Raw genomic sequence first — 288,358 nt, 5'->3', positions numbered from 1 at the left:
AATACTTAAGATAAAAGAATAAAGATCCTCCAGGGTCATTAGTCGCGCATAAGACATCAAATGGATGTTTCAGTTGCAGCATATCAAGACTGCCTTAAAAAAAAAACCGGTCTTGTTGTGAATCGTTGCATGCAAAAGATAGATTACATCATAGTCTTTGCTTTAGCATAGAATTTATGAAGAGTGATGCCACTAACAATGATCAAATTAAAGGTCATAGAGACTTGGTGAAAGGTTTATTTGATATAAAATTAAAAGCTTTAGTACCCTTTATAAAGGGCCAAGAAGATCAAAGGGCAGCCAACAATCCCGTCAACGGCAAATCTGCTCCCTAGACGCCCTATGACTCAAATAGCACTGAATCAAAAATTTCAAGATAGCCATTTTGGTCAAAAAGGTCGAAAGGTTCAAACAATTTACCTCTAAGGACCACATGATATGTCCAGCAACAGGGGCAAGGGCTCCAAATTTTTGTAATTAGCGCCACATGACATGTTCATCACCACCAGTAAGGGTCCCAAACTTTCCAATTAGAGCATACAAAACATAGGCTTTATAAATGCATTTTAATAGGAAGAGGTTGAACATGCTACACCTCAGGACGTCCCGAGGGGATGGCACCCCTTCCAACATTTTTGGCAGTCGGTGAAATTTTCACCGAAGGCAAAAATTTCGGCATAAATTTTGCAAAATTGGGCGAAATTTAGCAAAATTCTTGATTTCTGCAGAAAATTAGGTATAAATCAGGTCGCAATTAAGTAAAATTTACGAAGATCGCCCCCCCCCCCCAATGAAATAAGCCTCGGGATGCTCCTGCTTCAGCTTACTAGAATCAAAATCATACAAAAGTTTGAATCTGTGTGATTAAAGAGTCCAACATCGGACCATTGAGCTGGTAAACTTCTTTCGACCACTCATCCCGCCCCTCCCAACTTCACACACATAGACTTATTGTACTACTTTTGATTCATGGTCAAATTGGATTTTTTTAGGGAGTTATCCCAAATAATCATATATTAGTCATTAAAATAGCAGTAGGAATATCTTAAACCAATACACACTAAGTAGGCCGATAGATTTTACAATGACATTGGATTTATACCATATTTGGTATTTAAGGACCTCTGAGATTGCAAGCCTGAGAGTTGGCTGACCGTCACAAAGACAAAGGGCCAATTAGCAAATTATCCCAAGAGACTAGCCATCATCGATAGCTGTCGAGAATTTGTGATTTTACTAGTGAAATTTTACATCCTTTTTGTCGACGAGCTTGCCGATCAAAGCGAGTGGCACCACAGGGAACTTCGAAAGTGACCAAATTGCTCAAATAACAATTTCTTTCAGCTGATTTTTAGCATTTTCCTATCAGAAATGCTAGAAAATTTTCAGGGGGAGCCCTTTCCCGAACTTTAAAAAGGGAATTCTGCTCCATTTAGTCAAAACACACAGTTCATACTTTCCAGTAACGTAAGTTTCATTAAAACTGAATATTTCAGACTTAAGCAAAAAGACGAGAAATTAAATGGTTTTTTCCAAGATTTCCAGGATATAAGGTGTCGGCTTTTAGTTTCCTGGTATGTATTCGTATCTCTTTTCCAAGCTGTACAGGTTATGGCAAGACCGCCCAATCAATTCTAAATAATTTGGCCACACGAACTAAAAACGCTTATAATGGACGAGATAGCGTGATGCCCTTTAGTAAATATTTCACAAACACGTTTGATCTACACCTAACGCGGTTTGTTTTTTAGGAATCACTCTGACAGGGCCATATCCAGTAATTTTTTTTTTTTTGGGGGGGGGGGGAAGGGGGTATTTTTTCGGAGGGAAGGGGGGATATTTTTTCGGAGGGAAGGGGGGGAGGTATTTTTAAAACATAAAAATAATTGTACATGCATTTTTGTTGCGTTTTTACGGGTCGGACAAACATTTTGAGGGGCGGACAAACTTCTTAACCGCCTCTGGATACGACCTAAAATTCTAGTGTAACTTATTCAAGTTCTCATATTGCGTATTTCATTCCTTAGCCTTTATGATATCTGCGCAAATTTTTGGTACATTATTTACCTGAGCCTTGTTTTCAGGCCACCCACATCCAACACGGAGTTCTACACGAGTTGTGGAGATTATCGTTTTGAGTACCGTGTTCAACACTAGCGAATGTCTTTTCAGAACCCGTGTTCAACCAACCTATTTTGGCGAGCTACAATTTTGAGGAACTCAATATCCAACACGCTTGGAACCCATGAGATGAAAACGCCTTAAAGTTTTATTGGGTTGAACACGGAGAACCTGGAAACAATTTTTGCCGAACCCGCTGAAAACACGCTCCAACCCCGGTGCCTGAAAACAATTTTCCAGTACTACAATTTTAATGTAGGACTTCTGTTTCATTACAGTTTCAATGTAGGACTTCTGTTGCAATGAAGGAATTCTGTTAAATGCTTCAACGCTAGGCGGCAATTCTGTTGTCACTTGATAGCTAAGATTCAATTTTTCCACGACATTGGATTTTAAAATTTGTTTTCCATTGTTTGTAGATTTAGATTGAAAATACGTGAAAAAACTAAAATTTTCTATTATTTAAGCAAGTTTAGATAGTTATCTAGTAAAAGTTCTGGCTTGTTGAATGGAAAGACAGAAAACTAGTAAATCCAATAGTACCAGTATCTTGTCCTTAGGCGGAAGTTATTCTTGTATGCTTGTCGCGAAATACGTGTTTCACAGGGAGCATAAACTCAATAGAAAAATAGTTAATCACAAATGATGAGAAATGAACTGAAATGATGGTTTCTTAGCAAACTTGTTGATGGTCACTTAATATTGCAATATAAAAATACAAAATCAATACACTGTAAAAGAGTCAAAACACACATCTTCCATCTTCCACGTGGACATTTGTGATCATTTGAGAACAAGGATCCATGTCAATAATCACAGTCATGCAGAGTCTCACTTTGTAAGCTTGAGGACGGCAAGCATTCCATGCCCCCTTCAGCAACGATTTTTTTCGGGGAGGGGGGGTCTAATACCCTAAAAGGTGAATATTTAAGAAGCAACTTCTAATTTTTTCTACTAGAGTTACTGTTCTGCTATGTACAGTTATATTTATTACTAATATAGGCTAACTACAACTAAACCTGAATGTTAGATTTAATAAATGTGCTTATATGATTTTTAGTTGCAGAGACTCAGCTTTCAAATAAAAAAATAAAAATAATTCAATTTTAGAACCTGTTTCTAGCCTATTTCAAAATTCCCAGCCACACCCGCGAATACTTAAACAATAACAGTTACATATTTATGGCAAAAAACTACAAACATTTAAAAACATGTTTTATACTAATATGCAAATAATGCACTAGTTCAGGCACTTGTAAAGTAAAGGTAAAGAATATGGCACTGGACTTCACAATCCCCACCGGTGGTGCTGATCTCCAGTTCATAGCCCTTCAGCTAGGAAGAGCATTGGGGGTAAAATTGGGGGTAAAAATTGCAGGCTATCCATCCTGTGCTTTCACAAACGCTTCCTACTTACCTTCCCCAGATTTTTCCAGGTGCCCATTTACAGGTGGGTCGACTCTGGCTGAGCTTACAGATTCACGCCACTGACTCTTGTTCCAAATCAAATAACCAGCAACATCAGGACTCGAACCCCTGTCCTCATTCCCAAAAGATTTTAAGTCTAGCATGCAACCACTCAGGCACTTATATAGAGGGTATTTGAAAATACCGTAGCTGCTTTAATTAAAAGATTAAATAATAACAGCTACATTTGTAAAGCAAAAAATATCCCCATTTAAAAACACAGGTTTTTACCATTACATCCAATAATACAAAAACTAAGCAGCTTATCCAATCTAATTAATAAATGCAAGCAAAGGCAACTTTTTCTGATGGATCGAGTTTATCTCCCTAACCTATCTTTACTTACACCAATGGATTTGGGACCTTGCACTTTAAAAATATGAAAATGATAAAAAAAAAAAAAAACAATAGGCTGCATTAAATAAAAGTATATTGGACCTAATTCAGAGATTATTGGATACATATCTGCAGCTTTTTTTAACTATTGAATTACTCTTCAGAAAATAGGAGAGGAGGCGTCCCCTACAAAAAAAGGGAATACAAGTCGGAATAACTACAAACAAATGACTAAAAATGTTGCATAAATAGATTCATAACTGGTTTAAACATTAAATTATATTATTTTAAAACAATTTGAGGATATTAAGATGGTAGGTCATGGCAAGATCATAGAGGTGAAACATGGCTGCTAGCCACTTTTACCAAAAAAGTTGTCATTGTAAAGTAGTCTTACACAATTCTACTGGCTCTTACAAAATTGTAAGTATTGGATTCAAAGTTATTTTTAAGTGTTAAATAGTCAAATGATAATGAAGCAAAAAGGGGACTGAAGCAGACCCCAGAAGCTGTCTTATCAAAGGTGTACATATGAGTTTAAATCCTATAGGGTGTATAAGACAGTGTTTATAAGTTGGTGAGGAAAATTGTACTTCCAAAATATTTCAACTCCTAGGAGTATAACAGTAATTTTCCTGGGTGGAGGAGGGGATGAAAGCACAAAAGTGTTTTTTTTTCCAGTTTTTCAGAGGATGACTGTCAGGGGAGGGGATTAGGTAATGACAGGACAAGTAATTCCCTGTGGAAGGGTATGCTGGTATCCTTCCTGTAGAGCAAGGAATAAATAAAAATACCTTTCTGTTCCTTTATATAAATGTTTTCCAATTTTATATGCCTGAATAAGAGATGTCAAGCCAAGGAAAAGGCTAATGACTATGGCAAAATTGCAATAAAAACGTGAAGCCCACTGGACAACAAATTGTCCATCACTTTCTCTCCAAACTCCACTTGAAAAAAGAAGACAATGACCCCTGAAAAATTAAAATTGCAAGTTAACACAGAGTATAGCCAGTGGCGTCAACTGAGGGGAGGGGGCACTAGGCCCCTTGATTTTGGGAAATAGCTTTATTGCATTCTCATTGAAAAATTCTCTTTTCTAGGTATTTACATTGAAGAAAATCTTTAAGAAAAAAATTCACTCCCCTCTAGATTTAGAAAAAATACACACACCCTCTCCCCCTAATTTTTCCGAATCGACACCACTTATAATTGTATAATAGCAAGAGATTTATCATGGGGAGACAGGAAAAAACAGCACTGCTATGTCAGGCAACTAAATTAAAAGAAATAGAAAATTTCAAAGAGAATTTGATAACTGAGATTATTAATCACTATTTTGCACGGTTAAAGTTGAAATTTCTCAATAAGCAATAGTTAATTTTTTTTTTCATGAATTACTGAACTCAAAATCCAGTTTGCAAAAAGTAGGCATACCTAAGCTTGGGAGAGTCTTGTCAAGTTAAGTACATTACCTGACTTTAAGCTGGTATTGGTTACAGAATCTGATATTCTTTACCCTCCCCTACATTTTAAAATGCCTACAAGTGTGCATCATTTTAAGCCAATTACAGTATTCAAAAGACCTGAGTCATTTCAGAGTAAAATCACCAATTAGAGATTTCATTGTCTTCGCAAGCAGTTGAGTTAGAAAATGAAACTTTCAGGAATGGATCTAAAGCCAAAATTATACCAAAGGAAGGTATTTTCAAGCTAAGAAATGTTGCAATTCTCACAAAAAAGAAATGTTGCAAAGCCCCAGATACCAGATGAAAGTTGTGATTTCATATTTGGGCACTAGCACCAGCTTTCACTCTTATCGATTTTTTTCTAATTCCTTATTACAGAACTAGGGGACTTAATCCAAATCCACAAAAAAATTACTTAACCAGAGCAAACCTTTATTGAATACAGCTTCCCAATCAAAATTATGAAATTCTGGTTAAGCCTCGATCTTAGCTTTGAACAATCATAAGGTTTTTTAATTAAATTTTTAAAAAACAACAATTCTTTGGTGAAGAAGAACTAATTATTTGGTGTTTCTTGCCAAAACCATGTTATGTTGCCAAAATTTGGTCTCCTCTTTTCATAGGATGTAGAACAGAAACTCCTCTTTTCGAAACTGGTCTTAAACCTTTTAAACTGACCACCCTTTCCATTCCTCCAATATTGTCTAATTTATACAATAGCCCAAATTTAGTGTAAATTTCCTTATGAGCTTATGTAACCTTATGTTTCCTTATGTAACCCTATTTTGATTGCCTAACTTCTCAAAAAAATTTAAACATTCAATGTTTCAAATTGGGGTCGATACAATATTTCAAAAAGCAGAACAAAAAAAATACATACTGTAACTCATCAAGTTGATACAATATATGTTTCTTGCTTCATATCAACAAAGACCAGTATTTCAGCTTAAACAGTATATTGCCACATCTATGTGATACCAAGACAAATAACCAAAAAGGGTAATTCAATTAGAGTATCTACACTTTCTGGGTAAAAATGTTGACCCTGAATCAATTGGTGAGATCCATCTAATTATGTACCGTCAATTAAATAAGTTAAAAGGGAATAAAATCAGTACTTCTTATCCATTTCTCAGCATTTAATATATATTTTATATGTTTTTTCATCTTGTTTGATCTTGAGAATTAAATGTATTACGTTTCTAGATCTTAATATGAGTTTCAATATGACTTTGGGAAAACAAATCTTAAAAGAATTTTTTTTTGTTCACTTGCAAAATCGGATTGGCCTCTGGTCCCTCCAAATCCTCTACCTCCACCACCGATTTTTTAGCAAAAGGTAGGGATATTGCACTTCGTTTAAAATGGAATCATGGAAGAATTCTTCATTTTCAGTGCAAAAATGGAAGTCCACACTGGAAAGTTATTAGTGCCAAAATGAGCTAAGCCCTGACTTGGTGTAAAAAGCAAACTTGGTCCTGACTCAATTTGAACACAAGCCAAGTTCAAACTGGAGTATATAACTCAGGGCGAAATTGAACTAAATCCTGACTTGATGCAAAAACTAGCTAAGTCTTGGTTTGGTACAAAAGTCAGCAAAGACCTGACCCTATGCAAATGACACAGTAGCCTTTAGTGGTTTTGAGGGGGCAATAGTCCCACTCTAATTTGTAGTAATTCCTTTTGGTTTCATGTTTGGCATGTTGTTCATTATAAGTCAGGTTTGTCATTTGTTTCATTAATTTATTCAAGTAAGTTTTTTTTATGTTTCACTTATTATATGACTTTATTTCAGCTATTTTAGGTTTCAAGTATTACTGTTTACTTTTCTTAGAAAATCTTCCTTTGGGAAAACATTTTTAAATTGTTATTGAGTAAGATCAAGTTTTATAAATTTTTGAGCAGTTGGCTTGGAAAAATTACTAGGTCAACTACTATTGATCTTTAGTGAAGGCAACTTTTTATAATTGTGACTTTTATCAACTAGTCCCAAAGTAGAAGGAAATGAAAACATGACAATTTTTGCTTCATTTTAATTTCATATATATACAATCTTTAAACAGTACAGTAAATTAAATGCTTTCCACTTCGGAGGGAGAGGGGGCTGAACAGGAGTCAATTTGGTGAAAGTAAAAATTTTTGTCCCCCTTGCCAAAAAAAGGGGCTCATAATACCCCTGAAAACAAAAGTAATGTAAAGAAAGTGGAGAAAACATTAGAATATGAGCCAAAGAGGTGTAAAGTAGAGGCCATGGATCAAAGTATTAAAGACATAAAAAATGCAGCCATGTGGAATTTCAGGAAAAAGTTACACGTGAATGCCAGCTAATTGAGAGGCAATACCCCGAGCGAGACTGTCACACCTGAAACAGGAACTGGGCCACAATTAGCGAGAACGAAAGAGCTAATGAAAGATGGGCGGAACATTTTGATAGTGTGCTAAACCGAGATAGAGTTGCAGGAAAAGATATAGAGGAAAATGAAAAAGTTTGTGATACCTTGGATGTGAAGGAAGATTTGTTTTGCGAGGAAGAATTAACGACAGTACTAAAAGGATTAAAAAATAATAAAGTTCCAGGTGCTGATAGGGTAGTAAATGAGTTTTTTAAATATGGTGGCTCTGAGGTTAGAAACAAATAACTGAAGATTATGAATATGATTTTCGAAAAAGAGGAAGTATCAAATGATTTTAGAAAAACCTTAATTAAGCCACTTTATAAGAAAGGTATAAGTGAGTGTGGTAATTTTCGAGGCATTAGTCTGGTCTCTGTAGGTAGCAAATTACTTAGTAGTATGATACTTTTTAAACTGAGCGATGCTATAAACAAAGTTTTAAGAGAAGAACAGTGCTGTTTTAGACAGGTAGAGGATGCGTCGACCAAATTTTCACTCTTAGGTTAATAATTTAGAAGTGCTTGAGTTGTCAAACACCTTTGGTCCTTAGTTTTATAGATTATGAGCAAGCGTTCAATTCTGTTGATAGAAGAGCTATAGCAAAGGTTTTATCCTTGTATGGTGTACCAGACAAATACATTAAAGTGATCAGTGCTACGTACGAGAATAACACGGCTGCGGCTAAGGTAGGAAATGAGGTTAGCAATTGGTTTTGTAATGAATCAGGTGTTAAACAGGTCTGTGTTCTATCTCCATTTATGTGGATTATATTGATAGATTTTATATTAAGGAGCACAGGAATGGCAGTGGGAGACCATGGACTCAAATGGGGAGGAAACAGTCTCCTGGACTTCGATTATGCTGAGGATTTAAGCGTCCTAGAGGAAAGAGTGAGCAAAATGAATGAATGAAATGAAAAATGAAATGAATATTTAGAAGTTTTGAAAGTTCAGGATGCTAGAATAGGTTTGAAAATTAATGTTAAGAAGACAAAGTCACTAAGGCTAGGAATAAGCAAAGATGAAAAGGTGACGTTGGCTGATGAAAAGATTGATCAAGTGGGCAGCTTCACTTACCTTGGTAGTATTATTATTAAAGATGTGGGAACAGTGAAGATGTTGAAAGTAGAATAGCCAAGGCTCAGGGTGTTTTTTCACAATTAAAAAGAGTTTGGAAGAATAGGAAGATAAGCCTACAAACCAAAGATTAGAACATTAGAAGCTACAGTGATGACAGTAGTCAAACATGGCTCTGAAGCATGGGCGCTTCGAAAGGCGGATGAAGATTTGCTAGATGTATTCCAGAGAAATTGCTTAAGGATTGTTCTAGGTACCCAGATGACTGGCCGTATTTCAAAAAATAGGCTGTACAAAAAATGTGGTTCAATACCACTCTCTATAATGAAGGCTATAATGAAGGAAAGGTTGAGATGGCTAGGGCATGTTGTGTGGATGAAGGATGACAGATTTCCGAAGATTGTTCTTCTTGACCAACCATCTAGGGCTAAACGGAAAGCAGGTTGTCCTCGTCTGGGGTGGGAGGACGTCATAAAGAAAGATTTAAAGGAAATGGGAACTTTGTAGGAGGGTGTAAAAGGGGAGGCTATGAATAGATTGGGATGGAGGAGGATCGTGCGTAGCTGTGTTGGTCTCAGGCAGCTTGGTGCTGTGGTGAGTTGTTAGTAGTAGTAGTAGTAATACCCCTGAATGCTGCTACTCCTCTTTTGACTCATAATGATTCTGATAACAGTCCCAAACAATTAAATTTCAATCATTACCTTTACCTTAAATGACCTTAAATCGCACTAGCCAGCAATAAGGACAAATCCTGTAGACGCCGGTCAATGATGATGGTGGCTCAGCTCATTGGGCGCATCCCAAACTGTGTGCCATGGCTTGCTGCACCAATCTCTGTCAACAGCTGACTTGAAGGCTTCAGTATTAGGGGACATGACTGCATTCTGGCTAAGGGAATTCCATAAGCCAACCACATGGTTGGAGAAAAATTTGTTTTGCAGCCTGGTATTAGCGCGTTTCCGGTAGAGCTTTAGGGGGTGCCCTCTTGTTCTTGACAAACTATGTAACTGGAATAAGTCAGGGATGATATCGTGGTTGCAGATCAATTTGAATGTCATCAATACATCTCCTCGCTTACGTTGGAATGTGAGAGATGGTATTTTGAGCCTCTGGAGTCTGGTAGAATATGGCAAATTTTGAAAACCCCTTATGCATTTCGTTGCTCTCCGCTGCACCAATTCCAGAATCGATTGGTCAAGCTTGTTAACTGGCGTGGCAATGGACATCCCAAATTCTAATTTTGGTCGGATCAGGCTCTTTAGGAGCTTAGTAATCACTGCTGGAGATCTACTGCAGAACATTCTCTTTATTATACCAAAAGTTTGGTTGGCTTTGGCTACTGCAGACTGCATGTGTAAGTTGAATTTGAGCTTGTCATCAACCAAGACTCCCAGATCTTTTTCGCAGTGACTGGTTGTAAGTGGCTGTTTAGAACCACAATTGGATTCCATAAAATACTGGCTGAGAGGGTTGTTTGCTCCAAAGTGTATGACCTTGCATTTCTGGATATTAAATTCTAGTTGCCAGGTTTTTGCCCATGTTGAGAGTGCGTCAAGATCTGCTTGGATGTCTTTGGTACTTTGGGGGTCATAAATTGGACCGATTATTTTGGAATCATCAGCATATAAGCATATCTTATTCTTTATGATTGAAGATGCATCATTAATATAGATGTTGAATAGAGTTGGGCCCAAAACTGTGCCTTGGGGTACTCCGCTTTCTACATCTGCTGATTCTGAGAAGAAAATTGATCCACCATCCCCAAATACTCTTACCACCTGCTTCCTGTTGGTAAGAAATTGCATCGTCCAATTTATGACTTCATTGTGGAGGCCTATTGCGTGGAGTTTAGAATTTAGCTTCCTGTGACATACTTTATCAAACGCTTTCGTGAATGATTTAAAAATTAAATCATTAGAATTAATTTTTATAAATTAACTAAAAAAAAGGGTAAAGAATATGACATTGGACTTTACGGTCCCTACTGGCAGTGCTGATTTCTGTTTCTTGGCCCTTCAGCCAGGAAGTACAATAGGGGGTTGGGGGCCAACCATCCTGTGCTTTTGCACACCCTTCCTGTTTACCTTCTGCAGATTTCTCCAGGTACCCATGTCAAATGATAAACTTCTCCGAATTAGCCATGTCAAATGACTAATTTGGCAGTAACTGATCTTACCTGTTTATTAAAGATGTTTTTAAAGTCGTTTTTAATCATTTAAAATTAACTGCATAGTACATTAGTTAAAATCCAAAAATTGAGAAAACTTACTTTCATAGAAGGCATCAAGCCCTAATGCTACTGCTCTACTTTTCACAATAATGCTGCAACCACTACAAATTTTATCACAGTACAACCACCCTGACTACTTCTCCAACAAAACTACTCCCTCCATGGCTATTTCTACCATAATTAATCAATGCACAACTACCCCCATGAAGTAGTTAAGCTAGGTAATGAAACTTTCAGAAATGGGTCCAAACCTTAAGCTATGTGTTGACAAGATCTTTTGTAATATTTAAAGTGTCTGCCTCCACAGTCTCCCCTCCAAAGAGCATTGACCTTTGATGAACCTGCATAAGCTTCATCTTTTGCTCTTTAGTGCTATAAGCATACTCCAAAGAATATTAGAGTTAATCTTGAAAAATTAGAACTACAGCACACATGAGGCTCAAAGAAAGTGTTTAAAAGTAAAAATTAAAGAACTTACTCTAACCTGATTTATAAAGATTTGTTTAGATGTGTCTTTGATTTGAGAAATAAAAATACTGATCATGGGAACTGAGTTATCCAAACCTAGAGACAAAAGAAAATAGAATTAGACCAGGTTAAAAAAAAAAAATATCTTAAGTACAGGTATATGTTTTTACCTTAAATTGCACTTGCTAGTGATAAGGAAAAAACCAGTGTACATCAGTCAGTGATGATAGGGCCATAGGACATCTGCTGCATCTCACTGTTTGATGTACTTGATGACCAGGCAGTCCCAAACATGTCTCTGTCATCAGACTAGAGCAGCTTGTAGGTCATTATTGTGTCACTCTTTGTTGAAGGTATGTTAGAGTTGGTAGCTTAAGGCTCTCCAATCAGCATGCACACTCTTTATCCTTAAGGCCCTTCACGCATTTTGTCACATGTCTTTGGACAGATTTGAGAGCCATCTGGTCTGTTTTATTAATTGGCATGGTGATACATATTCCAAACTCCAATCTTGGTCTCACCAAGCTCTTGTAGAGTTTATTAACTATTGCTGGGGATCTACTGATAAAGGTGCACTTGATGATACCAAGAGTTTGGTTTGCCTCTGCTACTGAAGCTCAGTTGTGGCATTTGAATTTAAGATCTTCATCTAAAATGACCCCCAAATCTCTTCCTGGGGTAATCCTGGAAATTGGTTGTCTCATACCAGCATTTGATGACATTTAGTATTGCCATTGCAGGTTATTTCTTCCAAAGTGGAGTACCTTGCACTTTTCAAAATCAAACTTGAGCCTCTATATGTTGGCCCCCCTGCAAAAGCTGTCTAAATCTGACTGTATTGAGGCCACACCCTGCTGTGGGTTGATAGGACCAATAAGTTTGAAGTTATTGGCATACAGGCTAAGTTTATTTGTAACATTTCTAGGAGCATTGTTAATGTAGACATTGAAGAATGTAGGCCCCAAAGCCATTCCTTGAGGCACCCCACTTAAGACCTCTGCTATTTAAGAGTAGCAAGTTGTACTACCTTCACCAAAGACTCTGACCTGCTGCTTTCTTCCCTTCAAGAAAGACATTATCCAGTCCACCACACCCTCTTCAACTCCAATTAGCTTCAGTTTCAACAGGAGCCATTGATGACAGACTCTAGCATTGACAGAAAATCTAGCAGGAGCATATCCATTGAGAGACCTTGGTCATGGAGCTCAGTTTTGTAATTATATGAGTCAATCAGATTTGTTTCAACTGATCTACCTTGTTGGAATCCATGTTGCTGTTTTGATAGAAGGTTATTTGTGACCAAATGTTTGAGAACGGAAGCAATTACAATGCCTTCTAGGATTGTCCCAACAGCAGAGGTAATACTGATTGGTCAATAATTGGGAGCTCTGGTCCTGTCTTCTCCTTTGTGTATTGGCAAGATATGAGCAACTTTCTAGTCTAATGGTGTGACTTTGACATCAATAGACTTTAAGAAGAGCCTTGAAAGTGGCAGCACTAATTGGGTGTGAGCTTCCTTTAAGAGTGTTTGGATGAATGTCATCTGGCCCAACAGACTTATTTGAATTGAGCTTTTTAAGCCAAGATTCAAGCTAAACCTTATCCACTATTATTGAAGACACTTGAGCATTAATTATGTAGTGTGGTGGGGTTGGAAGGGGGCAGTGTCTGGTGGTGTGAATACTGACAAAAACTGGTGGTTCAAGGAATCAGCTATTTTTGCAGGTCATTTGACTAGATTCTAATACAAACCAGGTCTGTAACCATCTGTCTACCAGGCTTCTGTTCAGAAGCCAAAATATTTAATAGTAATACTAATCAGTAGTGATGAGGTAGCTGCAACCTAGTAAAGGACAAAACACAGCCAATAGCAACCAAATAAAGCCCAAATTTCCCTAAAAATGGTTTTGGATTGAAACAAAAAATGCTCTATTAGAATAGCACTGGCCAAATACCCTATACAGTAAATTCACAGTCCCTTGGCTTGAAGAACAAGGAAAATCACTTTTTTGCAAGGGAAGCATCTTCTTTTCTGTTTTTTCCCTTTCTCACCTCTGGAACATCAGAGAGAGCTTTTGAGAGCTTGTTTTAAAGGAAATTACTATATCTACATGCTTTTGTAATTAAAAAAAAATTATAAAAAGTTATCTATCTTCTATGCAATTTCTTAAGCCTGGTAAATAGAAAAAGGATACAGTAAGATTCTAGTATAGCAACTTTTTGCTATCTTGGAAAGGGATTAGGTTAGAAAAATGAAACTTTCAGGGATGGGTCTACAAACCAAAGTACAGGTAAAGTTCTACCAAATCATATTATTGAGTTAGGAATAAAGTGAATACACCATTCGATGCCTTTTTTTATTCTGATTACAAATATAATAATAATTTCTATTGGAAATGAATTTCAGCCCCCCCCCCCCTATATATACCTAACCTAACCCAACCCAACCTAACCCTGAATTGGCATATACAGGAGGGGGGGGGCTGAGATTCATTTCTGATAGAAACGATTATTATATTTGTAATCAGCATAAAAAAAGGCATCAAATGGTGTATTCACTTTTGTCCTAACTCAATAATATGATTTGGTAGAACTTTACCAAAGTATGTCCTGGAAAGATATTTTAAAGCACCTACCTCTACTCCTTCTCTTTCTAGAGGGCAGTGGGTAAATATTTACCAAATCATATTATTGAGTTACAAGTAAAGTGAATATACCACTCAATGCCTTTTTTATGCTTTTTACAAATATAATAATCATTTTTGTCAGAAATGAATTTTATCTCAACCCCTATTTATACAATTCAGGGTATATATTTGCACATTAGGGGGTGGGGGTAAATTTTATTTCTGATGTAAATGAGAGGTAAGTTTAAACTTTCCCCCTACCCCCCCCCCTAATGTGCAAATATATATCCTGAATTGGTATATATAAGGGTGGGGGCTAAAATTCATTTCTGACAAAAATGATTGTTATATTTGTAAAGAGCATAAAAAAAGGCATCAAGTGGTAGGCTATATTCACTTTACTTGTAGCTCAATAATATGGTTTAGTAAATATTTACCAGGCAGTGACCTTTGATGACATTTAAAAATCTTTGTGTTATGAAGGATGAATCTTGCAAAACAGATCTTCTGCTTAATTGAAATACAACAAATTTTTTTCAGCTTCATAACTTTGCTCAATCCCAATTTATAAGGTTTCAATGATCTGCAGATAAATTTTCTAAATTTAGAAAAAAACCACTTTATTTCTTTATTCCACTTTATTTATTTTTTTAGAAAATTTAACTCAAATAGCAAAATTGTAGCCTATTTTCAGAACTAAAACAAGAGGAAAGAAAAATGGTAACTTAAAATTAAGGTAAAATGTTTCATCAAAATTTCAATAGGTAATAGACCTGTCAAGTAGGCAAATTTCCAATACTTAGAAATGAGAATAGGGTTAACTTTGAAGCTTGGCTATACCTCCCCAACATATATTTTTGGCTCTAAATTCATTGCTGAAAGTTTAATTTTCCTCACCTAACCCCTTTCCAAGATAGAAAAAAGTAGCTAAATTAGAGTTTTACCAAGGGATACATCTAAAAAAAAAAGGCATAACAGTAAGGTAGGCTTAACCTGACTGATTTAGGCTTAAGCAGCATACAAAGCAACCATCACATTCAAAGCTAAAAACTTACGTAAAATCTTCTTTGTGTAAAGAAATAGGAACTATAATACAAAAGCAGAGAACAAAGGCAATTATGGACCCAACTAATTGACTGACAAGGATTCCATTCGATTTCATGTTTTCAAAATTCGTATTCCATTGCCAGATTTACGTTTGCCAAAATTTGAAATGTAGAAAGTAGACTCCAAAATGCTCTCTGTCACCGAAAAGAAATAGCTAGACTATACCCTCAGAGAAAAGTATATAATACCTGACATGATATGCAATATATGATATGAATATAATTCCTTGCATGACTTAAAAATCGTTGCCCCCACACTGTGTGTGTTTTGTAAGCCCCAGATGCATAGTTACTTGATGTTCGGTATATTTTGAATAAACTGGCTTTCTCAAAATTTTTATTGGATACACTTGGGTAAATGAGGGTGTTTGAAGGGTGGGACTAGTTGACCTCCCATCGCTTTTGAATCACTTTTGTAGTTTATAAGATGAATCTTCTGATATAAAGTGCCTCTGGGCACGAGTGTCCCGATCCTCTTTTCATTGGGGTGGGGGGGTGGGGGCAAACTTCGCAAATTTTAACGAATTGCTACCTGATTTTTGCAAAATTTTCTGCAGAAATCAGGAATTTTGCAAAATTTCTGCCGATTTTGCAAAATTTATGCCGAAATTTTCGCCTTCAGTGAAAATTTTACCGAATACCAAAAAAGTTGAGGATGGGGGGGGGGGGGCTGTACACTTTTCAACGTCCTTCTCAACATGCCGGAAAGTTTCTAGTTAAAAACCCTCAGCCATTCTTAAAATACTGCAGATCCCCCTCTTTGATAAGCTGGATGCATATAGTGCCTTTTGATTTAGTACAAAATACCCCTGAACATTCTTTAAAGTTTCATCTTATTACCTGTAGTCTTTTTGGATTCACCCAGGCAAAAACGTACCCAGAACTTTTTTTGCAGGGGGTTTTAATAAAAAAAAATTGGGGGAGGGGGGGGGGGTTTACATAAAGAGAACTTCAAGAAACGCATACAAAATTTGTTTATATCCATTTTTGTTACGTTTTTACGAGTCAGACAAACATTTCGGGGACGGTTCAACCCCCCCCTCTGGGTACGGCCTTGCACCCAGGATCAAATATTTTCCCTTTTGTTAATGATTCATCTTGCATGTAAACAATGGGTAAATTGCATAATTTACAATCCTTACCGCGGGGCTGTAGGGTGTATGGCATCCCTGAAAGTATTGCTATTAAATATTTGGACTGATTTGAACAAAATAACGATTACAAAATTTTGATCAGCTGAGCAGAAGGGGCACCTAAATAAGACAAGGAGGGGTGTAGGCTGGCTGCTCTCCAATATCTCCTCAACATACCTTGAAAAATTGAACTTAATACCCTCAGTAATTCTTTGGATATTACAGATATTCCCTTTTTCACAACCAGCAAGCACATAGTGTTTTGATTGTTTTCGGTGTCCCTCTCAATATTTCCTTAAAGTTTCACTTCAATACCCTAAACCTCTTTGGAGACCCAAGATCAAACATGCCCTCTTTTCAATAAAAATCCTTACATGTTAGCAATGGGCAACTTGACAACTTATAAACCTTGCCCATGAGGCTGGGGGGGGGTCGACCCTGGAGGCACAGTTATTTGACCTTTGAACTGTTTTGAACAAAATGGCTATTTCAAAATTTTTATATAATTTATTAGGGGGAAAAGGGCGTGGGGGGGGGGGGGCTGGTTGCCGTCTGATCGTTTTTGACTCTTAAAAAGGACATTAAAGCTTTCAACCGAATGAGTCTCCTACAAAGTTTATATGACCACCCCTTTTGTTAAAACCTTATATATTAACTATAAACAACTTGCATAGCTTACAGCCCTTTCTTTACAGGTTTGGGGGGGGGGGGATTTCGTCAAACTCGGGAGCAATCACTTTTGATTCTTAAAAAAAGGAACTAGAACTTCCTATTAGCAATCGCATGAGCTTCCTCCAAAATTTATACAACAACTCCTTCCATAAAAACCGTATATTTAAACAATGATCATCTTGCATAACTTGCAGCTTTTGCACTGCGGGTTTCGGGGGGGATGTCAAACTCGGAAGCATAGTTATTTGTCCTTTTGGACTATTTTGAACAAAATGGCTATCTCAAAATTTTGATCGGATGCATTTGGGGAAAAGAGGTTAGGGGGGGGGGCTATTTGCCCTACGGTCACTTTTGAGTTTTAAAAAGGGCGCTAGAATTTTCAACTTCCCATCGAATGAGCACCCTCCAAGAATCATACAACCATTCCTTTCATTTGAAATACCTCTGTAAAAAAATAATAATAATAAAATATTTAAGTCTTATGGGTCTTCACTATAAAAAGCCAAAGTGGTCGGCAACGGCAGAAGATCCTTCTTGTTTGTCAAGTGAGATGTCTTCGAATTTTTGGAAATTTTTGAAAAAGAGAAAGTAACAAATAAACTATCTACAGAAAAATAAACTGCCAAGCTTTAACATTTTTAGTAACCCCTCTCAAAATTGTAAATTTTCATCATTCTATATAATTTAAGGTTCATTTGGGATGTAAATACAAAGCAACGGGACTTACTGTCATCTTCATTTATTTTAAAACTGTTTTATTAACGCAAGAAAAAGAAAAAAATTAAATACATAAGACGCAAGATTTTCTTAACTATAGAAAATGTTTTTGTGTTGCTAATAATGACTAACGGTTGAAAAATTTGTTTCTCTTTTTTTTTCATTGAAAGCAAAAAAACAGCATTTTCCAATGAAATAAAAAAAAAGCCTTTTTAGAAACCTGGGGGCGGGGGGCAAAAAATCCAGGGGCTGGAAAATACCCCTCTCCCAAATTGGCGCCAAATTTTCTAGCTATAACAAAGCTACAATGAGTTCACATTCATAATCAAAATAACGCAAAAAATAAAATCATTCAAACTAATGAGCAAGGGTATTTTTGAAAGAAGGAAATATCACAGAAGCAATGGATACAAAGATCGGGAAAGGGGAGAAGGCAAAGAGAGGAGTCGGAAAAAACCTACTCATTTCACAACAAAAGGAATAAAGCTTCTCTACTAATAATAACGAACTAACAAAAACTAGAACACAAACATAATTTAGTAGACCAGCGGAAAGGTTTTATCTGCCCTTACTTACCAACCGTCGCCGTGCATTCTAGTACAATGAAAAGGGGATTACAGTCTAAAACACAAAGTGCTGTTTCAAGGTCAGCAGAATAAGATAAAAGAAAACACCAAGCAAAAAAAAATCGATAGTTTAAATGGCAATAAAAGAAAGCAATTAGGATAGCTTGTTTTGCCGAGTCGAAATTCTCTTGAATTCAAAGTCTACTGGCATTCTTTCTAGTTAGTGTAGTATGATATTTAGTCTATAAGCTGTCTTGGTAGGGAGAAAGAATGTGAGGGTGGAAATCGGGCTGCAACTTTGGATTATAGAATAGTCAAGAGTAGGTACAGGCTTTGCACATCTTTGGCAACAGAGGCTATTTTACCATCACCTTAATGTAATGTAACAGTATACAGTAAGACGTAATTAAGAACAATAGAAATATAATATTACAATTTAGGATTACAATCATAATAGTTAGGATTTAACAATTTAATTGACTACATGATTTTGTAAGTTTACATTCGACGTCGTTAGTTTGTTTTTCTTTGAACGAATTGAGCTTCATTTCTTTTATGTTTTTATACTATAAGCTACACATTACACAATTCACTTGCATTTATCAAACTTTGTCTAAAAGAAACAGATGTGGCTTTCACTAAATTTCTGCGCACTTTTGGCAACAGTGGCTATTTTACCATCGCCTTAATGTAATGTAACAGCACAAAATAAGCCTTAGTTAAGAAAATTAAATAAAAAAAAACAAGTTTTTTAAACTGATAGTAAGGAGCGACATTAAAACTTAAAACGAACAGAAATTATTCCGTATATGAAAGGGGCTGTCCCCTCCTCAACGCCTCGCTCTTTACGCTAAAGTTTTTTATTGGTTTAAAAAACAAAGTTGGGAGACAGAGTAAAACTTTAGCGTAAAGAGCGAGGCATTGAGGGAGGGGACAACCCCTTTCATATACGGAATAATTTCTATTCGTTTTAAGTTTTAATGTCGCTCCTTACTTTCAGTTTAAAAAACTTGTTTTTTTTTATTTAATTTCTTATAGTTTTTTAGTTAATTCATCTTTTATTTTAATAAAAATTTTAATTTTCTTTTTCTAAATTTATTTCTTTAAAAATTAAATTAAGTAACTAACTTCTATATTCGTATATTTTTCTTCTGGCAAAAAATACAAAGTTGCAGATTTTTGCAGATATGAGCTTGAAACCTATGTAATAGGGTTTTCTGATACGCTGAATCTGACGGTGTGATTTTCATTAAAATTCTTTCACTTGTAGGGGATGTTTCCCCCTCTTTAAAAAATCGAGTAAATTTTCTCAGGCTCGTAGCCTTTGATGAGTAATACTAAACTTAATAAAATTTATATATTTAGGATCAGCATTATAAATACATTCTTTTGATACATTTATTGACATCGAAATTCCGTTTTTAAAAGTTTCGATTACTATTGAGCCGTATCGCTTGTTTTTTTATTGTTTTTTTTATTACGTATATGTTATTACTTATATGAAGGGGTTCTCCCCGTAGTCAATACCACGCTCTTTACGTTAAAATTTAAAAAGAAATTTGATTCATAAACCCTGGAATCAAAAAGGCTGTTTAATTATAATATATAGATCTTTTTAAAGAACATAAAAAAAAAACTGTCGCTTAAAAAGCGATTTACTGACTTGGGGGAGAACCCCCTCACATACGTTATAATTTCTGTTCGTTTTAAGTTCTAATATTCCTTCTTACATTTCAGCTGAAAAAACTTGTTTTTTTTATTTAATTTCTGATCGTTTCTTAAATAATGCTTGGAAATCCGGCGCCCCCTTCATAGAAATGTCCCTTACCCCAAAGAAACATCCTCCACAGAAATATTCTCCAGAGTAACCCCCTCCTCTAGCCCCCCCCCCTCCAGAAAAAATCCTTCCTGAAAATGATTGTATACTTCCCAATAAACAATAAATAATGCTGGCAAGTCCGGCGCCCCCTTCATGGAAATTTCCCTACCCCCATGAAAACTTCCTTCATGAACGGATCCTCCAACATAATCAGCAACCCACCCTTCCCTCCCACTACCAAAAAAAAACCTCCTGAAAACATCTGTAAACTTCCCAATAACCAATACTATATGTTAAAATTGGGTAAAGTTCATAACTTTTAGCCCTCCCTCTGGGAACTTAGGGGGATTAAGTCACCCTTAAATGCATATTTATCATATTTTCGACCATGCTGAACAAAATGGCTATCTCAAAATTTTGATCGGGTGACTTTGGGAAAAAAATAAGCGTGGGAGGGGGCCTAGTCGCCCTCCATTTTTTTTGGTAACTTAAAAAGGGAAATATAACTTTTAATTTCCATTCCAATGAGCCCTCCAACTATTTTTTTGGACCAGTGGTTCGATACTAGCACCCCTGGGAAAAAAAAAAACAAAAAAAAAAACAAACAAAAAACAAAATAAACACGCACCCGTGACCTTTATTCTGGCAAAAAATGCAAAATTCCACATTTTTGTAGATAGGAGCTTGAAACCTCTACAGTAGGGCTCTCTTATACGCTGAATATGATGGTGTGATTTTCATTAAGGTTCTATATTTTTTAGGGGGTCTTTCCCCCTTTTTTTGAAAATCAGCCAAATTTTCTCAGACGCGTAACTTTTGATGGGTAGCACTAAACTTGATGAAAGTTATATATTTGAAATCAGCATTGAAATCTGATTCTTTTGATATATCTATTGGTATCAATAACCCGTTTTCTAGAGTTTCGGTTACCATTGAGCCGTGTCGCTCCTTACTTACAGTTCGTTACCACGAACTGTTTGATTACAATATAATATTTAGTTAGGATTTCACAATTTAGTTGACTACATGATTTTTCAAGGTTAGATGTCGTTAGTTTGATTTTCACTGGAACGAACTGAGGTTCCTTTCTACTTAGTTTTTATACTATAAGCTGCACATTACGTATTTCACTTGCATTTATGAAACTTTTCCTAAAAGAAACAGACATGGCTTTCATTGAATTTCTCTACTTTAATTCAGGATATTCAGTTAATTTATCTTAATTTTCAAAGGAAGACTATATGTACCAAAATGGCACGTTTTTCCCATTCGAAAATCTTGCCAGTTTTCCTGCTACTATGTATCTCTGTTGACTTTAGGGAAAACTTAGCACAGTTAAACTTTTTTCTGAGGATCATAAAGGCCCTTTATCAAAGCTAGGTGGGATATTTTATTACCTTTATGAACAGATTAATTGGTTTATTGACGCCCAGTGAACGAGCTAAAAAGTTCATAGCAGATGAACTTGCCGTAAAATTTTATCTTATGAATTAGTCAAAGCATCACCGTAACAATTACTGCCTTTGCAATATTTTCCGATACAAAAGAAAAATTTGATAAAAATAAAATGATAATTTATTTAATTTCAAAATATCAATATAATAACCGCAAATTTCTAATTATCACAAAAATGACACAACAAAACTATTTGTTACAGCCTCCTGATGAGTCAACAAGCATATTCTTCTTTAATTCAAGGCTATAAGAGTTACTTTCAAGTGTAATAGAATGTTGCTTGATGTGTTATTTCCCTGGCGTCTGTCATAAACCAAAATTTTAACGGCTACAAAGCTTACAACCAATAAAACTGACACAAAAAATCAGCCCATAAACTATTTAAATCACCATCAAAACACTTAATTACTTTTCCAGTATTTTTCTTATACAAAAACCATATTTGATGAAATTGGAGCGAAAATTTATTTAAAACCCAAATATAAAGATAAAATGACAAATTTTTAATTATTATAAAAATGACGCAACGAAACTGTGTGTTAGAGCCTCCTTATCAATCAACAGACATATTATTTTTAATTTTAGGTTACCAGCACGGCCGTATCCACGGGGAGGGGAGTTACTGGGTTTGATCCCCCCTGAAATTTTTGTCCGACTCATAAAAACGTAACAGAAATGCAAATAAAAACTCTTATGCGTTTTAAAAGTTTTTTGGTATAAGCCCCCTTCCCCCCGCTCCCTCGAACAAGGATCCTGGATACACCCTCGATTACCACAATCACTTTCTAATAATAGTTTTGGTTAATGTTTTAATGTTAATAATTTTGGTTAATCTTTTGTTTCCTTGGCGTCGGCCATAAATCACCGTGTTAACGGCTACAAAGCTCACGACCAGTGAAATTGACATCAAATTTAAGTCAATACCACAACAGTTAATTACCTTTTCAACATGCAAAAATAAGATCTGATGAAAATTAATCATAATTCATTTAATTTCAGAATTTGAATATAAAAAGCACAAAATTTTCAGTTATTATAAAACTGACGCAACAAAAAGATTTGGTTACGACTTTATAAGGAATCAGCCAAATGAATTTTTCTTAGTCCCAGGTCATCACAGTTACTTCAAAGAAAACTAGGTTTTACCTTGATGTTTCGTCTTCTTGGGGTCTACTTTCTTGAGGAGTTCTGTAATAGCAGCGACTAGATCCTCCTTACTTTTCCCTTGAGTCTTCCTTCGAAATACTGAAAGCAAGTCTACTGCGGTCATCGGCTTTCGAGAAAGGTACCTTCTTAAAGTCTCTTCATTCAAACCTTCAGTACTAGAAAAAGTGAAAAACTTGAGCAACATAATTTCAGCACTAAATTAAAAAAACATCATTTAAATACTATATCCTGGACTTTATTTGTGACTCAAGTCAAAGAGTATGAGTAATTCGAGGGTAAAAACTGGCGCTAGTGTCGGGGAAAAACATCGACGACATCTAGCGTTGGGCAACACTTGGCATATTTTCAAGCTTTGTAACCGTTTTTCTGTCAGGAACTGAGATCAGCTTCTTGTTACTACACTAAATTTACCAACTACACAATTTACATGAATTATTCTTACTATTACACGGAAAAATAATGCAAAGTGTCACCAAACACTAGATAGCGATGAGGTTTTTAGGGGGGAGGGCTTCAGGGCGATGACTCCATGTCCAAATTCAGCCATGAGACCCAACCACCCCTGATTAAGTCTCGGATGAAGGAATTGAACCAATCGAGAGAGATACCTTGATAAAATCTTGATAAATCCTAATACCGTAATAAATAAACAAGACAGCACAAGTATAGAAAAACTAAGAGTTTATTAGCAAAGAAGAGAATTTTATTTAATTAATATTATGTATTTTATTATAATTAAAAATTCAATATTTGTTATTCACAACTTCAGAAATGTTGATCAAATCTTGTTCTTGTAATGGCTATAAGTGAAATTTCATTATTATTAAAAAAAAGCAAGCGTCCAAACTAATATGGTAAGGCTAACATGCTCCTGCTTGAAATAATTTAATAATGTCATTAAAGAATTGGGGTATACACCCTTTTACTATGATTTAACATAATACAAGTAAAAGTTAGCAAGGATACATTCTATAAGCGTGCAACAAGCTTCAGCAAAGCTATCACCCCAACTGACTTCCATTATCATTGCATCTCTCTATTTAAATCATGTCTCCCTCCTTATTTGTCAAATAAACCAAAGTTAAAATTCAATATTTCTAAGAAACGGTATATGTATGTTTCAAACAGTTCGTGGTAACGAACTGTAAGTAAGGAGCAACCCGGCTCAATAGTAACCAAATCTCAAAACTCAGAATTCTGATAACCAGCAGATACATCAGTAGAATCAAATTTTTATGCTGATTTCAAATATATATAAATTTTATTTATTTTAGTGTTACCTTTGAAAAGTTACGCGCCTGATAAAATTTGCCTTATTTTCGGAAAAAATGGGAAACATCCCCTAAGAATCATTAAATTTTAATGAAAATGACACCATCAGATTCAGCGTATCAGAGAATCCTACAGTAGAGTTTTCAAGTTTCTATCTACAAAAATGTAGAATTTTGTATTTTTTACCAGAAGAAAGATCACGGATGCGTGTTTATTTTATTTATTTATTTTTTTTTTTTTTTTTTATTTTCCCAGGGATGATCGTATCGATCCAGTAGTTCTAGAATATCGTGAGAGGGCTCATTCAAATGGAAATTAAAAGTTCTAGTGCTCTTTTTAAGTGACCAAAAAATTGGAGGGCAACTTGGCCCCCTCCCACGCTCATTTTTTTCTCGAAGTCACCCAATCAAAATTTCAAGATAGCCATTTTGTTCAGCATAGTCGAAAATCTAATTAATATGTCTTTGAGGATGACTTAACCCCCCACTGTCCCTGCGGGGAGGGCTGCAAGTTATAAACTTTGCCCACTGTTTACATATAGTATTGGTTATTGGGAAGTATACAGGCGGTGCGAGGTGGAATTTTTTCTAGTGGGGGGTCAGGGTCAAAGTAGAGGCTCCAGGGGAGGATCGCTTTGTGAAGGGTATTTCCTTGGGGGAAGGGATCTTTTTATGAAGGGGACACCAGATTTCCCAGCATTATTTAAAAACGATCAGAAATTAAATAAAAAAACAGCTGTGTTTCACTGAAAGTAAGGAGCGACACTAAAACTTAAAACGAACAGAAATTATTACGTATATGAGGGGATTCGCCCCCTCGTCAATACTTCGCTCTTTACGCTAAAGTTTTTTGTAGTACTTTGAATAGAGCTATCTATTCTAATTAACCGGCCTTTGTGAATCAGGGGTTTGTGATTCGAACAAAATTCTCCCCACCGAAATGTTTGTCCGACCTGTAAAAACGTAACAAAATTGAATATAAACTTTTGATGCGTTTTTTGTACCCCCCCCCTCCCCGACAATGTCCTTTTGTAACCCCCCCCCCCACAAAAAAAAATCCTATATACTACCCTGGTAAAATCTCAGTGCGAATGGGCCTTTATACAATCGAGTTAAATATCTGACCAGATCACTGATTTCGGGGAGTCAGTTGGAAAAATGACACAAAGTGGACCTTAGTGGATAAAAAGTGGACATTACAAATGACCAACATACTTTTTTGGAAGCCGCAGATCTAATACCCAGTATACTTTCTAACCTCCGTAATGATAGTAGCCCTAGCATGTTTGAGCAAGGATTGATCGGGAAAATCCTAATTTAGACACTGGAGCTGGGTCAGCCAATTCTGAGACAGCCAATGGCTTCAGAAGTATTAAAAAACTATATACTGAGATTCCCAGTTGTACAGGAAATAATGCTGCTATAACAACTAATTAACTATTTAATTAACTATTTTGTTTTCAATTAACCGAAACAAAAATTAAAATTCAAAGACAAATTTGACAATCAAAAAATTAACTAATTGACAGTTAATTAGTTTCGGTTACCACTGGGCCGAGTGGCTCATTGCTTACCGTTACAATTGCTCCTTACCATGAACGGTTTGAAAACTCTTGGAATGAGGGAGATTATTCTACCGAGTTAACTTTATCCACCTCTCCGATTTTTAGGAGACTCACACCCATGAACAACTTTTTTAGATGGGATTTCTTTTGGCCCAAGAACTTACGGCTGTAAATCACGGGACAACAAGCTTTTCGACCTTTTTCCGGACCCCCTAACACCTTTACCCCTCCCATCAAAATGTGAGTTCCTCTTGTCACAACGAAACATCTCCGAAATGTTTCGAGCCAATCGGACACCCAAAATAAAACATGACTTAGTTCTACTGTAAATCCATCTTTAAATAATTGGTAGTATGTAAAATCCACAGCCCTTGCCCTAGGAGCAGTGGAGCCATATCATCCCCGGAGGTATTTAAATTAAATCTTTCGACAATTTTGTACAGAATTTCGATCGGATGTTTTGGGGGTTACGAGGGTCTGGGTAGCAAAAAAGAACAATTGAGGGGACCTGGTTGCTCTCCACTCACTTTCAGCCCTTGAAAAGAGCAATAAAACCTTCAATTTCTGACAGAAGGAGACCCTTTGAAGTTTCTATGACTACTCTTTTTCATACAAGGGTCGAAAAAAAAATACTACAAGACCCTTTAATAAGGCAACGCTGCAGAGTTGTCTCTGACTGAGTTTTATATGAAACTTCATTAGACTTAATCAGTGCAATTGATAGGTGAAGCATACCCGGAATTTGATTCCGATGATAAGATTATGCTAAGGCGTTCCACAACAATCCAAAGAAGAAGAAAAAGGTGCAGCTTTGATTTTCGTATCTTCGACCTTTACAAACAAAAATTAGAGTGTATCAGTTTTTTTTCCAATGATGTCAATCCAATTCTTTTTGTTTTTTACTCTCAAATAAATTGGCATATATGATAGGTTCAATTGTTATCACAAGCCCCGAAGGGCCAAATTCAAATGGAATATAGTAAAGTTTTAGTTACTATCAGGATGATATGCCCTATTTGACAATAGGGCATATTTTTTGACAATAGGGCATTTATTTGACAATAGAAAAAAAATAAATTGTGATATAGTGAAGGATATGCTAACCAAACAGGACATCAAACAGGATATGCTAACTAAACAGGATACTAGCCTAACAGGATCACGCTAACCAAAACAGAACATGATAACAAAGAGGATATGCTAGCCAAACAGAATCACGACTGCAGTAAGCCAGTCAATAGACATAAATCTTACAACTTGATTTAAAGCAATTCTTATGAGTTGAACTCATAAAAAAGGGGTTCCACCAGTTCTCTTTCTTTCTTTTTATACACTTACCTATTCTATTTTTAAAGATACGAAACCGACAATTATTAAATTCCCTTTATAGGCGCTTTCTGGCAACGCTACTGACCAACGTTGTTGACTAACAGTCTGTTCTGGGGCGACATTGTTGATCAACAATCATAATTTAATGATGGAAAAAGATTTTGTTGATCCGAATTGTGAATGAAAACGACCCATAATTGAAATCGTTCTTTGTCAAACTTGTAGGTCAAAAGAAGCTGGGAAATTCAAGCGTAGAACAATCTGGGGAAAAATTTATTTAATTCTTAAAATTATAGAAGAGAAACGAAAAATTACTTTGCAATGAAGGTTGTTGTATTTATTATTAGATAGATATTTTACCGAAATTAGGGAACGGGAGGGTAATGTCTTTTGAATTGTCTACCCATTTTCCCTCCGAAGGGCATTGACGATTAATGAACTTTGAGAAATTTTGTTGTATAAAACTTCAATTTGAGAATTTGATCTATCAGTGAAAAGCTGTACAAACAACTGAAAATAACCAGAGTAAACATGAGTCTAATAGGAAATGCTATGATAATATTCAATTGAGTTTGAAAGTATTGCTGTTCATTTCTATTTAAATTACAAGAGTAAATTACCAGAGTAAACTAATAATAAACACTAAGACAGTGTAATTTACAACAACGTAATTAACAGAGTAAATTAAATTACCAGAGTAACTAATAGAAAATTAAGTTTAAAGGTATTGCTATTCATTTTTATATATATTACCAGAGCAAATTACCAGAGTAAGCTAATAATAATTACTGCTTATCAATCAATCAATAAGTGAATATGAAATCTCCTATGCAGATTTGTAGGAGGCGAAGGTTACGTCTATTTTATGCGTGCCAACCCATCACCACGTTACCATCTATGAATGAACGCCACCATTTTTTCGGGTCTTGTGTTTACAACATTACAAGTTCTCTATGGCAGAAGTTTAGCTCTGAGAGCGGCATTTTAAAGTTATTTAACCACACTCATGGATTTTTTTGGTCCGTCAAATGCAATCATCTTTTTATCTTTTACTTTTATATTTTTACTTTTTATCATCCTCAATTTAATATAAAGAGCAAAGTTCTGAAATTGAAGCTTCTATATTCTAAAAGGGTCTATCACCCTATATCACTTATTTGAAGCTGTCAACCTTATCCAACTTAAATTTCTTTTAGTGAAATTGTTCGTCAATGACTTTATTTTTCATTTATTTATTAGTTGATTTTTTTCATAATTCATCTTTTAATAAATTATACTTAGTTGAATAAATTAACAGTTTATTTTTACCGCGAGGTTGTAAAGAGGTAAGCTTGGATAGATTGGGATAGGGAAAGAGCGTTCACAGCAGTGTTGGCCTCAGGCGGCTTGGTGCTGCAGTAAGTTGTTAGTAGTAGTAGTATTTCTTAATGATTTAATTTATATTCTTTAAATTATTTCTTACAACTTTTCAGAAAAACTTTCAAACTTTCTTGAAAAAAAGAAGAAAATCATCTGAGTTTACAAGAGAAAATAAAAGAAAAAAAATAACTTACAACTGCCCACTAGATGACGGGGCTGGTGTGCCAGCTTCAGTCTTAACATGTTTTGACGGTGGCTGATAGCCTTCATGTGGTCTTTTTCTTGATTCTGGTTTAGCCATCTCCGAAGGTTGCGTTTCTGACCTAAAATTTAAGAGAAACTACAGCATTCACAAGAATAACAAAAGAGGGCTGGGCAAAGATACACTAGCCTATATTCTGCATAGTAACCTAGCTCTGAAAACTTAATAATTAAATTCCAAGAAAAACATTCCTATATTCAAAAATCAAAGCCTAAATAAGGTATTCAGTGGTTTTTTCTTTCTTTTCCTTGACTGGTTTGGTCACATATGAAAGTCAAGTTTTTGGCCTAAAATTTAACAAAATCTCTTAAAAGGTTACTATCTCTAGCTTTATATAATCATAGATAAATAGAATCACGAAGTGGGCAGGGCAAAGAGGGAGTTCAGACCAATTTTTGCAAAGTAATGACGCCAACGCTCTTTTAATTTTCTTTTTAGTTTAAATAGCATTTTTATTAAGAGTTCTTTTTATTGGTCAGTATATTTTTTTCTACTACGCTGAGAACGTCTATAGGTTACGTTTTTAAATTTTCGATTACTATGGGCTAGGGTTCGTTCCTTACTAGTTATTAACCCAATACATTCGTTTACTTGTCAGAGATGTGCAAAAGTTTGCATTGATTGCAACTGTTTTGGTTTTGCGCAGTGGAAAAATACCATGGTCTTTTCAATTATGGATAGAACTCTTTTCAGTGGGCAGGTACATCCGTGTTTGCCATAGATACAAACTCCAACCAATTCTCAGTTTAAAAAAAGTTCAATGATGTCCGTGCATAGATGCGGCGAGAAGTTGATTGAATACATTTTCGTGGTAAATAAGAAAAAATACGTTATTTTTTGTTATATATATAACAAATTATATATAACGAATGTTATATATATATATATATATATGACAAGAGTCTGGTGTTGTCTGGTGTTATTTCATTGGGTGATTTTACTCGAGTGATTTTAAAGACAAAGTGATTTTCAACATTCCATCCAGGTTGATAATAGGCCAAAAAGGACCAAAAAAGTTTTGGTTCCAGATCAGTTTGAAACCCATAGTCGTAAATACTTGAGTCAAGAGAAACATAATGCACAAACAAATTTCTCCAAGGCGTGCACCGCCCCCCCCCCCCAAGAAAAAGGGCCCAAAAAGAGTCAAATAAATATACTCCCAATCAGCCACATTATACTGTATCAATTATACTAACTGGCTAGCACGCTAGACCGGAAATACTTTGTACATGCTTTATTACATGCTTTATATATATATATATATATATATATAATATATATATATACATATATATATATATATATATATATATATATATATATATATATATATATATATATATATATATATATATATATATATATATATATATATATGACAAGAGTCTGGTGTTGCTGGTTATTTGGTTTGGAACGAAGGTCAGTGGTGCGACTCTGTAAGCTCAGGCAGAATCGACCCAGCTTTTAATTGGTACCTGGAAAAATATGGGGAAGGTAAACTGGAAGGATGTGCAAAAGCACAGGATGGCTGGCCCCAACCCCCCATTGCACTTCCTGCTTGAAGGGACATGAAGTGGGAATCAGCACCGCCAGGCAGGGACTGTAAAGTACAGTCGCGTATTATTTACCAATTAACTTTATACCGTACTGAATATGCACTATTTTCTATAACGTGACCGATGTCATCTATGAACTAGGGTAGCTAGGAAAATTATACTCATTGTACGTGCTCTTCCCAAGTATTCAACAAAGCACGTAGAGATAAATATTCTATCAGATTAAGGAACTAAAGGTTATTGTTCCGAGAAACAGTACATTAACGATTTACCAATGAGCAAGAAAACAAACAAAAAAGAAAGACAAAAGAATACTGACTCTGCCTTTATTTCTTCTTTCACTTTCAGCGCTGCATCAGCTTTGGCTGCTTTCTTCTCTGCTTTTCTTTTTTGCTGCTCTTCATCTTCACTATCAGTTGTTGACGAATCCGTGGCTTCTAGAAAATAATTTAAGGGAAATTCTAAATAAATAATAAGGGAAATAATATAACAAAATAAGGGAAATACAAGTCAAAACAAATAAGAGAGTTTATTATGCAATATAATAAAGGAAATTCAGGAAAGGAAATCTATCCTGAAAACTAGCCATAGGTAGGGCTCCAATAAACAATTTATTGATAATGTATTTTTGAATGTTCCCCATGATTCGTCGAGTGTTGTGTTAAATGATGTTTCGGATCACTTTGGTTTGGCTATATTAGTTCCGGGTATATTTAAGAATATTAATATTAATTGTGATGCTCGCCCTAAGCCTAAGAAATTAATAGTTGATTCAAATACTATTTCAAGATTTAAGCTTAGGATAGAACAGTTAGACTTTAAATTTTTACAAGAAGAATTAGAGTAAATTTGAAGTTTGAGCTTTGTTATGGTAAGATTAAGGATACGTTTTTGGAATGTTGTGAAGTGTCAGGAATACAGAAGAGAAGGTTGTCTTCGAATAAACCTTGGATTACAAAGAGTTTGTTGCAGTCAATTAATAGAAGACGTTTTTTATATAAGTTGTCAACAAAGAACAATGATCATCATGATAAAGTAATATATAGAGTTTATAATAGTAGGTTAAATGCTGTACTCCGACTGGCTAAGGTAGAATATTATAAGGTTAAATTTAAAAAAGTTGAGGGTAACCCGAGTAAGACTTGGAAATTGATTAAGTCGGTGACTTGCCCTGGTAGCTTCTTGATCCGTCCAGATAATATGGGAATGAATAATAATGTTGCAGATGAGATGTGTAATCACTTCGCTACTATTGGACAGCGTGTGTCATCATCGGTGCCAGTATTTGATCAAGATGGAGATTTTCGTCAGTTCCTACCTGAATATTGTGATGTGTCTGCGTACCTTAAATCTGTAACTATTGATGAATTATTTGATGTTATAAATAATATGAAAAATGGTGCATCAGGAGGCGATTTTATTTCGTTGAAGGCTTTGAAGTCGATATTACCTGTTATATCTAGTCATTTTTTAGGACTGATAAATAATTGTTTAAAAGCTGGAATATTTCCTGATTGTCTAAAGTGCGCGAATGTTATCCCGATATTTAAAGGAGGGGATAAGAATTGTTTTAGTGATTATAGACCGATTTCTTTACTGCCATTTATTTCTAGAGTGTTTGAAAAGTTGATTCATAGTAGGATGGTAAGTTTTTTAGAAAAAAGACAATTTTTTAGTTCTAGTCAGTTTGGGTTTAGTAGTCATCATTCTACAGAGCATGCAGTTTTGTTTTTAGCAACTTTTATTAATGATGCTTTAGACAAGGGTCTGAAGATAGCTTCGATATTTTTGGATATTACTAAAGCATTTGACTCTGTTAATCATGATATACTAGTTCAAAAGCTATATAGTTGTGGTATATGTGGGGATTTTTTAAATGTGATATTTAGTTTTCTTAGTGGAAGGACTCAGTGTGTCGTGATGGATGGAGTTATATCTAAAATTGAATATATTTCGAATGGAGTACCCCAGGGTTCCGTTTTGGGCCCTTTGTTGTTTTTGGTTTATATTAATGACCTTTGTAGAGCTTCAAGTAATGTGTCTTGTTCTTTAGACCTTTATACTTACGGTACTAAAGGAATTCTACCATGTTTTGCTGATGATGCCCATTTCACCGTAGCTGCTAGAACTGAAAATGAGTTGATGACTATATTGAAACAAGGTATTTCTTCGATTGAAAAGTGGATGCGAGTAAATAAATTGAAACTGAATCACAATAAGTCGAATTTTTTTATTTATGGTAGAATTACTGGACATTATCCATGGATTAATAATATAGAAGTAGGTCACCATACTATTGTAAGATCTACTAGTACTAGATACCTTGGTGTTATAATTGATGAAAGCCTTAGTTTTAAAGACCATATTGCATCTGTTAACAGCAAATTGTCTCGTAATATTGGTATTATGCGTAAACTTAGGTATCTTTTTCCGTGTGAAATTCTGAGAATGTTGTATTTTTCTATGGTTCACCCATATCTCATTTACTGTTGTATGGTTTGGTCGAAAACATTCGTAACTCACCTCCATCCGCTCTGCGTAACACAGAATATGGCAATAAGAGTTCTTTATGGTAATCAAATTGACCTATCTGTATCGGTGAGGCATCTTTACCGCGAGTATAAAATTCTACCGTTGGCAGGAATATGTGTATTCTATAATGCTCTGTTTATGTTTAAATATTTAGCTTCGGAGTTACCATTATGTTTTTCAGGAATGTTTAGTCTTGCGTCTACTACTCACGATCATTTGACACGATCTTCTCAGTTGGTGCGAAGACCAGCTATGGTCACGTCTAGGTCTAGGTTTTCAATTCGCCATGTTGTTCCGTTAGTTTGGGAGAGTTTGCCAGAGGAGTTGAGGAATGATGGGGGTTTGCAGGATTTTCGTAAGTCGCTAAAGAACCATTGTTTTGATGTGTATATTTTGAATGGATTATTCCACGCCACTTAAGTTTTGTTTTTGAGGAGGGTTTAGTTGCAGCTGAATATGATTATAATTATTATAATTTTGTTGGGTGTTGTTTGGAGGTTCGTTGGTTTTCGGGTCCGGTAAGTTGAGCTCTAATTATGTTTTTTTTTTTTTTTCTATTTCTTTTTTTTTTCTTTTCTTTTTTGGTTTATTGGTTTTTTGATTTATTAGGTGGGTTTTCTCCCGCACAAGCATTGCTTCAGGGAATCGATAATGTATATATTTTTTTTTTTTTTAAATAAACCCATTGTTACTTAATCAAAACACTATCCCAGTGTCGAAGAGTAATCAGGAAGGTGATGAGAGGAAACAAGTTCATTTCGAGGAAAATTAACTAATGCCACCTAACGCTCATTAACTAATCCCATCTAGCAGCATCAGTTATCATTAAGGAATTGTTGAGAGGAAACAAGTTTATCTTTAAACAAAATAACTAATGCCATCTAGCTCTATAATGTAAGATTAGTAATACTACTAATAATAGTAATTAATTTAAACCTCTATACATACAACATTCAAAAAGAAGAGTATGGAGGTAAAAAATAAAACCTAAAAAAAGAAAAATGAAAAGAAATGTCTAGTCTGAGAATGTCCCCGCGGTTCAACAAAGAAAAGAAACCCATTGCGGATTTTCCGATTCAGGACATTCCGGACATTCCGATTCAGGAAATCTTGCACCAATGAAAGAAAATTCAAGGGAAATCTACTAAAGAAATGAATCGAACTCAAAATCTAGTTACTAAGGTCTTTTGCCACAAATTTGATAAACCCTATAACTTCTAGATAAGTATGTATTTCAGGTCCATATTGGAACACGGAGAAGATTTTTACGAAATCTAAAAAAACAGCAAACGAATTTGTTTCCGTTCAGAAATGGTAAGAAACTTTCAAATAGGAACCAGAAAGATAAAATCAGGTGCAAAAACGCGCCATAAAGCCATCCAAGCGTTTTCTTATCCAACTGACCCTTCACTCTTGAGAAAAGTCCATATAGCTTTCTCAGTTTTTCCTTTAACGCATTGATAGTGAGTATTATAACACTAATAACAATAATAAAAACGAAGATGTTAGCTGCATTTTTTCCGCTTTTTTTGTTGCTTTACACTTAAAGATCAAGGGAAAACGCCTCTTCTAGGGTATAATAATTTTATTTGTAACGAGAAAACCCCACTACTTTTCCATTGTGCAAGAAGTAGATATGCAGACAAGACAAGATCTTATGGAAGAGGCTCCACTGTGCCAGGTTTCTTCTGATGAGTCCTAATGGAAGGTACTACTTGGAAATATTTCGCTAGATTTAAGGTGCTTTTGCTTATAAATTTACAACGACTTACATTTATTGATGACGACTTTGCATGGATTTGGACATTTCTATTTGGTTGATGGTTCGGTTATGCCGTTTGGTCCTAGGTAGTTGGATAGATGAGTAAGGTCAAAACCTCGTTCAAGTTCACATTTGTCTCAATTGCTGGATTAGGATGACAGTCTTTTTTTTTTTTTTTTTCTTGCCAAGTAATTACCTCTAAAACATTATAATAACTCGGCCAGAATCTGCCCAACTCTAATTGGGTACCTGGAGAAATCTGGGAGAAAAACACGAGAAGCGTCGGATGATTTGCCTCCAACCAAACATTGCACTCCCGGTCGAAGTCATCGAATCAGGAGATCGGTACCTGCGCAATGCAGACCATAGGTCAGCATGCGAAAAAGATTTTTTATATATCTAGATCCAAGATCTACACCTTAGATACTACAGGAAAGATTATCAAGGAATTTCTTTTTTTCTTCAAAGAATGTCAATTGGCATTTGCCCAGAGTCAATTGACCCTAACCTGAATAGAGAATTGATTTACACACCCTAGGTCCACCAATATTCAGTAATAAGGTGTGGCGATGTTCCAAAAACTATTAACTTCAAGAGTTAGCCTCTCGAAGCCAATTGGATGAACTCCTTGCTTTTGGTTACAGTTTACTAAGACACGTAAACATTAAAAAGGTCAACTTACAATGAGAAGTATGATAGCTTTTTGTTAAAGGCTGGGACCAATACACACAGACAGGCTCAAGAGAATGTTCATTGTAGTAATGAAAGTATGTTCAGATATATTCTCAACCAGTACGAAAATTTGAACTCAGCCCTTGCACATACTGACAGATAGTTTCAGTTAAACTGGTACAGAAGAATTTTGAGAACCTAAGAAAAACGGAACTGATCCTCAATAATACTGACATCAGAATTATCCCAGAACAATCTGAGTCGACGGAGGTGTTTCATGCGTATATAAACGAAGTTGGTGAGGTTCTGAAGGGGGAACGGAGTCCCGGGTTCAATTGTCAGATCTCCTTTCAAAGTATATGACTTTGGTTTTCAAAAAGATGTAACATTTCCATCACTTGTGAAGTACATACTCAATTTCCTTTGGATTTTGTGTTTTACACTGCAATATTAGCCCTAGATATGCCTTCAGCTTCAACTTTAAGGCGCAAATGCCTTCAAGTTCTCAGCTCAGAAGCCCTTGATCATTATTAATTTTCATTTAGGACCATTCCCTAAATAATCCCTGATTAAATCAATCAAAAGTGTTAGAACACACTGCATATGCAAAGTTGGTGAGGGGGCGGGGACGGTAGACACAGGATTAACAGGAAACAGTATTAAAAATACTGTAACAGCACAGTGCAGATTATACAATACCTTCCTTAAGTTTCTTCCTCTTTTCCTTTTTCTTTTTGACTTTTTCTTTGGAATCTTCTTCCTCTTCTTCACTTTCATCTTTATTACTTTTCTTTTCTTCGTCAGACTCCTCTTCAGAGGTCAGCATCCCCTTTAAGCCAGTTTCATCGCCAACTCCTTTGAGCTCCAACTCTTCTTTCTCTGGCTCACTAAAAACAAAAACAAAAATAACAAGAAATTTTCTATACAATAATTATAAATCTAAGAAACAATTATAGTTGTACTAATTTAGTTATGCACGCTTTTACAAAGCAACAAACAAAGGGGTGTTATATGTATATAAAAAAAATAAAAATAAAAAATAAAAAACAAAACCCGTCTACTAGAAGAAACGAAAAGGAGAAAGATCCTCTAGAGCCATTGCTGGCACATAGGGAACCCAACCTATCCACAGCAAGGATCAATCCCTGGGCCCCCTTATTGCCACGCAGAACATTGATCTACTCTGCTACTTGCTATCACTTAATAAGAACACTAGAAATTTTAATTTCCGTTCAAATGCACCTTCTTCCAATCTTCTAGGACCACTATTTCTATACGATCACCCCTGGGAAAAAAACAAAAGCAGAAAAGAAATGCACATCCGTGATCACTCTTCTGGCAAAAAATGCAAAATTCCACCTTTTTGAGTATAGGAGCTTAAAACTTCTACAGTAGAATTTTCTGATACGCTGAATCTGACGGTGTGATTTTCACTAAGATTTCTTGGCTTTTGGGGGGTATTCCCACTTGTTCAGAAATCAGGCCAATTTTCTCAAGCTCTTAACTTTTGATGGGTAACACTAAACTTCATGAATTTTATATATTTGGACACAGAAACTTCTAACAACACAGAAACTTCATCATTAAAGCACGTGCAGCAGGTGCAGAAACAAAAAATTCGTGTGGGATGCCACTGCCTTTTCTGAGTACTTATTTTGCAAGATGGCACGACATCAACTGAATCATGCATGATCAAACACTGTAGGATGTGAGTTACGTTCTCATAGGGGCATCAGAGGAAGAAAAGGTAAAAAAAACATAAAGAATACAGCATTGGAATTTACAGTGCCTACTCCATTTCATGGCCCTTCGGCCAGGAAGTGCTATTGGGGGTTGGAGACCAGCCATCCTGTACTTTCGTACGCTCTTCCTGTATGCCTTCCCCAGATTTCTCAAGATACAAATTTAGATCTGGGCCGACACAGTATTTACGCACAGTATTGATTATGACTGTCTTTGAAACTATAAAACTCTACCCGATGTTCAGCAAAGCCTCTATCTTATATGCTTATATGGTAATATAAAGGATTACTCAATCCGTTTAATAACGTGGAAAGTATTCTACAAGGCATTGTACAACTGCAAAGTATTTATCCATCGAACAACCAAGATGCATTCAAATCAGGGGATACACGATTGTAAGGCACACCCAATACCCGGACAAAAACCCAGCCAATTGCGAGCCAGAACAACTAATGGATCAAGACCAGCCAATGTTTTCCACTGAATAGCCAATGGCAAACCAAGTAATGATTAATAATACAGCTACTAACAATTCACTGCAACACCATACCGCCTGAGGCCAACAGAACTACACATGCTCCTCCTCCATCCCAATCTACTTAAAGAATCCCTACTTACACCCTCCCAGGAAGTACCCATTTCCCTTAAATCTTTCCTTACGACGTTCTCTCACCCCATTCGGTGACGACCTGCTTTTAGTTTGGTCCTAGATGGTCGGCCAACAAGGACAATCTTTGGCAATCTGCCATCCTTCATCCACAGAACGCGTTCTAGTCATTTCAACCTTTCTCGCATTATAGCCCTAGAAAGCATGATTGAACCATATTTATCGTACAGTTTACTGTTTAACATACAGTCAGTCAGTCGGGTATCCAAAACAATCAGTAGGCAATTTCTCTTTTTTAGTTTGACAAATTTCAAATAAAAAAATATTATTATTATATTATTTATCTATACACATTATTAGAAATAAAAATACATAATAATATAAAAAATTAAAATTTTTAATCAATTAGAAAGAAGAGCCCTAATTAGTGTTTAAAGAGTAATCAGTATTTTGTGGCAAATTTAAAACATAATTTAAATACACTTCTAGAATACAGAATTTATGCCCAGCAAAAATTAAGAAAAATTATCCAGTTATTATAAAATTAATTAAAAAAAAATTTCCCAAAAATAAGTTTTCAAAGAAAAGTAAAGGCCATTTTAAACTTAAGCTCAGCAAATACAAATACCTGTTAAAATTCAAACTCAAAACGACCAGAAATTACTATTAAAGAATAAATGAAACCCAAAACGAACAGAAATTAAATAAACAGTCATAGCAAAAAACATACAACAAGTAATAATATAAATGAATAAATAGATCTTAAAGAGAGTAAGCTTAGATTGAATATGAAAATCAAGCTTAAAACAAAAAAATATATTTTATTATTGAAGTATAAATAAAACTTAAAACGAACAGAAATTAAATAAACAATCAATGCAAAGAAACATACAATAGATGTTTGTAAATGAATAAATAAATCTTAAACGAGTAAAACTTAAATTGAATATGCAAATCAAGGTTGAAACGAAACAAAATCACTATAACAAGAGTTTGGGTATCTTCTCCTTCTCTCACTGTAAAAGTCTAAGACCTACTGCGCCATTGGCGCTTTACTGAAAACCAATTTTATTGCAAATATTTTCTTTTGTACTTAATATTGGAAATAAACATTAAAAGTATAGTAAAATTTTAAACTGATGAGCTTTCAGCGATTAATATCATTATACATCATATATTCACTTTAATTTATTAGTTCTTCCTAAACTTGTTCAAGACGAATATAGTTTCAATACAAACAAGAGTTGGGATACTGCCCCCTTCCTTAACGTTCAATAAAAACCAAAAGCCTACTGTTGGGGTTCCACCCCTGTTTCTTTTCCTTTCAGATAAATGACCTGTTTTCGTTTTCTTAATTACATTTGCTTATAGTATAATTTCAAAAGGCTGGTTAAATTCTCGTTGTTAAGTTAGAGGTGTTGCAATAAGTAAGCTTTGAACTAAGTTTTTTTTTTGTACTTCCTGGTTTGGGAGTCATTGAAAGATAAATCTAAGAGGTAGAATTGGGTTTGAATGGGGATGTAGCTGATTGGCTGGGCCAAGCGGAGGTCCACCCCTATGAATAGTTGTGTGAAAAATATTATTATTTTTTAGTGTGCGTTTAGACCCGGTTCGGGGATATATATTTTTGCGGGATTATTGTGATCTTTTTGGAAGAATACAAGTAAGGTATTTTCTACAAACTGTGTACTATTTTCCGTAACCCAGGCAGGGTAGGAATAGAGCTACAAGGTACCGTCATTATTATATTGACAGGGAGGTTTGTTACCTCCAAGGAGAGAGTTAAGAGATTTTCTAGCCGTAACCCAAGGCGGGTACATTTGGCTTTAAAAAGTGGCCATTTGACCACTCGACCGCGTTACCGTACCCGGGGACAGGGTATACTGTAAATCGGGTAGTAACAAACCCGATATTTGCAGAACTGGTATGGTAGACACGGGCATAGAATTATATTTTGGGGTCAGAGCTTTCCCCTCCAATAAGTCGTGACACCCGTATATTACTACGCCTGTGGTGTTGTGGCCTACCGGTATAACACTGGTGACTAAATACCACGAACACCTACTGCGTCATTGGCGCTACACTGAAAACGAATTATATTACAAATACTTTCTTTTCCAGTTCTTACAGCATTGAAAATAAAAATAAATTACAGTGAAATAAATTCTTGAACTGATGGATCTTCCAACAATTAAATAAAAAAAACAAGTTTTTTTTAACTGAAAGTAAGGAGCGAAATTAAAACTTAAAACGAACAAAAATTATTCCGTATATGAAAGGGGATGTCCTTTCCTCAATACCTCGCTCTTTACGCTAAAGTTTTTTATTGTTTTAAAAAATAAAGTTGTGTGATAGATTCAAACTTTAGCATAAAGAGCGAGGTATTGAGCCGTTTCATATACGGAATAATTTCTCTTCATTTTAAGTTTTGATGTCGCTCCTTACTTTCAGTTAAAAAAACTTGTTTTTTTTATTTAATTTCTGAACTTTTTTGAATTAATGCAGCTTTGATTTTGGCTCACCGCACATGAATAATTAAGACGAAATTTGCATATTAATTTTACTTTTTTGGCTATATGGCTTTCTCGAAATTTTTTCTGACGTAATTTACGAATTAACTTACGTAACGAACTTCTATATTCGTATGGTTTATTACGTATATTAGGGAGTTTGCCCCCTAGTCGATACCTTGCTCTTTACGCTATAAGTTCGAACTTTGTTCGAATCACAAAGGCCGGTTAATTAGAATAGATAGCTCTTTTGAAACTACTAAAAAAAACTTTAGCGAAAAGGGCGAGGCATTGACTAGGAGGCGAACTCCCTCATATACGTAATAATTTATGTTTGTTTTAAGTTTTATTGTTACTCCTCACTTTCAGTTGAAAAAACTATTTTTCTTTATATTTAATTTCTGATCGTTTTTTAAATAATACTGGGAAATCTGGCGCCCCCTTCATAGAAATGCCTCTTCCCCCAAGGAAACATCCTCCATGGAAGGATCCTCCCCCGACACCCCCCCCCCATCAGAAAAAAATCCCTCCTGAAACGTCTTTATACTTACCAATAACTAAAGCTTTCTGTAAACATCGCACCAAATTATTGATTTGCAGCCCTTCCCCCGAAGACTGTGGGGGACTGAGGCTTCCTTAACGACAGAGTTATTAAATTCTCGGCTATGTTAAACATAATGGCTATCTAAGAACTAGAGTCGGGTTGCTGCGGGAAAAAATTAGCATTGGAGGGAGCCTAGCTATTTTCCATTTTATTTGGTCGCTTAGAAGTAACACTTGAACTTTTTATTTACTCGCAGAATAGCCCTCTTACGATATTATAGGACTACTGGATCGATACGATCACCCCTGGAAAAATAAAAATAACAAAAAACAAATAAACACGCATCTGTGATCTTTCTTCGGACAAAAAATACAAAATTCCACAGTTTTGCAGATAGGAGTTTGAAACTTTCGCAGTAGGGTTTTCTTATACGCTGAATCCAACGGTGCGATTTTCATTAAAGTTCTACGACTTTTTGGGGTTGTTTCCCCCTTTTTTCGAAAATAAGGCAAATTTTCTCAGACACGTAACTTTTGATTGGTAAAACTAAACTTAATGAAACTTATATATTTGAAATCAGCATAAGAATCTGATTCTATTTATGTATCTATGGGTATCAAAATTTCGGTTTTTAGAGTTTCGTTTACTATTGAGTCGCTCCTTACTTACAGTTCTTTACCACGAACTGTTTGATTAATATCATTATATATCAAATGTTCAATTTGACGTTGTTTATACTTTCCAAGACTGTTCAAGACGCATTTTTTAATATTAAGCTGGGTGTAAAACAAGGCAGCACTCTTTCTCCTAAATTGTTTAACATTTTTATAAATGATGTTGTTGATTATCTAGAGAATAGATGGGCTCCGAATGTTAGTCTAGGGACCCATAAACTATCACTACTATTATTTGCAGATGATATTGCCTTGGTGGCTAGCACACCGCAAGATCTGCAGACGCTTTTGAGTCTTATAGAAGATTATTTGCAGATGAAAAAACTAAGGCTGAATGTTGAAAAGAGTGAAGTTGTTATTTTTAAAAAAAGGAAAACATGTGGCGAAGATAATTATAAATTTAAATTTAATAATAAGGAACTTAAAGTAAGTAAAAGAATAAAATATTTAGGATTTGTTTTATCGGAAAATGGAAGTTTAAAGAGTCATGTTGATGAATTAATTAATAGAGGTAAAGTGGCCATGTCTGCAATTTTTAGAAATCCGACGATAATAAGAATTAAAAACTTAAAAATGCATAAAAGAATATTTAATACAAAAATTTTACCAGTATTAGAATATGGAGCGGAGATTTGGGGCGGAGAAGCGGCACAGAAGTTGGAGTCCCTCCAGCTCCAGTATTATAAAAGACTATTTGGATTACATCAGACAACTCATTCACAGTTTCTGAAAGGTGATATGGGCCTGTTTTCGTTAAAACTACGTAGGTCTATTTTGATGCTTAGATTTTGGTTGAAGATCATTAGGTGTAATGAAGACTGACTAGTAAGTGCTGCTTATTATCAGATGTTGAGCTATGATTCGAAAAGGTCGTGGCCATCCCAAATTAGGTCATTACTAGAAAGTGTGGGAATGGCTTACTTATGGAATGACGGTCTTGGCTCCCGTGATCTACCAACAAATTTAGTAAGCCAGGTCCGATATATCTTAGAGGGTCAAGAAATTCAGTATTGGCAAGGGCTGATTTTAAATTCTGCTACATTGAATCATTATAATCAGGTTAAACCTAGTTTTGGAGAGGAAATTTATTTTAAATTCAATTTACCGGCTATGATTTGATGTCTATGGATTCAGCTTAGGGCGAATTTCCTTCCAATCCAGAGCAGACAAATGGTGTTCGACAAGGGGATAGTACATCCTGATGGTCAGTATGTGTGTCCTCTTTGTAGGGATGAGGACGAAGATTTGGACCATTTTCTCCGAAAGTGCCCGGTGCTCTCTGACTTAAGGGAAAATTACTTACATGGGATTGTTTTGCTGCTTCCAAATATCTCACAAAGTAGTAATCCAACCACAATATTTCGTTTTGGTGCGTACATAGAGAAGGGATTAAAAAGAAGGAAATGTTTTTACAATTAATTATTATTAATTATATGGAATTAAAGTTATTTTTTTTTTTGGTATTTTACCAGAAGGGGTTTTTTGGTATGTATTCATGTTAATGTGTGTTTGTAATTTGCTCTGTTGTAATTTTTCTATTTTCATATTTTTTGTGTGTATATGGCTCTTGGGCTTTTTGAAATACACGATCTATCTATCTATCTATAGTTTTCAGTAAAGTGCCAATGACGCAGTAGGTTTTAGACTATTACAGTGACAAAAGGAGGCGATACCCAAACTCTTGTTTGTAGTGATTTTTGTGCGTTTCAAGCTTGATTTGCATATTCAATTTAAGTTTCACTCGTTTTAAGATTTATATATTCATTTACATTATTATCTATTGTATGTTTATTTGCATTGATCGTTTATTTAATTTCTGTTTAATTTAATGTCTGGCCCTGGCCCTGGGGAGTTGTGTCGACACAGGAGTTTTTCTTATCTAACCTTTAACTATTTTTAAAGAAATAGCCATACGTAAAGGAGTTTGTTATATGATCTTTGAACTATTTTTAACAAAATGGCTACCTCAAATTTTTTATCAGATGTATTTGGGGGAAAAGGGCTTGGGGGGAGCTAGTTGAACTCCGATCCCTTTTGACTCTTAAAAAGTGAATTACAACTTTCAATTTCCAATCAAATGAGCCCGCTGTGAAGTTTGTATGAGCATACCTTCCATAACAACCATATTTACCGTCAGGGCATAACTTACAACGCCTACTCCCAGGTCCTGGGGCCCGGGGGTCGATACAGAAGTTTTTGTTGTCTGAACATTGACCTATTTTTAACAAACTGTCTATCTTAAAATTTTTATCTGATGCATTTAGGGCGTGGAGGGGGGGGCTAGTTGCCCTCCGATCTCTTTTGACTCTTAAAAAGATAAGAAGAAATTTCAATTTCCAATCAAATGAGCCCTCTCCGAAGTTTATACGAGCAGAGCATTATATACCCCAAAAGCGATACCTGCAACGCCTGCCTTTGGGCCCCGGGGGGTTGTGTTGACACATGAGTTTTTTTTATCCGACCTTTAAACAATTTCTGATCAAATGGCTATTTAAAAATTTTATCGGATGGGCTTGGACAAAAAGGGTGTGTGTGGGGGGGGGGGCTAGTTGCCTTCGGATATCTTTTGACTCTTAAAAAGTGAACTAGAACTTTTAATTTCCAATCAACTGAGCACTCTCTGAAGTTTATACGATCATTCCTCTCATTAGAACCATAAACACACCCAGGACAACACTTAAAACGGCTACCCTCCGGGCCCTGGGGGGTTGTGTTGACACTGGAATTTTTGTTAACTAATTTTTGAATATTTTTTTAAAAACTGGCTATCTCAAAATTTTAGCAGATCTATTTTGGGAAAAAGGGCGTGGGGGGGGGCTAGTTGCAATTAAATCTCTTGACTCTTAAAATTACACTAGAACTTACAATTTCCAATCAAATGAGCCCTTAATGAAGTTTATACGAGCATGTCTTTCATAAGAACCATACATGCCTTTAGGGCATAACTTGGAACACCTTCTCCCGGGCCCTGGGGGGTTGTATTGACACCGGAGTTTTTCTTATCCGACCTTTGAACTATCGTAGGCAGCGCAATCGCGGTGCCTAAGTACAGAAAGATGTTGGAACAATGTATTATTTTTTTTCCATACCAGGGCACTTCGTATCGAAGGAGTTGTCGTAGAAACTTCGAAAAGGGCTCATTCGATTGGAAATTGGAGTGGCTTGTGCCCTTTTTAATAGTCGGAAGTAATTGGAAGGCAACTAACACTCCTTCCACGCCCACCATTTCCCAAAACACATCCAATCAAAATTTTGAGATAGCCATTTTGTTCAGCGTAGTTGATTTCCAGATAAAAAACATGTTTTTGAGGAGGAAACTCCCCCATAACCCTCAGGGCAAGGGTTGTAAGCTCTTCCCTGGGGGCATATAATGTTTTTATAGAAGGCGTTTTCAAAGAAACTTCAAAAAAGGCTCATTCGATTGGAAATTCAAAGGGCTGGTGCCCTTTTTAATAGTCAAAAGTGATTTGAGGGCAACTAACGCCCTCTCACGCCCAGTTTTTCCCCAAACACATCCAATCAAAATTTATAGATAGCTATTTTATTCAACATAGTTGAAAGTTTTGGAAATTAGGTCTTTAAGGATGGCAGCCCCGCCCCCCTCCCCACAGCCCTCAGGGCAAGGGTTGTAAGTTATGCCCTGGGGGCATATAAGGTTTTTTATAGAAAGCGATGTTGTAGAAACTTCAAAAAGGGCTCATTCAAATGGAAATTGAAAGGCTAGTGCCCTTTTTAATAGTCGAAAGTGATTGAAGGGCAACTAATCCCCCTCTCATGCCCACCATTTGCCCAAACACCCAAACAGAATTTTGAGATAGCCATTTTGTTCGACGTAGTTGAAAGTTCTGGAAATTAGGTCTTTTAGGATGATAACACCCTCAGAGCCCTCAGTGCAATGGTTGTAAGTGATGTGCTGGGGCCATATAAGGTTTATATAGAAAGTTTTTGTAGAAATTTCAAAAAGGGCTCATTTGATTGGAAATTGAAATTGCCCTTTTAAATAGTCGAAAGTGAGTGAAGAGTACTTAACCCCCTCTCTAGCCCACCATTAACCCCCCCCCATCAGAAAAAAATCCCTCCTGAAACGTCTTTATACTTCCCATTAACCAATGCTATATGTAAACAATGGGTAAAGCTCATAACTTCCAGCCCTTCCCCCTGAACTCTGGGGGATTAAGTCATCCTCAAAGACATATTTATTAGATTTTCGACTATGCTGAACAAAATGGCTATCTCAAAATTTGGATTTAGTGATTTGGGAAAAAAATGGGCATGGGAGGGGGCCAAGTTACCCTACAATTTTTTTGATCACTTAAAAAGAGCACTAGAACTTTTAATTTCAGTTCAAATGAGCCCTCTTACGATATTCTAGGACTACTTGATCGATACGATCACCCCTGGGAAAATAAAAAAAAACAAAAACAAACAAATAAACACGCATCCGTGATCTTTCTTCTGACAAAAAATAAAAAATTCCACAGTTTTGCAGATAGGAGCTTGAAACTTCCTCAGCAGGGTTTTATGATAGGCTGAATCCGATGGTGTGATTTTCATTAAAGTTCTATGACTTTTTGGTGGTGTTTCCCCCTTTTTTCGAAAATAAGGCAAATTTTCTCAGGCGCGTAACTTTTGATGGGTAAATATCATTATATATTTTGATGGGTAAATATCATTATATATCAAATATTCAATTTGACGTTTTTTATACTTTCCAAGACTGTTCAAGACGCATAGACTGTTCAGTTTTCAGTAAAGCGCCAATGACGCAGTAGGCTTTAGACTATTACAGTGACAAAAGGAGGCGATACCCAAACTCTTGTTTGTAGTGATTTTTGTCCGTTTCAAGCTTGATTGGCATATTCAATTTAAGTTTCACTCGTTTTAAGATTTGATTATTCATTTACATTGATATCTATTGTATGTTTATTTGCATTGATTGTTTATTTAATATCTGTTTAATTTAATGTCTGCCCCTGGCCCTGGGGAGTTGCGTCGACCCAGGAGTTTTTCTTATCTAACCTTTAACTATTTTTAACGAAATAGCCATACGTAAAGGAGTTTTGTTATATGATCTTTGAACTATTTTTAACAAAATGGCTACCTCAAATTTTTTTATCAGATGTATTTGGGGGAAAAGGGCTTGGGGAGGAGCTAGTTGAACTCCGATCCCTTTTGACTCTTAAAAAGTGAATTACAACTTTCAATTTCCAATCAAATGAGCCCTCTATGAAGTTTGTACGAGCATACCTTCAATAACACCCATATATGCCCCCAGGGCATAACTTAAAACGCCTACCCCCGGGCCCTGGGGGGCTGTGCCGACACCGGAGTTTTGTTATCTGAAATATTTTTAACAAACTGTTTATCTCAATACGAGCATCCCTTCCATAAGAACTATATATGCCCCCAGAGCATTACTTACAACGCCTTCCTCAGGGCCCTGGGGAGTTGCGTCGACACAGGAGTTTTTTTTTTATCTGACCTTTGAACTATTTTTAATGAAATACCTATTTTAAAATTTTATTGGATGGGCTTGGGGAAAAAAGGGGGTGTTGGGGGAGGGGGTTGTAGTTGCCCTCGGTTATCTTTTGACTATTAAAAAGTGAACTAAAACTTTCAACTTCCAATCAACTGAGCCCCCTCTGAAGTTTATACGAGCATTCCTCTCATTAGAACAATAAACACCACCAGGACAACACTTAAAACGACTACCCTCCGGGCCCTGGGGGGTTGTGTTGACACCGGAAAGTTTTTGTGGAAATTTAAAAAAGGGCTCATTTGATTGGAAATTGAAATTGCCCTTTTTAATAGTCGAAAGTGAGTGGAGAGTACTTAACCCCCCTTCTCACGCCCACCACTTCCCCAAAAACATTCAAAGTTTAGAGATAGCCATTTTGTTCAACGTAGTTGAAAGTTCTGGAAATTATGTATTTAAGGATGACAACCCCCCCCCCCCCGAGCCCCAGGGCATAACTTACAACCTTTGCCTTTGCCATATAAGGGTTTTATAGATAGAATTGTCGTAAAAACTTCAAAAGGGACTCATACAATTGGAAATTGAGAGGACTAGTGCCCTTTTTACGAGTCGAAAGTGATTGGAGGGTAACTACCCCCCCCCCCCTCTCTCTCAAGCCCACCATTCCCCCAAACACATCCAATCAAAATTTTCAGATAGCCATTTTGTTCAACGTAGTAGAAATGTCATGAAACTAGGTCTTTGAGGATGACAACCCCCCCAGCCCTCAGGGCAAGGGTTGTAAGTTATGCCCTGGGGGCAAACCAGGTTTTTATTGAAAGCGTTGTCGTGAAAACTTCGAAAGCGCTCATCCGATTAGAAATTGAAAGGGCTAGTGCCTTTTTTAATAGCAGAAAGTGATTGGAGAGCAACTAACATCCCTTCTACGCCCACCATTTTCCCAAACACATCCAATCAACACTTTGAGATAGCCATTTTGTTCAGCGTAGTTGAATTCTGCTCTTAAAATTTAACCAAATCAAACTAGCGTAAGTGTATCCAAGCTATCAAAGAGAGTAAACAGATTTTTTGCGAATGGTATCAAGTTTTCTATTTCAGGTCAACTAGAGGAGGTATGAAACTAAATTAAACACTACTATTTGTGTCCAGATTTTTAAAAGGGTGTATGTTGTTAAAAATTGCTAAAAAAATTTCTCCGGCATACAAACAGCAGGCCCAACTATAAAAAAAACGAAGATTTAAACTATTATTTTCTCTTTCCCTGAAAAGACTAAGTCAATATAAGACGAACAGAAATTAATTAAAAAAAATTTTTCCACAAAATAAGTTTTTCAAAGAAAAGTAAAAACTCCATTAAACCAAAATGAGCAAAAATAAAATCAAATAATCTACCACAGGTGATACTACCACAAATCAGCATCTATAAATAAATGAAACCCAAAACAAACAGAAATTACAATAAATAACCGAGTTAAACTCAAAACGAGCAGAAATTAACACGAGTAGGACTCAAAACCCCTATGCCTTCCCAAGGCCAGAACATAATGCACTTTACTAAAAAAATACAAATGAAAGTGCATTGTCAGTTTAATATACATAATACTGATACTTATTAATCAAAATCTTAATATTATTTGATTTATTAAAGTTATAAAAGTAGAAAAATTCATATTAATAATTTTAAATATAAAATTATTATTTTATATAAATAAAAAATTATAATATAATTATTCAACAGTTTATTCTTACCTTTCTTCGCCTGAAGACGACATATAATCTACTTCTTCTCCCTCATTATCGCCGTCTCCCTTGTCCTCCTCTCCTTCGCTTTCTGAATCTTTCCTCTCTAAAAGGAAAAACAAATGCGTTAAAATACAATCTATTCAGCATTAATAAAAATTTGAAAATCCTATAATTAGAAAACGAAAACAGATAAAGAACTAATTGCCATCTGGTGTAGCCTCTGAGCCCTCCCCTTCAATCCCAGGATAATCAGAAGTTATAAACAATACAAAAAAATAATAATACAAACTATAAAAGGAAAAAGTACATTTCCAGTACATTCCAGTAGCTTTGTGGCCTCACTGCTTTCTGAAATTAATTTTTCAAGGACTTTTACCCTGTGCAGAAAATGCAGCGTTAAAGATGGGTTTTGATCTCAAAAAATAAAATTCAGCGGCGTAATTACCAAATTCAGACAAAAACTACACAAAAGAGGTCTCCCCCTCCGATTTCACTCCACCTTGGAGACTTTCATTCTTTGAAATCGATTGGGTTTCAAGTAGAAACAAGTAAGTAAATAGAGAGGAATATACAGAATCCTTACCACCTGGATTGAGTTTTTTTCTTTCAACTCCGCAAAAAAATCAGTTTAATTTTCAAAAAAATTAAGAAGTTGGTGGTTTCACACACATATTTAGTCACAAAATACTGTTTCAGTCATTTGAGAAACATTTCGAGTTCCTTTTTTGGCTTCCAAAAATCAAATTACATTATTACAATGAGTGATATATAAGTTCTTTTGTAGAATCTAGGACACTAATTGTCACATGAGAATACTGTAGAGGGGGAGGAGAGGGTAGGTTTAACACCTCTATGCTCTCTTGAATACCTAAAGGATACTTTTCTTAAATTTACCACTTCATTGCTCTAAGCAACATTTTCTCAAACTGCCTTTCCACCAATCACTAATAAAAATAAATCAGTAGAAAATAAATCTTAATATGTCTACAACCAAATTAGTATGTATTTCTTTTTTATTTTAATAGAGATGATGTCAAAATGAAAAATTATTGCTAAAAACCGCAGTTTCTCAATGTTGCCACTCCCCTTTTAGATGAACTATCTCATCCCCACCCATTACCTACAGGACAAAAAGTATGTGATTAGCTCTAGGGGGGGGGGCATAATAATTGCTATTCTAAATTTTTAGCATTACAGTTACACTTTTATTTGTCATTATCAGAAATTGTCAACCTCAAAAGAAATGTTTTTCTACGTTTCTGCATTATCATCATAAGGACTGATCCATTTTTTGAAGACTTTCCTACTACTCTTTAAAGAAACTGCTTCAAAGTCCCTGCTGCTTTGTTGGCATTTACGGTTCCTTTAGCAGTCTCGCCCAAAAAGGTGTTTCTAAGCGCAACAGAGTAACATCGGAAGGGGAATATTACTCGACAAAGTGAACAGCAGCCTGTTTCTCATTTCGGTTCGTCTGCTGGTTCAGAATACTAGACTCTTTGTGCTGGTTTCAAACGAGTTCTCAGAAATTACTCAATTCTATTTCTAAGAAGATGTTCCTTAGAGCAGTAAACTACCTTCAAAAAGGGACTAATACTCGAGGAGTCAAAAATAGCCTGAGTCTCTTTGCAGTTCCTCTGCTGCTTTTAAAATAACACTCTTTACAGTGGTTACTGGTGGTTGAACGAAATTTCATTGAAGTGAATCAATTCCATTGGATAGCCAAGAAAAGCTTCTAAGAGCAGCTGACTACCCTCGAAAGCGGATTATTTACTCAGCACAGTCAACAGTAACCTATTTCTCCTTGCAGTTTTAAGCAAGTAAGCGTTCAAATGGGGATAAATCCATTTATTTAGACAGTGAAAATGAGTAAAAAAAGTCTATATATTTTGTTTTGTACAAATAAGTTAGTTTCAATTTTAATACTTAGTATTTTAATGATGACGATTGCCGTATATGTGATCGAAATATTTAGACTTTTGTACCTGTTTTTTCACTGTCTAAAGAAATGGATTTATCCCCATTTGAACATTTATTTGTTCGTCATAGAATGGCAGCGTGGTCTGAGAAAAGGACACCTAATTTAAGGTGTTACGTCGAAAATATGCAGTTTTGAAATACCCGACCCTTTGTGCTGGTTACTCGTGTTATACGAATTTTTTTTTAAGTGGCTCAATTCTATTGGATGGTTTCTAAGAAAGGCTTCTAAGAGCAGCAGATGTCCCTTGAATAAGACCATCTCTAAAAAAAGTCAATACTAACTTGTGTCTCTTTGTAGTTTCTCTGCTGTTTTGAAATGCCCAAACCGGTGTGTTGGTTATATATTCTAAACGATTTTTTTTCCTTTTTGTTTAGTGGCTCAATTGTATTGTATGGTTTCTAAGAAAGGCTTCTAAGAGCAGCAGATGTCCCTTGAATAAGACCATCTCTAAAAAAAAGTCAATACTAACTTGTGTCTCTTTGTAGTTTCTCTGCTGTTTTTAAATGCCCAAACCGGTGTGTCGGTTATTTATTCTAAACGATTTTTTTTCCTTTTTTATAGTGGCTCAATTGTATTGTATGGTTTCTAAGAAAGGCTTCTAAAAACAGCAGATTTCCCTTGAAATAAGACCATCTCTAAAAAAAAGTCAACACTAACTTGTGTCTCTTTGTAGTTTCTCTGCTGTTTTCAAATGCCCAAACCGGTGTGTTGGTTATTTATTCTAAACGATTTTTTTTCCTTTTTTTTAGTGGCTCAATTGTATTGTATGGTTTCTAAGAAAGGCTTCTAAGAACAGCAGATTTCCCTTGAAATAAGACCATCTCTAAAAAAAGTCAACACTAACTTGTGTCTCTATGTAGTTTCTCTGCTGTTTTGAAATGCCCAAACCGGTGTGTTGGTTATTTATTCTAAACGATTTTTTTTCCTTTTTTTTTTATTTTCTAAATTGTATTGTATGTTTTATAATAAAGTATTCTAAGAACAGAAGATTTACCTTGAAATAAGACCAACTCTAAAAAAAGTCAACACTAACTTGTGTCTCTTTGTAGTTTCTCTGCTGTTTTGAAATGCCCAAACCGGTGTGTTGGTTATTTATTCTAAACGATTTTTTTTCCTTTTTTTTAGTGGCTCAATTGTATTGTATGGTTTCTAAGAAAGGCTTCTAAGAACAGCAGATTTCCCTTGAAATAAGACCATCTCTTAAAAAAGTCAACACTAAATTGTGTCTCTTTGTAGTTTCTCTGCTGTTTTGAAATGCCCAAACCGGTGTGTTGGTTATTTATTCTAAACGATTTTTTTCCTTTTTTTAGTGGCTCAATTGTATTGTATGGTTTCTTAGAAAGGCTTCTAAGAACAGCAGATTTCCCTTGAAATAAGACCATCTCTAAAAAAAGTAAACATTAACTTGTGTCTCTATGTAGTTTCTCTGCTGTTTTGAAATGCCCAAACCGGTGTGTTGGTTATTTATTCTAAATGATTTTTTTACCTTTTTTTTAGTGGCACAATTGTATTGTATTGTTTATAAGAAAGGCTTCTAAGAACAGCATATTTCCCCTTAAATAAGACCATCTCTAAAAAAAGTCAACATTAACTTGTGTCTCTTTGTAGTTTCTCTGCTGTTTTGAAATGCCCAAACCGGTGTGTTGGTTATTTATTCTAAACGATTTTTTTTTCCTTTTTTTTTAGTGGCTCAATTGTATTGTATGGTTTCTAAGAAAGGCTTCTAAGAACAGCAGATTTCCCTTGAAATAAGACCATCTCTAAAAAAAGTCAACACTAACTTGTGTCTCTTTGTAGTTTCTCTGCTGTTTTTAAATGCCCAAACCGGTGTGTTGGTTATTTATACAAAACGATTTTTTTACCTTTTTTTAGTTGCTCAATTGTATTGTATGGTTTCTAAGAAAGGCTTCTAAGAACAGCAGATTTTCCTTGAAATAAGACCATCTCTAAAAAAAGTCAACACTAACTTGTGTCTCTTTGTAGTTTCTCTGCTGTTTTGAAATGCCCAAACCGGTGTGTTGGTTATTTATTCTAAACGATTTTTTTTCCTTTTTTTTAGTGGCTCAATTGTATTGTATGGTTTCTAAGAAAGGCTTCTAAGAACAGAGGATTTTCCTTGAAATAAGACCATCTCTAAAAAAAGTCAACACTAACTTGTGTCTCTTTGTAGTTTCTCTGCTGTTTTGAAATGCCCAAACCTGTGTGTTTTTTATTTTTTCTAAACGATTTTTTTCCCTTTTTTTATTGGATCAATTGTATTGTATTGTTTATAATAAAGTCTTCTAAGAACAACATATTTCCCTTGAAATAATACAATCTCTAAAAAAAGTCAACACTAACTTGTGTCTCTTTGTAGTTTCTCTGCTGTTTTGAAATGCCCAAACCGGTGTGTTGGTTATTTATTCTAAACGATTTTTTTCCCTTTTTTATAGTGGCTCAATTGTATTGTATGGTTTCTAAGAAAGGCTTCTAAGAACAGCAGATTTCCCTTGAAATAAGACAATATCTAAAAAAAAGTCAACACTAACTTGTGTCTCTTTGTAGTTTCTCTGCTGTTTTCAAATGCCCAAACCGGTGTGTTGGTTATTTATTCTAAACGATTTTTTTTCCTTTTTTTTAGTGGCTCAATTGTATTGTATGGTTTCTAAGAAAGGCTTTTAAGAACAGCATATTTACCTTTAAATAAGACAATCTCTAAAAAAAGTCAACATTAACTTGTGTCTCTTTGTAGTTTCTCAGCTGTTTTGAAATGCCCAAACCGGTGTGTTGGTTATTTATTCTAAATGATTTTTTTCTCTTTTTTTTAGTGGCTCAATTGTATTGTATGGTTTCTAAGAAAGGATTCTAAGAACAGCAGATTTTCCTTTAATTAAGACCATCTCTAAAAAAAAGTCAACACTAACTTGTGTCTCTTTGTAGTTCCTCTGCTGTTTTCAAATGCCCAAACCTGTGTGTTGGTTATTTATTCTAAAAGATTTTTTTCCCTTTTTTTTAGTGGATCAATTGTATTGTATGGTTTCTAAGAAAGGCTTCTAAGAACAACAGATTTGCCCTGAAATAAGACCATCTCTAAAAAAAAGTCAACACTAACTTGTGTCTCTTTGTAGTTTCTCTGCTGTTTTGAAATGCCCAAACCGGTGTGTTGGTTATTTATTATAAACGATTTTTTTTTCCTTTTTTTTTTATTGGCATAATTGTATTGTATGGTTTCTAAGAAAGGCTTCTAATAACAGAATATTTACCTTGAAATAAGACCATATCTAAAAAAAAAGTCAACACTAAATTGTGTCTCTTTGTAGTTTCTCTGCTGTTTTTAAATGCCCAAACCGGTGTGTTGGTTATTTATTCTAAATGATTTTTTTTCCTTTTTTTTTAGTGGCTCAATTTTATTGTATGGTTTATAATAAAGTATTCTAAGAACAGCAGATTTCCCTATAAATAAGACCCACTCTAAAAAAAAGTAAAAACTACATTGTGTCTCTTTGTATTCCGTATTCTATTTTTAAATTCACTAACAGGAGTGTTGGTTATTTATTATAAAAAATTTTTTTCCATTTGTTAGATTGGCACAAGTGGCTTTTTAGTTTTCTAATAAAGGCTTCTAAGAACAGCAGATTTTCCTTGAAACAAGACCATCTCTAAAAAAAAGTCAACACTAACTTGTGTCTCTATGTAGTTTCTCTGCTGTTTTTAATTGCCCAAACCGGTGTGTTGGTTATTTATTATAAACGATTTTTTTTCCTTTTTTTTATTGGATCTATTGTATTTTATGTTTTATTAGAAATGCTTCTAAAAACAGCATATTTTCCTTGAAATAATACCATCTCTAAAAAAATTCAACACTAACTTGTGTCTCTTTGTAGGTTCTCTGCTGTTTTGAAATGCCCAAACCGGTGTGTTGGTTATTTATTCTAAACGATTTTTTTCCCTTTTTTTTAGTGGCTCAATTGTATTGTATGGTTTCTAAGAAAGGCTTCTAAGAACAGCATATTTTCCTTGAAATAAGACCATCTCTAAAAAAAGTAAACACTAACTTGTGTCTCTTTGTAGTTTCTCTGCTGTTTTGAAATGCCCAAACCAGTGTGTTGGTTATTTATTCTAAACGATTTTTTTTCCTTTTTTTGTGGCTCAATTGTATTGTATGGTTTCTAAGAAAGGCTTCTAAAAACAGCAGATTTCCCTTGAAATAAGACCATCTCTAAAAAAAAAGTCAACACTAACTTGTGTCTCTTTGTAGTTTCTCTGCTGTTTTCAAATGCCCAAACCGGTGTGTTGGTTATTTATTCTAAACGATTTTTTTTCCTTTTTTTAGTGGCTCAATTGTATTGTATGGTTTCTAAGAAAGGCTTCTAAGAACAGCAGATTTCCCTTGAAATAAGACCATCTCTAAAAAAAGTCAACACTAACTTGTGTCTCTTTGTAGTTTCTCTGCTGTTTTGAAATGCCCAAACCGGTGTGTTGGTTATTAATTCTAAACGATTTTTTTCCCTTTTTTTTAGTGGCACAAGTGTATTGTATGGTTTCTAAGAAAGTCTTCTAATAACAGCATAAGTTCACATAAATAATAAAAAATCTAAAAAAAGTAAAAACAAAATTGTGTCTCTGTTGTTTATCTGCTATTTTGAAAAGACCACACAAGGGGGTGGGTTATTTATTCTAAACGATTTTTTTTCCTTTTTTTTAGTGGCTCTATTGTATTGTATGGTTTCTAAGAAATGCTTCTAAGAACAGCAGATTTTCCTTTAAATAAGACAATCTCTAAAAAAAAAGTAAACACTAAATTGTGTCTCTTTGTAGTTCCTCTGCTGTTTTGAAATGCCCAAACCGGTGTGTTGGTTATTAATTCTAAATGATTTTTTTTCCTTTTTTTTATTGGCTCAATTGTATTGTATGGTTTATAAGAAAGGCTTCTAAGAACAGCAGATTTTCCTTGAAATAAGACAATCTCTAAAAAAAATTCAACACTAACTTGTGTCTCTTTGTAGTTTCTCTGATGTTTTGAAATGCCCAAACCGGTGTGTTGGTTATTTATTCTAAACGATTTTTTTTACTTTTTTTTAGTGGCTCAATTGTATTGTATGGTTTCTTAGAAAGGCTTCTAAGAACAGCATATTTCCCTTGAAATAAGACCATCTCTAAAAAAAAGTAAACACTAACTTGTGTCTCTTTGTAGTTCCTCTGCTGTTTTGAAATGCCCAAACCGGTGTGTTGGTTATTTATTCTAAACGATTTTTTTCCCTTTTTTTTAGTGGCTCAATTGTATTGTATGGTTTCTAAGAAAGGCTTCTAAGAACAGCAGATTTTCCTTGAAACAAGACCATCTCTAAAAAAAGTCAACACTAACTTGTGTCTCTTTGTAGTTTCTCTGCTGCTGCTTTGAAATGCCTAAAACTGTGTGCTGGTTACTTATTCTAAACGATTTTTTTTAAAGTGGTTCAATTGTATTGTATAGTTTCTAAGAAAGACTTCTATGAAAGGCCCAGGAGAGTAGACCATCATTACGAGCTTTTTATCGTACGAACATCATTACGAACTTTAGATCGCACGAACATCATTACGAACTTTTGAAAAAGACACTATCTCGCGTTACCAAGCAAAATCCTAAAGTTAATAATAAAAACTGAATCGTTATCATTAAAGATGAAATTAATTTAGGTCTGAATTTCAAATTTCGATTCAACTTGGATTCAATAAACTTCGATCTTCAACTGAGATCCGGACTTCTGCCAATTAAAAAAAAGCTTGTTTGGAATTTTCAAGTTCTACTGGTTGTCTTAAATTTGAATTTTTCAAGTCTGGCAACACTTTTATGGCGCTAGTAGTCCTATTAAAGCTGTTTTAAAGCACGAAGTTTCCTTACATTTCAAATTTAACCATTAAATCCACTTACTTTTTTTCTTTTTTCCTTTTTGCGGTTTCTTAGTCTCTTCATCACTTCCTTCAAAATCCTCACCCCCTTCTTCAACACCAGACTCATCAACATCCGATTCATTAAATGTCAGAGCTTTGCCTCTCGTCTTTTTCTTCTGTTCATCTTCATCCTTTAAAATTTCTCCAGTTTTACCGGTTATCTTTTTATTTACCATGACTGCAAAGTAATTCAGCGTTTTGTCCCGCCTTGATAAAGAAATAAGAAACAAAAAATCAACAGGTGACAAGTTAAGATAAGGAGATAAAAGAAACGAAAAAGTACACAAATTTAGGGAGTCCATGGGGCTTACAAACAATGACTGAATTTCTGGATTCTGTCTTCATGAGCTGTTAGATGTTGTCCTTAGATTATTCTGTTAATGGGAGTGGTATTGTGGGACCCCTAACTCATCCAGTCTATTGCGTTTGTCCTTGAAATGAAGAAGATTGGAAAAAAAAAATTGGCTCCTACAATGGGTATAGGCCATAGGGTATAGGTACACATTGATGGATATAGGGTAGACATTAAGCTTCTACAATGGGTATAGGGTTCTATAACGGAAAGATTCGAATACAGGAAAGGTTCGGGAAGTGAAAGAGAGGAGGACAAGGGAGTCAGTGATAATTTGGGAGCAGAAGATTATATGTCTTCTTCAGACGAAGAAAGGTAAAAATAAACTGTTGAATAATTCTATTATTATTTTATATTTATATAAAATAATAATTTTATATTTATATAAAATAATAATTTTATATTTTTCTTAATTTTAGCTGGGCGTCAAGTCTATATTTTAGAAGTACATTGAAATTAGGTTTTAAATTTGACAGAAATTTTTGATTGTTCTTGAAAAACTAATTGGAGCTCGTCTCTCTTATTGATGATATATTGTAATTTTGTGTATCATTATGTATTTGTATTTCTATTAATATATATATACGTATATAATAATATAGTAATGATATTTCTTTTATTTGACATTTACAAAATTAAAACAAAGAATTGCCTACGGATTGTTTTGGGTACCCGACTGACTGACCGCATCTCAAACAGTAAGCTGTGAGAAGAATGTGGTTCGATCCAAATTTTCTAGGCCTATTATGAGAGAAAAAGGTTGAAATAACTAAAACAAGTCCTACGGATGAAGGATGACAGATTGCCAAAGATAGTCCTTGTTGGCCAACCGTTTAGGGCCAAACCAAAAGCAGTTCGTCCTAGAATGGGGTGGGAACGTAAGGAAAGATTTAAAGGGGAATGGGTACTTCCTGCGAGGAATTAAATGGGGAGGCTTTGAAAAGATTGCGATGGAAAAGGAGCGTGCGTAGCTGTGTTGGCCTCAGGCGGCTTAGTGCTGCAGTGACTTGTTAATAGTAGCATTTATTAATCCTGATTTTCCATTGGCTGTTATGTGGAAAACATTGGTTGATCCATTAGGTGTTCTGGCTTGCTATTGGCTGGTTTCATCAGGTTCTAGGCCGTACTTTACAATCATGTACCCCCTCATTCGAAAGCATCTCGGTTGTTGGACGGATAAACACTTTATAATTGTATAATGCCTTATAGAATTTATTCCATGTTAATAACCAGATTGAATATTCATATTATATCACCATATAAGCATATAAGATAGAGGTTTTGCTGAAAGTGGGGTACAGTCTTATAGTTTCAAAGATAAACATAATCAATACCTGTGTTGATCCAGCTCTAAATGTGTACCTTGAGAAATAAGGGGAAGGTAAACAGGAAGGGTGTGCAAAAATACAGGATGGCAGGTCCCCAACCCCCAAATCACACTCCCTGCCCGAAGGGCCATGAAACGGAGATCAGCACTACTGGTAGGCACTGGAAAAATCAATGCCGTATTCTTCACCTTTTTTTTCCTACCTTTTCTTGATCTGATGCCCACTATGTGAACGTAATTCACATCTTACAGTTTTTGAACATGCATGATCCAGTTGATTTCGTGTCATCTTGCAAAATAAGTATTCAGAAAAGGCAGTGGCCTTTGGACTCATTACACTTGATATTTTATACTTAGCTATATTCCTTGTGTAATCTTACATGCGTCATACATACTAAAAACGATACCACCACTCCTGAGCCGGAAATGCTCTTGAAATGTGCTAAGCCATTGTGAATAGGCTCATTAGACTTGGTATTTTACACTTAGCTATGTTCCTTGTTTAATATTGCTTGCGTCATAAACAGTAAAAACGAAACAACCACTCCTGAGGCTGAAATGACATATTTATGTTCTTGAAATTTACTCATAAATAGGACGTTACTCATATGAATTTTTACCAGAATTGAGGCTCTTAAAGAATTTTCTCAAACGCCTGACCTATCTACATCGTTTTCTTCAGGTCAGAAAATCTCAGGATGCAAATTTTCCAAAAAAAAAATATGGAGCTGTTTTCAAGATTTTTTTTTTAAATAAACAAATACACAGTTATTACTTGTTTAAAGAGATAAGATATATATATATATATATATATATATATATATATATATATATATATATATATATATATATATATATATATATATATATATATATATATATATATATATATAAAATTTAAGTAATTATATTTTATAATTTTTACTTTTATTTATACTTAACTATTTACTTTACTTTTACATTTATTATTATACTTTTTTTATGACGCTGTATACTTCATTGTATAAAATGAGATCCTTTGATAAAATGAGAACCAACTAAATATTTACATAGACTAAAAGTTACCGATTAAATTGTTCTTCTGCCTCCTCCTCATTCAAAGCTTGAAACCGTCGAATAGGAATAAAATTATACCACTCCTTCACTGGATGCGCTTCAAAATTATTATTCTTACCAGGAGTCAGTATGTAGTAGGATGCGTTTTCAGTGATGCCTCCTTCTCGGGTCCCCTTGTACCTATAATATACTTAAACCATTAATATACCTATAATATGACAAGTTAAAGTTAGAGATGCTACAGTTCACAAGTTCAAGTTTAAAGAGATAAGACAATAAGCTACACAAGTCATAAGCTAGCTCCAAACGTATCCGTTATTGCAGCTCAAAAGCTTTAGTGACCTTTTTTTTTTGTTTGTGGCATTTTGGTTGAGGGAAGAGGGAATACCACCCGATAGCTAACGAAGATTAGAACTATATCAGCTTGTTACTTGAACAGTTTCTCTTTTTATGTACATTTAAATCAAGTTGATAATTGAGATTGCATATTACAGCGCTACAGAAAAAGTGGCTTGATTAACAATACAGAAGGTCTTCAAACCTTTTACCACATACAAAATGACACAATGCTTTAGATATTACTATACTTTACCTAATACTTTAGCCTTGAAGACATAATACTTCAGGTAATATCTAATACTCTTCTAATACTTAACCTAACCTACATACCTAACTAATAATTACTAATACCTGATACTTATTCATATTTATCTATTACTTTTATTCAAACATGTCTCAATTTTTTTTTCCACCTTCACATCATGATTGATATACAAGCGTGCAAGCTAGCTCAGCCTCTCCCCTTCTACCTGGTTTCGGAGGAATGCTTTTGTTATCAAGAGCACAGTTGCTTAAAAACGGCTGCCAGACACATCGCGTTTGAGAAAGTTTATTTGGACAAAGAGATTAATCCACAGAACTCTGTTCTTAAAGAAACAGAAGAGCTTATAATTTAGAGTTTTATCACCCTCAGTAAATATAGTATGAACAAGAAAACGAGACAGCAGAAGCTGGATTGAAAATTATGTAGCTCAGTGTTTAGGAAGTCTAAATATTTGCGTTCATCACTGAGCTGATCAGGAAAAGAGGAAAAAGACATGAGTCTTAGAAAAAAAGGAGAATCATTTGAAAGGGCAATGAGCAAAAGTTGTGCCTTAGTATTGAAAGGTGAGTACCAACATTTTTTCTACTTCTGCGGAAATAGTCATTTCTGCTAGCTCTTGTCAATGCATACTTGAATGGATCGATGCGTTAATAGAAGGCAAATCCACTTAAAAATTCTTTCTATAGGAACACTGAAGCTGGAAGCTGAATTGAGACAACTTTCTCTTCAAAAATCAATGAAAAAAAGGAAGCTATTGTCAGTTATGATTGCCACAAAGAAGATGGATATCACTTTTGTTGATGATGATGGGGCAGGCCTGATTAATGCAAACCACACAACACGATAGCTTAGACAAGATACCCAAACAAGAATTTGGGTATAGCCTCACTGCAGAAGCCTAAAACCTACTGCGTCATTGGCGCCTTACTGAAAACTATATGAGTCTTGAACAGTTCCGAATTTCCTTCTGATTTTTAAGACTTTGGACATCCTCTCCTTGTAATCTTGTAAATTAAATTGCTGGTCAATTGGAATACTATTTCCATCTTACATTTTGATAAACATTATAATTTTTTGTAATGCAGTCCCAGTTTTTTTTCTTTTTCTTTTGTAGGCTTTATATGAAATGACCTAGCAATGGAAAAAAAAACATTTTTTTTAAAATAATACCTTTGACTGGAATTATTTTGTCAAAAAGGACGGATCAATTACCTTTTATTCTTGCTGCTAAGGTGGAAACAGTAAAATCAAAACGGTATCTGTATCAACAACACAAATACTGTTCAAATAGATCATCAATAGATTATTAACCATTTTTAAACTTTTGTCAAATCTTTTGTTTTCCTTCAAAATATTAACAAATTAGACCAAGTCTTATATTAAAAACAAAGCACACACCCGTTACACCCTGGCCGAAGTCTGCAACGAGATGCTTGAAACTCAAGAACATAGATGGAAGGGTCAAGGGAACACCATCTATTGGCTAAGGGGTGAGATAGATCTTACAACTGAAAAGCCTAAGTATGTGAATGAAAGCAATCGAAGATTTGTAAAGCAGAGATATTTCGTTGCTACCAGGCATACAAAATACATTATCAAAGTGAACGGTAAAAATCAGGGCAACTACTAAAAATTAGATGTCAAGCTCTAAGAGCAGAGCACGGAAATTTGGGGAGTAAGCCATTCCTTCCTAAATACTCCACCCCTCAAAATATTTTAAAGTTTGAGATTTTCCCAGAGTGGATTTATATCTCATTTTTTCTCTCCAGAAATAATTGAAAAGTGCAGCTTACGACATTGATTATTCGATATTTTCTGCATTGGGAAGCCCTAAAAACCTTCTTCTATAAGTGACTGGTTGTTAATAACAGTCAGAACCCAAAAGAGATTGTTTGTTTTTTGGATTTCCAGGATTATTTATTTTTTGGATGTTTTTGGAACTTACATTATTTACCATAATGCGTTATGAATTACCATAATAAATGCATACATTAATAGGCCAAACCAAAAAAAAAACAAAAAACAGACCCTATTTTGAACTTAACTTATCTAATATTTTACCCTACCTTGAAATTTGAACAAAGTCAGTCAATCTGAAGTAATTAAACTAAATACGCTTCAGCATACCTATAATTTGCGATTTTTTTTTACTCAGAACACGTATGCAAAATCCATAGAAACTTTAGTACTACAAGCACTATTAAGGGTTGGAAATTTCTAAATATACTTATCAATTGATGCAGTTTTTTGTCTTTTTTAAGCATGGACAGGACTCAAAAACTCTCTACCAGTATCTTATTGAAACTAAGCATAATGCTAGACAGTACCTGCATTCAGACAGAGCTGAGCTAAAAGGGAGGGAAGGTTAAACAAAAATAGTTTTTTCAAGACTTTAAAACAATAAAAACCTATATTCTTTTATGCTTTTAATGCTTCAGACTTTTTGTCTTCTTTTGTTACCTTACACTTCATAGCTGAATTGGGACTCCACCATTAACTGGAGTTGACAGAACAAGAGCAGTAAGAACTACAGGAGGTAATCACCAAATTATCTCGCTGGCAATACAGCTTAACTTAATTTTAGGTAAAATTAGCTACTTACATTTTGTATCTTTTTTGTTTGTTGATTCCATAGCCTCTTTTTTTAATTTTTTTTTACTAATTTTATCATATATATATATATATATATATATATATATATATATATATATATATATATATATATATATATATATATATATATATATATATATATATATATATATATATATATATATATATATATATATATATATATATATATATATATATATATATATATATATATATATATATATATATATATATATATATATATATATATATATATATATGTGTAAAAAAGTATCATCCATAATATGTAAAAATTGTAGTTACAACTTATATATATATATATATGTGTGTGTATATAGATATACATGTTATCTACTCCATATATATGTATATATATATATATTGTATGTATACTATATATATCTATATATATATATATATATATATATATATATATATATATATATATATATATATATATATATATGTATATATATATATTGCTGTCTTTGTTTTAAAGTTTGACTCTCAAGTGGATATTCATCTGGGCTTGTGGTAGCCATTTTTTGGAATAAGATTATACCTTATCTTACCTTACAAGACTGCCCGGATACAGAGCCTGCAATCCACAATTTTGATAACAGTGTTTACAGCATAGACTTCGAAATCAATTTTTGCCACAAATTTAAACATTTAATTTATGACGAAAAAATATCTTCAATTTAATTGTAATTGGTGTTCTAATTCTTACGCAGTTATCTGCCAGTGTTTTTTTTTATCTTTATTTTTTTAGTTTCAAAGTACAGCTACACTAGGAATACAATCAATAGTAAATAATTTTTGTTGATGCAAGCAAAAAACGCAATATTCAGAATAAAGTTTTAGTTTGTCAGATGTTTTCCAATAATTAATAAAACAGATTAATCAAGATACTGTCTTTTCACAGTTTTAGTAAATTGGGCATAGTTTAATCTTGCTTAGGACAATAGGCTAGCATAGTTACATGAAGCGCTATCAAGCTGCCATTTTCAATATTCTTGTTTCAGAGTTCTTTGTGTTACAGAGTTCGTTGTGTAAACACCGTATTTTTGGGTATTAACCTTTTAATAAACTAAGGTTTAAACCTGTGTGATTTCTCTAGAGACATTTATAAGCGGATTATCTTATTTACCTGGTATTTACATTTTTGCTACTTAATATAAATTCCTTTGGGATTCAGTGATTTAATAACTACTACTAGATTTAATTAACTTAGAGAATTGAACTCTTTGAACTCTGTGCATAGCAGAAGCATCTATTATGGATCCTGAACATTGCAACATCTGCTCAAAAAGAATAACCAGCAAAACAGGTGGCGTGCAGTGTATTAAATGCAATATATGGTCTCATTTTAGCTGTGGAAAAACTAAGTACTCAAATGACTGGAAGAAGATCTTTGTGTGCGTAAATTGTGCACAAAAAGATTCTCTAAGAAACTGTATCCTAACGAAATTAAAGTCGAAAAATAAGTCCAACGTAGTCAACGTAGTTCCTACGTTGAGGCTGTTTTTGCTGATACTAGCAAAGCCATGGACAACTTGGATCATCAGACAGTTAAAGATAATGCAAGCGCTTTAGGTGCAAGAGATTTTGTTTTACGAATGGTAGCTAGCTTTTTGTCTGGCCGTGAACAATGTGTAGTCCTCCCTAACGGGAATTCATCAGGTTTTCCTCGATTCCCTGTGGAGCACCTCAAGGGACTAAACTAGGTCCTTTAGCATTATTTTTTTGTTTTTAATAATGTTTTACCTAGTTTTGGCAACTCTTTTAAATTTGCGAATGATTTGACATTACTGAACCTTTGCCAAACACCTAATACTTTGAATGTTACACTCGATTCACTAATTAACAATTTAAAGAATGATCTTGACAATGTTAAACTCAACTTAAGCATACGCAAAAGCAGTTTCATGTTATTTTCTTTTTTTAAAAATTATACCCCATATCAATAAATACCTTTGCATACCAAATTTAAATACAGTTAAACTGCTCGGTGTGCAGTTGGACAACGACCCTAAATGGAACTCCCACATTTTCCACTTATTTAAGTATGGTAGTTTTCTCCTTAAATCTTTCTCTCTTCTCAAACCGTTCTCCATATCAATCCAAAACCTTAAAAAAAATTATTATTCTTATATAAGACCCTGTCTGGAATATGCTTGACCTGTCTGGCACCCTGGGTTGACCAAAGACCAATGTAATTGAAAGTATCAGAGGCAACGCTGTAGCGTTGCCTATAGTAAAAGCCATACGGCTCCAATGTTTTATTATTATTATTTAATATTTTTTTTCCCAGAGGCACATCATATGGAAGGGGTCGTCGTAGAAACTTCCAAGGGGGATCATTCGATTGGAAATCGAGAGTTCTAGTGCCCTTTTTAATAGTCGAAAGTGATTGGAGGGCAACTAGCCCCCCCCCCCCACATTCATCATTCCCCCACACATCCAATCAAAATTTTGAAATAACCATTTTGTTCGGCGTAGTTGATTTCCAGATAGAAAATATATTTTTGAGGAGGACACTCCCCCACAACCCTCAGGGCAAGGGTTTTAATTTATGCCCTGGCGGCATATAAGCTTTTTATATAAGGCGTTGTCGTAGAAAATTCAAAACAGGCTCATTCGATTGCAAATTAAAGAGCTAGGGCCCTTTTTAAAAGTCTAAAGTGATTGGAGTGTAACTAGCCCCCCGCCCCCCCCCAAGCCCAACATTTCCCCAAATACATCCAATCAAAATTTTCAGATAGCCATTTTGTTCAGCGTAGTTGATTTCCAGATTGAAAATGTATTTTTGAGGAGGACACTCCCCCACAACCCTCAGGGCAAGGATTTTAAGTTATGCACTGGGGGCATATAAGGTTTTTATAGAAGGCATTGTCGTAGACACTTCAAAACAGGCTCATTCGATTGGAAATTAAAGGGCTAGTGCACTTTTTAATAATCGAAAGTGATTGGAGTGTAAGTAGCCCCCCTCCCCCCCACCCCCATCATTCCCCCAAACACTACCAATCAAAATTTTCAGATAGTCATTTTGTTCAGAGTAGTTGATTTCCAGATATAATATATTTTTGAGAAGGACAATCTGCCACAAACCTCGGGGAAGGGGTATTAAGTTATGCCCTCGGGGAATATAAGGTTTTTTAGAGGGTGTTGTCGTATAAACTTCTAAACAGGCTTATTCGATTGGAAATTAAAGGGCTAGTTCCCTTTGTAATAGTTGACAGTGATTGGAGTGTAAGTAGCCCCCTCCCCCCCATGCCGCCCATTTCCCCAAACACATCCAATCAAAAATTTGAGACAGACATTTTGTTCAGTGTAGTTGATTTCCAGAAAGAAAATATGTTTTTGAGGAGGACACTCCCCCACAATTCTCAGGGCAAGGGTTTTAAGTTATGCCCTGGGGGCATATAAGGTTTTTATAGAAGGTGTTGTCATAGAAACTTCAAAACAGGCTCATTCGATTGGAAATTAAAGGGCTAGTGCCCTTTTTAATAGTCGAAAGTGACTGGAGTGCAACTAGCCCCCCCCCCACACCCAGGATTTCCCCAAACACATCCAATCAAAATTTTGAGATAGCCATTTTGTTCAGAGTAGTTGATTTCCAGATAGAAAATATGTTTTTGAGGAGGAGACTCCCCCACAACCCTCAGGGCAAGGGTTTTAAGTTATGCCCTGCGCGTATATAAGGTTTTATAGAAGGTGTTGTCGTAGAAACTTAAAAAAAGACTCATTCGATTGGAAAATCAAAGGGATAGTGCCCTTTTTAATAGTCAAAAGTGATTGGAGGGCAACTAGCCCCCCCCTCCACTCATTCCCCCAAACACATCCAATCAAAAGTTTGAGATAGCCATTTTGTTCAGCGGAGCTCATTTCAGGATAGAAAATATACTTTTGAGGACGACAATCCCCCACAACCCTCAGGGCAAGGGTTTAAGTTATGCCCTGGGGGCATTTAAGGTTTTTATAGAAGGCGGTGTCGTAGAAACTTCAAAAAACGCTCATTCGATTGGAAATTCAAAGGGCCAGTGCCCTTTTTAATAGTCAAAAGTGATTTGAGGGTAACTAATCCCCCTCTCACGCCCACCTTTCCACCAAACACATCCAATCAAAATTTTAGATAGCCATTTTATTAAACGTAGTTTTAAGTTCTGGAAACTAGGTCTTTGAGGATGACAACTCCCCCACAGCCCTCAGGGCAAGGGTTGTAATTTAAGGATTCTCCAAATCCTTCCCATTATTTCTTATGGAAGGGATGCTCGTATTAACTTTAGAGAGGGCTCATTTGACTGAAAATTGAAAGTTCTTGTTCACTTTTTAAGAGTCAAAAGAGTTTGGAGGATAACTAGCCCCCCCCCTCTCCGCCATGCCCTAAATGCATCAGATAAAAATTTTGAGATAGAAATTTTGTTAAAATAATTCAAAGTTCTGATAACAAAAACTCCGGTGTCGACACAGCCCACCAGGGCCCGGGGGTAGGCGTTGTAAGTTATGCCCTGGGGCATAACTTATTAAGGGGGTTTATAACTTATGGGAAGGGGTTTATGTATGGGAGGAATACATAGTAAATCTATTATTATTATCCAATTATAAGGTTATAATACATACTCTGTGATAGATGCAAAATGGCTTTGGCACACAAAATTCTATTAAGGTCAATTCCAAACAGTCGTGATCCCTTTGTGTCAGCAACTGAAATGGTCTAAACCCCCTTATTGGAGTTATTTTTTCAATCCATTCATTGTTGTCAATCGCTGTCCACAAGTTACGCAAGCTGTCTATTGTTCGTATATAAGGTTCTTATCAAAGAGGTAATCGTATCGACTTTGAAAAAAGTCTCATTGGATTTCAATTAAAAGTTCAAGATCCGTTTTTTAAAGTAAAGAATAATCGTATAGTAAGCACCCCCCCCCAAGCCCTCAAAACTTGCAACTTTTTGCAATCAAAAACTAACAAAAATTAATTTAAAAACAACATTCCAAAAAATTATTTTTTAAAATAAAAGTAAAGGCAATTTTAAACTTAACCTGAGGATATACAAATAACTGTTAAAATTCAAACTCAAAACGACCAGAAATTACTATTAAAGAATAAATGAAACCCAAAACGAAGAAAAATTAATTAAACAATCATAGCAAAAAACATACAACAAGTAACAATATAAATGAATAAAAAGAGCTTAAAGCGAGTAATGCTTAGATTGAATATGAAAATTAAGATTAAAACGAAAAAAAATATTTTTCTATTAAAGTATAAATGAAACTTAAAACGAACAGACAAATAAATAAACAATCAATGCGAACAAATATACAATAGATATTAATGTAAATGAATAAATAAATCTTAAAACGAGTGAAACTTAAATTGAATATGCAAATCAAGTTTGAATCGAATAAAAATAACTACTAACAAGAGTTTGGGTATCGCCTCACTGCAGAAGCCTAAAATTTACTGCGTCATTGACGCTTTACAGAAAACGAATTATATTACAAATGTGTTCTTTTGTACTTAATATTGAAAATAATTATTAAAATTACAGTAAAATTTTCAAATGATGAGCCTAAAGCAATTAATATCATTGTGCATCAAATATTTAGTTTAATTTATTAGTTCTTTCCAAGATTGGTCAATACAAATATAGTTTCACTACAAACAAAATTTTGATACTGCCCCCTTCTTTAACTATAAAAACCTAAAGCCTTCTGCGTCATTGGTGCTTCACTGAAAACGAATTACTCCTATATTACAAATTTATTCTTTTCCAGTTCTTACAGCATTTAAAATGAAAATAAAAATTACAGTGGAAACAAAATCTTGAACTGATAGATCTTTGAACAATTAATATCATTATAGATCTAATATTCAATTTGATTTTATCTATACTTACCAAGACTGTTCAAGACTCATATGGTTTTGCCATTTTTTTTAACTGCAATTTTTTCTAACTAATCGTGTTAGTTTGTTAAGAAAGCATTCTATGGCTTCTAGGCATTTCTATTTGAGTAGAAAACTGAACCTTAAACTTTGTGGAACATGCATTTTCTTGTATGAAACACCAAAATATATAATAAAATGTCAAGTTTCGGAGTGTTCCACTACTCGCAAGCAAGTGCCATTTGTATTTTTGAATCTGCATGGTCAATTTAGAGGGTGGAGGGTAGGCAAATTCTCATAGCAGCCCCATATGATTCACACTTTCAACACCTGGCGTCCGAACTATCATATAATCTACCAAGCATACAACTACCCCATATCAGTATCAATAAATAAATGAAACCCAAAACGAATAAATATTAAAATAAATATTAGAGTCAAACTCAAAACGAGCATAAATTAATATGAGTAGGGTTTAAAACCCCTATGCTTTCTAAAAGCCAGAATATAATTTATGCTTCACTGAAAAAAAAATCAAATGAGTTTACTGAAAAGAAATGTACATTGTCAATTTAATATACATATGCTGATATTTATTCCCTAAAATCTTAATTAATTTTTGATTTCTTAAAGTTACAAAAGTGAAAACATTTCAAAGAATTGTTTTCAGTAAATCGCCAATGACGCAGTAGGTTTTAGGCTTCTACAGTGAGACGATACTCAATCGCTTGTTTGTAGTTATTTTTATTCGATTCAATTTTCATTTACACATTCAATTTAAGTTTTACTTGTTTTAAGATTTTATTGTTAATTTTAATTAATCTATATTGAATTTTTGTTCGCAATGATTGTTTATTCAATTTTTATTTTTTTTAATTTTCATTTATACTTTAATAGAAAAATATTTGTTTTCGTTTTAAGCTTGATTTTCATATTCAATCCAAACATTACTCGATTTAAGATGTATTTATTCATTTATATTATTACTTGTTGTATGTTTTTGTTAAGATTGTTTAATTAATGTCTCTTCATTTTGGGTTTCACTTGCTCTTTAATAGTAATTTCTAGCCATTTTGAGTTGAAATTTTAACGGACATTTGTATCTCCTAAACTTAAGTTCAAAGTGTCCTTTAATTTTATTTGAAAAACTTATTTTTAGGAAAGTTTGTTTTAATTAATATTCAAAAAAGAGCAATAACAATTATACTGGGGACGTCCTATACTACATACGATGAAGGTTTGGCTAGACTTGAACTTACTACATTGGAATCACGACGTCACATCCGTACATGAACTTTGGTCACAAGTGCCTTAGTGCTGACTATCATCGACGTTATCTCACTCCCTTTAAAGAAAATCCCCCAATCCTTCCTAATACAAGACTCATAGGGCTCCAAATACCCAACTGGACCTGTGTCCCCAAGTGTTGACCATGAGGTACAAAAAACTCTCGTGTCCCCTATTTTGTTTATTATTTTAGTACTCGATTTGATTTTTATTATATGTTTATCCCCTAACATTTGTTTTATTATCGTATTTGTTCTGAGGTACTTATGATAGTTCTTGTGCTATTTTAGCACATTTTGATTCCCATTTTAATAATTGATTTATTTTTTTGTTTTATATTTATCCCCTAACATCTGTTTTATTATTGTAATTGTTCTGACGTGCTTACGCTAGCTTTTGTGCTATTTTAGCCAATAATTCATATTCTATTCTATTCTATATTATACAAGCAGTTAATACCTAATTACTTAACTCCATAGATTCAACAATTGACAAAAATGGTAGAAAAAAAAATATACAATAACAGTAGAAGCAGAAGGAATTAAAATACTAAAGCAGATAAGGAAACCACCTAATACTTTCACTCGGAGAACACCCAACCTACACAAAGCAACAAGCACCCCCCACAAGACTCCTTCTTCAAAACACCCCAGCTCACATTCCTATCGGAGAGAATCGCCAACGCTGAGCCGACTAGCCTCAATTAATGGCAAGCCGGAAGAACAACCAAACAAGCTAATACTAATATATGCCTCTTCATACTAAACTGTAATGAAGTTTAGTTCATGAACCTACAACAGCCACAGAAAGCAAAAACCGTAAATAAATTGGCAAACATCTACCTACCCAATCACATGCTTATTCAAGCAAAAAAGGACCTTGCTTTACTCCTAACAAAGCTAAACATTTACACACAGTCATAACATAACTAAAGCAACAAAGTAGCACATCTCAATACTTCAGTGGAATGTAAGATTTCTTTCAGAAAATAAGTTAAATGAACTAATATCTTTTATGAATCATAATTCCATTTGTATTGCTTGCCTTCAGGAAACCCATTTGACCAAAAACCAACAAATAAAGTCTCTGGGATATACTATCCTGAGAAAGGATAGGTCATTAGAGAGAAAAGGAGGTGGTGTAACTTTAATAATAAATAGTAATATCAAATTTTGTGGAATTAACTTTCCAGATTTTTAAATGATGTTGATACAATTGGAATTAATGTATAGCTGAATAATACCAAAACTTACATAATAAGCTTTTATAAACCTGTAGATGCCATGGATTTTTTCAGTTATATAAGTAATTCTAATATGCTAATAAACATAATTATTTGTGTACATTTTAATGTCGACAGCCTTTTGTGGGGGGACGAGCCAGCAAATAAAGCTGGTAAGTTTATTGAAAGTTTGATTCACGATAATAATGAATTAGGAATTGCTACCTTTCCAAATTTAAGGACGTATTTTTACCCCAAAAGTGGCAAATTTTCCACAATTGACCAACAAATTGTGTCAATAGATATTTTGAATAAAATTTATATAAAGAAAATTGATAACCTTTGCAAGGACCACTTTGCCATAGTTTCTTCAATAAACGAACCCGCTAAAATTCTGCCACATACCCCAAAATATATTAACACTAAAGCAAATTGGACTATGTTCAAAAATAAGCTTAATAATGAAATTATAAATCTCACCAAGGGATCATATATTTCACTTGTAACAGCTGACACATGCTGAAGTTTTGGCATCCATACTAGTAAATACAGCTAACCTTTCTATCCCTAAGACAACACCCAGGAACACAATTCCCGAATACATTCCTAAAGCATGGTGGTCAAATGAGTGCCAAAATAAATGGAGAACAAAAAAGGCAGCAAGGGGAACATATCTAAGAAAAACCTCTCCTGCTACATATTTAAATAAATTACGAGCTGAGGCTAATCTCAAGAAGGCTATAATAAATGCTAAATATAATTACTGGAATAATTTTGCAAATAGTCTTTCCAGAGAAACACGTGAGTCAATTATACATAAACTCATAAGCCACATCTGTGGGGAAATAAACATCCCCCAACCCTCTCCAGTATGAGCTATTATATAATAACACCCATTATGATAATATTAATAAAAAGGCCTCACCAGCCTCACAATATATAACCCACCCATTTTCAATTCATGAACTGAATAATGCAATACAACATAATAGGGCCAAGGCTACTAGTAGCTATGATAACATATACCTTACATGGATAAAGAATCTCACCCCTTCTTATAAAAAGGAACTCTTAAATTGCTATAATACTGCATGGGCTACATCTACATGCCCCAATGTTTGGAGATGTTCATCCTTCCCACTAATATTAAAGAAAAATAAACCCAAATATGACTTTGAGTTTTACAGGCCTATAACGATTACTCCTGTGCTGAGAAAAGTAATGGAGAAAATAATTTATCATCCACTCCTTTGGTTTGTTGAAAAGAATAACATGATACCTCATGCTCAAACTGGTTTCAGGAAACACCACTCCTCAACAGATGCTTTTATCTTGTTAACAAATGCAATAAATAAATCCATATCTAAAAATAATGTCCTACTTGCTGCATTCCGAGACTTTGAAGGGGCATATGACAGTGTGAACCACCAGATACTTTTAGCTAAACTTGCAAATCTTGGATTACCCCCAAAGCTAGTATCCTTTATAAAATCTTTCATAGAAAATCGAAGTTTCATTGTTTGCATAGGTTCAGCCTCTTCGCCCAAAACTACAATAACCAAAGGTCTTCCACAGGGTGCAGTCCTGAGCTGCCTCCCTTTCTCCCCATTTCTCTGGGACATGAGCCTCCCATATACCAGTTTACAATATGCTGATGATCTGGTATTGTGGGCAATTGGCAACACCATTGAGACCGCACATTCAAAGTTGCAAAAGTCACTTTTCCAATTTGAAAATTTTTCTCAAAAATTTGATTTACCCAGTGCACCCACCATGTCGAAAATCATCCAATTCCACCATAAGTGAAAAAATGTTAATGCAAAACTAACTCAAAATGGAATAATTACTCCAGAGGACAATCAAATAAATTACCTAGGTCGCATACTTGACCAAAAACTTAATTTCCACCTTCACATCACAAACATAAAAAAAATGCTATAGGAAATAAGAATAATAAAAATACTACTATCCATACCCTGGGGTTGTAACGAGAAAAATTTACTCCAACTTTATAAATCACATATAAGACCCCATATTGATTATGGGCTCATTGTTTATGGTGCTTGTGCAAGGACCCTGATGTAAAAAATTGAAACAACATAAAATATAATCTGTCAGATATTTGGTGTTAGGAAAACAACAAGTACTAAGTTTCTGCTTACTGAGAGTGGAGTATCAACAATAAATGAAAAACAAAGATTTACTTTGATAAATTATCTGAAAAAAACTGAAGCCAATAGCTCACATACCCTGCATAACTGGTTAAAAAATCCATCTACTTATAGAGGTATTGCAAATGAATATGCCAATTCCCAGAAGAAATTCCCAGTGCCAGCAAAATCTATTGCACCTAAATTCCCCCTCCCCATGGAGTTGGTTAATCCCCATAATAAAAACTAATTTGTAAAAGTGGAATAAAGAACTTACTCCCATTGCTTTCATTCAGAAAAAAAGTTGCTGAATTTAATACAAATACATATAAAACAATTGCCAAATTTTTGTTGATGGGTCCAAAATGAATGAGAAGGTGGCAAGTGGATCTTTTCTCCCACCCTTTAATATCATGGACTAAAGAACTTACTCCCATTGCTTTCATTCAGAAAAAAAGTTGCTGAATTTAATACAAATACATATAAAACAATTGCCAAATTTTTGTTGATGGGTCCAAAATGAATGAGAAGGTGGCAAGTGGATCTTTTCTACCATACTTTAATGTTGGACTGGGTGAGAGAATGTATGATAATGTGTCTATAATATCTGCAGATTGAAATGCCATAATCATGTCATTAGATCATCTTATGAATAACAAACCTTTGATTCCTAATTACAAAATATTATAGTGTATTCTGACTCTGTCGAGCCTAGAGCTGCTGGCTTCAGCTTTTCAGTATAAGATGGATATAGACACTTTTCATTGCCTTAGCATTATTGATAATCTTGCTTCAAGAGGCATAAGAACCTACCTCCAGTAGGTTCCCAAGCCACTCAGGTAGAACTGGTAACCATCAGGCGGATGAAATTGCAAAAAATGCTATAAATATTGACCAGCCAAGTGGGAGACCAATCTCCATTAGAGACATTTATCGCTGGAGATTATCAGAGGCAATGTTAAATAAGAATAATCCAATTTAATCTCCCTTCCCCAATAAACACCCTTCTAAAATTTATCATAGAATTTGGTCTGGCTCAATTGGGCTAAATTTTCAGGCGTTTTCATATCAGTTCCCTAATTCAAGTGGCTCAGATCCCTCTTCCCCTCTTTGCAGGTATTGCCATACAAAAAATGAAACAATTGACCATTGCCTATTCGAATATAATATGCTGATGTCTACACAACATCCCCTGCAATGTAAACTGTTAAAGTGCTTCAAAGACCACAAAATCTCACTATCAGCTAAGAGTCTAATTGACCATATGCTCACACAGAGCACAGAACTCAATGTATATACTCTGATATTTCAACTCCAATATGTTCATATTATGAACAAATATGTTCATAATATGTAGAAAGTAAATCAAATGATTTACTGAAAGAAACCTAAGCAGATTCTAGATAAATAAAAAGCAAAATTCAGTAGCTCTGTTCAGCTCACAGAGTCAATCAAAAGGAAAAGGGCTGAATAGTCTTGACTGAAAAGCCCACATTTGCTGAAACAGAAGAAGAAGATAAGGATCCATATGTCTGACCTCACTGAAGAGAGACTGAGATAAATTCAGCTAAGATACAATGCTGACTTTGATTATACTTTACCAATTTATGGATGCAAAGAATATGTAGAAGGTTTTTCAATGAATTTACATGTGCATCTGGATAATCAGTTTCTTTCAAGTACCAAGGACAGTGAAACAAAATCTGACTATTTGAATTAGAAGCTGAAATTTAGTGTCTTTGAAGATTTTGTCAAGACTAACATAGGCCTACATAATTCAAGCATCCATTGAAACAGATCAGTTTTCTTTAGTATGCCTTTGCCTTTATGGTACTATATAGCTCATTATTCATTTGGTCATTTTCACTTGACTTGGGAAAATCAGCTCCAACTTCCCCCCTCAGATTAGTGTGCAAGATTTGCCGGTAAGTTTCAAAACTTACTCTTGCCAAATAAGTTACCGGTAACTTTGGTAAGTTACCACATAAGTGGTAAGTTTCTAATACTTATGAATTTAAAAGAAAATATTATCTCTTCTCTGACAGATTGATAAGGAAAAATATTATTTTTGCATCATTTTATTTGTTCATTTTCTACTTTGTTTACACGGGGAAAAAAATAATAAAAAACTGAACATTAGGCTTCAGATAATTCTTTATGAGAGATAATAAAAGATGCGCTAGAGCTGATGCTGCAACTGCTGCTGCTCCTCCTCATCTGGTGCATCTTCAAACGCTATGTCTGGCAAACCTTCTACCAGACCATCTCCACTATCACATGGCAGCAGGGCTTCCACTCTCGAATATTAAAATTCGGGGACAAGTCTTAAAAATTCAGGGAGCTTTCGGGGACAAGTCTTCAAGATTCGGGGATTTTTTGGGGAAAAAACAAAATGAAATTTAATTGTCAAAATTTTGGAGCCAAAAAGTTTTAGCTTCGTTTTGAGGCTCAAGTAGGGCTTGGATCCGCATAGTAAATCAAGCGTTTCACAGAGTAGGTTTTAGAGCCAGAGCAGGGGATTGGAATCCATAGCTGAAAACGCTTATTGCTGATATTGCGGCAAAAATTTCAAAATTGTTTTCAAATTAAAAAAAAGTGAACACATGTGAACTGTTAATACCAGTAGCAATTTTTCAATTAAGTCATGAATCTCAGTAATTCATTAATGATATTAAAAAAAAAGAAATAATATTGTTTGAGGTTTCTACATAGGTAAATTAAATAGACAAAATTAAACCTATAAGTATGAGGCAACATTAAAACTTAAAACAAACAAGAACTAAATTAAACAAGTAAATTCAAACTTAAATTAAAAAGGAAATTTTGACGACAATTGACACATTATTGGTTTTTCTTGCTGATTCTAAGGTCTTAAGTGTTTACCCCCCCCCCTCCCCCAGAAATTCCCTCGGAAAAAACGGACCCCCCCCCTCTCACAAAAATACCCCTGCAGAAAATACTCCCCGCGGAAAGTATACCACCCGTGGAAAGTACCTCCGCGGAAAACACCCCCCACGGAAAGTACCCCCGCTAAAAATGCCCTCGGAAAATAGCCAGCCCCCCCCCTGCGGAAAATACCCCTTCGGAACATACATTTTTTTTTCATTGGTTGTTTCTACTATACTTTCCTTTATTTTTGTTACCTCGTAATCACTATATAGTCACCGATTAACCCCCAACCCTCCCATCAACCCTGCGGCTATCCATGTTCCAAAGATAATATTTATTGCAGTCTCATTTTTATATCAGCCCTTCTAATGCCTGGACATGATATCTATAGGCTAAAAATTATACAAAAATCACTTATTCTTTTTCTTCACATTAAAATTATTTGGCACTATCAACCAACAGTTCGTGATAAATAAGTCCGAAAATAATGTAAAAGTTGACAAGAAAACAAAATGAGCCTAATTACCAAATTTTTACTTTCAGCTGTAATGTAAATTTCTTATGAATAATATTTTTGGGGTCACTTCCGTTTAAATCCCCTATTCCTCGACTTTGTACATAGTCTATAGCAAAATTTTTTCTCATTAGGAGGGGGAGGGGGGTGGTGCATTTTTTATAGTAAGAAGAATGGATTTAGGGATTTGTTTTAAGAAGAAATGAATTATAACACAATTACTTTAAATTCTTTTGTTTCTATCTTAGAATTAGCCTTCATACAGGGTTACTAATTTTTCAAGCATTAGAAGTTGTGAGGATATGCCTAGATATTTAAACAAATTTATTAGGCTTTCCCAAATTTGAGCAGAATATATTTTCCGTAAAAATTTTTTTGCCTCACTAACAGCTTTGCAAAACCGTAAGAAGATCCTAAAACTGCAGTTTAAAATATTACACCCACTGAAAATATTACACGGGTGAAGGGACCAAAATAATAATTGTGAGGGGAGTGCTGGGTGAACATGTCTGAGGGTAAAAGGTGGTATGACAAGTACAATTCTCAGATAAAAAAAAGAAAAGAACTTAAATTTTACACACCGAATGAAACAATAATTTAAATGGTAAAAATTCCTGGCAAAAAGATCAATTCCTTCAATATATTATGCGTTCGATCATTAAGTATTAAACATTAATACAGTATATTCAAAAACAAAAATAGAAAAAGAAAACCAAATTTAAACTTAAGATTTGGCTTTCAAAACAATTCTCCTTCTTTAAAAGTTCAATTTCAAAGCCCAAAATCATACTGAGTGTTCCGTTAAACAACTTCAAATATAATTCTTGGCTAATTTTGTCAAGATTGTCTTGACCACAAATGGTGTAAATGCAAGAATCTTATAGTATTTGGAATACTAGATTCGAAATGGTTTAATTTAAATGCAGGAAAATTATACTTTTGTGAACAAATGAAGAATCGTCTATACTTAAATTGTATTGGTCTGGTTTTTATGCAAAGCAACACAGGAGATGAAAATTAACGGAGAAGAGAGTAATGAAAAATTATGGTATATAAAGTAATGTTTGCTAGGGACAGTCGCTAGGGGTGGCACCGTGGTTGGGTGATTTTCGGGGATTCGGGGAACCAAATTTTTTTTGGGGGAGACACATAGATTTCGGGGAAATCCCCGAAATTCGGGGATAGTGGAAGCCCTGCATGGCAGTGAATTATTGATAGAAAGACATGACGGCAGTGTGAACATCCCTTCCAGGCATTTTTGAAGCTGAACGGCAATGCTCATTTTTTTTGCTATTGAGTGACTGACAGACCATTAGAATTTTGTTTGCTGTTTCATGTTTGATGTGGTTTCTATGGTGGGTCTGTACTAGTCCATAACCTGACCAGTGTCTGTTGCAGGAGGCTACAGTAACATAAATTGTTGAAATTTTTACAGCCACTCCCATAAGCACCAACTTTACAAAAAAAAAACCAGCCCACCAACAAGCTGCCGATTCGACAGATTTTACCGTCTCAACGGAGAATTATTTAGACAACAGGCTACTTCTGAAGATGTAGCTACAGAGTTCTGTGTTCAAGACCCCAAGAAAGTCAGATTCAGATTTTTTGTTAAATGAATCACCATCCTTCCAAAATTGGTAGGAAAATTTAGCAAGCTCATCGACTCAACTTACTGCATCCACAAACTCACCCTTTGTCAGTGAGTTTGCACCAAAAAGCAGATCAAGCAGAATAGCTGCAGCCAGGGTGGGATCAGATGCAAATATCCTCCTAATTTATAGGTATCTGTGGATTTTCCTTTCCATGACCTTTGAGACTGGCAAAAACGGTACAGTCTCCTGGAAATGCCGCAGCAGCAAATTCAAGTACGGGATGACCCACAAAGCAAGAGCTTCCTCTCCTACAAACATGTGGCAGCCAAGGAAAATCGGCTTTAAGAATTTCAGACAGGCTGTTAATTGATCCAGTTTCATATCATTGAAAAGCACTTTTCCGACACCCTGAATATCCTCATTTATATCACCACTTCTATCAATTGACATAGACCATAAAGGTTCCCACAACTCTTTCATGAAGCGAATAGATTGATAGATAGATCCCCAGCAAGTTTTGATAGGTAGTTCTGGGCTGATAGTTTTGCCAAGAAGTGCAATCTGCTTTTTGTTAAGGACAACTTGAACCATGTGATGAGACCTGACAAAGGTGATGACCTTAAAGATATTATTGACACACTGGTCTAAGCATTTCATAGTATCTCGGACAAGTAAATTCAAAATGTGAGGGATGCACCCAATGGTTTGAAGGTGGGGATATTTTTGCTTCAATAACAAGGTAACAAGTTTATTTAGATTAGGATTATCAGGGCAAATGGCATCAATCCCTTTCATTGAATTCCTGTCTCCAGTCATAGCAGGGCACCAAACTTTACCAACTTCTTCCAGTTCATCAGCTACAAACTGCAGTGTGCTGCTTGTTGCCAGTTTCTACTGATTCAAGGAAGAGAGCTTTGTCACTGACAGGGACAGTTAACAATGGGTTCGCATCTAATATTTGTCCATCGATTGGAACAAAAAGTTTTGGCTGTTTTGCAGTTCTGAATTTCCAATTTAATGTCAAGTATGCTTTCAGCAAAGCAGTCATCCAGATACTTGATTCGCACTTTGTCATCCAAAATTTCCTTAATAGCTGAATTTGTAGCTCTTATTGCCTCTGCAAAATATTCATTTCTGACCACAGCAAATGGTATATTGTATTCATAAAATGCACAATCCCAAGCTTTGTTGCAGGCTTCCTGTTGTTTATGGTCACTTTTTGGATACACGTAAGTTTGGTTTGCTAGACTTTTTCCTGGCTCAAATCCATTTGAGCCATCAATTTATTCAAAACTGCATGGTTTTACCCATCATGTAATCTTACCTTTAAAAAAAGCTGCAATAATTGTTATATTCATAAAATCCTATGTACCAAACCTTCCTTTTCGGTACCTTATTGCATAGCCCTTATAGAAGAAAAACTTACATAACAAAAAAAAAAAAAGAAAACTTTTCTAGGCTACCTTGCACTGAGCAGAATAAAAACTGGTAACAAGAGCAGTTTAACAAATCAAAAATCAAATGTGCATTTTTTTTTCCCCAATACTAACAAATGCAATAAATCATGAAAAGTATTTCATAAATATAAGCAGTGATGGACAGATAGAGAGTATGGAAAACAACTAAAGACATTGAGGCAGGCTTGTATAAGATTGTAAAATAAGATAAAAAGTCAAAACATTGGCAAAAACCAGCACAAGTACCCATTTAAAGACCAAGACTCCAAAGAAAAGATTCAATTTGATTTTGTGACAACCTCCTTATAACAATGCTTCATCCAGAAATAATTAAGAATCTAGTGGGATGATGGAGTGGGATGTTTGGGCACTAGTTGCTGCTGTGTCATCATTGCAATGCTACATTAGAAGAGATTGGACAGGAATATTTTTTATTAATAGGCCTTACTATGCACATTATGACCATAATTCACTGATTACTCATTCTACAGTTAAAGATAACCGGTCAAAAAATTCAAGTCAAAAACTCACGAAACTAAATTGACCACTGCTATAAACGTCTTATTTATTCAGACTGACTGATTCATTGCACATCCCTTTTTTCTTTTCTTTTTTTACTCAGGCAGGAAATGACAAAAGGGCAGTCCAACAGAGCAATATCAGCATAAGCTTAGAGGGGTATGACTCATGCATTGAATCTGATAAACAATTTTTTTATGATGGCTTTTAGTAAAGTGGCAGCCTCTTAGGCATTGATTTCTTTCAATTGAGAAAATTTTTCTTCATCAAAAACTTAAACTTACTACTTATGAAACTTACCAGTGAGTTTGACCTAAAACTTACCATTACTGGTTAAATTACCCAGCAATAACTTAGCCCCCCTCCCCAAGGTCAACTTAGCATAAACTTATGTACAACATGAAACAAAACTCACTTTCTTGCAGTTTTTCCACTACCAACTTTCATAATCCAAGGCTGATCATCTGGTTTGTATTTCCTCAGATTAATTCCATACTTCTTCCTTCTTGCTTCTTCTCTTGCCTCCTTTCCAAATTCACTTCCAGCTCCAGATTTGGGCATATCATCAGCAAGTGTTTTGAACTCTCTCATGTTATTTTCTCTTTCCATTTTTACACTCAGATCTGGCCATTTATCAAAATCTATGTTCAAGCCACCATGAAACTTCATAATACTATGAGCATTGTGTGTTCTAGTAGGAAAAGGTAAAAAAAATGTAGTATAGTGGAATCTGAAGCAATATTACCAATAACCACATAACATTTGATTTTTCATAATTTGCTCTGCATGTTCTTTTCTTCATGTTTTTTATTTACAATAGTTAGACAAGGGAAAACATGGCAAGTACTTTAATAGAGGGCAAGATTCTAGTTTAATCAATTCTGGCAAGCTCCTTTTTTTAAGTTATTAAATTTCTGATAATTTTAGAATCATACTAGGAAATTCCCCCAGACAATTTCCTCCTTGCTAAAAATATTCCTTGGAAAATTCAGCTTAGCCTACTTTTGTTATTATTTTTTTTTTTTATAATTTTTCAAATTATGCTGAAAATCCCTTCAAGGGACATACCTTCCACATAAAAATCTCCCACAAAAAATTCCTCCTGCAGAAAACCCCCAAGATAATTTTCTCCCTGCTGAAAATCTTCCCTGGTCAATACTCCCAGAACATTCTCAATATATAAAATTGAGCAGCCAAAGAGAAAATAGAACAAATAAAAAGAGTACCATATATAAATTCCAGACAATTATTCTGTATAAAATTCCCCCCAGTAACTTTCCCCCCCATAGAAAATTCCCCAGCAAAAAAATTCCCAGTAACAAATATTATATGTAAACAACAAGCAAATTGCACAACTTACAGCCCCTTCAACAAGTTATTGGACCCTTTAACTATGCTGAACCAAATGACTATATCAAAATTATGATTGGATGTTGGTGAGGAAAAAGGGGGCATGGGAAGGGGGATGGATAGTTTGCCTCCAATATTTTGGTCACTTACAAAGGGCAATAGAACTTTTATTTCTCATTCGAATATCCCTCTCCTTAGAACCACTGGTTTGATATGATCAGCTTCAGAAAAAAAACATGCATCTGTGATCTTTCTTCTGTCAAAAAGTTCAAAATTCCATATTTTTGTAGTTAGGGGCTTGAAATTCCTACAGTAGGGTTCTCTGATATGCTGAACCTAGTGGGATCTTCATTAAGATTGCTTGACTTTTTGAGAGTATTACCCCCCCTATTTGAAAATTAGGCAATTTTTCTCAGGCTCATAGTTTTGATAGGTAATCATTTGGGATCAGCATAAAATACTAATTCTTTTGAAGCATTAATTGTTATCAAAATTCATTTTTTTTCGAGTTTTGGTTACTATTAGGTCAGGTTGCTCCTTACTTACAGTTTGTTGTCAAAATGTGTTCAATAAAAGGAAATCAAAACCCATTCTTTGCATTTAAGCCTTTTTTGGACCCTTAAAAATGATAATTTATTTCTATGGTTTTCACATATAAAAAGGGTTAAAACATTGGCTTCAAACATACTATTGCATTATAAAATCCCTTTTATTAAAGTTATGTAATCTGTAAGCATTGATTTGGCACAATAAAGTCAGATAAAAAAATTTAAACAATTTCTCTATTTTTTTTTTATCTGCTGTCAGCTTTGCTATTTTCAACATATACTGTAGGTGAAACGGCAGTTTTGAAGCGGCCTAACAGAATAAGAAGAAAACAAGGTAGAATTATTTTGAATTTCTTTCATTCAAATTAATCTTGACAAATCAATGCTTGTGAATTATACAACTTTTTCAAAATGGATTTATAATGAAATAGTAAGTTTGAAACAAATGTTTTGACATGTTTTATATCCAAAAAAATGGTAAAATTCTACTTTAGCTACTTTTGGCTATCTTGGAAAGAAGTTAGGTTAGGAAAATGAAACTTTCATGAATAGGTCTACAGGGCTGAAGTATTCAATAGGTATAAACCTGGCATGTAGGAAAGTTTCAAGACCCTCTAGAGAGAGAAGGAGTGGAGGTAGGTCCTTTAAAAACCTTCCCAGGACATACCTGTAGACCCATCCCTGAAAGTTTCATTTTACTAACCTAACCCCTTTACAGGATAGTCAAAAGTAGCTAAAATAGAATTTTACCCCCAAAAATATATACAGAAATATTGGTACTTATGCATTATATCTTACCCACTGCTATAAACTGTACTAGGAAATACTACAGGAAACAAGTCAAATGGGTATTTGCAATGGATAAAAGGATTGCAAAGTGTGATTTCTTATTGCATTTACAATATTTAAACTGTTGCTTTTTGGGGTTTAGGGGGGAGGTACCTAGGTTAGGTTACATATTTAATATATGCTATGTTTTACCTCCGCCCCCCTAATGTGCAAATATATAGCCCAAATTTGTTTCTAAACTATTATATTTTCATCCTATTTTATTTTATTTCATTAGCATTAACCAAACTTGACTTCTTTCGTGGGTAAGATATAATGCATAAGTACTGAAATATTTACTTTTAAGTGTATTAGTACTGAAAGTACTGAAATATTTACTAAACATTATTAGGACCTGAAAAGTGAATATTATATTCAGAAAGAGCATAAAAAATGGCATCAAGAAATATGTTCACTTTATTTATAGGTCAATTATATGAACTGTTATATACCTACCTAAATTCTAATAACCTTTCTCACTGATTTTCAGCACAAAGAAACTACTTAATAGCATTCTTGTGCATGGTCTCTTCTCTTCTATACAATACAGTAACAAAAGAGTAGTAGGCTACCATCCATTACCTATTCAACGCTGTTTTGAGATATAATAATTGCTATTGTGACAATTGTGAGAGACATCACCCCCACAATGGGGCCTAATAGAGCCCTAGGCTATATATAAACTGTTCAATTTAGGATATCCACTCTTTGACAATTGGAAAAAAATAGTTTATAAGCTTATATAAAATGGTACTATTCAATCTCCTTATAATTAAAAATATTTTTGCCATCTAGTTGGAAAATTTTGCCCATCTCTATAGGAGAAATCTATATTTGCCAACTAGTTGACAAGAAACATTTTCCCAGCAAAAATTTTTTTTCCAACAAGTTGACAAATAACTTATCCCCAGTAATACTCAATTTTGCCAACTAGCTGGAAACAAACATTGCCCCAGAAAACAATTAATTTTTCAACTAGTTGACAAAAAACTTATCCCCAGCAATACTTAACTTTAGCAATACTAGCTAGCTGGAAACAAACATTGCCCCAGAAAACAATTTATTTTCCAACTAGTTGACTAATACCTTCTCCCCAGCAACACTTAAATTTGCCAACTAGCTGGAAACAAACATTGCCCCAGAAAACAATTCATTTTCCAACTAGTTGACTAGTAACTTCTACCCAACAAAACTGTATTTTTTCAATAAGCTTTCACCCTAGCCTATTTATTATAGGCTGGGCTACTTGAAACTGTGAGTGCACACATCTCTAAGAATATAAGGGTAAAGTAGTCAAATTTCCAAATATGGTAAAATTTCAGTTTAGCAGCACTTCTCAAAAAACATGGTAGGCTAATAAAATAAAAAATCTTATTTCATGCTCTTTTTCAATATATTAGTTGTTATCCTGACAACAAAGCAACCCTCCCTCCCTGATGACCCCATCAATATATACAAAACTAAATGAAAATTCCAAAAAGTGGATGAAAATTTGCTAGATGTTTTCCATAGAAATTGCCTACAGATTGTTCTGGGTACCCAGATGACTGACCATATTTCAAACAGTAGGCTGTAAAATAATGTAGTTTGATCCTGCATTCTAGGGCTATAATGAAAGAAATGTTGAGATGGGTAGGGCACATTCTGCAGATGAAGGATGACAAATTGCTAAAAGTTTTCTTTATTGGTCAACCGTCTAGGGCTAAAAGGAAAGCAAGTTGTCCTTGTCTGGGGTGAGAGGATGATATAAAGAAAGATTTAAAGGAAATGGGATCTTCCTGGGAGGGGAGAAGTTACTAGTTCAAAATGAATTGTTTTCTGGGGTAATGTTTGTTTCCAGCTAGTTGGCAAAATTAAGTTTTGCAGGGGAGAATTTATTAGTCAGCTAGTTGGAAAAATGAAAGTTTTGCTGGGGCAACATTTATTGTCAACTAGTTTGCAATATTAAGTCTTGTTGGGGAGAAGTTATTAGTAAACTAGTTGGAAAAATTGAGTTTTGATGGGGAGAAGTTACTAGTCAACTAGTTGGAAAATGAATTATTTTCTGGGGCAATGCAAACTACCAAACTACCAGATATGCCTTTTTGACCAACTGTCTAGGGCTAAAAGGAAAGCAGTTTGTCCTTGTCTGGGGTGAGAGGATGTCATAAAGAAAGATTGAAAGGAAATGGGAACTTCCTGCAAGGGGAGAAGTTACTAGTTGAATAATGAATTCTTTTCTGGGGCAATGTTTGTTTCCAGCTAGTTGGCAAAATTAAGTTTTGCTTAGGAAAATTTATTAGTCAACTAACTGGAAAAATGAAGATTTTTATGGGGAGAAATTATTAGTCAACTAGTTGGAAAATGAAAGTTTTGCTTAGGCAACATTTATTGTCAACTAGTTGACAAATTTAAGTATTGCTGGGGAGAAGTTATTAGTCAACTAGTTGGGAAAATTAAGTTTCACTGGGGAGAAGTTATTCGTCAACTAGCTGGAAAAGGAAAGTTTTGTTGGGGCAACATTTATTGTCAACTAGTTGGCAAATATAGATTTCTCCTATAGAGATGGGCCACATTTTCCACCTAGATGACTAAAATGTTTTTAATTATAAGAAGATTGGATAGTACCATTCTATATAAGCTTACAGGCTAAAATATTGGTAAATTTCTACCCAATCATATTATTGAGTTAGGAATAAAGTGAATACACCATTTGATGCCTTTTTTTTATGAAAATTACAAATATAATAACCATTTCTACTGGAAATGAATTTCAGCCCCCCCCCCCTGTATATGCCAATTCAGGGTTAGGTTGTAGAAATATATACCCTGAATTGGCATATATAGGGGGGGGGGCTGAAATTCATTTCCGATAGAAATGCTTACTAGGGTAAGACACCCAGTAGTTGGACACTTTAATCACTTTGAAAACTTTTTGACATTTAAACTACTCTAACTACTGTACTATACCACCTAGAAACTTAATTTTTGTATCAAAAAATTTCTGAAAAATTTCTGAACAAGTAGGTTACTAATTCAAATAGTTTCACTTGTACAGCACTTCCTATTTTCGAATTTACTAACAAGTGACAATTTTGCTTAAACTCAGACATACAAATAGCTCATTGTAAATAGTGATTAAAATAGTGTAAAAGATACTGTCCAAGAATAGGCAGGTGGCCGACTACTGGGTGTCTTACCTTATAGCCTAGGCTATTCATAATCAGCATAAAAAAAGGCATTGAGTGGTATATTCACTTTATGCATGAGTCAACAATATGATTTGGTAGAAATTTACCAAAATAGTCAAAGTCCAAAGGGTGGACTTCCAATAGTCAAAGGGTGGAAACCCTTCAATTTAGTGAGGCTAGCCTAGGTGTTTGAGGATTTTCATTACTATTTGCTTGTTTTGAACATGTTTTCAAAATTGCAAGCTTGAAAGGAACCTGAATCAAGGATTTTCCTTGCTATTGGGCTATATCAAGCCTTGAGTTTACCTTACATCAAGACAGCATAGGGCAACTAGCTTTAAGTTTTTTGCCTGACTTTGACCTGTTTGCCTTTCACAGCAAGCTTGAATCAATCTTAAGGCAAGTTACTCCACTAACAAAAATTTTCAGTAGGGAGTTGGTATTAGGAGCCAGTCTACTGTTCCAATACCTACAGGCTAAGCTAGCCTACATAGGCCTAGGCAGGCTATGTAAATCTTTTCTGCTTTTGTTTAGCTAGCAAAGTGGGTTCATAAGCCTATAATGCAATAAAAAACAATTACTTAGGTACAGTTATGACATAATCCTTCACTACCGGTTGAGAAGTCATGATTTTTGAAAGATGTCTTCTACAGAATCCAAAGTTGTTATATTGTCTTCTTCTTCGATTAGTTTCTACACGTTCCAACACCAACAGCCAATAAGAACTGCCAAGAGGTGTAAAGCCAAATTTGCATTTTTCTAAACGCGCGTCGCCACATGGCAGAATCTACTACCACTACTACTACTAATGAACTCACCGCAACACCAAGCAGCCTGAGGCCAACAGAGCTAAGCACGCTTCTCCTCCATCCCAATCTATTCAAAGCCTCCCTTTTTACACCCACCCACGAAGTTCCCTTTTCCTTTAAATCTTTCTTTATGACGTCCTCCCACCCCAGACGAGGACGACCTGCTTTCCGTTTAGCCCTAGACGGTTGGCCGAAAACAAAAATCTTCGGCATTCTGTCATCCTTCATTCACACATCGCGCCCTAGCCACCTCAACTTTTCTTTCATTATAGCCCTAGAGAGCGGTATTGAACCACATTTTTCGTATGGCCTATTGTTTGACATACCGTCAGTCAGTCGGGTACCCAGAACAATCCTTCATTAATTTCTCTGGAAAACATCTAGCAAATCTTCATCCGCTTTTTGGAGCGTCCATGCCTCAGAGCCATTTTTGACCACCGTCATCACTGTAGCTTCCAATATTCTAATCTTGGTTTGCAGACTTATCTTCCTATTCTTCCAAACTTTTTTTTAACTGTGAAAAAGACACTGAGCCTTGGCTATTCTACTTTTAACATCTTCACTGCTCCCACCATCTTTACTAATAATAAATTTTAAAAAAATTTCCGAAAAAATAAGTTTTTCAAAGAAAAGTAAAGGCCATTTTAAACTTAAGCTCAGCATATACAAATACCTTTTAAAATTCAAACTCAAAACGACCAGAAATTACTATTAAACAATAAATGAAACCCAAAACGAACAGAAATTAAATAAACAATCATAGCAAAAACATACAACAAGTAATAATATAAATGAATAAATAGATCTTAAAGTGAGTAATGCTTCGATTGAATATGAAAATCAAGCTTAAGACGAAAAAAATATTTTCCTATTGAAGAACAAATGAAACTTAAAACGAACAGAAATTAAATAAACAATCGATGCAAACAAACATACAATAGATATTAATGTAAATTAATAAATACATCTTAAAACGAGTGAAACTTAAATTGAATATGCAAATTATGCTTGAAACAATCAAAAATCACCACAAACAAGAGTTTGGGTATGACCTCCTTATCTCACTGTAAAAGTCTAAAACCTACTGCGTTATTGGCGCTTTATTGAAAACCAATTTTGTGACAAATATTTTTTTTTTGTACTTATCTCTGAAAATGAACATTAAAATTATAGTAACATTTTGAACTGATGAGCTTTCAGCAATTAATATCATTATACATCAAATAATCAGTTTAATTTATTAGCTCTTTTTAAAGTTGTTAAAGACGAATATAGTTTCCCTACAAACAAGTGATTGGATACTGCCTCCTTTCCTAACTGTAAATAAAAACCAAAAGCCTACTGCGTCATTGGCGCGTAACTGAAAACGAATTATATTACAAAAATATTATTTTAAAGTTATTAAAGCATTGAAAATAAAAATAAAATTACAGCGAAATAAATTTATGAACTGATGGATCTTTTAACAATTATTATCATTATACATCAAATATTCAATTTGATGTTGTTAATACTATCCAAGACTTTTCAAGACGCATATAGTTTTCAGCAAAGCGCCAATGACGCTGTAGATTTTAGACTTTTACAGTGAGAGAAGAAGGTCATACCCAAACTCTTGTTTGTGGAGATTTTTGATTGTTTCAAGCTTAATTTGCATAAAATGGCCTTTACTTTTCTTTGAAAAACTTATTTTTTCGGACAGTTGTTTTTTAAATTAATTTTTGCTCGTTTTTGATTGCAAAAAATTTAAAGTTTTTAAAAACTCCTTATTTCAAAATCAAACTTAAAAAAAAATCAAATATTTATCTACGTATCAAAACTAATATCAAAGTAACAACACCAAAGTTAGAAAATGGGTTTGTGTCAACCTCGGGGCTTTTATTATCTGATGTTTGAACTATTTTTAACAAAATCGCTTTCTAAAAATTATTATCGGATGGGTTTTGGGAAAAAGGGTCTGAAGGGACTAGATTAAGCTTCAGTCTCTTTTGACTCTTTAAAAGTCAACTAGAACTTTCTATTTTCAATCAAATGAGCCCTCTCTGAAGTTTATACGAGCATCCCTTTCATATGAACCGTATATGCCCCAGGGCATAAATTACAACGCCTGCCCCCGGGCCGGGGGGGGTTGTGACTACACATGAGTTTTCTTCATCTGACTTTTGAAAATTTTTTAACTTAATGGATATCTTAAAATTTTTATTGGATGCATATGAGAAAAAGGGGCGTGGGGGCGAGTTGCCCTCCAATATCTTTTGACTCGAAAAAACTTAACTAGAACTTTCAATTTCCAATCAAATGAGCCATCTCTGAGTTCTTTACGAGCATCTCTTCAATAAGAACCATATATTCCCCAAGGGTATAACTTACAACACCTGCCCTCGGGCCCTAGGGGGTTGTGTTGACCCCTGAGTTTTCGTTATATGGTCTTTGAACTATTTAGAAAAAATATCTCAAAGTTCTTATCGGAAGGGTTTGAGGAAAAAAGGGCGTGGAGGAGGGGGAGGGCTAGATGCCCTCCTATCTCTTTTGACTTTTAAATAGTGAAGTACAACTTTCAATTTCAAGTCAAATGATACCTCTATTAAGTTAATACCGGCATCCCTTCCATAAGACCCATATTTGCCCCCGGGACATAACTTATAACACCTGCCCCCGGGCCTTGGTGGGCTGTGTCAACACCGGAATTTTTGTTATATAATCTTTGAAATATTTTTAAGAAATTAGCAATCTTAAAATTTTTATTGGATGCACTTGGGAAAATAGGGTTTAGGGGAGGGGGGCTGGTTACCCTCCAATATCTTTTGACGCTTAAAAAGGGAGCTAGAACTTTCAATTTCCAATCAAATGAGCCCTCTCTGAAGTTTATACGACAATGTTGTCTATACAAAACCTTATATGCCACCAGGGCATAACTCAAAACCCTTGCTCTGAGGGCTGTGGGGAAGTTGTCATCCTCAAAGACTTAATTTTCAGAACTTAAAACTACGTTTATTAAAATGGCTGTCTCAAAATTTTGATTGGATGTGTTTATGTGTTTGGGGAAAAGGTGGGCGTGAGAGGGGGGCTATTTGCCCTCAACTCACTTCCGAATATTAAAAAGGGACTAGCCCTTTGAATTTCCAATCGAATGAACCTTTTTTGAAGTTTCTATGACACCGCCTTCTATAAAAACCTTATATGCCCCAGGGTATAACTTAAAACCCTTGCCTTGAGGGTTGTGGGGGAGTGTCCTCCTCAAAAACATATTTTCTATCTGAGAATAAACTACGCTGAACAAAATGACTATCTCAAAATTTTGATTGGATGTGTTTGGGGGAATGATGGGTGTGGGGGGGGGCTAGTTGCCCTCCAATAACTTTCGACTATTCAAAACGGCACTAGCCCTTTGAATTTTAAATCGAATGAGCTTTTTTTCAAGTTTCTACGACAACACCTTCTATAAAAACCTTATATACCCCCAAGGCATAACTTAAAACCCTTGCCCCAAGGGTTGTGGGGGAGTTTCCTTCTCAAAAACATATTATCTATCTGGAAAACAACTACGCTGAACAAAATGGCTATCTAAAAATTTAGAATGGATGTGTTTGGGGTAATGATGGGCGAGGGGGGGGGCTAGTTGCCCTCCAATCACTTTCGACTATTAAAAAGGGCACTAGCCCTTTGAATTTCTAATCGAATGAGCCTTCTTTTGAAGTTTCTACAACAACGTCTTCTATAAAAACCTTATATGCCCACAGGGCATAATTAAAACCCTTGCCCCAAGGGTTCTGGGGGAGTGTCCTCCTAAAAACATATTTTCTATCTGGAAATCAACTACGCTGAACAAAATGACTATTTTAAAATTTTGATTGGATGTTTTTGGGAAATGATGGGCGTGGGGGGGGGGGCTAGTTGCCCTCCAATCACTATCGACAATTAAAAAGGGCACTAGCCCTTTGAATTTCCAATCGAATGAGCCTTTTGAAGTTTCTACGACAATTCCTTCTATAAAAACCTTATATGCCCCCAGGGCATAACTTAAAACTCTTGCCCTGAGGGTTGTGAAATCAAACCCTTGCCCCAAGGGTTTTGGGGGAGTGTCCTCCTAAAAACATATTTTCTATCTAGAAATCAACTACGCTGAACAAAATGGCTATCTCAAAATTTTGATTGGATGTGTTTAGGGTAATGATGAGCGTGGGAGGGGCTAGGTGCCCTCCAATCATTTTTTACTATTAAAAAGGGCTCTAGAACTCTCAATTTCCAATCGAATGAATCCCCTTTGAAGTTTCTACGGCAACCCCTTCCGTATGAAGTGCCTCTGGGGGAAAAAAATAATAAAACATTGGAGCCGTATGGCCTTTACTAGGACGTGGGGGGGGCTAGTTGCCCTCCCATCACTTTCGACTATTAAAAGGGGCACTAACTTTTTGAATTTCCAATCGAATGAGCCTTTTTTGAAGTTTCTTCGACAAAGCCTTCTATAAAAACCTTATATACCCCAGGGCATAACTTAAAACCCTTGCCCTGAGGGTTGTGGGGGAGTTTCCTCCTCAAAAATATATTTTCTATCTGGAAATCAACTACGCTGAACAAAATGGTTATCTCAAAATTTAGATTGGATGTGTTTGGGGGAATGATGGGCGTGGGGGGGGGCTAGTTACCCTCCAATCACTTTCGACTATTAAAAAGGGCACCAGCTTTTTAAATTTTCAATCGAATGAACCTTTTTGAAGTTTCTACGACAACGCCTTCTATAAAAACCTTACTTGCCCCCAGGGCATAACTTAAAACCATTGCCCTGAGGGTTGTGGGGGAGTATCCTCCTAAAAAATATATTTTCTACCTGGAACTGAACTACGCTGAACAAAATGGCTATCTCAAAATTTTAATTGGATGTGTTTGGGGAAATGATGGGCGTGGGGGGGGGGCTAGTTGCGCTCCAATCACTTTCGACTATTAAAAAGGGCACTAGCCCTTTAATTTCCAATCGAATGAGCCTGTTTTGATATTTCTACGACAACGCCTTCTATAAAAACCTTATATGCCCCCAGGGCATAACTTAAAACCCTTGCCCTGAGGGTTGTGGGGGAGTATCCTCCTCAAAAATATATTTTCTATCTGAAAATGAACTACGCTGAACGAAATGGCTATCTCAAAATTTTGATTGGATGTGTTTGGGGGAATGATGGGCGTGGGGGGGTTAGTTGCCCTCTAATCACTTTTGACTATTAAAAGGGCACTAGAACGCTCGATTTCAATTCGAATGAGCACACTTTGAAGTTTCTGCGACGATCTCTTCTATATGAAGTGCCTCTGGGAAAAAAAAACATGAAACATTTGAGCCGTATGGCCTTTGCTATAGGCAACGTTACAGCGTTGCCTCTGATACTACCAAGGTAAGTGAAGCTGCCCACCTGTTCAATCTTTTCATTACCCAACGTCACCTTTTCATCTTCACTTATTCCTAGCCTTAGTGACTTAGTCTTCTTAACAATAATTTTCAAACCTATTCTAGCACCCTGTACTCGCAAAACCTCTAAAACTTCATTCATCTTTCTCACACTTTCATCTAGAATGCTTAAATCATCAGCATAATCTAAATCCAGGAGACTTTTTCCTCCCCATTTGATTCCGTGGTCTCCCACTGCCTTTCCTATGTTCCTTAAGACAAGGTCCATCAAAATAATCTATGTAAAGGGGGATAGAACACAACCCTGCTAAACTCCTGATTTAATACAATACGAGCTGCTAATCTCATTTCCTACTTTAACCGCAGCAGTGTTATTCTCGTACATATCACTAATCACTTTAATGTATTTGTCTGGTATACCATACAAGCATAAAACCTTTACTAAAGCCTTCTATGAACAGAATCGAACGCTTGCTCATAATCTATAAAACTGAGGACCAAAGGTATTTGAAAACTCAGGCAGTTCTCAATTATTAGCCTAAGAGTGAAAATTTGGTCGACATATCCTTTACCTTTTCTAAAACCGCACTGTTCTTCTCTTAAAACTTTGTAAACGGCATCACTCAGTCTAAAAAGTATCATATTACTAAGTAATTTACTACCTATAGAGACCAGACTAATGCCTTGATAATTACCACACTCACTCTTATCACCTTTCTTATACACTGGTTTAACTAAGGTTTTCCTAAAATCGTTACGTACTTCCCTTTTTTCAAAAATCATATTCATAATCTTCACTAACTTATTTCTAACCTCAGAGCCACCCTATTTAAAAAACTCATTTACCACCCTATCAGCACCTGGAGCCTTGTTATTTTTTATTCCTTTTAGTACTGTTGCTAATTCCCCCTCACAAAACAAATCTTCCTTCACATCCAAGGTATCACAAACCTTTTTTATTTTCCTCTATATCTTTTCCTGCAATTAAATAAAAAAAACAAGTTTTTTTTTAACTGAAGTAAGATCGACGTTAAAACTTAAAACGAGCAGAAATTATTCTGTAAATGAAAGGGGCCGTCCCCTCCTCAACGCCTCGCTCTTTACGCTAAAGTTTTTTATTGATTAAAAAAAATAGAGTTGTGAGAAATTCAAACTTTGGCGTAAAGAGTGAGGCGTTGAGGAGGGGACAGCCCCTTTCACATACGGAATAATTTCTGTTTGTTTTAAGTTTTAATGTCGTTCCTTACTTTCAGTTGTAAAAAACTTGTTTTTTTTAATTTAAGTTTTGGCCGTTTTGTAATTAATGTAGGTTTTGATTTTGGCTCACCGTACATGAATAATTAAAACAAAATTTGCATATTAATTTTACTTTTATTTGGTTAAATGGCTTTCTCGAAGCTTGTTTAATTTTATTTACGGACGTTTTTATCAGTAATAAATACCCGTAACTTACGAATTAACTTACGTAACGAACTTCTATATTCATAGGTTTTTAATACGTATATTAGGGGGTTTGCCCCCTAGTCAATACCTTGCTCTTCAAGCTAAAGTACGAATTTTGTTCCAATTCTCTAAAAATGACCTCTTAATCATAAAGGCCGTTAATTAGAATAAATATGTGTGATGAAAGTACCAAAAAACGTTTGGTTTAAAAATCTATACATTGACTAGAGAGCAAACAAAATCATATGGGTAATATTTTCTGTTCGTTTTAAGTTTTAATGTTGCTCCTTACCTTCAGTTGAAAAAATAGTTTTTTTTTATTTAATTTCTGATCTTTTTCTTCAATAATGATGGGAAATCCGGCGCCCCCTTCATAGCAATGTCCCTTCCCCCATGAAAACTTCCTTCATGGAAAGATCCTTCCATATAACCAACAAAGAATACAAAGAATAAAAATACACACAGAATAAAGAACAAAAATTATTCAAACTAATGAGAAAGGGTATTTTTGAAAGAAGGGAGATTCATAGAAGCAATGGATACAAAGATCGGAAAAGGGGAAAAGGCAAAGTGAGGAATCGGAAAAAACCTACTCATTTCACAACAAAAGGAATAAAGCTTCTCTACTAATAATAACGAACTAACAAAAACTAGAACACAAACATAATTTAGTAGACCAGCGGAAAGGTTTTATCTGCCCTTACTTACCAACCGTCGCCGTGCATTCTAGTACAATGAAAAGGGGATTACAGTCTAAAACACAAAGTACTGTTACAAGGTCAGCAGAATAAGATAAAAGAAAACATCAAGCAAAAAAATCAATAGTTAAAATGACAATAAAAGAAAGCAATTAGGATAGCTTGTTTTGCCGATTCAAAATTCTCTTGAATTCAAAGTCTACTGACATTCTTTCTAGTTAGTGTAGTATGATATTTAGTATATAAGCTGTCTTGGTAGGGAGAAAGAACGTGAGGGTGGAAATCGGGCTGTAACTTTGAATTATAGAATCGTCAAGAGTAGGTACAGGCTTTGCACACCTTCGCCAACAGAGGCTATTTTACCATCACCTTAATGTAATGTAACAGTAAACATTAAGACGTAATTAAGAAAAATACAAATATTATATTTGGTTAGGATTTAACAATTTAATTGACTACATGATTTTGTAAGTTTACATTCGACGTCGTTAGTTTGTTTTTCTTTGAACGAATTGAGCTTCATTTCTTTTAAGTTTTTGAATAAGCTACACATTACACAATTCACTTGCATTTATAAAACTTTGACTAAAAGAAACAGACTTCATTGAATTTCTGCACACCTTTGGTAACAGTAGCTATTTTACCATCGCCTTAATGTAATGTAACAGTATACAATATGACGTAATTAAGAAGAATGCAAACATAATATTTGGTTAGAATTTTACAATTTAATTGACAACATGATTTTGTAAGGTTAGAAATCAGTAATTAGAATTAGAAATCGTACAAGAAAAGAAGAAAAAGGATGTTTGGAAAAAAATATTTTATTGATATCCTTTTTTATCCTCAGTGACCGGAGCTAAGCCTTTATTATAATTTTTTTGGGAAGTATATTATTGCTTTTTCCTTTAAGTTTATTCTGGGTAGGATTTGTTTTGGAATTTTTCTTTCCTTAACTCTATATATCCTAGCTCTTTTAGCCCCCTCAGAAGAGGGGTAAAATATCAAATTGGTATTCAGAAGCTGACATCCCCATACCAAAAATATCTCTAACATTAGAACTATGAACTATGAACAAAGCTTGAGGCAACTCAAGCTCCCGACCCTGGAGGAAAGGAGGCATGAAATGCTGATGAAGTTGGGAGCTGACATCCTGAAGTCCTCAACACACCCAGATATCCTTCCTCCGTTTACTTCAGAGACTAACGCACGCAAAACAAGGTTGGCAACTCTGAAAGAAAGAAAAAAACTGTTGGAATGTCCGCCTATACACTCGACGACAAGACATCTAAAATTCTTCGTGCCCTACTACGTCAGATGTTTCAACAATAGTGTCCTGAAGTAGAGGTGATGGTTCATCATTTGTGTTTTTCTTGTTGTGTCTTTTTGTGCTTTTTTGTGCTTAAATTGACGATACCCATGTTATTGCAGTGTGATAAAGGGAAAGAATAAAGATTATTATTATTAGAATGAATCTATTCAAATCTTCAAGATGCAGTTTCAGTGTGAATTGTCAGAAGAGATGGGTCTCTTACAGTTATGTTCCAAGACAGAAAGGAGGCCTGCGAAGCTCTTAACCAAAATAGAATTGGTAATATGCCAGTTACCTCGGAATGGTGGACTCCTATAAAAAAATACAGAAAATAGTGAAGTATAATGTCCCAATCGAACTATTAACTGAAGACCTGAAAGATGGTTTCATGAATTATAAAGGAGAAATGCTGGAGGTCCTGGAAGTCCATAGGATGGGCAAGCCAGATGCTAATGGGCTACTAGACAGTAAGAGTGTCCTTTATATCTTACCAGTGAGTACCCAGTTTGACTCATTTTTCTTTTTTGGTCAACCTAAAGCTTATAAATCTTACCAAGAAAAGCGTATTGAATGCTCTACATGTTTGAAGCTTGGTCACTTATCAAAGTACTGCTCTTCCTCTCACACAATCTGCTCCACCTGCCTTTGTAATCACCCTGTTTCTAGCGAAATTAGATGTTCTACAGCTACTAAATGCATCAACTGAGGATGTGACCACCAGACTACAAATAGTAACTTATGTCCGAAATATATCTGACGGGCCAAAGTTTTAAGGATAGCTCGTAAAGAAAATGTCTCATTTCTTAAAACTGCTACAGAGCTTGCTTAGCTTTCCAAAGTACCATCATCTCCAAGAATTAATGAGGCTAAGAAAACATCCTCAAGCCTTTTACCCAACCCTTGGCCATACACTTCCAAAGACAACCAAAATCAGGTTTAGTTGTCTCCAATTGAGATATCCATCCCTTAGCAGGGTATTGAGCTTCCTAATGTAACCCCAAAGCAATCCCAGCCCTCCAAAATCCTAGATTTAATCAGAAATCATGGGCTGAAAGAGTGGCAGCATCACCTAATATATCCTCTCCAGCAAACACTGCTCAAAATAGAGATGGTCCTTATATGACAAAACTAATTAAATGTATAGTTAAAGTGGATCAAATCATCCAATAAAATCTGCCTAAAGCTCCGAAAGCTACTTTAACTAAAGATATTGCTAAATACCACTTTAATAATTACATATTTGATGAGAGAGGAAAGGACTTATCTTCATTTCTCACCAAATGTAGAGCGTGTTGCCTATTCAACTCAAACAATGGCAATTAAACTACAGATCCTACAATGGAGTTGTGTCTCACTTTATTAAAATAAACTTATTGCTCTCATTAATTATGTATCTGAGAATAATATTGATATTATCAAACAGTTCGTGGTATCAAACTGTAAGCAAGGAGCGACCCGGCTCAATAGTAACCGAAACTCTAAAAAATGGGATTTTGATAACAATAGATACATCAAAAGAATGAGATTTTAATGTTGATTTCAAATATATAAGTTTCATCAAGTTTAGTCCTACCCATCAAAAGTTACGTGCCTGAGAAAATTTGGCTGGTTTTCAAAAAAGGGGGAAAGACCCCATAAAAGCTATAGAGCCTTGATGAAAATCGCAGCATCAGATTCAGCGTATTAGAGAACCCTACTGTAGAGGTTTCAAGCTCCTATCTGCTAAAAAGTGGAATTTTGTATTTTTTGCCAGAAGAAAGATCACGGATGTGTGTTTATTTGTTTTTTGTTTGTTTTTTTTTCCCAGGGGTGATCGTATTGACCCAGTAGTCCTAGAATGTTGTGGGAGGGCTCATTCAAACGGAAATTAAAAGTTCTAATGCCCTTTTTAAGTGACCAAACAATGGAGAGCAACTAGGCCCCCTCCCACGCTAATTTTTTTCTCAAAGTCACCCGATCAAAATTTTGAGATAGCCATTTTGTTCAGCATGGTCGAAAATAAAATTAATATGTCTTTTAGGATGATTTAATCCCCCAAAGTCCCGGGGGGGGGGCGGGGGGAAAGCTATGAACTTTAACCAATCTTTACATATAGTATTGGTTATTGGGAAGTATACAGACATTTTTAGGGGGGATTTTTTTCTGGTAGTGGAGGGAGGGGTCGGGGGTTATGTGGGAGGATCTTTCCATGGGGAAAGGAACATTGCTATGAAGGGGGCGCCAGATTTCCCGGCATTATTTGAAAAAACGATCAGAAATTAAATAAAAAAATAACAAGTTTTTCAACTGAAAGTAAGGAGCAACATTAAAACTTAAAACGAACAGAAATTATTAAATATATGATTAGGTTCGCCCCCTAGTCAATACCTCACTCTTTAAGCCAAAGATTTTTCAGTACTTTCATATGAGCTATTTATTCTAATTAACGGCCTTTGTGATTAAGGGGTCATTTTTAAAGAATTGGAGCAAAATTCGAACTTTAGCGTAAAGAGCGAGGTATTGGCTAGGGGGCGAACCCCTAATATATGTATTAACAATATGTGAATATAGAAGTTCGTTACGTAAGTAATTCCTAAGTTACGTATATTTATTACTAATAAAACGTTTGTAAATAAAATTAAACAACTTTCGAAAAAGCCATTTAACCAAATAAAAGTAAAATTAATATGCAATTTTTTTTTAATTATTGATGTACGGTGAGCCAAAATGAAAACCTCCATTAACTCAAAAACGTTCAAAAATTAAATAAAAAAAAGTGTTTTTTAACTGAAACTAAGGAGTAACATTAAAACTTAAAACGAACAGAAATTATTCGATATATGAAAGGGGCTGTCCCATCCTCAACACCTCACTCTTACGCTAAAGTTTTTTGTTGTTTTAAAAAATAGAGTTGTGAGAAAGAGTCTAACTTTAGCGTAAGGAGTGAGGCGTTGAGGAGGGGACAGCCCCTTTCATATACGGAATAATTTCTGTTCGTTTTAAGTTTTAATGTTGTTCATTATTTTCAGTTAAAAAAAACTTGTTCTTTTTATTTAATCTGTCTACAAGAGACCAATCTTCATCAGTTTAAGAGAATTAAACTGCCTGGTTATAAGTGCTACAGGAATGACAAATCTACCAATAGAAAGAGAGGAGTCAATTTCACGATTCAATTTCTCATTCCAATCAACCATTAAATCTTTAAAGGGATAAAATTGATATCATAGGTCTTATACTTAACCTGGTTAATGGTAGCCATTTTGTCATTAAATTACTGTATAATCCATGTGGAAACAATGGTATCCAAAAGGTTTTGGAATCTGAACTTTTAGGAAATAATTCTTTTATTTTTGGTGATTTCAATGCACATAGCCCACTTTGGAAACAGATAGCCTATAGTAACAAAACAGGAAGAGGCATTGAGAATATTTTGTCCAGTATTCCAGATACCTTGACCATTTAATTTCCAAACTAGGATAATATTTCATCTGATACTTTCTCTACTATTGACTTACTACTTGGTCCATCGTTATATTATGATCAAGTTCAGATGGTAAAGGTTCCCTCTCTGCAATATGATCATTCTACAATTCTAAAATTAATTCAAAATGTATGCTATTCACCCAAACCCCACACAGCAACTTTTAACAAACTCCAAAGGCAATTGGCCCCAGTTTTGGGAAATTTTGATGGAAGATGATTTTTGCTTTTTATCAACTAGTTAATGCTATTGAGTCCAATATGAAATCCATTATGTTATAGTCAGCTAAATCTTCCATGCCCATGACTACGCTAATTTCTAATAAGGGCTCCAAGAGACCCAAGAATTGGTGGAACGAGGAGTGCATGGTTGCAATACAGGTAAAAAGAAAAGCTCGTAAATTGTTTCAAAAGAGTCCTTCTCCATCTACAGCAATTTCCTAAAAGCAAGCATGTGCTAAAGTAAAACTGGTATGTTACCCCAGTTTCAAAGACTCACAACTTCATTATCCAGCTCAATAGAGGTAAGCAGTCTAATGATGACCGTAAAGATGATATCATGCAGAATGGATTGCCAGTTTCCTCAGATAAGATGAAAGCCAAAAATTTTTCTAATAATTATAAATATGATTGTTCTGATTCTTATTACCCTCCTCCTTCATTTTGTACCCTTCGGGCCTTCCTCGTACTTCTTTACATAAGAGGTCCTTGATGGAACCATTTTCCCTAGATGAATTTAATGCAGCACTCAATTCTCTTAATATCAATTTTTTGCCCTGGTCATGATGTTATTTATATTAAATGGATTTTTGAGTCCCCAGATGTTTTCCATACTGTCCAATTAAGTTCGATAATCTTGTTTGGTCAAGCCAAAAAATCCCTGATGCTTGCAAGATTGCCCAGGTCTTTCCTGTTTTAAAACCTTCTTACCCATCTACTGATCCCAAGTCTTACCGACCTATATCTGTTTTACCAGCTTTCAGTAAAGTCCTTGAAAGGCTTATTCTATCAAGAATAGAGTGGTTTGTTGGAACTAATTATCTCCTTCCAAGTGAACAAACAGGCTTTAGAAAAGGACACAGCTCTGTGGATAACATCACTCGCCTTGAAATTAATGTTTGTAGCTCTCTTAAAACCAGACAGGCCGCAATGGAAGTCCTATTTGACTGGTCAGATGCATATGGAAATGTAGTCCATGAGAAATTGATTGATCTTAGTTCTTAGTTCTGAGTTCTTTTTTTAACAATAAATATCATAAACAAAAACTACTTCAACCCAATCTGCCCCATAAGATTCCATGGCCGAGAAAGAACAAGGGAGAAAAAAATGCCAACACAAAAAAATATAAAGAAAATCCAAATAAATCCAGTCGCCAATCTTGGTAATTCTCAAAATGAAAAGCTAGGCAGGGGGTAGTGCATGAATTCCCCAACTCAAGTAAATGTCCAACTCAATCCAGAGGCATCAACTCCAAGGAAAATTGGAAAAAAAACTTAATTACTAGCTAGAAATTCTCTAACATAATTTTTGAACATACCGAACGAGTGGCAGCTTCGTGTAGATTCAGGGAGCGTGTTCCAAATCTTGTTGCAAGTTGTCATAGGTTTGAAGTCAGACCTCCCTGATGGAGTATGAAAAATCTATAAATTGCTGGAAATGCGGCGATGATAAGTCGATTGATCAGAAACAAAAGATATATTATTGCATTGAACAGCAGGAAGATGGCCGTGCAACTGTAAAAAAAATATGATCAGTTAGTTTCCTTAATAAGAGTCCTTGCTTTATCATAAAGTTTTGAAACTGGCATCAGAGACGAGAGAAAAGTTGACATCCAAATAACAAAACAATATGAAACTGTGAGAATGTGGGAAAGCCATCATAACCTGACTAAATTGTAAAAATAGCAAAGTATGACTTTTAAGTAATTATAAAGGAAACGAAGTATTAACTTTCTTTGAAACAACATTACATTTGAATAAGAATACCTTTGATCCATCAAGGGCCATAAAATGCAAATACCGAACCTCCGTTTCAAACTCAAGGGGTCAATGACAAGAAGCATTACGCGACTTGTATCACATGAAAAAAACAGGATTTTTCTAGAGAAAGCGGAAACGAATCTTTTGAACAAAGAACTATTATTAGGATGACATCAAACTGGTCTCTGACCAATGACAGGAAAAAAGAACAAAATAAGAGAAAACTTAAAATAGGGTTTCAGGAATCAAAACAGGGTAGTCTTTTTTTGTAGCTGACAAAGAGCGAATGCTTAACTTTGTAACTATGATCAGCTACCATTGCCTGTCTGAATTTCTCCTTGGGAATTTGAGTTCGAAGAAAAAGTTTAAAATAAAAAAAGAACCGCTAAAGATTTCCTTCACATGAAAAAAACCTTATTGCGCGCACAGTAGAAAATAGTAGTAACTATCGTTGAAATCTAATTTGCTGATTTTGAACTTATAATTTCGGTAGCATTTCCACCTAAACAATGCCTCAAACGGATTGACAACACAGAATTTTAATTGCAGAATAAGTCAAAATAGATTTCCTCTAAAGCATTTTCGCTTTGAATATGTGGGGTTCTAAAGAGGAAAGGAACCTTAACCAACACAAGATAGTAAAGAGAGCAAGCTTTGATTTCCCTTTTCGGCCTAGAGTCCCCTGTGGCTTTGATTGAATTTATAAATACATTATATACAAAATTTGTAATTATTTGAAAATAACATTAATTACCCCCCCCCCCTCTGTGAAATCTTCAGAAGTTTATACGAAGAAGAACACCGTTCCCTTTTTAATCATTCTTTCATTTCGTTAACCCCGTACTGCATGTTTATACCAAGGTGACCTTAATGTTTATACAGGTAGGTTAGGGGAAAAAGGGAAAATAATTATCAGCGTAAGAATTTCCAAGCCTTTATGTCCAGATATTTTCAAGTAAGCTTTCCCTGCTAAAGTTAAAGCCTAATAAAGGTCCAAACAATACACATCCCTTTCAAGACATAATAAGAGAATCTCTTGGTTTGGGTTAATGAAATTTGAATTAAAAGCAAGTACGGTTATTCTTAGCTTTGCTCAAAAATAGCTTGAACTAAAGGATTTTAATAACCCAGAACTCAAGCCTTGACTAGCAGTTCAAGTGTAACCTTTTTAAGTAGAAACATTCGTTAGCCTAGGATTAACTTAATCTTTTCTTTTCGGTAAACATTGGTGGATTGAACAAGTAAATCATTAGACCTTAGACCTAGAAGAGGTTTAGAAATACTCAACATAATCAGAATTAGAATATTTTTCTTTTTATCTTCTTTTTTAATAAAAATCAGTCGTCACTGAATTCTGAGTACCGATTTTTTACCCAACGTCTCAGTTTCTGTCACGATACCAAATTTATTAGCCCTGTTAGTAGGGGCAACCTTACAACTGGTCGCAGCGGTACTTGGGTTCAGTACAACTGGTCGCAGTGGTACTCAGGTTCGGTACTACTGGTCGCAGCAGTACTTAGGTTCGGTACAACGGGTCGCAGCGGTACTCAAGTTCGGTACAACTTTCGTTTAAGTGAGGGAGGATTAATTAAATTGATAAAATTTGGTAAAATTTAGTCCTGTTCCTCACAAGAAAGTGTGTGTTCAGTTTTCCAAACCTATCCAAGACAGAAAAGTTTGAAAAAGTGTTCATTAAAGAAAATTTTAACCAAAAAGGGAAGCTCAGACAGACTTTTATCTTTTATCTTCCTAAGATTCTTTCTTTCTTCTCCTTTTCTTTCTCTTTGCTACAAGTTCTAGCATCCGAATCGTCTGTAATTTACTTAAATAGGGTCATAGGTTAATCATCCTCAAGAGTGCGTAATTATAATACTAAGCTTGAGGGTAAATTTAAATCAAGGTACTGAGAAAATTCTCATACAATTTATAAATAGACCTATTTTATTGACTTAAAATACTAAAAGGGATCAAAACCTTTCCAACGCTAAGAATTGAAAATAATAGATCCATCATGAGTTCCAATGAAAACAAAATTAAAGAATTAGAAATTGCACTACGACAAGCACAAGAGGAGAGAATAAGAGTAGAAGAGATCACACAAGCTAAAATAAACGCCCTACAAGAGCAATATGGAGACGCCCCAGTCACAAAGTTTCAAAATGTTTAAGGCCAAAATATCAAATCACTCAGCACCCTTTGTAGCTCATGGCGACACTATAATGTTTACCCCGAATATTCAGACACAATTACACTTATCTCCTTCGCTGTGTGAAACTTATAACAATGCAATAAAAATAGTTTATTTTAATACGTGCGATGAACCTCTAAACCTACCACGAGGTAAAACAGTTGGTTCATATGAGGTGATAAACAATAAATATTTAACGGACGCGACTCTCTTAGCAGCAGGATTAATAGAAAATAAAGAGGGATCCCTCTCTATAGAGGAGTATAAAATAGTATGGGAAGACAGCGAATTTTTAAAGAGAATTAAACCGGGTCTATTAAGTTCTGAAAGAAATAAAATAGTATAGAAAAACTTATTAAAACTGAAACGAACCTTCGTAACTGGACCATATGAAGTAGGTCAAAATTACCTTCCAGGATATAACGTAAAAATAAACCTGGATATATCTATTAAGAGTGTCAAAAAATTCGCTTTACCATATTTAATGACAAAATCTTTACAAAAACACATAAACGAAATGGTGAGAGTAGGAATAATTGAAATAAGACGTTCTGAATATACAGCTCCAATATTTTGCATTGGAAAACCAGGAAAGGATGGGAAAATTCCACCAAAAAATTTGTGGGATGAAAGTAATAGTCGGTTCCTCATAAATTTAAGAGCAATTAATAAGGCGATAAAAGACTCACAGTGGGGTATTCGAAGAATTTCAGAGGTCATCTCTGATCTATCTAATAAAACCAAATTCATTTCAACTATTGATATTAAAAATGGATTTAGTCACTGTAACTTAGCTGAAGAAAGCCAAAAATATTTTAGTTTCTCAAATAAGGGGATTTCTTATGTATTTAAGCGCGTGCCACAAGGGTCAGTTTTCTCGCCCCGCGCTTTTGTTGAATTTTTAAATCAGGTTTATGGACCCGAATTTTCTTCATTTTTATCAAGTTATGTAGATGACTTGACAATACATACGTCAGGGAACTTTGAAGAACATTTGAAACATATTGAACTAACTTTAAAACAGGCTATAAAATTTAATCTAAGGCTTAATATTGATAAATCTAAATTTTTTTCGGAAGAATGTGACTTTTTAGGGTTTCGAGTCGCCAAGAAAGTAGTGAAACCGCAAGCACAAAAATTATAAACTATAAGAAAATTGTAACCAAGAAGTGACGTCACAGGAATTAGATCATTCCTAGTCTTAACCGGCTACTACAGAGGTTTCTCTCATTATTATAAAAAATTGGATAAACCTTTAATTCGACAAAATAGAAAAAATATTCCTTTTGTTTTTGGCCCTCAACAAAGTCTAGCCTTTGAAAAATTATAGATATAATTAATAAATCCAAATAGTTATTTTTATAATTTCCAGATAAAGACTAAAAATTTTAACTTGACACGGATGCCTCGGAAAAAAGTATTTCTTCGATTTTAATGCAACAATGTGAAACGACAGATAGATTTTGAATTGTAGCAACCTGTTCAAAGGTTCTTATAGGCAAAGCCACAAGATCTTATAGCTAAAAAAGTGAACTTTTTGCCCTATTAAAAACTCTACAGCCTGTCCAAACGGGATACTAACGGGTTATAGGGGCTCGTATATTTTCAGACACCACATCGCTAACATGTTTTGAAACATCAAATGAACTCCACTTAAATTTATATAGAATTACGGTTCCACTATATAACATTTTGTAAACACATCGTAACATTAGAACTATCAGAAACCCTGTATACTATTAGAGTCACCCTACCTCACAATTTGTTAGGGAAATAGGTCAATTAATCTTGATGAGTTAGAAGTAGAATATTTAGCCCTATTAGGATACGAGGAACCGATTGATTTTTTTGGGATTGGTACAGAAGAGATGAGATGATTTCAATTAGAAGACCCTGAAATTAAGGTGGCAATTGATGAAATAATAAAATTAGAAAATACACTCTTATGCTTAAAATCTCCCAATGATATAAATAAAAATAATGAAAAGTCTAAAGAGGGTAGAAATAAACAGTCGAGCCAGACTGGTTTGACCAGGCCCTGTGAGGGATGTGAGTCAAATACGGGTAGCTCAAACATTTCTGGAGCTATCAAAACATCGATAGGGGATGAATTCAGTAGTAATACTGAAGAGGAGTTTCCTTTTATAAGAAGGAACAAGCCTGGGTACAGGGATAGATGCCTAACCTCTGGGTCTATCCACGGCAAACTGAAAGAGGTAAAAGTAAAGGGCAGTACGCATGCGTGTGTTACTGACAGCAGATCAATTTAAGAGTGGAGTGAAATTGAACCCTGTAAAGGACAAGTTCTGACGGTGGAACTTGGAAAGACCAGAACTACTGTAGAAGTTACTGGCACTAAGGATAATCTGGCCGAATCCCAAACTTCCAGAGATTCAGACTCGGAGAGGGACGAGCCGTTATGGATACGACAAGCTCGGGCGGTGTAGCTTTCAAAGACTAGGACTATAGAAAGGGTCATTAGCATGGATAATTGGGCTGGGTCTGGGATACCCGCAGACCTAGGCACCGAGAGGGGTAAGCCGTAGGAAGTATTTCCAAAATTTGACGTTTCGGGCAGAGCTCAAATTAACAACAGACCAGAAACTTCAAATTTAGGGGAAGGGAATCCTTTTCTTGTGAAATGGTTAAGAGATCTTCAGTTGATCCTAGTCGAAGGAATATTGTATGCAATAGACGACTCAGAAGAAAGGATACAAATGCATCAATTTAAAATCATCCTACCAAAAAAACTAATTAGAGGAATCATTAATCTTATGCCTTTTCCTAGGAGCACACATGGGGACTGTAAAAACTTTGAATAAGTTAAAACAAAGTTGTGTTTTCGAAAATATGTACTGCCAGGTTGAGGAGGCGGTAAAGAATTGTGATCTATGTTTAAGGAGGAATAAAGTTAGCAATATATATCCTAAATTGAGAGAAAGTATTTTCCCCGGCCCCTCATTTCATATCTGGTCAATGGATACCACGGTAAAATTACAACTTTGCGCTAACGGTGACCAATATATAATTATTGCGGTAGAGCATTTCACTAAGTACACAGTAATAGCACCAGCCAAAGACCTCAAGTCAAAATCAGTGATGGAATTTATAATAAAGGAAATCATATCCCATTTTGGAAATATGGATTTCCTACTGTCTGATAATACCAAATGCTTTACGAGTAAAACCTTTAATGAAATGGCCAAAGAATCAGGATTCAAAATTATACATTTATCGCCAAGAAACCCCCAATTTAATGGATTAGCAGAAAATAGAGTAAAATGTGTAAAAAGAATACTAACTCACTACCATGATGAAATACATAGAGGAAATTGGAGTGAATTCTTACCATTCATAAAATTAGCATTAAACACTAGTATAGATGCTAGCAGAAAATATACACCCTTTTTTCTACTACATGGTTTCGAACCGAGATCAGAATTTGACAACATTGTTTCTAATCCAAGGGAGTGGTTCTGTTCAGAAGATGAATGGGTATCTAATGTCTTACATGAGGTGTTGGTCAGTCGACATATAAGTATGAATGACTAAAAAAGGGCCAAGAAAGATCAAGCGACCCAGTACAACAAAAAAATATTAGAAATTAAAGTCTTCACTAATAATTTAGTGTACGACATTCAAGAAAGTTCATCAAAAAGTTATTCATATAGGGGACCTTATCTAGTTTTATTGGAATTAAATAAAAACTTATTTTTGCTACGGTATTTCAAAACCTTTAAACAATGTTTAGGAAATATAAGACAACTTAGAAGGATACACGACCACAGAAAGTTTTTGAACATTAGCCCCAGGATAGCAAAACAAAGGTAAAATATAGATGACAAGCCCTTAGATCCTATAACAGACGAAATTGAAGGGGAGCAAATGAATAAAACACAGATAGAGGAAGACATCCCCCATAATATTTGGCAATGTAATTTAAAGGGAAGTTTATTAAACCAAATAAATGAAAACAATTTGGAAAGTGTAAACCAGCCTTACATTACGACTTCAAATGAGGAGAATGGTCCTGGTAACGCAGGAACAGACACAGAATTGAGATTACCAGAGCCTCAATTAAAACCCATGGACGAAATAACCAGTGAGGAAATAAATGACAATTCGGAAGGAAATACTTCGGTGCAAACATTTGATAATTACGAACAAGGAAGATTTTTTCCATTAAAGAAAGGCTAAATTAAAACCACTAAATTATAAAGATCCTAGTTTAAAGGATTTTCTCGGCGGAAAAATATGAAACCTTAATAAATAACAAACTTACCTTATTATAAATTTAAACTTTCAAAAGGCTGCTCCAAACCAGTATCCTCTGGAGAAATACAAAACCCTTCAAAATCTGCGACCTGAGCAGAGTATAATTTAGTTTCTATTCTCGCTAAATCGGTATGAAAGTGTTCAAGGGTAACTAATGAAATTCCAACGAGGACCAAAACCATACACCGATGATTAATAGGGCTATGTCCACAGGATGAAATGTTCCAAATTCTTAAATTGTCGGTTAAATCCAAGGAAACACTATGGTGTGTGTGTAAAATAATCTTCCCGTCACTTGTTAAAAGGACAATACACTTTAGACTAGACATAACATAAGAAAATTACTGTAAAATAAGAGGGGGGGAATCCTGGATATAAGCAAAGATCTCCTTTATCAAGATCTGCAACACTAAGAGCAGAATATCTAAGTATATTTGAATTAAAGTCGTTATGAAAATGCAAGTGTCTATCACAGAATAAAAATCTCATACCAACAGGGATACAATCTGGGAAGGGCTTAATAACCATAACAAAACACCGAGAGTAAGGAGGACAAAGTTCACAAGTATGGGAGTACCATAACATAAGACATTCAACTTTCTCACTGCAAATAGTGTCATGAGTATGTAAGATTATCGAACCCTCCAAAGTTTTAAATAAAATACACTTGTAGCCTGCCATATTAAAAGGTAACTAAAGGACATAAAACCATTTCAGCAAAATGGTTGGAACCCTGTTTGTTTGGCTGACCCTGTTTACAAGAGGGATATTGCTTAAGGAAACAGAAATAAATAGCCAAATAGCTTTCAAGGAGATTGGTCAGATCTTCCGAGTTAACGGAATACATCAGGTAATATGGTATGTTAATACAGAAAGCCTCAGATCTGATTTAGACGATCTGAATTTGATTATTTTAAATATCGAAAATATTAAGATTATGGAACAAATAGTCAATAAAGACTTAGAAAAGGGAAAAAAGAATTTCACAGAACTAAGAGAAATACATGACCTAAAGGAATATGCAATAGATAAGTGCAAAGTTTTACATTTAGAATTAAGTGAATGATTTGGAATTCTAAAAAAATTAGAATCATAATGACTGATAAAACAAATCGAAGCGAACAAAGTCTATTACCACTTTTGGGAAAAACAATAGGATGGATCACAGGACTAGCCAAGGGAGAAAATGTAGAAAACATTCTTCATCAGGTAGATTACTTAACTGAAAAAAATTAAAGGTTACTACACATGTCGGACAGATATATATAGTTAGTAAGTGACCTCGACAGAGAATTAAGAATGGAAATGAACAAAAGCTTAGAAATTTTGGGACGGACCTCCAAGAGAATCATCTAGTATATATCCATGAAGATTAATGATATAAATTTCCTAAAATTTAAAATGGATAAGGGAGTGATACAAGGCTCTATCCAAACAAAAAAACTAGTGAAAAAAATATAAAGAGCAATTATATCTTTTATTGAAGCAGAAAATAAAAGCTTCCAGTACATTGTCACAGATCCGGCAGTCATGGTTAGGACAATTTTCGAAATTGAAAATTTGCTACCAATAGGTTATAGCATATCGGTAAATGATAGGCGTTACGGCTTACTGGAACTTTATAAATCGACTAACTGCAATGTGGTGACACAACAATTGAAATTGTTGGTTATTTGTGATTTCTCAATATCAAATAAACAAGATGGGTTCAGAATGTTCAAAATGTTCAGCATTCCGTTCCCAGTGTCAAACACTTCATATTTCTTTGAAATAGAAAACGAGTTCAAATTTTTTGGGTTAAGTAAAGATCAAACGAGATATTTTTTTAGAAAGTGAAAATATAGAAAAAGGATGTAATTTAAAGAGTATACCACTATTGTGCAACCACCAATTTATTATTAGAAGCACACAAATGAACTCCTGCAGTTTAGCAAACTATATGGAAAATAATGCATTAATTAATAAAGAGTGTCAAACCAAAATTATATAGGAAAATAAAATCTTAATCCAAAAAATTGGAAAGGAAAAGTATATAATTACATCTCCTTTCAAAGAAGAAATAAGAATACATTTCGAATGTAAAACAGAAAAAAACAGTAAATTTTCACATATATAAAAGGCAGCTCAATAGTGAAATTGCCAGAAGAATGTTCTCTAACTGCAGAGATGTTAAAGATAAACAGTATGTATAGGGGGCAGATTACAAAGGAAATAGCACCTTTAAATATATCGATAATTAGCCTAGAAGGAAACCTCTCCATAGCGGGTATAAAAAACGAATGGAGCAAAAAATTTGAAGATTTAATCTCTATATATTTCCAGAACAACTCCAAGACGCAGATTGGCATAGCTCAGCTAAGAAAAATGCACATTTCCTTAAAGGACGAAAAAGGAAGAAAAACGGCTAGCTATTGGACATTTTTTCTCAATACCTTTAATCTATTTCTATCTTTATTAGGACTAGTCTCTATTGGAATTATATTTAAAACATTGAGAAAACTATGATTAGACTATAGGAAACAAAAGTCTCAAGAATTTCACGTAAATGTAGAACAGGAAGAAATTGAACTAAATTGATTCTTAGCAAAGTTATGGTTTCATTAAGAAAAAATAACTGTACTAAGAATTTTAAGTGTGGGAGGTTCTGAGAATGTGGGAAAGCCATCATAACCTGACTAAATTGTAAAAATAGCAAAGTATGACTTTTGAGTAATTATAAAGGAAACGAAGTATTAATTTCTTTGTGTAAGGAAACAACATTACATTTGAATAAGAATACCTTTGATCCATCAAGGGCCATAAATCCAAAATACTGGACCTCCGTTTCAAATTCAAGGGGTCAATGGTAAGAAGCATTACGCGACTTGTATCACATGACAAAAACAGGATTTTTATAGAGAAAGCGGAAACTAATCTTTTGAAGAAAGAACTATTATTGGGATTACATCAAACTGGTCTCTGACCAATGACAGGAAAGAAGAACAAAATAAGAGAGAACTTAAAATAGGGATTCAGGAACGAAAACAGGGTAGTCTTTTTTTGGATCAAACAAAGAGTAAGTGTTTTACTTTGTAATTATGATAAGCTACCACTGCCTGTCTGAATTTCCCCTTGGGGATAAAAGTTTGAAGATAAAAGTTAAAATAAGAAGAAAACCTCTAAAGCTTTCTGTCACTTGGAAATAAATTTAATGCGTATATAAGAGAAATTAATAGCAACTAGTGCTGAAATCTAAGTTGATGATTTTGGGCTTATAGTTTCGGTAGTATTTCCACCTAGACAAGGCTTGAGCCATTTGGACAAAACAGCATTTTAAGGTTAGAATAAGCCAAATTAAATTTCTTCCCAGAAATTTAAGCTTTGAATAACTGAGGGTTTAAAGAGGAAAGGAAACCTTAACCAAGAAGAGAAAGTTAGAGGAGCCATTGTCGCTTCCCCTTGTCGGCCTAGAGTCCCTTGAGGTTTAGCTTGACTTTATAAAGACCTTATATCCAAAAATTGGAATTATCGGACAATAACATTAATTAACCCCCCCTTTTGTGCAATCCTCAGACGTTTAAACGAAGAAGAACACCGTTCCCTTTTTAATCATTCTTTCATTTCGTTAACCCTGCACTCCATGTTTATGCAAAGGTGATCTTAATGTTTATACAGTTAGGTTGGGGCAAAAATCGAACAATATTATCAGTGCAAGAATTTCCAAGCCTTTATGACCAAGCCGATATTTTCAATTAAGCTTTCCCTGCTAAAGTTAAAGCTTAATAAAGGTCCAAACAATACACAGCCCTTTCAAGAAATAATAAGAGAATCTCTTGGTTTGGGTTAATAAAATTCTAATTAAAAGCAATTACGGTTATTCTTAGCTTAGCTCAAAAATAGCTTGAACTAAAGGATTTTAATAACCCAGAACTCAAGCCTTGACTAGCTGTTCAAGTGTAACCTTTTTAAGTAGAAACAATCGTTAGCCTAAGATTAACTTAATATTTTCTTTTCGGTAAACATTTGTCGATTGAACAAGTAGATCATTAGACCTTAGACCTAGAAGAGGTTTGGAAATATTCAACATAAACAGAATTAGAATATTTTTCTCTTTATCTTCTTTTGTAATAAAAATCAGTTGTCACTGAATTCTGAGTACCGATTTCTTACCCAAAGCCTCAGTTTGTATCACGCTACCAAATTTATTAGCCCTGTTAGTAGGGGCAACCCTATAAAACATAGGACTGATCTAGGCTGTAGAACAAGATTCTAAGAATCGACCCTGGAAATATGTGTTTAAGCTTTCTAAGGATTCTAAGACTCCTAGAGACTCATTTTAATCTGGTCAATATGATGCTTGAAGGAAAGATTCTCGTCAAGCAAGATGCCTAGTGTAGCATTATGTGATACCTTGCTTTATTCTTGTGTTTGTGCACCAGCTTGCTATTATATGCTTATGATTATTTGCCATGATGCGTTATGCTTGCTTGCTTTGCTTACAGTGTTCTTTATTATAGGTGCCAGGGTTTGAAATAAAGATTTATCTACCAAACATTACATGGTGTCAGAAGTGAGTAACCAGTAATGGATGTCAACCAGCCAAGTATCAGTTGGGACTCGCTGTGTCTTCCAGATGAGTGGAAACGATTTGAGCAGCATGCTCGTCTTATGTTTGCTTGCCCCTTATCTGGGAAAACTGAGAAGATCATGTGCACCTACCTACTTATTTGAGCAGGAGACGTGGGAAGAGAGATATTTATACCTTCGCCATCAGTGACAGTGAAAAGGACAGGCTTGAGCCATACATGACAATTCAAAGATTATGCAACACCTAAAACAAACAGCGTGTTTGCAAGGTACGTGTTTCAGAAACGTGACCAACATGAGGGAGAAAACACAGAAAGCTACATAACAGAGGTGAAAACCTTAGTTCAGGCCTGTAGGTATAGCGACACAGATAAAATGGTACGAGATAGAATAGTCTGTGAAATACTGAACCCAGATATCAGAGAGCGCCTTCTAGTAGAAGGGGATGCCCTAACCCTTGAACCAACTATAGAGAAATGTTACATGTTTAAAACAACCTAGGAACAGCTAAGAACGTTTGATGAAGGTAGTATAAAAAAAGAAGTTGATTCCATTCACAAAATCAATCGCCGCCCAAGTAGAAGAAACGACGAGTACAAAACCACCAGCCCAAGATCTTGAGAATGCTACTTCTGTGGAGGCACCTACAGCCCGAATCATGCATGTCCTTCAAAAGTAAAAACATGTACAAAGTGCCGCAAGCCTAGCCATTTTGCACGTGTCTGCAGAAGCAACAAGGTCGTAAATGTAGTTTCAGGCCCCAACAACACACTTGAAACTCTGATGATGAGGACCATATATTTCTGCATGAAGTCTCGGAAACAAATAACAAGGAAGAAGATATAGTTTCCCTCAAAATAAACGCCCAGCTGCCAGTGAGCTTCAAAGTTAACACAAGAGCGCAAGCAAATATCCTTCCTATCAAGTATTTTGACATGCTCTTGCCAAAGCCAGAAATAACTAAGGCTAGGCAGAAGCTTACTAGTTACTGTGGTGGCAGGATTCCTGTTCGAGGAACATGTACTTTGAGCTGTACCTATGAACAATCAAGGCCTTCCAACCAGCAGTTCTACATTGTAGAAGCACACTCTGTTCCCATAATCGGTTTCAGATCAAGCTTGGATCTGAACCTTATTAAACTGATCATAAATGTCAAATCTGCTCCAAGGACCGAAGTACCAATCTGCAACTCTGTTTTGGAGATTATTAACGAATTTAATGATGTCTTTGAAGGGCTAGGAAATCTGGATGGCAAGTGCCATATTCATTTGAAGGACGGAGCCATCCCTAAGGTTCATGCTGTAAGGAAAATTCCATCAGCTCTTCGCAACAATCTTAAAGCTGAGCTTGATAAAATGGAGAAAGACGGTGTCATTGAGAAGGTGACTCTCCTTACTGAATGGATCAACTCCATGGTGGCCGTTCAAAAGAAAAATGGCACTCTCCGTCTCTGTATTGACCCTATGGATCTCAAAAAATCCATCAGAAGACCCCGCTACCCTATTCCAACGCTAGAAGACTCTACATCCAACTTGCATCGAGCAAAGTACTTCACAAAGCTAGACGCACGTTCAGGATACTGGTCATTGTCGCTAGATGAGGAATCTTCAGACTTAACTACATTCAACACTATCTTTGGAAGATACCGTTTCAAGCATATGCTGTTTGGCATTATATCAGCACAGGACGAATTCCAGAGGCGCACTGAGGAAGTGTTTGAAGGTCTCACTGGCTTTATAGTCATCATAGATGATCTGCAAGTTTTTGGTTCAGCCCTGGAAGAGCATAATCAGCGTCTTGTTGCTGTCTTAAAGAGGGCTCGAGCAAAAGGGCTGAGGTTCAACCTCAGTAAATGTAAATTTGGTGTACAAGAGATAACATACTTTAGCCAGATGATTGGCAAAAAAGGGATGCACCCTGATCCAGAGAAGCTACGTGCAATTAACGCAATGCCGAAGCCAGCGAACAAAGAAGAGCTGACCACCCTCCTAGGAATGCTAAATTACTTAGCCAGATACATCCCTAATCTATCAAAAAAATGCAAGGACCTTCGTGACATCTGCAAAGACAGAGACTTTGTTTGGGAAACAAAGCACGATTTTGCCTTAAAGGAAATAAAGGGGTCCATCGTATTGCACCTTCACTTCTTTGATCATCGAACTACCTCAATTGACCTGACAGTCAATGCCTGATCACATGGCCTAGGAGCATATATCTCAACAAATGGACAGGCAATAGCATACGCTTCACGAGCCCTTACGTCTACTAAGCAAAGATACTCACAGCTAGAAAAAGAACTTTACGCCATTGTATTTGACTGTTGATGCTTCCATCATTTCATTTATGGAAGGCAACTCAATGTGTTCACTGATCATCGCCCTCTTGACACCATCTTACGACAGCTTTTGCACAAGGCCCCAGCAAGACTACAAAGGATGATGCTCCAGATTCAGCCATACGACTTGAGTTTCACTTACAAACCTGGTGCTGAAATACCAGTCGCTGATGCTTTATCAAGGCTCTACCTGTCAGACATTGACAAGGCAAGCCAGAGAGAACTCGAAGCGCATGTACACCAAGTTGTCAAGTTACTTCCGGTGTGTGATTCAAAACTGCAAGAAATCCGCAACCAGTCTAAAAAAGACCCCCAGCTAGTTGCACTCAGACAAATTATAGAAACTGGCTGGACAGTTTGCCGCAAGCTATGTCCAAGTCACGTACTGCCATTTTGGGGAGTCCGACACGAACTGTACATCAATGACGAAATCATATTCAAGGGAGACAATATAGTGGTGCTAGCATGTCTGAGAACCGACACGTTAAAACAGCTAAACGTGTCCCATCTAGGAGTGGAGAAAACTAAACAGAGAGCCAGGATGCTAATCTACTGGCCTCGACTGAACACAGAGATAGAAAATCTGATTGTCAGCTGTTACACATGCCAAAAAAACAGCAAGAGTCTGCAAAAAGAGCCACTTATCTGCTCACCAGTTTCAGTTCTCTCCTGGCAACAAGTTGCCTGTGACATATTCACCTTGCATGGAGTCAGCTGCCTCTTAGTGGTGGACTACCATAGCCACTGTTTTTAAACTGATCTGTTGCGTGAATTAACATCTGCAGAAGTCATTTTGAAACTGAAATCGCATTTTGCCCGCCATGGTATACCCCAGACTATGATGTCCGATAATGGTAGACAATTCGTGTCCCAAGAATTCAAGAGGTTTGCCAGAGACTGGGGATCTGAGTTAAAAACTTCAAGTCCAATATATCCCCAGTCAAATGGATTACTAGAAAAGACTATCCAGACTTGCAAGAGTGTCATGACCAAGGCAAGTGAAAATGGATTGGGCCCATAACTTGGAATTCTGGAATACTGTAAGACCCCAATAGATAGTTTAGCTGCCCCCTCACAAATGCTCCTGAGCCACCAGCTCCGCTCAAAACTACTATGCACAGAAAAGCACTTGGAAAAGAGAGTGGTACAGACTTCTGAATTCTTGGCGAGCAGAGAGATGGCTCAATGCAGGCAGAAATCCTACCATGATCGGCATGCTAGAGAACATCCCAAACTCAGAGGAGGTGACCAGGTCTTCTTCAGAAAACAGCCGGAAGCGCCGTGGAAAAGCGGGGAAATAATTAAAAACGCAGATGAGCCTAGATCGTACTACCTATCAACTAAAGAGGGTACAATCCTACGTCGCAACCGAAGACACTTAATCAAAGCAGCTCCCCACTCACAACTGATGATAGACCTGCCATGAAGAACCTCTCCGAGGCTTTGTTAAGGTCACTAAACCTGGGACAGGTTGCAGATTGTCCTGATACTGCCGCAAGCATGAATCTGCACAGATCATTGCAGAGATTCCCGACTACCGCCACCGAGCCCGGTATGGTCATAGCTAAGCCCCACCTGCCAGCAAGTGAACCGTCTAGCACAATTGAAGCACAAGCAACAGCTGCTCAGGCCACAAGATCCGGCAGAGTGGTGAAGCCACCAGAGAGACTAAGCCTATAATGAATAACGAAGTGACAATGAAGCACTTGTGTCTAGTTTAGGTCTGCCGAAACCCATTGGCAGCTGATGGGAGTGAGCCTTGCGCCTCTGTAGCGTTCTGTTGTGTCCTGTATTGAGTGATAATTTGCCAAGTTATTGGCAGTTAGCAGAGTAAGCCTAGCGCCTCCATGCCTAGAGGTAGAAGGAGCTCATCTCTTGGAAGTAGCTGAAGGGGGATATAGCATTATGTGAAACCTTGCTTTATGCTTGTGGTTGTGCACCAGCTTCTATTGCGTGCTTATGCTTATTTGCCTTGATGTGTTATGCCTGCTTGCTTTGCTTATAGTGTTCTTTATTATAGGTGCCAGGGTTTTAAATAAAGATTTATCTACCAAACGTTGCACCTAGGAATCGAAAGTAGCAATCCTTAGGTCTACTTAGAGGACCTCTTCATACGTGTTGTTGGGGCTCCATCCCTAGTTTCTTTTCTTTTCAGATAAATAATCTATTTTCTTTTCTGTAATTATATTTGCTTACAAGATAATTTTAACCATAAGCTGAACTCTGGTTGCTAAGCAAGATTCTTTCACAATAAGTAAGCTTTGAAGTTAAATCATATCTTGGTCTTCCAGGTCTGGGCCATTGAAAGACAAAATTACGCAAAAGTAGAATGGATTTTGGATGTTGACCTAGAGAATTGCCCAGGGCCAAGCGAAGGTCAACCCCTATGCAAAGTTTGTTGTACAGAGCCAATGTTTTTTTAGTTAGTCTAGATTGAGATCCTGTTTGGGGGAGTCTGTTCTTTTCAGAGTTGATATGTGTGTGGGACGTTTTTGGAAGATTACAAGTAAGCTATTTTCTACAGCTGTGTAGACTATTTTTCCAGGAACCCAGACAGGGCAGTAAAAGAGTTGCGCTAAATACCGTCATTATTATATCGACAGGGGGGTCCGTTACCTTCCAAGGAGATAGCTAGAGATTTTAGTGGTGACCCGGGTTGGGTGCACCCTGGGCTTTAGAGTTTGGCCATTTGATTGTTCGATCACGTTATCATACCCTGGGGCAGGGTATATTGTAAATTGGGTATTAATAAACCCTATATTTACAGAACCGTTGTGGTAAGCGCGGGCATCCTATTATAATATTTGGCGCCACCAGGGGCTTTCCCTGCACCAATAAGTGGTGACACCCGTACCTTACCACACGAATATTGGTGGCAGAAAGAAAGGTCCTATCGGTAAACCTGATAGTAAAAGAATTTTGCGTTTTCAAAGAGACATTTTAGTTTGGTCTACAAAGTGGCCTATTGTGATTACATACAGAGAAAGAAAGGAAATTAATTAAAAATATTAGGAAGATCTAAATGGGCTGTGCCTAGTTAGACGATAATAAGAAAAAAAATTAGGAATCGATATATTGCGCGACTAACTTGTGAAACAAGGGAGGCTGCGCCACCCACTTAAAATTGGCAAATTAAAACGCAACAATTTTTCACGAAGACAGGGGTAAAAGAATTTTCATTTAGACTGAAGAAGTATTTTGACTTTAATTAAACCTTGGAATAATGGCGGAAAAACGGAAGATTCAAAAAAGGTCAGAAAATGGACAAGAGTTGAAAGAATCAGATATGAATTCTAAAAACAACTACCACGGTAAACCAAAAATCGTATTCAGACCCACAATTGTATGCGATTCCCGCTGGAAATATCCTAAGAAAAACACCATCAGATGGAACCATTTTTCACCCAGGGGGTGAAATAGACAATTCTGACACGTGTGAAGGGGGAAATTTCAAAACAAAATCAGTAATTGGGCGATCTCCGGTACGAACCGTGGAAGGAGATTAGAATGTACGACAGATTCAGAGAGAATTATTCCCAGATAGAGAAAATATAATTATAGAACGAACAGACTCAGAAAAGGAATTAAGAGGATATAACGACAGAGAGAATCAGAGTAGGCCGAGTAGCAGGAGTAGTAGAAGCTAAATTTCCAGCAGGGGTTGCGAAAAAGTAGTGATGTAGATATGACACAACATATATTGAAGTTAATGGAAGAAGATAGAAAAGAAAGAGATAGAGATAGAATAGCCAGAGAACGAAAAGAGGAGGAAGGTAGAAAAGAAAGAGAGAGAGATACAATAGCCCACGAACGAAAAGAAGAGGAAGATAGAAAAGAAAGAGAGAAAGATAGAAAAGACAGAGAGAATAGCTAGAGATCAGAGAGAGGAGAATATTAAAATAGCTAGAGAACGAAAGGAGGAGGAAGATAGAGAAGAAAGAGAAAGAGAAAGAGTAGCCAAAGAAAAAAAGGAGAAGGCAGATAGAGAGGAAAGAAAACACATAATGGAAATGATTGCAGGGACAAATTCCCAAGAGCCTCAGAAATCGTCTACAGTAGAGGTAATGCAGGCAATAAACCTTCATCCAATGAAAGAAAATGAAGATCTACATTTATACATGTACAATTTTGAAAAAACGGCGGAATTAAGCGGATGGCCGAGAAAAAACTGGGTGACATCAATACGGCCCTTCCTTAACTACAAAGCACAAACTGCTTTTAAGGCATTACCGATGCACTACTCAAGCGATTTTGAAAGATTAAAACAAGCCATTTTTTTAAAGTTTCAACTTTCCCCCGAGCACTTTCAAAGAAGGTTTAGGAGCGAACGAAAACGAGACAACGAAACTTGCAAAGAATTCGGGTACATATTAAAAAATATGTGTTTAAAATGGCTAGAGTTAGAAAATTATAGAATGTTAGAAGACCTGGAAGAGCCAAAGGAAAAATTGACGGAAGTGATAGATAAAACAGTAATGGAACAATTTTTAGAAAATACCCACAGAGAACTGAAAATAGATTTGAAAGAAAAGAGCCCAAAAACAAGCGAAGAAATGGCGGAAATTGCAAATAGGTGGTCCGCAGTAAGAGAGGAAGTTGAGGACACAGACATATTTCAATACTACTACTACTTTAACTCAACTACTAACTAACAACTTACCGCAGCACCAAGCCGCCTGAGGCCAACACAGCTGCGCACGCTCCTCCTCCGCCCCAATCTATTCAAAGCCTCCCTTTTTACACCCGTTCACGAAGTTCCCATTTCCCTTAAATCTTTCTTTATGACGTCCTCCCACCCCAAACGAGGACGACCCGCTTTCCGTTTAGCCCTCGACGGTTGGCCGAAAAGAACAATCTTCAGCAATCTGTCATCTTGATCCGCAAAACGGGCCTTAGCCATCTAAACCTTTCTTTCATTATAGCCCTAGAGAGCGGTACTGTACCCAATTTTTCGTATAGCCTATTGTTTTAAATAAGGTCAGTCAGCCGGGTACCCAGAACAATGCTTAAGCAATTTCTCTGGAAAAGATCTAGCAAATCTTCATCCGCTTTATTTTGCAAGAAACTGCCCCAGTAAATATGACAAAAAAAATACATAAAACGACAGCTTGGGCCATGACCCATAATAAGGGAAAAAATTACGCATTAGCAGAGTCGCATAAAATATACCGAATATTGAACGGGGAATTAGTTGAAATGGCAATTGATTCTTGCATTGACCAAATCTATGTGCGAACTGACCTAATTAATAAAACGGAGATAGACCATAAAAATAAGATTACTACATTACGTTATTATGGAGATAAGCACCCATGCCCGTCTGCGTGGGTTAGAATAGAAATTCCAAAGAAGGACGGTACAGTCCAAAGAAAAACGATAAAAGTAGGCTTAGTACCTACTCTAGTAGTGAATGTTTTAGTAGGAGGAGATTTCGAGGATATCGGAAATCTCGTATCGTTAAAAGCGACTTCTTTAACAGTGGAAAAAATACAAAACTACACTAAGATGGAAAATATACAACTTCGTTGACTACGGGGGGGGGGGGGGTGGACCGGCCCATAAAAAAAAACTGGGAGGCTGAGCCCCCCTGTCGGAAAAACGAAATGATTGATACTCGTGTTCTAAATAGTGATAATCCACAAAAATCTGATGCGGAAGTAAAAAGACCACATAATATTAAAAAAAGACCCGCCAAAATGATTTTTTGGAAAAATTTCCAGAAAATAGAAAACTTGAGAACACCTTTAACGAATATGAGACGCCGAAAAAATATTTGCCAAAATGAAGTACTGATTGTACCAGAGAACAATGAGACGAAATTTATTGTACGCACTTTTCCTCGTAAAGTTCGGGAAATTTTAGTACAATATGAAAAACCAAATGAAGGAATTCAGTTTTCATTTAATAACGAAATATTTGTTTCTGCGGTAAAAGTAAAGAAAACTAAAAGAGAGAAAAAAATGCAAAGCGGAACTATCAAGGAGGCACACTTGTGCCTCTATAAAAAGGCGACCCACCACAATGTTAAGTGATTTCAGGTCCTAGAGGTCGCAGAGAGACGGCGGTGAACGCATTTTGTAGCCCAAGCTCAAACTAAGAAACTTGCAAAATTTCATCCTCCTCCGACTTTATCTTCATGGGGTAAACTGGGCCGGAAGTTTCGACCCACCCACCACAGCCCCCCTTTAACGTTGTCCGATTGGGCTGAAATTTAGAGGTTAAGCTTTCCTAGGGCCCGGGAGCTTATACTCAAAATTTCAGCTCAATCTGATCACTCCTTCCGTGATGAAAGGAATTATTCCGTATATGAAAGGGGCTGTGCCCTCCTCAACGCCTCGCTCTTTACGCTAAAGTTTTTATTGTTTAAAAAAAGAGTTGTGAGAAAGTCAAACTTTAGCGTAGAGAGCGAGGCGTTGAGTAGGGCACAGCCACTTTCATATACGGAATAATTTCTGTTCGTTTTAAGATTTAATGTCGCTCCTTACTTTCAGTTTAAAGAACTTTTTTTTATTTAACGGCTGCGAAAGCGGGGGGTTTGGGGGCGGCAGCCCCCCAACTGTGCCTCCTAATTCCTGTACGTTTTAAGGTTCGACCTTGTAACTCAGCCTCTTTAACTCTTTAGAAAACGTAGTTTTTTTCAAATAATAATAAAGAAGGGCAGTCAAAGATGGTGGACACTGGAGTCCGAACCAGATTTAATGATGATTTATTATTTTGCGCGAATGACAAAATTGAGAACAGTGAAAATAGAAAAAGAAGTACAAAAAAGAGACAAAATTTGGAGACTCAGCATGCAGTGGCGAGAAACAAAATTGGATGGGTTGTGCCTAGCTAACATAGATAAAATAAATTTTAGCGGGGACAAAGAGGTCCAAGACCCATGGGGAATAAAACATGATGATTATAAAATAGAGTTGAACGACCTACAACAGGTTGGGGAAAACTGGGGAGATATTGAATGTCGGGTTGTATTGGAAAAACTTGGGAGGGACTCTGAGATTAGTACTATCAACTCTAAGGTAGATTCGGTCTCTTTTGCGGGGGAGGAGCCCCTTTTCTTTGGGGAACAAAGAATTATGGACGATTTGCTCACTGGACAACTGGTTGACTTGTTGTGACCCTGTTACCGTGATTTTGCCTCTCTGATCTGGAGTCCTTGGGGGATTCTCTATCCTAGTCACTTCATATTTCAACCAAACCTTTGTCCAGTAACCCTATTCATAGTTGTTACACTTCTATAGTTGAATAGTTGTTGATATATGTGTGTCACTTTTTTTTTGAAAGATTACAAGTAAGTTATTTTCTACAGCCGTGTAGACTATTTTTCCATGAACCCAGACAGGATAGGAAAGGAGTTGCGTTAAATACCGTCATTATTATATCGACAGGGCGTCCCGTTACCTCCCAGAGAGATAGCTAGAGATTTTAGTGGTGACCCGGGTTGGGTGCACCCTTGGCCCTAGAGTTTTGCCATTTGACCGTTCGATCACGTTATCGTGCCCTGGGGCAGGGTATATCGTAAATTGGGTATTAACAAACCCTATTTTTACAGAACCGTTGTGGTAAGTGCGGGCATCCCATTATAATATTTGGCACCAGCATGGGCTTTCCCCTCCATTAAGTGGTGTAGCACCGTTTTTGCACCAATAAGTGGTGACACCCGTACCTTACCACACAAATACGTGTATTACATTTAAGTCAGGGCAAGCCTTTGAGACTCCGGAGCAAATGAGAAAACATGACTTCCCGACATTTGAGGCAAGATAGTTTACATCAAACCATTGGATAACTCTTTCAAAAAGGGCTTTCATCTTTGAAGAAGATCAAACTCAGTTCTACCAGCTATGCCAAGAGTACTGTCATCAGCAAAAGCAATAAGTGTATCCGGTAAAGACGAACTCCTGTCACAATTAGTGACGGATGCTGGTTGACAAAGACGACTGCAAATAGTAGGTTTTAAATTTTGAACCGCATTAATAAGGTCATTGACGTAGATTAAAAGAGTATCGGCCCAATGACAGATCCTTGCGGAACGCCAAGTTCTATTCCAGAAGGGTTAGAAAAGTGCGGATCAACCGAGATCACTCAACCAGATAAATATGATAAATACCAAGAATAAGCATTCCATCTTATACCAATTTGGGACAGTTTCCAAAGAAGAATCTTGTGTGTTAATGAGTCGAATGCTTTTCATATATCGAGAAAAAGAGCAGTCTCACAAGGAGACTGCTCTCACAAGTCTCACAAGGACCAATAAAATAAGGGTGGCCACTACTTACTATTTTTTCAACTCATGAAACGAAGAACAAAGACCCTTTACATTAACCCTAAGCACAGAGAAACTACCACCTCGTTTGACTACTCGCTCTAAATCCGATACATACTTACTACTAACTGAAAAATGGGGATTTGATGGTGATTTATTAGACTGACCTACTGAATTATTAATCAAACTAAGAACATCTATTGGGTTATTTTCAAACTGAAGTAGCCACTCACCCAAGGAGGAGATTTCACCCGAACTAGAGTCAGACAAAATCTAAATACTTACAAACTATGATCTATCACGCGCCACTCACCTCCCAGCTTGGTATCTCCATAACAATGACGTATGGATAGCAACTAGGCAAACAGAACGATGAACTCACTTTTGAGACAAATGAAACTAAAGCACAAAAAATAAAGACCAAAAACAGAGAACTTGGAAAAGAGAAAAACCAGTATACAAAATCAAAAACATAACTAAATCTCACAAGCCAGGAGAAAAATTTATATATCTTAACTCACGAAAAAAACCCACTAACAATATCAAACAAATAACTAAAGAATGAACGAATAACACCAATTACTTATCATCTCCAATTGACACAGCGGGGGAGGGAACAGAGGCTGTATAACTAGATATTTTAAAGGAATACTCTTAGAAGACTTTTTCGCTTCTATACATACACTAATTCCTTTCGTTATCACTCGGGTTTCAGCACCTTTTGTTGAAGTATCAGTTGACGTACCCAGATTGTAGCCGAAAGATAGCAGTTCTTTTCTACGGCGTGCCAATTTACGCAGGAGATCAAAAGTGATGCTTTTTCCTGATCCTTTCAGTTTACTACAATTTTCCATAATAGTGTCTTTATCTGCTAAATTAGCCAAAGTCATGAAAACTGGCCCGGCTTTTGCTGTAGACCTAGATGTTACCCTAGTATTAGAGCCTGATGGCTTATTTCCAGTCAATCGATAGCACTTGACGAAGGGCATTGAATTCGCGTTACTTCAGCGAGAAACCCACGGGCAGCATTTTAACAGTTACTACCTTGAACAGTTGGTATGCCGTGAAGTAGAATGTTCTGTCTTTTTGAAACAAGTTCAACTTCAAGACAAGACTTTTTCAGATTTATTACTTCGGCCTTGAGAATCATATTTTCTTCTTTAAGCTCCAAATTATCATTTCGCAAAGCCTCAATCTCTTGTTCCAGACCAAGAATCTTCGTCATAAGCTCAGTGTGTTTCTGATCAACGTACAACTTCATGAGAGACATCATAAAATTATTCAATAGCCTCCCCTAGATTGGCTAATTATCAAATCGAAAATTCATTAAATTGAGACTTACTGGCAAGGGCCCCGTATTACTGAAATAAATCCAGAGAGGCCCGTGTTCAAACAGCACAAAATTTCAGTAAAATCCTTGAAAGGCCCATTCTATCAAGAATTGAATGTTCTATCAAGAATCTATCAAGAATGATAGATTCTTGATTCTATCAAGAATGAAATTAATAATCTTTTTACAAGTGAACAAACAGGCTTCAGAAAAGGACATAGCTCTGTCGACAACATCACTCGCCTTGAAATTGATGCTTGTAACTCTCTTAAAACCAGACAGCCCACAATGGCAGTCCTATTTAACTGGTCAGATGCCCATGTGGAAATGTAGTCCATGAGAAATTGATTGATCTTTTCATTAACCTGGATTTTCCATACTCTTTCATAAGTTTCATGAAGTTCTTTTTAAGTGATAGAAGTTTTTATGTTCAAGTTAATGAGTATAGGGCAGAGACGAACCCCATTACTAGAGGTCTTCCTTAAGGAGCGATTTTGAGTCCCCTTCTGTTCAATTGGTATGTTTAAAAATTCCAATTATCTCACTCGTTGTTTGGCCTTTAAGCAGATGGTTTGATTATTTGGAAGTCCAGAAAGGATATTGTAATTCTTCAAAGTCTTATTCAATAGGATGTAAGCGTAGTTCAGAGATTCTCTTCAGCTTTTGGTTTTCCAATTTCAATTAGTAAAACCAAAGTCGTTATATTTGCTAATTGCTCAAGAGATCCTCCCAATCCTCTTCAAATTTTCTCTAATGAAATTCCGTATTGTTACAGTGAAGCTACTTGCGTATGGATAGATTCGAAAATGTTATGGCATACACATATTAGTTCTTTGAAATACATGATCATTCGGAGACTTTGTACTCTAAATGAACTTTTTGGAAGTAAATGGGGATGCCACCCTAAAGTTATTTTGGGTTTTTATAAATTATATAGCGGATCTAACCTAGAATATGGTATCCAATTCTTCTCAATTCGTTCAGCATTAAAAACCCTGGCATCTTTACAAAATTCAGCTATTCAAATTACTCTGGGTTTGCACAGGCATACTCCTCTGTCTAAATTAAAACAACTGTCTGATTTGGTTTCCCTAAGTGAAAGAACATCCAGTCAAAGGAACAAATATTTCTCACGAATTCAAGCTTATGGAAGCAATCATGTTGTGTATAATCATACTTTGGCTTTGAAGGCAGCTTGCACAAATGGCCATTCATCTTGGAATCAGTTTCAATTGGAGGTCCCAAATTGGATTCAGTTTTCTCCCTCTGCGTACCCCTTTACTGACACTCCGCCGTGGGAAATGAGTCCACGTATTTGTCAAGCAGAATTATTCCAATAAATAAAAATCAAATTCCCAAACACGAGATTCAGACTATTCTGGCTGAACAGATTTTGAAGTTGTACCCTAATCAGAGGAAATCTATTCAGATGGATTTGTTCAGCGTGTGAGAACTGGAGCAGGAGTATGTATATCATCACTGAATCTTAGCCTTTTTTCACCTTTTCCTTAGGGATCTTCCGTTTTGTCAGCTGAATTATGTGCCATTCGCATGGCCCTAGATAAAAAATTTATAGAATTGCCAATGATAAGGACCTATTCAAGATTAGGAGACAGCTTCTGAACCTCCAGGCTAAAGGCAACCAGATTTATTTCCAACATAATCCAAGCCATAAAGGTATAAAATATAATGATACTGCTGATTTACTGGCAGCAAACGCTTCTTTGTTAAATCCAAGTCTTCTCTCTGATCTCAATTCACGTGATATTATTAGGCAAAGATCTAATGTTAATCGCAGTAAATTGAGTTTATCTCCTTTTCGTACTAGATTACGCACAGTGCTATATTACCGTCTCAAATCAGGTGCCCTTCTTCTCAATAGTATGTTATTTAATTGGAAGTTACATCACTCCCCTCTATGCAGGGTCTGCTTCTCAACTGATTAAACTATCCAGCATGTCTTATTTGATTGTCAGCCACTGAGTTTGGAGACTGTTTCCCTTAAACGCCTCTGCTATCAAGGGTGGATCCAGGATTTTTTTTAGGGGGGCGCAAAATAGGTTGATCCGATAAACTTGCGTTAGGAGCAAGTTTAATTAACGCAAACTTGCGTTAATTAAGTAAATTATACTACTTTAGACTACGTTAGGGAGAGCTCCCCCCCCCCGGATCCGCCCCTGTCTGCTATATGGCTAATATTTCAAATACCTACACTGCAATCCTGAATCCTAACCTGCCTTGGCACGTGGATAGAAAGATTTTTAAGGCATCTATTTATATTTTAAAGAAGAGTCTAATAGATTAGTGTTTATTAATGCATATTGAAGTCATTAAACAGAAGGAGGTTATTCATCATTTGTTCTGGAGAGTGCGGAAGAGAGCGGGAGTGAGCTTGAAGAGCCGTATTGGTACTGGCCTGCCTATAGGTCTTAAACTGCTGGGGAAAGGTGACTCAAGTTCCGTTTGGAAGTTTTTATACTATAAGCTACTCATTACATAATTCACTTGCATTAATAAAACATTGCCTAAAAGAAACAGACTTCATTAAATTTCTGCACACCTTTGGCAACAGTAGGTATTTTACCATCGCCTTAATGTAATATAAAAGTATACAGTAAGATGTAATTAAGAACAATAGAAATATAATATTACAATTTAGGATTACAATCATAATAGTTAGGATTTTACAGTTTAACTGATACATGATTTTGCAAGGTTACATTCGATGTCGTTAGTTGGATTTTCTCTGGGACAAATTGAGCTTCATTTCTTAAATTTTTTTATACTATAAGCTCCACATTATACAATTCACTTGCATTTATCAAACCTTGTTTAAAAGAAACAGACTTGGTTTTCATTGAATTTCCGCACACCTTTGGCAACAGTGGTTATTTTACCATCGCCTTAATGTAATGTAAAAGTCTAAGAGGATGACACTCCCCCCACAGCCCTCAGGGTAAGGGTTGTAAATTATGCCCTAGGGGCATAAAAGGTTTTTATTGAAAGCTTTGTCCTAGAAACTTGAAAAAGGGCTCATTCGATTGGAAATTCAAAGGGCTAGTGCCCTTTTTAATAGTCGAAAGCGATTTGAGGGCAACTAAACCCCCTCTCACGCCCACCTTTTCCCCAAACACATCCAATCAAAATTTTAAGATAACCAATTTGTTCAACGTAGTTAAAAGTTTTAGAAATTAGGTCTTTGAGGATGATAAACCCCTCAGAGCCCTCGGGGCAAGGGTTGTAAGTTATGCCCTGGGGGTATATAAGATTTTTATAGATAGTGATGTTGTAGAAACTTCAAAAAAGGCTCATTCGATTGAAAATTAGAAGGGCTTGTGCCCTTTTTAATAGTCGAAAGTGATTGGAGCATGACTAACACCCATCTCACACCCTCCATTTCCCCAAACGCATCCAATCAAAATATTTAGATAGCCAATTTGTTCGACGTAGTTAAAACTTTTAGAAATTAGGTCTTTGAGGATTATAACCCCCGCAGAGACCTCGGGGCAAGGGTTGTAACCTATGTCCAGGAGGCATATAAGGTTTTTATAGATAGTGATGTTGTAAAAAACTTCAAAAAGGGCTCATTAAATTGGAAATTAGAAGGGCTTGTGCCCTTTTTAATAGTCGAAAGTAATTGGAGGATAACTAACACACCTCTCACACCCACCATTTCGCCAAACACATCCAATCAAAATTTTTAGATATTAATTTTCTTCAACGTAGTTGAAAGTTCTGGAAATTAGGTCTTTGAGGATGACACCCCCCCCCACCCGCAGGGAAAGGGTTTTAAGTTATGCCCTGGGGGCATATAAGGTGTGTATTGAAAGCGTTGTCGTAAGAACTTTGAAATGGCTCATTCGACTGGAAATTGAAATGGCTAGTGCCTTTTTTAACAATTGAAAGTGATTGGAGGGCAACTAACGCCCCTCTTACGCCCACCATTTCCCCAAACACATCCAATAAAAATTTTGAGATAACCATTTTTTCAACGTAGTTGAAGGTACTGGAAATTAGGTCTTTGAAGATGACTAACCCCTCACAGCCCTCAGGGCAAGGGTTGAAATTTTTGCCCTGGGGGCATATAAGGTATTTATAGAAAGAGTTGTCGTAGAAACTCAAAAAGGGCTCATTCGAGGGGAAATTGAAAGGGCTAGTGCCCTTTTTAATATTCGAAAGTGATTGGAAGACTTGAAATTTTTATAGTAAAGATTGCTGTGGATAAAATGTATTATTATTATTTTTATTTTTTTTTTTGTTGTTTAGACCAGGGAACTTCGTATCGAAGGATTAGTCTTAGGAACTTTTAAAAAGGCTCATTCGTTTGCAAATAGAAAGGGCTAATGCCCTTTTTAATAGTCGTACATGATTGAGTCGTACGTTTTTCAAAGAAATTTAAAGAACTCCATTAAACCAAAAATTAGCAAAGATAAAATCAAATAATCTACCAAGCCTGAAACTACCACAAATCAGCATCAGTAAATAAATGAAACCCAAAACAAACAGAAATTACAATAAACAACCGAGTCAAACCCAAAACAAGCAGAAATTAACATGAGTAGGGCTCAAAACCCCTATGGCTTTCCAAGGCCAGAACATATTTTGCACTTTAAGGAAAAAAAATACAAATGAATGTGCATTGTCAGTTTAATATACATACACTGATATTTAGTAATCTAAATGTTAATATTATTTGATTTATTAAAGTTACAAAAGTAAAACATTTATGTTTTACATTTATATTTTCTTTATGAACAGATTAATGGGTTTATTGACGCCTTGTGAACAACCTAAAAAGCTCATAACAGATGAACTTGACGTCAAATTTTATCTTATAAATTAGTCAAAGCATCAATTAGTCGCTAAACCACGAAATTTTGCTGGAGAAAATTAATAACACAGGTATTAGAGGTAAAGGCCTAGATCTAATGAAATCTTACCTGCATGGTCGAAAAATTCAGGTAGAAATAAATGGGCACCTGTCAAGCCATATTACTATTGATGATATTGGAGTCCCCCAGGGATCAATATTTGGCCTATTACTATTTTTGATTTATATAAATGACCTTCCGACGTGCTTACCCCAAGATAGTAGCTTCATAGTAATTTTTGCAGATGATACAGCGGTAACAGTAAAAGCTAAAACCTCATCTTTATTGGTTGAGAAAATGGTGATAGCAATGAATAAATGGTTTGCTTGTAACTACCTAGCTCCAAATTTTTCTAAAACTGAATTCATGATTTTTGGGCGGTCACAGCGGACAGTAAATAAAATTACCATAGAAGAGTTAATTGTAAATCAAAGTAGGATAAAAAGAGTAAAATCATTTCGTTACCTTGGGATTATTCTCGATGAGCTCTTATCCTTCTGTAAACATTCTGATTATTTGAGTTTGAAACTTGCCCATAACTTAGGTTGTCTTCATAGATTGAAACATGTGTTTCCCTTGTCCATCCTTAAAATTTTATACCATTCCCTAATTGATTCATATCTAAATTATTGCCCTGTAATCTATCTCAACACATTTACGGTCCATCTGCAACCTCTTCAGATAATTCAAAATAAGGCAATTAGAATTCTGGTTACTTTTGTTCATCGCCCAATGAGGCTTCAAAATCTCTCGGAAACCCAAACTTTATATGTTTTTCTCAATATTCTTAATCTTAAACAACTGAAGGACCTGCATACAGCAATGTGGTATTATGATATTCAATCTTCAACAAATTATTTCCATAATTTAGGTATAATTGAGACTCCGATTTCTCCTGTCCACCACGTCCCCTCCATGAAGTATCGCCTTCCTCCAAGTAAATCAGAAACAGCTAGATTCTCAATCAGATATGAGATTCCTTATATAGTAAATAAACTTAATTTAGTAGAAATGTTCCCAAGTTTCAAGAGCAGATCTTCTTTGAAAAAACATATTTCAAAAATGGTTCTTTGTCTGGATGTTGGGATTGATGAATAATTGATATTAGTATGATTTATGTTGTGGTGTTCTCGCGCTGGGTTGGCCTCCTCTGTTATCTCCTATCTTGTATGTTTTTTTTATATCCTGTATTTGTTATTTCGGCATATTCTTATATTTGTTTATGGCCGACACATCGAGCCCTGCTCACCGTCGACCAGTTTAGAAATTTATTTGTCATGTGTTTTTGCCAATAAAAGATTACTGAAAGATTACTGATCACCATAATAATTACTGCCTTTGCAATATTTTCCGATATAAAAACAAATTTTGATAAAAATAGAATGATTTATTTAATTTCGAAATATGAATATAATAACTGCAAATTTCTAATTATTACAAAAATTACGAAACAAAACTATTTGTTACTGGCTCCTTATGAGTCAACAAGCATATTCTTCTTTAATTCAAGGCTATTAGAGTTACTTTCAAGTGAAATAGAATGTTGCTTTAAATTTTATTTCCTTAGCGTCTGTCATAAACCAAAATTTTGACTGCTACAAAGCTTACAACCAATAAAACTGACACAAAAAACAGCCCATAAACTATTTAAGTCATCATCACAATAATTAATTACTTTTCCAATATTTTTCTCATACAAAAACCATATTTGATGAAATTGGGGCGAAAATTTATTTAAAACCCAAATATAAATATAAAAATGATAATTTTTAAATTATAATACAAATCACACAATAACAATGTTTGTTACAGCCTGCTTATGAATTAACAAGCATATTGCTTTTTTCAATTTAAGGTTAGTTGAGTTCAAGCAAAATAGAATATTGCTTCATGTTTTATTTCCTTGGCGTCTGTCATAAATCAAAATGTTAATGGCTACAAAGCTTACAACCAATAAAACTGACACAAAAAATTACCCCATAAATTATTCAAGTCACCATCACAACACTTAATTATTCTTTCATTACGTTTCTTATATAAAAGCAAGAATTGATGAAACTGGAACAATAATTTTTTAAAATCCAAAACATAAGTATAAAGCCTACAAATTTTTCATTATCATAGGCAGCGCGCTAGCGCTGCCTCATTAAAGAACGATGTGGGCACAATGTTTTTTTTTTCTCCATACCCGGGCACTTCGTATCGAAGCAGTTGTCGTAAAAACTTCGAAAAGGGCTCATTCGATTGGAAATTGGAGTGGCTAGTCCCCTTTTTAATATTCAAAAGTGATTGGAGGGTAACTAGCCCCCCCCCCCGCTTGTCATTCCCCCAAATACATCCAATCAAAATTTTGAGACAGCCATTTTATTCAGCGTAGTTTATTTCCAAATAGAAAATATCTTTTTGAGGAGGACACTCCTCCACAACCCTCAGGGCAAGGGTTTTAAGTTATGCCCTGAGGGCATATAAGATCAATGTTGACAATGAACAGTTTATTATTTTTTTTTCTTAAAAGCAGGGCGCTCCATATGGAAGGGATCGTCGTAGAGACTTCAAAAGGGACTCATTCGATTGTAAATCGAGAGTTCTAGTGCCCTTTTTAATAGTCAAAAGTGATAGGAGGGCAACTAGCCCCCCCCCCTCTCGCCAATCATTCCCTCAAACATATCCAATCGAAACTTTGAGATAGCCATTTTGTTCAGCGTAGTTGATTTCCAGATAGAAAATGTGTTTTCGAGGAGGACACTCCCCCCTAACCCTCAGGGCAAGGGTTTTAAGTTATGCCCTGGGGGGATATAAGGTTTTTATAGAAGGCGTTGTCGTAGAAACTTCAAAACAGGCTCATTCGATTGGAAATTCAAAGGGCTAGTACCCTTTTTAATAGTCGACAGTGATTGGAGGGCACCAATCCCACCCCCACGCCCATCATTCACCCAAACACATCCAACCAAAATTTGGAGATAGCCATTTTGTTCAGCGTAGTTGATTTCCTGATGGAAAATATGTTTTCGAGGAGAACACTCCCCCAAAACCCTCAGGGAAAGGGTTTTAAGTTATGCCCTGGGGACATATAAAGCTTTTTTTGAAGGTGTTGTCGTAGAAACTTCAAAACAGGCTCATTTGATTGGAAATTCAAAAGGATAGTGCCCTTTTTAATAATCGATAGCGATTGGAGGGTAACTAGCCCCCCCCCACGCCCCTCCGTCCCCAAAAAACATCCAATCAAAATTTAGAGATAGCCATTTTGTTCAGCGTAATTGATTTCCCGATGGAAAATATATTTTTGTGGAAGATACTCCCCCACAACCCTCAGGGCAAGGGTTTTAAGTTATGCCCTGGGGCCATATAAGGTTTTATTGAAGGCGTTGTCGTAGAAACTTCAAAACAGGCTCATTCGATTCGAAATTCAAAGTGCTAGTGCCCTTTTTAATAGTCGAAAGTGATTGGAGGGAGCTAGCCCCCCCCCCACCACCACCCAACAGTCCCCCAAACAAATCCAATAAAAATTTTCAGAGAGCCTTTTTGTTCAGCGAGGTTTATTTCAAGATAGAAAATGTGTTTTTGAGGAGGACACTCCCCCGCAACCCTCGGCAAGGGTGTTAAGTTATGCCCTGGGGGCATCTAAGGTTTTTATATAAGGTGTTGTCGTAGAAACTTCAAAACAGGCTCATTCGATTGGTAATCCGAAGGGTTAGTGCCCTTTTTAATAGTCGAAAGTGATTAAAGGGCAAATAGCCCCCCCCACGCCCATCATTCCCCCAAACACATCCAATCAAAATTTTGAGATAGGCATTTTGTCAGCGTAGCTGATTTCCAGATAGAAAATATCTTTTTGAGGAGGACGCTCCTCCACAAACCCCGGGGCAAGGGTTTTAAGTTTTGCCCTGGGGGCATATAAGGTTTTTGTAGAAGACGTTGTCGTAGAAACTTCAAAACAGGTTCATTCGATTGTAAATTCAAAGGGCTAGTGCCCTTTTTAAAAATCGAAAGTGAATGGAGGGCAACTAGCCCCCCCCCCCACGCCCATCATTCCCCCCCACACATCCAATCAAAATTTTAAGATAGCCAATTTGTTCAGCGTGGTTGATTTCCAGATAGAAAATATGTTTTTAGGAGGACACTCCCCAACAACCCTAAGGGCAAGGGTTTTAAGTTATGCCCTGGGGGCATATATGGATTTATAAGAAGGTGTTGTCGTAGAAACTTCAAAACAGGCTCATTCGATTGGAAATTCAAAGGGCTAGTTCCTTTCTTTAAAGTAGAAAGTGATTGGAGGGGAACTAACCCCTCCCCCAGGCCTATGGTTCCCCCAAACACATCCAATCCAAATTTCGAGATAGCCATTTTGTTCAGCGTAGTTGATTTCCAGATAGAAAATATGTTTTTGAGGAGGACTCCCCTCAAACCCTCAGGGTAAGGGTTTTAAGTTATGTCCTGGGGTATATAAGATTTTTATAGAAGGCGTTATCATAGAAACTTCAAAAGGGTTTCATTTGATTGGAAATTCAAAGGGCTAGTGCACTTTTTGATAGTAGAAACAGATTGGAGGGTCACTAACCCCCCCCCCCACGTCCATCATTCACCAAAACACATAGAATCAAAATTTTGAGATAGCCATTTTGTTTAGCGTAGGCTAGTTGATTTCCAGATAGAAAATATGTTTTCGAGAAGGACACTCCCCCACAACTCTCAGGGCAAGGGTTTTAAGTTATGCCCTGGGTGCATATAAGGTTTTTTTTATAGAAGGTGTTGTCGTAGAAACTTCAAAAAAGGCTAATTCGATTGGAAATTCAAAGGCTAGTGCCCTTTTTAATAGCCGAAAGTGATTAGTAATATTTTTTGTTGTTGTTGTTGATTAGACCAGGGCACTTCGTATCGAAGGAGTTGTCGTGGGAACTTCGAAAGGGGCTCATTCGACTGAGAATAAAAAGGGTTGATGCCCTTTTTAATAGTCGAAAGTGATAGGAGGGCAACTAATCTCCCTTCCACTCTCACCCTCCCACACAGGATGGCTGGCCCCCAGCCCCCCATTGAACTTCCTGGCTGAAGGGCCACGAAACGGAAATCAGCACCGCCGGTTTGGACCTTAAGGATCTAGTGCCGTCATACTTACTTACTTACTTACTTACTTACTACTTACACCCTCCCATTGGCCCATTATGTTTAAAAACTAAATGTTGCCTTAAGATTAAAAACATCAAAGGGCTAGTGCCCTTTTTAATAGTCGAAATTGATTAAAGTGCAACTAGCCCCCCCTCCCCGCCCATCATTCCCCCAAACATATCCAATCAAAATTTTGAGATAGGCATTTTGTCAGCGTAGCTGATTTCCAGATAGAAAATATCTTTTTGAGGAGGACACTCCCCCACAACCCTCGGGGCAAGGGTTTTAAGTTATGCCCTCGGAGTATATAAGGTTTTTATAGAAGACGTTTTCTTAGAAACATCAAAACAGGCTCATTCGATTGGAAATTTAAAGGGCTAGTGCCCTTTTTAAAAGCCGAAAGGGATTGGAGGGCAACTAGCCCCCCCCCCCCGCCCATCATTCCCCCAAACACATCCGATCAAAATTTTGAGATAACCATTTTGTTCAGTGTAGTTGATTTCCAAACAGAAAATATGTTTTTTAGGAGGACACTCCCCAACAACCCTCAGGGCAAAGGTTTTAATTTATGCCCTGGGGGCATATAAGGATTTATAAGAAGGCGTTGTCGTAGAAACTTCAATACAGGTTCATTCGATTGGAAATTCAAAGGGTTAGTTCCTTTCTTAAAAGTAGAAAGTGATTGGAGGGGAGCTAGCCCCTCCCCCACGCCCATCAGTCCCCCAAACACATCAAGTCAAAATTTCGAGATAGCCATTTTGTTCAGCGTAGTTGAATTCCAAATGGAAAATATGTTTTTTAGGAGGACACTCCCCAACAACCCTCAGGGCAAGGGTTTTAAGTTATGTCCTGGGGTATATAAGGTTTTTATAGTAGACGTTGTCATAGAAACTTCAAAAGGGGCTCATTTGATTGGAAATTCAAAGGACTAGTGCCCTTTTTGAAAAATGCCGATTGGGCTGAAATTTAGAGGTTAAGCTTTCCTAGGGCCCGGGAGCTTATACTCGAAATTTCAGCTCAATTTGATCACTCCTTCCCTATTTTCAAAAAACCAAATATAGCCACTTAAAATTCATTTCTTTTTTTTTCTTATCCACGCCTAGAGGCCACAGTTGGCAACTGATCCGGGTGAATGAGGACTAATTCGAAGCAGAATTTGACCTGTTAGGGCCTTTTGATATTTTCAGACCGAAAAGATTATCCCCTAAATTTACATTTACGAAAAAACTTGTTTTCCTATAATAGCCCATGTTAATTTTTCCCACCACAACCCCCCCTTTAACGTTGTCTGATCGGGCTGAAACTTAGAGGATTAGCTTTCCTGGGGCCTGGAAGCTTATTTTCGAAATTTCAGCTCAATCTGATTACTCCTTCCCTGTTTTCCAAAAACCAAATATCAAGTTTTGTGGGAATTTGCTTGCGTCGAAAATAGATTTCATTTACTAAAAAACAATTACAATTGTGTCTTATTAGTCCAGCGGTTGATACTCCAGACTGTCAGGCGGAAAACCCGGGTTCGATTCACGGTCATAGCAAATTTTTATATACTGAATTTAAAGTTTAAAAAAGAAACTCAGTTTCTTTTTTAAATTATTTGAAAAAAATTACGTTTTCTAAAGAGTTAAAGAGGCTGAGTTACAAGGTCGACCCTTAAAACGTACAGGGATTAGGAGGCACAGTTGGGGGGCTGTTAAAGAGGCTGAGTCACAGATTCGAACCTTAAAACGTACAGGGATTAGGAGGCACCCTGTACGACGTGATTTGAGCATTCAGGAATTAAAAGCCTTAACACAAGAATGTTCAAGAGCGAGGGGTTTGGGGGGCGGCAGCTCCCCAACATTAACTCCTGACACGATCAGCTAACAGTTAGTCAAGCAATAATAAGTAATAAACTGTACAAAAACGTGCAGAAATTATTTGAAAAAAACTACGTTTTCTAAAGAGTTAAAGAGGCTGAGTTACAAGGTCGAACCTTAAAACGTACAGGGATTAGGAGGCACAGTTGGGGGCTGCCGCCCCCAAACCCCCACTTTCGCAGCCTTTAAATAAAAAAAATTTTTAACTGAAAGTAAGGAGCGACATTAAATCTTATAACGAACAGAAATTATTCCGTATATGAAAGGGGCTGTGCCCTCCTCAACGCCTCGCTCTTTACGCTAAAGTTTTTATTGTTTAAAAAAAGAGTTGTGAGAAAGTCAAACTTTAGCGTAAAGAGCGAGGCGTTGAGGAGAGCACAGCCACTTTCATATACGGAATAATTTCTGTTCGTTTTAAGATTTAATGTCGCTCCTTACTTTCAGTTTAAAGAACTTTTTTTTTATTTAAAGGCTGCGAAAGCGGGGGTTTGGGGGGCGGCAGCCCCCCAACTGTGCCTCCTAATCCCTGTACGTTTTAAGGTTCGACCTTGTAACTCAGCCTCTTTAACTCTTTAGAAAACGTAGTTTTTTTCAAATAATAATAAAGAAGGGCAGTCAAAGATGGTGGACACTGGAGTCCAAACCAGATTTAATGATGATTTATTATTTTGCGTGAATGACAAAATTGAGAACAGTGAAAATAGAAAAAGAAGTACAAAAAAGAGACAAAATTTGGAGACTCAGCATGCAGTGGCGAGAAACAAAATTGGATGGGTTGTGCCTAGCTAACATAGATAAAATAATTTTTAGGGGGGACAAAGTGGTCCAAGACCCATGGGGAATAAAACAAGATGATTAAAATTATAGTTGAACGACCTACAATGGGTTGGGGAAAAGTTGGGAGGTATTGAATGTCGGGTTGGATTGGAAAACTTGGGAGGAACCTGATATTACTCCTATCAACTCTAAGAGAGATTTGGTTTCTTTTGCGGGGGAGAAGACTTTTTGGGGAACAAAGAATTATGGCCGATTTACTCACTGGACAACTGGTTGGCTTGTTGTGACCCTGTTACCGTGATTTCGCCTCTCTGATCTAGAGTCCTTGGGGGATACTCTATCCTAGTCACTTCATATTTCAACCAAACCTTTGTCCAGTAACCCTATTCATAGTTGTTACACTTCATGGGAATCGACAATTATATCCGGCAAACCATATTCAATATCTACGTAAGTTTCATCTTCAGTTGGTATCAACGCTTATTCTTCATCTGATTATCCCAGGGGAGGGAACCCAGAAAAAGGCGATTCATGGTTCACCCAAAATTTTACTTCATTCCCTGTACCCTTGTCGTTTTCACACGGCTTTGTATTTTCGGCCTTAGATTATTTGAAATTATGCCAAGGGCCAATTTACATTCTAATTGAGAGTGGGGTTGTTTCCCAGACGGAAACTAAGAGGGTAGTGCAGCCAATTTTTCATGATGCCTGGCATCATCGAATGTGCCAGAAACTGATTCTCTGCTCCTCTCAAATGTAAATTCGTGAGAGCGAGAAAATTTGTAGTTTGATTGTTCTGAGTACTATCATTTTCTGCGAATCTTGGGGACTTCAATTTTCAAAACAAAATGCGGATGCCATACGATAGAGACCAGGTTGGTTCTACAGTAGAGACGTGTGGATGACGAAAGATCCTGAGCCAAGAGGTGGAAGTAGAGGCAATGGTGGAAGAAAGAAGACAAAGGGATTTTGTAAAGTTGAAGTGTTATATTTGTAAGGGTGGACCAGCGTGGCGCATGGGTGGTCATTCATCTTACGGGGGGAGGTGTTGGGGTTCCACCCCTTGTTTCTCTTCTTTTCAGATAAATGATCTATTTTCTTTTCTGTAATTATATTGGCCTACAAGATCATTTTAACCATAAGCTGAACTCTGGTTGCTAAGCAAGATTCATTCACAATAAGTAAGCTTTGAAGTTAAATTCTTTCTTTGTTTTCCAGGTCTGGGCCATTGAAAGATAAAATATACGAAAAATTTTAATGGATTTTGGATGGTGATTTAGAGAATTGGCCAGGGCCAAGCGAAGGTCCACCCCTATGCAAAGTTTGTTTACAGAACCATTGTTTTATTAGTTAGTTTAGACTGAGATCCTGTTTGGGAGAGTCTGTTCTTTTCAGAGTAGACATGTGTGTGTCACTTTTTTTTTTGAAAGATTACAAGTAAGCTATTTTCTACAGCCGTGTAGACTATTTTTCCATGAACCCAGACAGGATAGGAAAGGAGTTGCGTTAAATACCGTCATTATTATATCGACAGGGCGTCCCGTTACCTCCCAGAGAGATAGCTAGAGATTTTAGTGGTGACCCGGGTTGGGTGCACCCTTGGCCCTAGAGTTTTGCCATTTGACCGTTCGATCACGTTATCGTGCCCTGGGGCAGGGTATATTGTCAATTGGGTATTAGCATACCCTATTTTTACAAAACCGTTTTGGGAAGCGTTGGATCCCACTATAATATTTGGCGCCACCATGGGCTTTTCCCTCCAATAAGTGGTGTAGCACCATTGTTGCACCAATAAGTGGTGACGCCCGTATCTTACCACACAAATACGTGTATTACATTTAAGTCAGGGCAAGCCTTTGAGACTCCGGAGCAAATGAGAAAACATGACTTCCCGACATTTGAGGCAAGATAGTTTACATCAAACCATTGGATAACTCTTTCAAAAAGGGCTTTCATCTTTGAAGAGGATCATACTCAGTTCTACCAGCTATGCCAAGAGTACTGTCATCAGCAAAAGCAATAAGTGTATCCGGTAAAGACGAACTCCTGTCACAATTAGTGACGGATGCTGGTTGACAAAGACGACTGCAAATAGTAGGTTTTAGATTTTGAACCGCATTAATAAGGTCATTGACGTAGATTAAAAAGAGTATCGGCCCAATGACAGATCCTTGCGGAACGCCAAGTTCTATTCCAGAAGGGTTAGAAAAGTGCGGATCAACCGAGATCACTCAACCAGATAAATATGATAAATACCAAGAATAAGCATTCCATCTTATACCAATATGGGACAGTTTCCAAAGAAGAAACTTGTATGTTAATGAGTCTAATGCTTTTCTTATATCGAGAAAAAGAGCAGCAGGTATTAGACCATAGTCAATAACTGAATGTAAATAATTTAAGAGAGTTGCGCATGCATGCTCAGTTGAGTGCTTCGCCCTAAAAGCAAACTGAAAATCATGAAAAAAGTGTTTAGAATTAAGAAAATCAAGAAGTCGAGAAAGCATTGCTTTTTCAAAAATTTTACTTAACCTTGATAAAAGAGATATGGGACGATAATTTACAGGATCATTCCTTGATCCACCTTTAAAAAGAATAATAACGCGAGCACGCTTTAAAGCACTTGGGAAGACAACATTTTCAAAACAAAGATTGATAAGTCTCGTGAGGGCAGAAACGATGACAGGAAGAATGAACTTGACAACCTTAGTCTGAATACGGTCTGAGCCGGAAAATGAAGAACCCCTCAAACCATTGACAATTCTGGCTATTTCAGCCTCAGAGGCAGGTTCCAATGACATTGCTTTACGATAAGGCGGTCCAAGGTAAGACCTAAAGTCAGGTAGAGAAGAAAAAGGACTTACAGAAGAGGCTGTAGTTTTGCCGATATTATCAAAATAGTAAGTAAACGCATCTTGAACTTTTAGCTCACCCTCTACATTTTCGCCTTCCATCACAATACTTGAAGGGGCAGAAGGAGGCAGAGAAGATGGCCTGATAACAGAATTGATCACTTGCCATGTCTTCCTAATGTCTTTACCACGCGCAGAGAATTTCCTGTAATAAAATAACGATTTAGCCTTTCGGCAAAGCGAATTGTAAACTCTTTTATAAGCTTTGAAAAGTTTAAGTCGAGAATCACGAGAAGATGGCTTAGAAGACCTGTAAGCCTTCCATAGATAATTTTTCTTCCTCCAACTTTTAAGGAGTCCCGGAGTCATCCAAGGATTCAAAGGGGTTGTTCTTTTCGATGCCGGATTCGACTGGGGCGCATCACATGTATGCAAGTTAACTTCTTTCAAAGGATCATAAAACGAATTAAACAAAGAATTTATGTCAGATTCATTTTCAGAAATACTCCACAAACAACCGGCCAACTGTGACCTAGAAGATGCATACCCTGATTATTAAATTTTAAAGAGAATAAACCAGCTCCTTGGTTCCTCCTAGGCAACGAATCGGAAAAATCATACGTGAAAAAAACAGGAAAATGGTCTGAGATATCACTCGTCAATACAGAATTTTACACCAAGGTCAACGATGAAAAAATATTATCAAGTAATTCTTGTTAGTAATGCGAGTTGGAATGAGTGCAGAAGGTAATGTTCCACAATCGAGCATTGTTGAAAGAAAGTCCAAGGACAAGGATGACCTCTGGTCACACAAATTAAGGTTTAAGTCACCCATAATGACAAGTTCACATGAATGAAGTTGGATTGTTTCCAAGACCTCATCAAGAATCTGAAGGAAAGAGGGAACAGACCCTCTAAGAGACCGGTATATATTGCCAACAATCAAAGTTTTAGCTTGGATTTTAATCTCAATAAATATGGATTCAAATATTCTTTCTTCATTTCTTGACAGGTCACGTCTAACAGAGTACGGAAGACATTCCGAAACATAAACAGCAAGGCCACCTCTAGCCATCCTACTTCGATTTCAATATTCCATCTTGTGCCCAGAGAGATACAATACAGATTCATTATTCGAATAAAGGAAAGTCTCACAAGGACCAATAAAATAAGGGTGGCCACTACTTACTATTTTTTCAACTCATGAAACGAAGAACAAAGACCCTTTACATTAACCCTAAGCACAGAGAAACTACCACCTCGTTTGACTACTCGCTCTAAATCCGATACATACTTACTACTAACTGAAAAATGGGGATTTGATGGTGATTTATTAGACTGACCTACTGAATTATTAATCAAACTAAGAACATCTATTGGGTTATTTTCAAACTGAAGTAGCCACTCACCCAAGGAGGAGATTTCACCCGAACTAGAGTCAGACAAAATCTAAATACTTACAAACTATGATCTATCACGCGCCACTCACCTCCCAGCTTGGTATCTCTATAACAATGACATGTGGACAGCAACTAGGCAAACAGAACGATGAACTAATTTTTGAGACAAATGAAACTGAAACACAAAAAATAAAGGCCAAAAACAGAGAACTTGGATAAGAGAAAAACCAGTATACAAAATCAAAAACATAACTAAATCTCACAAGTCAGTAGAAAAATTTATATATCTTAAATCACGAAAAACCCCCACTAACAATATCAAACAAATAACTAAAGAATAAACGAATAACACCAATTACTCATCACCTCCAACTGACACAGCGGGGGAGGGAACCACAGAGGCTGTATAACTAGATAGTTTAAAGGGATACTCTTAGAAGACTTTTTCGCTTCTATACATACACTAATTCCTTTCGTTATCACTCGGGTTTCACCAACTTTTGTTGAAGTATCAGATGACGTACGCAGATTGTAGCCGAAAGATAGCAGTTCTTTTCTACGGCGTGCCAATTCACGCGGGAGATCAGAAGTGATGCTTTTTCCTAATCCTTTCAGTTTACCACAATTTTCCATAATAGCGTCTTTATCTGCTAAATCAGCCAAAGTCACGAAAACTGCCCCGGCTTTTGCTGTAGACCTAGATGCCCTAGTATTAGAACCTGATGGTTTATTTTCATTCAATCGATAGCACTTGACGAAGGGCATTGAATTAGCGTTACTTCAACGAGAAACCTACGGGCAGCATTTTAACAGTTACTACCTTGAACAGTTGGTATGCCGTGAAGTAGAATGTTCTTTCTTTTTGAAACAAGTTCAACTTGAAGACAAGACATTTTAAGATTTATTACTTTGGCTTTGAGAAGCATATTTTCTTCTTTAAGCTCCAAATTCTCATTTTGCAAAGCCTCAATCTCTTGTTCCAGACCAAGAATCTTCGTCATAAGCTCAGTGTGTTTCTGATCAACGTACAACTTCATGAGAGACATCATAAAATTATTCAATAGCCTCCCCTAGATTGGCTAATTATCAAATCAAAAATTCATTAAATTGAGACTTACTGGCAAGGGCCCCGTATTACTGAAATAAATCCAGAGAGGCCCGTGTTCAAACAGCCCAAAATTTCAGTAAAATCCTATCAATTCTATCAAGAATTGAATGTTCTATCAAGAATCTATCAAGAATGATAGATTCTTGATTCTATCAAGAATGAAATTAATAATCTTTTTACAAGTGAACAAACAGGCTTCAGAAAAGGACATAGCTCTGTCGACAACATCACTCGCCTTGAAATTGATGCTTGTAACTCTCTTAAAAACAGACAGCCCACAATGGCAGTCCTATTTAACTGGTCAGATGTCCATGTGGAAATGTAGTCCATGAGAAATTGATTGATCTTTTCATTAACCTGGATTTTCCATTCTTTTTCATAAGTTTCATGAAGTCCTTTTTAAGTGATAGAAGTTTTTATGTTCAAGTTAATGAGTATAGGGCAGAGATGAACCCCATTACGAGAGGTCTTCCTCAAGGAGCGATTTTGAGTCCCTTTCTCTTCAATTGGTATGTTTAAAAATTCCAATTATCTCACTCGTTGTTTGGCCTTTAAGCAGATGGTTTGATTATTTGGAAGTCCAGAAAGGATATTGTAATTCTTCAAAGTCTTATTCAATAGGATGTAAGCGTAGTTCAGAGATTCTCTTCAGCTTTTGGTTTTCCAATTTCAATTAGTAAAACCAAAGTCGTTATATTTGCTAATTGCTCAAGAGATCCTCCCAATCCTCTTCAAATTTTCTCTAATGAAATTCCGTATTGTTACAGTGAAGCTACTTGCGTATGGATAGATTCGAAAATGTTATGGCATACACATATTAGTTCTTTGAAATACATGATCATTCGGAGACTTTGTACTCTAAATGAACTTTTTGGAAGTAAATGGGGATGCCACCCTAAAGTTATTTTGGGTTTTTATAAATTATATAGCGGATCTAACCTAGAATATGGTATCCAATTCTTCTCAATTCGTTCAGCATTAAAAACCCTGGCATCTTTACAAAATTCAGCTATTCAAATTACTCTGGGTTTGCACAGGCATACTCCTCTGTCTAAATTAAAACAACTGTCTGATTTGGTTTCCCTAAGTGAAAGAACATCCAGTCAAAGGAACAAATATTTCTCACGAATTCAAGCTTATGGAAGCAATCATGTTGTGTATAATCATACTTTGGCTTTGAAGGCAGCTTGCACAAATGGCCATTCATCTTGGAATCAGTTTCAATTGGAGGTCCCAAATTGGATTCAGTTTTCTCCCTCTGCGTACCCCTTTACTGACACTCCGCCGTGGGAAATGAGTCCACGTATTTGTCAAGCAGAATTATTCCAATAAATAAAAATCAAATTCCCAAACACGAGATTCAGACTATTCTGGCTGAACAGATTTTGAAGTTGTACCCTAATCAGAGGAAATCTATTCAGATGGATTTGTTCAGCGTGTGAGAACTGGAGCAGGAGTATGTATATCATCACTGAATCTTAGCCTTTTTTCACCTTTTCCTTAGGGATCTTCCGTTTTGTCAGCTGAATTATGTGCCATTCGCATGGCCCTAGATAAAAAATTTATAGAATTGCCAATGATAAGGACCTATTCAAGATTAGGAGACAGCTTCTGAACCTCCAGGCTAAAGGCAACCAGATTTATTTCCAACATAATCCAAGCCATAAAGGTATAAAATATAATGATACTGCTGATTTACTGGCAGCAAACGCTTCTTTGTTAAATCCAAGTCTTCTCTCTGATCTCAATTCACGTGATATTATTAGGCAAAGATCTAATGTTAATCGCAGTAAATTGAGTTTATCTCCTTTTCGTACTAGATTACGCACAGTGCTATATTACCGTCTCAAATCAGGTGCCCTTCTTCTCAATAGTATGTTATTTAATTGGAAGTTACATCACTCCCCTCTATGCAGGGTCTGCTTCTCAACTGATTAAACTATCCAGCATGTCTTATTTGATTGTCAGCCACTGAGTTTGGAGACTGTTTCCCTTAAACGCCTCTGCTATCAAGGGTGGATCCAGGATTTTTTTTAGGGGGGCGCGAAATAGGTTGATCCGATAAACTTGCGTTATGAGCAAGTTTAATTAACGCAAACTTGCGTTAATTAAGTAAATTATACTACTTTAGACTACGCTAGGGGAGCGCTCCCCCCCCCCGGATCCGCCACTGTCTGCTATATGGCTAATATTTCAAATACCTACACTGCAATCCTGAATCCTAACTTGCCTTGGCACGTGGATAGAAAGATTTTTAAGGCATCTATTGATATTTTAAAGAAGAGTTTGATTGATTAGTGTTTATTAATGCATAATGAAGTCATTAAACAGAAGGAGGTTATTCATCATTTGTTCTGGAGAGTGCGGAAGAGAGCGGGAGTGAGCTTGAAGAGCCGTATTGGTACTGGCCTGCCTATAGGTCTTAAACTGCTGGGGAAAGGTGACTCAAGTTCCGTTTGGAAGTTTTTATACTATAAGCTACTCATTACATAATTCACTTGCATTAATAAAACATTGCCTAAAAGAAACAGACTTCATTAAATTTCTGCACACCTTTGGCAACAGTAGGTATTTTACCATCGCCTTAATGTAATATAAAAGTATACAGTAAGATGTAATTAAGAACAATAGAAATATAATATTACAATTTAGGATTACAATCATAATAGTTAGGATTTTACAGTTTAACTGATACATGATTTTGCAAGGTTACATTCGATGTCGTTAGTTGGATTTTCTCTGGGACAAATTGAGCTTCATTTCTTAAATTTTTTTATACTATAAGCTCCACATTATACAATTCACTTGCATTTATCAAACCTTGTTTAAAAGAAACAGACTTGGTTTTCATTGAATTTCCGCACACCTTTGGCAACAGTGGTTATTTTACCATCGCCTTAATGTAATGTAAAAGTCTAAGAGGATTACATTCCCCCCACATTCCTCAAGGTAAGGTCTGTAAGTTATACCCTGGGGGCATATAAGGTTTTTACCGAAAGCTTTGTCGTAAAAACTTGAAAAAGGGCTCATTCAATTGGAAATTCAAAGGGCTAGTGCCCTTTTTAATAGTCGAAAGTGATTTGAGGGCAACAAACCCCCCTCTCACACTCACCATGTCCCCAAAAATATCCAATCAAAATTTTTAGATAACCATTTTGTTCGACGTAGTTAAAAGTTTTAGAAATTAGGTCTTTGAGGATGATAACCCCCTCAGAGCCCTCGGGGCAAGGGTTGTAAGTTATGCCCTGGGGGTATATAAGATTTTTGTAGATAGTGATGTTGTATAAACTTCAAAAAGGGCTCATTCGATTGAAAATTAGAAGGGCTTGTGCCCTTTTTAATAGTCGAAAGTGATTGGAGCATGACTAACACCCCTCTCACACCCGCCATTTCCCCAAACACATCCAATCAACATATTTAGATAGCCAATTTGTTCGACGTAGTTAAAACTTTTAGAAATTAGGTCTTTGAGGATTATAACCCCCGCAGAGACCTCGGGGCAAGGGTGGTAACCTATGTCCAGGAGGCATATAAGGATTTTATAGATAGTGATGTTGTAGAAACTTCAAAAAGGGCTCATTATATTGGAAATTAGAAGGGCTTGTGCCCTTTTTAATAGTCGAAAGTGATTGGAGGATAACTAACACCCATCTCACACCCACCATTTCCCCAAAAACATTCAATCAAAATTTTTAGATATTAATTTTCTTCAACGTAGTTGAAAGTTCTGGAAATTAGGTCTTTGAGGATGACACCCCCCCCCCCACCCTCAGGGAAAGGGTTTTAAGTTATGCCCTGGGGGCATATAAGGTGTTTATTGAAAGCGTTGTCGTAAGAACTTTGAAATGGCTCATTCGACTGGAAATTGAAATGGCTAGTGCCTTTTTTAACAATCGAAAGTGATTGTAGAGCAACTAACGCCCCTCTTACGCCCACCATTTCCCCAAACACATCCAATCAAAATTTTGAGATAGGCATTTTGTTCAACGTAGTTGAAAGCTCTGGAAATTAGGTCTTTGAGGATGACTAACCCCTCACAGCTCTCAGGGCAAGGGCTGTAATTTATGCCCTGGTGGCATATAAGGTATTTATAGAAAGCGTTGCCGTAGAAACCCAAAAAGGGCTCATTTGATTGGAAAATAAAAGGGCTAGTGCCCTTTTTAATAATCGAAAGTGATTGGAAGGCTTGACATTTTTATAGTAAAGATTGCTGTGGATACAATGTATTATTATTTTTTTTTTTTTTTTTTTTGTTGTTTAGACCAGGGAACTTGGTTTCGAAGGATTAGTGTTAGGAACTTTGAAAAAGGCTCATTCGTTTGCAAATATAAAGGGCTAATGCCCTTTTTAATAGTCGTACATGATTGAGTCGTACGTTTTTCAAAGAAATTTAAAGAACTCCATTAAACCAAAAATTAGCAAAGATAAAATCAAATAATCTACCAAGCCTGAAACTACCACAAATCAGCATCAGTAAATAAATGAAACCCAAAACAAACAGAAATTACAATAAACAACCGAGTCAAACCCAAAACAAGCAGAAATTAACATGAGTAGGGCTCAAAACCCCTATGGCTTTCCAAGGCCAGAACATATTTTGCACTTTAAGGAAAAAAAATACAAATGAATGTGCATTGTCAGTTTAATATACATACACTGATATTTAGTAATCTAAATGTTAATATTATTTGATTTATTAAAGTTACAAAAGTAAAACATTTATGTTTTACATTTATATTTTCTTTATGAACAGATTAATGGGTTTATTGACGCCTTGTGAACAACCTAAAAAGCTCATAACAGATGAACTTGACGTCAAATTTTATCTTATAAATTAGTCAAAGCATCAATTAGTCGCTAAACCACGAAATTTTGGTGGAGAAAATTAATAACACAGGTATTAGAGGTAAAGGCCTAGATCTAATAAAATCTTACCTGCGTGGTCGAAAAATTCAGGCAGAAATAAATGGGCACCTGTCAAGCCATATTACTATTGATGATATTGGAGTCCCCCAGGGATCAATATTTGGCCTATTACTATTTTTGATTTATATAAATGACCTTCCGACGTGCTTACCCCAAGATAGTAGCTTCATAGTAATTTTTGCAGATGATACAGCGGTAACAGTAAAAGCTAAAACCTCATCTTTATTGGTTGAGAAAATGGTGATAGCAATGAATAAATGGTTTGCTTGTAACTACCTAGCTCCAAATTTTTCTGAGACTGAATTCATGATTTTTGGGCGGTTACGGCGGGCAGTAAATAAAATTACCATAGAAAACTTAATTGTAAATCAAAGCAGGATAAAAAGAGTAAAATCATTTCGTTACCTTGGGATCATTCTCGATGAGCTTTTATCCTTCCGTAAACATTCTGATTATTTGAGTTTGAAACTTGCCCATAACTTAGGTTGTCTTCATAGATTGAAACATGTGTTTCCCTTGTCCATCCTTAAAATTTTATACCATTCCCTAATTGATTCATATCTAAATTATTGCCCTGTAATCTATCTCAACACATTTACGGTCCATCAGCAACATCTTCAGATAATTAAAAATAAGGCAATTAGAATTCTGGGTACTTTTGTTCATCGCCCAATGAGGCTTCAAAATCTCTCGGAAACCTAAAATTTATATGTTTTTCTTAATATTCTTAATCTTAAACAACTGAAGGACCTGCATACAGCAATGTGGTATTATGATATTCAATCTTCAACAAATTATTTCCATAATTTAGGTATAATTGAGACTCCGATTTCTCCTGTCCACCACGTCCCCTCCATGAAGTATCGCCTTCCTCCAAGTAAATCAGAAACAGCTAGATTCTCAATCAGATATGAGATTCCTCAAATAGTAAATAAACTTAATTTAGTAGAAATGTTCCCAAGTTTCAAGAGCAGATCTTCTTCGAAAAAACATATTTCAAAAATGGTTCTTTGTCTGGATGTTGGGATTGATGAATAATTGACATTAGTACGATTTGTGTTGTTGTGTTCTCATGCTGGGTTGGCCTCCTCTGTTATCTCCTATCTTGTATGTTTTTTTTATATCCTGTATTTGTTATTTCGGCATATTCTTATATTTGTTTATGGCCGACACATCGAGCCCTGCTCACCGTCGACCAGTTTAGAAATTTATTTGTCATGTGTTTTTGCCAATAAAAGATTACTGAAAGATTACTGATCACCATAATAATTACTGCCTTTGCAATATTTTCCGATATAAAAACAAATTTTGATAAAAATAGAATGATTTATTTAATTTCGAAATATGAATATAATAACTGCAAATTTCTAATTATTACAAAAATGACGAAACAAAACTATTTGTTACTGGCTCCTTATGAGTCAACAAGCATATTCTTCTTTAATTCAAGGCTATTAGAGTTACTTTCAAGTGAAATAGAATGTTGCTTTAAATTTTATTTCCTTAGCGTCTGTCATAAACCAAAATTTTGACTGCTACAAAGCTTACAACCAATAAAACTGACACAAAAAAACAGCTCATAAACTATTTAAGTCATCATCACAATAATTAATTACTTTTCCAATAATTTTCTCATACAAAAACCATATTTGATGAAATTGGGGCGAAAATTTATTTAAAACCCAAATATAAATATAAAAATGATAATTTTTAAATTATAATACAAATCACACAATAACAATGTTTGTTACAGCCTGCTTATGAATTAACAAGCATATTGCTTTTTTCAATTTAAGGTTAGTTGAGTTCAAGCAAAATAGAATATTGCTTCATGTTTTATTTCCTTGGCGTCTGTCATAAATCAAAATGTTAATGGCTACAAAGCTTACAACCAATAAAACTGACACAAAAAATTACCCCATAAATTATTCAAGTCACCATCACAACACTTAATTATTCTTTCATTACGTTTCTTATATAAAAGCAAGAATTGATGAAACTGGAACAATAATTTTTTTAAATCCAAAACATAAGTATAAAGCCTACAAATTTTTCATTATCATAGGCAGCGCGCCAGCGCTTCCTCATTAAAGAACGATGTGGGCACAATGTTGTTTTTTTTCTCCATACCCGGGCACTTCGTATCGAAGGAGTTGTCATAGAAACTTCGAAAAGGGCTCATTCGATTGGAAATTGGAGTGGCTAGTGCCCTTGTTAATAGTTGAAAGTGATTGGAGGGCAACTAGCCCCCCCCCCACGCTTGTCATTCCCCCAAATACATCCAATCAAAATTTTGAGATAGCCATTTTGTTCAGCGTAGTTGATTTCCAGATAGAAAATATCCTTTTGAGGAGGACACTCCTCCACAACCCTCAGGGCAAGGGTTTTAAGTTTTGCCCTGAGGGCATATAAGATCAATGTTGACAATGAACAGTTTATTATTTTTTTTTCTTTAAAGCAGGGCGCTCCATATAGAAGGGGTCGTCATAGAGACTTCAAAAGGGACTCATTCGATTAGAAATCGAGAGTTCTAGTGCCCATTTTAATAGTCAAAAGTGATAGGAGGGCAACTAGCCCCCCCCCCCTCTCGCCAATCATTCCCCCAAACATATCCAATCGAAACTTTGAGATAGCCATTTTGTTCAGCGTAGTTGATTTCCAGATAGAAAATGTGTTTTCGAGGAGGACACTCCCCCCTAACCCTCAGGGTAAGGGTTTTAAGTTATGCCCTGGTGGGATATAAGGTTCTTATAAAAGGCTTTGTCGTAGAAACTTAAAAAAAGGTTTATTTGATTGGAAATTCAAAGGTCTAGTGCCCTTTTTAATAATCAAAAATAATTACAGGGCAACTAGTCCCCCCTCCGACAACATCCATCATTCCCCTGAACACATCCCCTCACATTTTGGAGATAGACATTTTGTTCAGCGGAGTTGATTTCCTCATAGAAAATATGTTTTCGAGGAGAACACTCCCCCAAAACCCTCAGGGAAAGGGTTTTAAGTTATGCCCTGGGGACATATATGGTTTTTATTGAAGGCGTTGTCGTAGAAACTTCAAAACAGGCTCATTCGATTGGAAATTCAAGGGGCTAGTGCCCTTTTTAATAGTCGAAAGTGATTGGAGGGCACCTAGCCCCCCCCCCACGCCCATCATTTCCCCCAACACATCCAATCCAAATTTGTAGATAGCCATTTTGTTCAGAGTAGTTGACTTCCAGATGGAAAATATATTTTTGTGGAAGACACTCCCCCACAACCCTCAGGGCAAGGGTTTTAAGTTATGCCCTGGGGCCATATAAGGCTTTATTGAAGGCGTTGTCGTAGAAACTTCAAAACAGGATCTTTCGATTGGAAATTCAAAGGGCTAGTGCCCTTTTTAATAGTCGAAAGTGATTGGTGGGCAACTAGCCCCCCCCCCCCCACCACCACCCATCATTCCCCCAAACAAATCCAATAAAAATTTTCAGATAGCCTTTTTGTTCAGCGTAGTTTATTTCAAGATAGAAAATGTGTTTTTGAGGAGGACACTCCCCCGCAACCCTCGGCAAGGGTTTTAAGTTATGCCCTGGGGGCATATAAGGTTTTTATAGAAGGTGTTGTCGTAGAAACTTCAAAACAGGCTCATTCGATTGGAAATCCAAAGGGTTAGTGCCCTTTTTAATAGTCGAAAGTGATTAAAGGGCAAATAGCCCCCCCCACGCCCAACATTCCCCCAAACATATCCATTCAAAATTTTGAGATAGACATTTTGTGAGCATAGCTGATTTTCAGATAGAAAATATCTTTTTGAGGAGGACACTCCCCCAAAACCCTCGGTGCAAGGGTTTTAAGTTATGCCCAGGGGGCATATAAGGTTTTTATAGAAGACGTTGTCGTAGAAACTTCAAAACAGGCTCATTCGATTGGAAATTCAAAGGGTTAGTGCCCTTATTAAAAGTCGAAAGTGATTGGAGGGTAACTAGCCCCCCCCCCACGCCCAGCAATCCCCCAAACACAACCAAACAAAATTTTGAGATAGCCAATTTTTTAAGCGTAGGTGATTTACAGATATAAAATATATTTTTTAGGAGGACACTCCCCAACAACCCTAAGGGCAAGGGTTTTAAGTTATGCCCTGGGGGCATATATGGATTTATAAGAAGGTGTTGTCGTAGAAACTTCAAAACAGGCTCATTCGATTGGAAATTCAAAGGGCTAGTTCCTTTCTTTAAAGTAGAAAGTGATTGGAGGGGAACTAGCCCCTCCCCCACGCCCATCATTCCCCCAAACACATCAAATCAAAATTTCGATATAGCCATTTTGTTCAGCGTAGTTGATTTCCAGATAGAAAATATGTTTTTTAGGAGGACACTCCCCAACAACCCTCAGGGCAAGGGTTTTAAGTTATGTCCTGGGGTATATAAGGTTTTTATAGAAGGCGTTATCATAGAAACTTCAAAAGGGTTTCATTTGATTGGAAATTCAAAGGGCTCGTGCACTTTTTGATAGTAGAAACAGATTGGAGGGTAACTAGCCCCCCCCCACGTCCATCATTCACCCAAACACATAGAATCAAAATTTTGAGATAGCCATTTTGTTTAGCGTAGACTAGTTAATTTCCAGATAGAAAATATGTTTTTGAGAATGACACTCCCCCACAACTCTCAGGGCAAGGGTTTTAAGTTATGCCCTGGGTGCATATAAGGTTTTTTTATAGAAGGTGTTGTCGTAGAAACTTCAAAAAAGGCTAATTCGATTGGAAATTCAAAGGCTAGTGCCCTTTTTAATAGCCGAAAGTGATTAGTAATATTTTTTGTTGTTGTTGTTATTTAGACCAGGGCACTTCGTATCGAAGGAGTTGTCGTGGGAACTTCGAAAGGGGCTCATTCGACTGAGAATAAAAAGGGTTGATGCCCTTTTTAATAGTCGAAAGTGATAGGAGGGCAACTAATCTCCCTTCCACTCTCACCCTCCCACACAGGATGGCTGGCCCCCAGCCCCCCATTGAACTTCCTGGCTGAAGGACTACGAAACAGAGATCAGCACCGCCGGTTTGGACCTTAAGGGTCTAGTGCCGTCATACTTACTTACTTACTTACTTACTTACTACTTACACCCTCCCATTGGCCCATTATGTTTAAAAACTAAATGTTGCCTTAAGATTAAAAACATCAAAGGGCTAGTGCCCTTTTTAATAGTCGAAAGTGATTAAAGTGCAACTAGCCCCCCCCCCCACGCCCATCATTCCCCCAAACATATCCAATCAAAATTTTGAGATAGGCATTTTGTCAGCGTAGCTGATTTCCACATAGAAAATATATTTATAAGGAGGAAACTTCGCCTAAACCCTCGGGGCACCGGTTTTAAGTTATGTCCTGGGGGCATATAAGGTTTTTATAGAAGACGTTTTCTTAGAAACATCAAAACAGGCTCATTCGATTGGAAATTTAAAGGGCTAGTGCCCTTTTTAAAAGCCGAAAGGGATTGGAGGGCAACTAGCCCCCCCCCCGCCCTTCATTCCCCCAAACACATCCGATCAAAATTTTGAGATAACCATTTTGTTCAGTGTAGTTGATTTCCAGACAGAAAATATGTTTTTTAGGAGGACACTCCCCAACAACCCTCAGGGCAAAGGTTTTAATTTATGCCCTGGGGGCATATAAGGATTTATAAGAAGGCGTTGTCGTAGAAACTTCAATACAGGTTCATTCGATTGGAAATTCAAAGGGTTAGTTCCTTTCTTAAAAGTAAAAAGTGATTGGAGGGGAACTAGCCCCTCCGCCACGCCCATCATTCCCCCAAACACATCAAGTCAAAATTTCGAGATAGCCATTTTGTTCAGCGTAGTTGATTTCCAAATGGAAAATATGTTTTTTAGAAGGACACTCCCCATCAACCCTTAGGGCAAGGGTTTTAAGTTATGTCCTGGGGTATATAAGGTTTTTATAGTAGGCGTTGTCATAGAAACTTCAAAAGGGGCTCATTTGATTGGAAATTCAAAGGACTAGTGCCCTTTTTGATAGTAGAAACTGATTGGAGGGTAACTAGCCCCCCTCGCAAATACATCATTCACCCAATCACATCCAATCAAAATTTTGAGATAGCCATTTTGTTTAGCGTAGGCTAGTTGATTTCCAGATAGAAAATATGTTTTCGAGGACACTCCCCCACAACCCTCAGGGCAAGGGTTTTAAGTTATGCCCTGGGGGCATATAAGGTTTTTTTATAGAAGGTGTTGTCGTAGAAACTTCAAAAAAGGCTAATTCGATTGGAAATTCAAAGGCTAGTGCCCTTTTTAATAGCCGAAAGTGATTAGTAATATTTTTTGTTGTTGTTGTTGATTAGACCAGGGCACTTCGTATCGAAGGAGTTGTCGTGGAAACTTCGAAAGGGGCTCATTCGACTGAGAATAAAAAGGGTTGATGCCCTTTTTAATAGTCGAAAGTGATAGGAGGGCAACTAATCTCCCTTCCACTCTCACCCTCCCACACAGGATGGCTGGCCCCCAGCCCCCCATTGAACTTCCTGGCTGAAGGGCCACGAAACGGAGATCAGCACCGCCGGTTTGGACCTTAAAAAGAAAGGGGCTCATTCGACTGAGAATAAAAAGGGTTGATGCCCTTTTTAATAGTCGAAAGTGATAGGAGGGCAACTAATCTCCATTCCACTCCCACCCTCCCATTGACCCATTATGTTTAAAAACTATATTTTGCCTGAAGATTAAATCCAAATGTACTGTGATAATGCTAATTCCCAATAAGGCATCTCAGCAGTATCCCAAGAACGACTGAGGGTAATATGTTCAAACTTTCGAGGCTACTTCTGCTCTTAAAATTTAACCAAATCAAAATAGTGTAAGTGTATCCAAGCATTCAAAGAAAGTAAACAGATTTTTTTGCGAATGGTATCAAGTTTTCCGTTTCAGGTCAACTAGAGGAAATATGAAACTAAGTTAAACAGTACTATTTGTGTCCAGATTTTTAAAATGGTGTATGTTGCTAAAATTTGCTGAACATTTTTCTCCAGTATACAAATAGCAGGCCAAACTATAAAGTCTTAAAAAACGAAAAGATTTAAAGTGTTATTTTCCTTTTCCCTGAAAAGACTATGTCAATATAAAACGAACAGAAATTAATTTAAAAAAACTTTTTCCACAAATTAAGCTTTTCAAAGAAAAGTAAAGAACTCCATTAAACAAAAAATGAGCAAAAATAAAATCAAATAATCAACCAAGCTCGAAACTACCACAAATCAGCATCGATAAATAAATGAAAACCAAAACGAACAGAAATTACAACAAATAACCAAGTCAAACTCAAAATGAGCAGAAATTAACATAAGTTGGGCGCCAAACCCGTATGCCTTCCTAAGGCCAGAACAAAATTTGCACTTTACTGAAAAAATACAAATGAATGTGCATTGTCAGTTTAATATACATATACTGATATTTAGTAATCAAAATGTTAAAATTATTTGATTTATTAAAGTTATAAAAGTAAAAACATTTATAGTTATAAAAACATTACATTTATCTAGTTATGGTTTATGTTTAATGTGAAAAGTTTTGACTAATCTTATGTTTCCTTGCCGTTGGCCATAAATCACCATGTTAATGGCTACAAAGCTCAGGAACAGTGAAATTGACATCAAGTTTAAGTCAATATCACAGCAATGAATTACCAATATCAACCTGCAAAAATAAGATCTGATGAAAATTAATCTTAATTTATTTAATTTCAGAAGATGAATATAAATAGCGGACAGTTTTCAATTATTATAAAACTGACACAACAAAAAGAATTTGTTACAACTTGATAAGGAATCAGCCACATGAATTTTTCTTAGCCCCAGGTCATCACAGTTACTTCAAAGAAAACTAGGTTTTACCTTGATGTTTTGTCTTCTTGGTATCTACTTTCTTCAGGAGTTCTATAATAGCAGTAAGTATATCCTCCTTACTTTTCCTGTGAGTCTTCCTGTTGAAATACTGAAGGCAAGTCTAAATATTCGTTAAATATTCCCATTAATTGTGACTATTGAGGTTAGGACACTTGATATGGGCTGTTTATAGTCAATGAAAGTCTAAGATCCGAATGCACTCTATATAATCTGTAACATGGCTCGAATCGTTATTTGGCTGTTCATTGGGCTTGTTTAGAAAAATTGGTGCGTCAACAGTGCGTTGTTCAATTAACGGTAAAACTAAAACATTTTTTAGATGAATCTCAAGATAAAAACACTCACGTAGCTGAGCTCTGATGTTAAGCTAGTAATTTAAGACTTTATTTAAGTATTTGCAAACTCTGGCTGCTAATTTGAGAAATTAAAATGTTTGATGTGTTTGGATCTGTTAAGGGTCTATTAAAACTAGACCAAGTGACTGTTGATAACAACATATTTCGTTTGCATTATAAGGCTACTGTAGTTATCCTGATTGCATTTTCTTTACTGGTGACAGCAAGGCAATATATTGGTGATCCTATTGATTGCATTGTTGAAGGGGTACCTTCCAATGTAATGGACACATATTGTTGGATCCATTCTACTTTTACACTCCCAGACAGATTGAATGGACAAGTTGGTGTAGATGTTCCACACCCAGGTAAGATAAAGAATCAGTAGTAATCTTGGTACAAGATCCCTTCTGAACTAGCCTATATTCTTATTTATTTATTAAATGAAAACCCACCTACAAAAACTTAAAAAGAATAGAGCAAAATATGAGAAAAAAGAAAAGAAAACAATAGTCTAGTACAAGACTAATATTGAAAATACCAATAAAAATGTCAATTATATATAAGTAAAGGATAAAATAAGGGTAAATATCTACCAAATCATATTATTGAGTTAGGACTAGCCTAAAGTGAATACACCATTTGATGTTTTTTCTTTATGCTGATTATGAATATAATAAGCATTTCTATCAGAAATGAATTTCAGCCCCCCCTATATATGCCAATTCAGGGTTAGTTTAGGTTTGGTTAGGTTAGGTATATATAGGGGGGGGGGGCTGAAATTCATTTCCAATAGAAATGCTTATTATATTGGTAATCAGCATAAAAAAAGGCATCAAATGGTGTATTCACTTTATTCCTAACTCAATAATATGATTTGGTAGATATTTACCAAAATAAGAATAGGGCCTAAGAACAAAATCAAAACAAATCAAATTCATACATATAACAGCAGACAAAGCTGCTGCACTAGAAGTAGGCCTAGCTCATAACCAGCTACTTTTCTAGTGTATTGTCCAATAACTTGAGAATTATTATGGAAAGTGTAAAGTTTTGTTTAAGAGGCTTCTTGCTATCTTGGAAAGTGTAGGTGAACGAAACTTGGTAGGCCTAAATATTTTGCTGTTCATATTATTGACTTACAAATAAAGTGAATATACCACTGAATCCTTTTTTATGTTCTTTTCAAATATAAAAATCATTTTTGCTACAAATGAATTTTATCCCCCCCCTATTTATACCAATTTAGGGTAGCCTATAGATTTGCACATTAGAGGGATGGGGTAAAGTTTAAACTTACCTCTCATTTGCATCGGAAATAAACTTTACCCCCCCCCCCGCTAAAGGTGCAAATAGGTCTATATACACTGAATTGGTAGCCTATATATAGGGGTGAAGGTAAAAGTATTTTGCAGTAAAACTGATTATTATATTTGGAAAGAGCATAAAAAAGGTATTGAGTAGCCTAGTATGTTCACTTTATTTGTAAGTCAATAATATGATGAGCAAAATATTTACCTGAAACTCAAGGAATGAATCCAGGGCTGAAAATATAGGCTATTCAGTAAATTTGTAGTTGAAAACATAGTTTGGCCAGAATAAAAGTGAATGCATCATTTGATATCTACAAGCTGGATTTTGTCCTTAAACTGATGTATTGGTTTCCTTAAACTGGGTTTTGTGCTCTTAAGTGCCTGCACTTCCCACAAGCTAGCTTAGCTGTTATTTTTTTTGTAGCCTACACTTAGCTGGTTTTTCTTCCATTTTATTCCAAAGTCTTATGCAAAAAGCTGTGTTTTTTTGTGTAAAGTCATTTTTTGTACCTTTAATGTCAGCTCCTGAATAATTAAGGCCATCATGCCACCAAAAGGCAGTAACACAAGCAAGTTCATGAAAGGATAAAAACAGTTGTCATGCTTTTACTACTGCCCTAGACAATTCTGCAGCTGTACTTAACTGTGACAGTGTTAAAGATGGCTTTGTGCTACCTGCCTTTAACTAAGTGCCAAAGAATATGACTTGCTTAACAAATGACATAAACATTAGGTCTTCATGATCTTTCTGTCTTCCAAGCTGTTGACCAGTCCTCACATTTTGCCCAAACCAGAAACCAAAAATGCTTAATATAGTTTTTGTAAACCACAGTTCATATATTATCCAGTATGATCATTCTCTATCTCACCCATTATAAAAACCCGGACCAGGGTGTGAGTGCTCCGGAGAACGTTTTGGCAGATATAAACATGTTAGACATGCTAGACAGGTTAGTCTGTTTCTGACTGTTTCCATCAAAGTGCATTGAAACAAACGGAAATGAAGCTAATGCAGAAACAAGCTAGACAAGCTAAGGCAGAAATAAGTGGGAGGAGCTTTTTGTTCACGAAGACCAGAAATGATCTGCGATAAGCTTACTGGTATATTCTGTCTGCTGTGTTGTAAACTAAAGCAAACTGATCCAAAGGATAAATTATCTTTTATCAATTGATAAAAGTGACCAGCTTGTCATGAAAATAGTCACCTGAAGACATAAACCAAGAAATAGATACAAAGAAAAGATATTTACAAACTATAACACCATCAAGGTTGAATTAGGGCAAATCAACTGAGAATTGATACTTTAAGGTAGAGTCAACAAGCAGGAGGAGAAATTCTAGACTGTAGTGATAAAGATTCAGAAATAGAACACAATAAAAAAATTTGTCCCAACACCAAGGACCTTGCACTATATGATGACTAACATAGAATAGAATATAATTTATTGACACAAAAGCCCAAAGGGCTGTGGTCACAAAAACAAAGACACTTTCATGCAAAAAATAAATTAGTACAAAATATACTACATTTCAAATCTCAGGCTCTATATCCATTGTAGGACCTTCCAAATCTTTATCCCATATCTTTCCTTGCTAATAAATCTATTATCTCATCTCTCCCAAGCCTCAGCCCCAAACAATTCTTTCCTTAAATCCATTAATTCACTACACTTGCCCACAAAATGAACCAAATCTTCCTCTTTCCCACACATGAGACAGAAGTAAGGACCAGAAGCTTGCCTAACCCCTCCTAGATACTTCCTTCTCTCACCTAGCGGTAACCCATCTGACCTAACACAAATAATCAACTTTTGTTGCCTCTTTTGAAACCCCGCCTTAAAATACCTATTTTCTCCCCATTGCTCCTTAGCCTTTGCATATAACTCCAGTGATTGGGTCTCATTCACTCGCGCATGCCATACCTGGATCTTATGGTCCCTTATTTGAGATGGCCATGTATCACTCTTTGGGATCCTCAGAAATTCTAAATATGCTGCTTTTGTTGTCCTTACTCTTGGCGTACTCAGGATTTTTTCCCATAATCTTATCATCCCTACTAGCCTATCACTTCTTAAAGAAATTAAACTAGATCTTCACTCAATACTAAACTATTTGTTGAAAAATGTAGACCTAAACTCTTTTAAAACACTGAAGCTGAATCTTTGCCATCATCTCACCAGATATGTATCCCCAAACTTCAGATCCATAATGCATAGCCATTTCAATCTTTACCTGAAATATCTGCTTATGCTACCCCCTTTTCTAAAAACCATAACTACTGACTTCTTTACATTCAGGCTTAGTTGTTTCCTATCTATATAATCCTGAGTTCTATCCAACAAGAACTGTAAATCCTCTCTAGACTTCACTACTAGTGCCAGGTCATCTACAAACATCAGCATGCATAGTTCACAGACATCTAATGACACCATTGGGGATCCTTGCTTCCTAAGAAAATCTGGCAAATCATTAAATAAACAACGAAAATAGCTGTGCAGGCAGGGGGCAACCTTGTTCAACCCCCCTTTCTAGAACAAATTACATCTGAAAATTTTCCTGCAACCCTAATAACAAACTTTGTAGCTTCATACATACTTATTAAAATCCTTACAAGTGGGTATGGCAGGCCAATATTTATACAATCCTTCACTAACAACCCTTGACAATCACTAACAACCCAGGACTGCTAGTGAATACTGATTACCTGCCCCCCATTGGCGCTAGCGATCACCTCTGTATTTCCCATGACTTGCTAATAAGTCAACCACCAAACAACTGCACCAAACGAACGTATACCGACTACAGCAGGATCAGGGAAATACTACAGGCGGTTGCATGGGATCAAGTGACTAACAGTGATGATATAGAGCAAGCCTGGCTAAATTTCAAGAACGCCGTCCTCCATGTTGAGCAGCTTTGTACTTCAACGTCTTTTGTCAAGGCACCTAGAACACTGCCTCACATAGATCGACCCATTAAAAGAGCCATGAACAGGAAGAAAAAGGCACTTTCGAAGTACAAGAAGTGTGTATGCACACGACACTGGGAGCATTATGCCAGAGCCAGGAATAAGTTGAGACATCTAACTAGGCATTTTATGGCAGAATATGAGGAGAAGATAGCCTTTAGTATAAAGGAAAACCCTAAACGATTTTGGAGGTATGTGTCCAAGAAAGATAAGAACAGGCGATCAATACCATTCTTATTCAACGCTGAAGGGAAAAAGTTGGAAGACCCAGAAGCTATAGCAAACTTGCTTAACACTACCTTCGCTTCGAACTTCTCCTCAGACTCATCAGCTGAACCCTCATGTCCTGACCCCAGACATATCGAACATCTTATGCCGAAACTCATCATCACGACTGAAGAGGTTAAGAAAAGACTATCAAAGCTGGACCCTAACAAAGCCAAAGGACCAGACGGCATCCATCCCAGGCTGCTCAAAGAAATCTCTGATATAGTCACCGAACCGCTCTGCTCCTTGTATAATCTGTCTTTGAAGACAAAGAAACTACCACCTGATTGGCGTACAGCAACAATAACTCCAATATTTAAGAAAGGTTCCAGAAGCCAGCCAGAGAACTACCGGCCCATAAGCCTTACCTCAGTCGTTGCTAAGCTGATTGAAGGAATTGTCAATGATGCCGTTATAGCTCACATGACAAGGAATGGTCTCCTTTACAGCGGCCAACATGGCTTTAGAAAAGGAATGTCCATTGAAACGAACCTGATCCAAGCTTATGAATCAATCACTGAGGTTATCGAATCGGGATCCCCTGTAGACGTGTTCCTACTGGACCAGGCAAAAGCCTTCGATAAAATGTCCCACCGGTACCTGATGATTAAACTGTCAGCATATCACATTGATGTAGACGTAGCCCAGTGGATCCATAGCTTTCTGTCTGATAGAATCCAGATTGCTGCAGTCTACGACCACAACGGAAACCTCGTGTACTCGGCACCAGTAAATGTCAGAAGTGGTGTGCCACAGGGAACTAAGTTGGGCCCGACTTTATTCAACCTCTACATTAATGATGCTCCTGAGGTTGTCCAGAATCTGCTGGAACTATATGCAGACGATTCCAAACTCTTTGGACCTGCCGCTTCTGACGAAGACTGCAATGCCCTGCAACAAGACTTAACAAACCTCTGCCAATGGGCCTCAACTTGGACACTAGAGTTTAACCCAAGCAAATGTAAAGTTTTACATCTTGGACTGAACAACCCTTGCCATAGCTACCATATGTTGGACTCTACTGGTGCTATAACACCCATCCAAAGCGCAGAGGAAGAACGTGATCTCGGGGTAATCATAGATAATAAGCTGAAGTTCCATAGTCACTGCCGAACTCAAGCCGCAAAGGCAAACAAGATCCTAGGCCTAATCAAGCGATCAGTGACTAGTCGCCACCCCAGGGTCATTAAGAAGCTTTACACAGCCCTTGTCCGCCCTCATCTTGAGTTTGGGATGGCAGTTGCAAACCCCCACTTTAAATGCGATGCAGAGTTGCTTGAAAAAGTCCAGAGAAGAGCTACTAGGCTCCCATTTGCCAACCAACAAATCCCATATGAGCAACGCCTAGAAAAGCTTGATTTGCAAACTCTGACCTACCGTAGAAAAAGGGGGGATGTAATTTTGGCATATAAGTTGATGAACAGCAGTGTTATCAAGCCCATTCTCGAACAGGACCAGTCTAGCAGAGCGCGAGGTAACCCCATAAAACTCCGCCAAAGATTCAGCAGAAAGCGTGAGAAATATAACTTCTTCACCAATCGCGTTGTTCCGTTGTGGAATTCACTGAGCGATTCAACTGTTTCCGCAGCTTCAGTTAACAGCTTCAAGACTGGCGTTGACCATGACTGGAGGAACAAGCCATGGAGGACGCAGTGGGATGAGCCTGCATCCACCACTAGGGTCTATTAGTGTGTGATATTCAACTGTCCTGTATACGTGTAGGATGTGATGATCCACTAATGAATTGTGCAACGAACTCCTGTCAATACTACCTGGCGACATCTACAGGTTCCTGCAACCTTAGTCGCTAGAAGATGCTATTTAAGGTAATTTAAGGTAATAGTTCCCACTTTACATTATCAAATGCCCCTTTTAAATCCAAAAAAGCTACATACAATTTACCTCCCTTCTTATTTATAAACTTATCAACTAAACACTTTAATGTAAAAATCTGATCAATCGTACTATGTCCCTCTCTGAATCCTGACTGCTCTGCGGCTAGCCTTTCAGTTTTCTGGAGCCAACTTCTAAGTCTGTTATCTAATACCTTTGCCGTTAGCTTTCCTAGTGTGTTACCTTAATGTATACATCTATAATTTTCATGTAGTTTCCTATTCCCTTTCTTAAAAATCAGCACTCCTACTGCCAGGTTCCAGTCACTAAGCCAAATTCCAGATCAAAGAACTGCTGTAAATATCAAAGAAATAATATACAATGTTATGCTTCTATTATACATCCATAGAACTGCTGGAATACCATCAGAACCAGGTGCTGAACATCTCTTCATCTCTTTTAAACTTTTCCATGCTTCTTCTACCCTAACTGGCTCAATTAAAGCATCATCTTCTTCCTTCATAGGGCCATAAACTTGATCTTTGATACTCTTCTTCCAATTATCTTCAAATACACACTCATTTTCTGTTGTCTCCTGCGTCTTTAATTCACTTGACCAGGTTTCCGTGGGGGATATCTTGGCTTGTCTCCCTTTTGGTAGAACTTGAAACCTTCTTCCAAAAAACTTTGCTATCCTTATCCTTTAATGCCTGCTCTGTCTCCTTAATATCTTCTTCTTCTTTCATCTTCTTACACTTTCTGACTACTTTCTTATACTCTCCTAATTCTTCAGTATGCCAATAAATTATTATCTAAAGTCCCTGGTCCCTGGAGCCAGACTACATCTAATGCTTCTTGTAGCCTAGCTTTTAACTTTTTACTTTCCATATCCAATTCACTCTCCTCTGATTTCCTAACCTCAATTCTGTCACTTTATCCTGCTCCTGTGCAAATATCATACAGTACCTTGTTCAGTCCCTTTAGACTCTCCTCCAACTTACCAATTTTACAAAATTCCTCACACTCTTCTATTAGCTCCTGAGTACTACCTCTTATTATCCCTTGGTTTACTATCTCTTCTGTCTCCTTAACTATTTTTATCGTTTTTTCTAATATAAAGATCATTCTTCATAAATCTACTTATCTCCCCTTCTCTTTGCCAACTCCAAACCCTTATCTCGCATATAGACCTCTGGGACCCAGGAAGACTCAGATTAAGAGCAATTGGGACATGGTCCAACCCTACGCAACCCATCACTCTAAAATTGTAACACATTGGCCACAGATTCAACCCAACCAAAGAATAATCTACCACGCTTGGTGACCGAGAAAAACAAGTAAAATTCCCCACTTCTTCATCTTCTCCCAGTCTACCATTCACAACTACCATTTTTTCTTTCACACAAAAATCTAGAAGGTTAGATCCCCATGTATTCCTTCTACGGTTCTGGTCCTTACTCTGTCGCTGACCAATTTTCAAATCATCATAATACCAAGGTGATTCAGCAGGATCCTGCAATACATTGCTCCTCCAGTTATCTCCAACTTCCTCAAATTCACCATCTGAAATCCCAGTATACGCGTTAAAGTCACCTGTAAGAATAAAATAGCTATCACCATACAAATCAACATATTTTCTCATCTCTTTTGATACCAAGTCCCAAACATTTTCCTTCATATACGAACTTTCTGTGGTGGTATATAAACAGCTCCTATAACTAGATTTAATTCATTCATTTTTACCTTTAACCACACAATATTCTCAGACTCACTTTTTAATCTCAAAACCGAGTGAAAACAACTTTCTCTGCATAAAACAGCAACTCCTCCATACACTCTGCCATTCCTCAATGGTTTTCCTCAAGTGCACTCACATATAAACTCTTGAAAGCAAATACAAGGACTTCTCGATGTCTCAGCTAGGCCTATTATATCCCACTCATCTAAACTGCATAAATCACTTTGCTTCTGATCACTAAATCCCTGAATATTCCAGAAACATATTTTCAAATTCATTGCACTATGGCCCTCAAAATCCTATTCCGTAATTGCCGGATCAAAAATAAACCTACTAGGTTCGTTTCCTCTTGCCAAGCCCCTGCTTCTTGTTTGTCCATCCCAGACTCTTCTTCCCGACCCACGCGTACTCCCTCTTCCCACTCCAGTGCTGGGTTGACAATTTGATCTTCCAGTTTTCTCTCCGCCAGTCTTTTTTGAACCCGTAATGGTCTAACTTCCGAATCCGCTGGCCCTTGAAACATCCTAACCAGCATCTCTGTTTCGTTGCCGTCTATGACCGTAGTATCAGATACATCACTCATAACCAATTCTTTGTTCCCATCTGCAATCCTGTCACTTTCCCCATCGGCCACCTTCATACTTATTGTGCTGGAATTTTGGACAGTTTTGATCACTTGTTGAGTTTCAGGGTTGTAAGAAAATGTTTGGTCTCCAATTTGTAATTTCGTCCCCTGTAGGAATGCATCAGATCTACCTTTGCTTTTTGCTTGCTCTAGAATTGGTCTCAACTTGATTCTTGCTTCCCTTTCAGCCTTGGTATAATCAGGGGCTGCTTTCAGCCCAAATAAGAATAAGCAGGGGCTGCTTATTCTTTCAGATATCGATTGCTCCGTAGAAGCGAGTTGTGAATACCTTTATCTAATTAGGACTGGGGAGACTTCTCTGGAACAAGTTTCCATTCTAAATTTAAGCAAAGAAACTTAAAGAAACAATTAGAAAAAGAAAAAACTAGGTCACTATGAAAAATATGTCAAAACACAAAATAAGTTAAGAAACCTCACTAATAAGTCTACTGTAATTTCAAGACAAGACTTGCAGACCAAGGTAACCTGAGTCCCAAGAAATTTTGGAACTCTATTTTCAGCAGAGAATCAAAACTAGTTATCAATAAAATGCCTAAATGCCAATGGAAATGAAGTCATAGCCACTCATCATTCAGCTGATCTTCTCAATAAAGAATTTGCCTCAGTTTTTACCAATGATCCTGACAGCCCCCTCCCCCTTCAAATCTAAAACAAGTTATTACCTTAAATTGCATTGTCCAGCAACTAAGGTAAATCCTGTGATTGTGAAAGATGGCAATGATTCCAATTGGCAGCATCCCATTTTGTTTTCAATGGTTGATTCAGCCATTCACAATCAACTCTTGATTGGAAACCATTGGGGGTAGGGACTGTTACTGTATCATCAGTTAAAGAATTCCAGAATGACATAATTCTATTGGAGAAGAAGTGGTTTGCTGTTCATGTCTGGGCTCTCTTCTGGAACAATTTGAATGAGAGATCTCTAGTCCTCTGCAGGGTGTCTAGTTGGAGGTAAGAAGGAGTGTTGTTGCTGGTTAGTAATTTCTTAGTCATAATCATGTATAGATTCAACGGAAGCTACATCATCTTTATTGATAGAGGAAGCAACAGTTGTTCCATATTCTATGACAAGCCAAACTAGGCCTTTGTACAACTTTAGCATTGTCTTTGGAGCTCTGGAGGAGATTGTCTGGTTTATTAACCAGAGTGTTTGTGATGCTTTGCCAACAATCATTCCTGTATGGGATGTGAATTTCAACTTGTTGTCAGTAATCAGCCCAAGATCTCTATCTTCACAAATAATCAACTTTTGTTGCCTCTTTTGAAGCCCCGCCTTAAAATACAATTCTTCTCCCCACTGCTCCTTAGCCTTTGAATATAACACCAGTGATCGGGTCTCATTCATTCGCGCATGCCACACCTGGATCTCATGGTCCCTTAACCTCTCCCTGACCCTACTTGCAACTGCTCCTTCCTTTAATCCAATCACTAGCCCACTATTCCATAGCTCTGAAAATCCACAATCATCCAATATCTTCTTTATTTGAGATGGCCATGTATCACTCTTTGGGATCCTCAGAGCTTCTAAATATGCTGCTTTTGTTATCCTTACTCTGGGCATACTCAGGATTTTCTCCCATAGTCTTATCATCCTTACTAGCCTATCAATTCTTAAAGAAAATAAACCTAGATCTCCTCTCAATACTAAACTATTTGTTGAAAAATATAGACCTAAAACTCTCTTAAAATACTGAAGTTGAATCTTCTCCATCATCTCACCAGCTATGTATCCCCAAACTTCAGATCCATAATGCATAGCCAATTCAATCTTTACCTGAAATATATGCTTATGCATCTTCAGGTTCTGTATGTTTGCCAGTTGGCTAGCAGTCACAGCATAGGTGCAGGACTTTCCTTTAGCAAGACTTAGCTTCAGCTGCTTTCCAAACTTACCATTTGACTAATACTAAATATGTAAACTCATCCCTACATTCTAAATCTATTCCCTCCCATTTTACTTAAGAAACCTCACTAATAAGTCTACTGTAATTTTACGACAAGACATGCAGACCAAGGTAACCTGAGTCCCAAGAAATTTTGGACTCTATTTTCAGCAGAGATCAAAACTAGTTATCAATAAAATTCCTAATTGCCAATGGAAATGAAGTCACAGCCACCCATCATTCTGCTGATCTTCTCAATGAACAATTTGCCTCAGGTTTTACCAATGATCCTGACAGCCCACTCCCCCTCCAAATCTAAAACAAGTTATTACCTTAAATTGCATTGTCCAGCAACTAAGGTAAATCCTGTGATTGATGGCAATGATTCCAATTGGCAGCATCCCATTTTGTTTTCCATGGTTGCTTCAGCCAGTCACAATCAACTCTTGATTTGAAAGCATTGGTGGTAGGGGCTGTTACTGTATAATCAGTTTAAAAATTCCAGAATGACACAATTGTGTTGGAGAAAAAGTGGTTTGCTGTACGTGTCTAGGCCCTCTTCTGGAACAATTTCAATGAGTGGCCTCTAGTCCTCTGCAGGGTGTCTAGTTGGAGGCAAGAAAGAGTGTTGTTGTTGGTTAATAAATTCTTAGTCATAATCATGTCTCCCCTTTGTCTTCTATAAACTAGTGAAGGTAACTAAGTTTTTGTAATCTTGCTGGGTAATCCAGACCTTTGTACCCTTCTATACGTTTTGTGGCCTTTTGTTGAATAGATTCAACAGAAGCTACATCATCTTTATTGATAGGGGAAGCAACAGTTATTCCATATTCTATGACAAGCCAAACTAGGCCGTTGTACAACTTTAGCATGGTCTTTGGAGCTCTGGAGGAGATTGTCTGGTTTATTAACCAGAGTCTTTGTGATGCTTTACCAACAATCATTCCTGTATAGGATGTGAATTTCAACTTGTTATCAATAATCAGCCCAAGATCTCTATCTTCAGTTGCAGCTGAAATGGGCTGGGGTTGTGTATTAGTTGAACCTATATTGTACAAATGACTATAGTTGATTTTCCCAAAATGGATAGTTTTGCACTTTTTAATATTCAGTTCAAGGCAAGAGCTCTCTACTCATTTAGATAAAGAGTCAATATTAGCTTGTAAAGTGGTGTCTGCATTTACTTGGCCAGTTATTTTAGAATCATCAGCGTATATGCTCAGCTTATTTGGAACTACATGTGGGGCATCATTAATATAGATATTGAACAAAATTGGCCCAATCACAGTACCTTGTGGAACTCCAGTGGTGAATGCTGCAGTTTCAGAAAAGAAAGATTGGCCTCTATCACCATGAACCTTCACCACTTGCTTCCTGTTTGTCAAGAAGGCCATTATCCAGCTGTTTACAACTGAGTTAATACCAATAGCATGCAACTTTATTTTCAGTCTTTTGTGACACACTTTATTAAATGCCTTGACAAAGTCAAGAAGCACAACATCTACATCCACTCCTTGATTAATAAGTTCAATCACATATTTGTAGGCATCTAGGAGGTTAGTTTCACTTCATTTCCTTTGTCTAAAGCCATGTTGTCTTGGGGTGAGCAGGTCATTAGAAACTAGGTCCTTAATTACAGCAATTCACAAGACGTTCCAATACTTTCCCTGCAGCTGATGTTATACTAATTGGTCTGTAGTTCTCAGCCACCTCCCTATTACCCAGTTAGAAAATAGGTGTAATATGTGCCAGTCTCCAGTTGTATGGTACTACTCAGGTGTCTAGTGATTTTTGAAAAAGCTTAGTTAGTGATTCAGCTAAAACTGAACATGCTTCCTTCAAAATTCTAGGGGAAATTCCATCAGAACCTGTTGACTTATTTTGATCCAGCTTTTTCAACTGCTTACAAACTAACCCAGAATCAAGACTAAGAGGTGGCATAAGGTTATCAATTAGGTAATTAGGCTCTTCTGGTAAAGTTTTATCATCTGGGGTTATGAATAGTGACTTGAACTGTTCACTTAGTAAATTTGCTATGTTCTTAGAGTTGGTAATCAATTGACCTTGATATGCTAAATTGGTTACTGAATTTCTACCTGGTTTTTTCTCTGGCGCTATATACAATTTTTTTTTTTATATATTTCTTTTGTCTCTGTTGCCTAAAAATCTGTATATTCTGCCGTTACTTTTCTTGTCGAATATCTGATTTCTAGCTTGTTTGAACTCTTCTAGTTTATCTGGAGATAAAGATTCTTTGTAAATTGTCCCTGTTCTATTTTTTTTTTTATTGATGGCTTTGCATACATCTTGGGAGATAAATGGGAGTGTTCTTGTTTTTTTGCAAATTTTACTATTTTATGTTTTTAACTATTTCTAGCAATAAAATTCTCATTTCACTCCATGCACTTACAATATCTTGTTGTTCAATGAAAGACCAGACAGAGTTTGTTAATTCATTAGTTACTTTAAGGTAGTCCACAAACACAGGTCTTCTAAATTTATGTTTTCATTTATGTTTTACATAATATATGTTTATGTTATTATGCATAACATATGTTATTCATAAATTTATGTTTTACTTTTATTTGGTGGATGCAAACAATGTGTACTAAGGATGCACACATGATCACTATGCCCAAGTGCTGGTAAATATTTTACTGATAAAACATCATCCACTATAAGTCAATCCAATAGGGATGGTTCCTCATTAGCTTGGTATTGTGTATTGAAGTTAACCACCTGACCCAATTCATTTTCATATAAACACCTCAGGAGACAATTACCTCTAAAAATTCTGTCCCAGATTTAGGGAAACCTCCACCTTTCAGACACTTCATATCTGGTAAATTGAAGTCTTTGGTTACTATCATATGCTTTGAAAAATTGACTAGTTGTTTTATTGATCTTGTAATAGCAAGCAAGGATTCATCTCTAATAGGTGAACTGGGGCTGCAGTAAACACATCCAAAAGTCACAGAGATGCCTGGGAAGTAGATTTTTAACCCTATTTTTTCAACCCAAGGTTGAAAATTGTAAGTCACTTTGATTTGGTTCACTTGTAAATAGTCTTTCGCATATATTATAATACATCTACCTTCGCCATCACTAAGGTTGCTGAAAGCCTGGTACCCCTTCAACACAAGTTGATCATCAGTTAAATTTATAGATGAATGTTTAGGTTTAACTTCACAAAGTGCAATAATGCATGCTGTTTGATTTACAAGAGCATACAGTTCTGTCATTTTATTAGGGAGTGAATCACAATTGGTAAACAATACATAAATATAGCTACCAGGCTCCACAGGACATTTGGGTGTACTACATGTTGTCAATACAAAGTTGGCACTACAAAAACTTCTGTCATTTGAGCAATCAGTTAGATCAAGTTCAGGGCTTACATGATTAAATGATTCTGGAGTACAAGACAAAGAAGAGCTGCTGAGGAGTTAGAAGTTGGTGTAGACTTGCTAGAGTAGCCTAATGATATAACATTTAAACAATTAACAAAGGTAGAAGGAGGCACAGACATGAGTGGTCTTTGCCTCCTGGCTGAAGGGCCAAGAAAGGGAGATCAGCACCACTAGTAGGGACTGTGAAGTCCAATGCCGTATTCTTTACCCTTTTTTTTTACCTCTACCATGTTATAAAATATTGTCAATCCCCTTGTGCTGGCCTCACTGCTTGATTCAGCAAATTTTTTGACACAATCTTGTTGCCTTGGATTACTGTGTCATTCTCTCCATTGTTGTGTCTCCTGTGCAGCTCAGTGTCAGCTCAACTTTTGCCTCACTTCCTGATCAGCTTTTGAGACATCATTTTTGAATTGCACAGTCTCTTTTCTTTCAAAAGACTTTTTGAAGGATTGCCTTTTATTTGGAAAAGTTAGGACTGAAAAAATGATTGGGGGAGCTTTTGACTTTCAGGAGTTTTGATTCATCGCAGTTCCTGAAAACTGTTCAAGATTTGCCATATGGTGTTGAATGTCTTTGAACTTTGAATCAATTTTGCCTTTGAGTTCATCTTTCAAACTGCTAAATGACTCTTTTACAGCTTCTTTCACTTTTGTATCCAAGTCTCTAATAGTTACCTCCATATCACTTTAAACACCACTGAGTGAAGTCTTTATAGAATTATCAACTATTTGAGTGATTTCTGATGCGCTGCCACCATCAGGCTTTGGGTCTCCTTTGCACAATGGACACTTCCATTCACAGCCCATGTACCAAGTCATTTTAGTTAACAGTACGTATTCCTGTTCTGTAAGATCAAGGCACTCTATGCACAGCCAATGCTCACATCTATTACAATTTAATGCTGACAACTAGTCACTTGAGTTTGTTCCACATCTTGCGCACTTGTTTGTTCCTTTTACTGGGCTAATGTGGATCTACTTACTCGCCATGCTATTTTGTGGGGAAACTAGCACAAAGCAGTAAGTCTGGCATCACCAGCATTACAAGTTTTAAAGATTCTGCAATCGACAAGACCCATGGGAAGTGCAACACACAAATCACCTGATCCCAGCAGTTTAAGGATAAAAAGTTGCACTGGTACTATATGACCTCTTGGATGTTTGTCGTTGCTCCCTTCTGCACAGGCTATCTCCCAAAAATGCAGCCTGAATTCTATTGCTGAAAATACGCGAAAAACAGCTAAGCCAATGTAACCTGTGGAGATATAAAAATATAACGTTTGGCTAGACGTTTTATCTTAAAAGAAAATGGCCTGTAATACTGCTACAACATCCATGGATGAAAAGTTATTGAAAAGCTTCAACACTAGTAAAACTGTTGGTCCTGACAGCATCCATTCCCACCTGCTAAAAGAAGCAGCTAGCTAAATTTCCCCAGCTTCGGGAATATTATTTCAACATTCATTTTATATTCAACATTTCAACATATCCCCTTAGAAACCAGAGGTGTTGTTTGGGAGGGTGGGGGTAGGTAGTTACCCCCTCCCCCCTAAAAAATTTGAAAAAAATTGTATATCCCATGCCCCTTGACTATCTGGATATGGGCCCATATTGGCCCCCCTATTAAAAATGCTGGAGATTTGCCCCTGTTAAAAACTAACCCACATCATACGAGTTTTTAAGAAGGGGAATGGGTCCAATATTGAAAAGTACTGACCCATCAGCCTCACATCTGCTGTTGCAAAATTCCATGAGAGGATAATGAATTATGTCCTTCATCAATACCTTACTCACAATGGTATTATCTCATACAACCAACATGGTTTACTACCAGGAAAATTGGTAGAAACTAATTTCTTAGATACTTATGAGCAGATTACCCAACTTCTGGGCAAAGGCCTTCCTTTGAACTATATTCTTTTAGACATAGCAAGAGCATCTGATAAGGTCTCACACAATTGACTTTGCTCAGAGTTAACAGCAGTAAGAATGAGCCTAGAGTTAGTGGATTGGCTAATGGACTTCCTTGCTGGTAGAACAGAAATTGCGCAGCTCCACCAAAGATAGTGTGCCTGCTTAGTCAGGACCTTCCAAAGTCTTCAATAGTGTTCCTCAGGGAACTGTTCTTGCACCAACATTGTTTCTTCTCTTTATAAATGATATTGGTATCTGAAGTTTGCAACCACGTAAACCTCTATGTCAATGAATCAAAACTATTTGGTGTCTCTGACAGATTATGTATACAATCCAACCTTGATTGCATATAGGATTGGGAAACAGGTTCATTCTCTCCTTTATTATTTCAAAACATGTCATCATTCACTTTGGTCACAATAATCTACATCACCAAAGCAGTATGAAGGACAACCTGACATCATCCCCCATGCTGCTAATTTTTACCAGCTATAGATAACATCCTAAAGTTTCATGAACATTTTGCACTAACTATCTCCAAAGCAAATTCTAGCCTTGGGCTTACCAGAAGGACTATCTAGAACCTTTCCTAAAGCTATATAAGGCACTTGTGAGGTCAGTCCTGGACTTTGGAGTCTGCCTTGCAGGTTCCTTTTATAAAAGTTATGTACAGCTGATCAAAGCTGTACAGAGGAGGGCCACTAAATTTATCTCTAGACTTAGTGAGCAGCCATATATTGATGGACTATGTGCCCTAAAGCTACCATCCTTGACTTTACATCCTTGACTTTACAAGGAGGGCCACTAAATTTATCTCTAGACTTAGTGAGCAGCCATATATTGATGGACTATGTGCCCTAAAGCTACCATCCTTGACTTTACATCCTTGACTTTACAAGGAGGGCCACTAAATTTATCTCTAGACTTAGTGAGCAGCCATATATTGATGGACTATGTGCCCTAAAGCTACCATCCTTGACTTTACATCCTTGACTTTACAAGGAGGGCCACTAAATTTATCTCTAGACTTAGTGAGCAGCCATATATTGATGGACTATGTGCCCTAAAGCTACCATCCTTGACTTTACAATGCAGGAGCAGCAGCATGCTAATAATATACAGGTAGCCCATGCTAACCAAACTCAAAACAAGCTCTTTACGCAGCTTGCCAATCAAAGACAAACTCAAGGTCACTCAAAGAAGCTTCATAAGCTCCCGGTCAACCATAGAATCAGACAAGAGTTTTTCAGTCAAAGAGTGATCAGTGATTGGAACAGTTTGAATGAGGATATCTTTCAGTTAAAAAATGTTGTTTTCTTTATTTCATTTCCGAACGTTTTTCAACTAATGGGGGTTCAAATTTGACTCACCGTACATGAAAAATTGAAGCAAAATTTGCATATTGATTTTGACAGATTTATTCTGTATATGAAGGGTTGCCCCCTCTTCAATACCTTGCTCTTTACACTAAAGCTGTTGGTACTTTTAAATAAGCTTCCTATTCTAATTAAACGGCCTCTATATTTCAGTAGACACTCTAAAAAAATTGGAACAAAGAGTCAAACTTAGTGTAAAGAGCAAGGTATTGAGGAGGGGGCAACCCTTTATATATGGAATAATTTATGTTTGTTTTTTAAATAATGCCAATAAATCTGGCTCACCCTCTATGAAATATACCCTTCCCCCTCACAGAATTTTTTTATGGAAATTTCATCCATCATAAAGTGCATCCTCCCAGTCAAATTCCTTCCAGACAGTTCCATCCTTGCTGTAAATCCCCCCCCCCTGTAAAATTGCTTGTGGACAATTCAGCCGGAAAAAGTCTCCTTAGCATTGTTTAATTTGAATATGACTTTAATCTCTCATTGGTTTCTCAATCACTCCAGAAATGCCCCCTTCAATGGAAATTATTTCCTGGAAATCAAAACACGCGGTAAAAAGCCCCTGGGCAGTTCTCCCGGAACATCTCCCATGAAAAATTTGACTAAGGGAATGTAAGACAATTAAAAAGAATTTTGTATAGTAATTTTGGCACCCCCCCCCAGTGTAATATTTCCCCTCGACTATTCACCCCCCCCCCCCAGGAATTTCCCTCCCCAAGGAAGATTCTCCCTATAGAAATTCACCCCAAGCATACCCTCCCCCCAGAAAAAAATGTCTGTATACTTCCCAATAGCAAATTCTATACATAATTAATGGGCAAATTTCATAACTTACAGGCCTCTCCCCATGGACTGTGGGGGGTCATTTTACTCCTAAAGACATAATTATTTGATCTTTCAACTATACTGAACAAAATAGCTTGGTCAAAATTTTGGTCAGATAATTTTGAAGAAAAAATTAGTGTGGGAGGAGGCCTATTAGCCCACAAATAAACATGCATCTGTGATCTGTCTTCTGGCAAAAATAGCAAAATTCTACATTTTTGTATATAGGAGCATGAAACTTCTATAGTAGAGTTCTCTGGTACGTTGAATCTGATGGTGTGCTGTTCATCAAGATTCCCTGAATTTTAGGCGGTGTTTCCTCCCTATCTCAAAATCAGGCAAATTTTCTCAGGCTCATAACCTTTGATGGGTAGCACTAAACTTGATGAATCTTATATGTTTTGAATCAGCATTATAAGTGGATTTTTTTTATGTATCTATTGATAATAGTATTCCGTTTTTTAGAGTTTTGGTTACTATTGAGCTGAGTCCTTACTTACAGTTTGTTACCACAAACTGTTTGATATAATGCTAAACCTATATAATTTGGATCAAGGCCGTACCCAGGATTTTTTTTTCGAAGGGTGGCTTACTGAAAAAAAAAATTGCGGGGGGTTACACAAAAAAACCCTCAAAAAACGCATACAAAATTTGTTTATATCCATTTTTGTTACGTTTTTACGAGTCAAACAAACATTTCAAGAGGGAAGGAGATTCAACCCCCCCCCCCCCTCTGGGTACGGCCTTGATTGGGATTGCCACCACTAGTTTCCTACAAATATATATATATATATATATATATATATATATATATATATATATATATATATATATATATATATATATATATATATATATATATATATATATATATATATATATATATATATATATATATATATATATATATATATATATATATATATATAATATATATATATATATATATATATATATATATATATATATATATATATATATATATATATATATATATATATATATATATATATATATATATATATATATATATATATATTTATATATATTTGTTTCTATATATTGGAAAGTGTGTCATTGGGCTGTAAACGTTGCGATACCATATCTATTAATCAGAGACATCTTAGTAAAAAAATTTACATTTGTGTATCAAACAGTTCGTGGTAACGAACTGTAAGTAAGGAGCGACCCGGTACAATGGTAACCAAAACTCTAGAAAACGGTATTTTGATACAAGTAGATACACCAAAAGAATCAGATTTTAATGCTGATTTCAAATATATACGTTTCATCAAGTTTAGTTCTACCCATCAAAAGTTAGGCGCCTGAGAAAATTTGGCTGATTTTCGAAAAAAGGAGGAAAGACCCCTTAAAAGTTATAGAACCTTAATAAAAATCACACCATCATATTCCGCGTATCATAGAACCTTATTGTAGAGGTTTCAAGCTCCGATCTACAAAAATGTGAAATTTTGCATTTTTTGCTACATCAAGGGTGCGTGTTTATTTGTTTTTTTTTTGTTTTTTTTCCCCAGGGGTGATCGTATCGACCCCGTGATCCTAAAATATCGTGGAAGGGCTTATTGGAATGGACATTAAAGGTTCTAGTTCCCTTCTTAAGTGGCCAAAAAAAATGGAGGGCAACTAGGCCCCCTCCCACGCTCATTTTTTTCCCAAAGTCACCTGATCAAAATTTTGAGATAGCCATTTTGTTCAGCATGTTCGAAAATATAATAAGTATGTCTTTTAGGATGACTTAATCCCCCTAAATTCCCGGGGGAGGGCTGAAACTTATGAATTTTACCCAATGTTAACATATAGTATTGGTTATTTGGAAGTATACAGACGTTTTCAGGGGAGATTTTTCCTGGTAGTGGGGGAGTGGGGTGGGTCGGGGGTTATGTGGGAGGATCTTTCCATGAAGGATGTTTTCATGGGGGAAGGGACATTGCTATAAAGGGGACGCCGGACTTCCCAGCATTATTTAAAAAAAGATCAGAAATTTAATATAAAAAAAACAAGTATTTCAACTGCAATAGCAGCAACATCGAAACTTCAAACGAACAGAAAATATTATATATATTATTGGGTTCACCCCGTAGTCAATACCTCGCTCTTTAAGCCAAAGATTTTTTAGTACTTTCATAAGAGCTATTTATTCTAATTAACGGCCTTTGTGATTAAGCGGTCATTTTTAAAGAATTGGAACAAAATTCGAACTTTCGCTTAAAGAGCAAGGTATTGACTAGGGGCGAACCCCCTAATAAACAAATTAAAAATATATGAATATAGAAGTTCGTTACGTACGTTAATTCGTAAGTTACGTATATTTATTACTAATAAAAACGTTCGTAAATAAAATTAAACAAGTTTCGAGAAAGCCATTTAACTAAATAAAAGTAAATTAATATGAAAATTTTGTTTTAATTATTCATATACGGTGAGCCAAGATCAAAACCTGCATTTATTCAAAAACGTTCAGAAATTAAATAAGAAACAAGTTTTTTAACTGAAAGTAAGGAGCAATATTAATACTTAAAACGAACAGAAACTATTCCGTATATGAAAGGGACTGTCCCATCCTCAACGCCTCGCTCTTCACGCTAAAGTTTGACTCTGTCTAACAACTTTATTTTTTAAAACAATAAAAAACTTTAGCGTAAAGAGCGAGGCGTTGCGGCGGGGACAGTCTCTTTCATATACGTATATTTATTACTAATAAAAACGTTCGTAAATAAAATTAAACAAGTTTCGAGAAAGCCATTTAACTAAATAAAAGTAAATTAATATCAAATTTTTTTTTTAATTATTCATGTACGGTGAGCCAAGATCAAAACCTGCATTTATTCAAAAACGTTCAAAAATTAAATAAAAAAAACAAGTTTTTTAAACTGAAAGTAAGGAGCGCCATTAAAACTTAAAACGAACAGAAATTATTCCGTATATGAAAGGGACTGTCCTCTCCTCAACGCCTTGCTCTTTACGCTAAAGTTTGACTCTGTCTCAAAACTTTATTTTTTAAAACAATAAAAAACTTTAGCGTAAAGAGTGGGGCGTTGAGCAGAGGACAGTCCCTTTCATATACGGAATAGTTTCTGTTCGTTTTAAATTTTAATGTCACTCCTTACTTTCAGCTAAAAAAACTTGTTTTTTTTATTTATCATATATAAATAGCCGCCAGTATTGATGATGGAGCCAAATAGACACAGAATTAGAAATTAATTGCTCTGAAATGTGAATTAATGTAATCAGAGGCAACGCTATAGCGTTGCCCATAGTAAAGGCCTTACGGCTCTAATGTTTTATTATTTATTTATTGTTATTATTTTTTTTGTTCCAGAGTCACTTCATATGGAAGGGGTCGTCATAAAAACTTCATAGGGGCTCATTCGATTGGAAATCAATAGTTCTAGTGCTTTTTTTAAGGGTCAAAAGTGATTGGTAGGCAACGAACCCCCCTTCCACGCCAACGATTTCCCCAAACACATCCAATCAAAATTTTTAGATAGCCATTTTGTTCTACGTAGTTGATTTCCAAATAGAAATTATGTTTTTGAGGAGAACACTCCCCCACAGCCCTCAGGGCAAGGGTTGTAAGTTATGCCCTACCCTGGTGGCATATAAGCTTTTTATAGAAAGCTTTCAAGGTTCAAGGTTTAATTTTAAAATAGCTGTACAAAATAGACATAAATACAGGGTAAACGCCGGAGACAAAAGTTCGAATGACAAAAACCCGGTACATTAATCGGAATAAACCTGTTTAACAACAAAATAATAAATAAGAGTTATTCCATGACTCACCAATATACGGACACCCACCCCACAAACCCACCGACACCGGGCAAAGATCCACCGAAAATACCAATAAAAAAAATAAAATACCAACGGGTGAATAAGGGTAACCGATAACCGGCATCTCACAGGGCAAAAGACCCAACAAAACAATAATATCAAATGTACCCAGATTTTCAATATATTATAAATTCTTAAAATTATTTATAAGGATAGAATGAAGTTGCTTTTTTATATTTGGAAGAGATTTGCTGCAATCAATAAATGGTAGATGAAGACACCATGAACCCGTGATTGAAAATAAGGGCGAGAACCGTGATCTCTCTGTGCTTAATTTTAGGTGCTGAATATTCCATTTATGTCGGGTTTCATAAGAATGGGCATGTTGCACAGGGAAAAAATTATTCGAACGAAAGTACGTAGGTAGTTCCGACCGGTCATATTTTACCTTAAATAAAAAAGAATTGAGGGTGAATATCTGTGAAACAGGCAAAATATTAGTTAGAAGATATAGAGTTTCAGTTTTACTCTTATTAGGATACGAAGACAGTGACGGTAAATATTTCTTTAAAATTAGAAGAGCCGTCGTAGAAACTTCAAAAAGGGCTCATTCGATTGGAAATTCAAAGGGCTAGTGCCCTTTTTAATAGTTGAAAGTGATCGGAGGGCAACTAAACCCCCTGTCACGCCCAACTTTTCGCCAAACAAATCCAATAAAAATGTTGAGATAGCCATTGTGTTCAACGTGGTTGAAAAGTCTGGAAATTAGGTCTTTGAAGATGACACCCCCCCCCCACAGCCTTCAGGGCAAGGGTTGTAAGTTATGGCCTGGGGGCATTTAAGTTTATTATAGCCAATTTTGTTGTAGTAACTTCAAAAAGGGCTCATTCGATTGGAAATTTAAATGGCTAGTGGCCTTTTTAATAATCAAAAGTGATTGGAAGGCAACCAACACCTCTTCCACGCCCAACATTTCCCCATACACATCCAATGAAAATTATGAGATAGCCATTTTGTTCAGCGTAATTGAATGGTCTGGAAATTATATATTTGAGGATGACAACCCCCCCCCCCCCCAAGGTCATCAGGGCATAGATAATTTCGGAGACCACGCTGCCTTTCCATGACGATAAAATAAAAGTTCAAAATAGGGATAATCCTTTTTAATAGACAGTGTATAGAAAATTCACAAAAAATACCAGATATTTCGGTCACTGTATATGTGACCGAAATATCTGGTATTTTTTGTGAATTTTCTATACACTGTCTATTAAAAAGGATTTTATCCCTATTTTGAACTTTTATTTTATCTTCAGGGCAAGGGTTATAAGTTATGCCCTGGGGACATATATGATTCTTGTGGAAGGAATGCTCGTATAAACTTCAGAGAGGGCTCATTTGATTGTAAATTGAACGTTTTAGTTCACTTTTTAAGCGTCAAAAGATATCGGAGGGTTACCAGCCCCCCTCCCCCGCCCTTTTTTCCCAAATGCATCTCAAAAAAATTTTGAGATAGTTATTTTGTTGAAAATAGTTCAAAGATCATATAACAAGAACTCCGGTGTTGACACAACTCCCAGGGCCCGGAGGCAGGCGTTGTAAGTTGTGCCCTGGGGGCATATATGGTACTAATGAAAGGGATGTTCGTATAAACTACAAAGAGGGCTCATTTGATTGGAAATTGAAAGGTCTAGTTCACTTTTTAAGAACCAAAAGAGATTGGAGGTTACCTAGCCCCCCCCCTCCACACCTTTTTTTCTCAAATTCATCTGATAAGAACTATGAGATAGCCATTTTTTTAAAATAGTTCAAAGACCATATAACGAAAACTTCGGGGTTGACACAGCCCCCCAGGACCCGTAGGTACGCGTTGTAAGTTATGCTCTAGGGGAATATATGGTTCTTATGGAAGGGATGCTCGTAAAAACTTGAGAGAGGGCTAATTTGATTGGAAATTGAAAGTTCTAGTTCAGTTTTTGAGAGTCAAAAGAGATTGGAGGGCAACTACCCCCCCCCCCCCTCACGCCCCTTTTTCCCGAATGCATCCGATAAAAATTTGAAATAGCCATTAAGTTAGAAATTGTTCAAAAGTCAGATAAAATAACTCAGGTGTCGACGCAACCCCCCAGGGCCCGGCGGCAGGCGTTGTAAAATTATGCTTACTCACTGAACCAGTTTGCATTGAGTAACATACTGTGAGCGAATTGACCTGTGTTCCCCTTTGGTGCCAAACTAATTGGTATTGAAATAGACTGATATTAGTGGATTATATAGAATATTTTGGATATATATTATGGAATCTTTGGAACATTATTTCTAATACATTTTCCACTGAGGTTCTTACCTAACATAAAGATAAGTTGCTTTTATTTTTGTCCTCTCCTTAATAGAAAATGCCTGCATTTAAAGAGTTTGAGTATCGCGTTACTTCAAAAATTATCCTCATTGGCCAGTAAAGATACTAAAAGTGTCCAAGGATTGTAAAGGAAAGCCATTATATTTGGTATTTTGCTATGGACACATGATGAATACAGACTTGTTGAAGCCAACTTGTCAGAATATAATCCAAGCGTTAGCCGAAATTCAACAAAACACTGCAGGCGTAAAGGCTGCATTTGAAGAATTGAAAAATTCGCCCGATATGTATAAATCCCTTTCCAAGGCATATAATGTATTAACGTAATGAAAGGTTTTCGGATGCTGATTCATTCCGCCAGTCATCCCACGACATTATTTGTGAAATATATGACGCGATTACTCTTGATTATCAACCGAAATTTGAAAAAATTGAACAGTCGCTGAAAACTCTTCGCCACCATATTATAAATCAAGAAAAGAAAATCATGAAAATTGAGATGAAACTAGATGCATTTGAACAAGAAGTGCTGCTTGGTTCGTTAATTTTGCATGGTTTTAAGCAGCAGTCGGGATCTGACCTCCAATCAACAATCCTGTAAGTTTTCGTAACCAAAATGAACATGACTGAAATAAATGTTGCCCAAATTAGGAATATTTACAGATTCAAAATATCTTCTGCTTTAACCGATGCCTCCCTAAAGTCCCTCCTGTTTTAGTTAAATTTGTGAATAGTGATATAGCGAAGAAAGTCTTCAAAGAAAAAGCCAGGTTAGCTTTAAGTGGAATTTTCCTATCGGAAGCATTGACAAAGAGGCGACGTGAGATCCATATGCCGCAAAGGACAAATTTGGCCATAGAAATGTTTGGACTGATCGTGGGCAAATTTTGGCAAGGCCTAACGGTGAAAGTGTCACTAGAAAAATTCATACTCTAGCCGAGAGTGCTTAAAAATAAGTTGTTGTGTGTGTTTGTTTGTTTTTATAGATATGTTTAGTATCTTGCCATTCATATATTCAGCGTATTTTATTTATCTTTTGCTGATTTTTTTTCTTTGTGCGTGTCTGTCTAATGATTTAATTTCGTTCCAATTAACTTCAAAAAAATTTATGGATTTCAATAATTATTCTTTTTTGTTACATGCCTGTTCTAACAAGTCATTGCGTCAGTTTGGGATTTTAATCTTTTGTTATCTTGAAAATGATGGTTACTTGTACTTGTATTGTACTTGTTACTTGTATTGGCCTCATGGGTACATTAATGCAGTGGAGCTTAAGCGTATTTTATTTTTTATTTTTATTTTTTTATTTCAGGAATTGAGTAGTATGATTAATGATCTAAGGAAGTCACTAAATTTATCTGAAATTATTATTATTAATATGTTCAATAATATAAAATGTATATGTCTCTTACTTATTGGTATGATTGTTGTGATTTTATTTATTTATTTTGTTGTTGTTATTTATAGCCTCTTAGCTATTTTTATTTATTTTATTTTGTGTGTGTTGCGGAGCAGGTTTGATACACAGTCTCCTTAAGTTTTATGAATTTTTCTATCTCAGGCTCTGGGGATTTTTACTCCCTTGATGAGCGTTTACTTCAATTGCAAAGTAACCCATTAGATGTTTTGATACTATTAATAATTCTATTGGTCAAATTAAAAGAAATTCCCTAAATATTTCCCAATCAATTACTAGTAAGTATGTTTCCGATTTAAAGTGGGCTACTGGACGAGATGATCATTTTTCGGTCCTTCAACTCAATACTCAGGGTCTATGTTCATCGATTGATCAGTAGAGGCAGATAGTTTTTAATGGGTGACCCGATGTTATCGGATTATGTGAGACCTTAATTCTAGCAATGAAATGCTTTTAGATATACCCGGCTACAAAATGGAGCGACTAAATCGCAGAAGGATGGCAAAGGGTGGTCTAGTAATGTATATTTCTGATGTTTTTCCCTATACTGTTCGAAGCGATCTGTCAAGGAATGATGAAGGGGTTTTTGAATCTCAGTTTATTGAAATCAAATTACAAAATAAGGTTTTGATAATTGGTAATGTTTATAGATCTCCCAGTTGATCCGTCCCTTCTTTTATTCAGGTCCTTGCTGAGGTCTTGGATTTAATACGCAGACGTCCTTGTGAACTTGTAATAATGGGATACTTTAACTTAAATCTAATTGACATGGCTTCCCCTACTACGGTGGATTTTCTCTCAGATATGCTCGCTGCTGGGGTTCTACCAACAACCTGTATTCCGACACGTGTAACTGATACGTCAGCGTCTTTAATTAATACTGTAAAACCACCATACAAGGGATACTTTTTTTGTGTTTTTTGTTAATTTCTCGTCAAGTATTCATCGTAGAACATTGAAACTTATGCCATTGGATACACTGAATGAGAGGAAAACTAGAGCAGAATCCGCGATTTTTTTATCATCAATTTTTTTTTTTTTTTTTTTAAGAGGTGTCCCTTGATTGGGCCCAGTTTCCAATCTAGGGACAGTAACTTGAATCACATTGTTAGACCTTGTTTTTGCTGTTTAAATTATCAAGGAACACTCAATATGTTTTAAAAAAAGGTTTATTTTCATTTACAGGAGCAATATATGGCACTATTGCTGATAGACTACACTTTTAGACCACAAGGTTCTTCCAAAACAACTTCAAGTTTCTTCCAAAACAACTTAAAAAAAATCAGTTAAATGTGGTGAATCACATAAATTACGGTATCTTATGCACTTTGAATCACATAAATTATCTTAGGCACTGATCTAGTTAATTGGAAAACTTCCAATATCTTGGAACTTCAGAGCCCCTCTATGAGTCAACTCTGGATGCTGGAGAAATTTTATAATGTCAGACTTTCTGAACGTGGTCTTGTCCTCCTCTGCCGGGAATGCCAAGTAAGGCGAGGTGGTCTTCCTTACAAATTCGGCCGTGACTTTCCCATGCTGCACTTCACTTACTCTCCCAATGTAAAGCTTCTGGCTTTTGTTCTTCCGAGTGTCTCTGGGGTCCTGGAAGCTCACTATAACCCAGGATCAAATAGTCAATTTGGCGTCTCTTTCTGGTTCTTCTCTGTCAACTTCTGGTTCTGTGCCCAAGTCAGAAGAACTTGAGCCTTGCAAATTGCAATCCTCAAGTTCAGCACTGGTGCTGCAGTCTTTGTTAAAATAGGTCACTAGGTCGTCATCATTTTCTTTGCTTGAATTGCTTGTCTTTATGACTTTGTTTCTGATTTGCGCCAAGCTTGTTTGGCTGATTTTCTGACCATACACACCAGTTTTCTTTTTTGTAGGATTAGCCATTTTCTTCTCTTTGGCAGAACGTGACTGTGTGTTAGGTGGGAGATCGACTGGTGTTTCTACTGGCATTGAGCACTCGGAATCTGATTCTTCAGATGACTGTTCCCCGGTTGTGCCAGTATCCCTTCCTCTAACACTCCGGCCGGCAGGCATCGTTAGCCTTTTTCTGTCACGGCCTGCTACGTTATTGTTTCCATCTGCCAAACCCAAGGGCTCCTCAGGACCAAACCTGATTTCTCTGAGATAAGAAACAAGACTGTCTTGAAGTTCACCGCAGTTTTAATCAGTCGGGTCACCAGGTGGCAGACGAGCAAGCCCTATTTCTGGCTTAAACGGATAGATCCCGCACTTTTCAAAACCAGCTCTGAGGTTTGCTGGAGCATTTGCTTCAATTGACCTGAGAAGAGTGTTCAGCAGTTTCAGAAACTGAGTTTTTTCAACGGCGCTTAGATTTCTTCCTGGTCCCATCTTTCACTTGTCTAGAATTTCTCTCCACTTCCGTTAGAAAGGGGCAAAAAATGCAACATCAAGTGGCTGTAGAAGAGGAGTTGCGTTTGGTACAAGGAACTTGAAAAGAATGTTGTTTTCCTCACATACTCTGACTAGCTTCTGGGGACAGCTGGGATGAGAGGTTGTCACCAACCAGTACTTTTTTCCAGATAGCGGACGGCAGTAGGGCAAAATAATCTTTTTGAAGTAATCTTCAAAAGTGACGCCGTCAAACCAACCAGACTTTGTTCTGTTGTACCTTGCACCGGTTGGGCCGCCGATGGTCCAGGCATCATACAAATGGATTGCCCTGTAGCACACATAGGGAGGCAGCACTATACCACTTGCTGTACCTGTCATCATTAGTGAAACACTCGCTTTTGAGGAGTTCATAATCTTTTCTGGATACTTCGTGCCACGTTTCACAATCACTTTTTTCTTCCCTGGCTCATCAGTCAGATTTGTCTCATCATAGTTTATGATATTTTGAGGAGGAATTACTTCTGTGTCTTTAGCATATTCCTCGAAAATTCCCTAGCCATAGCATGATTCACTTTTGCTCTAGCTCTTTTTATGTTTGAGGCCATTCTCTCTGACAATTCGCCACTGTTTCTTTCTAGAAATTTTTTCGCCCACCGCATGCCAGGAATATTGTCCTTGAATCTGCCACATGATCTCCCTTGGCGATCTAAGTGATACTTCACAAAACACCTCAAGTCAAAAGCTGTCATGGGATAGCCCATCTGTCCACAAGTCACCAAGCTTTTCACAAGTTCTTCCTCTTGAAACTCGTCAATCTCAGGAGGTCTTCCCATCTTTAAGATTTTTTACCCTTTTTTTCTTGCACTATGATGTCTATAGAGGACACTTTTTGGGATGCCAAATTTATCACCAGCTCCTCTATAAGAAATTCCGTCGTCAACAGCGGCTAGAGCACGTTATAGGACTTTCTTGTCCACCTGCTTTCTTCTTACGCTCATGCCCCTTTATTGAGCACTTTACAACCTGAAAAAAGACAGATTTTAGTAAAAAAAAAAAAAAAGAAAAAAATTAGAAACTAAACCTTTTCCTTAGAGAATTGGTTATAGTCATCCTTGAAAATATAGCTATCCGTCTAGCTAGCTCTCAGCTCCGCTTCAGTAGTCCATTTGTAGCACCAGACAACACTTCCAGACCTAAAAAATAAATCAAAATTACCCACTCTTGCTTTTTAATTTTTTTTTAAACACAAAAAATCACTAAATTAAACAAAATATGGCACAATTCTATGTAAAATGAATAGGCTTACTGACAGTAATTTTAGTTTGGCAGTATCCTTAAAACTTCTCCACATATCTTGGCCTAAGCAACTTTCCTGGAAAAATTTCCCTTGATTGGGCTGCGTCCCTTGTTAGGTGGTTTTACGGGTAACATTTTTTCGTCCCTTAATTTGTTTCGGAATTCTGTTGTAGTGAGTGATATTTCAGACCATTTTCCTGTACTTTCCAGTTTTAACCTTGAAAAAATACTGATTAGGGACACTCCAGCATCTGCTTCAGCTTCTTTTAGGTTTGGTCTGAATGAATTGATTCGCCTTAGATCCCATTTAGCTAAGAGGACATGGAATATTTTTGGTGAGGATAATGATTTTTGTTCGAAGTTTGATTCCTTTTATGAGTCAGTGAAGGAGTCTATTTTTAACGTATGTGCTCTGTCCCCCTCTACTTCAAGGTCAAAAAGATCTATTCCTCTTAACCCATGGATGGCCCCTGGCTTTCTAAAGAGTTGGAGGAGAAAAAATAATATTTGGAAAGCTTTTAAGTCAGCAAAGCCGTCTTTGAATGCTGCACGTCTTCAGCAATTCAAACTCTACAGGAATGTTTTCAATTCTTTATGCCGGAAGGCTAAATTCCTTTATTATTCCAAAAAGTTCTCGGATTGTGGAAAAGATATTCGAAAAAGTTGGCAAGTGATCAATTCCGTCTTCAAACGTTCTTCTCCAACTCCTTCTATCCCTCCAAGTCTTTTAGTTGGTGATGTGGTTGTTGAGGGTATTTTATCTGTTCAAGAAGCATTTACATCATTTTTTGCCAATGTTGGGAAAACCACTGCTTCTTCAGTCAAGTCTTCACAGTCACAACCAGATTACAAATCTTATCTTGGTCCGCCTTGTCTCAAATTGATGGTGTTATATCCTGCTTCTGATGTTGAAGTAGCCAGGATTATAAATAGCTTGAAGGGTTCTTCGTCGTCTGGCCCTGACTGGATTCCAACTATGGTAGTTAAGTTCATTCTTCCTTCAATTATTCCTCCATTGACGAAGCTTATAAATGTTTCTTTTGAAAATGGGACTTTCCCCAGTTCTCTTAAGCGAGCTAGAGTAATTGTTTTATATAAAGGTCGACCAAGAAATGATCCAGCCAATTATCGTCCTATATCTTTGCTGTCTGTTTTTAGCAAAATTTTTGAAAAGGCCATGCTTCCCCGTCTACTTGCTTTTCTAGAGGCTTAAAGGTTTTTTCATGATCTTCAGTTTGGCGTCGGAGCTAAAGATTCTACAGAACATGCGTGTGTAACTCTTAAATTTTCTCCACACTGCGCTTGACTCTGGTTTGATTCCTGCTGCTATATTCCTAGATGTCCATAAGGCTTTTGACTCGTTAACTCATGAGATTCTGCTGTATAAGCTATCACACAATGGTGTACGAGGACAGGCTCATGCTTGGTTTGATTCCTATCTGTCAGGTAGAACTGTCTTCGTAGATTCCCTTTCCCGGTTTTCGTCTGAAGTTGAGTTTGGTGTTCCTCAAGACTCTGTTCTTGGACCGTTTCTGTTTTTGATTTATGTTAATGACCTTATAGTTGCGGTTAAGAATCAGAAACCTACAGTTTGCTGTCGCCTATGTCATCCTGAATCTTTCAGTGCTAAAAAAAAATCCATCGTTTTCGCAGGAAGTGGACACTCTCGTTGCTTTCGCTGATGATATTACCATCGGTACTGAAGTCGGAACTGAGTTTGAGATTCTTCCCTAATTAGTAGACTTTTTTGAGAGAGTCGTTTTTTGGTTTGATGCAAATTGCCTTTCACTAAACTTTGCTAAGTCAAGTTTTTTAATTTCCCGTATTTCTCTGGCGTGCCCTGAGTTAACTAATATCCAGCTTTCAAGGGGCTTTCTCAGTAGACCTAAGGAACGATATGTCCGATTTCTCGGAAATTCTTCTCGATGAAAACCTTTGATTCAAGCATCATATTGGACTAATTAATATGAAGATCTCAAGGAGTCTTGGAATTTTGAGGAAGCTAAAACACATTTTTCCTGGATCAGTTTTAAAAAAAATTTTCCATTGCTTAGTTCAGTCCTACGTCTCTTATTGCCCTACAACATGGATGTCAACTTTCTCTTCTTTTTTGAAACCACTTTCTAAGTTACATGATAAGGCAAGAAAGCTTATACAGGAAACAAATTGTTCTACAACTAACCCATCTAGCCCATTACTTGATTTGCAGTATCTCTACATTCTTTCTTGCGCGTCTTTCACTTTTCATCAAATTCATGGTGATGTTCCTACAGCCCTTCAAACTACTCCTTCTTTCGTCACTGATAGGTCTTCGTATCATTTTTGCAATTCCAAGAATATTAGTATTCTATTTACTCCATCGGTGAGGTCTGACATTAATCCCTTAACTGCTCGTCATATCGTTTGGAATAACCTAGCTGAGTCGGCTCAAGAATGTCACTGGTTTGGTACTTTAAAAAGAATTTTAAGATATTTTTTAATGTCTTGATTTTGTCATGTTTAAATATATTTTTTTAATTTTATTATTATTATTTGGGGGGGGGGGTGACCCTAGCCTGGGTTAGAAATGTTTGTTGTGAGGGGCACTGAGTTTGTCTAATATTTTTTGTGACTTGGTTTCAAATATATATTTGGAATTTGGTTTAATTTGTTGGATTGTCCTACATCTTTCTTTTTTTTTTGGGGGGGGGGGGTCTCTTAAAATCGCTTTTTGTTTGGTTTTTTTAAATACTGTTTTTTTCTTCTTCTTTGTTTTGTTTTGTGTGTGTGTGTGTGTGAGAGTTGAGTCTTTGAAAGGTTGAAATGCATTATATTGAAAAATACTTTTCTTCTCTTTTTTTTAGTATTTGTGTCATTTCTGTTTTTCCTCTGTTTTTTTTCCTGGCCATAGAGCCTTACGGGGGGGGGGGGGGGTTCTATGTTGAACTGTTTTTGTCGTAAATTTATTGGTTGAATAAATTGATTGATTGCCCTGGGGCATATTTGGTTGTTATGAAAGGGATGCTCGTATAAACTTCAGAGAGGGCTCATTTGATTGGAAATTGAAAGTTCGAGTTCACTTTTTAATAGTCAAAAGAGATCTGAGGCTAACTAGCCCCCCCACGCCTTCTTTTTCCAAACCCATCTGATGAAAATTTTGAGACAGATATTTTGTTAAAAAAATAGTTCAAAGCTCGGTTAAGAAAAACTCTGGAGTCAATACGACCCTCCAGGACCTGGTAGAAGGCATTCTAAATTATATCCCCGAGCAAAATACTGTTTTTCTTAAATAGACACTCGCTTAAACTCCGTAGAGGGCTGATTTGAGTGGAAACGGTAAGCTCTAGTTCAGTGTCCAAGACTCAAGTTATTTAAGGTCACTTAGCCCCCCCAATGCCCTTTTTTCCTCAAACCCATCCACTAGCAATTATGAGATAGCCAGTTTTTTTTTTAAATTGTTCAAAAATTAGATAACAAAAACTCCGGCGTCAACACAATTCTCCAGGGCTCAGGGGGTGGGCGTTGTAAGTGTTGTCCTGGGGGCGTGTATGACTCTTATTAAAGGGATGCTCGTATAAACTTCAGAGAGGGCTCATTTCATTGGGAATTGAAATTTTCTAGTTCACTTTTTAAGAGTCAAAAGATATCCGAGGGCCACTAGCACCGCCCCCCCCCCACACCCTTTTTTCCCCAAGCCTATCCGATAAAATTTTAAAAATAGCCATTTCATTAAAAATAATTCAAAGGTCAGATAAAAATTTTATCTGACTCCCCCCCTCTTTACGTCCTAAATGCACCAGATAAAAATTTTGAGATAGACATTTTGTCAAAAATAGTTCAAAGTTCAGATAACAAAAAACTCCGGTGTCAACACAGCCCCCAGTGCCCGGAGGAAGGCGTTGTAACTTATGCCCCGGGGGCATATATGGCTGTTATGAAAGGGAAACTAGTATAAACTTCATAGAGGAGTCATTTGATTGGAAATTGAAAGTTGTAATTCGATTTTTAAGAGCCAAAAGTGATCGGTTGGCAGCTAGCCTCCCCCTGATACTCCATTTATTTTTTTTCTCAGACGCACTTCATATAGAAGGGGTCGTCGGATAAACTTCAAAGGGGGCTCATTTCAAAAGGGGCAAACTTTGGGGGCTATTTCTTGGGGTTGAATTTTCTGGGGGAGGGGTATTTTCTGCGGGGACTGTAAACGCCGGTTCCCCCAAAAAATGTATATCCGTATACTGGTGGAACCAACTGACTCTAATTGCGCAATGGAGAAATATTGTTTCAAGTATCCGTCGTTTAATGTCACCTGATTGTTCTTAGGTTAATGATTAGTTGAGAATTACGGGCACTTGCCAATTGTATCAAGGAAGTTTATTGAACTCCTTGGAATAAACTGTCAAAATTATGAAATATTAAGGAGGGACTTGCGTCTGACCATCTTGTATACGAATTTGTCAATCCAGATTATCAGACCACTTAGGTTGTTTTAGAACCTTTTGGCAGTTTCACAAACAAATAGCTTACTGGAGGATTTGGGCTGATTTTCCTTGAAAAGTGCTTTAGTTAGTAAATATGGTGAGTAAATGGGGTGAAATAGTTAGGTTACTAGGAATATGGGTAGTAAAATAAGCATATCTAGAGTCATGATAGGGTTTCAACCGTCTTCCCAAGTTAGGAAGAGTATTGGAATCAGGGAGGTTTGGAATGGAGGCACAGGTTCGGACATAAGAAACAGTAGTGCTTTAAAAATGCATAAACTATTTTGAGAGACCAAGAAACTCAGATATGTCAACAAAGGAAATTATTGGCAGAATATTTGAACATATATTGTCGAATGGTCTTCCCAGAGACTTGGAAAAAGCTATTTTTTCAAGGTGGCTTTACAAAGGGGATATTTTAAGGTAGGCATTAAACCAGTTTTTGCTCACCTCCTAAGATTGTTTGCCTCTAAGGAAATGAAACTTTGATACTGTTACTTTGATACCAGTTTTGATGCTTTGATGAAGATGTGACTAATTTTTTTTTAAAGTTGGATTTTGTAATACGGAATTTTTAAAAACTTGAAACTTTTTGCAATCAAAAACGAACAAAAATTAATTAAAAAAACTTTCGAAAAATAAGTTTTTCAAAAAGAGTAAAGGCCGTTTTAAACTTACGCTCAGCAGATACAAATACCTGTTAAAATTCAAATTCAAAACGACCAGAAATTACTATTAAAGAGTAAATGAAACCCAAAACGAACGGAAATTAAATAAAGAATCATAGGAAAAAACATACAACAAGTAACAATATAAACGAATAAATAGATCTTAAAGCGAGTAATGCTTAGATTGAATATGAATATCAAGCTTAAAAAGAAAAAACATATTTTGCTATTGAAGTATAAATGAAACTTAAAACGAACAGAAATTAAATAAACAATCAATGCAAGCGAACATACAATAGATATTATTGTAAATGAATCTTAAAACAAGTGAAGCTTAAATTGAATATGCGAATCAAGCTTGAAACGAACAAAAACATTACAAACACGAGTTTGGGTATCGCCTCTTTCTCTCACTGTAAAAGTGTAAAACCTACTGCGTCACTGGCGCTTTGCTGAAAACTATATGCGTCTTGAACAGTCTTGGAAAGTTTAAACAACATCAAATTGAATATTTGATATATAATGATATTAATTGTTGAAAGATCCATCAGTTCAAGAATTCACTCTAACTTTATTTTTATTTTCAATGCTGTAAAATATTTGTAATATAATTTGTTTTTAGTGAAGCGCCAATGACGCAGTAGGCATTTGGTTTTTATTTACCGTTAAGGAAGGGGACAGTATCCAAACTCTTGTTTGTAGTGAAACATTCGTCTTGAACAACTTTACAAAGAACTAATAAATTAAACTGAATATTTCATGTATAATAATATTAATTGCTGAAAGCTCATCAGTTCAAAATTTACTATAGTTTTAATGTTTATTTTCAATATTAAGTACAAAAGAAAGGATTTCTAATAAAATTGGTTTTCAGTAAAGCGCCAATGACGCAGTAGGTTATAGACTTTTACAGTGAGAGAAGGAGGCGAAACCCAAACTCTTGTTTGCAGTGATTTTTGTTCGTTTCAAGCTTGATTTGCATATTCAATTTAACTTTCACTAGTTTTAAGATTCATTTACAATAGATATTAATATCTATTGTATGTTTGTTGACATTGATTGTTTATTTAATTTCTGTTCGTTTTAAGTTTCATTTATACTTCAATAGCAAAATATTTTTTTTCGTTTTAAGCTTGATTTTCATATCCAATCTAAGCATTACTCGCTTTAAGATCTATTTGTTCATTTATATTATTACTTGTTGTATATATTTTCCTATGATTCTTTATTTAATTTCTGTTCGTTTTGGGTTTCATTTATTCTTTAATAGTAATTTCTGGTCGTTTTGAGTTTAAATTTTAACAGGTATTTTTATCTGCTGAGCTTAAGTTTAAGATAGCCTTTACTTTTTTTCGAAAAACTTATTTTTTGGAAAGTTTTTTTTTAATTAATCACTAGAAATCGTTTTAAAAAGCAGTTAAGACGTACCATTTGTTTCTAAATCACTTATTTAAAAGTAATATTTCCCAAGGGGATTAATTTATAACAATCTAATTACACAAAAATTAGATATAAATGTTATTGTAAGATTCCAAAGGTTTTCCTTATATCTGTATAAAAGTGCATGTTGTCTGCACAATAAACTTTATGATAAAGAACAAAGCAAAATAAAGAACAAAGAACAAACAATAAAGAACAAAGCAAAAATAATCAAAAATTACAGATTGCTCTCCTTCTACAAAATCAACAGAAAACAACCATATCATCAGAAATGAACACATAATTTTTGTAGAGAGAAAACAATCTCTTTATATTTTGCTTCATTTTTCCATTTGCTAATGTTATGCTACTGCAAAGTGTTTTGCACAGAAAACACTCTCTCTGTAAATACATCAGGAAAATTTTTGAGATTTTTGAATAATATTTGTAAATTCAAATTTATATTGAATTAAATTGTACGCTATGCCTTTGGAAGGAATTGTTAGCTTTTAATATATTGCTTTAAAGCAGTCAGTGACTTATAAGGTTTTTATCTAATTTTTTAACTGTAGTAACAAACTATCAACAAATATGTTACCTTTATCCCCCCCCTTAAGGGTTCAAAATGAAATTTGTGCCTGAAGCAATATTATATTTAAAAAGAATATGAGAAAAGGAAAAATTTCCTTTCAAATTGCAAAATTGAAATTGAAATTGCAAAAGTAATAATATAAATGAATAAATAGATCTTAAAACGAGTAATGCTTAGATTGAATATGAAAATCAAGCTTAAAACAAAACAAAAAGAAATTTGCTGTTGAAGCATAAATGAAACTTGAAAAGAACTGAAATTAAATAAACAATCAATGCAAACAAACATACAATAGATATTAATGTAAATGAATAAATAAATCTTAAAACGAGTTAAACTTCAATTGAATATGCAAATCCAGCTTGAAACGAAAAAAAAAATCGCTACAAACAAGAGTTTGGGTATCGCCTCCTTCTCTCACTGTAAAAGTCTAAAACCTACTGCGTCATTGGCGCTCTATTGAAAACCAATTTTTTTAAAAATATTTTCATTTATACTTAATATTGAAAATAAACATTAAAACTATAGTAAAATTTTGAACTGATGAGCTTTCAGCAATTAATATCATTATACATCAAATATTCAGTTTAATTTATAAACTTTTTGAAAAACTTATTTTTCGGTAAGTTTTTTTTTATTAATTTTTGTTCGTTTTTTGATTGCAAAATGTTTCAAATGATTTTTTCCCCAAAATAGATTTACATATCTTTAAAACTGTATAAATCAGGGTTGAGTAAAGATATGAGATTCAAAACACTTTTCTTGTTACTTATTTGAGCGTTGCATCTATTTCTCAAGGGGAATTGGTTTATTACTCCCATACCCTGTTAGGAAACACTAAAATTTTGAAACTTACTTTTAAACACTTGAAGATACTTAATTCTATCATTCCTCAATGTTTACCAATAAATCCTCCCCCCCCTAATGGACAATTATATTGCCCAAGTTATATATATATATATATATATATATATATATATATATATATATATATATATATATATATATATATATATATACTCATTGAATTTTCCATAGGCTGACTCTTTTATTCTCTCCACTTTTACACAATAATAACAGGTTACTGTTGGGTAAATAAAAAAAAACCAAGTATTTTCAACTGAAATTAAGGAGCAACATTAAAAATTAAAACGAACAGAAATTATTACATATATGAGAGGGTTCGCCCCTTAGTCAATACCTCGCTCTTTACGCTAAAGTTCGAATTTTGTTCGAATCACAAACCCCTGAATCACAAAGGCCGTTTAATTAGAATAGATAGCTCTTTTGAAAGTACTAAAAAAAAACAGCGTAAAGAGCGAGGCATTGACTAGGGGGCGAACCACCTCATATACGTAATTATTTCTGTTCGTTTTAAGTTTTAACGTTGCTCCTTACTTTCAGTTGAATTTTTTTTTTATTTAATTTCTGATCGTTTTTTAAATAATGCTGGTAAATCCGGCGCCCACTTCATAGAAATGTCCCTTCCGCCATGAAAAAATTCCCCATGGAAAGATCCTCCCACGTAACGTCAGACCCCCGCCCACCACCAGAAAAATCCCTCCTGAAAACGTATATATATACTTCCCAATAACCAGAACTATATGTAAACAATGGGCAAAGTTCATAACTTGCAGCCCTTCCCCGGGAACTGTGGTGGATGAAGTCATCCTCAAAGACATATTTATTAGATTTTCGACTATGCTGAACAAATGGCTATCTCAAAATTTTGATCGGGTGACTTGGGGAAAAAATGAGCGTGGGGGGGGGGCTAATTGCTCTCTAATTTTTTGGTCATTAAAAAGGGCACTAGAACTTTTAATTTCCGTTTGAATGAGCCCTCCCACGATATTCTAGGACCACTGGGTCAATACGATCACCCCTGGAAAAAAAAACAAATAAACACGCATCCGTGATCTTTCTTCTGGCAAAAAATACTAAATTCCACATTTTTGCATTAAATAATGCTGGTAAATCCGGTGCCCACTTTATAGAAATGTCCCTTCCCCATGAAAAAATTCCCCATGGAAAGATCCTCCCACGTAACCTCCGACCCCCGCCCACCACCAGAAAAATCCCTCCTGAAAACGTATATGTACTTCCCAATAACCAATATTATATGTAAACAATGGGCAAAGTTCATAACTTGCAGCCCTTCCCCCGGGAACTGTGGTGGATGAGGTCATCCTCAAAGACATGTTTATTAAATTTTCGACTATGCTGAACATGTCTTTGGATGTCTTTGGTCATCCAAAGACATTGAGGATGTCTTTGGTCATCCTCAAAGACATGTTTATTAGATTTTCTCAAAATTTTGATCGGGTGACTTAGGGAAAAAATAAGCGGGGGGGGGGGCTAAGTGCTCTCTAATTTTTGGTCATTAAAAAGGGCACTAGAACTTTTAATTTCCGTTCGAATGGGCCCGCACGCGATATTCTAGGACCACTGGGTCAATACGAACACCCCTGAAAAAAAAAACAAATAAACACGCATCTGTCATCTTTATTCTCGCAAAAAATACAAAATTCCACATTTTTTTAGATAGGAACTTGAAACCTCTATATTAGGGTTTTCTGATACGCTGAATCTGATGATTTAATTTTCATTGAGGTTCTATCACTTTTAGGGGGTGTTTCCCCCTTTTTTTGAAAATCTGGCAAGTTTTTTCAGGCTCGTAACTTTTGATGGGTAAGACTAAACCTCATGAAGCTTATATATTTGAAATCAGCATAAAAATTCACTTCTTTTGATGTATCTACGTGTATCAAAATTCCGTTTTTTAGAGTTTCGGTTACTATTGAACCGGGTCGCTCCCTACTTACAGTTTGTTACCATGAACTGTTTGATATACCTTTGCCCATTTTGGCGTATTTTTACTTCTACTGAGAAACTGAAATTGCGTTCACTGTACTATAAGTATGCAAAGTTTTTGCTGCGTTTACCACCGTGGACAAGCAATAGGTATGTTACACACTAGTACAGTGTTACCAACCCTGAACAAGCGGTCCTGTCGCACATTGACCGATATAGTTTGTCAAGTCCCACCTGTGGGCCAATGTTTTACAGCAGTAGCCGGCATTTGTTTCGGATTGTTTTGTTTGTGTCAGATGAATTTGTGACTTGTGCTTTTTTGTTTTTTTTTTTTTTTTTGTGCTCCATCTGTTTCTTTCATTGATGGGCATTAAACGCATTCATTCATTCAATGGGGTCCGAAAAAGGCCAAACTGCATTTTATCAAAAACAGCTTGAAACTTGCATCCGGAAGTCCCTAGATTAAGGACGCAATTTCCCTTGGTGGCATTTTGACGCTAATCAGGCTAAAAATGTTGTTTGTTACACAAAGAGGTAGAAAATGAGGCAAAATCTTTTTTGTTACTAAAATGAGGTTCTTGATTTTTGAAGTTCTGTTTAAATGATCTCTCTTCCTATATATAAGGCTACTGGTCTGCTATGATCATCCATGGAAAAAAAAATTATCATCTTTGACCTGGCTTTCTACATCGTTTTTTTAACTGTTAACCAGCAGTTACTTCTTTGACTTTTTTTACCCAAGGGTGAGGATCACATTTTTTCATAGTAAGTCTGAATAAAAGCATCTTTTTGGTAGGCACTTAAGAAACTATTTTGTTGTTTTGGATAGAAATTTACTTGGGTCGTCTTTTGTCACTTATTTCTTACACTCAACTACACTTGTTGAAAAAATATAGCAGGGGTGTAATTTGCTATGGGGCAGGGGAGTAACTGCCCCAGTCCCCAGTTTACCCCCTCCCCCAGCTCAAATTTAGTTTATTCAAAAATCTTCTCAAAAGTAAGATAAACCTTCATAATTCAATCAAACAGTTCGTGGTAACGAACAGTAAGTAAGGAGCGACCCGGCTCAATGGTAACCGAAACTCTAAAAAACAGAATTTTGATACCAATAGATACATCAAAAGAATCGGATTTTAATGCTGAATTCAAATATCTAAGTTTCATCAAGTTTAAACATCAAAAGTTAAGCGCCTCAGAAAATTTGGCTGATTTTCGAAAAAAGAGGGAAAGACCCCTAAAAGCTATAGAACCTTAATGAAAATCACACCATTATATTCAGCGTATCAGAGAACCCTACTGTCCAGGTTTCAAGCTCCCATCTACAAAAATGTGGAATTTTGCATTTTTTGCCAGAAGAAAGATCACGGGTGCGTGTTTATTTGTTTGTTTGTTTGTTTGTTTTTTTGTTTTTTTTTCCCAGGGGTGATCGTATCGACCCAGTTGTCCTAGAATAACGTGGGAGGGCTCATTGGAACGGAAATTAAAAGTTCTAGTGCCCTTTTTAAATGACAAAAAATGGAGGGCAACTAGGCCCCCTCCCTCGCTCATTTTTTTCCCAAAGTCACCCGATCAAAATTTTGAGATAGGCATTTTATTCAGCATGTTCGAAAATATAATAAATATGTCTTTTAGGTTGACTTAATCCCCCAAAGTCCCCAGGGGGAGGGCTGAAAGTTATGAACTTTACCCAATGTTAACATATAGTATTGGTTATTTGGAAGTATACAGACGTTTTCAGGGGAGATTTTTCCTGATGTGGGAGGATCTTTCCATGAAGGAAGTTTTCATGGGGGAAGGGACATTGCTATGAAGGGGACGCCGGACTTCCCAGCATTATTTAAAAAAAGATCAGAAATTTAATATATAAAAAACAAGTATTTCAACTGCAACAGCAGCAACATCGAAACTTCAAACGAACAGAAAATATTACATATATGATTGGGTTCACCCCGTAGTCAATACCTCGCTCTTTAAGCCAAAGATTTTTTAGTACTTTCATAAGAGCTATTTATTCTAATTAACGGCCTTTGTGATTAAGCGGTCGTTTTTAAAGAATTGGAACCAAATTTGAACTTTCGCTTAAAGAGCAAGGTATTGACTAGGGGGCGAACCCCCTAATAAACAAATTAAAAATGTATGAATATAGAAGTTCGTTACGTAAGTTAATTCGTAAGTTACGTATATTTATTACTAATAAAAACGTTCGTAAATATAATTAAACAAGTTTCGAGAAAGCCATTTAACTAAATAAAAGTAAATTAATATGAAAATTTTGTTTTAATTAGTCATGTACGGTGAGCCAAGATCAAAACCTGCATTTATTCAAAAACGTTCAAAAATTAAATAAAAAAAACAAGTTTTTTAAACTGAAAGTAAAACTTAAAACGAACAGAAATTATTCCGTATATGAAAGGGGTTGTCTCCTCCTCAATACCTCGCTCTTTACGCTAAAGATTAAATCTGTCACACAACTTTATCTTTTTAAAACAATAAATAAACTTTAGCGCAAAGAGCGAGGCATTGAGGCGGGGACAGCCCCTTTCATATACGGAAAAAATTCGGTTCGTTTTAGGTTTTAAGGTCTCTCCTTACTTTTAGTTAAAAAAAACTTGTTTTTTTTATTATTTAATCATCTACAGACACGGGTCAGTTTTCTCTTGTGTATCTTTATGGTACTATATGGTTCATTTTTTCAGTTTTCACTGTGATTTTCACATGATTTGGGTAAATTGGCTGCAACTTTGCCCTTTTCCCCCGAGGATTTTGATGAAATTACGTCACTTAAATGGCATCGAAGTCGATATCTTCCTCTCCCTGCGTTTCCGGGATCTTTGGGAGTCTTGGGATTTTTCCGGGAGTCTCGGGATCTTTGGCTTGTTGCTTCGTTTCCACGTTCCTAACGTGTATATCTCTTACTATGTCGTCATATACAATCTCCAGGTCAGATTCTTCTTCTTCCTCCGATTCGTTTTCCAACCATTGAATTAAAGGTTTGGCCTTTTCCATTATAGCTAGATGTACTTCCTTTGAAACATTCTTTTTAAAAGGCTTTCTGGCCCATCGTATTAGAGCATCAACTGTCACTATATCTTCGTCGTAAAGTGTTTTTAGTATATGTTGCGTCTTCGGAAGCAACTCAGATCTATGCAGTTCAATGAGCTGTTCAATGCCTTTAAATACGGACTTTTCAGCTTCTTCTGAGTCGATAGTAAAGCGAATAAATAGTTTTTTATATTTTTTTAACTCGTCTACTACGTTTGTGGAAAGCAGTACTTCAACTAATATGAGTGGTGCTTTTTCTATCAGTCCTAATCGTGCGGCTTTGAGATAAATTTCATTGTGTACACCTTGTTGACTGATAGCGCCATCTGATTTCATTTGCTTTAAATAGCTGTAGAAAATGTCCGCTCTGTCTCTCTCCGACTTCTCTGAACCTTCGCACAAAAGAAGTGCTGACATTCCTAATGTTACTTCTTCTCTTGTTTTCTTAACAGCTTCTGGAGAAAAATCTTCTAACCATTCCACATCCTCCACATCAGTCACGCTCTCTTCAGTCTTCTCGACGGTGGGAATGTCGGGGATCTCACAAGGATTCTCAAGCCATTTATAATTTCCAGACGGCAAAGAGTAGTGAGAAATTGCCGAGGGGTACAATGAGTTCATGTCAAGGAAAACTGCATTAAACTTTACACCACTGTCTTGTCCACCCTTCTTCTTTAAACTTTCTTTTCCATCTTTGGCACTTGTAGTCTCTCTTCTAGTTATTTTTCTTCCGCTTTTCCCTGGTGGTTCTGCAGCCGATTCTTTTTGGGTGTTTTGGTCGGCATTTGGTGGGTGCTTAACAATGTAAGCTGTTAGTTTATGTTTAGCATCCAGCAATTCACTGTGTCCGCAGGCTTTGCATTTTTGTCTTACTGGTGGTTTCTTTCCATTGCATGAGAGAATCGTCTCGGGATTATCACACTTTGAACACAAAACGAAACGACGAATGAAGCCATTCAACAGATTCTGAAGTTCAGACGCAACATGAGAACCATTAACAATATATCGGTTATTTCTTGAATCGAACTGTGACAGGGCCCCGAGTTCAAAGCCAAAATATCTAGTCAGGTACATCGGAGGCCTTCCAAGAGCTTTTGCCACTACGGGAATGTTCACCAAAACTGTCTTGATTCCATTGCCTCTGCCCTCTACCTTGGCAAGAATATTCGGCATTTTATAGCGATAAAAGCTATCTGTAATCTTACTATTTACATTTGATGTCATTTTTTCTCATGAATACTTAGATCTCATTTACGTCAAGCCAACATATGTACGATATGTAGCGCAATAGGTGACAAAAAAAATAATGATTCGAGAAAATTTTTGTAGTGCATATTTGTTCTTCAAACTAGGTAATATTGGGAATAGTTCTATTCAAATGTTTCTGCACCAGAAATTGTTTACTCAAATAGGACTGCTGTCCAAATTCTTCTTTTAACCGCGATTAAGACGTGACTGCACCTTAGTTACGTCGTTACAGACATGTGATGACGTCATTGATGTAATGCTTTTTAGAGTTGTTTTCAGGCACCGGGTTTGAAGCATGTTTTGAGCAGTTCGGTAAAATCGTTTTCAGGTTCTCCGTGTTCAACCCAGCAAAACTTTGAAGCGTTCTCATCTTACGGGTTCCAAGTGTGTTGGACACTGGTTCCTCAAAATTGTAACGCGCCAGAATAGCATGGTTGAACACGGGTTGTGAAAAGACATTCGCCCATGTTGAACACGGCACTAAGCGATAATCTGCTTAACCCGTGTCGAACTCCGTGTTGGATGTGGGTGGCCTGAAAACAAAGCTTAGATTTTCCCTATAAGTTCTTGTAAATTCATCTTGGTTTGTCTGCTTTGCTAAGATTTCTGGGAAAACTTACCCTACTCCAAATAAAGTCTTATGAAATTGCTGGATGATCGGTTGTCATTAGGATGAAATCGGTTGTTATTTGAGCTCATTTGAGTCGTGATTTTGATATTTGGTCTCCTTGTCCTAATTAGAACGCATGTTGAAGCAGAGCCTTGGAGTATTTGCCACCATGCATGAAATAATGGTGCCACCAATATTTGCCACCATACATTTGTAAATTTGTTTCCATTAGCCTCCTCTCCTCGCTTTCTTCAAGATCATCAGTGATTAGGAATTGTTTTGAAGAAAATTTTCCGTTTTGTAAAATGGAAAGAAAGTAAATTCTCTCTATAAGCAAAGATCAATTTTGAAATGCTGATTCCTATTATTTTTGGAGAGGGTAATAATAAATAAACAAATTTTATTTAATAATTTAAATAAATAGTCCCCAGAAAATCTTGAAATATTAGGATTTCGGGGGGTGGGAGTGGATCGATCCTCTCCCTCTCCTACGTTTGTCCTTGTCTCTGCATTGTCACTGCGCACTACGCTGCACCTTCATTATTTATTGATTGTGAATTTATATGCGTGGGAGGATGAAGTAATATTTGAAGATGTTCCCTTCATTTCCTGTATCTCCCAATATGGTTGGTAAGTGTCAGTAATTCTAGTCTAGAGGAAGCCCGTCAAAAGAAACTATTATTTTGGTCATGGTTGCAGGATTTTTTCCTGCAAGAATAAATATTGAAAATATGCTCATTTTTGAGTAGAAGGTGAATTTGTAGAGTAAAAAAAAACCTATGTATGCAAATGGATGAACGATTTGGCTGAAGGCAGGGGGGGGGCTTTTCTCTTCGTCAATGATTCTTTCCAAAGTCATAGTTTTGGTAATTTTACCCCGTTTTGTCTCACCGTTGGAAGGTCGTATTAAAGCTTTCAGGGGCAGTTTTGTTTGGGGGCCGACCTCGCAAAACAGTGTGCGCTTTGTTATTTTTTATTGTGGCAGTATGACCAATGATTTTTTTTTTCATCGAAGAAGTTCCTATGACCCTCTCGACATTAATGTCTGGTCCCCGATCAGTGTTGTTATAGGTTGTACAATTCTACCAGAGCACGTTTTCCTCCGACATGTACGTCTGTACAACTTTTTCTTTACGTCGGAAACTCAGTACAATTTTGCCGAGCAGGTACAAGTTCAGTGCATTTGCTACAAAATTCACCGATTCTTCTCGATGGCCAGGATTAGGCCTCTCACCGTTCATTGTTGTAAAAATACTGATGTCTATCGACTTCTCTCTCTCTCTCTCTTCTTTTGTGATCGGAAGGGACTCTTTGGCCCAAAGAGTTAGAATTTGTTATGTTAGATGGTCAGATCGGGTAACCGGTGCGGATAACACGTTAATCAAACAAAAATAATTGAAAAACGATGAAAGTCGAGCAAAGGTAAACAGAAAAGAGAGATGAGTGGCCTTTACTGTCGTGTTAAAAAGGGCGCTTTAATTCTATTGGTTTTGTGATTTTCAAATAAATATTAAACCCATCGTGTTAATTTAGTATTTGGAGGCGACGCTATTGAAGTTAAGAATAAAGTACGATATTTGGGAGTAATTTTAGATTGGAAACTTATTTGGACAGAACATATAACATGCAGAATAAATGAGGCTAAGAAATATTCGAGTCGTCTTTTAAGCGTGGCAACGGTGACTTGGAGCTTAAAGCCTTTCGCTTTTAGAAAATTGTATAAGTCAGTGATCGAAAGTACTATTTTGTATGCAGCTCCAGCATTGATTGGGGCCTTAAGAAAGAAAGAAAATATACAGAATATGTTACAGTCAGCACAAAGATGTTCAACCCTTAGTATTTCAAAGTCGTTTAGAACTGCTAAAAATCATGTTATTACTGCCATTTCAGGGTTCCTTCCAATCGGTCTAAGATCAATAGAACTGGCAGTGATGAGGTTTATTAAAAAGGGACATCCCCCTTTTTGGCCAGGTATTGTTCAGCCTAGCTTTCCTTTAAATAGATATTCTGTTGATCATAGAATTTTCACCGATGAAATAGTTGCTGAGTTGCTAGGAGTTGCGTTTCTGATGGAAAATTTTTTGTCTCCTTTCCAGCTGAACCTAAGTGTTTAAAAAAATGATCTATATAATAAATGGTATGTATTATTTGAAAATTCTGTGAGTAGTTGGCCAATTAGTTTTTTCAGATGTAAAGAAGATTTAATTTGTGCGCAAAACCTTGAACCAAGTTATATTTTAACTCAGTTTATAACAGGCCATTCGAAACTGAATTATTTTTTATTTAGAATTGGCATAACTGATAGCCCAACGTGTGAATGTGGATGTATAGAAAACTTTGAGCATGTCCTGTATGATTGTCCTTTTTATGTTCGTCATAGATTTAATATGATTTTTGAACTAAGAGAACAGAATGTCAGCTTCCCATTTGATTTAAATTTGATTATTGAGGGGGAAACGTTAGGAATATAGTGAAGAAATAGATTTGATGTTTGAGATTATTGTGAATGTTTCCTGAGGATGGTTTAGTGTTTTTTTTTTTTTTTTTTTTTTTTTTTTTTTTTTTTTTTTTTTTTTTTTTTAGTGTTTGTCTATATATGTATTTATATAGTATCGTAGCGTGAAATACCTGTTTCGTGCAGTCACGTAGTAAAATCATTCATTCATAGCCAAATAACCCCGTCTCTTGATGGGCCGACTTCAAGCTAAACGGACAAAAAAGCTATTTCTGGAGAGACAAATAACTCCGCTTTTTTCAAACTTGATTGATTATTTTGTGGAAATTTCTTCTTTATTAGGCTGTAGCTGTTGCTGCAAAAATGATAAGCCAATAATATAAAAAGTTTTTGAGGAATAATATTTGAGGTTTTAAGAAGGTTACAAGTAAGTTCTCTGTGATCAGTGTCTAGGGGCTTGGGCGTGAAAGACTGTTGCGTACATACTTTGCCCTTATTACAGGTTATGTCTTCCTTCCTTAATAACTACAAACTTAATTTACTGACTGGAAATAAATCATAGTAACAGAAAAATAATGCACTGAGGATCTTTGATATAGTAGAAACGACGTGGTTCAATAATGTTCTTTTCATTTATCTCTTATCATTTTGTAATCCTCTGGATTCAGGACTAGCACTCGAATTCTGTTGCTTACAAATTAGTTAGACCCTGGCTCTGCGCCGATGAGGGAAGACCGGCGGCGGCGGGGCCAAAAACAGCACGCCGCGCCGCTGGCGCGATCAATGTTGACCGCAAACATTAGTGTTTTCATCAGTCTTTCTCTAATCACAGCTTAAATTTACAACAGATTTGAACCTATTCATGAGTTCAAAACTTCACAAGTCGCTGGCTGAAAACTGGTCTTCTTTGTTATTCATCAAGAGAAGTAGAAATCTGGTAGAAACGAAATGGCTGTGATGTTTCAGAACCATCGCATAATAGTTGAAGTATCTATTAGCTATATATTCTTAACATAAATAATTATCAAAATTAGTAGTGTTTTTTCATCGAGCATTACTGCATACAAAACTTCAAATACCGTATCACAAAATTTGTCAGTTATCTGGGTAAAAACTTTGAATATAAGTTTGAACTTAAAAGCTTAATTTCTTCATAATGCACTTTGCCTATACCTGTTTTGTCACCTTTAAAACAGTGGAAATGGGCGATATTGATATTGATTGGCTTTTTTGCTCTTTTAGATTCCTAAAAAGCCTTCCTTGTATTAAAACCGGTTTTTAATAACAATTTAAAAAATAAATACAGCAAGTATAACTCACGAAAATCCTGTTAATTTTAAATTGCCATAGGGGTTGGACAAATATGTTGTACGGAGTATTTTTGCTTGGCTTCTTCCTTCTTTAATTTACACCTGTTGATTCACATTTCAAAACATTATCCAACTGTCGAAATCACAGTTTATATAATTATCCAGTATGATCTTTCCCTATCTCACCCATTATAAAAACCCAGACCAAGGTGCGAGTGCTCCAGAGAACGTTTTTGCAGATAGAAACATAGGCGGCATCAGATCTTTTCATGGGTAGACAAGTCAGACTGTGATCTAATCAGAAACAAGTGGAAACCTGCTATTACGAATAATGCACTTTGTTGGAAACAATCGGAAACAGACTAACCCGCTAATTCAGAAAGAAGTGGGAGGAGCTTTTTGTTCGTACCTAGAATGAAGACCAGAAATGATCTGCGATAAACTTACTGGATAATTATATAAACTGTGCTCGAAATATACCATACATAAAACACAAAAACACATCAACCTGTCCTACCAATTTTTTCCACAATCAATTATAATCATTTTGAATAGGATAACTTAAAATTTCACCTTAAAAAATAATCAAGCATCAGTTCCCAATGACGAAATGTGGATGACCTTCCTCAGTACTGGAAGGAAAATGGAAGTTAATTTCTAATCAATATGTCAGTCTCAATCAATTAGCTTGGTCGAACTTAAATGAATTAATATGATGGACGATATCAGAAAATTGAACAGCTTTTCGAAGAGCATGCATAGCAATTCAACGTAATCTTGTATGATTCGAATATGTTTCTCAATTATAATTAAACTAAAATGAAAACATTATGACGTTAAAAACTTTTAACTAAGATAGTGAACGTTTAGAAATTTTCCTTAGGGGAATTCTCATTGAATTTTCTTTCTTTTAAGATCCTGGCAACGCGTGAACGGTAAGCAGGTATACTAATAAAAGTCCAAATATTAGTATGTGTAAAAAAAAAAGGTATCTTTCAAAATAGTGTGGAGGGACAAAAAATCTGGTCGAAAAAATTTCCTTCAGTCTAACTTTGGAAGTCTATTCTAACTGCGGGATGTGGCTATAATTATCATGAATAAAAATCAACTTATCCACTCTGTGTGGACTGAGGCTGCTTTCAATAAGAAAATTCAAGATATTTTCATTTGAATATAATAATTCACTACCCCCCCCCTCTAGACACCACCTTGATAGGATACCGTCTCTGCTTTAAATTTAAAAAAAAACTTTTTGCCATCCCTGCTTTCAATAAAAAAAAAATCAAAGTACTATCACTTAAATATAATAGCTCCCTATGCCCCTCACCTCTGGGTACCATCTTGATAGGATGCCGTCTCTACTTTAAATTAAAAAAATAGCTTTTTGGCATCCCTGCTTTCAATAAAAAAAAAATCAAGGTACTATCACTTAAATATACTAACTCCCTATGCCCCCCCCCCTCTGTATTGTACTGGGATAGGATACCGTCTCTGCTTTATTTAAAAAAAAATTAACTTTTTGGCATCCCTGCTTTCAATAAAAAATTCAAGATATTATCATTTAAATATAATACTTCCCTACCCCCCCCCCCCTGGATACCGTGCACCTTGATAGGGTACCTTCTCTGCTTTAAATTAAAAAAATATTTAACTTTTTGGCATCCCTGCTTTAAAAAATAAATAAATTTGACATACCATCATTTAAATATAATATCTCCCTACCGTCCCCCCCCCTCTGGATACTACCTTAATAGAATACCGTCTCCACTTTAAATTAAAAAAAAAAAAATTTTTGGCATCCCTGCTTTCAATAAAAAAAATTCGAGATATTATCATTTAAATGTAATACCTCCCCCCCCCTCTGGATACCACCTTGCTAGGATACCGTCGCAGCTTTACATTAAAAAGAATAATTCCTTTAATAATTAACTAGGTCACTATATGGTTCCAACAAACACGCGAAATAACGTTAAACAGCTTAGTGTTCCTTGAAAAAAAATTGAGGGTATGAGTAAAGGGGTACAAAGACAACAACAGAAAAGGCGAAATTATTCAGATATACCTCAAACTATTGGAAAACTGAGTCATAGATTCGCCGTGGCATTCAATAAGATCCAAAGAATCTAATTAAAAGGGAGCACACACAAAAGCCAAATTAGGCCAGTAGCCTATGAGAAATCGCAAAAGACCCAAGACAATGAACAAGTCCTAATGGGGGGCCCTGGGTCTATCAAAATATTTCAATGGTTTCCCAGGGAATTTGATAGTATTTTCTTCCATCTCTGCTTTAAATGAAAAAAATAAATATCTTTTTGGCATCCCTGCTTTCAATAAAAAAAAAATCAGGTATTATCATTTAAAAATGATAGCCCCCTCCCCCTTATAGGCAATAATTTACAATTTTTTTATGAATCATATTTTTGGGGTAACTTCTGTTTCAATCTTTAATTCCCCACCCTTGTACATAGATTATTCTATAGCTAAATATTGTCTCAATAGAAGGTTTTTTTTGTGGGGGGGGGGTAAATATTTTAAGACAGAAGATTGTATTTTCTTTAACCTATCAGGCGTTCAACAATTGAGTATTAAACATTAAGAAAATCTTATCTAAAAACAGCAAAAAAAAAATCTGAAAACTTACAATTCAGCTGTAGAAGCGATCTTTCTGCTATCAATTTCAAAATCAAACTGTAGTGAATGCGTTCTATAATTCTAATATTCTATTCAACTTGAAAATAAAATTCTTGACTACGAATGATGTAAGTAATTGCAAGTGGGAAACTGGATTCGAAATGATTTAAACTCATTTCAAAAAGATGATACTTTTTTTGTCAACATATGAAGAACTGTGTATATTGCAATATTTGCAATGCAATTGCATATTGCATCTGTCTGGTTTTTATGCAAAGTAACAAAAGAGACGAAAATTAATGAATCAGAGAGTAGTGAAGAATTATGGTATGCAAAAGTAATATTTGGCAGGGAAAGTTACTAATGATAAATCACTAAGGGTGGGACCATGATTGCGTGATTTTCGGGGATTCGGGAAACCAAACTTTTTTTCGGGGTGACGCATAGATTTTCAGGGAAATACTCGAAAATTCTGGGATAGTGCCCTTCTTGATTTCTAATCAGGAAAATAGAGATACTAAACCACACGAGAAGGAAAAGCTCTGACTTGGCGGTTGACGCAATAAAGAATTGCCGCGAAATTAATTTAAAGTCGACCAAACGCCGCCGCCTTTGCCGGCGGCGTTGCGACAATTCCGCTGCGTTCGACCAGGCCTCTTGTCGGCGGCTTTCGGTCGATCCGCCGGGGTCTAAAATTAGTGTTTGTGAGACTCGGTTAGCCAATGGCAAGTCTGAAACCTATGATATGATGCTATGGTTCTAGGCGAATACCCCCCCCCCCGCGGAAAATACCCCCCTCCAAAAAAATACCCCACGTGGAAATTAGGGCTTTTCAAATTTGAGAATTTTATTTGAGTTTTATTTTTTTTATTTCCGTCGGGGGATGGAATTTTGGCACTTGTGTATTATGCGCCACTCACTCAAGTTTAATACTACTAAACAACATAGGCTAAACATCATAGGCTTTCAGACCCCCCCCCCCCGGAAAATACCACCCTGCGGAAAATACCCCCCCCCCCCAAAAAAAAAAAAGAAAAAAAAACCACGTTGAAATTAAGGCTTTTCAAATTTGAGAATTTTATTTGAGTTTTATTTTTTTAATTTTCGTAGGGAGATGGAATTTTGGCACTTTGTATTATGCGCCAGTCACTCAAGTTTACGCTGTGTAAAATTCGAGAACACATGGTGTTTTATTTAGTTTCTTCGTTACTTTAGAAATAAATTTGCGCTATAGATTTGCACATTCAAGGGAGGGTGGTAAGCATAAAGAGTCTGCATGCAAAATGTGTTTTGTACAATTATTCTGCATATTAGATAGATAGAACCCAAAACGAACAGAAATAACAATAAATAACCTATTCAAACTCAAAATAGCAACAATTAGCAGGAGTAGGGCTGACAACCCCCACACCTCTTCAAGACCAGAAAGTAATTTGCACTTTACTGAAAACAAAATACATTTTAAATGTTTTCATTTTTTTTTTTACTTCATATATTTGGCTTTAAAATACACTTATTTGTCTATCTATCTAATATGCAGAATAATTGTACCAAACACATTTTGCATGCATACCCGTTATACTTACTCCCCTCCCCCCTAATGTGCAAATCTATAGCGCAAATTTATTTCTAAAGTAACGAGGAAACTAACGAAAAAACTGGTTTGTTCTCGAATTTTACTCAGCGTAAACTTGAGTTAGTGGTGCATATTAAGCAAGTATCAAAATTCCTTTTCTGTACGGAATTTAAAAAATCAAAACTCAAATAGAATTTTCAAATTCGGAAAGTCTTATTTTCCACGTTTTTTTTTTTGGGGGGGGGAGGGTATTTTCCGGGGCCGTTATCCGTTGATTTGAATTGAAGTTATCAAGTATTTTGCAGTAGGTTGCATAGGCTGCATCAAGACATGGCTAATTGTAGACAGAGAAAAGCCAAGACAGATAGTCCAAGTAATTGAGACTATTTTCCGGGGGGAGTATTTTCCGTGGAGGGGGATATTTTCCGGGGGATTCGCCGGGGGGGGGGGGTAAACGCCGGACACCGATGCTATAGATGCTACCCGGAGACCGGATCAGTCAGTTGGTTTTTGTAATGCAAAAAAAGATTCTGAAGTTTGTTTTTGCCTTAAGACATGTACTGGATCTCATTATAGATATTGTTTACAATCAACAGGTATTGTCTAAAGATGGCAATATTTATGTAGTTTCATATATATTCTGTTGGTCTGACCGCTCTTGGATTGAGTTGGAACTTTCAGGGTTTTAAGGGAGTAAGATGCCTTAGAATTTTCGAGGAAGGGGACAAACTATTTTTCTCTGGTCATGATTGAAAAGCTACGTGTTTTTGTTTCTTTACAGGCTCGTTGGATAGTAAGAATATACTTTAGGGTGCATTTTAGGTGGTAAATCGTAACAATTTACACTAACTACAGGAGTTAGTTAAAGTTCATATCCACCGGTAACAGTTATAAAGTAACTATAAAAGCTTAAAAGGGCATGTCCATATCAATTTCACTCTAATAGTATTCTATATGTTTCAGTCGGATACTAATGCCGATGATGATAACGATGATGCAGATTTGCCTCACTAAAGATGCCCGTTACCTATCTTTATTAAAAGTTACCATAAAAGTAAATTCGAATTTACTTTTCTGTATTTCCAGGCATTACGACGATGTCAGCGGGAACGTAGAAGTTAGGTGTAGTAATATTTTGGGTACTTACGTGTTATCCTGACCACACTCAAGAAGTGAAGTTATGTTTATCATAATGAAGTATACCTAAGTATGATGAAAGTATAATACTTTAGTAAGAAAATTATGGAAAATACAACCGAAAACTATGGAAAGCAGGCCGCCCAGAACGCATTATATTAGACAGCTAACGTAACCAACTCTAAATATGTGATTAAAATATACCTGCATACGTAGTAGTTTATCTGTGGCTAAGCTGATTATTTGAGAGTGCACACAGAAAAACTGGTTTTAAGCAGATGAAACTTCTTCGAGTGTGGTCGGGATAACACGTAAGTAACACTTTGTGGTACTTGTGGTACACAAGGAATCACTTCTACTTCTTTTTCACTCGACAGTTTTTCTTATCTCAAGTTGGGAATTGTTGTAATTTTGTGTGTAGAAACTTGGAGCAAATGCTAGTACTTTCATTCTCAAAGCCTTTTAATAAAAGTACATGTTTGAAAACGTGTGATACTTTTGCCAAAAGTGCAAGGTAAGCTTTAGCGGAAATAGCAGTATATTGAAGGGAGCGGCAGCCTCCTTCCTGTACGTATATGAGAATGTCTTTAAATGTGAAAAACTTTTTCTTATTTATTTGCCATAAAGAGCTGTGCTTAGGAGAACTTATTGTTTCGCACACAAGACATCTTCAAACTTTTCAAAAAATTGTGTTGAGGGGGGCACGATTGTCCAATGGAGAAAAAACATTTTCAGTCTCACCTTCGAGGTTGACCTTCAACCTTGAGTGATATCTTTGCAACGGTGGTCACATATATTTTCTAAGGAGGGCTCAAACCAAGGGATAACCCACTTTCAAAAATCGTGCTTGCCCATCGGCACGAGCCGCGTGTAGCGGAATAGGTGACGCTCCAACGTGACACCAGATGGGCGAATGGGTGACCCTTTGGCTAATACCCGCGGAAGACTTTTCTGAAGTTTGTCTATTTTCTCTGAATCCCAAGTGTACACCTGACATCCAACTCCGGAGTCTTTTAAACATTTGGTTGAGCAAGCTTTCTAGAACTAGTTGCAATGCTAAAAAAAACTGGGGTCCAAACATGCTTCGGTGTCTTTCACAGACGCGGGGAAAAACCAAGTTTTTCTGATGTAATCAAAGATCGAAACTGAAGTAGTAAGCTTTAATGCTACTCTTTTTTTTCCATTTAAAAAAAAATTTGGTACTGGTGCATTATACGGACACTTCTATATACTGCTAAAGAAGTTAAGTTTGGTTAATGCTAATGAAATAAAATAAAAAATGATTAATATGTAATAGATTAGAAACAAATTTGGGCTATATATTTGCACACAAGAGGTGGGGGTAAAGCATACCATATATTAAATACGTAACCTAACCTAACCAGAGACAGATACCCGGTTATAATGGTTTTTGAACAAAAATTATAAGAATTACATAAATGACAAATCCCACAATATAATTTTAATATTTATGTGTAATCACTTGTTTCGCTGAATTCCACTCTAACGACTGTTTTAGTGCCATGTATCTATTCCGGTATCTGTAACATCTCTCTTTTGAAGTTCCATAAAGGGCATGTAGAAGAGCACGTAGAGCTCACTAGTACCAAATATTTTCTTTATTTGATACAGCCTGTACTGAATCGTAATAAGATTGATGATTTCAGTGCAACCTGTTTTTTAAATGTTTTTTTTTTGTAAAATATTGTTTGTCTGCAATGGCGTCATTGTTTGTTTGCAGTGACTCCTGCACATAGAGGTAAATCTTCCCTAAAAATTCCCGATGACCCCCATCTCCTCCGAAGGACAAATTGCTGAAAAGAGGGAAATCTCAAATTTTCCACCCAAAGTGTTACGAACGTTTCAAAAAGTACCTAAAATAGCACTTCCTTTGAAGCGTCAAATCCCTTCTCTCATGAAAAACCTGATATTAGGCTACATAACTGCACAGAAGGGGTAGGCGATCCCCTCCCTCGACATAGGCCCTAAGAACCACTGGGAAAATGGAAAAATAATACCTTGAATAAGTACGTTTCTGATTTTTCACCCCTCTCAGCCTTGGAAAACTACTGTGAATGCAAAATTTTCATTTTAATTCCGTCGGCCAGAGACAAAGTTTGGCCAAAGAGTCGTAAATATGCACACTTGAAAGAAATGTTAATTGCATTATCCTTATTCGTCCTAAATTATAAAAAAAAAATTGTTACTAGTACTTTGCAAATTGCTTATGATGGTGATGAGATTAAGGGACTAATCAAAACTAATTTGGAAGTAGTGTTGAATGTACACGAACAGTGTTTGGGTTATTAATATACACTGATTTTTATGTAATTTTCTAGGAATTGGACCTCACACAGAGAAAGACGAAAAGAAATACCATAAATATTACCAATGGGTATGTTTCGTCCTGTTTTTCCAAGCCTTGATGTTCTATATTCCCCGATACTTGTGGAAAACTTGGGAAGCGGGAAAAATGAAAATGCTCGTTCTCAACCTAAATTGCCCAATTGTAGCTGAAGATACTAAAACTTGTCGGAAGAAGCTCCTCATCGAATACTTCATTGCAAATTTACGGGGGCACAACTTCTATTTTGCTCGTTTTATTATCTGTGAAGTCCTCAACTTCGTCAACGTAATACTCCAAATATATTTAGTGGATGTATTTCTTGGAAACGAGTTCAGCAGGTATGTTTTGGTCTTGGCTCTTTTCTGCTTATGACTTTTTGGAGGATGTTTCATAGCGATGATAAAAAATATCTTTGTTTACTCTGTACTGCTTAGCAAAAAGAAGTTTGTTAATAAACTCTATCTCTATGCAATCAAAATTTAAATTTGTGCGTTTCAACAACCCGTGGCTTTTAACGTTAAACATTTAGTGGAGCTGTAGACACTGCCTACGCTCAATATCTATTTTTAAGGTGGCCGGCGTTTACCTCCCCCCCGGGAAATACCCCCCCCTGGAAAATATGGCTTTCCAAATTTAAGATTTTTATTTGAGTTTTTTTTTCCGTAGGGGGAAGGAATTTTGGTACTTGTGCATTATGCGCCACTCACTCAAGCTTACGCTGTGTAAAACTCGAGAACAAACTGGTTTCTTCGTCAGTTTCTTTCATCTTAGCATGGATCAAGACAAAGAAAAGTGACAGAATAGATGGGAAATATATAATTTGGGCTATATATTTGCATATGGGGGGGGTAAATATTTAGACAGTTTGAAGTCAGAAAAAAATTCCTTCTAGGTATGTCCACTAAAACATTACAGAAGAATATCAAGGTATCTGGAAATTTTGTTAACTAAAAAAAAAAAAAAAAAAAAAAATACCAGTATAAATTAAATGTAATGTTTCATTTAAGTGTTTTTTTTCAATGACCGTTTTTCCAAGTATCAAGTACTATTATTAGGTCAGTGTAGTGTTTCATTTAAGTGTTTTATGATGATCGCTGATTAAAGTTTATGTCATTTGTACCTTTCATTTATATTATTTTACTATGTTCATCGCCGTATAGTTTGGCTTTAGAATACACTTCTCTATCTATCTATCTAATATGCAGAATAACCTTAACAAACACGTTTTGCATGCAGACCCACTCTACTTTACCCCCCCCCCCCTCCAATATGCAAATATATAGCCCAAATTTATTTCTAAAGTAACGAAAAAACTGGTGTGTTCTCGAATTTTAGTACCAAAATTCGTTCCCCCTACGAAAAACAAAAAACTCAAATAAAATTCTTAAATTTCGAAAGCCTTAATTTCCACGGGGGGGGGGGAGGGGGTATTTTATGGGTGGGGGGGGAGGGGTAAACGCCTAGAACCTTCTTGTAATACCTGATAAATTTTTCTAACAGTAATTCTTTCTCATTACAAAGCCTAGGTGCCCACAAGGACTCTTAGTGGGTAGATGGGGTCTAGGGAGTTGAGAAAAGGTCTATCTAGAATTCTGATGACTTTTAAGTTTTGTTTAACCTGTTTTTGTAAGTATGAGTGACAAAAGTGGGCTTATACTATGGTTTGATTCATCCAGATCTACCATAGTGGAGGAAGGAGTCGAAATAGCTTAAATTACACCTTTAGGCCATTATTTTGAAGTTTCAAAAAGAGAGAGGCATTCGAACGATTTTTTTGGGGATTTTTTGCTTGAGTGTCAATTCACGAAAATTTAGGGGGATGGGGTCGATTTTTATTAATTTTTCTATAAGATATTCAAAAATATATTTTTTAAATCTAGAGGGGCAATTTGTTGCTTTTTTCATTTTTCAGTGAAAATGTCAACAAGTTATTTTTGAAAAACTGGGAGGGGGTGACCGAGCGAGTTTTGGGGGATTTTTTGCACGGATGCCAATCCACGAATATTTAAGGGGGGGTCGATTTTTGTCGATTTTTCTATGAAGATATTCAAAAATATATTTTTTTAAATCTAGAGGGGTAATTTGTTGCTTTTTCCATTATTCAGTGAAAATGTCAACAATTTATTTTTGAAAAACTGGGCAGGCGACCCCCCCCCCCCCACCCCCCAACTGGAGCCCCTGATTTCTTCCTATCCTCAACTGTGTGCTGTTAATATTTCTATGTAAGGTATTGCTTTTCAAACAACTGCAGATAACGCTAAAGGTTGGCTTTTAATCCCAATGCTTCAAGAATTGAATTCTTAATTTGTTGATTTCCCACGTTCGTTACGCCCAATTCAACGGCCCTTGTGTCTCAGCAGTTGTTCTTAAAGAATTGAGACAAAAAGTCAAACTTTAGCGCAAAGAGCGGGGGATTGAGGAGGAAGCAGTCTCCCTGATATCTGGGATAGATTTTGTTCGTTTTAAGTTTTGGTGTAGGTCCTTACTTTCGGTTGAAAGAACTGGATTTTTTACTTAATTTCTGATCATTTTTCAAATCATGCTCGGGCCTAACCAAGATATGAGTGTTTAGAAACAGTGACACATTGTATATAAATGGAAAAAGATAAATATTACAATTTAAAATTGCTGAAATCAAAGCTCCTGGTAATAATTGTCAATTGCCAATGTCTGGTAATAAGAATTCAATTGCCATTACCTGGTAATAATTGCCAATCCCTCCCAAAGAAATTTCCTGGTGAGCTTCATGGTGCCCCGCCTCGTCTTTATCACCTCTGCCATTAGGCATGTGAATTTAGCATTTATGGCATATAGATAAAGATATTCGGAATGTGAGAGGCACTATTACCCACCCACCTCCCTCTCTGAGCACCAACACTAAAGGTATAGAACAAAAATACTCCTTTTCTTCCTAAAATTCCCCAATACTAAAGATGACTCAAGAAGGATTAGACATTCCCCCCTTTTCTCTAAAACCCATTCTATATTTGTCTGAAAGCTCAAGGAAAGTTAGGATGTTTGGGCATTAAAATGCGCTCTTTGAGGCATGTTCCCCCCTCCCGCCTACAAAATGGCCCACAGCCTCTCCTTCATAATAGTTAATAGGTAGTTACACATCCTTGTATACGATTTTGTGAAATATTAAATTAAAAAAAACAATTTTTTTCAACTGAAAGTAAGAAGCAAAATTAAAACTTAAAACGAACAGAAATTATTACTTGTATATTGGGAGTTGTCCCCTCCTCAATATCTTGCTCTTTACGCTAAAGTTTGACTTTTTTTCCAATCATTTAAGAATGACATCTGAAACACAAGGGCCGTTTAATTAGTAAAGCTGTTTTAAAAGTTCAAAAAAAATGCGCAAAAAGTGACGTACATAATAATTTCTGTTCGTTTAAAGTTTTGTTTGTTAGCGTTTCGGTTATTGTTGAGCCACATCCCTCCTTATTTACATTTTTCTGCAATAAGAAGGGGGCATCACCCCGCCGCACTTTTATTTGCCCTTAGTCTAAATGAAGGGAGCTGAGAGGTTAATTCATACCCCTCCCCACACCCCTTTCTACGTTAACTGAAGATTTATGGAGAGTTACACAAATTGGGCATTGAAATGCGTTTCTTTAGGCATATGTCATCGCCACTTCTTAGATTGAAGGAGCCTGCCACCCTCCAGTCAAGGGTTTTCGACCATGGTCGTTCTAATTGTATACTTTTATTTTGATCTGATACCGTTTTTAGAGAGTTTTCAAGCTCTTTTTCGAAATTTTTATGATTTGTTTTCGTCCTAATATTTTGAGTTTAACGTTATTATTTAGATTTCTGCGTGTTTTCCTATAATCTTTAACTGTTTCGAAATTTTACGAGCCTTGTTTTTTTGCGATCTTGCCTAAGGTCAAGTTGCTGAGCGTATTTCGATCTATTACAGGCAATTCTTTCGCGATTTTTGCTCAGATCTGTTTTTTATTTGAATAATTTACCCAAAGGCTAAATAAGAAATGCAAAACCTTCCAGTGTTTGTTTTATCAGAACTCTTAAGTTCAAATCACCTTTTTAAATTGTTAAAATATGCTGATTACGTACTGTCTCGTCCAGCTTTTATTACAGGATGCATTGGAATTTGACACTTGAATGATGTAGAACGAATTTGGATGCCGCGTACTCATTTCCTATGCAGAAAATTGCCAACTTGAAAAGGAAAAAAATAGCGATTTCTTTGTTGCTAAGGGATATTGTAATACTGAAAAATAATCTAGAAAATTTTCACAAAAATGTTTGCAGGGTCGGGTTATTAACCCAAAGGGTTAAGTTGGGGTATTTATGTAGGTACTTATGTCTTATACCTGAAGCACTCGAGAAGTGAAGTTTGGCTAATGCTATTGAAGGTTAGGTTACACTTCCAAAGACGTTGCTTCTCGTAAGAGTACGCACTGTTTTGTTTTGGGCAACAACACCTTATCAGGGACATACGCAGGAGGGGGGGGCTCCGGGCCCGCCCGCCCCAGCCTAACCGCCTCTATATATTAAATATTTAATGAAGATTTACCTACATCGTAGTTTTCGTCAATGAGACTAAGGTAATTCAAGACGAGCCTAAATACTGTTTTTTAATATTTGGCCGTTCCATGCAGTTTCCGTGGAAGGCCGTACCCAGAATTTTTTTCTGAGGGGTTTCACTGAAAAAAATTTCGGGAGGGGGGGATTTACAAAAAAAGGAACCAAAATTTGTTTATATCCATTTTTGTTACGCTTTTACGAGTAAGGCAAACATACGGGGGGGGGTTCAAATCCCTAAGCCCCTCTAGGTACGGCCTTGCTTCTGTGTGATGCTTTAACTAAACTTCAACGGAATTTCCCACTGCAACTGTCTTGTCAGAGCTGTCTTCGTGCAGAAGTACAATAGGCACTTGGCCTAGAGGGGGAGGCCCCCAACCATATAGGTCGATGCTAATTTCTATAGGTTGCGTTATGTATACCTAAGCAATTTGTCAGGGCTTATGTGTACAGCTTTCACTGTTTCACCAGAGGTTCAAAGGGAATATTGAGCTACAAACAGGACATTTGGCTGTGTTTGTGACATATGAGACATTACCCATGAAGTATGCATCTTTTTGGGGAAATGGGCAAAGCAGGGACTTCGATTGGGGGAGGGATTATCCCTCCCTTCTAGATTTTGAAATTATATCTTTTATATTTTTATCGGAAAATACTTTTTTCGGTACATTGATTAAACAAAAAATTCCGCTACTAGACTTTGAAAAATATATTTTACCCCCCCCCCCTTCATTTTCGCGAATTGACACCACCGAGGTAAAGCCGTTAAAATAAATCAATTGAGTAAGAACGGTAAGAGCTGTCGACACTTATGAAATTAGTCGCAATAAATATTTAATTGAATGTTCTTTACCGCAGAGTTTGGCTAGTTTATTAGTGAAACGATTGTTACCATTTTCAGAATGTTATTCTGTTTCCGATGACCTTCAAAGTCTGCTATTGTCTCTACCTACGTACATGTCTCCCTTCCCGCAAGGCAAAGTGTTGTGTGATTTCTGGAAATGTCCTACGAAAACCCACCCGTAATGACGTGACTAAAGTCAGCTATTCCTAGTTTGTGGAATATAAGCGAGGCACTAGCTAAAAATTGCTGCTCAATCTTAGTGCCTAATTGAGAAGAAATGTTCAACAGTTAATCTTGGTCTTAAGAAGCACCCTAAAATTCGTGCCTAAAAGTGGCGTTTTTCTTCCGTTTGTTATGCACCATAGGTTAGAACTTCTTGAGTACAGGGGTTCGAGTCCTGGTGTCGCTGGTTATTTGGTTTGCAGTTGGGGGGGGGGGGTCAATGGTGTGATTCTTCATGTTCAGCCAGAGTCGACCAAACCACCTAGAAAAATCTGGGCGAAACGCGGGAAGCATAAGATGATTTGCCCCCAACCACGCATTGCACTCCCGGCCGAAGGTAGAAAATCAGGAAATCGGTACCTGTACTACGTAGACCATTGCTCAGCATGTAAAAAAAATATAGGTTATGCATGTGTACATATTTAAAGGAGTAATTTTACCCTTCTTTTTTCTTTGCTGTTTGTTTGTATATTTGTATTGTATGTATTATGAGCACACTAGTCGATCCCTTTTTATGCTCTTTCCAAATATAATAATCCTTTTACTCGCAAATAATTTAAAGTCCTTAAATGGACCTTAAGTGACTTTTAATTCCAGCAATTCCATTGAAATCACTTACAGAGCGGTTCTCAAGCGCCATGTGAAACCAATTCAACACCGTTTAAACACCAGATGATATATAACGAAGTTATATATTCTTAGGACAAGATATGGGACCATCAGGGGCGATTATCATGGTAATGACTTATAATGAACGTGTTCATAAAATAAGGAAGGTAATGGAACTACTTGTCACTACTCTCGTCAAGTACTGTAGGTATCACTATAGGGGACTTTAAATTATATTTGCGAGTGAAACGATATTATATTCGGAATACGATATTATATAGCATAAAAAGGCATTGACTAGGGTGTCCACCTTGTCCCGACATAAATAATGGAGTCATATACAGATTGACCGCCGATTTTCTCGAGATCTGTTTCCGTAACTTCTAGGATGATGTTTTTGTATTTCGTGCCAAACTGAATATTCCGCGAATCTTGACTAACAAATATTTGTTTGTCATGCGATACTTATTTTATCCTTTCGTAGGTTTCTGCGCACCTACAAAAATTGTTACTTAAATATTTCCTGTCTAGAATCAAAATAGATGTTCTTTTATAGGCACAATTGGACAGCCGAGTTTTGATCTAGGCTCTAAGGATTTTTAGAAATCTCGAAATATTTGTGAATCTCCTTCATTCTCTATATTTTCTGTGGAAATTGTCTTTTCTTTACTAGTTTGACAAATTTGGCCCCTACTCCCTACTAATGGTACAAATTTTTGCGGACGCCCGGTCCAGTGGCAAAGAAAATCGTTTGCAGTGTTTGCATTAGAAATTGTGACAAAATTTGAGTTCTGAACTAAGACATTGATTTTCTTTTAAGCAAAACAGTAAAATTTACTAATTGAACACGGATTAGCCTACTTGTAACTTGGTGACGTATCCTACTCAAACTCGAAAAAAAAGAACTTAATGCAGTATTAATTCCTAATTACGCAAGTGTTTTTACCAAGGGGCTTAAAGAAATACCAATGTTCAAATTCTACGTTTTTTCATCGCGTGGTCAGCTCTCTTGTTCTTGAGATGTCAAGTAGTTTTTGTCCTAGGAAAGGGTACAAAAAACGAAAAGGTTCATTTTTACACGGTAAAAATCTGTTCGTACTTTTACGCTAAATTATGGTGTAACAAGTGGACCTTACGCTAAAAAAAAGCGTTCTTTTACTTACGGGCGCTAATTCAGCGTTTTTCAGTCAGAGGATTAAGAAGAATGTCTTCTAGCGTACATTATGACTGATCTAACGTTATGGGCGGATCCACCGTATTCGTCGCTGCCAATCCCTGTGATCCTGAAATTACGCTTTTTCAACGTTAAATGACCCTCTTCTGTTGCGAAACTACAGTTATTTAGCGTACTTTTATGTTGCTTTGGCGTGAGAGGCGTTGGCTTCGAGTTTCGTTTCTACCAATCAAGGAAGCCTCCACGTCTCGCTTTTTTAGCGTACAATTGTACATCTTCAGTGTAAATTAGTAATGATTAGCCGTTAGGGGCGGGGTAGCCGGTAAAGGTTCTTTTTTTTGGGGGGGAGGGGGCACATGATTTTGGTGGGGGTTGGGACAAAGGATTTTATTGGAGGGGGAGGGTCCTGAGTTTAAATTTTTAATTGTAGCTTTTACAATTTAATTAATGAACATACTTGATAGGAATATGTACAACTGTCCAAACCAATATCATTGTTAGCCAATTGGTAAAATAGGCTATAATCTAACAGCTGTATTACAATTAAATCGTTTCCAGTTATAAACGGGTTGTCAAACGACTGTAAAATAGTAGTTTGACTGGTGTACAACACTCAAATCCAACTGTAAAGGCTGAATTTGAAGACAGGTCTATATTTTTGGGGAAAATATTAAGTCAACTGGCAGTAGGAAAAAAAAAAATGCGAAATGACTTTGATCCATCATACCATACGAAGTTCAAATTCAAAGGGGAGACTTGTCAAACGAAACCTCTTCTGTGTCCAGCGCAGTTACTCTTGCCAGTATACTAAATACGGTCCACAAAACCAACTAAATGACGGAAGAATAAAAGCACAAACAGTCTCGGCCTATATCTGATCTTTGCTCTGGCTTTGACTAATTCGTATCAACCACAGTTCATATAATTATCCAGTAAGCTTATCGCAGATCATTTCTGGCCTTCGTTCTCGGTGCGAACAAAAAGCTCCTCCCACTTATTTCTGCATTAGCGGGAATGCAGGTTAGTCTGTTTCCGATTGTTTCCAACAAAGTGCATTATTCGTAATAGCGGGTTTCCACTTGTTTCCAATTAGATCACAGTCTGACTTGTCTACCCGTGAAAAGATCTGACTTCGCTTATGTTTATATATGCAAAAACGTTCTCCGGAGCACTCGCACCCCGGTCCGGGTTTTTATAATGGGTGAGATAGAGAATGATCATACTGGATAATTATATGAACTGTGGTATCAACTTAAAAACACGACCATCTGGCCAAACACTACGGAAAAAGACAAACGAAACTAAATATTTATTTCTTATTTACATATCCATATATTTGAATTTAAAAATTTTTAAAACACACAAAAAATATATTAGAGTTTGATTTGAAACGTTCTCACTTTTGCTGGTAGGAGGGCTTTCTTCTGAGGGTCCATCTTGACGGCATACCTAGAACAAAGACAGTTTCTAAGATTACTACAATCATGAAGAGTTTTGTAACAATTAGTAATAATTTCGTAGAAAATAATGTCTATATGTATAGCATCAGGTTAGGTCATGTTGTGATTAATATTACATTGACAAGTACAACAGAAATTTCCAGCAATGACAGTAGCGTAGAAAGGATGTTATTTCCGGAGGAAGACATAGAACTTAGAAAATGAAACAACATTTCGATTATAAAAGAGGGATGAGTCCTTGGCCACATCAGGTAAAAGTGATTTAAAATGATTGTCTGTTAGGGCTTTTTAGCAAGATAAAGGTGGACCAGATGGAAGTAGGTCAGGTGGACCAGATGGAATTAGGTCAGGTTGTAAAACTAGTCCAGTGGAGTTTAAGGAGACCAGGAAATATAGGCATAGTAGACCCAAAAAGATACTTCATTTTCCCTGAGGTCTTATGCATGAGTCAAGGAGGAGTGGGGTGAGGCATTTTATTTAAAGGTGGGATTGAGGAAGGATTTATCAAAATTATGGGTGGAGTTGAGGTCTTGCTTGAAACCAAAGAATTGTATGCTCGAAACAAAAGTTAGAACTTCCAAAATTTGAAGGAATCTAAAACTGATCAATACGATGCAAAAATGCCTGTTTCTTGGCGGAAAAGGGCAAACTTTGAAGTGAAATCCCAGTTTGTGGTTATTGGTAGATTCAGAATAAAAAAAAAAATATGTGTAATTGGACTTCAATTTGCTTTTTGGAGGTATAAGCAGTATTCGAGCAGGATGGAAAACTTGCTTGGAAGCAAAAAAATAGGGGAAGGCGTCATATCATCTAACCGTCAGGACCACTAACGACAGGACATCGACAAAATCCGTCATAACATCGACAAAAAAATCCGCTAGAACCACTAACTGTCAGGACATCGACAAATTTTAAAACTTTAGGTTTTTGGGGTTTAGGGGGGAAAAGCTACCTAGGTTAGGTTACGTATTTAATAAATGCTATGCTTTACCCCCATCCCCCTGATGTGCAAATACATAGCTGAAATTTGTTTCTAAACTATTATATACTTATTACTATTATATAAACTTATAAATTTGTGTGGATATCCTGACGGTTAGATGTTATTTCGTTTAGTGCTTGTGACAGTTAGATGAAATGGTAGCACTCCGAAAAATAGTATGGCCAAAGATAAAAGTTATTCTATTTGACTAAATTTATATGTATGCAACAAACATCTCCTTGACGGTAAGTACGGTAGACCTCATTGCTTCCCGTACTTGATGCCAAAAACCCAGTATGACATGAACCATGTAAGCAAGGCCTTCAGCATTATTTTGCATTCACAGATTTCCACGAGGTCTATGTAAACTACACTCCTGCGTCGAAAGCTGACCTGAAAGACAAAAAAAAACGTTTGGACCGTCTCCCAAGTTTTAAACAGAGATGGCAACATGGGGAAAAAGTTCTTTGTCCCAAACGCCTTATGAAGGAAAAATCTAAAGGGCAATAGCATATGTTTTACCATTGTTTGTAAAATAAAAGCCAAATATATATTTGGCTTTTGTAAAATATATATCCGGGGTTTGTAAAATATATATGGGGGTAACGCGCAGATAAATGTTTCGTAATTATTGTGAGATTAAGGAGAAGATCATGAACAAATGAGGTGAAAAAGAGTGAAGAATCCAACCACACCTAATCCATTCAATTAAAAAAATGTACTGACCGATCTTCTTGTCATCAATAAAATAATTAAGGTAAATCAAGCACCATGAATATTTCTACGACATCAGTATGTAATACTGTAGCGGAATATTCTTGTCAAAGGACAGGAGTTATTGCACTTGAAGATGTAGGAACTTAAATAGAAGTCTATTTAACATGTCAAAACTAATTAAATCAGACGGCGTGGAAACGCAATCCAATGAATAACGTGTACTGAGCTGTGACTACTCGCCGACGACAATGATAACCGGATCAACGGCATCACAGGCATTTTCATCACAAGCATCCCCCTTCATAACACCTTCATACAAGTCATAGTCTATGCATGGCGGTAATGTAAACTCTGTCACATGAAAGTTTGGCAAGGTATTGAAAGCAGGATTGAACTTCGCGCCATTTTTACACTGTTTACTAATATTTGAGTCCTGCAGCTCGTTTAAAGATTTCTCATAGGATACTTCAGTTCTAAGAGGAAATTTACTTTTCCAATAGTCTTTAGCAGCAGTGCTTCCGGAGAACATGCAGACTCTGCAAGGATACTGCAAATTTCAGTTAAAGCATTTCACGAACCTTCCAATAAAATTTGGACCCAAGCTGTCTCTACATATACAGAAAACAAAACTTTGAACCTTGTCCCACTAATCAAAATACCTTCAGTGCGAAGAGACACTAATTCATTCACAACCTTTTTGAAGATCTTTTCAAGACCAACAATTTTGAAGTTTGATTCCAGTACTAGTATTACTAACTACACTAGATCTAGCCTTGCTCAAAGCCAAGGTGGGAAGTTGAGAACTCTCTTATAAAAAGCTAGAGCGCTGTACTTTCCTGACGTAGACTTTTTAAGTGGATTTTCATTTGTACTTCATCTTGGTAGAGCTGAAGAAATTTCACATTTTTCTTCATTTCAGGATCAGAAGCATACAAAGAAGCAAAACAGTCACCATCATAGAAGTCTTTATATGCACCTTCTTCTGAAAGATGATACCAATCTATCAGAAATTAAATAAGTCCTGTATTTTTGAAAAGATTCTCCAAGATGGTTGCAACTTAAACTACTTGAACAAATCTCGTGCTTCCATACTTGTCAAGTCCAATGCAGACTTCCTTCCGGTACCACAGTGTTGCAACTTATAAACTACTGGTCTCTTACGTACTGAGATCTTAGTGATCCGGTGGTAGGGTCTGTAACAAGCAGTAAAGGGTGGTGCATATAATGACAATCAATTTCGTCATTTATTTTCTCAAACAAATCTGGCTGAGAAACAGAAGATATGCATTTAGCAACATAAGTTATTTTGCTACAAGTTCATAGTACTCAGAAATAAGAAGCCTAAAGTTTTCTAGAATAAAATTAACAGTTGAGGAAGCTACATGTTTCTGTGATTCTAATTGAAGGAGAAGCAAAGCAAGCCCATTTGCAAATGCTTGCCTTCTAGGCTCAATAGCATTAAAAACTGAGTCACCTGAGGATGTTTGTCCTAATCCTGGTGTGCTGCTTGTAGCTGCAAAACCAGCCCGCATTATTTCATCTTGGTTCAAGTCTAGCATTTTCGAGTCTAGAGACTCAGGAGATTTATTTGCTTCAGCACGATCTTTACCCTGGTCAGGGGGAGGGGTACAGGCAGTTTAAAGCCACATGATCTTGCAATTTTCTGCAGATGTGAGACCGCAGGGAGCTCTGTACTCAAAACATCTTATTACAACCTCTAAAAGGTTCCTCATGTGAATCTCCTATATGGAAGTAGAGGTGGCTAAATAGGAGGTCTCTCTTCACAAACTCTGATTGACACTAACTTATACTGCAGGAAAATGTGATTGCAGTCTCACTAGGCACTAGTAACAATATTTTCAGTTTAAGTTGGAGTTGAGATGAATACCACGTTTGTTACTCCTACTGAATGCCTGATAGCAATTGGGTATTGGGCATATGGCAAGACAAGAGGCGAACAGACTGGTATGTTGTTTAACATGAACTGTATATTCTCTCAGTCAGTGAAGTTCCAACGAACAAACTAGGATTCGCCATGATGTTCGGCAATTTGATGTCATCAAGATCAGATCTGCAATTAGGTTTGACAGTATATAAAACTGGAAAAGATGGTTTCAGAAAATTCTAGCTTGGCATCTCCCCCCCCCCCCTGCTACATAGCAAATCACGTCCCTAATTTGTAGCTTAATATTCCTCTTACTCTCCTTTGAGTAAAAACTTAAGATGAAAAACCTAAAAAAAAGCTTAAAAATCAGATCCACTCTAAAACCATGTGTCATCTCATTCAGAGAAAGAAGAGGCACACAAGTTCACAGCACCTAACACAGTGGTCAGCAGCATTTTCAAACAGTTCGTGGTAACGAACTGTAAGTAAGGAGCGACCCGGCTCAATGGTAACCGAAACTCTAAAAAACAGGATTTTGATACCAATAGATACATCAAAAGAATCAGATTTTAATTCTGATTTCAAATATATAAGTTTCATTAAGTTTAATCTTACCCATCAAAAGTTACGTGCCTGAGAAAATTTGGCTGATTTTCGAAAAAAGGAGGAAAGGCCCCCTAAAAATTATAGAACCTTAATGAAAATCAAATAATCATATTCAGCGTATCAGAGAAACCTACTGTAGAAGTTTCAAGCTCCTATCTACAAAAATGTGGAATTTTCCATTTTTTGCCAGAAGAAAGATCAAGTATGCGTGTTTATTTGTTTGTTTGTTTTTTTTGTTGTTTTTTTTTTCCCCAGGGGTGATCGTATTGACTCATTGATCCTAGAATGTCGTGAGAGGGCTCATTCAAATGGGAATTAAAAGTTCTAGTGCCCTTTTTAATTGACCAAAAAACTTAGAGGGCAACTAGGCCCCCTCCCACGCTCATTTTTTTCTCAATATCACCGGATCGAAATTTTGAGATAGGCATTTTGTTCAGCATGGTCGAAAATATGATAAAAATTTCTTTTAGGATGACTTGATCCCCCAAAGTCCCCAGGGGGAGGGCTGAAAGTTATGAACTTTACTCAATGTTAAACTATAGTATTGGTTATTGGGACGTATACAGACTTTTACGGTGTAGATTTTTTATTGTATGGGTGGTATGTCGAGGGTGGGGTTAGTTAAGGAAGTATCTTTCAATTAATGATGTTTTCATGTGGGACTGGACAGTGATATTAAGTGGGCGCCGGATTTCACAGCATTATTAAAGAAAAAGATCAGGAATTAAATAAAAAAAAACAAATTTTTCAAATGATCAACTGATTGTGATTAAGAGGTCATTTTTAAAGAACTGGAAAAAAAATTCGAACTATAGTTTAAAGAGCAGGGTATTGACTAGGGGGCGAACCCCCTAATATACGTGTTAAAAATTTATGAATATAGAAGTTCGTTACGTAAGTTAATTCTAAGTTACGTATATTTATTACTAATAAAAACGTTCGTAAATAAAATTAAACAAGTTTAGAGAAAGCCATTTAACCAAATATAATATGCAAATTTTGTTTTAATTATTCATGTACGGTGAGCCAAAATCAAAACCTGCATTAATTCAAAAACGTTCAAAAATTAAATAAAAAAAACAAGTTTTTTAACTGAAAGTAAGGAACGACGTTAAAACTTAAAACGAACAGAAATTATTCCGTATATGAAGGGGGCTGTCCCCTCCTCAACGCCTCGCTCTTTACGCTAAAGTTTGACTTTCTCACAACTCTATTTTTTTAAACAATAAAAAAACTTTAGCGTAAAGAGCGAGGCGTTGAGGAGGGGACAGCCCCCTTCATATACGGAATAATTTCTGTTCGTTTTAAGTTTTAACGTCGTTCCTTACTTTCAGTTAAAAAAACTTGTTTTTTTATTTAATTAGTTACAAGACCGAAACATAAACATAGTATAACGATTAATTAATATCATTCTGAGAACAAAATCTGTTTATCAATCGTATCATATATATATATATATATATATATATATATATATATATATATATATATATATATATATATATATATATATATATTATTTGAAAAAAACTACGTTTTCTAAAGAGTTAAAGAGGCTGAGTTACAAGGTCGAACCTTAAAACGTACAGGGATTAGGAGGCACAGTTGGGGGGCTGCCGCCCCCAAACCCCCGCTTTCGCAGCCTTTAAATAAAAAAAAATTTAAACTGAAAGTAAGGAGCGACATTAAATCTTAAAACGAACAGAAATTATTCCGTATATGAAAGAGGCTGTGCCCTCCTCAACGCCTCGCTCTTTACGCTAAAGTTTGACTTTCTCACAACTCTTTTTTTAAACAATAAAAACTTTAGCGTAAAGAGCGAGGCGTTGAGGAGGGCACAGCCTCTTTCATATACGGAATAATTTCTGTTCGTTTTAAGATTTAATGTCGCTCCTTACTTTCAGTTTCAATTTTTTTTTTTTATTTAAAGGCTGCGAAAGCGGGGGTTTGGGGGCGGCAGCCCCCAACTGTGCCTCCTAATCCCTGTACGTTTTAAGGTTCGACCTTGTAACTCAGCCTCTTTAACTCTTTAGAAAACGTAGTTTTTTTCAAATAATTTCTGCACGTTTTTGTACAGTTTATTACTTATTATTGCTTGACTAACTGTTAGCTGATCGTGTCAGGAGTTGAAGTTGGGGGGCTGCCGCCCCCAAACCCCCCGCTCTTGAACATTCTTGTGTTAAGGCTTTTAATTCCTGAATACTCAAATCACGTCGTACAGGGTGCCTCCTAATCCCTGTACGTTTTAAGGTTCGAACTTGTGACTCAGCCTCTTTAACAGCCCCCCCAACTGTGCCTCCTAATCCCTGTACGTTTTAAGGGTTGACCTTGTAACTCAGCCTCTTTAACTCTTTAGAAAACGTAGTTTTTTTCAAATAATACACATAAACAGGTTAGACATGCTTTGTTATGAAAATTGACGCGCAGATATATTTTCATAACAAAGCATGTCTAACCTGGTTATCTGTATTATTTGAAAAAAACTAAGGTTTTTCGTAAATGTAAATTCGGGGGATAATTTTTTCGGTCTCAAAATATCAAAAGGCCCTAACAGGTCGAATTCTGCTTCGAATGAGTCCTCATTCAACCGGATCCGTTGCCAACTGTGGCCTGTAGGCGTGGCTACAAAAAAGAAAGAAATGATGATGAATTTTAAGTGGCTATATTTGGTTTTTTGAAAACAGGGACGGAGTTATCGGATTGAGCTGAAATTTCGAGGATAAGCTCCCGGGCCCTAGGAAAGCTTAACTTCTAAATTTCAGCCCAATCGGACAACTTTAAAGGGGGGCTGTGGTGGGAGGGTCGAAACTTCCGGCCCAGTTTACCCCAGGACGATAAAGTCGGAGGAGGATGAAATTTTGCAAGTTTCTTAGTTTGAGCTTGGGCTACAAAATGCGATTACCGCCGTCTCTCTGCGACCTCTAGGACCTGAAATCGCTTAACATTGTGGTAGGTCGCCTCTTTATAGATGCACAAGTGTGCCTCCTTGATTATTGCTTGACTAACTGTTAGCTGATCGTGTCAGGAGTTGAAGTTGGGGGGCTGCCGCCCCCCAAACCCCCGCTCTTGAACATTCTTGTGTTAAGGCTTTTAATTCCTGAATACTCAAATCACGTCGTACAGGGTGCCTCCTAATCCCTGTACGTTTTAAGGTTCGAACTTGTGACTCAGCCTCTTTAACAGCCCCCCCAACTGTGCCTCCTAATCCCTGTACGTTTTAAGGGTTGACCTTGTAACTCAGCCTCTTTAACTCTTTAGAAAACGTCGTTTTTTTCAAATAATACACATAAACAGGTTAGACATGCTTTGTTATTAAAATTGACGCGCAGATATTTTCATAACAAAGCATGTCTAACCTGTTTATCTGTATTATTTTAAAAAAACTAAGGTTTTTCGTAAATGTAAATTCGGGGGATAATTTTTTCGGTCTGAAAATATCAAAAGACCCTAACAGGCCAAATTCTGCTTCGAATGAGTCCTCATTCAACCGGATTTGTTGCTAACTGTGGCCTGTAGGCGTGGCTAAGAAAAAAAGAGAAATGAATTTTAAGTGGCTATATTTGGTTTTTTGAAAACAGGGAAGGAGTGATCGGATTAAGCTGAAATTTTGAGGATAATCTCCCGGGCCCTAAAAAAGCTTAACCTCTAAATTTTAGCCCAATCGGAAAACGTTAAAGGGGGGCTGTGGTGGGAGGGTCCAAACGTCCGGCCCAGTTTACCCCATGAAGATAAAGTCGGAGGAGGATGAAATTTTGCAAGTTTCTTAGTTTGAGCTTGGGCTACAAAATGCGATTACCGCCGTCTCTCTGCGACCTCTAGGACCTGAAATCGCTTAACATTGTGGTGGGTCGCCTCTTTATAGAGGCACAAGTGTGCCTCCTTGATATATATATATATATATATATATATATATATATATATATATATATATATATATATATATATATATATATATATATATATAGCCCAAATTAATTATTTTCCATGCATTTTGCCATGCGTCACTCTTGTTTCAACTAGCATAACCGTAAATCGATTAAATCTTGACGAAATCAAGAAACAGGAAAACAGGTGGGAATAATACAATTCGGCTATCTATATGTCTGCACATTAGAGGGGCCGGGGGGGGGGGTAATTATAGCGGAATCGGTTTCACAGTTTGGTAACGACAATTTCTGCATATTATAAAAGTAGGAACTGTTTTCTTAACATATTTCCTCTTCAATAGCCCCCATTTTTGGTTTATACTAAATATATATATATATATATATATATATATATATATATATATATATATATATATATATATATATATATATATATATATATATATATATATATAACGTTAAATTACACTTATACTCTAAAAAACCGTACTTTCGCGTTAATCCAACAACTAGACAGTACGCTGAACGAACGTTAAACAACTCCGTCAACGTGAAATTACGTTGTTTTTTTTTACCGTGTAGGTCAGTATTATTCGAGAAGAGTGATTATTTCCGATCGAGGATCATCCATCTCCACCCCTCCCCTGTGTCTATGCTTATTAGTCATGAATATATTCTGTCAAGTCCATCCTTGTGAAAGTCCTGTTTCTTAGTGTTTTATGCATGACCTTTTTCCCTCATTACTAATTACTGTTCAGTTGAATAAAAAAAAAAAAATACTGTTGTAAAGCTAGTGTTATCTGAGAAATAATTGTCATTATTTCTTTGAAAGCTCGTTTTTATTATTTGGGCTACTATGGGCCGTGGTTCGCTCTTTACTAAGTTGCATTTAGTGCTGCAACCACGATGAAAAGGCTGCCTTTGTATTTCTTGCTGGTAAGATGAAGTAATGTGAGAAACTGCAATATATGCTTGAGATCTTATTATCCTCTTTAATTTGTCGCTGTTTTTATCAAAAATCGTGTCGGACGTTTTTCCTCTGCTTCATTCAATACAGGGGTGGATCCAGGTTTTTTTTAGGGGGTGGGGGGCGCAAAATAGGTTGATCCGATAAACTTGCGTTAGGAGCAAGTTTAATTAACGCAAACTTGCGTTAATTAAGTAAATTGCACTACTTTAAACGACGTTAGGGGGGCACGCGCCCCCTCTCCCCCTGGATCCGCCTCTGATTCAATACCTACTGTTTGTTTGCAGTAGATAGATTTTTTAGGTTTCTTTTTCTACCCCTACTCTCGACAAAATTACCCCTCCCATTAAAAACAAAGTAGAACTACTCAAAAAATAATAAATGCATTAAATGGTAATTACTGCCTTTAGCTGAAATTGTGATGGTATTTATTAGAAGATAGTTACTATTTCTGTATAAACTGTTGCTTCTCCTGCTGAGGAATAGGGTCAGTTGAATACTCAACATTTCTATGAGACATCCGCAAGGCTGTATCCAGGGGGGTCAGCGGTTTACCCCCCCCCCTGAAATTTTTGTCCAGCTCTTAAAAACCAAGCAAAAATGTATACAAACAGTGTTTTTTTTTATTGTAAAACCCTCGCGAAAAAATACCCCCCCCCCCTCGAAAAAAAAACAAGGATCACACTCTTAAACACCATCTTCTCAACAGAGAATATGAGATATGACTTATACACTTAAGAGATGCTTATGTGTACAGCAACGCACGCAGGAGTAAAGCCCCCCCCCCTGAAATTCTAAATTGTTCCAAATCATTGGGCTTTCCGTATTTAAATTATAAAATAATTCTTTTATCATTTCCCTCCCCCCAAAAAAGGCCTTCGAACGCTCCTGGTTTTGTAATCACTAGTATACAATTTAATCTTAATTCTTATTCTTGGTCATATTTTTGATTAATTTGTTACGGGGTGCTACCATTTCGACTAACCGTCACAAGTAAATAACAACCGTCACAACTATCACAAGTTTCTCTGGTTTGAACCTCCCCCAAAAAATATTTTTCCGACTCTTGAAATAACAAAAAAATACATTTAAACAAATTTTGTTGCTTTTATTGAAGTCCCCCCCCCCCTTCAAACAAAAATCAAGACATAACCTTGTCTTCAAGTAAAAATAGACATAAGATAGGTCTAAAAGCAAAAAAATGATTTCATTTGGATGTCCTTGATACTTTGAAGTATCGCTCTACGTTTGCGTGACTTTTATTTTATGTATTTGCGAATAAACCCTGTTGTTTATATGCCAGCTTTGTCACGAAAAACAGTGATTGGAAAACTAAGCCCGACAAATAACAAATTACGTCGATTTCGCACGATAGCATCGACATCGACATATTATTAACACTGATTAAACAATAGTTAATAAAGCAGCAAGTCCTAGCAATTCGTAAATTCGTTCTAAGCGTTCTAAGTACTAAGCGTCATAATATCTATCTAAAAGGAAGATCCGTCAGAACCACTAACCGTCAGAACATCTAAAAAACTTTATAAGTTTATATAATAGTAATAAGTGTATAATAGTTTAGAAACAAATTTCGGCTATATATTTGCGTATCAGGGGGGTGGGGGTAAAGCATAGCATATATTAAATACCTAACCTAGGAACCTTTTCCCCCCTAAACCCCAAAAACTAAAGTTTTAAAATTTTAGAAGTTATGACGGTCAGTGGGTCCGACGGATTTTTTTTGTCGATGTTATGACGGATTTCGTAGAGCTCCTGACGTTAGTGCTCCTTACGGTTAGATGTTATGACGCCTTCCCATTTGTTACATATTAATCATTCAGAACACACTTAAGATCTGTAAAAACTGGTTTCATATTTCATAGCCACACGACTTATTTAGTTTGACAGGCTGCATTGGATTTATATAATATGGGCTATATATTTGCACATTAGGGGGGGGGGGGTAAAGTATTTGGATAGTGTGAAGTTAGAAAACAGTTCTTATTTCATAATATACAGAATAATTGTAGCTAAAACATTTTGCATGCCGATCCGCTATACTTTAGCCCCACCCCCCTATTGTGCAAATATATAGTCCAATATAATTCCATATTATTTGAAAAAAACTACGTTTTCTAAAGAGTTAAAGAGGCTGAGTTACAAGGTCGAACCTTAAAACGTACAGGGATTAGGAGGCACAGTTGGGGGCTGCCGCCCCCCAAACCCCCGCTTTCGCAGCCTTTAAATAAAAAAAAAATTTAAACTGAAAGTAAGGAGCGACATTAAATCTTAAAACGAACAGAAATTATTCCGTATATGAAAGAGGCTGTGCCCTCCTCAACGCCTCGCTCTTTACGCTAAAGTTTGACTTTCTCACAACTCGTTTTTTAAACAATAAAAACTTTAGCGTAAAGAGCGAGGCGTTGAGGAGGGCACAGCCTCTTTACGCTTAAAGTTTGACTTTCTCCACAACTCGTTTTTTAAACAATAAAAACTTTAGCGTAAAGAGCGAGGCGTTGAGGAGGGCACAGCCTCTTTCATATACGGAAAAATTTCTGTTCGTTTTAAGACTTAATGTCACTCCTTACTTTCAGTTTAAATTTTTTTTTATTTAAAGGCTGCGAAAGCGGGGGGGCAGCGTGCAACTGTGCCTCTAATCCCTGTACGTTTTAAGGTTCGACCTTGTAACTCAGCCTCTTTAACTCTTTAGAAAACGTAGTTTTTTTCAGTCCTCATTCAACCGGATCCGTTGCCAACTGTGGCCTGTAGGCGTGGCTAAGAAAAAAAAAAGAAATGAATTTTAAGTGGCTATATTTGGTTTTTGAAAACAGGGAAGGAGTGATCGGATTGAGCTGAAATTTCGAGGATAAGCTCCCGGGCCCTAGGAAAGCTTAACCTCTAAATTTCCGCCCAATCGGACAACGTTAACGGGGGGCTGTGGTGGGAGGGTCCAAACTTCCGGCCCAGTTTACCCCATGAAGATAAAGTCGGAGGAGGATGAAATTTTGCAAGTTTCTTAGTTTGAGCTTGGGCTACAAAATGCGATTACCGCCGTCTCTCTGCGACCTCTAGGACCTGAAATCGCTTAACATTGTGGTGGGTCGCCTCTTTATAGAGGCACAAGTGTGCCTCCTTGATAATTCAGTATTGATTCAGAGTTCAGAGAGTTAAGAGCAATTCAATCGGATAAAATAAAGGATTAAATCTGGACAGCTTGCGTAACCAATTTTTTACCTGTGTGTGGCTTTGTGCCAAAATTGTGAATATCTTTTTCGAAAACAAGAAAAATAACTTATTGCTTTGTTACAATACTAGATTAATTAAGGACTACATTTGTACATTGACAAGATCCAAAGTGTGAAAATGGCAAACCAAACATTAGAGGCCGAGAAAATGCAAAATGCACAGTTTTTGCGAGAAATAAATTTCAAATTGGATTTATTACCAGCGCTTTCGGAGAAAGTTAATGCAATTCCTGGACTTTCGGATAGCATTGCTGCCTTACAAGTACAGATGAATAACAATAGTACACAGCTATCTAGAAATGTTGAGACAAATGAAGAAATTAAAAAAGAGCTGGAAAATGTGAAATCAGACCTAGTAATCATATCTGAACGAGCCAACTAGCTCGAAACAGAGCAGAAAAGAACAAATTTGATTATTTATAATTATACTCCGCAACAGAACGGCGAGTATACTGTGAAGCAAGAAATAATGGATTTATTAAACCGTGCTACGCCTTCTCTCAAAATGAGTCGATGTGATGTACGTGACATTTTTAGATTGAAATCAGGGCCAGTAGTAGTGAAGCTAAACTCGGTCGAAATCAGAGACTATGTCTTAAAAAATAGTTCCTTATTGAGAAAGGGACGTCTATCGGTTGCCCCAGATAACACAGCTAAACAAAGAGAAGTCCTTAAAGACTTAAAGAAAATTATGAATCTTGCACATAACGACGGCCGTGATGCAATGCTACGAGGTGACAAGCTGTTTATCCAAGGCCGACTATTCAGGTACGATGGATAGGCTGTGATTGAGGTTAAATGTAACTTGGCGCCAGTTAAAAATATTGGTCCACCCCCTAGTGCTAGACTCCCAAATTACCCTGCTGTTATCCCGATGGGGCTAGATAGTGATGCCAGTAATAGCGATGCCAAGACAGTGATACCATCAACAGCCTATTCTCAGGCAGTATTGGCAACTAAAAGACCTACTAGTGCTGTTATAAGCCCTAACGACCTACATCGACCAGGCACTCGTAACGTGGCACCCAGAGGAAACCATTCTCCAAGAAAAGGAGTTAACAGACGACCTCGCAGTGGTTTTCCCCGTAATTTTGTTGATAAAAGTCAGCAAGTGCTAACAGATATTAATAGTCGCAGTCGTGAGTATTACCATTTTGCCTTTTCTTCGACAGAGGCCAGGAACGAGGACCTCCAAGAAATGGCTAGTGATATTAATTCAATGACAGAAAGCATAGACGCATAGGAAATACAGAGCCATATACTGGGTTTATTGTCATGGAACATATAAGGACTACGTGATAAGTTACCTTATTTATATGATGAATAACTTTCATCTGAGGTGATTTCGTTTATTGAAACATGGAATGATCATTCTCCTATATCACCTCTCCAAGGGTTTTTGGTTGAACAGGTTGTGCGTAAACCAGCAAAAAATAATAGACATTATGGTGGTATTTTGGTTTTGATTAAATCATCAGCTATTGATGGTTATGAAAGAGTTAATAGTAGATCTGAAAATTTACTTTGGCTACGTATTTGTTTTAAATGTGGGATGAGATTAATTTTGGGCGTTGTGTATATCCCTCCACAAAATAGTTCTTATAATCGAGAAAATACTTGGGAAATTTTAGATGATGATTTGTCACTAATACAAGAAAGTTATAGTGATTTTTAGTGCGTTTTTATGGGGGATTTCAATGCTTATACTGGCGTTGAGGTTGAGGTTCCAGATTTATTAATCTCATATTTAGGGGATTTGGTCCCAATTTGTTGTAGACTACCGCGAAGTAATAAAGATAAAAATAGAAAAATACATGTTTGGGGAAGAAAGCTCCTGGCGCTTTGCGGGGAACATGGTCTGATCATTGCGAATGGAAGGTTTGGAAATGATAAGGGTTTGGGCGAGTTCACTTGCCTTTTGGGCCCAACTCCAAGTGTTGTAGATTATGCGCTGATTAATACAAAATTTGTACCTGAATCGATTGGTATTGATGTACTAGATTTAGTTGGATCCGATCATAGAGCTAGTAAGCTTGAGCTGAACACTGAGAAGCTTCAGGATGTTGTTCCTCGAGTTAGAAATTTATCTAATAGGGAGCTTAGGTTAGAGGGCTTAGGAAAAAGAATTAGATATGATTTAAATGATAATGATTGTGAAAAATTTAAAAGGGAGCTTATGAAGTTGCATATAACAAATAAGTTGAAACCGTTAGAAGAAGATGGAAAAGATATGCATGGTATAATTATTGAGTTAAATGAAATAATTTGCAGGATTATGATATGCATCGCATCGTGTAATCTGAATAAAAATGAAAATAAAAACGAGCGATATTTTGATTTGGAGTGTAAGTTAATGAAAGAAAAGGTCAGATATTTATTGAATCTTTTAAAATAATGTGATAAACCTGAAGAGCAAAGTTTAAGATTAGCCGAATATAAAGATAAAAGAAAAGATTACAAAAGGTTAATTAAAAGGAAAAAAAAGATTTTGAGATTAAGAAGAAACTGGGTATTGCAAATTAATTTAGAAATAAAGATTTAAAGAAATTTTGGGGTTATATAAGGAATGATATTGGAAATGAAAAAGGAAAGACACAGGTGGCTTCAGACGCCAACTCTTGGCCTGATTACCTAGAAAGCATGGAAGATGATTGCGGAGAATTACAAGAGGTAACACATACCACAGAGATGGTTGTTTATCCCATGAAGGAACATGATTATGATTTAGTTGGGGAAGTGAGTAATGATGAGGTCAAGTTTGTATTCAAGAATTTAAAAGGAGGTTCGGCTGCGGGGGTCGATGGTGTACCAATAAAGTTATTTAAGAATTTTCTTTCAATTTTTATGTCGATAATTGTTTTCCTTTGTAATAAGGTGCTAACTTCAGCACAATGGCCAAATGAGTGGAAGAGATCATTGCTTATGCCGCTTTTTAAGAGAGGTAACCCTAAGTTGCACATAAATTATCGTTTAATAGCGCTAGTCCCTGCTTTAAGTAAGATAATGGAGAAAATACTAGATACAAGGCTTTCTAAATAGTTAAATAAAAATAATATAATACCTGAACAACAAGGAGGTTTCAGAACAGGGTACGGGACGGTAGATACGATATTTATTTTAAGGGCATTAATTGATAAATACGGAAAGGGAAAAACTTGTCTTTATGTGGGATTTCTGGACCTCCACAAGGCGTTCAACAGTGTCGACAGAGAGCTATTAAAGGATGCCCTGGTTAGAATTGGCCTCCCTCATTTGTTTGTGAGGTTGATAGTGAGTATGTATATTTGTGTGAGTGGAATCATGTTAGTTGGTAGCAGGTTTTCTAGGTTTTTTTATATTAAGCTGGGTGTAAAACAAGGCAGCACTCTTTCTCCTAAATTGTTTAACATTTTTATAAATGATGTTGTTGATTATCTAGAGAATAGATGGGCTCCGAATGTTAGTCTAGGGACCCATAAACTATCACTACTATTATTTGCAGATGATATTGCTTTGGTGGCTAGCACACCGCAAGATCTGCAGACGCTTTTGAGTCTTATAGATGATTATTTGCAGATGAAAAAACTAAGGCTGAATGTTGAAAAGAGTGAAGTTGTTATTTTAAAAAAAAAGGAAAACAAGTGGAGAAAATAATTATAAATTTAAATTTAATAATAAGGAACTTAAAGCAAGTAAAAGAATAAAATATTTAGGATTTGTTTTATCGGAAAATGGAAGTTTAAAGAGTCATGTTGGTGAATTAATTAATAGAGGCAAAGTGGCCATGTCTGCAAATTTTAGAAATCTGACGATAATGAGAATTAAAAATCTAAAAATGCATAAAAGAATATTTAATACAAAAATTTTACCAGTATTAGAATATGGAGCGGAGATTTGGGGCGGAGAAGCGGCACACAAGTTGGAGTCCCTCCAGCTCCAGTATTATAAAAGACTATTTGGATTACATCAGACAACTCATTCACAGGTTCTGAAAGGTGATATGGGCCTGTTTTTGTTAAAACTACGTAGGTCTATTTTGATGCTTAGATTTTGGTTGAAGATCATTAGGTGCAATGAAGACAGACTAGTAAGTGTTGCTTATTATCAGATGTTGAGCTATGATTCGAAAAGGTCGTGGCCATCCCAAATTCGGTCATTACTAGAAAGTGTGGGTATGGCTTACTTATGGAATGACGGTCTTGGTTCCCCTGATCTACCAACAAATTTAGTAAGTCAGGTATGATTTATCTTAGAGGGTTAAGAAATTCAGTATTGGCAAGGGCTGGTTTTAAGTTCTGCTACATTGAATCATTATAATCAGGTTAAACCTAGTTTTGGAGAGGAAATTTATTTTAAATTTAATTTACCGGCTATGATTTTATGTCGATGGATTCAACTTAGGGCGAAGCGCCTTCCAATCCAGAGTAGACAAATGGTGTTCGACAGGGGGATAGTACATCCTGATGGTCGGCATGTGTGTCCTCTTTGTAGGGATGAGGACGAAGATTTGGACCATTTTCTCCGAAAGTGCCCAGTGCTCTCTGATTTAAGGGGAAATTACTTACATGGGATTGTTTTGCTGCTTCCAAATTTCTTACAAAGTAGTATCCAACCACAATATTTCGTATTGGTGCGTACATAGAGAAGGGATTAAAAAGAAGGAAATGTTTTTACAATTAATTATTATTAATTATATGGAATTAAAGTTATTTTTTTTTTTTTGTGTATTTTACCAGAAGGTATTTTTCGCTATGTATTCATGTTAATGTGTGTTTGTAATTTGCTCTGTTGTAATTTTTCTATTTTCATATTTTTTGTGTGTATATGGCTCTTGGGCTTTTTGAAATACACGATCTATCTATCTATCTATCTATAATTCCAATGATTTTTGTCTCTCGTTTTTGTCGCTATGAAACCGGTTTTCTCAGATCAAAATTCTTGAGTGTGTTCTGAATAATCAACAAGTACCGTTAATTCTTTTAGTTCTACAAATTCTTACTAACTAGGGCACTCTAAAACAAGGAGAAAAAAGAAATAGTTTTTCGTCTGAGCCGTTGTATTTTGTCATTCGAGCTATCTTTTCGTCCCACATTTGGTACCATTCGTCAATTAACGTTTACAATTTGTCCTGCATTGAAAATGCACTCCCTGCAAAAACAAAAAGAATTACAATAGATAGATTATTGTACTTCAAAAGCCCAAGAGGGCTTTTTTATGTATACACAACAAACAAAAAATCATACAAAACAAGGAGATTACTAACAAAACAAAAACTACAAAACGATAAATACCTAATCTGCCAACCAGATAACTCAATCGTTTGAACTTCTTTTTTTCTTTCTAAACATTTATCTAAAAACACACCGACTCGAGTTATTGTGGTTAGGTTCCTACAGGGGCGGATCCAGGATTTTTTTTGGGGGGAGGGGGGGGGGGCAAGAGCGGATCCAGGATTTTTATTCGGGGGGGGGGAGGGGGGGGTTACCCGATTTTTCCCCGTGGACTTTGTTTAAACATGTCTTTACAGGTATTTTTTAGACTAATTTTCGACTCGGTCAAAAATTTGGGGGGGGAGGGGGTTCAAACCGGGTACCCCCCCCCCTGCCATGCGTTAGGAGCAAGTTAAATTAACGTAAACTTGCGTTAATTAAGTAAATTACACTACTTTCGACCACTTTAGGGGGTGCGCGCCCCCCTCCCCCCCCTCTGGATCCGCCACTGGGTTCCTACTTTGTAGAATACCAGGAAGCAGCAAATCAATTCCATGTAAATATTTTCTCCTTAAAATCAAAGAGCACCACTTCCGGAGGAAATGGTCCAAATCTTCATCCTCATCTTTGCAAAGGGGTCAAGCATGCTGCCCTTCAGGAGCCACTCTCTTCTTATCAAACACCTTTTGCCTGCTCTGGATTGGAAGGCAATTGTTGAATCCGTCGACATAAAATGCCACGTAAATAATATTATTTTCTGGGGTAGCGATTGGTGACATCTGCATAGTTTTGTTATGTCTTTTTTTATTTTTATCCTTTTAAAACAGACTTGGTAGGCAACATCAAACCTTTAAACTGCTATCAAGACCATATCCAGGATTTTTGTTCGGAGGGAGGGGGGTGTGCAAAAAAAGCTTTTAAAAACGCATCAAAATGTGTTTTATTTTATGTGATTTTATTACGTCTTTATGAGTTGGATAAACAAATCGGGGGGAGTGTGCAGGGTTCAAATTCCCTAGCCCCTTCTCTCCCGGATACGGCCTTGACTGCAATTACTAATTACTTGTTCATCGCATGGGTTTTTAAGGCCGAGTTGTCGGTTTAACCGCGCTTTATATTTTTGTCTTGTTTTATGTTGTCCTTAGTTGCACTGATTTGGCGTTTACATTATTGTCTTTTAAGGTATGGAACGGCGGTACTTTCGTTTACAGAAGAAGACCCTGAAAGACGAGTGGACCCTATGGCCAAAGTTTTTCCTAAAGTCACCAAGTGCACATTCCACAAATATGGTGCTTCTGGAACAGTCCAGCGTTTCGATGGACTCTGCGTTCTACCGCTAAATATTGTTAATGAAAAAATCTATGTTTTTATGTGGTTTTGGTTCATTATCGTCGCAGTTCTCACTGGACTTACATTGATCTACAGAGTATTGGTCGTTTTGAGCCCCAAAGCTCGTCGGTTTTTGCTGAAAAACCAGGCCCGACTTTCCAAACAAGCTGACGTTAATTTGATTAATAACAAATGCCAACCTGGAGATTGGTTTGTTTTAATGCAACTGGGAAAGAATATGGAGCCGCTGATTTATATGGAGCTTATTGGGGAGCTATCCGAACGACTCCAAGGGAAAACATCTGTTTAAGGCAATCTATTTATTCTGGATCTGACGCTAGATTTTCCATTTTTATTGATTTTTAGGTTTTGTTTTCTTATTAGGCACTATTTTAATTCTTCTGAAATTTGTAGTGTTACACCTTTAAGTGTTCGCCGATAGTAGAGTTGTACCCGATTTCCTTTGGGGGAGCGGTGAATGAACATTTTCCAAAATGTACCTTTGAATTAGTATTTTTCATTTATTTTTTTTATAATTCTATATAAGTGAGATCTCATTTTTAAGCACAAAGTTTCAGTTTCATACCGTGGTCCCTATGTTGTGGGTACAGTTTTGACCCTATTAACTGATTGAGGCAATTTATTTATGTCTTTTTTATTTGTTTTGGGGATTTTTCGCAATATTGGAAATTTTTCATGCTAAAAATTAGCGTTATCGTGCATTTTCCTGTCGTTGACTTTAAAAACCGACATTAAAATGATCGATTGACTTTTGCTGTAGAATTGCAAATATTTCAAAACTTGCTTTTTGTGAAATTTTGACGTTTTTGGATTTAAAACAGCAATCTTGACTAATTAAAAAATTTTCTTGTGCAGTTTTGTATGGTGGACAAGGGCGGATCCAGGATTTAAAATAGGTTGATCCGATAAACTTGCGTTAGGAGCAAGTTTAATTAACGCAAGCTTAAGTTAATAAAGTAAATTACGCTACTTGAGACTACAATAGGTGGGGGGGCCTCGCCCCCACTGGATCCGCCAATGATTGTAAACTCAAAGGAAGGTTTTGTCTAGTACCCATATTCTTTAAATAATGAATTTTAACTGATTGTGGCTGATTATTTTTTTTTTTAGTATTTCAGGCAAGAATGCGCTTCAAAAAATCATCACTTAAAAACCGCGGGTACTAGCAAAAACCTGACTTCACTTTTTATTCCAATTTACTTCACTATATATATATGTATATTCTTTTGATCAAAGCACCCAAATTTACATAAAACAAATGAAAATGATAGGGCCAGCAACAGTTAATTGAAAAATCCAATTCAGCCTTAATTGTTGTATTCGAGTCATATGTTTTTAGGTCCCTAAACAAAGAAAAAAATTTTTGTCGTCTAGTGTAATCTGCACAAAGCTATTTTTTAAGACAAAAATTCCCTGAAAAACATCTCAGGTTCAAATAGAGAAAAACTTATTTTTGCCAATGGTTCTTAATTTTCTTGGGGGAACCGTCCCCTCCATCCTTTGAAGATAGGTGGTTGTAACCCTGAACATGTATGTCAATTTCAATATTTATTCATTTGCCGTTGCAGCTATTTTCTGTCACATACTATATCCATAAATAAAGGGCCAGTCTAGGAGATTTTTTTTCCAATGACTAGGAATCATTCTTTACAGCCTTGCACACCCCCGCCCTCTACAGATAAAATTTTTGCTGCGACAAGCTATTCTTTTTACCGAATCTCCAATCTATCCAGTAACTTCTTTGTTTAAATACTCTTCCTTTTGTATTGTTCTTATGCTTCTTATATCACTGCGTTGAATTTTTCCCTGTCACTAAATCACCATGTTCATAATATAATATAACTCCTTTTCACGCACAATATACCATTTGATATTTTTACTAGAGTTTCTAGAGTCTTATTATTATAATCGATAATAATAATTAACGTTAATAACGTTAATAACCTTGAACGTTGTTAACCTTCGTCGCTTTTATTAAGCACGTTTTGTTCTTTTTCATTTGCTATGCACTTATGAGTTTCTAGAGTCTTATTATTATGATCGATAAAGCCTTGAACGTTATTAACCTTCGTCGCTTTTATTAAGCGCTTTTTGTTCTTTTTCATTTGCTATGCACTTAAGAAAAGAAAACTGCTCTAAACAAAACGTCACTGTAATGTGTATATGTTGTATCTGCGATAGCAAAACAACTTAAATAATAACCAAAAATGATTCGCAATATGTATAAGGAAGATCAGAGTGTGGTGGAACATACATTGCCCTTTTGAACGTATTTTTAGAAGAGAAGTTCAAAAAGGCAGTGTAGATTAGGGGGGTCAAACTGTCATTGAATATACGTTACCCTCCGGGAATGTGGATCAGGACGATCAATGTATGGTTGAACATACATTCCTTTTTTAGACAAGGGCGTAATTTTAGCATTTCGATTTTGGGGTAAGAGGGAGTCCACATTTGGGAGGTCTGGGATATCATTCAGGGAAAGGGGGTGTGTGTTTGTTTGATTTTATCAAACATAAAATTAAACTGGCAGTGCTGCTCCTGCACCATCCGGAGGTAGGAACCCACCGGCGTATTCTCGGCGCTTCCAGCGTGTTAGGAAGCGTATTAGGCGCTTCCGCTTCCAACACATAAACCAGTTTCTCATCGATCATTATGTTTGGGTTTACTTAATAATTTAGGAGTTTTGCAGTTTTTTGCAGTTTTCTCAGAAGTACAAAATTTCAAATACGGCCTTCAGGCGTGACAGCGACAACAAACTTTGAAAATGAACCACGTATGCAATTAGCCAACGGTATGTGCGGTTCTGCTAGTCACTGCAGTTAATTAACTGGCTTGAATCCAGTAATCGAAAGGTTTCTGAAAAAGCAGTTGCTGCAAGTTGACCTTAATCAGGCACATAGGCAGGAATAATGAAATAATGAAAAGGCCCAATAATGAAAAAAATACTTTCAGGAGGGACCAAATAATTAACAAAATTTTACTTGATAATTTTGATAAGAATTATTCAGAAATTCCATAAAAATTCTGGGCTTCGAGGGGTGCCTTGGGTCACTTCCTCCCCCTGTCCCTGCGTTTGTCCCTCATCTTAATAACGTAACCTTGGAACAGTGTTTTGAAAAATTCATCTGCCAAATCTATCTGAAGTCTAATTCCCTTCTGGCACTGATTGAGTTTAAAAAAAGAGAAAACCTTATAGAAAATATTAAAAATAATATAATAATATATTCTTGTTGAAAAATCAAATCTGGCTTAGATTTCTTAGCATAGATTTTCAAAGTTAGTTTTGAACTTCAGAGTCCGAAGTCCAAACAGTAAATAATACATTATGTTTTCATTAGAATCATCATCTACAGTTGTTATTTTTCTAAAATTTTATCATTTAAAAAATATTCTCAGAAAAATAAGGTAAAATGCTATTTTGGAAAGCTCCGTAATAGTTTTAAGAAAATAGTGCTATTAATTTTAGATAAAAAGGCTCCAAGGAGTGGCTCATGGGTTAGTTCTGAATCTTGGTGGCCTTCCCACTGTACCCTATCTCGACTGACTACGGCCCTATTTTGCTATTTGGATAATTTGAAGAATATAAATTGCATGATTGGTGTATGACTACTTTGGGTTTATGTGACTGCTCGCATTTCTTTCACCCTGATCTTGTCTGCAGTATTAAAATTCTTGCACCTCTTCGTCTTAAGAGTAAACGCCATATATCATTCTGTAGGATATTGATTGTATTCTTAATGCTTATTACTTTCGAAAGCTTGTTTTGGTTTTGCCTATGACAAAGGAACAATGTATGCTCTAAGTAGAACTATAATTAAAAGGGGTTGGGTAAAGGGCTGAAATCTGCCCATCGATATTTTTACGATTTACGAAAATATGAAAATGTTTCGCCACAAGATTTGATTTTCAGCATTTGGGGCAAGGGGCTTAAATTGGGTAATTCCCTCCTCCAAGGAAAATCTCGGCCAATGACTGGTCAAATCCTAACCTTTGACTCTATTTATATGTTTTCGAGGTATATGCTCCTTAAATTTCTTGTGATTTAATTGAATCTTGGCGCTTCTTTTTTATGCATGCGCGCCATAAGTGTTGTATTATCTGATTCATGTGGTAAATATCCTCGTATTTACTTTAATTCACTGGCTTTTATTTTCTTGTGCATAAAGCTTTCATTAACAGTTCATATCATTAGCATCGTTATTATTTCCGATATTATGGTTACTATGATTCTCTTTACTGTGTTGTATTATCTACTATTGTTCATGATATGTGCTTGTGACTGTCTTATTGTTTTTGTCCATATGTAATGAAATGTCTGCACTAAAATGCTTGGGTATTTCAAAGATCACTACTTTGGAATCTGTCAGTGCATTTTTGTGTATAAATGCATTGTATAGGTTTATTACGGCATAGAAAAATGCATGCATGTCAGGGTTGCCACCACGTCAAAAATAAAATTACTTAAATCTTAAGAAAAACAAATCAATAAATGAGCAAAAAAAATCTTCTTGAAATCTTTAGAAGTGTAGTTTTAATTTATGTGTCTCAAAAAAAGTTTAAGGCAGTTTTGCTCAGGAAATAGGAGATATTCTACATGGAGACCAAAAGAATCTCATTGCTAATTTTATTCTTATTCAAGCACTTGCGAGCCTTTTCTATCGTATTTTTTAGATGTTCTTGCAATTCTAAGAAAAAAATCAGTAATAAAAGCAAAAATGGCTAGGTGTTCTAAGAAACAACTAAAGACCAGTAGCCAAAATAAAATCACTAGGCTATGAAAAAGAAATCACGAGAAATAGTAAAGTATCACTAGGGGTGGCAACCCTGGAGCAGGTAAACAAACCAGGCATCTAACAAGCATAGTTCCAATAAACAGTGGTAATAAGAGGCATATAAAGCTAACTGGTTTTACCTGCTTCAAACATCTTTGGGAACCTTCGCTGCTGTGGTGGAAGAAAACGCCCAAGGAGCGCGCCAAAACTCATGCTTTTGATAGTAGATTACAAATTAATGTATCTATATTGTACTGGTGGATTGGGTTTTATGGTTTATATAGTTTTAAAAAATCGAAAAACTTCAGAAGCTCACAGGAACACAATGGGACCAAAAAAGGTTGATCAAGTTTATTAATTATGATCGTTGAAATATATAATGATATTAAATTTTTGTTTCTTCCCAATTCAGTCACTTCCTTCCAAGTCATTATCTCCCTCCATAGTATGAATCTTTTTTTGAGTAGAAGCTGTTTTTTTTTTAATGTACATCGAATATGAAAGTGTGTCAACGCTACAATTCAGTGTGTCATTTTAGTATATACTCTTGGGAAAAGAAAATTGCAATATCTAATATGTATAATGTATAATTCAAGGAGATGAAACACTTGACTAGATATTTCTTATGCCATTCATAAAGTGCCTACGTGTGCCATTATATATATTTTATATATATATATATATATATATATATATATATATATATATATATATATATATATATATATATATATATATATGTAATTTTCAGTTCATTTTGAATCTGTTTCTTTTGTTTTTTTCAATGATTTTCCATTCTGTGCGATCTCAACAATGTATCTCGGTTTTTTGTTCACTGACACAGCTACATAAGTCTAAATGGCTTAGCCTTGTTGATATAGTGCCTTGGTTGTGCTGTAAGTCTTTGTGTACATTAACAAATTGAACAGACGTCGCTGGAAAAAGTGCCAATACTTGTCTGGGTCATCTTATCTTGTATTTTCTCCACTTTTGTTTTCATCTGTTCTCTTTTGTTTTCACGGGTGTTTTACAGAAGAAGGCGATTATTTTGCCCTTAAAAGTAACTTTGGAAGGGAATATAAACTAAAAAGATTAACTTTCAGAAAAATACTAGATTTTTACGGAAAACTTGAAACAAATTCAAGCCAATACAAGTTAAATAAGGAACAATCACTTGCAGTGGTTCATTACAACTTACAGAGTGAGTCAAAAAGGAAAAGGGCCGAATAGTCTCGACAGAAAAGCCCACGTTTACTGAAACAGAAGAAGAAGATTTGTAAGGGAATATAAACTCCTAGCCCACTATCCTTGCACAAAGAGCATAGAAATCGATATCTATCCTCTTATATTTGAACTCCTTGAGTCAAAAGATCCACTGAAAGATATCTGAAGATATCTAATAAATCAGAGACAATCAAGCCAGTAGCTCTGTAGCCCATAGAGTGAAGCAAAAGAAAAAGACCTAAATAGTATCAACTGAAAAGCCTGCCTGCTGTGAAATAGAAGAAGAAGAAGAACTAAAAAGATTAACTTTTAGAAAAATACTAGATTTTACGGAAAACTAGCAAAATTATAAAGTAATAAAGGCTTGACTTGATTGACATCATTTACCCTGCCAGCAGCAAACGGGTTTAGTTTGACAGCCAATCATAGCCTTCGAAATTTTAGAAGGCTAACAAGTCATATTGGCTGTCCAATCATAGCTGACTGTCCAAAAATGATCCACCTCCTAAAAATGCTGCTGACAGGGTGAATGTCAATCAAGACGAGGCTATACCGAATTCGGTAGCAAAAATGTGCTTTCAAGTGTCTTCTTCTTTAAGAGTTCTGCCGATTTCTACCTTAAACGAAAACTTGTCGTTTGCTTAGAGATAATTTATCTGTTAGTTTGAATTATTAAATGATAACATATGGTCAAATTGCTATTTTAAGAAAAAATCGCAAATTTTTTACCCGGAAATAGTGGAATTAAATTAAAATGAATGTATTAATATGGCCAAAACTGAATTAAGACAGTGAAATTGCTATTAGTAGCATGTTTTCATTTCATATAAATGTAAATGAAATAAATGTGTAGTCTAAGAAACTATTTACAGAAATAGTAAATGGAAAACTTAAATGCTATGCACCAGATTCCCATATACTTTGGTTGGAGATAACTGACCCACGAAATGATGAGATTAGTGCCATCTTAATAGTTATTCAACTTATTTTATTGAAGGCTGTTTGAATATGAATTCAGTGTATTCTCAAAATTTTTTTTTACTTACTAGATAAAGGTAATTTGATATTTTAAAATTGGTATTGTGGTGAGTTGTTTTTGGCAGTTTTGATGAAACAGCATTTTAGCTAGTTTTCTATTATTTGGTTGATTTAGTTCTAGAAATTTTGCAGTTTTGGTACCTAGTTATGAATAAAAACTTGTAGTTAACTTTGATTCTACCCTTTTTGATAGATTAGTATCACAAAAATTACTTAAGTATACTTTTTATCCTTTTTAGAAAGAAAAAGTTTTCGAAGTGCTTAGAATTCTGGTTATAATACAACTTGTGCAAAGGTTAATATATAGAATAAAAAAGGCTCATCAGCTCTTCGAGACTCATTTATCAGTGGTTCTGGTTTTGTTACATGTTCTCCAATATCACTCGGCTGTAATTCTTTTACAGTTGTTTTTCACAACTTGCCTTTCAGTATATAATAGGATATGATCACTTTAGTGCTATAATCACAGGGGCCATGGTCGTAAAAAAAGGACAAGATACACGAAAGAGTGAAGAAAAAATTACATCAACTCTGCCCTCATCACACATCTTACCATTTTAAGATCTTGTTCCTTTATCTTTCCGATCTCCATTCCCTAAAAAACAGTGCGTCGCCACTCAAATGTACTTCCCCATACTCTCATGTGACTTGGTGCTGCAGTGAGTTGTTAGTAGTAGTAGTAGTATTACAAAACAGGTGTTTTAGAGAACAGTTTTCGAGGTTCAATTATTGCTGTCTGTATTAAGACAGAAAAGAAAAAAAAATCTGACAAAACTATGAATAATCACCAAAATTAAAGGCAAGTGAATAAACTAACCAGATGTTATGCAGTGCCATCTCACCCACCTCCTGCAAACAACTTTCTATTCAGCACTAAAGGGTTAGGCACACGTAGCTGATTTCGGGAACCGACTTCAGCATCGGTGGAAAAACGATAGCGGTAAGAAAAATCTGTTGAAAGAAAAATTTATTGCGCAAAATTTTCAAAAAAAAAAAAAAATGGACACAAATAGTCAACTACTACTACTACTAACAACACATCGCAGCACCAAGCCGCCTGAGGCCAACACAGCTACGCACGCTCCTCCTCCACCCCAATCTATTCAAAGCCTCCCTTTTTACACCCGCCCACGAAGTTTCCATTTCCTTTAAATCTTTCTTTATGACGTCCTCCCACCCCAGACGGGGACGACCTGCTTTCCGTTTAGCCCTAGATGGTTGGCCGAAAAGAACAATCTTCGGCAATCTGTCATCCTTCATCCGCACAACATGCCCTAACCACCTCAACCTTTCTTTCATTATAGACTTAGAAAGCGGTATTGAACCACATTTTTCGTATAGCCTATTGTTTGAAATACGGTCAGTGAGCCGGGCACCCTGAACAATCCTTAAGCAATTTCTCTGGAAAACATCTAGCAAATCTACATCCGCTTTTCGGAGTGTCCATGCTTCAGAGCCTTATTTGACCACTGTCATCACTGTAGCTTCTAATATTCTAATCTTGGTTTGCAGACTTATCTTCCTATTCTTTCAGACTTTTTTTTAACTGTGAAAAAACACCCTGAGCCTTGTCTATTCTACTTTTGACATCTTCCCTGCTGCCACCATCTTTACTAATAATACTACCAAGGTAAGTGAAGCTGCCCACCTGATCAATCTTTTCATTACCCAACGTCACCTTTTCATCTTCACTTATATCTTCCTACTACTACTTAGTCTTCCTAACATTGATTTTCAAACCAATACTAGCACCCTGAACTCGCAAAACCTCTAGAACTTCATTCATTTTGCTCACACTTTCATCTAGGATGCTTAAATCATCAGCATAATCCAAGTCCAGGAGACTTTTTTCATCCCATTTGATTCCGTGGTATCCAATTGCCTTTCCTGCGCGCCTTAAAACAAAGTCCATCAAAATAATCCATATAAAGGGGGATAGAACACAACCCTGCTTAACTCCTGATTTAATACAAAACCAGCCGCTAACCTCATTTCCTACCTTAACCGCAGCAGTGTTATTCTCGTACATAGCTGGAGTTTATTAATAGTTGCTTGATTGATCTCAGCTTAGTTCTGAGCTCAGTAGTGGGGTCTTTCACCACAGATACCTCTGGCAGACTATTTATTTGTATCCCTATTTTCTTTTTTGATGATCATGATGAAAATCAGCGTTGATTTTGTAAATCGGTGCCGAAAACTAGAAAATTTTTCAAGCTCAAATCGACGCCGATTTCTTTTAAAATCGGCGCTGATTTGGAAATCAGTTCCCGAAATCAGCTACGTGTGCCCAGCCCTTAAGACGGGCATGTTGCACCACACTTGAACCGAAATCATGCCTGGCAGAAAAGAAACGCTTCCTGACAAAAATATGAAAAAAACACCAAAATTGAAGGCATGGGAATAAATTAACCAGATACTTTGTAATGTCACCCCACTCACCCCCTTCAAACAACTTTTTGTCAGCACTAAGGCAGGCAAGTTGCGTCGTCCTTGAACCGGAATCACGCCTGATAGAAATGATCACTTCCCGACAAAAATGTGAAGAAACAAAAATGTGAAGAAACACCAAGTGAAGAAACAAAAATGTGAAGAAACACCAAATGAAGAAACAAAAATGTGAAGAAACACCAATTTAAACGGACAGGAATAAATTAATCATGGTGCATCAACACAATTTGAATTCTGTGTTGGATTTGAGAATATTTTTCTTAAGGTAGAGTTTAAGTTTTTATATGGAATAATGGTTACTTCTCCGTGTCGTTGGTTACACAGCTTTTAAGCAAGATTGCCTGATGTTTTAACGTTTAAGATAAAATAATGATATAGCAAATTATCAAGGCTAATACAATGAAACGGTCTGGATAACTTCCAAGATTGCTTAGACCACGTAACCCTGGAAAGTGCATGGAGTGATTGTTGTTATTCCTAGGTCATATTCATTTTCGGATTGATCATTAGTATATAATAACTTCCAATAAAAAGTTTTGCATTTTTCTTTAACATTAGGTTTTGTCATTCTGCGAGTTTGACGGTAACATATTTTGCCGAAAGTATGTTACCTTAAATGGATTTTTGCAAACATTAGAATTGACTTTGACTTTTAGGAAGAGATTTATGGACAAATTAAAGTTTATTTTGGTACCAAGCTGTTGTAGCTAATATATACGCAGGGGCGTCCCGAGGGGGGAGGGGCGTCCCGAGGGGGGAGGGGTGCCCCCCCCCAGTTTTTTTGTGGAATTCGGTAAAATTTTCGCCGAAGACAAATATTTTGGCATAAATTTTGCAAAATCGGCCAAAATTTAGCAAAATTCACTATTTCTGCAGAAAATTTGGCATAAAGCAGGTAGCAATTCGGTATAATTTTGCAAAATCAGCCGAAATTTAGCAAAATTCTTGATTTCTGCAGAAAATTCGGCATAAATCAGGTAGCAATTCGGTAAAATTTACGAAGATCACCCCCCCCCCGCCCTCCCAATAAAATGAGCCTCAGGACGCCCCTGTATATACGTTCGGGGTGGATAGTTGTAATTCAAATTTATGTTTGTCAGGGAGTCCTGTCTTTCTAATTTTAAATATCATTTTCATAACGAGGAGTCGTAGTCTATATTACTAAACTTTAGATGTTAGTGGTTTTACATTGGAGAAGTTAAGCTTCCCATGGATGGCATGTCAAATATTTCAAGATCAAACTTGTACAAGCAATGAACCATTGCTTGTCAAAAAAATCTGACTTCTCTTGCATTCTGCAATAATTTGCAATGGTTATAATAGTTCTGCTATTATGATTGTAGCAATATCTCGAACTTAGTTAAGAGTGAACCACGGCTCATAGCAAATAAAAGTACGTTTTCTAAGAAACTTAAAAGTGAGTTTTCTGAGAAAGTTGTGCAAAACTAGCGCTAAATGGAACATACCGAACAATATAGGATCTTTTTACAGTAGAAAGATAAAACGTTTTGAAGTGTTTTACCGTATACAATTTAAGCGCTCTTGTTTCTTACATATTTTGTTTGTTTCCAGTAAAGCTCTAGTTTTGCATAATTTTACAAACACAGGGAAATATCATCAATCGGTTTATTTTCATTAGTTGTATAGATTTATAGTGTAAAAGTCGCAGAGCACTAAGTGTGTTCGGTTTAAGTTTCAACTCGACCTATTTAATTCCATAAAAAAAAGCTCTTTTTTAAATTAAGATAAAAGAAAAAATAACATAATATTTTGGCAATGGAACTAGGGGACTATCATATATTTCAAATATATTAAGATTTCAGTCTGATGTTTTACTTTAAAACATGCGCCTAGGGGCTTAAAAATAGCTTCCTATTAAAAAGCAGAAGCATGGCTCTACGAAACGAAAATTTGGCGAAACAAACTTTGGAATCTTCTTCAATATAGACAATAAATCCCCCTTCCAGTCACGCTGCAGGTTTTGGCTCAAAGACAAGTAAAAGGCATCCTTTTTGGCTATGCTTGACATTTTCCAGGAAATAGATCATGAGATAACATTGTAATGGTGGCTTAGGTGCTTCTCTGAAGCACTGTATGTCAAACATTAAGTTCTGCGAAAATCATGGATCGACCCTACTCTAGGGTAATGATGAATTAAAAGTTAAGATGGCTAGGTCATGTCTTCTGGAGAAGGGATGACAGATTACCGAAAGTCATGTTTTTTTTCGCAATCCATCTGGGTAATTGCCAGTTTGGGACTGAAGTGAAACATTCATTGATTTACATTGTCAAAGTGCAGCGCATAAAGATGTATAACCTAAAGTACGGAGTACACAAAGCTGAAGAGCACTACATAACCTGATGTAACAAATTCTTAACAATGGAAAGCACAAGTATTTGGCTATGTAAAACTTTGATGCACAAGTGTACTTAATACAATGGTTTAGTGTCTAATCTATATTTGTTATAACTATCAATAAGAAACGAACGGTTTAAATAATGCAAAGACAAAGAGATTGTAATCGGGCAAACGGAAATAGTTCAGACAATATGAGCAGAAAAGAGTTTCAAGCTTTCAAAGAAGCAGTTATTCGATAAGCAAGATTACTTATCCTCGACATTTTCAGCTAATAGAATCAATCAAAATTAATTTTTGACGATGCTAATTTCCAATGCATATTATTTAAAAGATAATTGATTTTACTTTTACTACAAAAAATTCTTGATAAACAAAAATATATATGAATAAGTAAATCTGCCACGTCAAACAGTACTAAGAATAAGTCTTCAATTCGCAGGTAAAGTAAAGAGTACGGCATTAGACTTTACAGTCCCTACCGGCGATGCCTATCTTCGTTTCATGGCACTTCAGCCATGAAGTGCATTGGGGGGCTGGGGGACTGCCATCCTCTGCTTTTGTGCATCCTTTCTGTTTACCTTCTAGCTTTCTACTTTCTCCAGTAAAAAAATCTGAAGACTCTAAAGACAGGAGCAAACTTATTTTTAAAGGTAGCTTCTTTGAAGAGTAAGTTTTCTTGCAGAACACAGTATTTCTCAGTGGTAGAGCATTTAATCGACCGCTATAGTGAGAAAATTTTCATTCCCCCTAAACTAAACTGCCTCTTAAAGTGGTATAACTTTCGGGCGTAAGATTAGGTTTATCTAGTGATTTAGCAGCCTGATTTTGGATCCTGAGAAAATATACTGGTCCGTATCCCCTTTATTCCAAGGAATATATTCAATTTTGAACCCTTTTTTGAGAGCCTCAGTAGTCACAAATGTCAGTATTTCCTTTTAACCTAACCATGTTTTTGTGCACGTGAAGCTGTAGGATAGAACCTACCCTTTAAAAATCAGAGACCACTGATTTACTGAATATCAAGATGCTATAAAAGGAAGTAAGAAGATTATACTGTGAGATAATTCACTTGTTAAGTGTATAAACATATTGTGTCATCTTAGCCTCATGACATGCTCTGGTTCGTTTAACTGTGATAGGTAATAAAAAGAAGAATAAGATCCAAACCAGACTTTTGAAGCCGGGAGGAATCTGATTTTGACTCTTAAATTCTAGTTTTCAGAAGAAAAAGACGAACATTTATTTTGGTAAATTTGTCAAATTTACATTAAATTACTAAAAAGAAACAACTTATTTGCTTGCTGACCAATGGTCTGCGTTGCGCAGGTACCGATCTAATGATTCGATGCCTTTGGCCGGGAGTGTACTGCGTGGTTGGAGGCAAATCATTTGACGCTTCCCATGTTTTCCCCTTAGATTTCTCCAGGTATCCATTTAGAGATGGGTCGACTCCGGCTGAGCCTACAGAGTTACACGATTGACCTTCGTCCCAAACCAAATAACCAGCGACACCAGGATTCGAACCCCTGACCTCAGGGTTTCAAGTCCAGAGTGCTAATTTTGTGTCCTATTTCTATAGGAGTCCTTCACGTTGGTGACCAGAAGCTTAGATTATCCATTCATCTTATATTGCACACTCGCAACACCGTGATGAAATATTACAACTCACCAAATGCAACAGGCCTTTTTTTTTACTGGGGTCACCTGTGATTGACCAACGGATATAGAAGTTTAGTGGCAATCACATCCTCAACAAAGTTTTCAAATGCCTTGTGCAAGCGGGAAAGTGAGCCAGTTTATCTCTCGTTGCGTTATGTTACGTCGATAGCAAACCCGGCCTTAATTGAATTATTTTAAACAAAATTGTAGAGAGGGGTGGGGTGTAACACATTCTCTTGGCACTGCCACTCCTCCCAAATTAAGGCTCTGAATCCATACTTGCTTGGCGGTATGCCAATACCACATTAGTTTCTGACTAGAGTCATTTTTCCGCCGTCCGATCTTAAGCTAATAGTTTTTGTTAGGACCGCGAAAACAGAATTGCTAGCTAACAGAAGTAACCAGGTTATACTTATTAACAGGAGCGTAATAACTGCAAGGAAAATTAAAAGTAAACACAAACTTAGAAATAAGACTTGAAAATTTTTGGAGTTGTTTGTGGGGCGTCAAAGGATAACAAAATTAGTGTCTCCACTGGCCAGGCGATAATAGCCTGAAGTTTTTCATCTCCAATTTTTTTGATAAAGTTTAGCCTCCGGTTGTCCAAAAATTTTATTGGAAATAGTGGCAGTCTTGAATTCTCTATAGATGAAATGAGCACAGAAAGTAGTCATCTTACTTTCAAATTCATCAACATTTTTGCTAAAAATATTTCTATTCGTTTCATAAGTCCTCTAACCACGTTATTTAACAGTTTTGTATGGTCGGTGAGAATAGAATTGAAAATCTTGTTAGCTAACAATGTTTGTTTGGACAACGAGAAAAGTCTTTGATGCTAAAGGGCAGACAAGTTTCTCCAAATATAATTCGGACTACCTATCGTAGGCCCAAGTGTGGAGTTTTCGTATTATTCAGTATTCAACCCTGCTTCAAAGATTTAAGGAAGAAGAAAGCGCATAAAAAACTGATCTACTTGCTCTGGAATTTGTAGCTAGATTTCAGAAATATGGTAACTATTCTCTACTGGTTTTCCTTTGAAATATGTTTGCTTCATTTTTTACAAGCTATGGTAATAACTACGACCATCTTACTATTTGAAGTAAACCCTGAAAACTACTTAAAAAAAAAAAAAAATCACAAATAGCCTAGGCTACTTAGGCCTATTTATCTCACTCCTTGAGTTGCCTTGCTTTTAGTGGTAAATTTGCAGAATATAAGCTCTCCAGAAAAGGCAATGCTAGAACTAAAAAAGAGACAGGTATAAATGTAGGCCTATAGCCTAGCCAGGTCATAAGGAGACAGGATAAGAAAACAATTCTTACTTCATAGTAGGCCTATGCAAAATAATCCTAGTTAAAATATTTTCCAGGGGAAACACCTTTATCCTCCTATTGTACAATTAAAAAAAAAAAAATTGTGAAAAAGGGCTAAATAAATTTGACTGCTTTATCTAGCCTATTTTCAAATATTCTAGCCTATAGCCTATATCAAAGTTAAATGGACATCCACCACATGGCTAATATGGGAGTAAAGTTCATTTGTGATGCAAATGGATGTTATATTTAGACTGAGGATACAATTCAGGTATATATTTGCACATTAGGGGGGTGGGGGTATATATTCTGTGAATATATAGGTTCTAACACATTCATGAATTTCTTAGAAAAACAAGGAAAGAAGTGAAGATAAAGGCTCTTGGTAAATTTTTACCAAATCATATTATTGAGTTAGGAATAAAGTGAATAACCATTTGATGCCTTTTTTCATGCTGATTACCAATATAATAATCATTTCTAGGAATTTCAGCCCCCCCCCAAACCTAACCCCCCGCCCCATATGTGCAAATATATCTTGAATTGACATATATAGGGGGGGGGGGGGTGGTTGCTAAAATTCATTTCCGATAGAAATGATTGTTATATTTGTAATCAGCATAAAAAAAGGCATTGAATGGTATATTCACTTTATTTGAAACTCAATAATATGATTTGGTAAAAATTTACCAGGCTCTCCCCCTGCAAAATGTTTTAACTAGGATTCTTCTGCATATTATGGAGTAAGAATTGTTTTCTTAATATATTTCCTTATGTCCAGCTGAACTCCTAGGCTTAAAATACTGGTTGGCTAATTTAAAGATTTATATATATATATACACTGTCAAATTAGCCATCTGGTGGTATCCCAAGTTAAAATCACTGCCATCTACTAAAAAGATACAAATAGGCTAATATTCTTAAATTTAGGTTATGTTAGATTAGCTAGATGGCTCTTATGTGTTTGTTTTATATATGATTTTCAAGACTTGGAGAAAAGACAAATATTGAAAAATGTGATTGAAAAACTAGAAAACAAGAAAAATAGTAAGGATAAAAATGCTTCTCCTGGAAAATATGTTAACTAGGATTATTTTGCATGTTATGAAGTAAGAATTGTTTTCTTAACATGTCTGCTTATGACCTGTTATGGTCATATATTTATACCAAAGAGATATTTTAGATGTTATTTTTATGGTTAAAGTTATATTAGTTACAATGGTACTTGTAAATTATAACTAAACCAGTGCTATACATGAAAGAAATTAGTTAATGATAATGAAATAAAAGAGGATGAATATATAATAGTTTAGAAACAAATTTGGGTTATATATTTGCACATTAGGGGGGGGGGGTAAGCATAACATATATTAAATATTAAACCTAACCTAGGTACCTTTCCCTCCCCCCTAAACCCCAAAAAACCATAATTTAAATATTTTAAACTCAATGAGAAACCATGCTTTTCCATCAGTTTATCTAGCAAATACCTGTTTTTCTGCTTTTGTGTCTGGTTTCCTAGTACAGTCTGTAGTGCTGGTTTAGTTACAATGCACAAGTACCATTACAATTCATTCCCACCCCTAAATAGCCCTTGGCAATATCCAAAAGTAATATAGAATAAAAATGGTATTGTAAGATTACTAATTGTATATAGTAAAAATTTACAGTTCTGCCCATTGATAAGGAGACATGTTAAGAAAAAAATTCTTACCTTAAATATGTATAATGATCCTAGTTAACATATTGTCCAAGGGGAGAACCTTTATCCTCAAAACTTTCCTCTTTTTTCCTTCTTTTTCCAACTTAAAAGAAAAAAAGAACAATTTTTGTCATGCTTTATTTGAAAACATTTAAATGTTTTGAAATTTGTGCTATGTTTTTTTTTTTTAGATGACATTAACCCTGCATTCAATCCCCATATTAAGTTCTGTTTTTTTTTTTTAATTTTAAATATAGTTCTAAGAAATTGATGAATATCTTAGAAGCTATATATTAACAGAGTATATACCCCCACGCCCCTAATATGCAAATATCTACCCAAAATTGCAATTGAATTTTATCCCCATCCCCATGATGTGCAAATATATACCCTGTTTTGGATATATTTAGGGGTTGGGGTAAAGTTCCTTTGGTTATTCAGATTCAAAATACAATTTTGGGCATATATTTGCAAACTAGGGGGGTGGGCATGAGGGTATATACTCTGTTAATATATAGGTTCTAAGATATTCATCAATTTCTTAGAACCATATTAAAAAAAAAAAACAGAACCCTAATATGGGGATTGAATGCCAGGTTAATGTAAACATTTACAAATAAATCATGGAAAAATAGTATTTGTTTCTTTTAAGTTGAAAAAAGAGGAAAGATTTGAGGATAAAGGTTCTACCCTTGGATAATATGTTAACTAGGATCATTATACATATTTTAAAGTAAGAATTGTTTTCTTAACATGTCTCCTTATCAATGGGTAGAACTGTAAATTTTTACCTTTTATGTTCCTTTTCAATATAACAGTCATTACCCTGACAATTAATGTGGGTTACAATTGCACCTTGGGTTGGACAGATAAAAATCTAATCTGCACAGGTTAAAAATCTGCATCCTAGGTGGCTATATGACTTTTGGATATGTTTATTACAGCCCTAGTTAACCAAGGGCGGATCCAGGATTTTTTTTTGTGGGGGGGGGGGGTATGCAAAATAGGTTGATCCAATAAACTTGCATTAGGAGCAAGTTTAACTAATACAAACTTGCATTAATTAAGTAAATTACACTACTTTAGACTACATTAGGGGGGGGGGCACCCCTGGATCCACCACTGTAGTTAACCTAGTAGAGATGACTTCTTGCTTGCTATGACAAGATCAATAAACCAACTAGTTAACTTTTTAAAGCATAAACATATGATAGTAGGCTAACAGTAGATTTTAATTTAGCCTACCAGATACAAAGTACTGAATGGTGAAGGTTTTTCTAACTCTGAGACAGAATATTTTGGAACATAATTTTCTCCTGAGGTGTTTACATGAAAATGATTTGTGTCAGGTGGTTAACTTCAATACAAAATACTGGGCAAATCAGGAACCATCCCTCCTAGATTTGCTTATAGTGGATGATATAGATGATGTTTTATCAGAAAATGTTTACCACCACTTGGGCATAGTGATCACATGTGCATCTTTAGTACACATTGTTTGTTTCCACCTAGAAAACATAAATTTGTTAGACATCTGTTTGTGAACTTCTTCAAAATAACAAAAGATTTAACTAACTCTGACTGGTCCTTCATTCAAAAACAAGATTTTATAATTGCATAGAGTCAACTGAGAACTCTATTCCTAGATACAGTTGAAAACAAAAGAGTGAAATTTGTAAAAAAAACAAGAACATTTCCATTTATCTCCCAAGATGTATGAAAAGCTTTCAGCAAAAAGAAGAGAACATGGACAATTTACAAACACTCTTTATCCTCAGATAAACTAGACAGTTATAAAAAAGCTAGAAATCATCCAAAAATTTTGACAAGAAAAGTAACTGCAGAATATAAAGATTTTTTGGCAACAGAGACAAAAGATAATCCCCCCAAAAATTAGAAATAGGCATTGCAGAAGAAACCAGACAGACACTCAGTGACTCATTTAGCACCCCAAGGTAAGTTGATCACTAACTCTAAGATCAGCAAATTTACCAAGTGAACCATTTAAGTCAGTATTCACAACCCTAGATGATACAACTCTACCAGAAGAGCCTAATTACCAAATTGATAGCCCTGTGCCAATGCTCAGCCTCAATTAAAGGTTAGTCTATAAGCAGTTTAAAAACTGCTATTCCCAAAGGGTGTAATAAGGATGTGGCTGAGAACTACTGACCAATTTATATAATATCAGCTGTGGGTAAAGTATTGGAAAGTCTTATGAATTCAGCTGTAATTAAGCACCTTTATTCTAATGAGCTACTAACCCCAAATCAGCATGGCTTTAGAAAAAGAAAATAAACTGAAACTAACCTCTAGATGCTTATGAATATGTAATTGAACTTGTTGATTAAGGAGTGGTTATAGATGTTGTGCTTCTTGACTTTGCCAAGGCCTTTGATAAAGTGTGTCACAGAAAACTTAAAATAAAGATGCATGCTATTGGTGTTAACTCAGTTGTAACCAGCTGGATAATGACCTTGACAAACAGAAAGCATGTGGTTGAGGTTCATATTGATCAAGGCTAATCTTTCTTTTCTGAAATTGCAACTGTCATTGGTGGAATTCCACAAGGTACTGTGCTTAGACCAACATTGTTCAATATCTATACTGATGATGCCCAGTATGCAGTCCTAAATAAACTGTGCCTTTATGCTGATGATTCTCAAACAATTGGCCCAGCAAATGTAGACACTATCTTACAAGCTGATATTAACTCTCTCTCTAAATCAGCAGGGATTTGACACCTTGAACTGAATGTAAAAGAATACAGAATTATCCATTAAAAAAAACTAACCATGGTCATGTATACAGTATATGTTCAAATAATGCACAACTTCAACCTATTTCAGCTGCAACTGAAGATAGAAATCTTGGGTTTGTCATAGATAACAAGTTGAAATTCACATCCCATACAAGAATGATTGTTGGTAAAGCATCACAAAGACTAGGGTTAAAAAAAGCTGTACAAAGCCATAGTTTGGCCTCTCATACAATATGGAGTGACTGTTACCTCTCCTATTATTAAGGATGATGTAGCTGCCTTGAGTCTATCCAATGAAAGACCACAAAATGCATAGAAGGATGTAAAACCTGGATTTTTCTGCAAGATTGACAAAACTTAGCTACCTTCACTAGTTTATAGAAGACAAAGGGGAGATTAGATCATGACTAAGAAGTTATTAACCAACAACAATCCTCCATCTTATCTCCAAATAGACACCCAGCAGAAGCCTAGATGCCACTCATTGAAACTGTTCTGGAAGAGACCTCAGATATGTAAAGCAAACCACTTCTTATCCTAGAATTGTGTCATACTGGAATTCTTTAACTGATGAGATGTTAACAGCCCTTACCATTAAAGAATGCAAATCTGGAGTTGATTATGACTGGCTGAAGCAACTATGGAAAACAAAATGGGATGCTGCCAATTAGAATCATTCCCATTACTCACCAGCAGCATCACAGGATTTACCTTAGTTGCTGGACAATGTTATTTAAGGTAATGACCCCCCCCCCCACTTTATGAGCATATATATATATATATATATATATATATATATATATATATATATATATATATATATATATATCCCTGATTATATGTTTTTGTTCTTTCAATTGATTGATCCATTCTAAAACCAGTTATGCAGGCTTGAGATATCCAGTTCCAAAGTGATTGTGCTGAATATATAATAAAAAAAAATGCTATTTTTAATGAGTTAAAACATGAATAATTAAAATAAGGAACATGATAATGCGGTTAGTGTATAGGCTATATTATATATTATAATGCAGGAATTTCAATATATTAGGGTTTTTTTTTAGTTTGATTACCAATATAGATTAAAACAGGGCAGGTCTAAACTGTGACAAAGGCAACTTCAACCCTAAAATTAGCAATCCAAAAATGCCTCTTTTTGTTCTAGCATGTCTCCTTCTGGAGAGCTCCTTTTCTGCAATTTTAGTTTTTGTATTTTTGAGCTATTATCCAGGTTACTTGAGTGAAGCCTAGTCAAATTGGTTACCTATCAAAAGGGCTTAAAAGTTGTTCTTCTAAAAAGATTATTTTACTAAGCTGTTCATAAACAAATCTCAGTTATAGGTACCTTGGTAAAAATTATGGCAGTAAATCTTTAGTGATTCTACTCTCCACAGGGATACATTAAAATTATGGAAACTACTTTTAAGCATTCTGAAAATACTTCCTTCCTAAATTTGCTTTGCTTCATTTTAACCTCCAACCCTCCTAATGAACAAATGGATAAGCCCAGGTTATATATGCTCATTATATTTTGAATAATACAGCCCTTTGCTTCTTAATGATTTAATAGCAAATAGTAAGCAAGTGTCAGGAAGAAAAAGAGTCATGCTATTGAAAATATAGGCTGAAACTACTATGATTGAAATTAAAATTAGACTTGCAGTCTCCATTTTTTTGCTTCATTATCAATAGTTGGTTATAGCAACTTGTGCTCTAGCTAATGTCAGTGTATGTGGCTAGTTTAGAAGTTGGCTCATTCAAAAGGTGGCAAGTGTTGTGTAAAGTCACAGGAAGCTCAAAATTTTCGAAAGTGAGTGCATCAAGTACTTTGGATTAGTTCACAAGCTGCTTATGAAAAAGCCAATTTGTTTACTTGAGCTTATACTGCTTATCAGAGGCAGAGGCAATGCTATAGCATTGCCTATAGTAAAGGCCATACAGATCCAATGTTTTTATTATTTATTTATTTATTAACTTTTTTTTCAGAGGCACTTCATATGGAGGGGGTCATTGTATAAACTTCAAAGGGGGCTCATCCAATTGGAAATTGAGAGTTCTAGTGCCCTTTTTAAGGGTAAAAAGTGATTGGAAGGCACCTTGTCCATGCCCACCATTTCCCCAAGCACATCCAATCAAAATTTTGAGATAGCCATTTTGTTCTACATAGTTGATTTCCTGATAGAAATTATGTTTTGAGGATCACACTCCTCCCATAGCCCTCAGAGCGAAGGCCTAATGTTACTCCCTAGGGGCATAGAGGGTTTTTATTGGAAACTTTTTCGTAGAAATCTGAGAAAGGACGCTTTCGACTGGAAATTCAAAGAGTTGTGGCTTTTTTTATTATTCGAAAGTGGTGCAAGGAGAACTAACCCCCCTCTCACACCCACCTTTTTCCAAACACATCCAATCACAATTTTTAGATAGCCATTTTGTTCAACGTAGTTAAAAGTTCCGGAAATTATGTCTTTTAGGATAACACCCCTCCCCCCCCCAGCCCTCGGGGCAAAGGTTGTAAGTTATACCCTGGGGGCATGTAAGGTTTTTATAGAAAGAGTTGTCATAGAAACTTCGAAAAGGGCTCATTCGATTGGAAATTTAAATGGCTAGTGCCCTTTTTAATAGTTGAAAGGGATTGGAAGGCAACTAACACCCCTTCCATGCCCACCATTTCCCCAAACACATCCAATCAAAATTTTGAGATAGCCATTTTGTTCAACGTAGTTGAAAGTTCTGGAAATTATATCTTTGAGCAGGGCACTCCCCCACAGTCTTCAAAGCAAGGGTTATAAGTTTTTCTCAGCTTTAACTAACAAGTTGATTCTCAAGGACTTGAGAATCAACTCTCAGCTAGTCAGAATGTACTGCTTACTATTTCGAAATGCCCACAAATCACTCCAATGTGATATACATAACCTCCAGAACTTAGCTGACGAAAAAACAGCAACTATTGATACCCTAATATTCAGTTTAATCAGTTGCGAATCCTTTCTCCCGTACCACCCGCGGAATTACGCTCATCTCCCTTTAGCTCTGAAATGAATAATTATATACAAGCCCAGAACAATCAGATTTGTATCTCATTAAATGATGTAAAAAGTGCATGCAGTGTGAGAATGATCTTCAATGACGAAGTTCAGGAAAGTGTTGAATTAGCTGACGTAAGTGTAACTGACGAGAACAAGTCTCGTGACCTTCAACCAACTGGTGGTTTCTGTAATAACTGCCTCTTGAAATAGTTTGGAGCCACGTCTCTTTGGCCAAATTTGAGACCTAAGAATAACCTTTTTGGTTATGGACAAGATGAACTGCTAATTGTTTTCAAAAACAATATTTCAACAAAAAGTTTTGCACAAGTCATTAACTAATAAAGAACGTAATATTATATGCATGTTTTTCAAGAGTGGTTTTTGTAGGAAAAAGAATTGTTGTCAGTATCTACACGTTTGTAGGCATTTTATCTCAGGATGTTGCAAAAATAGTACCTGTTCTTTTGATCATCTTAATATATGTGCAGATTTATCATGTGTTGACAGTGCTTGTAATTTGGCCCATGCTTCTAGGTCATCGATCACACTTAAGGATTTAAAATTGTCAAAAAACAGAAAAGCTACCCTGGCTGCAGGCCATGCTACGTCCTCATTGGTCCCATGTCACCGTCAAGTATCTAAATAATACCTGTACCGTTTTTTCTAGTGGTCGTTGCCTTGGTTGCACTAAAGCTCACGTTAAGGTTCCTCCTTCTTTTTATCTACCCCCAGGAAGAAAATTGAACCAATCTGTAAAGATATAAATTGTAAGAGTCCTCCTCCCCCTTTGGCCATCCTTTTTTAGTACACTGCACCGAAGCAAAAATCTCTCACCAAAGTTCATCAAAGACAGCTCAACAATTAACAAACTGCTTTCAATTACCTACTCCCCCTCCTCTTTTAACCAGCTCCCGTCTCAAACTCTTGAACAAGAAAACTCCTTGTTCCAATATTATACCCAGCCTCTTAGAAACATCAGTACCCATCCCTCCTTCTCCTAACTCCCATATTACCTTCCTATCTCCCTCTTTCCTCCTTATCAAAAGTCCTCCCAATCTGCCTCCTTCTTACCCTATCTCCACGAAACCCCACCTCCAACCCATTCGTTTTATCCCTCGTGCCCACCCTGTCAACGTGACTCAGGTCTGAGACCTTTTGCATTTAATAATGGTCTTGTAATAAATCCTGATTGTTCTTTCTTCCCGCCAACTGGAAACAAGTCGCACCTTCATCATCATGCTTTGTCTGTATCCTTGCCCGTTCCCCCACCTCCAAATCCCCAAAGTAAATACTGGAAATTCTCAAACTCATCAGGTCTCCCTGTCAAGATTCCCCAATTGGTTTGTTTTTCCAAAACTTTTAGTTACTAATGCAGAAAGTCTTAATTTTGAAAAACTTACTGAACTCAAGGGGCTTTCAGAATCAAATCTAATAGATATTATAGCTATTACTGAAGTACAGTCCCATGACCCACTGGCCCTGCACCTGACAAATTATTCAGAGTTTATTAAACTCCATCCTTTAGACCACCCACTTGGAAAAAAAGGTGGCGGTGTTTTGTTCTTTACTAAGAGTAACCTTTACACAAAAGTTATTCGAGTCCCTAGTTTATCTGAGTATGATGAAATCCTCTGGCTAAGTATTAGACCAAAAGTACTCCCTTGTCGATTTAATATTATTGCAATAGTTTTCTGTTACTCCCCAAATCAAAATATCAAGTCAAAACGTAAGTTCATTCAGCAATTGCAGACAAGTGCTGATTTTATTGTTTCTAAGTACCCAATGCTGGTCTTTTTTTAGTTGGTGATGCCAACAACCTTAAAATGGATTCTTTTTGCTCCTCACTTAAAGTAAAGCAAATTGATAAAAAATACAAACGACTCGGGGAAATACCTCTCTTGATGTTATTTTAACTAATATGTAAAATTTTTACAGCTCTCCCTCAGCTTTGCCTCCATTAGGTGGGAGTTATCATCTTTCAATTCTTTTATCCCCCTTCTCATAATTTTAAGCATTCTTTCTCAATAACTTATGACACTTATTGCCCTCTTCAAAATTCTGGTCTTCTTTATTTTGGTATGTGGCTGAATACTGAAGATTGGTCTGATGTTTATAGTTTAAAAAATCTTGATGAGAAAATGGCAATGTTCCACAAAAAGCTAATTGATAAACCAAATTTGTTTCCCTGAAAAAAAATTTAAAGGTACTCCAGTAATAAACCCTTTATTAACCAAACAATAAAAACACTAATTAGAACCAAGTTGAAGCTTTTCAAAAATGGTAAACCGGATGAAGCCAAGTAACTAAGAAAATCAATTAAAAGAGAAATTCGTAAATTGTCACAATTGTACTACAAAAACAAGGTCGAAGAATTGTTCACTAATAAACCGAAAAGTTGGTATTCTGAGGTTAAAAAGCTGTGTGGCAGGAGGCTTGAACACTTACTTACTTACTTGACTTAATGCTCCTGCCGAGGGTTCGGCGTAGAGAACGATGAGACTAGGCGCCTCCAGGTTGACCTATCGCTTGCCAGGCTCGCAGCTTCTTCCACCGGGATGTGGGCTTGGGTGAGGAATTCATCGGCTTTGTCTTTCCACCGAGTGTGTGGGCGTCCTCGGGGTCGTTTCCATCCGTGTAGGGTGGGGTCGAAGTCAAATGCGACCCGTACTGGGGCGTCGCGTGCCCTGCAAAGGAGGTGGCCGTACCACCGAACACTACGCTGGGCGAGCTGCGTTGAGACAGGAGTTTGAGCCGTACGTGATAGGAGAGTCTGGTTGCTAACGAGATCAGTCCAGTGAAGTCTTTCGATTCTTCGGAGATGTTTCGTCTGAGTGACATCGACGGCGCTGAGGATAGATTTGGCAGCTGGCCACGTCTCCGCTCCATACAGCAGGACGGTGCTGACTGACGCATTGTAGATGCCCATTTTGGTAAATCGGCTTATGTTTGGCTTTCGCCAGATGTTGTTAAGCCTCCCAACAAGTGCTGAAGCCTTGGCAATTCGAGATGTAAGCTCTTTTGTGATCAAGCCATCATTCGACAGAATAGATCCCAGGTAAGTGAAGTCTTCAACCACATCTACTCGGTTGCTTCCGATGTTGACTTCCTTTACAGTAGAACGGGAAATGGGGGGCTCAAGGAGCATAACTTTGGTTTTCTGCCAGTTGATCTTCAGTCCAACTTTCGAGGCTTCTTCTGAAAGCACCTGGAGAGCTTCGGTCATCTTATCGAGGTTGCTCACACCTAGTGCTAGGTTGTTAGTGAATTCAGTATCAGAAAGTACTCGGTCTCCAAACTGAAGACCAAATTAAGGGTGATTCATCGTGCTGGCCATAACATGGTCTATGACGCAGTTGAAAAGCTCAGGAGTGGCGGCACAACCTTGCTGGACGCCAGTCTTTACCGGGACTGTGGGACTGCGTCTTCCATTGACTTTCAAACAGCTTTCCTTATCCTCATACAGCTTTTCAAAGAGTGAGTAATATTTCTTGGGCGGACCCGTAGTTCTTAATATCAGACAAAGGGAACGGTTATCAGCAGAATCAAAGGCAGCCATAGAGTCCACAAACGCAATTTATACTTTTTGTGGATTTCTTGCGTTTTCTCAATGAACTGGTGCCTATTCAAAATTTGCTCTATCGATAACTTACCGGGTACAAATTTAGCTTGTTGGACTCTTCTATTTATATACACAAAGGTAAGGCACCTGCCCAGGAATGACAAGGTAAAGAGTTTAACAGGAACGGAGAGACGCATGATCCCACGATAGTTGGAGCAAATTTGACGGCTGCCCTTGCATTTCCACAGCGGCAATATGATGCCAGCACGCCAGTCGTTCGGCATGCTTTCTGTCGTCCATACCGCTGAAAAGATTAGCTGGAGCCACAGAATCATTGCTGCACCCCCGTACTTGAGGAGTTCTGCAGAAATACCACAGACGCCAGGGGCTTGATTATTATTTAACCGTTTTACAGCATTTTGGATCTCAAAGGTGGTAAACGGTTGCGATACAAGGTAGGAAGTAGCCTCGGGTGTGGTCATTGCTGCTTCAATCAGATCAGGGTTGGGATGAGCAACTGCCTCAGCATTCAGAAGCGTTGAGAAGTGACTGCTCCAGGCAGAGAGTTGGCCTGCATCGTCATCCGGCATGCTTCCATCAGCAGAAAAAACACGGCTCACGGTGGAAGTCTTCCCTTCCGTCAGCTCGCGGAGGTGTTTGTAGAGGGAGCAGGTGTCTCCTTTTCTCGAGGCATCTTCAAGATCGCTGGCTTTCTTGTCAACAAAGGTCTTCCTATCACTGTGCAGTAGGCTATTGTGCAGGCCATTGAGTCGTCTGTACTCTGGCATATTCTTTGCTAAACGTGCCTTCCAGTGCAGCTTGATTACAGACAGAGTCTCCTGGGATATCCAGGGTTTATTCTTTTGTCTACTGTGGCCAATGGTACTGCCAGCAGAATCGAGTATGTTATCTTTGAAAGACTTCCAGGCTACTTCAGGGTCGTCCAGAACTTGGAGGCAGCTCAACCGGTTAGAGATATCGAGAGCATACTGCTGTTGCATCTGAGATGTAGCCAGACTACTCAGATCAAGCTTGGGAGGCCGTCTTTCTTGTCCTTGTGCTCTCAAGCGTAGCCTGAGTGTGGCAACTACCATCCTATGGTCTGTGTTTCCAAGCTCGGCCGACCTATAAGTCCGGCAATTTTTTATCGACGAGCGCCAGCGACCCGAGATCATAACATAATCGATCATCTTCTTTGTCTGGCCGTCATTAATATACCAAGTGTATTTGAGTATATCTCGTCTCTGAAAGAGCGTGTTTGAAGTAACCAGATTATGCATATTGCAGAGCTGGAGGAGTCTTTGTCCGTTGTCATTCAGTGAATCTGGAGTCACAGGGCCGAGAACACTTCTCCACACGCCCTCACTGTCATTTACCGTCGCGTTAAGGTCTCCCAGAAGAGTGATGATGTCGTGGGGTGGGACTCTAGACAGGGTTGCTGAGAGCTCCGCATTGAACTGATCCTTCACTTCCGCGGGGCTAGGATTGGTGGGAGTATAGCATACAATAATTGTCCACTTTCCATGCCTGTGCTGGAGCTGAGCCATCAGTATTCTAACTGAAATTTGTTTATAGGAGAGAAGGCATCTCTTGGCTCTAGCGTTCAGCGCGAGGCCTACACCATTTGTCTTGCTTTTTGGGTCACCAGATCAGGTGATATCCTTCACCAATATCCTCGGACTCTCTTCCGACAAGGAGGGTTTCCGTAAGGCCAGCCACAGCTATATTGAAGCGTTTTAGCTCATAGGCAAGCATTGATTTAGCTCCAGGAAAGTTGAGTGTGAGTACGTTCGAGGTGGCGAAGTGTAGTCCACCTTCGACAATACGGCACATTCAATGGTCTGAAATCGGTCCAGGGACATGCTGGGGTCGTGGACGGTAAAGGGGGGGGTAGGTCATCCGAGGCAGTATCATAGTTTTTCGTTGCAGAAAAATTTTCGGGTGGTGGGTTGCAGGCCCAACCAACCCTAGGCCTGGGATATAATGAGACTTAGTACTTGCGTAGAGACTGAAAGTCCCTGGAATCGACTCCATCATCCTAATAAGTTTGAAGCTGCTCATTAATAATGAGTGTTTAGTAAGAGCAAACCCTAGATCCAGAGGCATTTGGTCAGCAGACATAGCCTGCCTCATACCGGACGATTTTATCTACCCGAGTCCCCTGATATTACTGCCAATAATCTAAATAAATTCCTTGCTTCCATTGTCCAGAGCCTTCCAGCATTATCCAACCAATTACCAACAGGAGCCCTTTCCACTTCTTTACCTACTGTTTCCCCGTCTGAGATAGAAAGAAGAATTGAAAAACTAAGAAAGACAAATATTTGTCCTTGGGATATCTCCTCTCCTCTTATAAGTGCCTTTGGTGATTTCATTTCTAAGCCCTTGTCTTTCATGTTTAATGAGATTACCGTGTGTGGGCGAATTCTAACAATTTGGAAACAGGGTTTCATAGCCCCTTTGATAAACAAAAACGAAAAGCCTGGTTTTGAAGGCGTTCGTCCTTTTACTCTTACTCCTATTTTCTTGCAACTTTATGAAGGATTCCTTGAAGACTGGCTAAAGGAAAAAATCCTACCTCTTACTGACCACATCGGGAAAATCCTCAAAAAGCCTAATTCCTGGCTAAATTTAATTTCCATCGACCTTCAGAAAGCATTTGACCTTGTTAACCATAATATTTTAATTGAGAAACTTGTCAACGAGTTCAATATTGATCCCTTACTGGTGAAATTGGTTGCCTCCCTCTTAACAAATAGATCGCAGGTGGTCAAATACCAGAATCATTATTCAAATCCTCTCCTTGTCCACAATGGCATACTCCTAGATCCCCCCTTTTTTCAGTCATGATCAACAGCCTCGCAAAGGAATTGCCTGACCGATGGAAATTTGTTGATGGCCTAACGGTTGTTGAAACTTGCTTCAGAAATTTAATAAGCAACCCTATGAGCATCCTCAATGAAATTGAAGACGAGGCCTGGGACTTAGACATGACAGTAAACCCCTCTAAGTCAATGATAATTCCCATTTGTTTCCTCAAGTCCTCGCTCTGTTTTCTTAATCCTATCCCTCCTGAAATTTCTGTGTCCTCATTTAAACTACTTGGCGTCACAATTTCTTCAAATCTAAAGTGGGATATCCACGTTAAAGACATCATCCATAGAGCTAATGTGTCTATCGGCCTCCTTAATCTCCTAAATAAATTCAGCATCCCCCCTTCCCACTCCTTAAGGATTTACTCTTCTTTTGTCCGCCCGCATCTAGAATATGCTTGTCCAGTTTGGCACCCTGGTATCTCTCGCGAAGAATCGCGAAAAAATCGAATCAATTCAAAAAAGAGCTTTGCAAATAATTTTCAAAGAAGGCAAGGTGCCATACTCTCTGCTCGTAAAAAAAGCTAGTCTGGAAACCCTTGAGCGAAGGAGGGTTTCGTTGTGCCTCCGTTTCGCAAGAAATGCAATAACAAACCGTCGGACGGCGGCAAGTATGTTCCCCAAACGTCACTCCCCATCCAGATTACGGCCGCCTTGAGCTGTTTCTGAGCCCATCCCTATTTTGTCCCCCATTCGCTGCGTTACTTCCAGATATGAAAAAACTTTTGTCCCTTTCATCACAGAAAAAATGAATAAAATATCCCACTATTTTCTCTCATTTTTTTCTTTTTTTTCTCTTTTTTTTATTAGCCCAGGTTCTTGCACTCATTTGCTTATCCCTTCTCTTTTTGATTTTAGTTCCCCCTGTAATTCTTATATATTTTATATTTCGTTCTCTTTTTTTTAGTTGCTTATTTATTTATTTTTGTCCCTTCCATCCCTCTTTCTTGACCAGTTTTTATCTTTTCAACTCTTTTATTGACTTCATGTAGTTGAATTATTGACACTTTTTTAGTGCCCTTTTTAATTTATATGTATTTATGTCTTGTTCTTGTTTGTATTTATTCACTTATTTTGCCCCCCTCCCCTTTTTTATGTCCCTTTTGATTACTTTTCTGATTTGTATTTTTGTAAGTTCAGTTGGACCAGTTTTTATCGTTTTAACTTTTTTACTTTACTTTTTACAGTGTAATTATTGACTTTTAAATGGTTGTTCATTATAATTTTTCTTTTTTGTTTTGGTTTTTTGCATTTTGCCAGTTTTAGTGCAGCCATTAATATTGTTGACTCTGAAGTCTAAATTCGGCCCTTTGTTGGCTTGTGATAGAGATTTTTTTGAAATAAATATCTTATCTTATGCCCTGGGGGCATATATGATTCTTATGGAAGGAATGCTTGTATAAACTTCAGAGAGGGCTCATTTGATTGGAAATTGAAAGTTGTTGTTCAATGTCTAAGCGTCAAATGAGAGTAAATGGTAATCAGCCTCTCTACCCCTCCATGCTTTTTTTTCCCAAATGCATCCAATAAAATTTTTGATTTAGCTATTATGTTAAAAATAGTTCAAAGATCATATAACAAAAACTCTGGTGTCAACACAACCCCCCAGAGCCCACGGGCAGGCGTTGTAAGTTATACCCTGGGGGTGTATATGGTTCTTATGGAAGGGATGCTTGTATAAACTTCAGAGAGGGCTAATTTGATAGGAAATTGAAAGTTCTAGTTCACTTTTTAGAGTCAAAAGATATTGGAAGGCACCTAGTCTCTCTCCCCCTCCATGCCCTTTTTTTTCAAACCCATCTGATAAGAACTTTGAGATAACCATTTTTTTTAATAGTTCAAAGGCCATATAACGAAAACTCTAGGGCCGACATAGCCCCCCCCCCCCGGGCAGGTGTTGTAAGTTATGCCCTGGGGCGTATATGGTTCTTATGAAAGGGATGTTCATATAAACTTCAGAGAGGGCTCATTTGATTGGAAATTGAAAGTTCGAGTTCACTTTTTAATAGTCAAGAGAGATCCCAGGGTAGCTAGCGCCCTCTCCCCCCTTCATGCCTTCTTTTTCCAAAACCATCTGATGAAAATTTTGAGATATACATTTTGTTTAAAAAAAAGATAGTTCAAAGGTCGGATAAGAAAAACTCTGGTGTCAATACAACTCCCCAGGGCCTGGGCGAAGGTGTTCTAAGTTTTTCCCTAAAGGCATGTATGGTTCTTATGAAAGGGATGCTCGTATAAACTTCATAGAGGGCCCATTTGATTGGAAATTGAAAGTTCTAGTTCTCTTATTAAGAGTCAAGAGATTTAAGGGCAACTAGCCCCCCCCCATGCCCTTTTTTTCAAACCCGTTCGCTACAATACTGTTTGTTTTGTACTTAATATTGAAAATAAAAATTAAAATTATAATAAAATTTTGAACTGATGAGCTTTCAGCAATTAATATTATTATACATCAAATATCCAGAGTAATTTATTAGTTTTTTCTAAAGTTGTTCAAAAATAGTTCAAAGATCATATAATGAAAACTCTAGGGTCGACCCAACCACCGAGGTCCCGGAGGCAGGCGTTATAATTAATGCTCTGGGGGCATATATAGTTCTTATGGAAGGGGTGCTTGTATAAACTTTGGAGAGGGCTCATATGATTGGAAGTTGAAAGTTCTTGTTCACTTTTTAAGAGTCAAAAGAGATCGGAGGGCAACCAGCCCCCCCCCCTCTCCATGCTTTATTTTTCTTAAACCCATCCTTAAGAACTTCGAGAGAACCATTTTTTTCAAAATAGTTCAGAGATCATATTACAGAAACTCCAGGGTCGACACAATCCTTCGGGGCCTGGGGTAGGCGTTGTTAGTTATGCCTGGGGGGCATAAACAGCTGTTGTGGAAGGGATGCTCGTATAAACTTCAGAGAGGGCTCATTTTATTGGAAATCGAAAGTTCTAGTTCGGTTTTTATGAGTCAAAAGAGATCAGAGGGCAACTATTCTCCCCACGCCCCTTTTCCCCCATATGCATCCAATAAAAATTTTGAGATAGCCATTTTGTTAAAAATAGTTCAAAGGTCAGATAAAAAAAACTCCAGTGTCGACACAACCACCCAGGGCCCGGGGATAGGCGTTGCAAGCTAAGCCTTGGGGGCGTATATGGTTCTTATGGAAGGGATACTCGTATAAACATCAGAGGGCTGATTTGAATGGAAATTGAAAGTTCTAGTTCAATTTTTAAGAGTCAAAAGAGATAGGAGGGCCCCTAGCCACCCCCACGCCCTTTTCCCCCAAACCCATCTGCTACAACTTTTAAGATAGCCATTTTTTTAAGTAGTTCAAGGGTCAGATCAAAAAAAACTCCAATGTCGGTACAACCTCTCTGGGTTCGAGGGACCGTTGTTATATGAAATCCTGGGGCCGTCTATGGTTCTTATAAAGGACGTGCTTACATAGAATTCCGAGGTGACTCATGTGAATGGAAATTAAAAGTTCTAGTTCACGTTCCCAGAGTAAAAAAAGATCGGAGGGCAACTAGCCCCTCCCGCCCTCCATGCTGTTGTCGGATGGATAAATCCATCCTATAAAAATTTCAGGTGATCATTTTGTTAAAATAATTCAAACATCAGATATTAAAACTCCAGGGTTGACACAACCCCCCAGGGCCGAGAGACAGGCGTTGTAAGTTAAACTCTGGGGATGTATATGGTTCTTATAGAAGGGATACTTGTTTTAACTTCAGAGATGGCTCATTTGATTGAAAATAGAAGTTCTAGTTCACCTTTAAAGAGTAAAAAGAGACCGAAGGGGAATTAGTCCCCCCCCCCACGCCCTTTTTCCAAGCCCATTCGAAAAAAATTTGAGATAGGCATTTTGTTAAAAATAGTTCAAACATCAGGTAATAAAAACTCCAAGGTTGGCACAAACTCATTTTTTCACTTTAATATCGTTACTTTAATACCAGTTTTGATACTTTGATGAACATTTAGAAGTTTGATTTTGAGATAAGGAATTTTTAAAAACTTGAAACTTTTTGCAATAAAAAACAAACAAAAATTAATTAAAAAACACCTTTCCAAAAAAAAGTTTTTCAAAGAAAGGTAAAAGGCTATTTTAAACTTAAGCTCAGCAGATACAAATACTTGTTAAAATTCAAACTCAAGACGACCAGAAATTACTATTAAAGAATAAATGAACCCCAAAACGAACAGAAATTAAATAAACAATCATAGCAAAAAACTTACAACAAGTAATAATATAAATGAATAAATAGATCTTAAAGCGCATAATACTTAGATTGAATATGAAAATCAAGCTTAAAATGAAAAAAAATATTTTGCTATTAAAGTATAAATGAAACTTAAAACAAACAGAAATTAAATAAACAATCATAGCCAAAAACATAGAACAAGTAATAATTATAAATGAATAAATAGATCTCAAAGCGAGTAATGCTAAGATTGAATATGAATATCAAGCTTAAAACGAAAAAAAAATATTTTCCTATTGAAGCATAAATGAAACTTAAAAAAAAACAGATATTAAAATAAACAATCAGTGCAAACACACATTCAATAGATATTAATGTAAATGAATAAATAAATCTTAAAATGAGTGAAACTTAAATTGAATATGCAAATCAAGCTTGAAACAAAAAAAAATCTCTTCAAACAAGAGTTTGGGTGTTGCCTCCTTATCTCACTGTAAAAGTCTAAAACCTACTGCATCATTGGCACTTTACTGAAAACTATATGCGTCTTGAACAGTCTTGGAAAGTATAGACAACATCAAATTGAATATTTGATGTATAATGATATTATTGTTGAAAGATCCATCAGTTCAAGAATTTATTTCCCTGTAATTTTTTTTTTATTTTCAATGCTGTAAGAACTGGAAAAGAAAATATTTGTAATATAGTTCGTTTTAAGTTAAGCGCCAATGACGCAGTAGGCTTTTGGTTTTTATTTACAGTTAAGAAAGGGGGCAGTATCCAAACTGTAGTTTGTAGTGAAACTATATTCGTCTTGAGCAACTTAATTAATTAAACTGAATATTTGATGTATAATGATATTATTTGCTGAAAGCTCATCAGTTCAAAATTTTACTATAATTTTGATTTTTATTTTCAATATTAAGTACAAAAGAAAATATTTGTCATAAAATGAGTGCGCTTTAAGATCTGTTTATTCATTTATATTATTACTTGTTGTATGTTGTTTGCTATGATTGTTTATTTAATTTCTGTTCGTTTTGGGTTTAATTTATTTTTTAATAGTAATTTCTGGTCGTTTTGAGTTTGAATTTTTACAGGTATTTGTACCTGCTTAGTTTAAGTTTAAAATGGCCTTTACTTTTCCTTGAAAAACTTATTTTTCAGAAAGTTTTTTTTTAATTAATGTTTTGTAATGATGGAGAGGCAGTGTGGCCTGTGTTAGAATTTGATTGAAGTTGTACATTTTACGTGTCATGTGACCCCAGTTTAGGGTATCTAGTAAATTCAATCAGAGAGAAACAGTGTAGTTCCCCCCCCCCCAAAAAAAAATGTTTCTTACTTTATATAATTATATAGCTCTATTTAATGTTGTTGTGAAAGTGATTTGAAACCTGGGTATATATAGATGCTTGACATTGGTTTCAAAATTTACTATTTGCCAGTCATTGTGAACTTGCCTTGCTTTTGAGTACTCATATTTTTTACAGCTGTTCCAAAAAAAAATCGAAGTGAAAATATTAGAATTCTTAACAACTTAGCCATATAATAATCGAACTTTGATTAAATTAAGGCCACCAATGAAGAACACTTGTGAAGTAAAGGAGTAACAGCTAGGTTATTTTTTTTCTCTTTTTTTTTTTAAAGTAAATAGTGAAACTACATACCTACTTGTGATCAAATAATGCTGAAAATTTTCCCAATTCCACCTGAAGTCTTAGTTTCAATACTATTATCAATTCTGATTCTAAATAATACTTTTCTATTTTTCAAAGCACTGATATATATATATATATATATATATATATATATATATATATATATATATATATATATATATATATATATATATATATATATATATATATATATATATATATATATATATATATATATATATATATATATATATATATATATATATATGTGTGTGTGTGTGTGTGTGTAAAAGATAGTATTCTTGTTCAATCTTTACCATAGCTGGTTTATCAATTTAATAAAATTTATATCTTTCTAATTAATAGTTAACCAGGGTTGTATAAAGGGGAACAGGATATTCTGGCCTGGGGCCACTAGAATCATGACATTTGTGTAATTTTTCCTGCATGTCCCTTCAAAATAAAATTATGCATAAATGCCTGGTGCCCTTTGTACATGACCTAGTTGTCTAGTTGCCTCTCCAAATCTATAAAAAGCAGATAGGTAGAAATAATAAACTGTATCTTGAAAGCGTCTTGAAACAAAGGGTCTATCTCAATCTATCTAGTGAAGAAATTAAAGGCTTTCTTTGCTAGTCACTGAGTAAGGACAGAAATAAAATAGGGTGTTAAAACATGTAGCCAGAACACTGAATTGACAAATAGATGGCCTTCAAGTATAATTCCAGTTTTATAGTAGAATTTAAGTACAAACTTACTAAAGAACCCTAAGCTTTGAACCGTAGAAAATCCGTAGAAAATGAAGCATAAGTCCTATAAGTGGGACTCGAGCGGAAAGGACTCAGCAGAACCACCGCATTTCGATCAACGTTATATTCCAAGATGGTCATATCTTTTGTTTTTTCAAGTGCACAATATCAATTTCTCATGGAGTAATATCATCTCTGGACTTGCGCTGGTTTTGTTCATATTTCTTGAGCCATGCTTTGCCCTTTACTTTTCAGCCTAAATAAATTAAGGGGTACTGGTGCATTATGCAGGAATCGCTATATACTATATAAAAGAAACAAGCCACAAAACCTGTCAAAGTGCTGTTTAATGAACAGACAACGGGCGATTTGCAAGATAAATTGATGCCAAAGCGTGATTTCTCAATATTTAAACGATTGTTTTTTGGGGGGTTAGGAGGGAGAAAGGTACCTAAGTTAGGTTACGTATTTAATGTATGCATGTCCCTTCAAAATAAAATTATGCATAAATGCCTGGTGCCCTTTGTACATGACCTAGTTGTCTAGTTGCCTCTCCAAATCTATAAAAAGCAGATAGGTAGAAATAATAAACTGTATCTTGAAAGCGTCTTGAAACAAAGGGTCTATCTCAATCTATCTAGTGAAGAAATTAAAGGCTTTCTTTGCTAGTCACTGAGTAAGGACAGAAATAAAATAGGGTAAATTGTGCAAATTAAAAATCCCATATCTCCTAAGAGACAGTTTTGAATGCTATTAAACATAAATAAAATATTATTAAATTACATTATTAAAATTTATTAAAATATTATTTAATAACAATTATTAAATGAATAAAAAACCAGCACCAGGAGAAAATACAAAATTTGGATATTTTTATATAAAGAAAAAAAACCCAATGTAGGAATCAGAAAAATAAAATTAAATTTGAATGTACAAGTCTTTTTTTTAATGATAATGATAATCCTTAAAACAAAAAAAAACCTTTATTATTTGTATTTTTTTACACTCTCAGCCAGTAACTAAATATAGATTATAGCACACTAAATTTTGCTGAGAATTGAGCATGAACTGGGAAGTGATTGTTAAAATTTTTGGCATTATCATGTCAATAATTAGATAGAACTCATAGAACTACATAGAACATTACATAGAACTCGTATTATGTCTTACTGTAAAACTCTTCATATCTCCAGTTATCTTCCTAATCACTTTGTCTTGCTCCTACCAAATAATTTCTGAGAAGATACTGGCCAAGCATGACAAAATGTTGGGGGAAAGGGAAAAACAAGGTAAATCACAGTCAGTGGAAAAAAAGTGAAAATATTTATCAACACCAAATACAGTAAGCTTGATAAAGCTTGTCTAAACATTACAACAATTAAAGACAATGCTGGAGAACATTTTGTGACAATATACACATTATAAGAGTAACATTATTACTTATTACTTATTATTATATTACTTATAACATTATTATATTACACATTATTACTCTCCTAGTGTAAGACCTAGTATGGAACTCATTAGAAGCTATTCCATTTTTTGTTTCTACTGAAGAATGGGCTTTGTCTTTTTTTATATATATAGTTTTCTCGTTTTATATTGTCCAGTGGACTTATATTCGTATATTTTATTATTGTTATTTCTATACTGAGGGTAGTTGAGTGGAGGTCTGACTGGAATATTTGTATTTTTCTCTCTTTTTCATTGTTTTTTTTTCACTTTTTCTCCTTTTTTTTTTGTCTTACTCCTTCTTTATCATTGTCTCTATCTTCATTATCTTCTTTCTTCATTGCTCTATCTTTTGTGCAATGCCAATTATTTTTGTAACTATTTTGTAGCATTCTTCCTATCTCCAAGTGGGAAAACTTTACCTGAAATATATAGCTTAAAATTTTAAGCCTGCCTAAGGTAGACTAAGCTTAAACTGAAATATATATTTATATTTTTCAGTTTTCTAGTAGAGGTGTTGAAACTGTATTGAAAACAAATTCAAACTTTAGATGATGTATCTTTGATGTTATATTAGTTTTTGCACTAGTTTTTTTGCTATTTTCTTGACAATTTATTGTTACTAATATATTTTAGATCAGGTTTATCCTGATACAGAACAGAGCTGGTAAAACAAGATTGGCCAAATGGTATATGAATTTTGATGATGATGAGAAACAAAAGCTAATTGAAGAAGTTCATGCTGTGGTTACTGTACGAGATGCTAAGCATACAAACTTTGTTGAGGTAGTTCTTTGTTTTTACTAGCTGATTTATGTATGTGAATTTACAGAAAATGATTAAACATAAGAAATTGCAAGGAACAATAGAGCCCCCCCCCAGGATTGATTCAAAAGTCCTCCAACAAAAAAAGTTGAAACCCGCATACTCAGGGATTCTGACCTAAAAAAAAAAAAAAAAAAAAAAAAAAAAAAAAACAGAAGATAAATAGTTACCTGAAAATACGCTTTTTGTACCCCATCCCTACAATAATCCTTTAGTTAAACTTCAAACAAAAAATGAAGTTGCTGACTTTATTTTTTGTAGGGGACTCTTTTTTAGCAAATCTACAAGAAAGGTATGTTTGATACCAACACACTCAGTGGGAAATAGAAGTTAACGTTTTAGTTGTCCCTTTTATGTGTCTTGTCACAATTTAACCTCAGCAGGAGGGAGAGGGAGGCAGATGGATAGCTATAGTCATTTCTTAGTTATAAGTAATATTTAATGTGCTAGTTCTACCTTATTTAAGTCAGGGAAAATTTGGCTTCAGTGGGAGGCAGTGGAAAGGGGAAGTTGAAAAAATGAAAAAAAATCAACTGAAAAAATTGTAAGTAAGAGGTGGTATCTCAGTTGTGTCTTTTTGGCATCCAGATGCAATCTGACCTCTGCAGAGGAGTGGAGGTCCACAATTTTTTTTATTTTATCAAGTACCAAAATGCATTGTCAAATTTCAATCAAACTCAGTTGGAAGTGAGAGATAGGCTTTGTAATTTTGCATTTATAGGGTCTGTACCTGCTCTGACTTCAGTGGAGCTGGCGGTTTGTTTTTATATTGCTTGTTTTTTGTGTGTATGGACCAATCCAACGTCTGGAGTGAGGAGGGGGAGAGGGTTTTTATATTCTTGTTGTCACCACATATTAAGAAGGAGACATTAAAATTTTGTCATAAGTCTCTCGTTTGTGTCCAGTTACAATCCCAGCTCACCATGGGAAGATGAAGGCTAGGCGTGTAATTTTACCTTTTACAGTTTCCACGTGGCTCTACCTCTGAGGGCAAGTGTTTCAAAATATCTCATCCGCCATCTAATTAGTAAGTCATTAAGACTTCTCAACCATGTTTGGTCAAGCAACGCAGCTATTGTTTAGGTGTTCATGCTCAATCAGTACTGTGTGTGGGAAAGGGCTTATCGTATTCAAATTGTAAAAGCTGTGTAGTTTCTGCAGTTGTAACTATGCAGCTAGTGTGAAACAAAAAATATGCAGTTTCCCATACAACGTGTGGTCATATGGGCTGCTCTGCAAATGTGACTCATTATTGTTATGAGTAGACTAAAAAAATGAGTCAAGACTCAGGCCACAGAGGCCCATTGCCTCCATATCTCACAACAATATATAGCACCAGTAGCTTCTGGGCTATTGATGTCCCCACAGGCGTGGTATTTTTAGATGAGGCTTAAGTTTCTCTCTCCTCCTTCTAAAAGAGCGTTCCTTAGTAATCTCAAGGTGTCCACCATTATTTCCCCCCATCCCGAGAACCCCACCTGTCAGCTTCAGACTAGCTAAGGCATGCAAAACTGGTCCATCAAAAGAGAGGTGAAAGACACCTGTCAATCGTCAGTCATCAGCAATAAGCATCATTTAATCCTCAGAGCTGTTGTCACAAGATAGCTTCCTTTTCTAACCTCGCATTGATCCTCAAGGGAAATTTTCTTGCACTGTGGTTTCGACTTCATATGCCAAGGAGGATTAATCTCCCCCCTATACCAGCATATTTTGGCAGCAATTACTGTTTTCAATCCATCTAATCTTGACAATGTTTTCCAAAAAATACTCTGCCCCATGGTCAGACACTGGTGACAGCCAGTGGCTAAAAAGCTACTGAAATTAGCAGCAGGTGGTCCCTGCTTATGCCTACTACTCTCAGTGGCACCATTTCCTGTATACATGGGTTGCAGTTGCTGCAACAATTCACAGGGGATTAGCATCTAGTTTTTCGCCAAGAAAGTAAGTTTAATAATATGTATAAGTGGAGTTACTGCTATTTTACAATGATTATTACTTATCTTCTCACTCATTATTATTATTTATTTTTCATTATTATTATTATTATCGTGCTAGCCGTGTGATTAGCACACTAGACTTCAGTATTGTCTGTGAGGACAGGGATTCCAGTCTTGGGGTTGGTGGTTATTTGGTTTGGAACGGGGTTCAGTGGCGTGACTCTGTAAGCTTAGTTAGAGTTAACTTAACTCTGAATGGGTACATAGAGAAATCAGGGGAAGGTAAACACGAAGGATGTGCAAAAGCACAGGATGGCTGGCTCCCAGGCCCCCATTGCACTTCCTTGCTGAAGGGCCATGAAATGGAGATCAGCACCGCCAGTAGGGATTGTAAAATCTGACGCCGTATTCTTTACCTTTTTAGATTACCATTATTATTTTTCAGGATCATTAGTCTGGTCCCCTGTGTGAATTTTATTGATGTTTATTTACTCTTTTCTTTCTTTTTGTTTGTGTTCTGTGAGTTTAAGATAATTTTTTCTCTTCTCTTTTTCAGTTCCGCAATTTTAAGATAGTATACCGTCGATATGCAGGACTCTACTTTTGTATTTGTGTGGATGTTGGTGATAACAACCTTTGCTACCTTGAAGCTATTCATAATTTCGTGGAAGTTTTGAATGAATATTTCCATAATGTATGTGAGCTGGATCTGGTGTTTAATTTTTACAAGGTTAGAAGTTTACTATTCACAAACTTACTGAAATAAATCCACTTTTTAGTCTGTCAAAATTTAATCCGAAAAGACTAAAAACAAAATATAAAATGCTAAAAAAAAACAGAACCTTACAGACAAAAAAAAATTTAGAAAGATTTTGATGTTGTATGGCATCAAAGTTATTTTGTTTTTAAATTACGTTTAAGAAATCGAGATCATCTCCAAATATTGTATAGTTTATTTTCCCCAGAGATCTTGAATATAAGCAAGTGTCTTTGGATGGGTTTCTTTTTCAATAATTTCTTCAAATGAATCCAAGGATCTTCCTTTGGGAACAGAAGGTTCGTTGAACTCATTCAACTGGATGTCTGCTAGTCAAATAATCTTTTGGCTTTTAGCAGTTGCAAGAATTGCTTTTCATATTATGTCTAAATGTATTGCAATACAATTATATTGCATCAATATCGTATCGATACAATTATAATGATACAATTGTATTGTATCATATTTGTATCTAAACGTAGATGTTGCTGTGCCAAAAACATAGTCTTACTAGATTCTCCATACGCTTAAAATGAGACTGAAACCTAAGACTATCAGCAGTGCCTTTTGGGGAGGGGTGGGGGCAGGGGAACAACTTTAAACATCCTATGGGGAGGATGTATAAGATTGGTTTCACAAGTACTCAAGTACTACACAGGTACAGGATAAGGGCACATCCACGATTTTTGTTTGGTTGGGGGGTTACAAAAAAACGGAGGGGGGGAGGGGTGCTCCAAAACACATCCAAAATTTATTAGTATACATTTTGTTCCTTTTTTTGTGAGTTGGACAAAAATTTTAGGGGAGGGGGGTCAAACCTGGTAACCTCCCTCCGGATACACCTTTGGGGGAGGGGTACAACAAACTTAAAAAACGCATCAAAAACTTGTTTATGTGCATTTTGTTACATTTTTACGAGTCGGATAAAAATTTTAGGGATACGGCCTTGATCATGGACATTTTATCCAAAACGAAGATACATGCAGATTACTCAAATAGCGTTATTTGGCGTCAATACTATTCTAAGGGCAACAAAATATAACTCACAAAAACCATAAATAATACAAAATGAAATGCTTAAACAAACAATCCCCAAGGTTTTTTTTATCTTTTTATTATTTCTTTTCTTTTTTTAGTATCACTCCCTCGCAAGCAACGATTTTAGTGTGCTACCGATTAATCTTGTCTCTGATTTTTTTTTTTTTTTTTTTAATAAATTGTTATTAGTACTGCTACAAATAGAAGTAAAAAAACATACTTATTTACTGACAGTTAGCATCCGTTATGTCCCAGTTGACATGAAAACAGCATTAAATGGTTGGCAGAGATAAAAATATCAAAGGAAAAAGAAGGGGAGGGAGGGAGAGAAATTAAAAATGAAAAGAAACCAAGACAATTCAGCAACCAAGAAACCAAGCAAGAGAGTTCGGAAACAAATAAACTGAAACCAAGAGATTTTCTTTGTGTACTTCTTTAATTAGTTGTGACTATGCGTACTTTCTTACTAACCTGACACATGTTCCAAGGAGAATATCGTCTAGAGTAGACATATCTTTTAACTACGTTGCCATGTACTAAGAAACATGCTGTCATCTTTATTCTTCCAGTAGGAAAATACTCAGAAGTAGATGACGTTTGAAGGTGCGGATTACGTATTTGAGAAATATATAATGGCATATTTGTTTGCCTACCTAAGATGTTCATGACCAACATATATAAATTTTGTGAGTAGCGTACGGTATGTTTGAAGTAGATTTTATTATTGTGGGCTTAAAATAGTGTCCGAAATTACACAAAACCTTTAACTCACTTTTGATATTTAATGCATTTAAAATTAAAAATAAAACAGAAACGATAAATCAAATACATTGACATTTATTTCAAAAATAATGATTTAGCTTCTCCGAGTGTTTTAACTTAGTCCAAATGCTCACAGCAGTAAATGTTACCTTATGTTTTCTAAGAATCGTCACTAATGATAACTTTAACAAAATAACGTCAGAAAAGTAAGATAAAATGCAATTTCGAAAAGCCCTATGGTTAAAAACGCTCAATGTTATCAAAGCTATATTCGAATACAATTGCTATTTTTATTTCAGGTATATACTGTAGTGGATGAGATGTTTCTTGCTGGAGAAATAAGAGAAACAAGTCAAAATAAAGTACTCAAGCAACTACTTATGCTTAGCTCTCTTGAATGATTTATTTTGTATTTATGTTATGCTTTGAAAAAAGAATATCATTTCTCATTTTTTTTTCTTTTAATATATTAACATCTGGGCCCGTTGTTGAGAGAAAAGAATAATGATTGGGTATTCTTTGTTGATCACAAGACAAAATTGCTTGATTTTTTAGTTTATATGTGTTATATGTTATGTCACATTCCTTGTTGATCTGAATTCTTTATTTGTATTGATGTGGTAAAAATAAAAAAAAATGATTTAAAATTTCCAACATGTTTCTTGGTTTCTGCTCTGCTTTTACACAAATTAGCCAGGATTTTCGATACTTCCCCCTCTCCCTAAATAGGTCCTTGCTTAATAGAAATATGATGTAGTTATAGGCGATAAGTGAGGTTTAAAATCCTATGAACAACTCCAGTTTGTCTCTGTGCTTACTTTTTGAAATGGCAGTTTAAAGTAACTGACGTTAGTTTTGTGGGGGGTGAACTTCTGTAATTATCCTTGTTACTTTAACAATATAATACTTGCTGAGAAACTTTAGAGGGAAAATGATCAACAGAGTAGACAAAGTATCAGGAATTTCTTGTACTCCATATATTCTACATAAGTTTTAGATTGCGAGTTCTCAGTAACATTAAGTAAACAAAAAAAGTCCTTCAATAAAAAGTAAAGAGCAATACTCGTATTTTAAACGAGCCAAAATTAACTAATGTAATAGGTAAAAAAGGTAAAAAATTCGGAATTGGATTTTACAATCCCTAACGGCGGTGCTGATTTCCGTTTCATAGCCCTTCAGCCAGAAAGTGCAACGGGGGCCAACCATCCTGTGCTTTCACACGCCCTTCATGTTTACCTTCCCCAGATTTCTTCAGGCACTCATTTAGAGCTGGATAAACTCTGGCTGAACTTACAGAGTCATGCTACTGACCCCGTTTAAACCAAATAACGACACCTACACTCAAACCCCTGCCCTCTCGGACAGGTTATCTATGATAATAAATAATTATCAAAATTAGTAGTTTTTTTCATCGAGCATTACTGCATATAAAACTTCAAATACCGTATCACAAAATTCGTCAGTTATCTGGGTAAAAACTTTGAATATAACTTTGAACTTAGAAGCTTAATTTTTTCATAATGCCCTTTGCCTATATCTGCTTTGTCACATTTAAAACAGTTGAAATGGGCGACTATGATATTGATTGTTTTTTTGCTCTTTTGGATTCCTAAAAAGCATTCTTGTATTAAAAACTGGTTTTTAATTAAAATTTGAAAAAAAAAATGCATTTAACGTTTTTTTTTGGCTTCTTTATAGAATATATGTCATGTAGGCTAAGGCTGAACTGCTGCTTTTATATCGCTTTTGGCTGCTCTTTTGGATATTATTAATTTTTTCTTTTGGGGATTCATTCCAAATTACAAACTGACAAATACCTAATATCAGTCAAATTATAAACTGTATCTAAAAGGAGTAAATTTATCAAATTGAAAAATACATGATGAACACTTCACATGAGAACACTTCAATTACACTGACACAAAAAATCCTTAATAGTTTATTGGCTATGAAGAAAAATGAAGTGCCAGCTATTTTCTTAGGTAAAAAATGAAAAGCTCATCCGTTTTAAGTGTAATTAAATGAATTAATATGCAGACTGAAGTAGCTCCAGGAAGATGTTGAAATTTTCATCCTAGTTCGTCCCTTTTAATCCAAGCAAAATGTTAGGCCCTTAGTATCAGTTATTGAATTTAAGCTTTGATTTCCAAATGTTCACAAAAATTACTAAATTTAAGAAAGTTGCAACAATAAGTCACCTGTGGTCAAAATACTCAAAGACTCCTCTTTGATCCCCACCCAGACTCAAAACTTCTGCTATGGTCATTTCCATGGAAATCTCCAACGAGTTTCTTTTTAAAATAGCTGTCAAGCGTAGTTTTAGACTTTTTTGCTTTTCTTCAGAACTTTGAAAAAAGTGTTATAATATTCCAAATTTTACATTTGTTCATATTTTTTGTAATCATTTGTGGGGTGATTGAATTTTCTAAACCACTGTAGATACGTAAGAACGTTGCAACTTCTAGTACCTGAGGTCATAAGACTGCCAAAAATTCCTCCTTGAACCTCCCAAATTGAAAGATGTTATTACGACCTGGCCTTTTAATGTAACTTGGGCACTGGACCAAGGGCACCATTGTTACTCGAGCGCAACGTTAGGTGGGGATGTCGATATCGCTTTCGTCACACCAATTCGTTTTAGTGTGAATCTGCCTTTTACTTATGAATGAATGTTTTCAAAGTAAACCCGTTTCATCAATAAGAAAAAAACGGATTGGACGCATATGTCCCTTTCTCTTTGGATGATAAAACCATGCAAGTGCTGTATCAAGTATAAGTCACGAAAATCTTGTTAATTTTGTCAACTTTTCAGCTTTTTGGCATCCCTGCTTTCAATAAAAAAAAATCAAGGTACTATCACTTAAATATAATAACTCCCTATGCCCCCCCCCTTCTGGATACCATCTTGATAGGATAACGTCTCTGCTTTAAATAAAAAAAGTAACTTATTGGCACCCCTGCTTAAAAAAAAATCGAGGTATCATCATTTAAATATGATAGCTCAATACCCCCCTCCCCCCTCTGGATACCACCTTGATGGGATGCCGTCTCTGTTTTAAATTAAAAAAATCAAGTTTTTGGGATCCCTGCTTTCAATAAATAAAATTTCGAGCTATTATTATTTAAATGTAATACCTCCCTACCCCCCCCCCCCCTCTGGATACCACCTTGATAGGATACCGTCTCAGCTTTAATTAGAAAAATAATTTACTTAATAATTAACTAGGTCACTATATGGTTCAAACAAACACGCAAAATAACGTTAAACAGCTTAGTGTTCCTTGAAAAAAAAAATTGAGGGTATGGGTAAAGGGGTACAAGGACAACAACATAAATGTCGAAATTATTCAGATATACCTCAAATTATTGGAAAACTGAGTGATAGACTCGCCATGGCATTCCATAAGATCCAAAGAATCTAATTAAAAGGGAGCACACACAAAAGCCAAATAAGGCCAGTAGCGTATGAGAAATCGCAAAATACCCAAGACAATGAACAAGTCCTTATGGGGGGCCCTGGGTCTATCAAAATATTTCAATGGTTTCCCAGGGAATTTGATATCATTTTCTTCTGTCTCCACTTTAAATGTAAAAAATAATTATCTTTTTGGCATCCCTGCTTTCAATAAAAAAAAAAAATGAGGTATTATCATTTAAAAATGATAGCCACCTATCCCTCCCCCTAAAGGCAATAATTTAGAATTTATTTATGAATCATATTTTTGGGGTAACTTCCGGTTCAATCTTTAATTCCCCAACCTTGTACATAGCTTAGTCTATAGCTAAATTTTGCTTCAATCGAAGGTTGTTTTTTTTTGGGGGGGGGGGGTAAAAATGTTCCAGAAAGAAGATTATATTTTCTATCAGGCGTTAAAAAATTTAGTTATAAAAAATAAGAAAATCTTATATAAAAACAGCAAAAAAAAAAAAAAAAAAATCTGCAAACTTACAATTCAGCTGTAGAAACAATCTGTCGGCTGTCAGTTTCAAAATCCAACAAAAGGCTGAAGCTGTATAGTAGTGAATGCGTTCTATAATTCTATTCAACTTGAAAATAAAATTCCTGACTACGAATGATGTAAGAAATAATGATTGGGAAACTGCATTCTAAATGATTTAAACTCATTTCATAAAGACAGTGCTTTTTTTTGTCAACATATGAAGAACTGTGTATATTGCAATATTTGCAATATTATATTGCATCTGTCTGGTTTTTATGCAAAGTAACAAAAGAGACGAAAATTAATGAACAAGAGAGTAGTGAAGAATTATGGTATGAAAAGTAATATTTGGCAGGGAAAGTCACTGGTGATAAATCGCTAGGGGTGGCACCGTGATTGTGTTATTTTCAGGGATTCGGGGAACTAAATTTGTTTTTTCGGGTGACGTATGCATTTTTGGGGAAAAACCCAAAAATTCGGGGATAGTGCAAACCCTGCTTGATTTCTAATCAGGGAAATCAAAGTACCCAACAGCACGTGAAGGAAAAGCTCCGACTTTGCGGTTGACGCAATAAAGACTTGCCGCAAAATTATTTTAAACTCGACCGAACACCGCCGCCTCTGCCGCCGGTGGCGTCACGTCGGCGGCGTTACACCGTGTCGACGGCGTTCAACTGGACCTCGTGGCGGCGGCGTTCGGTCGATCCGCCGGCGTAGCGTCAGGGTCTACTTTTAACTATGTTGCCATGTACTAAGAAACATATGCTGCCATCTATGTTCTTCCAGTAGGAAAGTACTCAGAAGTAGTTGACGTTTTGAAGGTGCGGATTACGTATTTGAGAAATATATAATGGCATATTTGATTGCCTACCTAAGGCGCAGGTTCATGACCAACATATATAATTTTTTTGAATAGCATATGTTTGAGGTAGATTTTATTATTGTGGGCTTAAAATAGTGTCCGAAATTACATAAAACCTTTAACTCACTTTTGAAATTTAATGCATTTAAAATTAAAATAAAACATAAACGATTAATCAAATACATTGACATTTATTTCAAAAATAATGATTTCGCTTCTCCGAGTGTTTTAACTTAGCCCAAATACTCACAGTGGTAAATGTTACCTTATGTTTTCTAAGAATCGTCACTAATGATAACTTTAACAAAATAACGTCAGAAAAGTAAGATAAAATGCAATTTCGAAAAGCCCTATGGTTAAAAACGCTCAATGTTATCAAAGCTATATTCGAATACAATTGCTATTTTTATTTCAGGTATATACTGTAGTGGATGAGATGTTTCTTGCTGGAGAAATAAGAGAAACAAGTCAAAATAAAGTACTCAAGCAACTACTTATGCTTAGCTCTCTTGAATGATTTATTTTGTATTTATGGAATGCTTTAAAAAAAGAATATCCTTTCTCATTTTTTTTTTCTTTTAATATGTTAACATCTGGGCCCGTTGTTGAGAGAAAAGAATAATGATTGGGTATTCTTTGTTGATCACAAGACAAAATTGCTTGATTTTTTAGTTTATATGTGTTATATGTTGTCACATTCCTTGTTGATCTGAATTCTTTATTTGTATTGATGTGGTAAAAATAAAAAATAAATGATTTAAAATTTTCAACATGTTTCTCGGTTTCTGCTCTGCTTTTGCACAAATTAGCCAGGATTTTCGATACTTCCCTCTCTCCCTAAATAGGTCCTTGCTTAATAGAAATATGATGTAGTTATAGGCGATAAGTGAGGTTTAAAATCCTATGAACAACTCCAGTTTGTCTCTGTGCTTACTTTTTGAAATGGCAGTTTAAAGTAACTGACCTTAGTTTTGTGGGGGTGAACTTCTGTAATCATCCTTGCTACTTTGACAATATAATACTTACTGAGAAACTTTGGAGGGAAAATGATCAACAGAGTTGACAAAGTATCAGGAATTTCTTGTACTCCATATATTCCGCATAAATTTTAGATTGCGAGTTCTCAGTAACATTAAGTAAACAAAAAAGTCCTTCAATAAAAAGTAAAGAGCAATACTCGCATTTAAAACGAGCCAAAATTAACTAATGTAATAGGTAAAAAAGGTAAAACATTCGGAATTGGATTTTACAATCCCTACCGGCGGTGCTGATTTCCGTTTCATGGCCCTTCAGCCAGAAAGTGCAACGGGGGCACACGCCCTTCATGTTTACCTTCCTCAGATTTCTTCAGGCACTCATTTAGAGCTGGATAGACTCTGGCTGAACTTACAGTCATGCTACTGACCCCGTTTAAACCAAATAACGACACTTACACTCAAACCCCTGCCCTCTCGGAAAGGTAATACATTGAGCTGAAATATATATATATATATATATATATATATATATATATATATATATATATATATATATAAATATATATATATATATATATATATATATATGCAAAAACATACTACTCTGCACATAAAATTGAGGGTATCGAAATGAAATAAGACAAAAAAGTAAATAAAAGAAAAAAGAAGGAAAATAAAAAGCAGAAGGATGCAGAAACCACAGTATGTATTATAGTTTTTGATGAAGCAATAAAATTATTCATAGAAAAGGGGAAGAAAACGCTTTTCGTTAGGAATTCCTATATGAAACCTGAATATGGTATTAACTCCATCCTCCGGGTGCCCCATCTTCAGACAGCCGCTTTGCAGTAGGTCTGAAGAGATAGGAATGAACGGTTTTTATCCGTAAGATTCTAAGTGGCTTTAGCTACTTTGTAATGACCATTCTATTCCGTTTACTAACTAATTCAGAACCAGAGAAATTTAAAGACCACCGATTCGGGAATATTGGAATTTTGACGGTTTCTATCGACACCCTGCTTTTTATTTTGGGCTGTTGAAGGGTTTTTGACACAGATTTCGTCAACATTTTGTAATAATTTAAAATGGCAGCTTTTTTTTATCCATCTCACACGACTTCCTCATGAAAAGATTTGAGGTAACTCTATAACCTGGTGATTAACTCACTGCAGCACCAAGCCGTCTGAGGCCAACACATCTATGCACGCTCCTCCTCCATCCCTATCTATTCAAAGCCTCCTTCTTCACACCCCTCCCCCCCACAGGAAGTTCCATTTCCCTTAAACCTTTCCTCACGACATCCTCCCACACCAACCGGGGACGGCCTGCTTTTCGTTTGACCCTAGACGGTTGATCGACAAAGAACAATCTTTGGCCATCTCTCATCCTTCATTCGCAGAACGTGCCATACCCATCTCAACCTTTCTCTCATTATAACTCTAAAAGGCGGGATTGAACCACAATTTTCGTACAGCCTACTGTTTGAGATACGGTCAGTCAGTTGGGTACCCAAAACATTCCGTAGGCAATTTCTCTTGAAAATGTATAGTAAATCTTCCTCTGTTTTTGGAAAACAGAGGAAAAGTATGAACATAACCCTCAAAAAGCATATAAATTACATGTATCATTATTATTTAGGAAACTGGTTCTTTTTCCAACCTTAAGATTTTTCGTACGTGAATCAAGAAATATTGTTAGTTTCAGTGGCAGTCCTGTTCCAAAAGTGGTACAAAATCGTGTTGAAAATTCACATAGGTGCTGACTCCGAAAAATTGTGTTTTAGTTGCGCTGTTGTAAAGGCCCTTGAATGAAAGTGTAAAGGCCCGTGCCTATGAAATTTATTTGATTAGTGATGGCTGTCCCTTGCATTTATTTATTTATTTTTTAGTTCAGTATTTTAGAGTAGCTAACAACATACTAAGTATTAAGAACATACGCCGAAACTAAGAATTCTGAACTCCTAGTTTCGACTAGGTAAATCAATCTATAGAAGTACAGAAAGTTCTGTAATAAACTTTCATCCTTCATACTTGTATTATTTAGTTCCTCCCACGCCGGCTGGCGCATTAGACGATAGCGATGCATCTCCACGGTAACCTCTGAAGATCTTGCGGCCACAAGTCTTCCGAAGAGGTTCTTGCCAATGTAGCATCCTTCTCTAGGCATCGGCCAAGCATCGATATCTCAAACCTTCTAATGAGGAACCTGCCATCGTCCATATAACCCCAATACCAAGGCCGT

General features: G+C 36.2%; 4 protein-coding genes and 2 pseudogenes across 4 annotated transcripts in view; 2 read left to right on the top strand and 4 right to left on the bottom strand.

Annotated features, from left to right (window-relative positions):
• The window catches only part of LOC148949966 (transmembrane protein 179), a 27,696-nt gene extending 12,335 nt beyond the window's left edge, over positions 1-15,361 (bottom strand). The window contains exons 1-2 of the mRNA XM_089092035.1: positions 15,240-15,361; positions 4,719-4,895 (exon numbers count right to left, since the gene is read on the bottom strand). Coding sequence (XP_088948161.1) covers positions 4,719-4,895; positions 15,240-15,346 — 284 coding nt within the window. The 5' untranslated portion in view covers positions 15,347-15,361. The remainder of the gene's footprint in view (positions 1-4,718; positions 4,896-15,239) is intronic.
• Positions 15,362-21,913: 6,552 nt separating this feature from the next.
• On the bottom strand, positions 21,914-86,370 carry TfIIFalpha (transcription factor IIFalpha). The gene is made up of 9 exons (XM_089092034.1): positions 86,261-86,370; positions 80,199-80,474; positions 59,057-59,227; positions 56,293-56,519; positions 48,431-48,527; positions 35,827-36,014; positions 30,481-30,598; positions 28,538-28,666; positions 21,914-22,974 (listed from the first exon to the last, which is right to left on the bottom strand). The coding sequence occupies exons 1-9, from the start codon at positions 86,305-86,307 to the stop codon at positions 22,788-22,790; spliced, it is 1,440 nt and encodes a 479-aa protein (XP_088948160.1). The 5' UTR covers positions 86,308-86,370; the 3' UTR covers positions 21,914-22,787.
• Positions 86,371-125,242: 38,872 nt separating this feature from the next.
• Positions 125,243-139,562, bottom strand: LOC148949964 (uncharacterized; annotated as a pseudogene).
• A 15,262-nt stretch (positions 139,563-154,824) lies between these two features.
• On the top strand, positions 154,825-244,373 carry LOC148949962 (innexin inx2-like). The gene is made up of 3 exons (XM_089092033.1): positions 154,825-155,208; positions 210,542-210,887; positions 238,067-244,373. The coding sequence occupies exons 1-3, from the start codon at positions 154,935-154,937 to the stop codon at positions 238,521-238,523; spliced, it is 1,077 nt and encodes a 358-aa protein (XP_088948159.1). The 5' UTR covers positions 154,825-154,934; the 3' UTR covers positions 238,524-244,373.
• On the bottom strand, positions 196,975-198,459 carry LOC148949963 (eukaryotic translation initiation factor 5 pseudogene; annotated as a pseudogene).
• Positions 244,374-252,627: 8,254 nt separating the features above from the next.
• On the top strand, positions 252,628-281,895 carry AP-2sigma (adaptor protein complex 2, sigma subunit). The gene is made up of 4 exons (XM_089091377.1): positions 252,628-252,743; positions 275,655-275,804; positions 278,337-278,510; positions 280,637-281,895. Exons 1-4 carry the CDS (start codon positions 252,741-252,743, stop codon positions 280,736-280,738), a joined length of 429 nt encoding a protein of 142 aa, XP_088947503.1. The 5' UTR covers positions 252,628-252,740; the 3' UTR covers positions 280,739-281,895.
• Positions 281,896-288,358: the final 6,463 nt, after the last annotated feature.

The sequence above is a fragment of the Artemia sp. Qi Xiang Cuo genome, chromosome 7 (genome assembly GCF_049724085.1).
Source record: "Artemia sp. Qi Xiang Cuo chromosome 7, ASM4972408v1, whole genome shotgun sequence".
NCBI classification, from domain to species: domain Eukaryota; kingdom Metazoa; phylum Arthropoda; class Branchiopoda; order Anostraca; family Artemiidae; genus Artemia; species Artemia sp. Qi Xiang Cuo.
The sequence above is the reverse complement of the archived record's forward strand: the minus strand, read 5'-3'. Positions and strand labels throughout refer to the sequence as shown.

Coding starts and splice junctions, on each gene's coding strand:
- TfIIFalpha (XM_089092034.1), bottom strand. CDS start 86,307: ATGACTTCTCAACCGGTAGTGAAGGATTATGTCATAACTGTACCTAA. Junction 56,520..59,056: donor GCAGAAGAACAATTTAATCG/GTAACTTTTAGT, acceptor TTCTTTATCAAG/GCGGGACAAAACGCTGAATT. Junction 22,975..28,537: donor CCGTCATCTAGTGGGCAGTT/GTAAGTTATTTT, acceptor CACTTTTTCTAG/TACTGAAGGTTTGAATGAAG.
- LOC148949962 (XM_089092033.1), top strand. CDS start 154,935: ATGTTTGATGTGTTTGGATCTGTTAAGGGTCTATTAAAACTAGACCAA. Junction 155,209..210,541: donor TGTAGATGTTCCACACCCAG/GTAAGATAAAGA, acceptor GTAATTTTCTAG/GAATTGGACCTCACACAGAG. Junction 210,888..238,066: donor CTTGGAAACGAGTTCAGCAG/GTATGTTTTGGT, acceptor TTGTCTTTTAAG/GTATGGAACGGCGGTACTTT.
- AP-2sigma (XM_089091377.1), top strand. Junction 275,805..278,336: donor AGCATACAAACTTTGTTGAG/GTAGTTCTTTGT, acceptor TCTCTTTTTCAG/TTCCGCAATTTTAAGATAGT. Junction 278,511..280,636: donor TGGTGTTTAATTTTTACAAG/GTTAGAAGTTTA, acceptor TTTTTATTTCAG/GTATATACTGTAGTGGATGA.